Source organism: Callorhinchus milii, unplaced genomic scaffold, assembly GCF_018977255.1.
Source record: "Callorhinchus milii isolate IMCB2004 unplaced genomic scaffold, IMCB_Cmil_1.0 Scaffold1, whole genome shotgun sequence".
NCBI classification, from domain to species: domain Eukaryota; kingdom Metazoa; phylum Chordata; class Chondrichthyes; order Chimaeriformes; family Callorhinchidae; genus Callorhinchus; species Callorhinchus milii.
Window position 1 is genome coordinate 94,493,380 of NW_024704742.1, and position 247,500 is coordinate 94,740,879.

General features: G+C 40.9%; 4 protein-coding genes across 8 annotated transcripts; 3 read left to right on the forward strand and 1 right to left on the reverse strand.

Moving 5' to 3' along the window:
• The first annotated feature begins 18,753 nt into the window (after nucleotides 1–18,753).
• Nucleotides 18,754–28,581, forward strand: LOC103188180 (G-protein coupled receptor 54-like). The gene is made up of 5 exons (XM_007908065.2): nucleotides 18,754–18,856; nucleotides 20,294–20,418; nucleotides 21,953–22,088; nucleotides 25,739–25,977; nucleotides 28,184–28,581. Exons 1-5 carry the CDS (start codon nucleotides 18,769–18,771, stop codon nucleotides 28,532–28,534), a joined length of 939 nt encoding a protein of 312 aa, XP_007906256.2. The 5' UTR covers nucleotides 18,754–18,768; the 3' UTR covers nucleotides 28,535–28,581.
• Nucleotides 28,582–34,556: 5,975 nt separating this feature from the next.
• Nucleotides 34,557–63,875, forward strand: LOC103188179 (Golgi membrane protein 1). The gene is made up of 8 exons (XM_042333380.1): nucleotides 34,557–34,898; nucleotides 48,790–48,844; nucleotides 51,391–51,472; nucleotides 52,348–52,489; nucleotides 53,768–53,957; nucleotides 54,996–55,058; nucleotides 60,374–60,511; nucleotides 61,975–63,875. The coding sequence occupies exons 1-8, from the start codon at nucleotides 34,572–34,574 to the stop codon at nucleotides 62,043–62,045; spliced, it is 1,068 nt and encodes a 355-aa protein (XP_042189314.1). The 5' UTR covers nucleotides 34,557–34,571; the 3' UTR covers nucleotides 62,046–63,875.
• Nucleotides 63,876–67,028: 3,153 nt separating this feature from the next.
• naa35 (N-alpha-acetyltransferase 35, NatC auxiliary subunit) lies at nucleotides 67,029–99,693 on the reverse strand. Of its 2 annotated transcripts, none has more exons than XM_007908041.2 (23): nucleotides 99,609–99,693; nucleotides 94,598–94,728; nucleotides 93,407–93,440; nucleotides 92,802–92,916; nucleotides 91,026–91,100; nucleotides 90,425–90,592; nucleotides 88,751–88,817; nucleotides 87,300–87,343; nucleotides 86,834–86,884; nucleotides 84,172–84,255; nucleotides 82,569–82,683; nucleotides 81,882–82,060; nucleotides 80,723–80,782; nucleotides 79,681–79,787; nucleotides 78,238–78,304; nucleotides 77,623–77,721; nucleotides 76,582–76,760; nucleotides 73,156–73,292; nucleotides 72,642–72,709; nucleotides 70,950–71,090; nucleotides 69,680–69,802; nucleotides 67,955–68,035; nucleotides 67,029–67,356 (listed from the first exon to the last, which is right to left on the reverse strand). In XM_007908041.2, exons 2-23 carry the CDS (start codon nucleotides 94,719–94,721, stop codon nucleotides 67,297–67,299), a joined length of 2,178 nt encoding a protein of 725 aa, XP_007906232.1. In that variant the 5' UTR covers nucleotides 94,722–94,728; nucleotides 99,609–99,693; the 3' UTR covers nucleotides 67,029–67,296. The 2 variants fall into 2 exon arrangements, with proteins under 2 accessions (XP_007906232.1, XP_007906231.1); XM_007908040.2 differs by having other exon boundaries at nucleotides 90,398–90,592.
• Nucleotides 99,694–100,296: 603 nt separating this feature from the next.
• Nucleotides 100,297–230,767, forward strand: agtpbp1 (ATP/GTP binding carboxypeptidase 1). 4 transcript variants are annotated; one of them, XM_007908036.2, is made up of 27 exons: nucleotides 100,297–100,335; nucleotides 101,562–101,621; nucleotides 117,965–118,038; nucleotides 132,352–132,473; nucleotides 152,906–152,973; nucleotides 153,877–153,940; nucleotides 156,685–156,831; nucleotides 160,004–160,135; nucleotides 161,022–161,115; nucleotides 164,797–164,834; nucleotides 166,756–166,964; nucleotides 168,355–168,532; nucleotides 170,489–170,583; nucleotides 171,434–171,550; nucleotides 181,508–182,292; nucleotides 183,532–183,615; nucleotides 183,989–184,075; nucleotides 185,863–186,011; nucleotides 191,003–191,090; nucleotides 193,349–193,493; nucleotides 194,457–194,610; nucleotides 196,406–196,586; nucleotides 200,043–200,172; nucleotides 207,309–207,440; nucleotides 208,514–208,690; nucleotides 209,892–210,052; nucleotides 229,712–230,767. In XM_007908036.2, exons 3-27 carry the CDS (start codon nucleotides 118,007–118,009, stop codon nucleotides 229,905–229,907), a joined length of 3,765 nt encoding a protein of 1,254 aa, XP_007906227.1. In that variant the 5' UTR covers nucleotides 100,297–100,335; nucleotides 101,562–101,621; nucleotides 117,965–118,006; the 3' UTR covers nucleotides 229,908–230,767. The 4 variants fall into 4 exon arrangements, with proteins under 4 accessions (XP_007906227.1, XP_007906226.1, XP_042189329.1 ...); XM_007908035.2 differs by lacking the exons at nucleotides 100,297–100,335; nucleotides 101,562–101,621 and adding an exon at nucleotides 107,731–107,858; XM_042333395.1 differs by lacking the exons at nucleotides 100,297–100,335; nucleotides 101,562–101,621; nucleotides 229,712–230,767 and adding exons at nucleotides 107,731–107,858; nucleotides 215,524–216,796.
• Nucleotides 230,768–247,500: the final 16,733 nt, after the last annotated feature.

The window sequence follows — 247,500 nt, forward strand, 5'->3', positions numbered from 1 at the left end:
TCCTTGCCAGATTTCTCAATGGACTCAAAGTTCATTGCTAGAAGGTAAATTCTAATTTCTTCAGGTGTCCAATATTATCAGAGTTTAAAATAAACAACACTAAATACTAGTAAATTTACTAAAGGTATAGATTTTAACTGTTGGGGAGATCATACGCTACTTTAAAAGATAGCCAAGGAGAGTAGAGTTTAAAAGATAGCCAAGGAGAGTAGAGTTATTGCAAAAGGACTTTCTAACATGGGCTTTCAACAAAGTTCATTCAAAGTAAAATCAATGGCTAAATTAGGGTGGTCCAACAGGCTCGGGGGATGAGATCACTGGCTCACAAACACAGTCGCACTATGTTCCCAGAGCACAGGCTTAGTCTAATCCGATAGGAAAAACAGCGGCATGAGGTACAGGGTAGCAGCACAACCTGTCAATCACTTTCAAACATGAGAGAGAGATACAGAGACACACACAGACAGAGAGAGACCACACACACACAGATACAGAGAGCCACCCAAAAACAGATACCTCATTGTATTATTGTTTTAAAATTTGTATGAATTTTTACATTGCCTATTTAAAGTTTGCATTGTAACTAAAATATAGTGAAATTCTGTAATGCATTTACACAATTTAAATCATTGAATTTCTATATAATTCGTACGGGTTATGTTTCTCAAATGGAAACACAAAAATATTGCTGACGCGGCCGTGGACGTTTCTCAATCTGACAACCAAAAGTTTGGACCACCCTGGGCTAGCTTAACAGAAAGTATTTTCTTTACGTTAACTAACCATGTAGAGAAGTGAAGTGACAGGCAGAGACCATGGAAAATATGCATTTTGCTCACAAAATACAGTCAATTCACTTTACAATAAATTCTGTGAAGCGCTTTGAGACATCTCAATGATGTGATAAGGTGCTATATCAAATGCAAGGATTATTATTATAATAATATTATGATGCAAGGATTATTATTATAATAATATTATTATGATTATGATTATTATTATAATAATATTATAATAATAATATTATAATATATAATAATAATAATCCTTGCATTTGATATAGCGCTTTTAAATATGTAAAAAAAGAATCATTTTGTGTAAAAGATGTGAGACAATATTTGGAAAACAAGCATTTCTGAACTTTTTTTAAAAAACAAGCTCAGATTTCAGATGTTTCTCCATATTTATTTTCAGACAGTGAACAATTAAAATACTTCAAAGACATCAAAGACTTGCAGTGGAAGCTCTATAAAGGGATCTTTACCAAGAAAAAAATAGGTATGTTGCTGAAGGAAGAGCCTAAGTCTATACTGAAGCCCAGCAGGGTAGAGAACAAGCAACTGATAGAAACTTATATTCCTTTGATTTGTAAAGGAAATAAATACATTTCAGCTTGACCAGAAGTGTGCCCTCGCTCTGCTGTTGGTGGTGAAGACCTCTAGTAATGTTTTAATAAAAGTGATGAATAATGTGCTGCGCTTCTGAAGTTGTTATTCAAAATGAACGAGCATTTCACAGTTTGAGTTCAGAAAACAGTTCTAAACCTAGAACTGCTTTCTGAGGTACTTAATAAAAAGTTACCCAAATCCAGCTTGAAAGTTAGGGTGGTATTTAATAATTTGCTAAATTTTGGATACTCTAAAATACTACATAAACAAAGTAAATGTAGACCCAGTTGAAATTTCTCATTACTGTGTCAGAAGCCAGGTTGGCTCATTTGGTAACAACCTTGACTCTTGCTTCTGAGTCAAGGTTGTGGATTCAAGCCCCATATCAGGAGTTTGAGCTCACAGTTTAGGCTAACTCTCCAATAAATTACTGAGGGAGTTGTGCATTATTATATGTGCCCTTGAGACCTTGGCTTGTTCTGGTGGATGTTAAAGATCCCATTGCCAGTATTTAAAAAGAGAAGAGAGTTTCTCCTCGTGTCGTGGCCACCAATCCTCCAGCTATAATTAGTCAATCATTCCATGGCTATTTGTGGAACGTTTATGTAATCAAATTGGCTGCTGTTCGCCTACAAATACACAGCCACTATATCTTATCGTAAATTCTGTAAAGCACTTTGATAAGGCATTATATCAAATGCAGCTATTGTTGTTTGATTTGCTTTTGTTTGGATACAAAGTTTGAAAATAAATGTTTCATTTTGACTATTCTGCTCTCTGGTGACTGTTTACTGCATCTCGTTCAGGCACGGATGGGTGACAGCTGAGATGGGTGGGCAGGCGGGTGAGGATGTGCTTCTCCATCACGGACCGACTCTCTGGCCACCCTCTCACACCTCACCCATCCTAGCCTCAAATGCCAACTGCGAGGCGATGTTGGACTTCCTCGAATCCAAAGCATGGGAATTCACTCAGCTGCCACTGCAATTGCTACAACAACAACAACAAGATTCCATTTATAAAGCGCCTTTCATGTCAGGAGGACGTACCAAGGCGCTGCACAGTTGGGTCATGACCCGAGCAGGGGTGAAATGGTCAGGGTGAGGGGAGGGAAGGGAGGGAGCGAGGAGGAGGGAAATGGTCAGGGTGAGGGGAGGGAAGGGAGGGAGCGAGGAGGGAGGGAGCGAGGAGGGGGAAGAGAGTCGAGAGGGGAGCTGAAGGCTCGGTCAAAGAGAAACGTCTTGAGACCGGCCTTAAAGGAGGAAAGGGAGGAGGCGGCGAAGGCACTGGGGGATGGAGTTCCAGAGCCTGGGGGCTGAGAGGCTGAAGGCCCGACCACCGATGGTAGGGCGATTGGGGCGGGGGACGTGGAGCAGACCGGAGCCGGAGGAACGGAGGGTACGGGCAGGTAGGTAGGGGGATAGTAGGTTGGAGAGGTAGGAGGGAGCAAGGCCGTGAATGGCCTTGTAGGTGAGGATGATGATCTTGAAATCAATCCTCTGGGGGATGGAGAGCCAGTGGAGGCGAGCGAGGGTGGGAGTGATGTGGTCGCGAAGCCTGGTGCGGGACAGTACACGAGCTGCAGAGTTCTGAATGACCTGCAGCTTGTGGAGGGAGGTGGCGGGAAGGCCGGCGAGGAGAGAGTTCCCATAGTCCAGCCTTGAGGTGACAAAGGCTACCCCCTCCCCATCTCCTCCTTCCACCCCAGCCTCTACCAACCCCTCCCTCCACACCTTTGAAGCCGTCGCCCCTCCTCTCTCATCACCACCATAACCTGTATGAAACCCACCACCTGCTCCCTGGATCCTATCCCTCCTCCCTCCTTACCTCCCAGCCCCACCTCTTTGCCCCTCTACTCACTGACATTGTTAACCTCTCCTTGTCCTCTGATACTGTTCCCACCCCTTTAAAAACTTCTGTCATCATTCTTATCCCTAAAAAACCCTCCCTGGAACCTTCTCTATTCCCTAACTACCGCGCCATCTCCAACCTCCCCTTTCTCTCCAAGGTCCTGGAACGAGTTGTTGCTTCTCAGCTTCGCTCCTTTCTCTCCCGCTACTCCCTTCTCGAACCCCTCCAATCGGGTTTCTGTGCCGCCCACAGCACAGAAACCGCCCTGGTCAAAGTGACAAATGACATTCTGTCCATCTGCGACCAGGGCTCCCTCTGCCTCCTCGTCCTCCTTGACCTCTCTGCTGCTTTCGACACCGTCGACCACCCTATTCTCATCCACCGCCTCTCCTCTCACCTCAACCTCCATGGCGCTGTCCTTGATTGGTTCAGATCATACCTCTCACACCGCCTGCACTTCATTTCCTCAAATGGTTTCTCCTCTATCCCCCGAACCATCTCGCGCATCGTTCCTCAGGGCTCTGTCCTTGGTCCCCTTCACTTCAACATCTATATGCTCCCTCTTGGTGACATCATCCGCAGACATGGAGTCAATTTCCACATGTTTGCAGATGACACCCAACTCTACCTCTCTGCCTCCACCCTTGACTCCAGGATCACTGCTGTGCTGACAGAATGTCTGTCAGACATCAAGTCCTGGATGACAGCTAACTTTCTTGAGGCTTTCCTGATTGGTTCCCGTCAGCACCTCCTCACCTCAGGCACTGACAGTATCACTATCCATGGTTGCACACTCAACCTTGCTAAGCCAGTCCGGAACCTTGGGGTCTTGCTCGACCCTCAACTATCTTTTCTACCCCACATTCGCACCGTGACCCACTCTCCCTTCCCCCACCTCCGCAATGTCACCCGGCTCCGACACTGTCTCACACCTCAGGTTGCCGAAACCCTCATTACATCGCGGCTTGACTATGCAAACTCATTGTTTGTCGGCCTCCCCAACTCCTCCCTCCACAGGCTGCAGATCATTCAGAACTCTGCAGCCCGTGTCCTCTCCCGCACTGTGACCCTATCACCCCATCCTCGCCCAACTCCACTGGCTTCCCATCACACAGAGGATACAATTCAAGATACTAGTCCTCACCTTCAAAGCCCTCCATGGTCTTACTCCCCCCTACCTCTCCGACCTCCTACCATCCTGTTCGCTCCCTCCGCTCAGTGGGCTCTAGCCTGCTTCACATCCCCCGCCTTGCTCACCCCACTATCGGCAGGCGGGCCTTCCACCACTCTGCACCCAACCTCTGGAACTCCATTCCGCAATCCCTCCCTCCCTCGCCACCTTCAAGACCCACCTCAAGACTCTCCTCTTCAACCCTGCTTTCTCATCTCCCTCCTTCCACTCCCTGCCCTCTCCCCCTCCCGCAGCTGGGGTCCATAACTCTGTCTGTCCAGCGCCTTGGATCGTCCTCCCGACGTGAAAGGCGTTATACAAATATAATTTTATTGTTGTTGTTGCTGCTGAAACTTGTAGATAGGAAAGTGGGGAGACCAGGGAGCATGTGTTTGAGAAGTAAAGGCGGGAGGTGGGAAAGGCATGGATAAGGATTCCATCAGCATTCGGAGTGAGGTTGGGCCCGAGCAATGTACCGGAGTTGGAAGTTAGCAGTCCTGGTCGGACGAGATATGGTTTAGGAAGGACAGCTATGGATTGAACTGGACACCGAGGTTGTACATGGGTTCAGTGAGTTTGAGTTAGGCTGGGGAAGTTGAGGAGGTCGGGTCCTAAGGTGAGGAAATGTTGACGGAAGCCACGGTGGATGGCATCTGTCTTGTCCATAGTTAGCTGAAAGACGTTGGTGCTCATCGACCTTGATGTCTGACAAAGTCATTTATATAGAACCTTTCACATGAGTAGCGTCTTGGAGCGCAGTGTGATTTGCTGTCGAGTTGGTAAGAGAGGGAATGTGACNAAAAACGCAGTCAAATACTAAAGGTGTGATTTGAAAACAGACAGAGGAAGCAAGACTGAGGTTGATTCAGGTTGTTCCAAAGATTTGGAGAATCGTGGCTGAAAGCTGAGTTGATAAGCAGGCAGATAGCATACCAGGGAACCTGACATCAAGCCTAGAGGAAGAAAAATAGATTTGAGTGTTATTTGTATACATGTGGAAGATGACCCCATGTCTGTGGATGATGTCACCAAGAGGGAACATGTAGATATAGAAAAGGAGGAGTTGAGGATAGGTCCCTGAGGTGAGCTCAAGGTCACCATGGGAGGAGAGAGTGTTGGAGGAGATGAGTGGAGGCAGTGGATCAGGTAGGAATTGAATCAAGAGATTGCGGTTTGACAGAGGTGGATGGGGGAGGAGAGGCAATCGTGGAGGATGGAAGTGTCTACAAAGTCCAAATCAGCAGAGATGTTGAGGAGGACAAGGAGGCAGAGTAAGCCCTGGGCACAAGCTAGGGCCCTTCAGTTTTAAGAGGAGACATCTCAGAGAGGATCTTACACTGGTATATAACATTTTAAATGGAATTGAAAGAGTAAACCCAGACACTTCCAGATGCACTGACAGAGGAACAAGAAACGTAAGTTTAGAACTGCAAAGGGCAATTTCAGGACAGACACCAGGATGTTTGTCTGTACCCAGAGGGTAATTAATGACTGGTACAAGTTGGCAGAAAGGGCGGTTGAGGCCAGGACATGGCACTCATCTTGATGCTGTGAAGGCTAGACAGTAGGGTAGGTTTTCTGGAAGGATGAAGTTAAATTGACCCAAAGGCTTTCTTAATCCGAACCTCCCTTGTGATCTTGTAATGAAGAAGAGCTGAGTCAGGGGAGTGGGAGCTGAGATGAGTTGGGGGGAGTGGGAGCTGGAGTTGAGGGTCTATGTGAGTTGAATTGCAGACCAAGGGAAGAGGATGGAGATTGTCCTGAAGTCTCCTACATGTCTTCCCAGGCTTAGATGCTAAGATAGCCGTTACTGTACTTAAAATATTTTCAATACTGGTGTTTTCTCCCAGTAAAAGAGTAAGAAAATTCAAAAAAAAATGTCTGTGCTTATTATATATTTTCTTATTGCTAGGCAACAAGCCTGAGAACCTCTATAAGTTCAGGCAGGTGTTTTGACATGTTAACTTTTTTTTATCTGAACAATGCCATGAATGATAGTGGGGATTATGGTAATACAAATTTAGAACTGCCATGCAGCACAGAATCACTAACATCACATCATGTAACCTTGTCACTTAATTTAATATGCGCTTCCTTCAAAGGTTTTCAAGTACAATATATCATACTGTTCGCCTACAAAATACACAGTCACTGCACTTTACTATAAATCCTGTGAAACTTTGGGAGTGTGCTCCCGACTTGAAAGTTGGTATATCCAACGTGAGGATTAAATGCAAAGATTATTATGATTACAGTGATAGGGACTTGATGGTCAGGACTAGCAGCGTTACACTGGTGGCATTAGGCACAGGCAACCCATGCAAATGCACGGGACAGTGAAGGGGCCGCCCTGCCATCGTGAAAACCCATTCAAATTGTCTCCCTGCCAACATAACCTGCTGAGGGGTAGGGCAATCGGCATGATAGACATCTCGTCGTAGCGATCCACGGCCACGCCATGCCCACACCGATCGCCCTCCAGCCAATAGCCGTGCCACTGGGGCAGGATATCCGCCCAGTAAGTTTGGTTATCTGGTGACCCTGGCAACACTGGTAAGGGCCCTGAAATCGAGTTTTGCATGGGGCCCCCGCGTGGCAAATACAGTGCCTGGCTGGCACACCGCATCGCCTTCAGCAGACAGGGTGATTGAGGCCTGCGTTTGCAGGCGCTGAGATTGACCAACCGAGCTTGTAGCAGTTGTCGGCCAGGCTTCACAGGGACAGGGGCATTGCCCAGTCGCACAGGCGCAAGGAGATGTGCCGCAGTTTGGGGCAGCTGAGCGACAGGTCCACCAGGCTCTGCCAGGTCAGCTTCCTGCAGCCCATCATGTCAAACTTGGCCAACTGGTGGATCTGGCCAGTGATAGGCAGCAGCTCGATGTCCTTCAGCAGTTGTAGACAATCAGGCTTTGGAGCACAGTGTTGTCTATCAGCATGTTACAGGACGAGGCTCCGGGAATCTCCACACCAACCTGAAATCATTTAGAGAGAACACACGGTTACAAACACATCGTTTATTTATCTCTGGAGTTTCTATGTATAGGTGTGTCAGCCACAGTGGGATAGTTACCAATTATAAATTAATTCATTTATTTTAAGACTGCATTGAGAATTCGCCTAATTCTGTATCTTCTAAAATACTAAGAAAGTCTTGGCCAAGGTAGAATTGCTCTTCCAACCCTGAACATGAAAATAAATTTTAAAAAGATTGAAAAAGAGGGTAAATGTTATCTCTAGAGAAGAAGAAGAGGCTTGAAGAGAGAAGACATTTATCTGTATGAATATTTTGTTATTATTGTACAATTACCTTTGGGCAGTAGTGCCCAGGGGAAGAATATGTGTCTTTGTGATGCCTTTAATCTCACATTATCTTTAAAAATATAGAAAATTGTCTTCATTCAGTCTTGAAAAGAGACGTATCAGAGGGAACCTTATAAGAGTATAGAAGATTTTACATGGGATTGGGAAAGTAAACTCAAAACAATACTTGTGTTTGCACCAAGACAGCAGAACAAGAGAGTACAGATTTAGAGTTGCAAAGAACAATTTCAGGACATGCCATCTTGCATCTAATACTCTCTGGAATTAGATAAGCAGGATGCATCCCTCCAGGGAGAGAGTGTCCATGTATAGGTGGGATGCATGGAATTCTCAGTTTGGATTGGATTCTTAAATACAGTGATGGGTTTCTGCATGTGTCAGACCAAATTTTATACATATATATCGTCTTTATAGCAACTGTTTATTGCAGCTTGGTTAAAATGCATCTACTTAAAGTATGTGGTAACTCCAAGAAAAGATAACATAGATGCTGCAAATTTCTATGGAGCACAATAAAAACAAATTTAAAAAGAAAATATTTGATTATTTTCACCTTAGCAATATAACACATTTTGCAACAATGTTCTCAAGTCTAACACCATGGGTCAGAGGTGATAAGGCTGCTATCACTATCAGTATGCCTGCTTTGAAATGGCCTTAAACATTAACATATTTGGACTTTTAAACCTGTTCACAGTGGTCAATAGTTATACTGGAAACAATTTCCTACTAAGACCCACTCTTAAACTAGGAACAGCACTGAACTGAAAAGGCTGCTGAGAAGATGAGAAAAATATCAACAGCGATTGCCCTCATCCTACCACCACCAGAATCGATGACCTTTCTAAATCAAAGGGAAGTTTTATCAAAAGCATGAATGAAAAATGTTGCCTGATGTTATCTCTGGCCACTGGTTTCTGCCATGGGTAAACAGAATTATCTCAGCTAAAGGGGAAAAGGTCTTAAACGCAATGATTCTCAATGGAAACCAGAAGTATTAATCATACTAATCGAAGAGAACTCTGCTTCAACACAATTTACTTTCAGAATACAATCCCTTTAGCACGGTGTGTAGTGTATTTGAATTTCAGAAGGAGTAGCCACTCAGATTCCTAATGGAATCCCATTACAAATTGCCGTACGTTAAACCGCATTATCTTCAAAGTATCCCATGTGAAACCTGCCCTTTTATTACAGTGATTTAAGCTATTATTAGTATTGCTGCCTCAATACAAGATGCAGTTGTGTATCAAGCTGAGATTCATGATCCTCACATCATTCATTGATTCCCTCACAAAATAAAACATGTCAAAGAGATCAGGGTAGCTCTATCACGTGGTCTTAACTCTAATCCTAAGAGAAACTCAGTTCCGAGGATTGCATTGACACTAATTCAAAAAACCTTTATATGACTGCAAGCACAAGAACAATCTGAGTTGGAAAAGTAAGGCAATGTCTAATGTTTAAATAATAGGCCAACTATGCCCTATATGTAGATTATACCTTGAATATCTCACTGTAATTCAATTACTGTTATTCCTATTGATTTCCATTATGTCAGTATCAGAGGCTAATGCATATGCCCAATGTGGGAGCCAAATGATTTTCTCAAACTGGTCCAAATCTGACTGTTTCAATATTCTTCAGGTAATTATCAGTTGAGATTACTACAGGGGCATTTGTTTAATTATCTCTGTTTACTGAAACTTCTCTCTGAGATAATACTGTAGCTGTGCCGCTTTCAGGTGAGAGGATGAAATGAGACTCAACCTCCAGTCCATTTCACCTACAAAATACACAGTCAATGTCCTTTATAGATTCACCTTTGAAGCCCTTTGAGATATTTTTCCAACCTGAAAGGCACTATATCAAATCAACTTACTATTATTGTTAACTATGACCTGGTAACATCAAGCTATACTCTCATCTTCAAAATGCTCTGTAGTCAGATAAATTGTAGCTCTGTGGATGTGTGCTTAAATCCAACTAAAAGAATTGTACAAATTCTAATCTACTCCACAACAAATAGCAAAGATGAGTTACGTACTGGATGATACACATTACGGGTATTCAGCAGAAGAAAGAATCCTTATCCTTAATACTGATGTCTTAAAATTTAACATTGTGTGAAAATTTTTGAAAAATCTTAAATTCAGTCCATTTGGAAGGCGTTTTTTTTCTGCAATTCTTAAAAAAAAAATCCATTTTAGCTGTAACATTGCCTGACTCCGCCACTGACTCACCCCTCAGGCCATCGAAACCCACATACACGCATTCGTCACCTCAAGTCTCGACTACAGAAACTCTCTCCTTGTCGGCCTCCCCAACTCAAAATGCTCATCCTCACTTTCAAGGCCCTCTACGGCCTTGCCCCCTCCTACATCTCTGACCTTCTGATTCCCTATCAACCTGTCAACTCCCTCCATTCAGCAGACTCCAACCTGCTCCATGTCTCCCGCCCGACCTGTCCTACCATCAGCGTCCAGGCTTTCAGCCTCTCTACCCCAACCATTTGGAACTCCATCCCACAATCCCTTTGCCTTGCTTCCTCCCTTGCCTCCTTCAGGCATGACTCAAGACCCCCTTTTTGACCATGCCTTCAGCCACCCTCCAACCTTTCTGCCCTCCCTCATCCCACGCTCGGGTCCTGATCCATGACTGTATTTTTGTGGGCAAAACGCGGCAGCCAATTGCACACAGCAGTGTCCTACAAACAGTCATGGATTGAGTGACCAAATTATTATTATTTTTAAAAGAATTTTTTTGAAGGGCTTATTAACCCCGCAAAGCGAACCATCAATCGACCAACAACTGGATTCCTAGTTATTGCTAAGTTGATAGAGGAGTAAGGAAACTAGGCTAATATTTTGCCCTGCCCAAGAATCAAATCCTCTTGCTTGCGAGGTGATTGCCCTAACCAGTATGCTACAGGACTCCACAATATGTAGCAAAACACCATCACAGAATAAAAACACAAGAGTCAAGAACTGAGCGTTCCAAGGATAGAACTATCATGAATAATTCAGAAAGAGTTTAGTTCCCCGGAGTGCAGTGATTGATGCTCAAGTTGAACCTGTGAATCATTCTTTAAGATCTAAAGTATTTGATGTGCATGTGTGAAATGAAATGTTACAACACAGATTGGAGAATAATGTGACCCCCCCCTCCATATTAAATTGCAAAGAATAGAATATATTGAAAACCATTGAAATGCCATCATACATATCAAAAACACTATTAATCTAATAGATTTAATAGCTCATTATGAAGGAACTTGGTGTTGATTATTTTCTTATGTAGAACTTGATCTAGTAGTGTGCCATCCACCCACATGTTGCATGTTAGTATTCACAGCTATGAGATTTTTCTTGAGTACTTAACATTTTTCATTGGTAGGTGGTTTTGTTACGTAGGTGTAATTGCAGCACTTGAAGTAACTGTCATTTCCAGGCCTGTGTTTAAAATGTTTCAATGAAATATGGAATTGTGGAAACTTATAAGACATTAAATGGGATGGTAAAGTAGAATCATATTTTCAGATAGACCAAGGCAGATGGGAAGCAGGTGTAGGTTCAAGGCTGGGAAGGACAATTTGAGGACAGCTGCCAGGAAATATTTCTCTGCACAGAAGGGAATTAACAGCTGGAATGGACTACCAGCACAGATAGTAGAGGTTAGGACAATGAACTTTAACAGCTTCATGCTGCTAGTCAAGTCAAATGATGGGTGAGGAACCAAGTAGAGTATAAAATGCTCAAGCCCCACATCACGACATGAGCTCATAGTCTAAGCTGACACACCAGTGAAGTGCTAGGGAGCATTTCATTGTGGGAGGTGCTGTCCACACTCATAGGGGAACTTCTATTAAAGATCCTATGGAACTATTTCAGATGAAAAGTTGGTTTAATAAATAAAATAAATATCTCCTCATGTCCATGCCAATAATCCTCCAAATTCATTAAATGAGGCCGTTCATCTCATAGTTGTTTGTGGAATTTTGCTGTGTACAAACTGGCTGCCATGATTGCCCACTAAAAGTATCACTTAACTGTAATTACCTGCAAGTGCTTTCAGATGTTTCAACATGATATTGTGCGGTTTCAAATGTAAATTATCATTTATTTTTATCTTTGTGATCTCTAGTAACCTGAGCCCAGTGCTCCCAGGATTGGGAGAATTCCTCAGCCTCAGCTCATCCCCTGCACTGCAAAGATGGACGATCACTGCACCCCTTCAACTAGTGTGTGAAGCCATCACTCAGAGGCTGTATCATGGTCACCTCGTCTGTACAGATGCACTGTGCTGTCCTGTTCCTCAGCTGGTTGTCAAATGATGTGCAGAATACCTCTCTGTTCCAAACACTAATGAGCTGAATACAGTAATTGGTTTGGCATTTTGAAATCAATGCAGAAGTGACTGTCACCATTCATTCCACAGATTCATGAAGGTTAAACACAGATCGCTAAAATCCACGGTTGTTACAGAACTATGGCTGAATATAAAAAAAAATGATCAGCACACATTTCAAATCCTTACACTGGTTATATTAAAACTTAGAATAAGCAACTACAGAATACTGTAAACATCAGTGCCGTCTTTCAAAGTTGCAATCCCATTGCAGTATCAACCGGATCAGCAATGGTCTGTATATCTGCATTCTTACAGCTGTAAGAATAGTAGTATTTGATTGATGTGTTCATTAAAACACTTCATATGTTGAGCTAGTCCACCTGCTGCACTGCCAGAAACCTATTTCCTTACAAGGATCATAAAATGACTCTTGTCCCCACAAAAAGACGATGAGCTCTCAATCCACAGTTTTCTTGCTGATTGTTCTTTTAAATGCTCACTTCTATAATACCAAGAGTGGCAATTTCGGGTTTGCTGCCTTTGAGATTTTACAAAATTGTGTCTGATTGTGTATCCGCTTTGAATAAAGATGGACCCTTGTTACGTGTTCCATTCACACATCAGTTTTCTATCCCACCCAAGCTTATGTACAAAGTGCAACAGACATTACGTTCCTCGGGTTCAGACATTCTGACCTTTATGCTCCACTGATACCTTTGTTTTCCTGCTGCATTAAACAGAGAATAGTCGCTGCTGAAACATGAAAAAAGCCTGGCTCAGTTGGGAGAACTTTCTTATCTTTGAATCAGAAAGTTCTGGGTTTAATTCCCATACGAGGACTTGAAATTCATAGTCTATCCAGGCTGACACTCCGATACAGTGCTGGGAGTGCGCTGTATTTTAAATATCAACCATCCTCTTGGTTGAGTTCCTGTTGTCCTGGCCAACAATTTTCCCAGATTAAAAAAGGATTCCCATTGATTTATATTTAAGTTGTTTGGAAATTGGCTACCACTCCCACCTACAAACAAATACACAGTCATTGCACACTTCAGAAAAATGCTAATCACTTTTAGAAATTTGAACGTGCAAAGGTTATTATTGTCAGGCCAGATATAAACTGCATTCCTCACCTTGGAGACCTCTGCAAATTGCTGGCATCAAACCTAGTTCCCTTGTCAACTATAGACAGTCAAATTAGCAGTTCATATCTATTTTGCTTATAAGATAAATCAGACTCCATTAGTATCAAACTTGAAGATGGAGTTTTCAAGATGGAGCTGGAATGCACAAGAACAAAGAAAGTAATTATGCACAAATTAACACTGGGGCCAGAAATATCATTTTGAAACTGAGGGCCTCCTCAGACATAATCTCTCACCTTTCCCACATCGATGAGATTGAAAAAGTCATTTCAGTAGTTTCCACAAGGCAGGCAATTTAACTGATTCTGGATGGATCTTCAGCTCCTGTTGTGTGAGAGGTTACCTTTTGTCCAATATAGTCTTCTGGGGCAAGCTGTTCTTAAAGTGACAGAAAGCTACTTTTAAAACTGCTTCAATCCTGCTCCCCGGTAACCTCGTGAGTAAAGGCAACAACAACAACTTGCATTTATATAGCGCCATTCACGCGGGATAGTATCTCGGAGCACTTCACAGTGTTGCATTAAGCACAATCAAAAAGGAAGATCTTTAAGTGGGATTTCAAGGTGAGGAAGGAGGGGCAAGGCAGAGGGATTGAGGGAGAGAGTTCCAGAGTTTTGGGGCATAGTGGGTGAAGGCACGGCCACAGATGGTGGAACGGAGGGCATGAGGGACAAACAGGAGGCCAGAGCCAGCCGAGTGGAGGCAGCGGGTGGTGGAGTGCCAGGTAAGCAGTTCAGATAGGTAAGGAGGTGCAAGGGCATGAAGGGATTTGAAAATGAGTGAGAGGATCTTCAAGTTGATTCACTCGGTGATTGGGAGCCAGTGGAGCCTGGCAAGGACTGGTGTGATGGGGGTATGGAGGTTTGTGCGGGTGAGTATCCGTCCAGCGGAATTTTGGATTAATTGGATTTTGTGTATGGTGGAGCTGGGAAGACCAGTGAGGAGAGCATTGGAATAGTCCAGCTGGGAAGTGACGAAGACATGGACGAGGGTTTCAGCTGCATTGGTTGTGAGGTACAGACGGAGGCGGGCAATGTGGCGGAGGTGGAAAAGAGCGATCTTGGTCAGAGAATGGATGTGTGGTAGAACTGTGGTAGGCACTATGCAGCACTGAAACAAGCTGTCCAGAATTGCTTCCTCATTTCCTAACCATTCCAGCCTCAGATCCCCTTTCGAAGTTTGATACTAATGGGGTCTGATTTTTCTTATTCACGGAATGGATGGCAACACTAATTGGAGTCTATATGGTTTTTCTGGGAGCTGGCATTAGAGCAAACAATTTCCAGAGGCCTCCAAGGTGTGAAGACCAGTTACATACATGTGTGGTTTATGACCACGAGTGCAATGTATAAAATTTGGGCTGATTGTTATATACTGTATTTTTGTGGGATATTGCTGTGCGCAAACTGACTGCTGCAGTCGCCTATGGGTTACACAGTTACTACACATTATAGTAAATCCTTTGAAGCATTTTGAGACATTATCCCAACATGAAAGGGGCTATATCAAATGCAAGGATTATTATTTTATTCTAACTGTGGCCAACATATGTAAGTAAATTAGGCGACGGCTGAAATATCTTTTGATGGATGGTATACCTTAGCTCCTTACACCAGATCCAACAAAAAGGTTAGAACAATGCATATTATGGACAGTCCAGCCTAGCAGTACAATAATTGGATGTTAGCAACCACTGAATAATCCTTTTGTTAGATAGCATCTGAAAGGATTGAAGAGATTTAAAAGAGGTGCTTGTGTGATAGGTTTTCTTTGATACATTTTCATTTGTATCAGTGATATGGTTCTAAAGTCTTAATTGAATTAAGTTGATTTCTCTACAATTAGATATTGTATTGTGTGTAATAATAGTAATCCTTGTGTTTGATATAGATTACATCATTGAGACTTCTGTAAACGTTTCACAGAATATACTGTAAAGTGATATGGGCGAACGTAACAGCCAATTTGCACTCAGCAATGTCCACAAAAACAGTTGTGGAGTAATTGATGATTTTTTTTGTGGGGGGGTTGGGGGGGATTGTTCGCCAGGTGTATATATACATATAACAGAAATATGGGCTGAAACTTATGTGCTTGGAATAGCATTATTAGTAATAATTCTCACATTGACCAAATTTTCACATTGACCAAATTTTCACATTAACCAAATTTTCACACTGACCAACAGCAGTAAACAGTTATCACTAACTTCATGGGGAGATGTTCACATCAAGTCCAGTAATAACTGTTGACGACAATGATTGCATTTTTTGTCGTTACAATTCTCACAAGTGACAACATCACATTTTGTAATTTTGACAAATATTATTTCTTAACACTGGGACTCCTTGTTTTCAGTTTTTTATTATACAGTAATTTTTTTTCATTTTAATCTTTCTCTTTCTCTTTGACCGAGCCTTCAGCTCCCCTCTCGACTCTCTTCCCCCTCCTCGCTCCCTCCCTTCCCTCCCCTCACCCTGACCATTTCCCCCCTCCTCGCTCCCTCCCTTCCCTCCCCTCACCCTGACCATTTCCCCCCTGCTCGGGTCCTGACCCAACTGTGCAGCGCCTTGGGACGTCCTCCTGACGTGAAAGGCGCTTTATAAATGGAATCTTGTTGTTGTTGTTCAGTTCTGTTTATGTTACATACTTGTATGCAAAATACTGTGCTACTGAAAAGCTTTGACAAGACAGCAAATTATTCTAATTAGTGGTTATTATGACAAAATGAATGGTTAATATGAACCTTCTTCAAGATCTGACAGTTGTTTTATTTTGTTTGCTGGTGACCATGGAGATAAAAATTGATTAAAGCCGCTTGTTTCTCTTAGTGTGCAACTAATAATACAAAAGGGCAACTTCACAGTTTTTCCCTATTAATGATGGGTCAAAATATTCACCTTCACAGAACATGAACATGATTATTAAAAAATAATTTGAAACTCAATTGATGTGGTTTCTAAAGCTAATTTTCACATGTTTAAAGTAAATCTTCATTTTATTTTCTAACCAAGGAGTGAAAGAGATCTCTGCCCATATTTCTCTGTCCATTTTGTTTCTATGATTTGCCTTAATTTATTCAAAATAACTCATACATTCAGAAGTCTGACCATTGGAGCGAAACAAACATATTAGCTGATTCAAGTAAAATGGAGCATGAATTTCTTCATTCCAGATTGTTCAGGGAGCAAATTGCTGATGCAAGGTGTTAAGATGTCTCACCTGGAAGGAATAGGTTTCACACTCAAAATAGATTTACACTTTACCATATAAAATTGTTACAGAAAAGTACTGTCTTGTTTCACCAATGTGCATCAAATAAATCTCAGTGTTTCCCATGAATCACTAAACACCGAAGTTTCATGTTTTAGGATTGAGACTGAATGAAGATTGCAGTTTAACATATAAATTTTAGATTGTATTTGATCATCTTTAAACATAAGCTTGTACAATATCATATCCAGGCCACACTTGTAATATTGAATACCCCATTAATATCAAGAAAAGGTTTCAGAAGGATGTTACCATTGCATGAGGGGATAACAACAACAACAAAATTACATTTGTAAAGTGCCTTTCACGTCAGGATGACGTTCGAAGGTGCTGGAAAGCCGTAAAGTGTGACTTGAGAAGTTACAGAGTTTTTTTTCCCCTAAAGTTAAAGAGGTTAAGGGGTGACCTAACAAATCTTAAAAATTATGAAGTATTATAATAGGCTAAATAGAAAAAAGTTCTACTGGTCAGGAAATGAAGGGATCTATCTGAATGTCTCTTGGCAGGGATCTTGAGTTGATAGCATTGCCACATGATTAACAATCATTCATAACTACCACAGTCCCATTTAAACCCGAGTTGTAGTTTGAAATTCTATATTGCACAATACATTTAAGTGGAATTATTCTTACAATTGCAATGTTAATCACAATTTTACATGTCTTGTGATTTAGTATGCAGCAATTTCAATGGGATTCCTTAAGAAGTCAACTGAGTAGATCACCCCTCCAACATCCAGAAGTGTGTCATGCATGTCACCCTAACCTGCGGGAACAACTACCACCCAATGATGTTAGTTTCAGTGTGTCAGCATCATGGCAGTAACTCCTTGGTTTCAGGATTTGTTTGTTTAATTCTCACTGAGATTAATCCAAGTGCAACAGAACTCTGTGCATGTATCTTTACATAGTTCTGAAATGCAGAAAACTAACTTCCAGATTTATGCGTAATTTTACTGGTTATTTACTGGTTGCGGGAGACCAGTAAAAGGGTTTGCTTTCAGCCTGAAGACCCCAAAACATAAACTACGTAGATTGGAAGATTTGGACCTCAATCTGTCCACTCTCTCTCCTGTCAGTTGTTTTATTCATAGAGTTGGTAACAGCAGAACTATGTTGCGTTCAGACTTGAGCCACCTCTGTCGTGATTGCTGTATGAAGCATTCCTCCCACAGTGAAGACCCTTCTAATAATAATTCTTGCATTTGATATTGCACCTTATCATGTCTTGAGTCGTCTCAAGATACCTCTTGATTACTGGGGTCTGTAGAAAACCCAAGTTTCTGTCAACAGATACTTTCTGTGCATGAAACTCCGAACTTACATTTCGCCCACAAAATATAGTCAATTCACTTTACAATGTATTCTGTGAAGATCTTTGAGATGCCTCAACAATATTCTATATTTCAGCGCCTTGGGACGACCTCTCGACGTGAAAGGCTCAACACAAATGTAATTTTGTTGTACTTTGTTGTTGTTATATCAAATGCAAGGATTATTATTATATCCGCACCGGAGTGCACTCCGTGATAGGCTGCGGTCATGGCAAATGGTTTCTTTAGTTTAACTAATTTATTGGTTTTCATCGGAGGGAGAGAGCGAGAAAAAATCAAACCCGAATTTGAGAACAGAGAAGCACAGATCGGGTTTCTCAGAGATTAAAAATAGGTGATTTTCTTATAGACTCTGAACTTGCGGGTCTGTTCCTGAGAGTCTGAGAGCGAATCCCAGGAACAGACCCGCAAGTTCAGAGTCTATAAGAAAATAGACTGGGGGGGTGTGGGGGGGTGGGGGGGTGAGCGAGGTCTGGCTGTCAATCCATCAATCTCACTCTCCAAGTGGGGGAAAAAAAACTGCACCTCTCTCTGATGTCAGAGCAGAAAAACGAGAGCCATTTATTTGAAGGCGGTTTCGAGTGCAACACATTGAGAGAGAGAGAGAGAGAGAGGGAGAGAGCATCACCATCATCAGGTAGTGCTGCTGCTGCTCTCCCTGAGCACTGCCCACAACCGGGTCGATGTGCTGACCCTCTGCAAACCTCTGCTCCAGGATCCGAGAGGGAGAGGGAGGGGGGAGAGGGAGAGGGAGGGCTTGTCCTGGGCTGAGAGCACTCGGTGCTGGGAGCGGACTCCCCGGACCCGATGCTGGAGCTGCTGAACGGCTCTCGGGCCACTCGCTGCCCGGGGTCCGGGGGGTGCAATGGGACGCGGGGGGAGAGTCCGCCGCTGCTGGTGGACGCCTGGTTGGTCCCTCTCTTCTTCGCTCTCATCATGTTGGTGGGGCTGGTGGGCAACTCGCTGGTCATCTACGTGATCACCAAACACAGGCAGATGAGGACAGTCACTAACTTTTATATCGGTAAATAACCTCTTGCTGTATATATATTATTTTTTTTTGGGGGGTGGGGGGGTTTGGGGGGGGTGGGGAGGGAGGACATTCACTGTTTAAAGCACCACATCTTTTCTCGCCTTCAGGAACACTGGGCAAACTGTTGGAATTGCATTAACCCGATGTCAAGGTGGATGGTTGATGCAAACACCAATCCCCTGACAAAGATGAGCAAGAATAATAACAGCAGACCGTTCAGATAGCTTTATGGGATCAATCGTACCGCGTTGTCTTCATTTCCTCTATTTCGCCCACAAATATGCGGTCAATTCGCTTTGCAGTCTATTCTGTGAAGTGCTTTGAGATGTCGAGAAGACGTGAAAAGCGCTATATCAAATGCAAGGATTATTATTATATTATTATTATTTAGCTCTGAATATTTGAACTGCCTGTCTATCTTAGTCTGTCTGACTTGCTGATGTGGGTGTATTCCTCTTCTGGCGAGTCCAAAACACCCCAGTGTACCATGTCTTGGTGAATATTCTCATACAGCATTCTTGGTGTTGCCACATTAATGTTTTTCAGACCTCAACCTCTGGATAACCATTTAGTGACCATTTAAATGGTATCCGTTTGGGAAATTGACAAGCAAAAAATAATGTGTTACTTTGAATAATAATAATAATCCTTGCATTTGATATAGCGCTTTTCACGTCAGGAGGACGTCCCAAAGCGCTTCACAGAACACACTGTAAAGTGAATTGACCGTATATTTGTGGGCGAACGCGGCAGCCAATTGCGCACAGCAATGTCCCACAAACAGTCGTAGATTGAAAATGACCAATTTATTATTGTTTTTGGTTTTGGAGGGATTATTATTAGGCTCTGTGTGGAGTAAGGAAACTTGCCCAAGGTTTCGCCCTGACCTGCCTGGAATTGAACTCAGGTCCCTCGCTTGCAAAGCGAGTGCTCTAACCACTGAGCTACAGGACTCCATAGGTGCAGGTGGGAATGAAAAATAGATACCACCTCTTTCACACATAATGAACGCCTGGGGGTGAGGGGAGGGTAGTTGAGGAGGGTGAAGAGGGAGAAAGTGACCAAAAATATGGTCAAAAAGATATGTTTTGCGGCAATCTGTAAAGATGGGGAGGGAGGTGGCAAGATCAAGGGCCATGGATCAAGGACAAGTTTGCAGGGCTATGGGGAGAGAGCGGGGGAGTGGGATTGAATTGAATAGCTCTTTTAAAAGAGCCGACACAGACACAATGGGCCGAATGGCCTCCTTCTGTGCTGTATAATTGTATGATTCTATGATCAAGGATGTCCAGGATGGAGTTCCAGAGAGCAGAGAGCTTGATGGGGTGGATCGTGCAGGGGACATGAATCAGGAAGTATTAGTTGAGCAGGGACGCCCGATAACTTACTTATAAAGGTAACTCAAACTCCTTTCTTTTCCTTTTCCAGCCAATCTGGCCGCCACTGATATCATTTTCTTGGTTTGCTGTGTTCCTTTCACCGCCACTCTCTATCCCTTGCCCAGTTGGATCTTTGGCGACTTCATGTGCAAATTTGTTAACTATCTCCAGCAGGTCAGTGCCTGAGATTTGAATTATGTGGTGTTGTTGATATATACAGAATAAAAGTTGTGCACAAAATGTAAATTTCACTAATCCTGTTTGTTGATGAGAATGCAATGCAATGTTGAATATTACTGTTGTTTACTTTGGACTTGGTTGTTGGCAACAGACAAGAGAAATTCAAGCAGGTTTGTACAAAGTAAAGTTGAGGAAACTTAAAGTGAGAAACGAGTAGACACAACCAATTAATCCCTGAAGAACAGCTAGGAAACTGCAGTCTCTGGGTTGACCATTTCTGCATGTTTACACACTATGATGTTAACCTCCTCCCCCCTCCACACACACACATTGTGAATAATTGTAATATTAATCTTAAAATGATATTAAGCTCAAAATCATAAAAGAAGTGTGTAATAAGTCAAGTTAAAATAAGAATCAAACATTTAAAAGCTTTATTTGTACTGTGACACTTCATTCTTTTTTGTCTCCTTCACTCTCTTGTTTTTTTTCTAATTTAAATTCTTTTTTTTATTATTTTCTATCCATTCTACTTTTCTTTTAGCTCTTCTGACCTTTTGCTTTAATATTTCCACTTTAAACCCTTTCTTCTTTCAGTTCCCACTGGCTCATTTGAGAAGTGAGAGCAATTTATTTTAAATACCCAAAACAGTCCAACAAGCCACAGAAAGTAAAACAGCTTAAAGATTTCCAACTTCTGATTCAGATTTGAAAAGTTGTAGCAACAGAGGAAGGTAGTTGTCCAGCTATAAGCATCACACATATGATGGCTTTGGCATGCTATGGATTACATGATGAGAACAGTAATCTGCACATATCTGCAGTTGACTCGAATTATTGTGACTTCTCAGAGCTGTGATTGTAATGCAATCTTTAATAATTATATCATTGTATAGCTTATTTAAAAACAATTCTGTACAGGTATATTTTTTCTTGCAAAGCACAAGTTGTATTCTGGCATTTACAGCATATTCTAAAAATTCTGAAAATCCTTTTTTGTTTGTTTCACAGAAGTGTAGCAGGAAAAAGAAACAAAACTCCATGAAATTGCTACTTATCTGTTATGGTTTATTTTATTTAGCTTGTCCATTAATAGAAATGGATGTGTCAGAATGAATGTTGATTATATGTTTGCTGATTAAATATTTATTCTGTTATAAATTCCTTGGAAAGAGTAGTTTTATTGATCATAATTAATGAGGTTTTACAGACTCGATTTGCACTTATTTTATGTATCAGTCTATTTCCGCATTGTTTCTTTGCACTTTAGTGCTCAGCTTACTCAGTGACCGTGCACACACAGCTTGGCTAAATTCTTGTCCATCCAAATCTAAAGAAATACATCCAAAATAACCAAGTTTGAGTAATTTCATGTTTTCAATTTAGTACAGAGCCTCAAAGGGAAAAGGAATTGCTAAGATTCGAACACTTGATAGTTGGCCACAGAGGCTTTTGTATTGTGAAGTTGATTGTAAATCTTCAGATAAATTATTTTTTGGTCCTTTTTCTCATTTATTTTGTTTTGCAGGTTACTGTTCAGGCCACCTGCATCACTCTCACTGCCATGAGTGCTGATCGTTGCTATGCCACAGTGTACCCGTTGAAGTCACTCCGCCACCGTACTCCGAGGGTTGCTATGGCAGTCAGTGTAGGCATCTGGATAGGTAAAACTCTTTTTATTGTGGGCAGACTATATTTGTTTGTGACTCATGTTTCCCTATTCCTCTCACGCCTCCTTTCTTCCAACCAACTACAATCACACTTATATTGTCTCCCATGATTATCACATTATGCATGAAACCAATCAAACTTCATTTGTTTCTACTACATTTTCTTATCCGTTACATCTAAGAACATTAATTATGCTTAATAACTCACGTTTTTGTACCATGAGAACCTTTCACTTTTATTGAAAGGGCTGCTTTGGAATACTTTAATATCTTTTTGCACTGAAATGTACAAGAAAGAACTGAATTATGTAATTAGGTAGCAATTATGTACGCTTTGGTGAGTAATATGAAGGATGGGATTATTTGAGACTGAAAGCTGCTGAATTTTAATAAGTATTTAACTGCATCCTTTGCACTAATTAAATGATATGCATTTTGTAAGCCGGTCTAATACACTTTCACCCTAAAATAAAGTTTGGAATGCATTTTCTCCTGGCAACATGCATATGAAATAGTCAGTGAGGTACAGTACTAAAGGTACAGTAGTACAGGTAAAATCACTGTGTAGTTGAGTTGACTAAAAGCTTGGAAATTAAGACAAAGGTTGACATTCTGTATTAGGAATATTGGCTTCAAAGTTTACTATCAGTAATTTTACATTCTTATGCAATGCAGTCTATTTAATGAAAGGTGATTGGATTTATATTCAACAATTTATTGTTATCTCAGGAAACCACTGATCTTTATGAATTTATCAAGCATATTTAGTTGTCACTTCCTTATATATTGACTAGGCGATCATTTTGAAATGCCCTGACCTAATGGATTGGTTAGGAGAGGTGCAGGAAACAGCAGCACTCAGAAACCAAGCTCGGGGTTAGATCAGATTTCTCTTTGTAAGTGCACCAGTTTGGAAACTCGGACAAAATATAACTGCACACACCAGCAAACACATAAAATAACATCCATTGACAATGTACTGGAAAATCTGGGGCACCTGTATAATAGTTCTCTCTGTATTTATTTGGAAATTAACCTAAGTCATAGCTGTGTAAAAGTAATCTCTGTATTTAGAGGACATGAAAGTAATAATAATAATCCTTGCATTTGATATAGCGTTTTTCATGTCTTCTAGATGTTTCAAAGCGCTTCACAGAATATACTGTAAAGTGAATTGACTTTGGGGGCGAAACGCGGCAGCTAATTCTGCGCAGCAGGGTCCCACAAACAGTCGTGGATTGAGTGACCAAATTATTATTGTTCACTTTTGAGGGATTATTATCAGGTGTGGAATAAGGAAACTTGCCCAAGGTTTTGCACCCTGGCGAAAGTACATATTCTTATGTTCTTAACTCGGGATACAATATATAGTTTGGGACACAACATGTCATGAGGCTGCCAGAATGGTGGAAAGCGAACTGGATAGACCTTGATCTTCTTTTGCCTAGGAAATTCTTATGTTCTTACATATGAAGTAACACTGACTGACATAATATGCGCTGAATGTATACATGCACATGTAATGCAGTTTGATGCTGTGTAACTCAGTTCAATGTTATGTTGTTAGAAGATAGATGTAAAATGAGTTGTAAAATGCTAGGTAGTATTTAAAGTGGAGCTCAGTGGTTAGAGCACTTGCTTTGCAAGAGAGAGACCTGGATTCGATTCCCAGCAGGGTGAAACCTTGGGCAAGTTTCCTTACTCCACATGCCTGATAATAATCCCTCAAAAAAATTAGTCATTTCAATCCACAACTGTTTGTGAGACACTGTTGTGCGCAATTGGCTGCCACATTTTGACCACAAATATACAGTCAATTCACTTTACAGTCTATTCTGCGAAGCGCTTTGAGACATCTAGAAGACAGGAAAATCGCTATATCAAATGCAAGGATTATTATTGTAACTCACAAATAGACAGTATTGTTGAATATTATTCCACTATGAGCTAAATAAAATTCTATTGAAAAAACTGCAAAAAACTTCAACTACTGTTTTTGATCCATATAAATGACCAGAACTTGGGTGTAGGGAGTACAATTTCCAAATTTGCAGATGATACTAAGCTGGAAAAGTAGTAAACAGTGAGGAGGATAGTAGCAGACTGCAAATGGACATAGATAGACTGGTAAAATGGGCAGACACGTGGCAGGTGGCAGATGAAGTTTAATGTGGAGAAAGGCAAAGTGATGAGGAGAGACAGCATAAGCTAAATGGCAGAATCTTAAAGGGGGTGAAGGAACAGAGACACAGAGGGGTTCATATAAATAAATCTTTGAAGGTGGCAGGACAAGTAGATGAAACTATTAAAAAAGCATAAGGGATACTTGGCTTTATAAATAGGGTAATAGAATACAAAAGTCAGGAAGTTATGATGAACCTTTACAAAACATTGGTTCGGCCTCACCTAGAGTACTGTCTTCAGTTCTGGGCCACACTTTAGGAAGGATGTCAAGACATTGGAGAGGGTGCAAAGGAGATTTACCAGGATGGTACCAGGAATGAGGGACTTCATTTATCAGGAGAGGCTAGAGAAGCTAGGATTATTCTCCTTGGAGGAGAGAAGATTAAGAGGAGACTTAATCGACGTTTTCAAAATTATGAGGGGATTCGATACGGTGAATGAGGAGAAACTATTTCCACTGGCGGGTGGGTCGGTAACCCGAGGACACTGATTTAAAATAGTTGTTAAAAGAAACAGAGGGGAGGTGAGGAGAAATTTTTTCACACAATGAGTTGTTCGGATCTGGAATGCATTACCTGAAAGAGTGGTGGAAGCCGATTTGGTAACAACTTTTAAGAGAGAAGTAGATAATTATTTGGGGAGGACAAGCTTGCAGGACTATGGAGAGAGAGAGTAGGAGTGGGATTGATTTCATCTGTATAATATAATCATAGAATTATAAAGCACATAAGGAGGCCATTCGGGCCCATCGTGTCTGTGCTGATTCTTTGAAAAGAGCTATCCAAATCGATCCCACTCCCCCCGCGCTCTCCCCATATCCCTGCAAACGTGTTGAGGCGTTATATCAAATGCAAGGATTATTATTATTATAAACAGGAACAGGAGGACTGTTCCACCAGTTTATTAGATCTCAGCTGATCTTTTAAACCTAATGCCTCACTCTTTTGTCATACTCCATAAAGCCTCTTATAAGTATGTAATTTGTAGGTAATGGCCACTTTCATGCAATGTTTTAGTTTACAAGAACCAACAACAACAAAAATGTCTACTTGCAATATTCAAAGTCAGAATTATAATAGACATATGGTCCAGTAGAGTTCTTCTGATCTATACACTAGCTTGACTACACAGACTACACTGTGCTACAGTCAGCTGGCGCGGCCACCAGGTGTAACTGCAGTGAAAAACGCAAAACTGAAATACATTTTAGGTCATAACTCATGAACGATAGGAGATACCCGAAAGCAAATATGCCTATGTCACTCTCAGACTTGAGACATTTCTGATGAGGTATAAATCATGTCTCTATGTCAATCGGATATTGAGATCCTTTTTGACAGAAGACATTGTCATTTTATTAGTATAGATAGAAGATAGATGAATGCAATCATCAAAGTCTATGTAAATTACTTGTCCAGTCAAAATTCTTCTTGTTAAAGATTTATGCATTCATTTAACAGGTTCATTTGTCCTCTCCATTCCTGTTGTGATCTACCACACACTGGACACCGGATACTGGTATGGGCCACAGACCTACTGTATTGAATCATTTCCATCAATTCATGACCAACAGGCCTATATTCTCTACACATTTCTAGCTGTGTACCTGTTACCTCTCATCACAATCTGCATCTGCTATGCCTTCATGCTGAAAAGAATGAGCCGTCCAGTGGTGGAACCAGTGGACAATAACTACCAGGTGAGAAATATGTTTTCTTACCTCAAGACAGAATGTAGTATTATCCTGTGTGCTTATTCAGTATTAGTCTGGTCCTTGTTTTAATAAATTATTTACTCCAGCAAATAAATAAATTAGTTTTCCCCTTCAAATTCATGTTCTGCTGTTAATATTTTCCACCTCTGGTGTAGGGCACTATGTGGCTCCTTGCAGGGTACTATGAGGTTCCTGTTGCATGCATAATTATGTTGCTCATAAGGACTAATTCTTTTACCCAATAATCGGGGAGAAGTTTACACTATTTATATAGTTTTGAGAATCCAGAATTTAATAAATTAATCAATTCAGTCTTATCTTTGAAGTTGGTTTTCTCCTTATGAATAATAATACTAATCATCATTGTATTTGATACAGAGCTTTAAAGTATTGAGAACATCTCAAAGACCTTCACAAAATTTCTGTGAAGTATAGTGATTGTGTATTTGTAGATGAAAGCAACAGCCAATTTGCACAAGGCAGTGTCTCAAAAATAGCCATGATGTGAAGGACTAAAATGACCTGATTGTTGGCCAGAACACTGGGAGTTTCCACATATATACGGATGATACCCAACTCTATCTCTCTGCCTCTCTGACTCCAGGACGACCGCTGTCCTGACAGAATGTCTGTCAGAAATCAAGCTCTGGATGAGAGCTAACTTTCTTCAACAAGTCCAAGGCCCTCCTGATTGGCTCCCGTCAGAGCCTACATAACTGCGTCGCTGACAGCATCACCATCCATGGATGCACCCTCCACCTTACTAAGCCAGTCCAGAACATTGGCGTCTTGGTTTGAACCTCAACTATCCTTTCTATCCTTCCGTGCCATGACCCACTCTGCCTTCCCCCACCTCCACAACTTCGCCCGACTCCGCCACTGCTTCACCCCATAAGGCTGCCAAAACCCTCGTACACGCCTTCATTACATCAACGCTTGACTATGCAAACTCCTTGCTTGTCGGCCCCCCCAACTCCTCCCTCCACAGGCTGCAGATCATCCAGAACTCTGCAGCCATGACCTCTCCTGCACCAGGCTCCCTGACCATATCACCCCCATCCTCGCCTGACTCCACTGGCTTCCCATCACTCAGAGGATACAGTTCAAGATCTGGCCTTGATCCCCCTACTTCTGCAACATCCTAACCCCTACCACTCTCTCCGCTCAGCGGGCTCCAGCCTGCTTCACTTCCCCCACCTCGCCCACCCCACCATTGGCGGGAGGGCCTTCTCCCACTCTACCCCTACCCTCTATCACGCAGTCCCTTTGCCTCACCCCCTCCTTCAAGACCCATTTCAAGACCCTCCTCTTCAATCGTGCTTTTGATCACCCTGCTTCCCCCCAGCCCTCCACCCTCCCCAATCCCGAGTCCCAGCTCAGGTCCGAAACACTGACTATCCAGCACATGTAATTTTGTTGTTGTTGAGTTTAATTCCCTTCTCTTTTCAAATAATGCCACAATATCCCAAAATTCTGGATGCTGTAAAATATGGAAAATATACATAAATGGAGTAAATCTAGATCCAGGCGAAATTTCTCTCCTGCATTGACTAATAAGACACGGTTTCCACATCATTAGGACAAGTTCTCCTTATGGGAAATATAATTTAGCTTCCGTTTGAACAGCAATTCATAGATTGTCATAGATTGTACAGCATGAAAGCACTCTATTGGGCCCAACCAGTCGGTGCCCGTGTTTATTTTCCACATAAAGTTACCACCCATTCCTTAATCCCTCTCATAGCCTTCTATTCCCTCTCTCTTCTGTGTATATCTAGTTTCCTCTTAAATGTATCTGTACTATCTCCTTCAAACACTGCTTTGGGCAAGCGAGTTCCACATTCTCACTATCTTTTGGTGAAGAATTTATTCCTAATTTATGTTTTAGATCCTGTAGACACTATCTTATACTGTACTTGTGTCCCCTGATTACGACTTTCCAACAACTGTGAACAGCCTATTTATGACAACCTAATAATTCATATTGGTAATCCCAAAATCATAACTCTTGTGTATTAGAATAGGAAATTGTATCAGAACAAAATCACATTCAACACTTTATATAAGAGGTTTGCATATCCATAAAAGTTAATGTTAAGAGAGAAGTATTCATATGCGGGAGTAAAAAAGAAAATGTTTAAACACTTTATAGACCATCTTAATTTTTTTTTTACCTTTTTCTTAATCCCAGGTACAACTTTTGGCAGAGAGATCAGAGGCTGTCCGCTCTAAAGTTTCAAAGATGGTGGTTGTGATCGTCCTATTGTTTACAGTCTGTTGGGGTCCGATTCAGCTGTTCATCCTTTTTCAGGCATTTGACTCCAGCTTCAAGCGAAACTACAACACCTACAAGATCAAAATCTGGGCACATTGCATGTCTTATTCCAACTCCTCAATCAATCCTATTGTGTATGCCTTCATGGGGGCCAACTTCAGGAAATCTTTTAAAACTGTCTTTCCTTTCTTGTTCAAGAAGAGAGTCGGAAGCACTGGTGGGGCAGCTGTAAATACAGAGATGCATTTCTTGTCATCTGGGACGTAACCTTTACATGTGACTAGAAGCAAAAATGAACACATTGCATAGAGAGATTATGGGGATCAGTTGGCGCTTATTTCTAGATTTACTCTGTTTTTCTCAGCGCTTCAGAGCATTCAGACGTCTTAAATTTTGAAGTCAGATTTCTGTCATTTCTTTTAAAAACTGCAGAAAAGTAACTTCAAAGTCGAGACTAAATTCAACAACTTGCCAAATTTTGAACATGCTAAAAGTGCTACATCAATAGAGAAAATGTAGACCCAGGTGGAATTTCACCCCAGCTCCAATTATAGCATCCATCGTGCCTTTAATAGATTGAATTGTCCGCAATGGAAATGAAATCACACAGTTTTCTGATTTATTCCCACCTCCTTTGTTATAAATAATCGCAAATCTACCATCAGAATTAGTATTACACTCTCATAGATTGAGGATGTTAACTCTCACAAATGAGACAGATATAATAATTTGTGCGGGATTTGTATATTTTATCAGCATGCCTTTTTGGATAAAGGAACATTTAAGAGAGGTGTAAGGTACTGAATTTTTCCCCTCATTTTAAATGTTATAAGTGTATAATGACCAATTAATCCTTAGATTATCAGAAAGCCCCAGAAGACTGACAGTTTCTAAGATGATTGGCTTTAACTTCACACACTGATCCTGAATAAAATACTTCTAGCATTGGTTTCTTTCCATTACCCCTCATCACCCTGCTTTATATTGTAGAACTATTAGCCAGAGGTCGTCTGAGAACAAACGTGTTATGCAGTGCCTTCCTATATGACACAAGGTCCTAGTCTATAGGTGACACCATGTGTTTCATTCATGATGTCATTGCAAAACATATGTCCCCTTTAAATAGAAGGTTACCAAAGAGTCTTATTTTTCATAATTTCGTTAAGACTTATTAGACATTGTAATGGTATCACAACTTTTTAGTTACCCTGTAGTTCAGAGTAGCAAAGTTGTAAATTCAGTTGGCTGATCTCTAGAGGTTGCATTTGGAAATCATCAAAACCTATTCATTATCCCTGTTAATGCCCTGCAGTGAGAGAGGAGAAATAAATTTAATAAAAGTATTAAAGATACAGGACAATTTTAATGTTTCATGTAGGGTTAACGTCGAGGATCATAGGCTCCATCTGAGAGAAAAGGTCAGTTTTGAAGGCCGTGGTGTTGTTAACCTTTGAAATGTCGCAAGGATTATTGAAGTATTTGTGATTATAGGAAAGTTTGTTAAATATAAATGTTAATTTAGTTGGTTAAGTGTAAGTGATTAACATAAAACTTGGTTCAATATTTTTGCAAGGCACTTGAACAAAGCAGACTTTTTTTTCGAAAAAGGTCTTTTAATACATATTTTTGTGTGAACTTCATGTAATTTGAAAGCAGATTTGTTCTGTGGGAGTTATCTCCACTGGCAGATGGATTTGAGGCTGGCCAAAAAAAAAATTTTATGGCCCGGTTAGGCCAAATTCTACTTTAATCCTGGTGGGTCAATTCAGAGTTGCACTCTTTGGAAATTGCCAAAATGAAAATAGTAATATTACTGTTTTACACAGCATCTACTTTCAAGTTAGGGATGCTTCCTATTTGCCCACTGCCGCCAGTATAAATACAAAATAATACAGATATGTAACTCTAGAGGGCACTGCTTATTGGAAGAATAGTGCGTCTAATATTCTATTTGTATTTGAGTTCTTCGGTTCCCATGCTTAAGATTATGGCACCAGACTGCTTTTAAAACTTTAGACATACGACTGGGTCTACAAATGACATATTGCATGCTCCTTTTATGACCGATGTGCAATATAGACCCACGTGCCCTCAGGCTGCCGAAACCCTCATACGTGGAGTCCTGTAGCTCAGTGGTTAGAGCACTCGCTTTGCAAGTGAGAGACCTGAGTTCAATTCCAGGCAGAGGACGAAACCTTGGGCAAGTTTCCTTACCCCACACAGAGCCTAATAATAATCCCTCCAAAACCAAAAACAATAATAAATTGGTCATTTTCAATTCCACGACTGTTTGTAGGTCACTGCTGTGCGCAATTGGCTGCCGCGTTCGCCCACAAATATACAGTCAATTCACTTTACAGTATATTCTGTGAAGCGCTTTGGGACGTCCTCCCGACGTGAAAAGCGCTATATCAAATGCAAGGATTATTATTATACCTGCCTTCATTCCAACCATGGTTGACTACACCTACTCCCTGTTTGTTGGCCTTCCCAACTCTTCCCTCCACGAGCTGCAGGTCGTGTCCTCTCCCGCACCAGGCTCCATGACCCCATTACACCCTCCCTTGCCCGGCTCCACTGACTCCCCATTCCTCAGGATTGAGTTCAAAATTCTCATCCTCACCTTCAAGACCCTCCATGGCTTTGCCCCCTCCTACCTCTCCAACCTGCTAACCCCTTATCAAACTGTCCGCTCCCTCCACTCAGCAGGCTCTGGGCTGTTCCATGTCCCCTGCCCCACCATCGGTGATCAGACCTTTAGCCTCTGTGCCCCCACCCTATGGAACTCCATCCCACATTCCCTTCGCCTCGTTCCCTCCTTTACTTCCTTCAAGGCACACCTCAAGCCCCTCTTCGACCCTGCCAAAGGCCACCTTCTTATCCTCTCTGCCCTCCACCCTCCCTGATCCTAACCCCACCCCCCGCTTGGGTTCAGCGCCTTGGGACGTCCTCCCAACATGAAAGGCGCTTTACAAATGTAATTCTGTATTGTATTACATGACCTTTATGTGGAACTCTGGTCTATCTAAATGGTAGTGGTAATGGATTTCCGCATGGGCCAGACACTCAGCAGACAAAAAAAATTTTTTATAGCCTGGTTAGGTCATCTCTAAATTGGCGCAGAATTGGCAGTGATGCTGGTGACACCCAGAGGTTCAGTTATCTCGCTGTACATTGTATCTCTGCTAACAGACTACTGCATCAAAGATATTTTGTGTCTTTGTGGTTGCTTTTCTTTGTTAAGTGATGTGTGATATGTATTGCCACATGTTGTTGTACTTGTGCTTGGCAAATTATATGTAGGATAGTTCAGTCAGTCAGAGCAAAAGATTCTGGGTCAATTCACTCTTTGGAAATTGATAAAATAAAAAGCGAATGATTTGCAGTATTACAAACAGGATTCAAACCACTAATTTTGTGACTTCTGTTTACGAATATCTGAAAGCTTTCTAATTCACGATTCACAAAATTGGTCAATTACAGTATTTATAAATGCCCATGGACTACTTACGTGAACCTTACCAAATGGAGAAGAAAATTGTTTAGTTCATATTAATGATGGCGCTACTTGGCCCGCAAGGAGCAGAATAAACTCCTCCCTCAGAAGTTTTAGTCAATCAAAATAATTGTGAAGTTGTGAAAATCAGCAGGAATGGATCTGGAAATATCTGGAAATAATTAAACTGAACAGAAAATACCACTTTCATATAAAAAAGCAGCCGTTTAAAACATGTTGATATACATAAGATTTCCATTTAGTTTGCATTTTAGGCCTGCTTCTCTAAAAGCAATCAAGTTAAAGATTCCTCGAGAGATAAATCGTCCTCTTGTGAAGATGTGAATGTTAATGTGTTTTGATCAAGATATTAAAATGTGGCATAAATGAATACCTTACTGGGTAACCATTGAATATTTGAATATTTTTGTAAATCTGGAGTATTTGTTCTCTCTCTGTGTGAGGGTTTAGTTCTCTCTCTTTGTGTGAGGGTGTAGTTCTAAGTATGTGTGAGGATGTAGTTCTCAGTATGTGTGAGGGTGTAGTTCTCAGTATGTGTGAGGATGTAGTTCTCAGTATGTGTGAGGGTGTAGTTCTCAGTATGTGTGAGGGGGTAGTTCTGTCTCTCTCTCAGTGAAGGTGTAGTTCTCTCTCTTTGTGTGAGGGTGTAGCTCTCTGTATGTGTGAGGGGGTAGTTCTGTCTCTCTCTGTGAAGGTGTAGTTCTCTCTCTGTGTGAGGGTGTAGTTCTCTCTCTCTCTCAGTGAAGGTGTAGTTCTCTCTCTCTCTCAGTGAAGGTGTAGTCTCTCTCTCTCTGTGAGGGTGTAGTTCTCTCTCAGAGAAAGTGCAGTTCTCTCTGTGTGTGTGAGGGTGTAGTCTCTGTGTGTGTGTGTGTGTGTGAGGGTGTGTGTAGTCTCGCTCTCTGTGAGGGTGTAGTCGTGTGTGAGGGTGTGTGTAGTCTCTCTCTGTGTGTAGTCTCTCTCTCTCTGTGTAGTCTCTCTGTGTGTAGTCTCTCTCTCTGTGTGTAGTCTCTCTCTCTGTGTAGTCTCTCTCTCTGTGTGCAGCCTCTCTCTCTCTCTGTGTAGTCTCTCTCTCTGTGTGTAGTCTCTCTCTCTGTGTGTAGTCTCTCTCTCTGTGTAGTCTCTCTCTCTGTGTGCAGCCTCTCTCTCTGTGTAGTCTCTCTCTCTCTGTGTAGTCTCTCTCTGTGTAGTCTCTCTCTCTGTGTGCAGCCTCTCTCTCTGTGTAGTCTCTCTGTGTGTAGTCTCTCTCTGTGTGTAGTCTCTCTCTCTCTGTGTAGTCTCTCTGTGTGTGTAGTCTCTCTCTCTCTGTGTAGTCTCTCTGTGTGTAGTCTCTCTCTCTCTGTGTAGTCTCTCTCTCTGTGTAGTCTCTCTCTCTGTGTAGCCTCTCTCTCTGTGTAGTCTCTCTGTGTGTAGTCTCTCTCTGTGTAGTCTCTCTCTTCTCTCTCTCTCTCTCTCTCTGTAGTCTCTCTCTCTCTCTGTGTAGTCTCTCTCTGTGTGTAGTCTCTCTCTGTGTGTAGTCTCTCTCTGTGTAGTCTCTCTCTGTGTGTAGTCTCTCTCTCTGTGTAGTCTCTCTCTGTGTGTAGCCTCTCTCTGTGTGTAGTCTCTCTCTCTGTGTGTAGTCTTTCTCTCTCTCTGTGTAGTCTCTCTCTCTCTCTCTGTGTAGTCTCTCTCTGTGTGTAGTCTCTCTGTGTGTAGTCTCTCTCTCTCTCTCTCTCTCTGTGTAGTCTCTCTCTCTCTCTCTCTCTCTCTCTGTGTAGTCTCTCTCTGTGTGTAGTCTCTCTGTGTGTAGCCTCTCTCTCTCTCTGTGTGTAGTCTCTCTCTCTGTGTGTAGTCTCTCTCTCTCTCTGTGTAGTCTCTCTGTGTGTAGCCTCTCTCAGTGAGGGTGTAGTCTCTCTCTGTGTTGTCTCTCTGTGTGTAGTCTCTCTGTGTGTAGCCTCTCTCAGTGAGGGTGTAGTCTCTCTCTGTGTTGTCTCTCTGTGTGTAGTCTCTCTGTGTGTAGCCTCTCTCAGTGAGGGTGTAGTCTCTCTCTGTGTTGTTCTCTGTGTGTAGTCTCTCTGTGTGTAGCCTCTCTCAGTGAGGGTGTAGTCTCTCTCTGTGTTGTCTCTCTGTGTGTAGTCTCTCTGTGTGTAGCCTCTCTCAGTGAGGGTGTAGTCTCTCTCTGTGTTGTCTCTCTGTGTGTAGTCTCTCTGTGTGTAGCCTCTCTCAGTGAGGGTGTAGTCTCTCTCTGTGTTGTCTCTCTGTGTGTAGTCTCTCTGTGTGTAGCCTCTCTCAGTGAGGGTGTAGTCTCTCTGTGTTGTCTCTCTGTGTGTAGTCTCTCTCTCTGTGTGTAGCCTCTCTCAGTGAGGGTGTAGTCTCTCTCTGTGTTGTCTCTCTGTGTGTAGTCTCTCTCTGTGTGTAGTCTCTCTCAGTGAGGGTGTAGCCTCTCTCTGTGTAGCCTCTCTGTGTGTAGCCTCTCTCTCTGTGTGTAGTCTCTCTGTGTTGTCTCTCTGTGTGTAGTCTCTCTCTGTGTGTAGTCTCTCTCAGTGAGGGTGTAGCCTCTCTGTGTGTAGTCTCTCTCTGTGTGTAGCCTCTCTCTCTGTGTGTAGCCTCTCTCTCTGTGTTGTTCTCTGTGTGTAGTCTCTCTCTGTGTGTAGTCTCTCTCAGTGAGGGTGTAGCCTCTCTCTGTGTAGCCTCTCTGTGTGTAGCCTCTCTGTGTAGCCTCTCTCTGTGTGTAGTCTCTCTCAGTGAGGGTGTAGCCTCTCTCTGTGTAGCCTCTCTGTGTGTAGCCTCTCTCTCTGTGTTGCTCAGGTGATGGTGGGTTTGGGTGGGGGGCGGAGGGCCGCCCGCTCGGTGCCGGTGCTGCTGCTGTTGCTGGCGCTCGGGGCCTGTCTGGCCTTCCTGGGGCTCAGCTCCTGGGTGTGGAGGGCGCGGGGAGCCGAGCTGCAGCTGCGGCTGTCGGGGTTGGAGGCCAAGTCACGGAGGGCCGAGGTCGACAGGAGCGCGGCCGAGCTCCAGAGGCACCAACTCCAGGTCCACCTGCACACCCAGGCCGAGGAGCACCGCAAGGAGGTGGCCGAGCTGTCCGACCTCCACCACCAGCAGCGCCAGGCAGAGGCCGACATCTGCCGAGATGATAAGGTAACCGGGGGGGGGGACATGGGGGGGAGAGGGGGGAGACATGGGGGGGAGGGGGAGACATGTGGGGGGGGGAGACATGGGGGGGAGGGGGGAGACATGGGGGGGGAGGAGGGAGTGACATGGGGGGAGGAGGGGGAGGGGGGAGACATGGTGGGGGGGAGACAGGGGGTGGGGAGGGGTGACATGGTGGGGGGAGACGGGGTGGGGAGGGGTGACATGGTGGGGGGGAGACGGGGTGGGGAGGGGTGACATGGTGGGGGGGAGACGGGGTGGGGAGGGGTGACATGGTGGGGGGGAGACGGGGGTGGGGAGGGGTGACATGGTGGGGGGAGACAGGGGATGGGGAGGGGTGACATGGTGGGGGGGAGACGGGGTGGGGAGGGGTGACATGGTGGGGGAGACGGGGTGGGGAGGGGTGACATGGTGGGGGGGAGACGGGGTGGGGAGGGGTGACATGGTGGGGGGAGACGGGGGTGGGGAGGGGTGACATGGTGGGGGGGAGACGGGGTGGGGAGGGGTGACATGGTGGGTGTGTTTGCCTGTTGCACACATTCCTTCACATTATTATTATTGTACGGTTTCCTGGTTGTGTCTCAGGGCGGTGCTGCTGCCTCTGTTGCTTCACACCTGTTTGCTGTCTTGAGTCTTCACATAAGGAAACAAATAATGTTTAATATCAGGCTGTGTGTGTAGGGGGTGGGTGTATGGGTGGGGGTGTGTGTGGGGTGGGGGGGTAGGGGGGTGCGTGGGGTGGGTGTATGGGTGGGGGTGGGTGTAGGGGGGTGTGCGTGGGGTGGGTGTATGGGTGGGGGTGGGTGTAGGGGGGTGTGCGTGGGGTGGGTGTATGGGTGGGGGTGGGGGGGCTTATCGTTTGATTTTAGAGCCTGTCCTTGTGTGAGGCGTCCTACAGCTCAGTGGTTAGAGCACTCACTTTACAAGCGAGACACCTGGGTTCAATTCCAGGCAGAGGGCGAAACCTTGGGCAAGTTTCCTTACTCCACACACCTAATAATAATCCCTCCAAAACCAAAAACAATAATAAATTGGTCAATCCATGACTGTTTGTGGGACACTGCTGTGCGCAATTGGCTGCCGCGTTTGCACACAAATATACAGTCAATTCACTTTACGGTATATTCTGTGAAGCGCTTTTGGACGTCTAGAAGACGTGAAAAGCACTATATCAAATGCAAGGATTATTATTATATATTATTATTATAACTCTTCCTGATTTCTTTAACATTAGATTATTAACTTTTTAAAAAAAATTCTTTGAAGCACTGAGTTGTTGGGGACAAAGAGCTGAAGAAATACCAGAATACAGTTTTTTTTCTGCTGGATATGATTTATTTAGTTGTAAGGTATTGTGTGTTTAACTGCTCGATGCGACTTAATTTGTTGCATAGTATCTGTCGTGTGTTTGCAACGTTTATCATCACTGATCCATTTATTATCACATCGATTATAAAATCTTGCTTCTCCCCCTGCCTTCAAAAGCCTGTTTTAATTTTTTTTGCTTTGGCAGTTGTTTTAAATTAGTTAGATATTAGCTTGGCTTACTTTGAGGTGCCAAGATATACAACTTTATGACTCCCGAAGCACGAGTGTTACCTTCTGTATATATTTTCTCCTACCTCCTCTATGTTCTCTGTCATATTTTCGTGATGCATGTGAGAAAGGTGTTATAGAAGTTTAATTTATACATCGATTGCTGCTTGTTCCTGAAAATGATGTTCTCGCTTTACATTTGGAAATGTATATTTTTTAAAATAAACTGTTTGGGATGCCAATGCCTTATCTAGAGTTTCCGTAAAGTATAATGATTTTCTAGGTCCAAAGGTCCTGATTCTGGCTTTCAGTTCATGTTCTGGGCTGATGCTTCAGTGCAGCATTAGGAGAGCGCTGAATTATTGGAGATGTCGTCCTTAGGGTGAGACATCCTGTCTGCCTGAGCAGGTGGAACGTGAATGAACCTATAAGACTGTTTGATACTAACAGTCCGTCTGTCAATTGGTAATTCACATGGCTGCAAGGATTAGTAATAATAAAAAAAACTTTCCATTCATATAACACTTTATCACATTTTCGAGACATCTCAAAGGGCTTCACAGAATATATTCTAAAGTGAATTGACTGTATATTTTGTGGGCAAAATGCAGCAGCACACAGCAGTGTCCCACAAATAATCGTGGATTGAGTGACCATATTATTATTTTATTGAAGGGATTATTACCCCCAGAAAAGCAATCCACCAATTGACTAACAACCGGGTTCCTATTTACTGCCAGGTAAACAGGCGTGTGGAGTAAGGAAACTTGCCCAAAGTTTCACCCTGCTGAGAATCAAACCCACGTAGAAGACTGGAGAAATTGCAGAGTAGAGGAAATCAAGTTTTCCAAATTATTAATGGTTTGGATAGAGTGAATGAAGAGAAACTTTTTCTTTTATTGATGCTACTAACAAGTGGGTATAAATTGAGGATGATCGTCAGGGGAAAGAATAGGGAAAGTCGGGAGAACTTGTTTTAGGTGTCATCTTACCTTGGGTCAGAAGATTGTGGGTGCTTTACCAATATTATACACTATAATGTTATGATGCAGGACCGGAAAAACAATTGTGCTCTATCCAAGCTCTCCGAAGTTAAACAAAAACTCATACTTTGTTTTCTCTCATACTCAGTAATTCAATTCTTTACCAAATTGCTAACTAATTTGCTTTGACTTAATCTGCCTCCTCCATGGGTGGCCTGTCACATACTCTTCTCTCTGTGCAAGATTAAATCTGAACTGTGCTCACTTTTTTCTCATGACCTGGAATCTGTGTTTTACCACCATTTGTTGACCATGTGAAACATATCATTCGGGTTGAATTGATCCGTGCTCTTTAGGATTTTAAGTACTTAAATAAGATCTTCTTTTGGCTTCTCTTCTTCAGTGTGAATATTCTCAGCTTCTGTAGTCTTTCCTTGTAACTCTGCTGTGAACCTGCTGAATTAATGCAGATAATGCCATGCTATACTGTTGGCAAATGTGGAAGCCAATTTGTGCACAGCAGTGTGTGTCCCACAAACGTCCATGAAGTGAATGACCAATTTTATCTGGGGGATTGTTGGCCAAGACACTGGGAGGAAACTACTGTTTCTTTGACTAATGCCATGGGATCCTTAAAGTCCACCTGCTTAGGCAGTCTGGATCTTGGTTTAATGTCTTACCCGAAGGATGGCACCCGAAACAACACAGCATGTTTCCTGTACTCCATTGGAGTGTCAGCCTAGACTAAATCACTTCAATGTCTCAATGTGGGGCTTGAGCCCACAAAGTTCAGACTCAGGCAAGATTAGGACCAACTGAGTCATTCTGGCAGTAAGATGGGCAGTAAAATATTGAGTATTCTTCATAACTTACAATCTATGAATTCAATAGGCTGGGTGGCATACAGCACCTTGCACAATTACTATGTGGACTATAAAGACAGCCCTTAAGGATTTGCACTTAGAGCGCAGTGAAACCAACCACTAGCAGGGAAAATATATGGATCTCCTGGAAACGAGTAGTTTTTAAATAGCTGCCTATGTGGGTGAATTTATAATGTTATCTTTGACTATTACATACACCAGCTTTTCTTGTTAATAATATGGTTAATAATGAGTGATGGGACTTTCTAACTCCTTTCCCATATTTGAGGAATGTGGCTGCTGTAGTTTACCCCGGTAAAACTGTTGCATTGCTTTTGAGAGCATTGCCTGGCAAGCGTTCTCGCTGTTTGTCTTGCTAGGAAAATCCTACCTTTGAAGGCTTTGGCTTGCAGGGTAACAGGAACCGAGTGGGAAGAATCCTTATCCCAGTGACTGCCTCTAAGAGGATTGACTTGATTCCAATATTCTGTTACTAAGCACATTACCTCGTAGCTATCTTAGCTCAAAGGAGACCCTGCTTACCAACCCCACCCTAATGCTGAGAGACCTGTAGCTCTACTCTTCCAGCATTGGAACTATTGAAAGGCCCATGTATAGAACATAAAACTGTCCTTTGAAGAGTCGTCTCTTTTGAGACATCCTGTTTCCTTGTTTTGGGTGGAACCAGTGTGTTTATGTCATAATGAACATGGTTATGGACTTTAGCAGATTTAGTGGCTTTGCAACTGATTCAACAGTACCAATAGCAATTATCGCCTGCTGCCTCAATCTCACCTTTAATTGGGTCCAAAGTACACAATGGTGCAAATCAATAAAATCTAAATTTGTTTTAACCAAGAAATGTAGGTTTCATCCTAAATCCCTGCACTGCCCATCTAAAACATTGTATGAATCCTCCCTTTTGTCTTAAAAAAGTGTTTTCAGTACTATGTCATAGTCAGTTGCATTTCTACAGTCCTTCTTTCAGTCATGTTTGCCCCCATTGGAGTAAGTTGTGCATGTTTGCACAATGTGAATACAATGGTACAGTCTAGTCTAGTCGCCAAGACTTATTTGCCTGTGGATCGGCATCTTTTGTTTACAGACCAGAATTACTGCTTTGAAAAATTAGTAAATTATAGTTTACTAGGCAATCACCAATGAATGAGGTTGCTAAATCCTGGTATTTAATATCGTGGTCCGTAGATTGTTCAGCCATCTAGGCACAAGTAGATGTTACTGCCTGTGTCATTCGATGCTCACTTTGCAGAAACTCCAGCTGTGCAGTTAGAGTTTGCCTTTGCCTCCCTGCTTCAGGTTACAGATTAGTGAGTGATTATTTATGATGACCAGGTGTCTTGTCAGATTTCAAAAAGGAACACAATTATTCCCATAGTAAAATCATCACTCATCCTTATTTATATTTTCTGGTCCATCATTGTTTATTATTATTATGCTTATAAGGATTGACTTCATGTACTTTAAAATACACGATTCTTTGTACTTGGCTCCAAATAGCCTAGCAAACCAAAGCCCCAATAGGTAGGGTCGTTCTAGCTTGATAAGCAGCAGCATGCTTTCTAGTGCTCTGCAATGACAAACTGTTTAAAGTCTCTGCAATGTTTTTAGCTGCTTAAAATCAGGTAGTACCTACCCTCAGTGATTACAGTGGTGTCCCCACTTCTGATTCTTGCCAACTTGCACCTGCATTCTTTAGAATTAGGTAAGCACAGTGTATCCCTCTGGGGAAAGACTGCACACTTCATAATCGGACAGATGAAAGCATGCATAAGTGGAACTGATTTGGAGACTTTAAGCATAGTGATAGGTGCCCACCTGTGTCAGATAAGTCAGTTGATCAAAAAAATGCATGAATGTCGGAGTATGCCAAATAATTTTACTGTGCTCTATTGAACTATAGCAAAGAAATACAGTATGTTCCCTTTGCCCTGACTGAGATTACTAATGCAAGTGCTCAGTAAACATAGAAACCTTATTATTAAGCATAAACATTTTTTTCAGGACAGAAGCAGGCCATTATGTCTGTGTCAATGTTGCTTGCAATACCATGTGCACAGACATGTAACTTCTTAGCTTTGGACGTGTGGGAAGAAGGGAAATAATAACTCTGTTAAACATTACTTATTTTGATGCAAACATTTTAAAAGATTTGGAAAAACTTTAGCTATACCTTGGGAAGAATTAATTTTTTTCTTGGAAGATTTGATGCTCTAGGAGAGATTCTTTTACTTTGGATGTCTCTTCAGTTAAAAGCAAAGGTGCTTTTCTGTACACCCAGCTTCCCATTTTGTTAACATTTTCATTCAGAGATGCACAACTTGCCTTTGGCAACATCAACCACTAATGGGTTTTCAAATTATAGTTGTACATCACCAAAGGCGGAATTTTATGCTGCTGTTAGTTTGATTTGTGAAGCTTTAGTGAGAGAGCTTTAGTTTCTGTGTTATCTAATTTGTACTGAATAAAAGCAAATGCAATCGGCTCTATTTTACACAGAAGATGTCTGTGTACAACTTGTGATTTAGGCTGGAGTGCAGCCTGCTGGTATGAATGTAAGCTTTGGTAATGAATGTTGACAGACTGTTTGAGGATATTGCTGCCAAACATGATCCAGTCCTTGACTGCTTCATGCATACTTCCTTACAAGGGTCGATGGATAGTTAGTTATAAGGAGTAGAAACCTTGTCTGTCTTTGCTGATTCCCAGTTGGGAACACTGAAGCCTCACACTGAATTTGCTACTGCTTTGGTTGAGATATCTAACTTCAGCCCAGAAACTGGAAAACGTTTTGATATTGTGCAAAATGTGGATTTTATTAACTTTAAAAAGGTGGGGGGGAGGGTTCAGTGACCTCACTGGAATTCGAAACTAGGTCTTGTAGATTCAAGAATGAAAATGAAACAATTTCGAAGAATTTACATCAAAGAAGTGAAGTAGGAAGCAACAACAACAAATTACATTTATAGAGTCCCTTTCATGTTGGGAGGACGTCCCAAAACGCCGAATAGTCAGGTGTCGGGGTTCGAGCATGGGGAGGGGTGGTGGAGGAGTGAGGGAAGGCAGAGAGGTGGGAGGGCGACCAAAGGCACGATCGAAGAGAAGAGTCTTGAGACCGCCCTTGAAGGAGGTAAGGGAGGAAGCGAGGCGAAGGGACCGTGGGATGGAGTTCCAGAGTGTGGGGGCAGAGAGACTGAAAGCCCGGCCACTGATGGTAGGGCGGGTCGGGCGGGGGACATGGAGCAGACCGGAGCCCGCTGAACGGAGAGAGCGGGCAGGTTGGTAGGGAATCAGCAAGTCAAAGAGGTAGAAGGGTGCAAGGCCATGGATGGCCTTGAAAGTGAGGACGAGGATCTTGAACTTGATCCTCTGGGGGAAGGGAAGCCAATGGAGTCGGACGAGCAAAGATGGAAACTACAGAAAAATAATGACAGACATGCCTTGCATTTGATAAAGTACATTATACAGGCATCTCAAAGCCTTGCTCAAATTAGCTACTGTGATGTGACTAGCTGTAAGCGAATCTGGTGCCAGAAATTTTATCTGGAGAATTGTTGGACCAGACACCAGTGGAAACTCCTTTCTCACTACTGTTAGTCTGTTATAAGTGGAGTGTAATGGGAGAAGGTTCAGTGATTTTCAAAGAAGGCTCAGATTAGTGCAATGAAATTAAATGGTTGGTGCTCGATTGCAGAGAAGATACAGTGAGTGACATTCTGTTCGTGGCTAAGAGTTCAGAATAAAGCTGGCCAGTACCCAGCTGTAGAAAATGCCAATCCTTCAGTAATGGAGGAACACGCTCATTCACCTGATCTGAGTAAAAAGCTATGACTTTTGGTTCAGTAAGTATTTCATTACAGTACTGTAAATCATTTGAGAACTTTTTTTCCCAGTAGTTCTTGAGATGTTGCACAGGTCTGTAATTTTGTGGTATTTATCTACACTGAGTAGCAAATGAGAACATTGCCTCTCTGTTTTTTGGGAGCAAGTTACCTCTTGACCACAGAAATTGTGAGGCTAATGGAAGGAGAGTGAGAAGAAAGAACAGTAAGGATTTATAACAAGATTTAAAAAAAGAAAATGGATTTATAGATATGCTATGTGAGCAGTAATTTGGGGTGTAGCACTGAATAAGTGACTCATTCAATGTGAACTGAATTGTGAGAATATTCTGAAAGAGAATTACAATGTTCAGGGTGGCTATCTCCCCATCAGTGGGGATTCTGAGAATTCCTCTTAAAAGGAAAATTGATTCCTTATTGATGCATGCAGTTAGAGTTGGGTAGACAGTGGAGTTATTGTTGGGTACATCGGTGCCAAATTATCTCCATATTCCATATGTATTTGGGGGGGTGGTTGTGGATTGCTCACTTATAAGTTGAAACTGGATATTCTTGCAAATGGGGATTCCATCTAGTATTGAGTGTGTTTCAGGTTTAGATGCTGAAGATTGGCTTTGGCTGGTAACCTAAAGGGGTATGAAGGCTAAGCTAAGAGGCATAGCCTGGGAGGCAAACTCAAGGGCAAATCAGTTGAGAACAAATGGCCATCCTTAAAAACAAATATGCACTGTACACGGGACAAGGGCAAAATAAATTTAAAAAAAGCAAAATGGATCAATAGGAAAGATAAAAGGGTTGATTTATAAAGCTTGTAGGGGAAAGGAGAGGATGACCATTGGGCTGAATACAAGAATGTAGAAAAAGAGATTAGGGGAACTAAGAGAGAATGGGAAAGGGACATTGGAGCAAATGTAAGATATAACTTGCTTCCTGGAGGGTTTTTTTAAACCAGGGAGAACACTGCCAGCAAATATTGTTTAAGCTCCAGAACTTTAACGTAAGTGAAGTTGAGATTCTGGTTAGGCTCACAAGATTGAGGGAGGCAAGTAAACAAAGACAATTTGGGGGAGGCGTTGAGCCCACAACCTTCCGACCAAGAGGGGAGAGTGCTGTGAACTGAACCAGGCTGATACCTGCAGCGGACAGTTTGGTACCTGTATCATGGGATACTGGAATTCCAGCTCTAAAAATCTTTTGCTGAAATAACCTGTCACTATGCGTTTAAATTTAGAGTTTGTAACTTTGCTTCCTGAGAGACTTATAAAACCCAAACCAGTTTAACACTGTCCTGTGCAATTACAGGACACAGCATTTTATTTATATTAAAAGCTAGTGTTGGCTAGATGTATTCAATGTTTACAGTCCTGCCCAGTCATTGTAGCTTGGATTTCTCACTGCATGTTAATATTATTTTAGGACAATTTTGCCACATCAAGCACATTTGCACTAACTGTCTTGTATACCTACTTCAATGGGCAAGGTATTTTAAAGCAAATACAACGGGACGTAGCATGTATCAGAACCAAGAGTCTTACTTTTCTTCCCTTGTCCCACACTTCTTATAATGAGCAAATTATTTTGCACTTCTGGCCTGTGTGTTCATAAACTTCCGGTATAGTTGTACCTCACACATGAATTCAATCCGTTACATGCCTTGCTCCAGAAGACTCAACATGGGCTCAGTCCAAGTAAGCTAAGCACATGTGAAGAGTTCCACTAACCAGTGTGGGACACCATTTAATTTTTATTGTTATTAAAGAGCCGTAAGTGCCTGCTCCACATCCTCCGACCCACCCGCCCCACCATTGGCGGGAGAGCCTTCAGCCACTCTGCCCCCAACCTCTGGAATTCCATCCCCCAGTCACTCCGCCTCACCCCCTCCTTAGCCTCCTTCAAGTCCCGCCTCAAAACCCTCCTCTTCGAGCATCCCAGCTTTAGTTGTATTGAGACTGTAGAACAATATTACTTGGGTTTAGAGTTGTAAAGGGCAATCTCAGGACAGATTCCAGGAAGTTTTTCTTTATGCCGAGGGTAATCAACAACTGGAATAGGTAAAGGCCAGGAACACTGGCCTTCTTTTAGAAAGCAGTTTGATGCTGTGATGGGGGATGGTAGAGTGGGTGTTCTGGAGGGATGAAATCAGATGGGCTAAGGACTTTCTTCATTCAAATTGATTTTGTGTGGTGTTGTACGTTACCTTAAGTCGCGTTATTAATGGTGAGTTCGAATTTATGCCTATATAGGGAATACATTTGAACAAAAAACAAAGGGTAATTAGAATTTTTTTTACAAAAAAAAGGTGGTGTTTGAATCTTCCCTGAAATTCTGAATGCCTACATAGAAATTATTCAGGTATTTTCTAAGTCACGACTTACATTGCTTCTTCTAACTAAAACGTGTTAGCTTCGAACCTGGTGGCAGCTATTTAACATACTGGATCTTGTCTAAGGAGACAGCACTGTAACTCATGGGAAATTACCATAGATAGCTATGTTCTGTATGACGTATGCTTTACAAAGTGTTTTAATCGAAGAGGGAGATAACTAGCTTCACAGGAAACAAACCTATGCCCAAGGAAGAATCCGTTTTAAATCATGTTTAAGCTTGGAACAGTTTGCAAAACATTTTAGTGAGGTCAAAACTAAGGTAGGGCACTTAAAGTAATGCCAGATGGGTGGTACTTGGAGAAGTACTTGCATATACAGTGCTTCTAATGGGAAGGAACTTGAATCTGGTCTTAATGTGTTTGTGACAGAAGATGTACTTGGTGTTTTGGTTATGTTTTCAGTTGTACCAAATATTTATAAATATATATTTTTTAAAAATATATATTTGTGTCTTGTGCAATCATATTGCTAACTTCTTCTTGGTGTCTTTTTTAACTTCCTAAATCTTATAAAGGAGTTCCTCTTTCCCATACGTTAACCTGTGCTGATTGATGTATTTCTGGCACTTTCAGGTATCTGAATATTTAACTGAGTTTAGCTGCATTTGCCTGCATTTGGTTTCTTGTGCTGGATTTTGCTTCCAGTTGGGACCGAGCTAAATTAAATGCTGGTGGGTATAACTCACATAAGACATATCAGTGGGGTCCATAACATTTAATACGACTTGCGTGCAAAGTCCCAGTTGAAGGCAAACTTGTATAAATTATATAAACTCCAATGTAATCAATAATCTGCACTGTGTATGCGTAATTCAATGCAGCCGGTTAGTGCACCTGCCGTACTCTGTCATTGCAGCTGGTAAATTCAAATGTGGTGATGGATCAAGACTACATTTCCTCTGATTCAGTGCATCTTGACCCATTATCGCATGTGCACTTACTGACAAGCGTTGGAGTCGTATTAAATTATGGGAAATGAAGTTCTCCAGCGCATGAACTGACAGATCAAGACTGTTTCCCACAATTCAATTCAGCCGAGAATTGCGGGCGAAATGGAGGATAGATAGGGGAGCTAGTTACGAGTTAGGATATGATAGATTTCTTTGCGCTTAGTCATATTTAAGTGGTTTTGATAGGAAACTGAATGGGACTCAGGTGAATGTACCTGAGTATACGATTTATAAAGAAAGATTATGTAAGTTTTACTGTAGCAAATTAGCCAGCAGCTTACCAATCCTGCGATCAATGTTAGTTGCCATCGCGAAGGGTCTGTGGTGATTAGAATACTTTGGAATATACACCACAGAAAGAGGCCATTCGGCCCAACTGGTCTATGCCAGTGTTTATGCTCCACATGAGCCTCCTCCTGCCCTTCCTCAACTAAGCCTTCAAGCACAACCTTTTATTCCTTTCTCCCTCATGTAACTCTCTAGCTTTCCCTTAAATACATCTATACTATTTGCCTCAACAATTCCTTGTGATAGCACGTTCTACATTCTCACTGCTCTCTGTGTAAAGAAATTTCTTCTAACTTCCCGATGGAGTTAGACTCCCACATGGAGTCCTGTAGCTCAGTGGTTAGAGCACTCACCTTGCAAGCGAGACACCTGGGTTCAATTCCAGGCAGAGGGCGAAACCTTGGGCAAGTTTCCTTACTCCACACACCTAAAAATAATCCCTCCCAAAAACAATAATAAATTGGTCATTTTCAATCCACGACTGTTTGTGGGACATTGCTGTGCGCAATTGGCTGCCGTGTTTCGCCCACAAATATATGGTCAATTCACTTTACAATCTATTCTGTGAAGCGCTTTGAGATGTCGAGAAGACGTGAAAAGCTCTACATCAAATGCAAGGATTATTATTTATTATTATTCATTTGATATCTTTGTGACTATTTTATATTGATGACCCCTGGTTTTGGTCTCCCCCACAAGTGGAAACATCTTCCTTCTGTCTATCCTATCAAAACCTTTCATCATTTTAAAGACATCTATCAGGTCACTCCTTACTCTCTTTTCAAGAGAAAAGAATCCAAATATGTTTAGCCTTTCCTGATGGGTATAACCTCTCAGTTCTGGGATCATCTCTGTGTATCTCCTTTGCACCGTCTCCAGTGCCTCTACATCCCTTCTATAATGTGGGGACCAGAACTGCACACAGTATTCTAAGTGTGGTCTAACCAAAGTTTTATAGAGGTTTACCATAACTTCCTGCTTTTCATTTCTATCTTTCTAGAAATGAACCTCAAGGCCTGGTTTGCTTTTTTTACGGCCTTATTAACCTGCGTTGCTACTTTTAGTGAATTGTGTATGTGTACCCCTAGGTCCCTTTGCTCCTCTGCCCCATTTAGCTTTTTATTTTCTATGATGTATATGACTTCCTTAATAATAATAATAATAATAATAATAATCCTTGCATTTGATATAGCGCTTTTCACGTCGGGAGGACGTCCCAAAGCGCTTCACAGAATATACTGTAAAGTGAATTGACTGTATATTTGTGGGCGAACGCGGCAGCCAATTGCGCACAGCAATGTCCCACAAATAGTCGTAGATTGAAAATGACCAATTTATTATTGTTTTGGGTTTTTTTGGAGGGATTATTATTAGGCGTGTGGAGTAAGGAAACTTGCCCAAGGTTTCGCCCTGCCTGGAATTGAACTCAGGTCTCTCGCTTGCAAAGCGAGTGCTCTAACCACTGAGCTACAGGACTCCATTTCCTTATACCTTCTACCACAATGTACCACTTCACACTTTTCTACATTGAAATGCATTTCCATTTAAATGCCCATTCAGCAAGTTTATTAATGTCTCTAGCTTAATTTCTTGCAGTCCTCCTCTGTATTAACTACTCCCCCCAATTTCGTGTCGTCAGCAAATTTTGAAATTGTACTGCTGATTCCCGAATCCAAATCATTAATGTATATTGTGAACAACAGTGATCCCAATACCGATTCTTATGGAACACCACTACCCACCCCCTGCCAGTCTAAGTAGCTACCCTTTACCCCTACTCTCTGTTTCCTGTTTTGTAGCCAGCTTGCTATCCATTCTGCTATTTTTTCCCTGACTACATGCTCTGACCTTAGTCATTATCGAACGCCTTTTGGAAATCTAAATATATTACATCTACCGCATTACCGTTGTCTATTCTTTCTGTTACCCCTTCAAAGAATTCAGTGATGTTGGTTAAGCGTGATCTTCCTTTTTGAAATCCGTGCTGACTTCTTCATTATGTTTTCCGTTTCTAGATGTTTTTCTATTACCTTCTTCAGTAAGGATTCCATTATCTTTCCTACCACCGATGTTAAGCTGACAGGTCTATAGTTCCCTGGGCTTGTTCTATCTCCCTTTTTAAATATAGGTATAACATTAATTATCCTCCAGTCCTCTGGCACTACCCCATTTTCTAATGAGTTATTATATATGTGTAATAGTGCCTCTTCCCTCAATTCTTTTAATATACGTGGTTGCAATCCATCTGGAGTTTTATCCTCTCTGAGTTTCGTTAGTTTATCGATTATATCTCCCCCTTTGTATCTTAAATGTATTTATATTATTTTTGCTCTCTTTTACTGTCATGTCCACCTGATCCATCTCCCTGGTGAATACTGAGACAAAGTAATTATTAAATATTTCTGCCATTTCGCTGTCGCGGCCTGTGAGCTTATCTGGTCCATCCCTTAGTGGCCCTATTCCTCTTTTGATTTTTAAATTGATTACTTCATTTGTTTGGAATTGGTGACATCTCATGATGTGTGTGTGTAAATATTATATGGGTAAAGGATCTAATCTAAACTGCAGTGATTTCAAATGAGATTCCTTAATTATATAATCCAGATGTACCACATCCAGTTTGTGGGGTTACATTCTGATGGCGCTCAAGTCTGAGGGACTCTCCCTCAGATTCCTTAATAAAGAAATCCCACTGGTAATCACTGTGTTTTAGACTACTTTTAGGCTGTTTTTCGTATCTATTTTGTGTAGAGCATTAGTGAGATTGTGAAACACACTGCCAGAAGTGGTGGTTGAAGTAGGTAGAATAGATGTATTGAGAGGAAGTTAGATATACACATGGGAGTAAGAAGTGTGGGAGGGTGTACGAAGTGGGTCATGTGGAGTATAAGCACCAGCACAGACTGGATGGGCCGAATGGCTGTCTTCATGCGGTATAGTGTTAAGTAAATCTAAGCAAATATCAACTTGCATGTGAAAATGCTTCATTTTTGTTTTGGCTTTTTCTTTTCAGGAGGTTCTGAATAGGAATATTACCAGCAGCAGGCGGACTGTCGAAAAGCTGCAAGGTGAGGACAAAGTGAAATATTGCCAACGCTTGAAAACAAAAATCAAATTTGAAAATACTGGCAACAACAAATTACATTTGTATGGTGCCTTTCACATCAGGAGACATCCCAAGGGGTTGGAAAAAGGGAAGTGTTGTTTGAATCCCAAACAGCATGTGCTTTATGCATTTTCTGACTTTACTGCAAGGGGAAGCTCTTTCTGTGCAAATGGACTGACCTGAGATTACCAAGGAGGTATAGACATCCTCCAGGAGATAGGGGAGAGGAGAGGTAAGCAGAGTTTCTTTTGGCCTTGGCTGGATTTCTTTTGCAGTATGTGGCAATGGAATATCAGAATCGAGTCTGTGGAGGGCTGTGTAGTCTGGTTCCTGAGCCAAGGCCCTGCATCAAGTACTCAAAGGCACTGCTGATGACAGACCAACCAAACTCGCTCATTGCCAAGACTTGGAGGCCAGACTGAGGGCAGGGATTCTTCCCACTTAGCTTCTATTACCCCTGCAAGGCAAAACACTAGTTGAGGAGGGTGGTCCTAGCTCACAATAATGATAATACTAATCCTTGCATTTCATATAGCACCTTATCACATGTTGAGGTGTCTTAAATGGTTCACAGAATATATTATATTATAATATAAAAAATATGCACAAGCAGCAGGAAGCTTGTTAGACAGTGTACTCAATGGCAAGCTGTACTGTTTTAGTTGATCAAGTCCAGAAATGCCTTGGCCAACCCTCTGGGGTCCTTAAGCTTTGGCTCTTGCCATACTGTGCATAATATTTGGGTAAACCGTGTGCGAGAAAGGAGTGCACATTCCCTGTAAAATTTTTGCCTACGTCCAGATGTAGGGAACATTTCCAAATGTATGTGGAACACTCCCTGGGTTGGATACCAATAAGCATGGTGATGGGGTTTCCATGTGATTTAGACACCCTGCTGACCCAAAACAAAATGACCTATGGACAGAAGTCCAACAATGCGATTGGGGTTGCTCGGTGTGTGTAATTATTCACTTAAGCCTTAAACAAATAGTTGGAACATTATTTAGGATCTTTCCTGCTTAAATGTGACCAGCCTGTGTTTTATGTATACATTCTGCCAAAAAAATTACATAAATTCAATTTATTAAATTAGACTTAACCATTAAAATGGAACAGCATGACTGAAGGGCTAGTACTTGAACACTGAAAGCTCCTTTGTCCCTGATAATAACTTTAGTACGGTGCAGGAATTAAAATCAACTAAAATGTTTTTTATTACTTAATGGTTGGCATTCCCTCAATAAATTTCCAGTTAAATTAAAAATAAAATTATTGACTTATTTGGCCTCTAATCTATCGCTAAACATGCTGGGAATGATTGTTATTGCATTCCTATAAGCCAAGTGTCAAGTGGGGCCAGACGCTCTTTGATGCTCTTTTCCACTTGTCACAAATAGCTTGAATATTTGGTTACAGAGCAAAATATCGTCATTGTTTGTAGTTTTATTTGGCAAGTTGGAGACTTAAACGCATTTGAACACTAAAACCCTAAATATTCTCACAGACATAGCCATTGTCTTTTTTTAAAAAAAATAGGATTGTGCAGAATTTTAGAAAGTTCTTGAATTCATCCTTAATTTAATTAAATTTGGAGGCTGCTTTCTCATAGTTCTTAAAGAACATCAGTTGTCATTCTACCTGGCACTACAAGTACAGTAATAGTTGTTGGGCAGTGATTTAAATGTTGATATGGTAGCCTTGGGAACAGGTAGCAAGAATAGTTGGAAGGGTTTAACCCTACCCTAACATGACTATAATAGGACTTTTCGGAAATGCCTAAACCTGCCATTTTGTCTTGTGTTTGGATGTTAGATTATGGACTGACTGTTTATGGTCTGAGTTCTGGGTACAGCATTTGGAGGTGTTAGTACAGCATGTGCCTACTCCTTTGTTCACTGCCTCCACTCTGGCAACCCTGCCTTCTTAATATCCCCTATAAGCTCTGCCCCACCATCAGCAGGCAAGTTCTCAGTCACTTTGTCCCCGCTCTCTGAAATCCCTCTGCTTTGCCTCTCTCTCACTCCTTTCAGCCCTCAACCACAATCTATCTTTTTGACTACCTTTGGTCTACCTCCCTTCCAGATCAGATTCTCAATGGAACTTTGTAAAGTGCTTTTGAGACCTTCTCCAGTGTCTCCTATGCGTGAGGCTGTAGAATTGCAAATTGTTGTTGCTATAGTACTCGTTATTGGTTTAAAAGACAAGGGTTGCAATTATCAGAAATATGGCCTGTGCTCAGCTGGTGTCCTGGCCTTTGTATTAAAGGTTAATCTTTTTTCTTGTTGGAAAGGGAGAGAGAGAGAAAGAAATGGGATATGATCATCTTTTATTTAAAAATCTATGGCTACGCCACAGCCAGTGTTTAATCCAAACAAGCAGAGCAAGTTCAAAATTGCCTGCAAACTGTATTCTGTATAGGGAATTAATAGTAAATGGAAATGGGACCTTTTTTGGCTGTTTGTGATATTTTCTCTTTCTCTTTTCTACCCACCCCTATCCCCTCCTCAGATCAATTTCAGGCTTTGCAGAAGGAGTACAGCCAATTAGATCAGAAACTCCAGGAGCTGCAGAAGAAACTCACCTATGATGTGTAAGTCTGTGCACCCGTTGCGCTGCTGGTAAATCACCAAGTCCTTTCAGCCTATTTTACTATGATCCATATTTGTTTCTTCAGTCCAGTGACGTATCTCGTACCTTCTCTGGTATTTTAAGAGAAGCCTAAGATATTTTCTGGTTAAGAAGAGAATCTTAATCGTCCCTTAAGTTTCATTAAAAATGCTGCTGAAGGAGGGTATAGAGGCTTCTTTCAGAATCACTCACCTACCTATGTAATACTGAAACAAAGATGAAAAAGCTCTATCTTGTCAGAGATGGCCTAATTTTCCTCGATAATTCTCGTTGTATTGACTGTTTAAAATAATCTGCATAAAATATTACTAATGATATTGAGGTGCAGTTCATTTGAGTTTTGTGTTTGATGGTGTTATGGGCATGTTTGAAGTGCTCAATTGATTCTTGTATGTAATCTGTTGCATTGTTCTCTGTAAAGTTGCAGTTACTGGCTCTCAAAAATTCTTTCCCTTCTCTGCATTAAGAATTGGTAATTTTGTAAGAGCTGTGTGAGGTATATATTTGGTTTAGATATTTTTAAGTTTTGTCTCCTTCCAACTCACCACAGAAGTACTTGAATTCTACAGTTTGTTCTGGTGTTGACCACAGTAACTTGTATTTGTACAGTGGTTTTTACACAGAATAACAACTCAAAGCAATTTACAGAGATGTTACAGACCAACGTAAATGCCTCATGTTGCCCTTCCAAAGTCAAAGCTGGCAAATGGCACTGATTGGAATGTGTAGCTGTTCTGATGCAGATAACTGAACAAATTGCCAAAGTAATTCTCAGTAAAAACAAATTTGTGACCCACAGGTCTTGTTGATGTCTGTTGTTGATGTTTGTCTGTTTAGAACTCAGTGCAGTAATCAGATCCGTGATCAGAAGGAGCTGTATGAAGAGCAGATTAAGGAGTTGAATCAGAAGCTTGCTCAGACTGCAAAGATCCCGTCAGACAGCAAGTCACCTGAAGAAGCTGATCAGAACAAGATATCAGTAAGCACACCAGTCAGTTTTGCCCATCTTGAACTATCAAACACCTGAATTAGACACCGATTTATTGTGGGGTCTATGATTTTTTAAAATGGATGAAATTATGTGAAATAATCAGCCACTCTATGTTAAATTGATTTCCATTCAGCCTCCATTTCCTCTGTGTTGCTTGGCGCTGCAGTAAGTCCAGTTTCATCCTGTAAACCAATCTTGCTAAAGTTGTTCACACTGTTAAAGCGCTCTGGGATGCTACCTTGCGTGAGGGGCCCTATATAAATGCAACTTGTTGATTTTGTTGTTTTATTATATTTATTAAAAAAAGGCTGCAATGATATTTGTGTGTTGTGGAGGGGTTGGGCGGGGAGAGAGAATTCTGTATGGAGGGAGAGAGGTTTAATAGAATTATACAGCACAGAAGGAGGCCATTCAGCCCATCGTGTCTACGCTAGCTGTTTGAAAAGAGCTATCCAATTTCAATCCCACTCCGCCGCGCTCTCCCCATAGCCTGCAAACTTGTCCTCCCCAAATAATTATCAACTTCTCTCTTAAAAGTTATCGAGTCGACTTCCACCACCCTTTCAGGTAATGCATTCCAAATCCGAACTCGCTATGTGAAAAAAATTCTCCTCACCCCCCCTCTGTTTCTTTTAACAACTATTTTAAATCAACAAATCCACCAGCCAGTGGAAATAGTTTCTCCTTGTTCACTCTATCGAATCCCTTCATAATTTTGAAAATTTCTATTAACCTTCTCTGCTCCAAGGAGAATAATCCTAGCTTCTCTAGCCTCTCCTGATAACTGAAGTCCCTCATTCCTGGTACCATCCTGGTAAATCTCCTTTGCACCCTCTCCAATGCCTTGACATCCTTCCTAAATTGTGGTGCCCAATAGTGAAAGTGTATGACAAATATTCTGGGTCATTACCTTTGGGTTCTGAGTGTAACCAGCAGTATTTTCCCCCAGGAATGATTTAATGATGAAGTCCATGATAAATGAGGTTTGGGTTGACTGTAGAGGAGCTGGTTTGATGGTTGGAATGGACTTTGTTTCACACTTTTGTCTGCCTGGAAGTAAGTTGACAGAACAAATTGATTGAAGGCACGAATTAGAGAAACTGGTAGAAATTGACTGAAAGGAAGATATTTTTGAGTTGCTTTTAAAGGTTTTCCCCCAATATTGCTGCAGCACAAATATTGTAAAACAAAGATAGTCAAAAATGAAATGTGTATAACATTTTGAAAACCATAACTGGGTGATTGATGGTTGTGTAACTCTAATAGATGACCCCCAATGAGCAGACGGAACAAAAAACAACAGAAAAGCTAAAGGAAACCGTAAAGCCATCATTAAAGTCTCAAGAACAAACCAAGGAACAAGCAAACCCAGGAGAAGTTCAAAATAAAAATGAATTGGAAGGGAAGACCAAATCTGCAAAAGAAGTTGAAACTAATCAGATCATGGAAGACACGGGTAAGAATTCTAGAATAAGAAATGATGAACTCCATGACCTCCTGACAGTATTGAGGCTTAAATGGACTCACTGCCCATTGTAGTGCTAGGCCACACAGGTCCCAGTGATAGGTGATGATGAGGGACAATAGAAAATTGGGGAAATATTTGGTCAAAATTGCGGGGGGAAATGACAAACTTTTGTGGAAAATTGTGGGTTGTTGATTGGTGCTGTTGAGAGGTACATTTTACTGTCAACCTACATGTTTTCACTTTATTGATAAAGACTAAACATGAAGAAATAACACAGTAGATTGTTGCAAAAAATAAATATTAATGCTTTCTTTAACAAAAACTGGGTGCCTACTCTGGGGGTGGGGGGGGAGGGGTGAGAAATGGTCCATTTCCACCCCACACTACATTTGAAGGTCAGTTTCCTGACTGTGGGGCTCCAGGAGGTCACCACTTCCTGCCTCTCAGGGCCTGTCACCCCCCCACACACACACACGCACATAAATACTCACAGACAGAGAGAGGCACACGCGCACTCTTGCGGACAGAGAGAGGCGCTCTCGCGGACAGAGAGAGAGAGAGGCGCGCGCTCGCGGACAGAGAGAGAGAGACACGCGCGCTCTCGCGGACAGAGAGAGGCACACGCGCGCTCTCGCGAACAGAGAGAGGCACACGTGCACTCAGACACACTTTTCCACTGGCCCAGTTGATGACTCACATGCGGAACAGCAGTTAAGACAACATTTGCCAATGCTCTGACTGCTATCAATGGACCTCTGTGAAAGGGGAGGAATTTGGACATTGGGTGAGAATAAGATCTGCTTCTCCCTGCCATCCATCCTCCCCATGATTGCACTTCCCTCCTTCTGGAGTACAGGACAGTAGATACTTACTCTGCCTGTATGTAGTACGTACTTCAGTAGACGGTGAAAGGAGTCGAATGCCTTCAGAAGAGAAGCAAATTGGCAGAACATAAACCACCCAACAGTGTTTGTACAAAATAGGCTTGAAATGTGGTTAAATAACCGCAAACTAATTGTTTTGCAGGTGTCCTTGAAGATGCAAATGCAACTAGGGATGACTATGACGAAAAGTCCAGGAGAACTGCAGGTAACAGTATTTGAAGGTTGGATGTGTGTGTAAAAAAAATTACAGTGGAAGTGTCTAATGCCAGTTAACCTCGGAAAGGGGAAGGTTAGCTGTTATGGGAGATGGGAACTGTTCTTTATGGTCTGAAGTGGACCATAAGACTATAAGAAGCTCCACTTCAGACAATAAGAACAGCTCCCATCTCCCATAACAGCTTACCTTCCCCTCCCCCCTCCTCTGTGACAATCAGCACATCATCCTGGGTCCAGGTCACACCTTTTCTCTCTTTGGTCTGCCTCTGTTGCCCTCCTTTGATTTCCATCATTAACACCTCTTTAACACATGTTAAAGTCTGTCCTCCACCCCATTTTCTCCTTTGACTTTCTTGCCCTGCCTCCCCCCTCTCTGTTAGTCCTTAAAACCTCTCCCTCACAGTTCATGGACCTGAAACGTTGACTCACTTTCCTTTCTGCATAGATGCTGCCTGACCTGCTGAGTGTTACCAGCAACTTATGGTATAGTTATGTTTTGTTTGCTTGAGGACACCACCTTTTTTTTGTGTAGCGACATACATCTTTGGGTTAAATGAGTCCGCTTACGCTTGTACTGTTTTAGAAAAGTCAAACTTCAATGCAAATCCAAACCTGTGGAACGATGCTTTAAACTAAAGTGTATAAAATGATGTATATGAGCAGGAGCTAAAGTGTTTGCTCTACAGTATAGTCACGTAGGAACAGGAGAGCATTCAAATCCTTCTAGAATGTTCCACCATTCTATAAGATCAGGTCTGGACACAAATTTGCAGTGGCAAATGGGCTTCACTCAGAGGCCCCACTGTTGTGGCTTTCTGTGTGTGAGTGCATCTGTGTGTTTGTGTGTCTGTTCCTTTTCCTGTGTTTGTGGATGTGCCTGTGTGTGTGTGTCTCTGTTTCTGAGTGTGTGTGTATGTGTCTCTTGAGTGTGTGTGTGTCTCTCTCTCTGTGTGCGTGTGTGTCTCCTCTCTGGCTGTGTGTCTCTCTCTCTCTCTGGGTCTGTGTACCATGCTGAACCCTGAAAGCTCCTGTAACCTCACAAACCCCTCCCAAAAAAAGGTTACCCAGTTCATGTTAAAGAAGTAATTAATATATTTTTTGCAACAGACTAATGTATGTTATTTCCTCATGTTTAGTTTTTATTAATGAAGTGAAAAAATGTAGGTTGGCAGTAAAATAGACCTCAATAGCACCAAACGACTCTGCAATTTTCTACAAAATGTACCGTAAATTTCCCCCGCAAAATCTCACTGCAATTTTTGGGCAAATATTTCCAGACTTTTCTATTGTCCCAACTCATGACACGGAATCATCTGATCCCATTCAAGTGAGTGGTGTCTAAAGTGCAAAGGACTTTAATTTTATTCTGCTCAAGATTCTAAATGCCTGAACATCTCTTGTGGTTTATGCCATTAGCTCTTGTTAACCACATTTATAGCTTTTGTAGATCAGGTTTTATTGGGTGTTTATTCCAGGAAAACTGATTTCCTCAATATCTTAAATATAAATTTCAAGTTTATCCATGAACATTCTTGGGCAATGACAAATGTCTCCTCGCCCCTGCCAGATATGTGTGCATTTTGGTTTGTGCTTGTGGGAACCTGCCCAAAATATTAAACCACATATAAGATTGTTGAGAACTGTCCTGCTGGCTCACTGGGCCTGATCTTCTTTAGAACCCTGATATTGTGATGGGGCTTTATTTTTATGCTGCTTAAAAGTTCAATCAACGTACAGTTTTTGTAGCATTTACAAAAGACAAATCCGATCGTCAGTGGGTGCAGTGTCACTACTGCTGTAGAGGGAATTCAACTGAGAATGGGGACTGACTCACATTGTTAGAGCAAACTCAATGGAGCTTCACTCTTCCAGTATTAAGGATATTTTTGAAGTCATGTATTTTTCAGCACACGAATGAGTGCTGGGTTTTGTAGTTAATGTGCAGTTTTTCACCTCTTGGAGCTGTGCCTGTAACCAGTTTAATGCATAAAGGTGTACTTGACCTTAAGGATTCTAAATAAAATGAAGCTGAGCAGTCTTCGCATAGTTTTTGAATTGTTCACTACAAAAATGAATACAGGCCAGTAATGCAGAACTGCCTACAGTTTGGTATAAATTGGTAGTATTCACATTCTAGGGAGTGTTAATGTGATGCATCTGTTTGGGGTGGGATGTTCTTCTGTAAATTATGTTAAGGCGCATTGTCAAGTAGAGAGATCTTTACTCCATGTGCTTCCGTACTTTGTACCTGACCTAGGAGTGTTTGCCCACTCCCACGTCGGTGTCTTACAGTGGATGCCAAAATATAAATGTTTTATTCCTTCACTCTCAGGACTTGGAAGTAAGTTGCCTACCCTTTAAATGGAATGCCTGAACAAACCACTGTTTTTAGTGAACAACTCAAACTGTTTTTACTAAAATAGTGCCAGGAGTTGATTATAGCAGGAAGTGAGTGCGGAATATCTAATTTTATTTCTTCGCTTCACTGTATTTTTTCAATGTTCTCCACCTTCTTCCTTTACCGTTTGAATTCAGCTTACTTAGCAGAGCTGTGTTCATTGTTACTCCACTGCTGCATGAGTCCCTTTGCCTCGCTTCCTCCCTTGCCTCCTACAAGGCTTGTCTCAAGACCCTCCTTTTCGACTGCGCCTTTGGTCACCCTCCTACCCTAACCTCCCTGCCCCCCACCCCTCCTGATCCCAACCACTAACTAGGTTGTGTCCTAATCCCTGACTGTCCAGCTTCTTGGGTCGTGCTCCCGAAGTGAAAGGTGCTATACAAATGGAATTTGTTGTTGTTTATGGTGAGTTCCCTTCCTCTGAGAGCATTCACCTCACTGGGCACAGATTGCAAGTGAGTGGATGTAATGGTGAGTGAACTAAGATTTAAATGTGGGCCAGCTTCAGATTGCAATAGTAATATTCTCACTCCAGTGAAATGAATTGCTGAGGTGCACAGTATCTCTTTCCTCCTGAATTGGTTGAAGTGAGCCTGATTGTTCTGCAAAATGAGAAATATGAGGGTAGGCTTTAGGTTAAAGGTCAGCTAACATGCTTGCTTCCACAGAAACTTACTCAGATCCAGACTGTAGTTCAGTGAATGTCCTATGGTGTAAAGAGATTTAAATGATTTAAATAACTTCACTGGCTCGCTTAGTATTAAAAAAATGCACACGAGCTCATTGAACCAAAGCTGTCAGGAGAAACGTTAAAAATAGATTTATGCTCTTTATGTTTAATTTACCTCAACTATTTACATATCTGTGATCCAAATTCTTTAAAAAAAAAGACATTTTGGTTTATGTAACAATTTGTGTGTTAATTTAATCTCGCCAGATATGGAAGATCTCACGAACAGATTGATGAATAACTCAGAAAATGGCAAAACTGTGAATCGCAGAGATACAGATGAGGGCAAGCGTGGTTTACTTGACATGGAAAAGTCCATTGTTGAGCCAAGTTATAAAAAGTTGAGTCTAGGAGGAGGTGTGTCTGGTATACAGTTGAGTGAAATATTGTAAAATGGACTTAGGGTGAGGATCAAGAGAATGTAGCGTTGGAGAATGGAGCACGTAAAAATAAGTCAGTAATCCTGTATAGGAAGTGCTTTGGTAACTTGGTAGATAGCTTCATTCTTAGACAGAACATGGCAACTCGGGCTCCAGGTCAGTTGCGTGAAGCACTTTGAGACGTTTTTGAATTGCAACCAGTGGGTGAAAGAATTACAATACAGTATGCATTTATAGAGTTCTTTTCACATTGGGAGGATGTCTCAAAGTGGTTGTTACATGCTGTTCAGATCAGAAAAATATTCAGTGAATGTTCTTTGGTGTATAATTCTAGCCTCATCCAATATTATAATTGGGGTTCCTAGTATTCATTTTGTTTTAATTTATTAAAAACACAAGTCAGCCTGGCTCAGTTGGTAACACTTTGGCCTCTGAGTAAGAAAAAGGGTTGTGGGTTCAAGTCGCACACCGTGGATTGTGAAATCGTAGTCTAAGCCAGTGGTGGCCAACCTCTTTGATTAGCCAACAATTCAGTGTTTCTAGATTAACATTTCTTGATTTATGGCAGAAGTCTATGCTATCTTATTTCTATGATTATTTTGTTGGCCAACCAAAAAGGTTGCATGCTGGAGGAGCTACTTTTTCGGATGACCCATTAAACCAAGGTCCTGTCTGCTTGTTCAGGTGGATGTTAAAGATCCCATAGTACCATTTGAAAAATTAAGAGAGTTTCTCCTGGTGTCCTGGTCTACAATTCCCCAGATAAAATTGGTCATTCACTTTGTGACTGTTTGTGGGACATAGGTGTGTGCAAATTAGCTGCCACATTAACATACAAAATACACAGATTGACTCATTACAGTATATTTTGTGAAGCACTTTTAGACATCCTCCCAAAAATTAAAACTAAAATGCTACATAAATAAAGTAAATCTAGCCCCAGTGGAATTTCTCTCCACTTGTACCTTAATACAACTGGTTGAGCTTGATCTACTTAAATGAAATTTTCAATATTGAAGGCTTTTATATCCTGCAGACCTGGGATATAACTTGTGCACAATATAAAGGATTATGTTGTAAACAACCCCGTGTTATGCAGAAGCGTGTTGTAGTGGTATGTTCACTGTACAAAGATATAGTCCTCAGTTCTTCCACATATTATTTTAACCTATTCTAAATTGATCAACACAGCTCCACAAAAGCACACCATTCTGAATTGTACCTTATTAATTGCTCTGGCTCCTATTTTAGTGTCAGCCCGCACTCTTGGGAGATTTTATATTGTAATTGTCTCCTCCTCCCATCTGCTTGTATAGATATATTTAAAATAGCAAAGAAGCTGACATACAATACAGAAGTGTGGTAGAGTGGGTTGTTAATCTGTTAGTTACACTGTACAAATAGGGGCATGATCTTGTACAAGCACCAGAGCCAATTCCAACAAATTGCAAGGCTGAAATTAATGTCTTGAGAAATTTCTTCTACATTCATGTGTTTGTAGATTTACTGAACTGTTTTCTTCAGGGACTGAAACACCAGAAATAATTGCCTCTTATCTTATAGAATATTATAGTATGAAAATAGGCCATCAGGTGTGCACTACTGTATTTATTTTTCCCTGTGAGCCACCAATCCCAATTTTCCTCTCCTCCACACTCCATAATAGCCTTTAATCTTTTTCATGTTTACCTGATTCTTATTTAAAGTAATTTGTTGGACTTTGTTGCAATAAAGTTGTAGCTGGAATGTGTCTTTAAATGGTTGCTTAAAGTGTCCCACTTCCTTGAAACCCGCAGATAACGCAAACCAAGATCGTGATGAGGGGTTTGTAGATCCTTTGAAGTCGGAAGAAGCTGAAGATTATGATGGAGATGAAGGAAATGTTGCAGAGTTTGAGGCTGACAAAGAAGCGGAACTTGCTGGAGACACACAAGGTATCAATGTAGTGCATTGATTTTTTAAAAAAAAGTTAACAAATGTGTTAATTATTTCTCATTCTTTCACCTTCCGCAACAACTACTTGCATTGTGCCCTCAACACAGCAAAGCTTCTCAGAGCTCTAAGATCTGAGTGCACAGTCACAGAATTGACTTAAAACAGTTGTGCGATTGGAATTAGGAATTTCTCAGGTTGGAAGAAGGCTTTGGTTGGCAACCCCAGGGGTCTGCTTCAGGCTCTTTGTTATTTTTAATACATTTATACAAGCATGTGGGAGGAGGAGAGGAAAATCTCCCAAGTGAGAGGGCCGATGCCAAAATAGGAGCCAGAGCAATTAATAAGGTAAAATTCAATCCGATTCAGAATGCTGTGCTTTTGTGTAGCTGTGTTGATGGATTTAGAAGTGGTTTATAACATGAATAGGTTAAAATAATATGTGCAAGAACTAGGGACTCTTATGTTAATAGAATGTACTACAGTGTACTGATAATGAGGGAGAGATCCAGTAGTCATCTCTTTGGAGTTTCTACCTTTCAGCCTTGCTGCCCTGCTCTCTGGAACTCCATCCCAGAGAGCCTCCATCTTTTCCTTCCCTCCCCTCCCTAAGATTTGTCTATACGATCCACTTTGAGTCACCATCTCATCCTTTTCCTCCCCCACCCACCCCGCACCCAGGCTCCTGGTCAGCTGTGGTGAAGTACCTTTAGTTATTCTAACATGAAAGGTGCTGTGTAAGTGTAAATTGTTGTCTGCAGCTCGTGTACTGTCCCGCACCAGGCTTCGGGACCACATCACTCCCACCCTCGCTCGCCTCCACTGGCTCCCCATCCCCCAGAGGATTGATTTCAAGATCCTCATCCTCACCTACAAGGCCATTCACGGCCTTGCTCCCTCCTACCTCTCCAACCTACTATCCCCCTACCTACCTGCCCGTACCCTCCGTTCCTCCGGCTCCGGTCTGCTCCACGTCCCCCGCCCCAACCGCCCTACCATCGGTGGTCGGGCCTTCAGCCTCTCAGCCCCCAGGCTCTGGAACTCCATCCCCCAGTGCCTTCGCCGCCTCCTCCCTTTCCTCCTTTAAGGCCGGTCTCAAAACCTTTCTCTTTGACCGTGCCTTCAGCTCCCCTCTCGACTCTCTTCCCCCTCCTTGCTCCCTCCCTTCCCTCCCCTCACCCTGACCATTTCCCCCCTCCTCGCTCCCTCCCTTCCCTCCCTCACCCTGACCATTTCCCCCCTCCTCGCTCCCTCCCTTCCCTCCCCTCACCCTGACCATTTCCCCCCTGCTCGGGTCATGACCCAACTGTCCAGCGCCTTGGGACGTCCTCCTGACGTGAAAGGCGCTTTATAAATGGAATCTTGTTGTTGTTGTTGTTGTTGTCGCTAAGTGAAACGTAAACTGGAATTAATTTTTTGACATGCTGCTGACAAGAACCCTGCATTTATTTTAAACTTCCAACAGGCCAGGGGATCAAAGATCTGAAGAAAATTGAACAAGATAAAAATGACCAAAAGCTTAAACAGATACTATGAAGAAAACACACCTTTGATATCCTTTTTACCCCGGTTTAACGCAACATTGGCTGATGTTACAATTTTATACGCTTTAATGAAGTAATAGTGTTGCCCACAAAGGGTCATGACTTTGGGAAAAACTAGAGCTTGTGATAATCACGAGTGAGCTTCCGGTGACTAGGGTTCACGTACTGTAAGTGAAGGGGATTGGAGATTATCCAGCTGGTTGAAAATCTATGTTTGTTTGAAACTCTGATTGAGGTAACAAAGCCTGTATTAAGCATTCGCTTGGGATCAGTCTAAATTATGTGATTTAGATAATAGGCTGAGTGTGTTTCGGTTTATGGCCTAAATTCTGTTGCCATGGCGGGTTTGAATGGTGATCATAACCATCTTTAACATGTCTCCTTAATCCGGGCGCATGTTTGCTTCATACGTGTTAGTGTCATTTTTACAGGTGACGGGTGTTAAATGTAGAATTATTTGTTTTGTCTCTACAAATATTACAGAGAATTGTCTTTTTTCAGATGTTGCGTGCTGTACTTGTTTGAAAAGGTTGTTCAGCACTGAATGGGTTACTAAAGTGGCCAGGTATCACATGAAGATTTTACACGCGTGTAAAGCGGAAAGGCTGCCTGCAGAAATGCAGTGTGCCTTGTAGTGTTTGTTTAAATGGTTTTCCTATGATAGCAAATTTATTGGTGGAATTGTATTTGGAAGTTATGGAAAAAGTCATTAACTTACCAAATATGTTCAGTATGAGAATTGCTTATCACCTGCATTTTAAGTGTGTGGCGGAGGGGAGGAAAGAAAATACATTTTTAAAAAGATTTTAGGCTAAAACTGTTGACCATGCAACAAGAGTTGGAAAGGATATTCTGGTAATCTTGCCTTTGTAAACTACAGTACATTTTGGAATGACAAATGCATTTTTCTGTGAATCCGAGAAATCATAATGTAATTCAACTCTGACCCCCAAAATTTACGCAGGTGGTCTTATTTTCATGCATGCTAAACCTGGGCAGGAGGAGAAATTATAAAACGTTTTTCCTGCATCCTTCTCAAGATCTATGAGCACAGATGTAATAGTTTTAAAAGCAAGCAGATTTGATGTTTCTAGTATGTACAATTTTCAAAAATTCTTACAGCTTTAGCCTGGTAGTTTTTAATGTCCTGATTTTTACATTTTTGGCCACTTTTATTTTTTTCATTCCTTCCTCCCATTACATTTTCTACATCTGAAAAACGTGTGTACTTTTGTCGTAATTTACAGCTGGTGCCTTTGAAGGGGAAAATAAGTTGTGCAATTGATTTAGCTTCATAAATTTATAGAAATGTTTAAGGTGACATTATCAACAATGATGTCCTCCCTGTTGAGCCAATGAATGTGAAGTTACTGCTGTGCTAATGGAAGCTCTTCATTGATCTGGACCTAGGTGGTTGGTATATGTAGCTTTCAAGATTTGGGTGGGCTTGGGACTTTCCATTAGCTATTTGAATTGTTTTCATTTCAGTCGAGAGAGGTGAAATTCATGATCCCCGAGTTGAGCTGGAATTTACAACGCTCAATTCTCCATTACGAGTCACAAAGGAATGGTTTTGTTAGGTTACCTTCAAATGCCCCATGGAATTTATCAAATATGAGCAAACCAGTAGTCAAGATTGTCATTCAAGTTAAAATCTCTGGTTGGCTGACCAATACTTTACGTATCTGGATGTAAAAGTGTTAATGTTTTATTTTAAGTGGTAACTTATTATTGGAATGCAAAATATATGAATTTCCAAATTTGTTCCAAGTACTTGAAATCGTTTTCTCAATTTACTTAATAAAAAAAACTCTTAAGCAAACATTTGTGTCCTTGTTTATGAAATTTCATTCCACTTCAAGATATTTAAAATGTTTTATTATATAAAATCAACGTCTCACAGTTGAATTGAAATCGATTAGATTGATAATTCTGCAATTATCAATTTTCATTTTGTTCACATACAAAGTAGTGTCAATCTGGCTCATTCAGTGGCATTGTCATCATTGGGTCAGAAGGTTGTCGGTTCAAGCCCCAATTTAGGATTAGGTGATCTTAGTCTATAGACAAACATTCTGCTTCAGTATTTGTGGAAAGCTGCATTGCCAGATCGTCCCTTTTTCTATTGAAATGTTAAATTAAGGTCCTCTCTATATCAGTTGGATGTCAAAGATCTCATAATACTACTCGGAAAGAGAAGTAAGTGACCCAGTATCTTGGTCATTCAACTTGTTAGGAATACTTTGCTAAGTGTAAATGGCTGCTGCATTACAACACATTGTATTTATATAGCTTCTTTCACATTGGAAGGACGTCGCAAAGCCCTGAACAGTAAAGGGTTTGCACCCGAGCTGGGGGTTAGAATCAAAAGGGGTGGAGGACAAGCCCTTTATGCTTAGTCTCTACAGTTGATTGTAATTTCCGTTAAGTTAAAAGTTTAACTTTCAAAACTCTGGTTTCATTAATTGTACTCCACATTGGGTAAAATGTGTATGTAGAGAAACCTTCAGTATTTCAGCTCTTCCCCCATTAACTGACCACATGGTGTGCTATTTTGTGCATTGATTCGGGACAGGAAACTGTGTATTTGAATTTGTGTGAAAAGAGTATTCTGCAATACAAAGCAACATGATCAATCCTTACTTAAACTTTGGGCTTTATTAATTGTGGGTGATTATCTGAGGACTTGCACTTGTTTGAGAACATGTCATGGACAATCCAATACCCCATTAACAGAGCCCTTCAGATTTAGTGATGTGTCAGGTTCATTTACTAACAACAGTTTCTGAGCTTACATTTTAAAGACTAATATTAAAAAACTTATAGGGAATGAAGACTTCTCAACTGCTGCCACCCACTGTTAGCATTGAGTACAGGACAGCTGACATTAAAAACTCTTCTATTCCAGAGAAATGTCCTCTACACCAATGTGACTTTCTATTTCCCTACAGACCAAATCAATATGTTTTGATTTATATTATTTTTTCTCTGGTATGTTTGGATCAGATCTTGTTAATACATGAGCCCTTTTTGAAAGCAGGGTGAACAATATGAAATCAGGATTAACTTATTTCGATAAAACTGTGAGGGCTAACTGGGAGATATTACTGAGTTTGCCAAAGTGTGAGGGAATTAAGTTAATAGTTGACATTTGAGATTGCTGAAGTATCTGTTGTTAATGATCATCTCAACTGAGATTTCACCCCTGTCTGGTTTGGTAACTCTTTCAAGGCACTGTTAAGCTTTATTTACTTTTTTTCACAAATATAATATTCTATGATTATAAAATTAAACTATGAAATTGAATGGATTATTGGTTCCTACAATTACATAATTAAGGATACATTGAAAACCATATGGTTTGTACATATCCCAAATTAGACTCCAATAACGCATAGCAATTGAAATTTTTTTTTCAAATAATTTAGCTTTACATGGAAACAGTCAGCAAATCTCTCACATTAAAAGTTGACTGCACAATGTCTAGTCAAATAGTGCTTACACCTTTGCTGTAACAGCTATGGGAATAGGATATTTAGGGTTATCAGCCCACACTGATTCAATGTATAGCAGATGCTCAACTTTTAGTTTGACTGAAGCATAAGTAATAATAATCCCTGCATTTGATTATAGTGCCATATCATGTCTTTGAGACGTCTCAAAGCACTTCACAAAATATACTGTATAGTGACTATATTTTGTGGTTGAAATGCGGCAGCCAGTTGCGCACAGCGGTGTCCCACAAACAGTTGTGGATTGAGTGAGCAATTTATTATTGTTTTGAAGGAATTATTACCTTTGCCCAATGTTTTGCCCTGCCAAGAATCAAACCCAGGTCTCTCGCTTGCGAGGGGAGTGCTCCAACCACTGAGCTACAGGACTTTCCATGTAAATGATGCTGTATGAACATTGTAAAATGTCACATAAATAGAAGATGCTGTTTGAACTAACCACTGATTACATAAATCTCAAATGATTATTTTCTGGTGTTCCTGTTTTTAGACTGTTGCAGTGCCATTCAGCCCAGACAATCTTTGCCAGCGTTTATTCTCCACATGAGCCTTAACCCTTTCTATTCTCTATTCCTGCATATGCATTAAGTTTCTTCTTAAATATGGCTGATACTTTCTGCCTCAGCTTCTAGCTCAGTTCCACTTTCTTGCCACAAAGAGGTTCATCCCAACCTCCTATCGGCCTTATTTTAGACTTGACAGCAAGTGCAAATGGCATATTAATGTCCTTTTTATCAAATCCTTTCAGTTTCAAACACCTCTTTCAAGTGCCATCTCCAGAGAGAAACTTAACCTATCAAACTTTCCTGACAGCTCTACTCACTTACCCCTGGTAACTGCAAAGTAAATCTACACTACACACTTTCCACTACTACAATATCCTTCCTGTAGTACGGTGACCTGAACTACACAGGATTGCAAATGTGGTTGAACAAAGGTTTTATATAAATTTTACTTCCCTACTTTTGTACTCTCACAAGTTTTTGTAGCTGATGTATAATCTCAGTTGTAGATGCATTATGTGAATCCACATTTCCTACAGACACTTCTGGATAATAATAATAATAATAATCCTTGCATTTGATATAGCGCTTTTCATGTCAGGAGGACGTCCCAAAGCGCTTCACAGAACACACTGTAAAGTGAATTGACTGTATATTTGTGGGCGAACGCGGCAGCCAATTGCGCACAGCAATGTCCCACAAACAGTCGTAGATTGAAAATGACCAATTTATTATTGTTTTGTTTTTTTTGGAGGGATTATTATTAGGCGTGTGGAGTAAGGAAACTTGCCCAAGGTTTCGCCCTGCCTGGAATTGAACTCAGGTCTCTCACTTGCAAAGCGAGTGCTCTAACCACTGAGCTACGATGGAGATATTTGCATTTTTGTTCATACTTGATCTGGTGTTTTGGTAGTATGCTCTTGTTTATATGCAAGCACAACATTCATATGAAGCCAGAAATGTTTTATAAGATTTATTTCTTCTGGGAGGGGGGGCAGGGCAATGGTGAATGAATTTCATGTTCTTCACTGTGTTGAACGACTGCTGAGAATGGAAGGTTCCAGCCTCTGCTCCAGTATGAATTCCAAACATTTTAGTAAAAGGTCACACTGTTAACACTGCACAACAGCACATACAAGGCAATGCTGCTTATGTGCCTCAGTCATCTTCTACTTCTCCGGAGTGAAACATTTCAAGTCCTCAATTTCAACTGTTCTCTTCATTTGAGTCAGACTAACTTCACGATTGGAAAATATTTGTGAACAGAAAAATCAAATTCTGGAGGAACCTTAAAAAAAGCAAAATAAATATATAATACTTAAACAGTGATACATAACTAACTAGTGTGATTTCAAACAGTGCAGAATTCCATACTGCCTTGCTAAATGAAGATGAGATACATTTGTGTTCAGCCTAGATTTTATGCATTTCTCTTTCTATGGAGATATTCATAAATAACAAAACAAATACAGAATACTCATTCTGCCTGGAGTTTGAACATTTAATTGGGAACAGAACAATCTTTTAAAAGATCCTGTCCTGAGAAGAAAGGCAAGTTGTTTTCCTGATTTTGATTGATTATTTCCAGTTCTAGTCAAAATCAGCTAATACAGCAGAAACTAGAAATATAACCTGGGATTTTCGGCAACAACAATGCTATTTGAAAGGGTGACCCGAGAGGATAATTCTCATTTACAATTAGGATTCAAAAAAGTGCTGCCTTCTGTATTTGATCATCATGCAAGAGTATTTGAATTAGAAACAGTGACAGCAGGATGAGGGGAAAACAGGGATAGTGACAAAGCAATGATTGTTGCCATATACATTAATAGTTCCTAATATACTCATGAACAAAATAGAACCATCAGGATCATTTCAGTACTTACCTTAGATTCTTTCTTGTGGCCTCCTGCAAGCAACTTCATTACCACAATATTAGGTTTTGCAACTTTCAGAATTCGATTTACCTGAAAAAACAAAGTGCACCCTCAAAACAATGTTTTAAAAACCTATAAAATGAATCAAGGATGAACACACTCCAATATAAAAAGATTTCATGCCAAGATTAGGAGGAAACATCTTGTATTCAAGCCATGACCCGCTCTGCCTTCCCTCACCTCCGTAACATCACCTGACTCCGCCATTACCTCAGGCCGCTGAAACTCTTGTTCATGCCTTCATCACCTCCAGGCTCGACTAAGCAAATGTCTGCTTGTCGGCCTTCCCAACTCCTCCCTCCACAGGGCTGTAGATAATCCAGAACTCTGCAGCCCGTGTCCTCTCCCGCACCAAACTCGTGATCCCATCTCCCCCATTCTCGCCCGACTCCACTGGCTCCCTATCCTTCAGAGGATTCAGTTCAAGATTCTGGTCCTCACCTACAAAGCCCTCAATGGTCTCGCCCCACCCTATCTCTGTGACCTCCTAACCCCCTACCAACCCGCACGCTCCCTCTGCTCAGCCGGCTCTGGCCTGCTCCACGTCCCGCTCCCCGCCTGCCCCACCATTGGCGGGAGAACCTTCAGCCACTCTGACCCCAACCTCTGGAACTCCATCCCCCAATCGATCCGCCTTGCTCCCTCCTTCAAGTCCTGCCTCAAAACCCTCCTCTTCGACCATGCCATTAATCACCCCCCTTTCCCTCCCCTCCCTTCTCCCCCCAACTCCAACTCGGGTCTGTCCAGCGCCTTGGGACGTCATCCCGACGTGAAAGGCGCTATAAAAATGTAATCTTGTTGTTGTACTGAATACCTCGCTGGATCTTTGTTTTGTCAGATGGGTATCTAACATGGAAACCCATCACCATAATTAAAAATAACCAAACCGCGTTCTATATAGGCATGCAACCTACACATGGACATTTCCTTCTGTCTGGAATGGAGTGTGTACTCTCTCCCCAGAGAGATGTACCCTTTTTATCTAATTCTGGTGAGAACTAATTAATTCCCTGCACATTCTGGTGAAAAACCTGTAGGTTTATCTAGGTGTTTGGATTGTGATAAATTTCCCAATGCTTGTTCAACCCTAGTGGAACACCCTACTCATTAAGGCTTTCGTTTGCAAGGTTAATAAGGGAATGGGATGAATCTCCGCCCCACTGACCAGTCTGTGGCCTCTTCCTTTCCCAAAAAGCCAGGCTATCCAGTCTGTTAACAATGTCTTGAAGTATTACAGACATAACTGGCTCAGGAACTGGATTACGTAACTCCACCACAGAAGGTTCACTTGATTCCTTCTATTACCAAGCACATTACTTTGAAGCTAACTCAGCTCTAAGAAGACCTTTGGAGCTTACCCCTTTCCAACTTCACCTCTCCCCCCTCAAGTTTACTTCAATAGTCACTAGCTGCAGGACCTTAATGAACTCTATTCAGATAAATGAGGAAGAATTATTAGTATAAAAGTTATGTTAAGTGGAAAAGGATGTGTTATTCAAAAAGGACATGTTTTTAGTTCATAATGTGTATTTATCCACCCTGAGATGCTATCCTGTGTGGAGGGCGCTATATAAGTGTAAGTTGTTGTACTTATATGTGACGTGCACACCTTAGTATAGAAGTTCAAGAAAACCTTTTGACCTGAAAGACTATCTATAATAAAGTGCACAGTACCTCATTATCTGGATTAGGGATGTTTTCCAGTATTAACTTAGCTTGCTGGAAGTTCTTACTGGCAGCCATGTAAAGGTCTGGAGACTGAGGAGGGGGAGTGTACTTGTTGAGGTCTGACATTTCCTATTTGAAGATAAAATTTAAAGAGTTCCTTTAAATCAACAAGACACACACACATACATACATACATACATAAAGCCTTTGCCCTCTAGTCAGCTCTTAATTTGTAAGCTGGTTCTGAAGCAGGATATTTCAAACCTCAGAACTGAGTTGTTTCCATGATTTCTATTTCTTGACTTGGTAATTCATATAATGGGTATATTGTTCTTCAGTACAATTACTGCTAAAAATAAAACATGCAATAAAGTCTATATTTCATGGTGGTAACACTATCTTCAATTAAACTAAATTTTTGTATAGGGGGTTGATCTAAACACAATCTACCTCCATCTGTCCTTGCCACGGCATCTGAAAAAAATGGATGATTTGCCTCATGTATCATGAAAACAACAGAAACTGCATGATAAAACCGGTAGCTGCATGAAAATTCAACACCAGTATCAAAACAGAACAGATTGATTTGTCCATTAAATATTCTATCAGACATACAATATTGTGTAAAATTTAAATATGCTATTTGTTCTAATGGCAATACTGTTAGAATGTCTGGTGAAATAAACTATTTGCTTATAAACAAAATTAATTCCCTGCACATTCTGGTGAGAAACCTGTAGGTTTAACTAGGTGCTTGGACTGTGTTTATTAATTTATATGGTTATAATTGTTGTTGAAAGTGTAAATAATCTCCCAGGGAAATAAAAGACAAATAATGGAGTTCTTGGTTAGGACTTGCCAAGACAATTGTATGTACATTTCCAGGCACAATAATAAATATATGGATTTGACATGCTACATTTGTGTCGGTATATTTGATATTTGCGTCGCATAACCTTCATATGACAATTTTTTTTCTTCACAAGAATAATTAGGATGAACAATAGAGTTGATCTGGTGGCACGTGCCCACAAGGTGATCTCACTGGGAGAGAAGCCTATGCATCGCTGTCTAGGAATTATGAGTGGCACAGGAGAGCGAAACAATAACTTTCAAAATGGGATATAAAAAAAAGCAGTTTCGATCAGTTGCTCCGATGCAGATTAAAAATATATTCTCCTCATCAAATGGAGATTCCCATTTCCGAGTACTCTGCTGCAATAGGTAAGTCACTGTGTATTGTATTATAAAGATCTCTGTTTTGTTTGCCGCTCACCTTGAACTGCACATAGTGCACTGGTGGTGGAGTCAGAACACTGTTGAATGGAGCAAACCTATGCTCATATCGAACCTGCTCACTGTCCAGTTCAAATTTTGGCTTTCTTACTTTTCCATCCATATCGAAGGCAATCATAGTCTGTACCAAGCATTAGAACGGAAAAAAAACCATTTAATTACACTAATTTCTAATTAATTGCAGCTACACAGGAAATAATCTTACAATTATACGTAAAAGAATATACAGTTTTAATTCTATACTTTTGTTGTAAAGGGAATGCAATAAACCTGTAAATTCTTTATGTGTAAATTTTCTATTGTGTAAATAAAAAGCCTCTGATAGACCTGATTCTCGACGACAACACTGTATTTGTTTAATCTACGACATAATTACTATCTGGGACAGACTGTGTGGGGATGCAGAGCCACCAGCTGTTTGCAACATCCAATAACTATCTCATGTGGATGTCCTTGTCTCTCTCATGTGCCCACTTCATTCCAGACACAGGGACATTTCACATGTAGGTGGCGTACAAATGTGGAACTCTATCTGGTTTGGATACTCTTAAACATGGTGATGTGCGTCTGCCAGACATGTGTCAAACACCTGGCTGGACAGAACAAAGGTTATGGTCAGGCAAGCACTCAACCATTCTCCGGGGGAGGGGAAATGAGAGGTTGGGAGGAAGCCGAGGGACCTGCGAAGGACAAAACAAAGAGAAATATGCATCATATTTGGAGAGATAATGTATGTTGAGGACAAATGACAAACCATTGTACCCATTTTTAAAATCTTGAATAAACTCCAGGGTATAAATAATGGTGCCCCTACCTCTGGAGTAGAGTAAGCAATAAGAGAGGAAGCTTCGACTCTTCAATTTTCTGGGAAGAAAGACCCCGGTAACACCATTACTTTTGCCAATGTGCAGTTTAACATGTTGACTACTGTCTTGTGCACTTTCTTAAGAGCAGTGTTGGGTCAAAGTCTCGAGGAAGTTTCAAGCCTGCTCCAACTTGTGTATTTTAGGGAGACTTAGTAATGGTAGGGAAGAAAATAATTTTCCCCATTCTGCTGTGGGGGAGGGGAACAGAAAGAAACATTTTCCCTCTTCCTGGCTGCAAAATTCTGACTCGCTTTTCCTCTCTAGATCCATTGCATTGAATAACTTTAACCTGCCTCCGTGGTCTCACACAGAAAGAGAAGTTGCTCTTTGTTAGTTTGTTATAACAATCCTTGCATTTGATAAAGCACAAATAATGTTGAAATGTCTCAAAGCAATTCACAGGGGATGGTTAACAATCTTAGTGACTTTGTAGTCTTTTTTTGTATTTGTAGTCAAATGCACCAGTCAATTTGCACAAAGGAATGTACCACAAACAACCATGAATGAACGACCAATTTACCTAAGAGTTGGCCTGGACATCTGGAGAAAGTTCCTTCTCTTTTGGAATATTGTCATAGATCTTTAATGTCCACCTGAACAGGCAGATGAGATCTCAGTTTAATTCCAATGGAGCATTCCACGAGAACTATACTAAGCCCAGTCCAGGCTACTGAACATAGGTTCATTAACACAATTTGACAAGCTGAACGGAGGCTGTGGTGTCTCTGAACTAGGGGAAGTGTCGAAGAAGAATTAGGGAGGAACGATGTCTGGGTGGTCTCTGTTGCTGCTCAGTGAATCCTCACCTTATACATTCCAGCACACATATTCTGGTAAGCCTGACTCATGGTGGTTTCTTTGTTCAGAGGCCGAACTGCATTTGAGAGAAAAAACATTTTTCAAGTGATAAAATTAATTCCATGTTGCAACATCAAAAACAACTGAAACCAGATTCATACGATTCGATGTCAGTAATAAAGTTGAATAAAATTTGAATTTGTTTGAATGAAGTCTTTCCAATGAGATGAATGTCTATTTATTCCACCAGTCGCAAAGATTCAATGTAAAATGAGTTTGGCCTATGTTCAAAAAGTTGTATCCAGCCCATAGATACCAATTGCTGTGATAGCAGAAGGATGGAACAACATCTCCACTCATGTGATACAAATAGAAATAGATTTTCTTCAACACAGCAACCCAACACTGCAGAGGATTTGATTGCCAAATGGAGGATGTTTGCAATAAAAATCTGTTGAGCGCATTCTTAAAAGGCCAGATTCAATAATGTAAACTAAGTTTGTGCAGGCAGCAAGTCCCTACCTTTCTTCTTCTTCTTGGTCTTTTTACTGCTGCGCCCTTTCTGTTGTTCCTCCACGATCCGCTCTTCTGCCATCTGAGAAGTGTCAGCACGGTTCAACGTAGACATCAGCCAAGCATACAGGAACTCTGACAGGTACCTGTAATCCAGTGCACACCACAAATTGTGAGCCCATGTAATATAAAGCACAAGGACCCACTGAACAGTATGGCAGCACCTATGGATGCACAATAGGAAATTTGCACACAGGATTATCAAGATTATCCACTGAATATGTATCAGTATGATTTTTAAAAAATAAAGATTTAAACCAAAGCAGTTTTAATTTTTAAACTCATTTTGTACCTTTTGGGTTTGGAAAATAAAATAAATTCTGGATTGCCCCTTTGAGATGATACAATACAACTTTACAAGACATGCAAGTATGCTGGAATGACTAGACTTAAAATTATTATGATTCCAGATTCAAATTTCATTGCTTTTGCGACAGAAGGGTCATAAAACACTCATAAAACGTGGACATTTCACCAAAATAAAGAGAGCCAAACCGATTAATTTACACATAACAAAGAACAAACAAAATGTAAATTGTGTTGTGTATTGCACATGCATAAGGTTTTACTGAAGAACAATTTATAAACGTTTTAAATATATGACATCTTATTGTTCAAAGTGAATAACAATTTGTTTGACATCAAACAAAAGTCATAGGTAAATGATCCAATTAATCACCAAAATCCTGGACTAAAACAATTCTAAATCTCTCAAAGGCAGCCCCTCCATCCAAGGAAACTAAAAATCAAGTCACCAGACAAAATCTTGCAATGCTGCCTGCGGTTATATTTAAAAATAACCATTATTTTCCCTTTACATGCTATTTTCTACCTCCTCGCCTTCATATGTAATCTTCATATCTCTTAGCCTCTGGAACTTCCTCCCTCTTCCACAAGAATTATCTGGACGAAGAAGGCTCTTTGACCCATCCGATCTCACCGACTCTACCGTCTGATCATCATTACATCCAGCTATTCAAATGAACCATTTTGTCTCGTCCTCTCTGTCTTTACCTCGCTGAACGCGCCTATGATCAGTTCCCCCCGCCTTGCTCAGTGTCCAACACCATAGCTGTGAAGTGCTACAAGCTGTTACCCTACATTAAGGACTCTATAAATGCAAGTTGTTGTGCGCAAGTAAGATTCTTCAATAGGATGCATATGCCACCTCACTGAGCTAGTCCAGAACCTTTGTGTCTTGTTTGACCTCAACTGTCCTTTCTATCCCACATCCATGCCATGACTCGCTCTGCCTTCCCCCACCTCCGCAACATCGCCCGGCTCCACCACTCCACACGCCTAATAATAATCGCTCCAAAACAAAAAAAATTGGTCATTTTCAATCCACGACTGTTTGTGGGACACTGCTGTGCGCAATTGGCTGCCGTGTTTCCTCCACAAATATACGGTCAATTCACTTTACAGCATATTCTGTGAAGTGCTTTGAGACATCTAGAAGACGTGAAAAGCACTATATCAAATTCAAGGATTATTATTATTACTACCTCAACCCTCAGGCTGCCAAAACCCACATTCACATGTTATTACATGCTTGACTACACCAACTCCCTGCTTATTGGCCTTCCCAACTCTTCCCTTCACAAGCTACAGATCACCCAGAACTCTGATGCTCATGTTCTCTCCTGCATCAGGCTGTGACCCCATCACCACCTTCACCCGGCTCCAATGGCTCCCCATTCCCCAGAGTTCAAAATCCTCGTCCTCCCCTTCAAAGCCCTCCACAGCCTTGCTCCTTCCTACCTCTGTGATCTGCTGACATCATATTAACCTGTCTGCCTCCTCTGCTCAGCAGGCTCCGGCCTGCCCCACTTCCCCCTCCTGGCCCAACATCGGCGGTTGGGCCTTCAGCCTTACTGGCCCCACCCTTTGGAACTCCATCCCACATTCCCTTCGCCTCATTCCCTCCCTTGCCTCCTTCAAGGCACATCTCAAGACCCTACTCTTCGACTGTGCTTTTGGCCACCCTCCTACTCCTACCAACCCTGCCCTTCACCCTCCCTGATCCCAACGCCACTGCTCAGGACCAAATCCCAGAATGTACAGCGCTGTGGGACGTCCTCCCAACGCGAAAGGCGCTATACAAATGTAATTTTCTGTTGCATTGTAAAATTCTGTTTTGTGGGCACGTTCTACTGTAAGACATGGCCGTTAGAGGGCACTCTTTACCACATGTCAGCTGACGACTGGCCATTGCACAGCAAAATCTCTTAATAGATATTAAGAACAGATTTTAAGGGATTTTAAAACTTTCCAGCATTTATAATAAAGTAAGAATGACAAGGCTCTTACCAGTTACAGGAGATGGATCAAAAACAAATGAATCTATAAATTTTAGCATGCAAATAACTTAGTAAAAATGAAAATAAGTGGGTAATTGAAAAGTACTGTCTAGTACAGAACTAAAAAAAGGCAAGCACATTCTTGTTTGTGGATACAAGTGACTTTAACTAATGATCAGATTATATAATGTATTCTAAACAAAGAAAACCAGTGGTGTCTTTGCATCCCCTCATTTCAAGCTTTAACCAAACTTAAAACAAGGCAAATTTCCACATGTATGCGGATGACATCCAACTCTACCTCTCTGCTTCCACCCTGAACTCCAGGACTACTGGCGTCCTGACCGACTGTCTGTCCGACATCAAGTCCGAGGGCCAACTTTCTCTAATTCAACGCCAGTAAGACCGAGGTCCTCCTGATTGCCTCGCGCTAGCGCCTCCGCACTTCAAGCGCTGGCAGCATCAACCTCACTCAGCCAGTCAGGAACCTGGGTATCTGTTTGACCCTGAACTGTCCTTTCTCCCACGCATCCGCTCCATGACCGGCACTGCCTACCACCACCTTCGCAATATTGCCAGACTCTTGCTTCCTTCAAGGCCGGTCTCAAGACCTTTCTCTTCGACCGTGCCTTTTGTCTCCCTCCCACCTCTCTGCCTTCCCTCACCACTACACCACCCCTCCCCCATGCTCGGGCCCCAACACCTGACTGTTCAGCGCTTTGGGACATCTTCCCGACGTGAAAGACGCTCTATAAATGTAATTTTGTTGTATTTATTTCTCACTTTCTGTGATCACAAATCTTAATTTGGCCATATTTCACCACAATGTTTAAAACAAGACATGTATTGAATGGGTTTCATTCAAAATTTATGGTTTGCAAGCATTGTCTGGAATCAATATACCTCAGCAGAAGAATCAGACCAAACTTGTGACAGTCCAGTATTTAAGTTATATACTTATGTGAAACCTGCTGACGCAAAACGCCTCAAGAAGTACGCTGATTAAATAGTGTAGGTTTTACTTTATACATATTATTTACGTTGGATACAGAAATCAGCATCTACATGTTCTCACCAGTAGACGTAGTAGTACTCATGCATGCTGTACAGTTCCAATTCAAAGCCGCTCAATAGGTACTGAACCATGATCCGAAGGTTATGATAGAGAATCCAAGTGCCTAAGCAGGCTAGATGTTGTCTCTGTGGCTCCTGCTTCAATAGCATGCTATGGAGTGCTGCATCCACCTTCTCAGCCTGTAAGCAGGAGATCACAGCCATAACACAGTGCTTCCGCTCACAATCTATTCTCTATTACACATTGTATGCTATGTAGCTCCACACTATTGGGCAAGAAGATTAAAACTTTTATTTAAATTTCTAGCAGCTCTCTTCCAAAGGAAATAAAATTGTAATCATCAAAATTTTGTAATACATTCTGTGGTTGTCTGAAACAGCCATGACATCAGTTTCTCTCGTTCTCTCCAGTCATCTTCTCCTTCATCGGGTTTGAGGAGGAACTGTCAGAATGATAGGGTTCCGAGATTGCCATCTCTTGACTTCAATAACTGAGGGTGAATTTGCGATGTTGCTATGTGCTAATTAACACAATTTTAAGACCTTGATATTTAACATTTTTGGGGATCAGTGTCTAATACATGTGGAAACCCATCACCGTACTTATGAGTTTCCAAACCAAACTGTAAGTTTGATATATGTATCCCACTTACACACGGACATTTCCCTTTGTCTGGAATGGAACACTCTCTCTTTCTTACGGGATTACGGAGTATTACTTGCATGTTGGCAAGAACCAAGGTTTGAAGACCCTAGAGTGTGTATTGGGATACCAGTGGAGTTTAACCAGCTAAAACTGCAGAGAGCAGTCTGCATAGACAGCAGTCTAGCAAGCTTCCTGCTGATTGCCTAGCTATGACCATCCTTCCTGTTAGATGGTTATCTTACACAGTTAACAGGAGTAGAGTGGGAAGAATCCCTGCTCCAAGTGCTTAGATTAACATTGAAATATCTTTATGCTTTGAGATGTCCCCCAAAGTAAAAGGTGCTAAATCAAATCCAAGAGTTATTATTTATTCCTATTATATGTCAGGGAAGATACCTCATCCTGTAAAGTGGCAAACTCCTCCAGAATGTGGCCCAGTTTATCTCTCTGCCGAGCCCTGTTGTGTCCATGGATCTGTATCAAGCTGCCAAATGGCTGTAAAAATAAACCAGCATTGAATTAAAAAGTTTTAAATCTGACACCAAAACATTCACCACAGCTCCATCTCGGGGTTTTTATAGCGTGGTAAAACAGCACCCTTCACAGGTTACATATATATATATATTATATATATTAATGATGTGTTTGGAGTTTCTGTCATTCAGAATTCTGTAAGAGCTGGATAGGGAATATCAGTCTAATATAATCTATGTCTCGGCTCATGTCTGAAAATAGGAAGGATGCCATCTTTATCAATAAATTGTAGACTATAAAACAAGTCAGTCAGCATTATGACCTCCAGCATTATGATCTTATTGCATTTGCCATCTATTGTGGAGAGCACAAACTGGTTTATTTTACCTACTATCCCTCAATATAATACTACACGTACACTAAAAGATAGAAAGATGCATTAAAAGATAGAACAATAGCATACAACACACAGAAGATTCAATGAATATTTAAATGAATGACTAAGTGCAATGCAGTGAATCATATTAAGTTACTTACCCGTACGCAATGAGTAACAAATGAGTCAATGTAATCCTTAGCCTGGTGATTATTATAAAGGCAGCATCTGGAAATTACAAGAATAATTTGTTTCCGTCCAATAATTTCTGAATATATACAAGCTTTTACAACCAGTTTATCATGTGCAAAAAATGATTGTACTTTGTAATGCTGGCCGACCTTAAAATGAACTTCCCAGCAACAAGTTAACACACTTGTTGATCTGCATTTTGATTCAAACAGTAACAAGGTGATCACCAAGACCGAGGCCCTCCTGATTGGCTCGCGCCAGCGCCTCCGCAACTTGGGCGCTGGCAGCATCAGCCTCCACGGCTGCACACTCAACCTCACAAAACCAGTCAGGAACCTGGGTGCCTTGTTTGAACCTGAACTGTCCTTTCTCCCCCACATCCACACCATGACCAGCACTGCCTACCACCATTTCCGCAACATTGCCAGACTCTGCCAATGCCTCACCCCTCAGGCTGCCGAAACCCTCACCCACGCATTCATCACATCAAGGCTCGACTACGGGAACTCCCTCCTCATCGGCCTTCCCAACTCTTCCTCTTCATTCAACCCTCTGCAGCTCGTGTACTCTCGCACACCATGTTCCGTGACCCCCGTCACTCTTAACCTCACCCGACTCCACTGGCTCCCCATCCCCCAGATGATTGAATTCAAGATCCTCGTCCTCACTTTCAAGGCCATCCATGGCCTTGTCCCCTCCTACCTTTCTGACCTGCTGACTCCCTACCAACCTGCCCGCTCCCTCCGTTCAGCGGACTCCGGTCTGCTCCATGTCTCCCCCCCAACCCACCCTACCATCGGTGGCCGGGCTTTCAGCCTCTCTGCCCCCACACTCCGGTACTCCAACCCCCAGTTCCTTTGCCTCACTTCCTCTCTTGCCTCCTTCAAGGCTGGTCTCACGACCCCTTCTTTTCCATCGTGCCTTCGGTCGCCCTCCCACCTCTCTGCCTTCCCTCACCTCTACACCATCCCTCCCCCATGCTCGGGTCCCGACCCGACTATGCAGTGCTTTGGGATGTCCTCCGGACGTGAAAGACGCTATACAAATGTAATTTTGTTGTTGGCAGCTTTGAGAATTCTGAACAAGATTTTGTTTGTTATTGTTGATCCTCATGCTGGATGTTTATTGATATATTCGTAATTCATTTGTAAATTCTGCAGGGAATTTTTTATACAATGTTTTATTTACTCTGAATTATTTGAGAAATCCTGGAACACACCCCCTCAATCCCTCCGCATTGCTCCCTCCTTCCTCACCTTCAGGTCTCGCCTGAAGACCTTGCTCTTCGACCATGCCTACGGTCACCTCCCTACTCCCCCCGGCTTGGCGTTGCATCCGCCACTGTCAAGCGCTCTGGGACACTCAACTGCATGAGGGGAGCTATATAAATGCAAGTTGTTGTTGTTACTCACTTTGATGAAAGCACTGGAGGACTGACAAAGTATCTCAGTGCATCTTTTATCATGTCCTGCATTAGGTGTGTACCAAATACCTTCTTGTTGTCTACCAAGAAAGTTGCCTATAAAAAGAAAAGCTGTTAGAAATCAGTTTCAGTATGCTGCTCAGTTAATGTTTTTTTTAAAAGCACAAAATGACAAGGCTAAATTGTTTGTCACTCAAGACTGCCTCCACAAGCTGCAGATCATCCAGAACTCTGCAGCTCGTGTCGTATCCCACACTAGTCTACGGGACCCTATCAACCCCACGCTTGTCTAGCTCCACTGGCTCTCCATCCTCCAGAGGATAGAGTTGAAAATCCTTGTCCTCGCCTTCAAAGTCCTCCACGGCCTTGCTCCTTCCTACATCTGTGACCTGCTAACGCCATATCAACCTGTCCGATCCCTCTGCTCGGCATGCTCCAGCCTGCTCCACATTCTCCGCCCCGGCCCGCCCCACCATCGGTGGTCAGGCCTTTAGCCTCTCTGCCCCACCCTTTGGAACTTCATCCCACAGTCCCTTCGCCTTGCTCCTTCCCTTGCCTATTTCAAGGCACTCCTCAAGACCCTCCTCTTCGACTGCGCTTTCGGCCACCCTCCTACACCTTCACCCCCTATCCTCCTCATCCCAACACCCTGCTCGGGTCCAAATCCCTGAATGTCCATGTCTTTGGATGTCCTCTCGACATGAAAGGCATTATACAAACCTAATTTGTTTTTGCTATACGTTTGTCTGAAAGCTTTTGAAACATCAATTCCAAGTATTGCATTTTGTTCAGCTTAATTGAAAAGAATTTTTCCATTTACAGATTTTAAAATATGGCTATTGTATTCAATACAGTACCCTTGTTATATACACCATCTCATATTATTCCCAACAACCTCTGCTATATGTAATTTCACCGCTGATAGAACAGTTATTTAGTATAAACCAATATTGCCAGATAAACTGCTTTCTCAATGCCAAAGCCACGCAAGCATGAATTGAATAATGCCTTGGATTTACAACCCTACGTACCTGTAACAGAGATCTAGAGAGTACACAAGGTGACTGTTCACTAAATTCACAGAAAAAGTCCTGCAATAATAAAAAACAAAATTAGAAAATCTTATTAGAAAAATAGAAGTATATTATGATGTACATTGAGGTAACAGAGCTTGAAATATCCTGAAGTTGCTGCTTGAAAAATTTCACACATAAGTCAAAATTCCCTATATTGATTACCTTTCAATCATAAGCCATACATTTCCATGGTTCAGGAGAGAACCATAGATACTCATGGCTACACAGATGACCATTTATCTATCATGTCTGGCCCAGCAAAGATGCCTTTATCTTCCGGGGCATTTGAGGATACATTTTCTTTACTTTTTCTCAAAAGGTAGAATACAATGTTTAAAAGGACCATTTTATTCTCCAGAGAATGGATGCAGACATGAAGGTACACTGAACACGAGCGGTTTGGTGGTTGCTTCTTCTTTTTTACAAAAGGCTAAGTGTTCTGATTCTCAAACCGAGGCCTCATGACTAACTTTTAGCCTCAGCTGATTTTCAGTTGATGGCTGAATCGCTAGGTGGCTGAGACCACATTAGCCAGCTGCGGAAACACAGATAGAGGAATAGAGAAATTTGTGGCTTGTGATTTCTGACTGAGAAAAACGATGGTGATTGTGAGTAAATGGCATCAGCCAGGCTCAGTGGCAGCATTCTCGCCTGGAGTCAGAAGGTTGAGCTTTTAAGCCCCACGTCCAGACGAGGTTACATAGTCTAAGCTGACACTCCAATGTGGTGCTAGGGTGTTGAATTACTGGAAGTGCCGTCCTTCGGATGAGACATTAAACCAAGGTCCCGTCTACTTGTGCAGGTGAGTTAAAGATCCAATGGCACTATTTGAAAAGAGAAGGGAGTTTCTCCTATGTCCTGATCCACATTCCCAAAATAAAACTGGCCATTCACTTCATGGCTGTTTGTGGGACCTTGTTGTGCACAAATTGGCATTTGCCCACAGATAGTTACTCCACTTCAAAGTAAATCCTATGAAGTGCTTTGGGATGTACTCCCAACGTGAAATGCGCTATATCAAATGCAAAGATGATTATTATTATTATTATTATTATTAAGTAGGCTGGATTACAAAACAACCAAAAATTATATATAAAAGTAATCCTAAACTTACCAAAATACTGTGCAAATTTGTCAAGTTGACAATCTCACAAACCATTTTTATTCGCTCTATAAGTTTAGCAAAATAGTTGACCATATCTTCTCGTTTTATAATTTTTGCATAACGGGGAAATGTTGGAGGTAGCAATCGCTGATTGACAAGAGGCTCAAATCCCATCATTATCGGATGATCTATCAAATGCAAAATACAAATGTAAATTACTTTTCTGCATTGAAGCTGCAAGAGGAGTTGTGCATTAGTTTGATGATCTGCACCATCCACATTCAGTGGGTATCCCTCACTGGGCATTATTATTCTAAAATGCATTAAAATACAACTGTAGAATAGATTTTAAATGTTAAGCGACTTTGTAAAACTACACATATTGGCTATTAAGTCATTGAATTGGAAAAAATAAATCTTTGAGTGTAGATAACAAACCAAGCAGTTGGCTTTAAGTTCTTATAGCTCTGCATCAAATTATTTTGTCAGATGTCACTAAAAGCAAACTAGCACTATATTGTTCAACAATTTTTCATTTATCTGAAGAGGATATCTTTTTCAAATCAATCTGATAAAAGGCAGTGTCATATTCGTTCCATTAAGGATAATAATTACTTATACTGGTGCTTAAATATGTGACTTCCCTAGGAATTAGTAATAGGGCAGCAAATGTGAAATATCTTTAGTGTTTTATACCTCCTTTTGTAGTATCATTTTGAGCCTGGATACCATGATGGGTAGAGTTTTGTAAAGCAGGCAGGAGATCTGCAGCTTGAGTCATCAACTTCTGAGCTTCACTTACTGCACTGGTCTGCACAAATACAATGAGGAATAAAATTAGTTTTTTCAGCATGTTGAAATGCATATCCATTTTTGTCCTATCATCTTATAACTTTGTTAAAATCGTTCTCTTTCTTTTGCTAATACTTCCCCTACACTGCAAATTATCAACGGCTGAAAATATAAACACATCCATCTCTCTGATTGTCGCCTTTACTTGACAGGGATGGCGCTAGATAGGTTCAGATGAAGAACCTCCTTTGACCTGCTGATCTTATGCTGACCAGATATCCTGGCCCCCATCACAATGGGGAACCCTCATGACTGTGATTCCCTACAACTGCAGGAATCTCTTGAATTTACTGTTTGTGGAATCAAGACACTGCCACCCACACCCATTCTTTCCAGCCTTGTCACATTTACCACAATGTATTCTGTCAGTTCTGAAACACTGATTGCACTTTAATTTCACTGGAGTTAATAACAATTTGAAACAGATGGCAGAATAAATTGGCAATTTTGTGTAATGTAAAATGTGGAGTCCTGTAGCTCAGTGGTTAGAGCACTCGCTTTGCAAGTGAGAGACCTGAGTTCAATTCCAGGCAGAGGGCGAAACCTTGGGCAAGTTTCCTTACTCCACACGCCTAATAATAATCCCTCCAAAACTAAAAACAATAATTAAATTGGTCATTTTCAATCTACGACTGTTTGTGGGACATTGCTGTGCGCAATTGGCTGCCGCGTTCGCCCACAAATATACAGTCAATTCACTTTACAGTGTGTTCTGTGAAGCGCTTTGGGACGTCCTCCCGACGTGAAAAGCGCTATATCAAATGCAAGGATTATTATTATTATTATTAATGTAATATACCTGAAAATGTAGAACTGAAGCTTCAAATTTTATTTTATTTAGATATTTTCTTTACACTCTCTGAAGAGGGGCACTGAGTTTAGTTTTACGTATACAAACTATACTTGGTTTCAAATGAAGGTCAATGAACAAAAACTAGATAGTTTATTTCTAAACTCAAAACTCATTGTTGTGTTATCCCACATCACAGCCATAGTGAGAGCTATTGCTGGGCTGCTATGATGCAAACGAGTGCGAATTTAATGGTGGAAGCTTTAGCGCAGACTGCCCTCGCATCCTTTTGGCTGCATTTAATGTAGAAATTAGCACTGTCAACTGCAAAGCTTATGCAAGTAAAACCAAAGAAGCTTGCTGAACCTGAGACCCAATTTACTCCAAATAGGCCACCAAACTAAAAAACTATTCTTGTGTCACAGGAAGGTCCTATACATAAAATGAATTGTGATGGTTTCAGATCTTTCCTTTTCCCCATTGAGAGCTGGTCTCCCTGTAGGCCATACAGTCACACGTTACAGTATTTTCTATGAAGCACTTTTAGACATGCTCCCGATGTGAAAGGCACTATATCAAATGCAAGGATTATTATTATGTAGTCAACTTACAGTGAGTTGCTTATATTCAAGAACTTCCAGAAATTAAATACTTCACCTCTTTCTTTGTGAAAGCAATCAGGGCAGTCAGGAGTAAACGAGTAAACTTTATTCTGCTGAAAACTGCTGTACATTGTTGATGCTGAAACATTAAAATAAGACAGCAATGTATGTTAGACTTTCAAGTACAAGCACACTATCATTCAATAAATGGATTGACTAAAGTAGAAATAGAAATCACACGCTAAAGTTATCTTGGAGGCTTCTCTTTTCCACCACAAACCGTCTCCTCCATCCACCTTGCCACGCCTCACCCATCCTCTCCTCAAACTCCAACTGTGAGGAGATGCTGGATTTCCTCGAAACCAAAATCGAGGGGATACGTTCAGCCACCTCTGCCCCATCCACAGCCACCCCCACATCACCTCTCCCTCATGACCCACCCCCCACCCATCCCCCCCTATACTCCTTCGACCCTGTCTCTCCCTTCTCCCTCTCCGCGATTGTTCGCAAACTCAAACCCACCACCTGCTCCCTCGATCCCATCCCCACCTCTCTTCTCATCTCCCAGCGCCACCTTCTGGCCCCTCTCCTGTCCAACGTCATCAACCTCTCCTTGTCAACCGGTTCAATTCCAACACCCCTGAAAACAGCCGTCATCATCCCCATCCTGAAAAAACCTTCCTACTCTCCAGCTACCGCCCCATCACCTGGAACGAGTCGTCGCTTCCCAGCTCTGCTCCTTTCACTCTCGCCATTCCCTCTTTGAACCTCACCAATCCGTCTTCCGCGCTGACCACAGCACGGAAACAGCGCTGGTTAAAGTCACTAATGACATTCTGAACATCTGTGATCAGGGCTCCCTCTGCCTCCACCCTCAACTCCAGGACCACTGCTGTCCTGACGGACTGCCTGTCGGACATCAAGTCCTGGATGAGGCTAAACTTCCTCCAGTTGAATTTGAACAAGACTGAGGCCCTCCTGATTGGCTCACACCAGCGCCTCAGCACCTCAGGCTCTGGCAGCATCAGCCTCCATGGTTGCACACTTCAGCTCACCAAACCAGTCAGGAACCCAGGTGTCTTGTTCGACCCTCAACTGTCTTTTCTTCCCCACATCCAAGCCATGACCCACTCTGCCTTCCCTCACCTCCATAACATCGCCCAACTCTGCCACTACCTCACTCCTCAGGGCGCTGAAACTCTTGTTCATGCCTTCATCACCTCCAGGCTCGACTATGCAAACGCCCTGCTTGTCAGCCTTCCCAACTCCTCCCTCCACAGGGCTGCAGATAATCCAGAACTCTGCAGCCCATGTCCTCTCCCACACCAAACTCTGTGACCCCATCTCCCCCATTCTCACCCGACTCCATTGGCTCCATATCCTTCAGAGGATCCAGTTAAAAATCCTGGTCCTCACCTACAAAGCCTTCCATGGCCTCGCCCCACCCTATCTCTGTGACCTCCTAACCCCCTACCAACCTGCCTGCTCCCTCCGCTCAGCCAGCTCCGGCCTGCTTCATGTCCCCCGACCCACCCACCCCACCATTGGCAGGAGAGCCTTCAGCCACTCTGACCCCAACCTCTGGAACTCCATCCCCCAGTCACTCCGCCTCGCCCCCTCCTTAGCCTCCTTCAAGTCCCACCTCAAGACCCTCCTCTTCGACCATGCCATTGGTCACCCCCCTTCCCCTCCCCTCCCTTCTCTCGCCTGACCCCAGCTCGGGTCTGAAATGCTGTACACTGTCCAGCGCCTTGGGACGTCCTCCCGATGTGAAAGGCTCTATAGAAATGTAATCTTGTTGTTGTTAAGTTTACTAAACAGCCGAGAATCATCTGCAGATTTTCTTAGTTTAATTCCTCCTTGACCAAAACAAAGTTTAACCAAATTATATTCTGACAATATTTCTTAGCATGATTTAAGCAAATACTACATTCTTCAGCAAAATTAATAAGTAATCCTCAAAAAAGTTATACCATGAGATTTCTGTAAAGCTTGGGTTCATCTTAGGTCAGATTTTGCAACTGCTACCACAGTGGTGTAGTTTCAATTTGGAACAATTAACCTGGCTCAGGTGTTTCTCGATCTGATTCTGGATGCAAATGAAAACCCGAATGGACGGAAGAGGAAATTTGTTATTATAATGAAGAGAAGATATCTCCTTCCGGCTAATGGCTCATGTTTTAAAAAAACGTGTACAATGAGGGAGTAACTTGATATGATTTTTTCCAGTTTATTTTTACATCAGTTTTCTTTAAAGAAACACAAAATAAATCACTGTAAATGAATATAATTCTAGTGAACAGGAAATTACACAACAAGCACAATGCTTGAATGGCTTCCCTCTGTGCAATAAACATTCTGGATTCTAATACTGGCATTTCTCACAAAACNTTTTTTTTTCTTTTTCTTTTACTAGGGTGTGTAATCTCTTGTGAAGATGCATAGCTACTTATTTTCCCCACTAATTTATCTTTCCATTTTTCTTGGACCTCATAAATCCAGTAGCTCACTTAACCTACTGCTAAAAACATTAGTCAAGATACATGAGAGAATGAATTAGTCAAGACACCCCAATGACATTTATTTTGTCCTGAAGTGAATAACATCTGCTTGTCACCTCCCTTCACAGGCCGCCCCACAAAAATCCCAATTAGAATACTCCAGAGTTAGAAACTAAAACTGTAGGAAATAAATGACAAGGTTAGTTTTGTTCTTACTTCAAGTTCAACCTCTGGGTTGCGCTCTTCCCCTTGTCGACTCCTAGTGCTCTGTAAAAGCAGAAACATCATTTTGAAACATGCAAAACTGGAAAATACGAGAATAAAATTTAAGAATCAGAGCCCGGAAGATTATTTTGGTCTTTGTTATAAGATCAATTAAGATGAGGCCAGAAGTTAAGAAAATTCTTGATTCACTTTTGAAGTAGTTTCTAACTACGAAAAATTAATTAAGACCTTGAGGAATTTCAGGCAGTTAAAATGTTAACTGCCTGAAATGTTGTTCTAAACCCTTCTAACATCATGAGGTAAAAACAAACTATTTAAATCCCATTCTGTACTCTTCTGTGCGTTTTAAGCGTTCTGAGACGCTACCCTGCATGGAGGGCACTATATAAGTGCAAGTTGTTGTTGTTAATGTTGATTTAAAATGGTGATTTCTTAACTATTTATATTAACACAGTACCTTTACTCTTCTTTGAAGATCATCTTCTACATCTTTTAACATACCTGGAAATAAAGAAAATTAAATGGCAGTTTAAATGCCCAAATATAAAATCCCCTAATTACATGTAATGGACTCTCCAATGGTCATGAGGATTGGTAAGTAAACAAATTTGGTGTTTCTGGGCCGCTAGCCCACACGTTGAAAAAAATTATAACTTTATCAGTGAAATTTCATCCTCCATATGATCACTGTCTGCGCTGATAAACTAAGGCAACATTAGCCTACGTGTTCTCAGTTTAGTGAAGAGAAACGTCAGCCAGGATTCCTGCATTGGATGTTATTCAGTGAGCCCTCCAGGAAAGTGCATTGTTGAGAACCACACTGAGCTCAGCTGTGTTGCCTCTACAATTGAGTAGCCTTCAACACACACAAAGTACGTAAGTGAAGTATCGGAGTTTTTTAACCCAAACAGGCCCTCAGTTTAACATCTCATCTGAAGGATGTTATCTACATCAATATGGTGTAGATGCATTGGAGTGTCAGCCTGGACTGTGAGCTCAAAGTTCTGACATGGAGCTTGAACCCACAAATAAGCTAATATGAGTGACATCTTCTTGGCAATAAAAGAAAGATTTTCACATAATATGTGAAAAGTTTTTATTTTAGTATTGGATTTTAATCAAAAAAATGTACTATTTACAGAGGTGAAGCATTAACTGAAGCTTTAATTGTAACTTGTTATAATAGGATAAATCTAGATATAGGATCTTGAATCTGATCATTCATCTACATCAAACTGTCGTCACTTCCCGCCTTGATTTTTTCAATGCACTCGTCTGTAACCCCCAGCTCCACCATTCAAAGTCCAACTGATTTAGGACTTGCTGCCTGTATCCTTGCCCATATCAAACTCGCAACCTTATCACCCCAGTCTTTGCAAAGCTCCATTGGTTCCCTGTCGCAGAACGGATTGATTTCAAGATCCTCTCACTCATCTAACAATCACTTCATGCCCTAGCACCTCCCATTCCTCTACCCTCCCTCTTCACTTGGCCGGCTCTGGCCTTCTGTGAGTCCCCTACCCCGCCACTCCACCATTGGCAGTTGTGCCTTCAGTCAGTGCCCTGAACCTACGGAACTCCCTGCTTCAATCCCTCTGCCTTGCCCTCTCTTTCCCCATCTTTGAATGGCATCTGAAAACTTTTCTCTTAGACTGTGTCTATGGTCACCTCCTCTTTCTCCCAGGCTTGGTGTCAAACTCCACCATTGCTCAGTGCTCGAAACACTTACCCTGTGTGAAGGGCGCTATATAAACGCAAGTTGCTTTTGCAAACTTCCTCAAAGTTTGACACAATTGCTATTAGTTGAATAGTTCCTCAACTGAATATGCACAGAATTTTTGGAGAACAAGTAAACTAGATTGTACCTACAACTTCAAAACTATGGCAAATATGGAAAGTAGCAGTTACCTGTAACTCTCAAATCTGTGACATTATTGGCCATTTTGAAACCGTAAGTCATTGACTGGAAATCCTCCTGAAAATAAAAATGAGATAACACACCTACAAATGATGGTTCAGAATTCCAGCATTCTATGAAATACATGTTTTCCCTCCCCATTAAACATCTTGAAACCACTATGTTAATCTCCTTTGCTTTTCAATTTCAAGCACCAGTGAACTTTTTGTTTTGCACTTACAATACAAAATCCCATTCAATCATTGCATTGGGGAGCATGTCGCTTCCCTCAGGGGGTTAGGACATTCCTCTACTGGTTAACTTCAGTTCTAAGCAGCAGATGTGCTGATTATCGCAGAATAAGACACAGTGAAAATTCAACACCAGCTGGCTGGTGAATATCTTTTCAGCTAATAATGCCCATCAATGGTTTACTAATGATGCTTGTGGGGTAGAGTTCTACGAGATATACTATAATAATAATAATAATCCTTGCATTTGATATAGCGCTTTTCACGTCGGGAGGACGTCCCAAAGCGCTTCACAGAACACACTGTAAAGTGAATTGACTGTATATTTGTGGGCGAACGCGGCAGCCAATTGCGCACAGCAATGTCCCACAAACAGTCGTAGATTGAAAATGACCAATTTATTATTGTTTTTGTTTTGGAGGGATTATTATTAGGCTCTGTGTGGAGTAAGGAAACTTGCCCAAGGTTTCGCCCTCTGCCTGGAATTGAACTCAGGTCTCTCACTTGCAAAGCGAATGCTCTAACCGCTGAGCTACAGGATATACTACACAGTTTTTCACACTCTATGCCACTTTCGACTAAATTTACATTAAAGCTAAATAAATGTAACAATCGCATCACATCAGAAGTATAAGAACACATCTCAGAGACCTGGTCTATCCTTCACCACTTGGAATTCCTTGGGATGCAAAAAAATCTGAGACCATCCCTTTTCCTTTCCCAGAATGGAATCATGTTTTCGCTTTACAAGAAACGTGTAGGATGGTGAGCTATCATCGCCTGCGGTTTCATGGGTACCAGATAGTTGAAGCGGCAATGGACCCATCCAAAGAAAAATGTGTGTGGTGTGCAGCCTAACTATTACTCTGGCTGGAGGCTATGAGGGCCAGCTAAGGCTTTTCAGCCCTGAATAGAGACATCTCAAAGAGGATCTTATAAAGATGTAGAAGACGCTAAACGAAATAAAAACAAAACAAAAGCAGAGCAACACTTTGATTTGTTAATGCAGAACGAGGGGTCACATGGACATAGGTTTCGGGTTGTGAAAGAGCAATTTTAGGACAGACACCAAGAAGCATCTCTTTACATGTAGAGTTATTAAATGAGTGATTACATGTAGGGTTATTAAATGAGTGATTTAGACCAGGACACCAAACTCCCTTGATATAGCAAAAGGAAAAATGTAGAGTCAGTATTCTGGAAGGATGTGGTCAAATGAGATGAACGGCCTTCTTCATCCATACCTTTCTTGTGATCTTTTGCATGGTTACAACGTTTAATTCACATTGAGACTTAATATAATTTTAAAAATCATCTCACTCTTTGAATTGAAGCAAAGATCTATGAACTAGTCGAAAGTCTGTTTCCTTCATTTTGCTCAAAAACTCATGCATCAAAAGAACCTACCCTTGACATCTCTGCTCCTGCACGTACCTCTTCAAACACAGCTGCTTTATTCACTTTTTCTCTGGCAATATCACATATCTTTAGGATGCCCAGAGCAAAGGCTTTCATAGCAGGATCCTCAATCAAGTCGGGATTATGGACATAAAGACACGTGAAGACAGTCTGGGCCAGAGAATGACCTTCCAGCCACGTTATCTGTGAAATGAAAAGAAACCATGAGGTTACCCCGGTACACACAAGTTTATGCGTTAAGTATTTTTGTTGGTCGACAAAGAAATGAAGGCAATGTACATCAAATGGCATTTTAAACATCTAAGTGTATGAATTATTACTTTCTTTCAATGTAATTAAACAGTTATCAACAATAAACATTTGAGAATGCTAATTATCAGTCACAGCATGATCTTGAAAAGACAAAATTATACACAAGACTGTAAAAGGACCATTGCCCTTTCCTGAATCAGTCGATTTAAAAAAAAGGAACCATTTATTTTCAAAACAATGAAACTGAGAACAATTTTGTAGGATACAGTTCAGAGCACAGCAGCTTTTGTGAGCTAACAACAAAAGTTACTATATTATGGATGAGAAATTAAACAGAGTATTATCTTGTTCTAAGTATCCTTACCAAACAACAGAAGCAGGTGTCCATTATCCCTATCAGCTCTGGCAATGTAAGGCCCTTGATTTTAATTGTTTCATCCTTCAGTAAAATACAAAAAGTCATAACATAAGAAATCATCTACTTAAAAGAATGTTTGTTGAATTGCAAATATCTCTAAATTTAGCTCATTACAAATACATACTTAGTTTTTTTAGTTTCATATCAATTCAGTTTCTGAGCTCAAATATTTCTAAACAGTTATAATAAATCATATTATAATCATAAATCATCCAGAACAGACTGTTCTGATTATTCAAAGTTATAAGAACATTGCTGTGAAGTTTGTTATTAACCATTTAGAATTTATCAAATGTGTTGGAAAAGTGAAAAACTTGGCACTGTAAAAAAGGGATAGGAATCAACTTCAACTTTGACATAAAAGTACGACAAGTTACAAACACTGGACATAAAGAACGAAAATGATTTTAAGCAATACCAATGCAAATGTTTAAATATGTTCTTCCTGCTGCTCCAAACAGTATAAAATTAATTTCCCTTCACCTTACTTAGCTTTACATAAAGTAAATGGAGCAATTTGTTTTTAATACATTTCCAATGCATCAGACATTTTATGGTATACACCTCCTTGTTTATTTTCTACCCTATCCTGGTCTCTCTACGCTATGGGCTCCACCTCGAACATTCTGAACCTAGTATAATATTACAAGTTTGAATGAAAGCAGAGTAGAAAAATCTTTCCTTCACATTTTCCTCCATGTGGACAAGCACTGAGCCCCTGCAAGGGATGAACAGCAATTCACTGATATGGGAAAATGCAGCTACAACCCACGTGCCACCTACACCAAGTGGACTATTCCTGGAATCTGCTATCTTGTCTTAAAACTGGTTCAGTGTTCAAATTTCTATTAATTACCATAATTGCCATTAGGCATTTATATGCGCTGGGTTTGGTTTCAGTTCATTGCCTGATTTTCTGCGTGAAATGATGCCTTAAATTCCTGTGCGCAAGTTGTCTTGCTATTTAGAACAAAAAAAAGTATCAAGGATGGACACACATGGATTTTATGTGTGTTGCAAAACACAAGAATAATGTGAGTCTTTAATGCAATGGCAACATTGTGAAAATAATGAGCATTGGACTGGTATGCAGAACAAATTGGAATGTATAACACAATAATCCATTTTTATCCTTAGTTGGCCACAACTGTTCATGGTATTAATGTTCATGGTATTCTACATCTTTGAAAGTGGGAGGAATTTTTTTTAATAAAGAACAATTTGAACTTGTATAACATATTTCATGTGGAATAAAAACAGTGGCCAGTTCACTCATGTTGATGAAAATATTTTCTCAACAAAAAATATTATTCATGCAAATCAATTTCTAGTTTTCAGATAGTTGGCTTACAAATGATTTTTCTTCTCATTTTGTCTCAAACCATTTAATAATTTCCAAACAGGTTCCCCTGCTTATAGGTACGGTGCAACTTGTCACCACACTTTCTCTTGGGGAAGAGGAGTGGGATGTGAAGAAAGGAGGGGTGGGGAAAGCATAGAAAGAGGCACCCAACTTCTGGTTAGTAATTCCCATTAGCAGAGCAGTCAAATCTTATTGGAAACTATAGGTAAGAAACTGCATCATAAAATCAAGTAGTTATCTTAAGAGAAAGAGAGAATATAATGCAACATGCCTTTTGTTCACTGAAGTCACAATAACACTATTACCACTTGGTTAGGATGGATTTAATGATAGACAATTCTAGAATAAAAGTGACATACCTTGACTGCCTGCTCAAAGTTCAGCACCTTCCGGTTAACCTGGTTTCCAATCATTCCTGCATCCATCTTTGGGTCCATCATCTCAATTGCAGACATTGCTTCAAACAAGCCAAAGCTAAGGTGAAACATTTCAAACATATTCTCAATTATCATTCTGTAATAATGTCGAAAACTGACACTGCAATGCTTCAATACAAATTTGTCATATATTTTACATACAATGGAACAAATCTATCATAACTCCCTCTGTATGAACATTAAAAATCCTTTTAAGGATTTTCAATATAATGGCAATTAATTTCATTAACTTATAGTCGTAACTGATTTTAAGGTGTCAAGGGGGACAGTTGTCCGTTAATGTCTCATTTATGTTACTGGAACTACAGTATTTCTTATTACTTCCAACAGGAGAGTGATTCAGAGTTGTAACAAGATTTAGATTTGCTGCCTCAAGCACACTTGTAATGCTCATATTCTGTGTAATCTTTTTAAGTTTGAAAGTTCAATTAACAGCAGTTTCAGTATAAATCAGGTTTATATTGCAGCTAATGCATCAGTTATAATGTTGAAACCATTAACCATGATAAATATATAGTAACACTTACAGTTTGTCATGAAGAAGCTCTCCCAGTTTAAGATCTGAAAATAAACAAATTTGGAGAAATTAGATGGAAGTTTTTGCAAAGTATTTCAAGATCGACATAATACAATTTGCACTGAAATATGAATGAAATGCCACTCTCACCAATGTTACTTTCCCATGATAGGTATTTGACCTCTGACTAGTAGCTACCCATGGTGGCGTAATCGTTGAAAAATCAATGTGGAAGAAAGATTATAGCCATAAAGCTTTACAAATGTAATTTTGGATTGTATTTTCCTGCCTTTCTATGATGATGTGGTTGTTCAAAAATACTAACCATCAAGCGCCCTCCCTTATTTTACAATTCAGTGAGGGTTATTGCAATATAATTCAGATTGATGCATTGCACATTTAATTACCACTGAAATGAATCAACACCAAGTTTCAACAGATTTTAATGTTCTGCTCGTAAATCACCTCAATGTTGTGATTCTGTTTGCCTATGTCACTAATCTTTCTACTTATCACATCAGGAATCCCAAACTATCATGATCAGACCTTTCCTAACAGATTTTTTTAAAAAAACAAAGTAAGTTTTGCATTTAATCTGCTTTTCTTAATATTGAAATGGTTTGGGTACACAGATACAAAAAACAACGTACTTACTACTTGCCCTTGTATGAAAGAAACAGAAAGTAAACAAATGGGATTGATGTTGGGGTTCTCCATTATAACACAACAGTGAAAGCTTTTGCAACAGGTGCGATCTGAGAAACAGTGTGATAACACTTTCACTAAGGCCATTTTCAACCATTGTCATCAGGTGTGACATTCCTGCTGTAACTTTCCTCTATTTGTGAAAGAAACAATAGTGAGGGAAAAAAATATGAAGTACTTAAAAAGTAACAAATTCTGAGGTAAAATGGCCTCCTGACAACGAGTAAGGGAGCTAATTATAAAAGAATTATATGATTCAGTATTAAGTTTGAAAAATGTATTTATGGAAATGATAACTATTTGAACAGTTTCACTGCATGGCTGTATTTTTCACACCCTTGTCCTTTGGACATGGCATTAAATCGTTTGTGCAAAATGAGATGCCAAATTATTTCTTTAATTTCACATTACGCCCGATACATACAGTGGGCTTTTCCTATTGTAACATATTCATGTATTATTTAAACAATCAGTTTAGGATGTGAACAAATACTACCTTTGCAACAATCTTTGAATTCCTGGGTGATGTCCACCCAGATCACATTGTTCTTTTCCATCTTTTCTGAGATGCCAAGCCCCCAGCCAACATCGTCCTCATCCACAGATGCTTTCGTCACCATGGTAACTCTGAAAACCAAATTGTACAATTATAAACAATTCCACATCCTCTTCCCATTTCCATTTTAGAACAGAACTCAACTATTGGAGCGGCCTGTTTATCTGTTTATCTGAACCCCCTGTGTGAATTCCTTGTAACCCTGATAAACAAAAAAGCCATCAAACAAAAAGCTAATGGTGTCTATATTGTTGGAATTTATTATTCGTCTGTGATCACTATGTACCTACCCTCATAAATATCAAGGAGCGTTAAACAACAAAGGCATGCAAAGGACTGGACAGACGAGTGGGTTCAGCCCTCAATAACGCTACCCTGTGTGAAGGACAAATGTAAATGTTTTTGTTGTTAATTGTATCTCTGAGGGTATGAACTACCAACAAACAAACTGCTCCTAATTTGGTAATCTTACACAGAGGACAAAATAATAGCTAATGTAGAAAGTGAATGGACAGAAAAATACAGGACATGATAAAAACACAGCAGTCCATTGGCCAGTACCAAAGTTTAAATCAGAAAGCAGGGATGATGTGTGCCTAATTTAACATGTATATGCAGCTCATGCTCATTGATCTCGGAAGGCTAATGTGATTTCCAATACAACAGAACAGTTGATGGGACAATCTACTCATTCCTGAAACTAAGCGCTCTGAGATGCCATCCGTCGTGGAGGGCACAATATAAATCCAAGTTGTTGTTCAGTTGTTGTTGAAATGTAAAGACTATATGACTATGTTTTAGTCTTATTCTTTAAATTTGAAAAGTTGGACTCTGCACCAACTGGAGTTATAATGACATTTGGTGTTAGGTGGTCCTCGCAATTGTTCTGCACCAATGCTAAAAGTTCAGTATAACTGGGGCAAAGTAAAGAAGACAAATTGTGGAAAATCCATCTATTCACTTTCCATCAGGAAAGAAAATGGAGAATTCATTCAAGTTTTGGAATTATAGGAATAAACAACAACAACAACAAGATTGCATTTATAGAGCGCCTTTCACGTCGGGAGGACGTCCCAAGGCGCTGTACAGTTGGGTCAGGACCCGAGCAAGGGGGAAATTGGTGAGGGAAGGGAGGGAGCGAGGAGGGGGTAGAGAGTCGAGAGGGGAGCTGAAGGCACGGTCAAAGAGAAAGGTCTTGAGACCGGCTTTGAAGGAGGAAAGGGAGGAAGCGGCGAAGGCACTGGGGGATGGAGTTCCAGAGCCTCGGGGCTGAGAGGCTGAAGGCCCGGCCACCGATGGTAGTGCGGTTGGGGCGGGGGATGTGGAGCAGACCGGAGCCAGAGGAACGGAGGGTACGGGCAGGTAGGTAGGAGGATAGTAGGTCAGAGAGGTAGGAGGGAGCAAGGCCGTGAATGGCCTTGTAGGTGAAGATGAGGATTTTGAATTCGATCCTCTGGGGGATGGGGAGCCAGTGGAGGCGAGCGAGGGTGGGAGTGATGTGGTCCCGAAGCCTGGTGCGGGACAGTACACGAGCTGCAGAGTTCTGAATGACCTGCAGCTTGTGGAGGGAGGTGGCGGGAAGGCCGGCGAGGAGAGAGTTCCCATAGTCCAGCCTTGAGGTGATAAAGGCGTGGACCAGGTTTCAGCAGCGTGAGGGGTGAGGTAGTGCCGTAGTCTGGCGATGTTCCGGAGGTGATGGAAGGCGGTGCCAGTTGTGGTGCGGATATGAGGGAGAAACGACAGCTCAGGGTCGAACAAAACGCCGAGGTTCCTGACTGGCTTTGAGAGGTGGAGAGTGCAGCCTTGGATGCTGATGGTGTCAGCGCCTGAGGTGCGGAGGCGCTGACGTGAGCCAATCAGGAGGGCCTCAGTTTTGCGCACGTTGAGCTGAAGAAAGTTGTCTCTCGTCCAGGACTCGATGTCGGACAGGCAGGCTGTCAGGACATCGGTGGTCGTGGAGTTGAGGGTAGAGGAGGAAAGGTAGAGTTGGGTGTCATCCGCATACATGTGGAAGTTAACCCCATGTCTGCGGATGATGTCACCAAGGGGGAGCATATAGAGGGTGAAGAGGAGGGGACCGAGGACAGAGCCCTGAGGGACACCGCACGAGACAGTATGTTTGTTATAAACAAAGTATAAACTATAATAGTGTTAATTTTAACCTGGAAAGTAGGACAACAGGAAGCAGTTTTTAAAATTCCTGGATAAGGAATTCAGGAAATATTTCTTGCTTAGGGTTTCAACATTTAAAAATAATATGGCACTTCTTGCAGTTAGTTGCAGGTACATCTTTCAGAAATGATCTATGAAACAAACTCTCATCTACTTTGGTTAGCCTGGTCAACAATTCCTCATACAAAATTGATCATTCATGTCACAGCTGTTTTATGGAACATTGCTATATATAAACAGGTTGCCATATTTTGCAGTACATACACATTTTGCAGTAAATCCTGTGAAGCACTTTGAAACATTTTGATGACTTGATAATATGTCATATCATTATTATATTCTTTGAAAAATGAACTTGAGACCTATAATGCAGGAGTACAGAAAGTTATAAGATGACAGTATAGCAATGTTTGATCAGAGATTCAGTAACCAGAGAACAATGAATTGGGGTAATTTGCAACAACAATTTATAGTAAGCAATACAATTGACGTGCAAACTAACATGTTTGGGAAGGGAACAGAGACAGGGTAATTAAGGATGCACACATCAAGGAGTGCAATATTCTGAACTCTACACTAGCAGGATCTGGTCAAGGCAAAGGGAAGGCAAGCTATTAAAAACCTGAGCAAGTTGGGGCTATTGCAAAGTCAGATGACGATGAACCAGGTTTGAGGCTAAGCATCCGAGAGATGAAGCCAGATCAGTGAGTCACATCGCTTTTTAAGGGATCACAAATACACAAAAACAATTCTAAATATTTTTTTGTTGCTGGTTGGGAAGTAATCATTCATAGTTAAAAGGTTCCTCTGAACTGGTGCAATGTTGGGCAAGTCTGGTGTTGGACTTCAGATCCTGATATCCTTGGGGCCTGGAGGGAGCATCATGCTGAGTTGGTGTCTGACCCGACAGGCCATAGTAGAGATTCAGCATTATGAAAGTTGGAAAAATTAACAGAGGGTTTTGATTAGATACAAGGGTTTAAAGAACTATCTGCTGGGAGGAACTGGATTCTTCATTACTTTAATAATAATAATCCTTGAATTTGATATAGCGCTTTTCACGTCGGGAGGACGTCCCAAAGCACTTCACAGAATACACTGTAAAGTGAATTCACTGTACATTTGTGGGCGAACGCGGCAGCCAATTGCGCACAGCAATGTCCCACAAACAGTCGTAGATTGAAAATGACCAATTTATTATTGGTTTTTTTTTTGGAGGGATTATTATTAGGTGTGTGGAATAAGGAAACTTGCCCAAGGTTTCGCCCTGCCTGGAATTGAACTCAGGTCTCTCACTTGCAAAGCGAGTGCTCTAACCACTGAGCTACAGGACTCCACGTGTTGCCTCCATGTTGCCTTGCTAATGTATGAATACTGAATTCTTAAAAGGAGAGATCTTAGAAACAATGCCAGAAACCACCAATTCATCCTTCTGCCCACTTCAGGGTCAAGGAACAAGCTACAAATTGGATTTGCGGAAAAAAGTGAAAACATTGCTAGGAAAAAAGCCTTCAGCCTATTAGTAAGTAACCTGGTGGTGGAGTTAGCTTCATGCCCGGCATTTCACTTTCCCCGCATGAGGGTCTGGAATAAGTCATTGAAAATAGTAAGCATAAGCTTGGAGTCTCCCAGTGCACGAAGGACAGCGGTAAGGGCATGCGGCAGGAGAAAGAGTGAACAAGCAAAGAAATTGATCAAATTCCAATGGAGGAAAATCCATGCAAATGCGCCGACAGTAGCAAAAATGACAATCAAGTAGAGGAAGAGGGCATCAGAATAGATTTTATTTTTCCTCAATAAGGCATAATTGTCCAGGTAAATTGTTCAGTTCTAGAGCTCGATAGTGTGTGTGTTTCTTCGCTCTCCCTAACGATTAATAATAAAATAAGGAAAATCAGTTATTGGGCAGATAAGAAACAGTATCTAACAAATCTTGGAGCAAGTGGCACATAACTCCAGTAAAAGTGGTAACAAAGAAGGTTTGTATAAGTCACAATAAGCCACAAGACAAACACACAAACACAACAGAATAACATCCCACAGGATAAATTCATTCACTAGTTATGTCAGAGCAAGACATTGAACACGTGGGGCATGTTTCATCAAGTACTCCTACACCGGTTACAGTTCCACTCCTCCCAAAGTTAAAAAAAAGACCGATTTCACCTGCCAAGTCACACTTAAAGCGCGTGTCTGCAACAAACAAACAATAACAACAATTTACATTTGCATAGTGCCTTTCAAGCCGCGAGGACATCCCAAGGTGCTGGACAGTCCCTGCACTTATTTGATGTCGCACCTTTTCACACCAGGAAGAAATCACAACAAGAATTTGCATATATATATATATATACACACACATACATTTTTAGGGCAGGGGACATGGCGCAGACCAGTGCCTCAAAGCGCTTCACAAGACTTTGACTGTAATTAATGTTCAAAAAACACGAGTTTAATAAAATGAATCCGGGGGGGAGGAGGGGGGGGGGGGGGGAGTTTTTTTCCGGGGGGGGAATTCTGTCCATTTGCTTGCCCTAATGCAAAGTTGATGAAAGACTGGGTTCACGTTAAATAATAAAACGAGAGAGAAAGAGAAGTCAAAGGCACAATCTGACCCGGGGCTCGGACTCGGGGCCCCGCGGCGGCGGCGGCGGCTCTGAGGGGGGACACAGAGACACACACCGAGCGCGGCCACTGACAGACAGACAGACAGCTGAACCCCCGCAGCTCTGACGGGTCCAGCGAGAGGCGGCCTCGGTGAGGAGCCGCTGCCATTTACCTCAGAGTCGAACCGCTTCCACTCCCGTCACCGAGTGCCCCGGTTGGCGGCCATGTTGCTGTCAGTCACGCCCCGCCCCCCCGCCGCCGCGTGGCACGCTGGGAATTATAGTCCTCCAGGGCCGCTCGCGCCGCCGCCGCCGCCGGAAGTTCGCCGCTGTTGCTGTGCGAGAGGGAGGCGCCTGGCAACGCCCCTCCCCCCCCCCTCCCCTCCTCCTCCTGGAGGAGACAACTGGGAGGCAGCACTGCCCCACAGGACGTTCGTTCATTCGTTCATCTCATGTAATGATAATAATAATAATAATAATAATAATGATGATCATAATCCTTGCATTTGACACAGCGCCTTATCACAATCCTCGAGACGTCCCAAAGCGCTTTGGCCCTGACGTGTGGTGACGGTGCGCCTGCGTTTTGTAGGCCGACGAGGCGGACGGTTTGCGCGCAGCAAACGTCCCGCAAGCAGCCGTGGGATGAATTCCCATGCAATGCAATCAGGAATCTTCCAGTTATCATTTCTGCTTTCTGACCCCCGTGTTACTGAAAATGTAGAGCAATTTGAGCGACTAGTTTTGAGTTTTTTTTTAAAAAACACATTGCAAGTAGGACCGTTTGTTTTTGTGACTTAACCGAAATATAAAGAACTGTACCGCAGGTGGTGATTTTTCTTCTACTTGCTGACCTAGGAAAAAAGATGTAGAGTATCTACTGTGGCAACAGCGCAGAAGGTTAGTATTAAGAGAAAGTGGGAGAGTTGATCTATCCCTCTGGTTGTTACGCTACCATAATGGAAATTAGATTATAGAAAATGTGAGGTGCAACACTGGTTAAGGAAAGTTTGCGCAGAAATCAGATATGGACACGTAAACTCTTTCGGTATAGGTTTCTTCAGTTTTGAAATAGAATATCTTAACAATTTCCCCAAATTCTGCATAATCTTAACTTTAGATTAAGTTAGACAAAATTGCCTTCCACACCAAGACTTAAGAACTCAAGGTATCCTCCCAACCTCCTCTTGGTTTTAATTTATCAAAGAGTGGCATTATTTATGAATCTTTTCTTTTATTGCATATTGCCATTTGACCCAATTTTCGAACTCTTCCGCAAATATATATTTTAAAAAAAGTTAACATTCTTGTCTAGTATGGACTCAGAATGAAAGTTTTTCTTCTAATTGGACTGCCAAGCTTAAATCTAAACAATTGACAATTTTGAAGTTGAAAATGATGATCCCGGAGGTAACGTGATTAAAGGAGAGGCAAATGGAACTTTGCGCCTGTGAACTTTCAGTATTGGGCACAATATCATGAGGGAAGTGTGTAAGGAACTGAGCATTTATATCCACTTCCTGAGCCTGGCTGAGTTGGCAGCACTGACTTTCTGAGTTAGAGGGTTTTATTTTTGAAACATCAAGACTTTGAAATACCTCTGACACTCCAATTGTCAGATGTATTGTCCTTTGTTTGAGATGTTAAACTAAGGTCCAGTTTGCACGTTCAGGTAGACATTAAGGATCCCATGGCAATATTCAGAATTGGCCATTCACGGCCAAATGGTTGTTCATGGGTCATCACTGTGCACAAATTTGCTGCTGCATTTGCCTGCAAAATATGCAGTAGGTCCTGTGAAATGTTTTGAATTGTGCTCCCAATGTGAAAGATGCTATCTTAAATTTAGGGATTATTAATATAATACTGTAATTCTTATGTATAATAATATATATTTGATATAGCACCTTATTACATTGAAAACATCTCAAAGTAACTACTGTTAGGCAGCCAATTTGGTGGGAGATTTGGTCTCAACTACCACCAAAAAGGTGCATGGTGCATGTACACAGAAAAGTGAAAAGGGAGGAAATGGAAGATATTTCTGTATAAAGACCAGATATCTCTATATAACGTGTTAAATACCAATTTCTAGTAAAGTCGCTAACTTATTTTTTAAAATACAGATTTGAAGCTTGTGCAAAGTTATGATCTTCCACCATTGGAAAAACCTGGATTCTACGAAGGTAAAAATAACTCTTTAACACTCTGTCTTTAACTGTATGTCTTAAATGCATAAATATTATTTATGAGTCCAGGTAGCCAATTCATTGCATGAATAATTTGGGGAAGTACATCTTTTTGAGTTATTGTAGTTTAAACGGCAAAGTATATGCTTTTATTAATCATCTTTTTTAATTTGTCCTATAAGAATAAGCTCTGCATTTGATATAGTGCTTTTTTCATGGTGTCAAAACATCTCAAATGCTTCATAGGATTTACATTAAAGTGTAGTGACGGTGTATTTTAGGTAAATGTGTGTACATCAGCCAGAGAGTGAATAACCAATTTTTTATCTAGGGCATTGTTGTCCACGACACTGGGAGAAACTCCCTTCTCTTTTTGAATAGTGCTTTAACGTCCACTTGCACAGATACACGGGACCTTAGTTTAATGTCTTATCCGAAGGATGGTACTTCCAACAATGAAATGCACCCCTAGATAATGCTGAACAATATTAAACCACCTCCAACAAATACTGCTCCCCCAGCATTTCGTTGGTGTATCAGTGAAGACTGTGAGCTCAAAGTCCTGATGTGGGGTTTGTGGCCTCAGTTTGTAGCATTCTTGCCTCGGAGTCAGGAGGTTGTGGGTTCAAGCCCCACGTTGGGACTTGGAATGCGTTTTGTCTATGCTGACACTCCATTGCGGTCCTCAGTGTGTGTTGCATTGATGGAGGTGCTGTCCTTCGGAGGCAATGTTAAATTGAGATTCTGATGATAAATCTGCTGGTTTAAGTAAAACTACAATCTTTGTAGTAACTTTGAAGATTTAACATGAAAAGATCCCATTGCACTATTCAAAAAGAGAAGGAAGTTGTTCCTGGTGTCCTGGCCAACAATTGCCCAAATAGAATTGGTCATTCACTTCATGGCCATTTGTGGGGTATTATTGTATTCAACTTGGCTTCCAGGTTTACCCACAAAACACATAGTCACTTCACTTTGCAGTATATATTATCTAAGTGCTTTGGGACATCCTAATGATCTGAAAGGCACTAAATCACATGCAAGGATTATATTATTTTGAACTCACAACTTTCCGAGACTGGAATGCCAGCTGCAGAGTTGTGGAGAGATCCCTTTAAAGATAATGACAATTAATGTACAACCAATAGGAGGGATTCAGGAAGTATAAAAGTACACTGGGACAGGGTCAGTGGGGTATGGTCCTTGTAGGTTTGAAGTGTGTTGGGTTGAGACACATAAGTATTTGGAGTATTTCTTATGACAAGAATCAGGCTGACACCTGAAAGCATTCTCTGAAAATAACCTGTGTTACAAAGGAAGAATTGCAGTCTTTTGGTTTTTCTAAGAATATAAAATAAAATTGTCACTATCTGGAATTTAGCAATATGAACACATTGGCTGAGATTTTGTGGCTGATAGCTGAAATACATTTTAAAAAGGATATATTTTATTGTAATTAAAATAAAACATAGATTTTTTTTGTTTGGGTGAACTGTATTTAAAACCATTTTACCAGGTTTCTAAACAGATGTACATGGTGATGATTACATAACCTATCATGTTTGTGCTAAGTACTTTAGAAATTAATTTAAAAATAGGTCTATAAACTGCATGACAATAGTCTACAGGAAGTATTGCATCTGTTACAATAGAAATATTGTAAAAATAGAGCCGGTTTAACATGAAAAAGGGTTCAAAAGAGCATGTAAACAAAAGTATCCAGTCTATTTTACCAGGCTAAAATGTTCCTGTTTATTGTTTAATGCATTCTTGTTAGCAATTTGAATTTGCTTCTAGTTCTGTTCACAGCTCAGATTTGCAGAGATAGCTTTTTGTGTTTTGTTCAATATGAATATATTGGCTGAGATTTTGCAGCTGGCAGCTGAGATATTAAATGACCAATGTACTGTACGTGCTGACTTTCAATTAACAACAGACCTTCTCAGAAGATTGATATCAGTTTACACTCGCCTTATCCCAATTTTGTGCATCAGAGGCTCAAATAAAACAATCAGTGAATTGATTGTTTTGCTGTGTGTTAGAATTGCGGTTTCAAAAGATTGTTTTGTGCATTTGTATCTCATCAGCAGTCAGTGCCGATTTGCTCCACAAACAACCCGAAGCCAGGTATTGAACAGAATATTTGTTTACATGCAAATTTTCTTTGATCTCTGTCACCCTGTCCAGTGTTTGCATCAGCAAATGACCTTAAACATGCAGTCTTATTCAGAACATTTTTGGGGAGAAAATAAACACTAACAATTTAAAGAAGTTTATATACTTGCTTTCAATGTGATTATTCTACTAAACATGACATTCATGTCATGTTCGACCTGTTGTAATTACAAAACACCATATGCTACATATGTGGCTATGTTGGGCGCCTATAAACTTTCTAGCTTGAGTTTTAAGGGTCGGGGTGGGGGAGGCGGGAGGGCAGGGTGGGAAGCAGGGAGATCGAAAGCTTGGTCGAAGAGGAGGGTCTTGAGGTGGGTCTTGAAGGTGGCGAGGGAGGGGGTGAGACGGAGGGACTGTGGAATGGAGATCCAAAGGGTGGGTGCGGAGTGGTGGAAGGCCCTTTAGCCGATATCGGGCGAGCAAGGTGGGAGATGTGAAGCAGACCAGAGCCTGCTGAGCGGAGGGAGCAAACAGGATGATAGGGGGTTAGGAGGTCGGAAAGGTAGAGGGGAGCAAGACCATAGATGACTTTGACGGTGAGGACCAGGATCTTGAACTTTATCCTCTGTGTGATGGGATAAAAGGTTAATTGACTTATTACAAGCTCTCTGCACAACTGTAGCACTGCAGTGTTCCTAATTTGATATTCCAGACCACTTGTCCCATTATCCTATTTGATTGTTTTTCAGCATCCGCAAAGTAGCTTTTAATCACTGCTGCATTTGGTCGGCAAAGTTACTTTGGAGGTCTTTCCCCTTTCACTACCCGCGCCGGCCGCTTGCCTCCATTTTCATATCCAAAGTGCACTACATTATCTCAAACTTTGTTAAGTTGAATCTGGTCTGCCTTATATCTGCCCAATTATTTATCTATGACCATTACAATTTTCGATTGATACTGTACCTCTGAGCTTTGTATCATTAGCAATTCTGTTTATACTCCCCATTCTCACGTAGCTGTGCCCTCAACTCCTTGATAAATAATATACCACCTTATTACATTGTCAAGATTTCTTGAAGTGCTTCAAAGGATTTTACTGTGAAGTGTAGTAACTGTATTTGTAGGTGAATGAGGCAGCCAATTTGCACATAGAAATGTCTCAATAACAGACATGAAGCAAATAACCATTTTTTTCTAGAGGATTGTTGATCAGGACATCAGGAGAAACTACCTTCTTTTTTTGAGTAGTGCCATGGAATATTTAATGTCCACCTGAACTGGCAGGTGGAACCTCGAATTAATGTCTCACTGAGGTCAGCACCTTCGACAACACAGGACTGCACTGAAGTGTCAGCCTAGACTGTGAGTTCCAAGTCCTTGATCTTCCAACTGCTGAAGAACATGACTATCACACCATAAAAATTCAGCATAAAACTGCTAGATTTTCCAGCAGGAGAAAAAATATTTTGCAGTATATTGCTTATTTCAAGTTACAATTCTAGCAATATATTTTAAGTAATGCATTTCCTGTTGCTTATTCAGGTGACGATTATAACTTGGAGGAAGAGCAGTCTAATTAGGTTAGTCATTGACATGTATTACTGTTAAGAGCAACATAGATTGTTCATACCTATTCAGGTATTAAGGTCTGTTGATTTTTAAGTGTAGGCTATCATCACATAGGCTTTTAATTCAAAATGAATGATTCTCATTCCAGATGAATGAATGCGATGCCTGTAGTTGATAGTTACAAGTAACTCATACAATGCCTTTGTGGTTGTCACCCAGAGATAAATTGCAGCATTACATCGTCAGCACATTGAACCTACCAATTTCAGTCGTGAACTAACATTGATTGGCCAAAAAATATTGTTCGGGTAATTGGCCCCAAAAAACTTTAATAAGTGTTCATTATTCAAAGTTAATGAAACTGCAGCCAATGGAAAGTAATAACAACAACAACTTGCACGTATATACCACCCTTCATGTGAGGATAACTTCTCAAGAGTGCTTAACATAGGTGGAGCCTGATGCCGAGCCGGGGGGAGGTAACTAGGTTGAAAAGGCAGGTCTCCATGTGTGATCTAAAGACGTAAGGAGGCAAAGTGGAGGGATTAAGGGAGAGAGTTCTACAGTTTTGCCGTGTAGTGGCTGAAAGTGCAGCCGTCGATGGAGGAGCAGAGGGGACGAGGGACATGCAGAAGGCTGGAGCCAAGCAAAGGCGGTGGGTAGTGAGTGGGGAGTAAGCCGGTTAGAGAAGCAGGGAGGTGTCAGGGTGTGAAATTGTAACCTAGTGTGAGGATCTTGAATTTGGCGAGTCTGGCAAGGACTCGGTGATGGGGATGTCGAAGTTTTTAATTAGTTGGATTTTGTGGATAGTGGAGCAGGCGAGGAGTGCTTTAGAATAATCAAGGCAGGAGGTGATGAAAACATGCCTATTAAAACATGTCTTTTAAAAAAGGACTGTATGGACACTAGGCCAATATTGCCGCTCTTTCAGCTACTACACGATAGAACTTTGGAACTCTCTCCCTTAATCCCTCCGCTTTGCCTCCTCCTTCCCTGTCTTTAGATCACACATAAAGACCTGCCTCTTCAACCTAGTTACCTCCCCCGGCTTGGCATCAGGCTCCACCTGTCATAGAGCCTTGAGCTACATGTGGCTCTCAGTATGGCTCACAGCTTCAGCAGAAAGCATGTGGTTCAGATAATTCCTGCTGATAATTTACATACAGAGATGTGTGCATGGCTATTTAAATGTGAAATTTCTCTAGTCAAGCTTTTCGAAAATTCTATTGAATTAGTCATCTAAAATTATAATTGTCTATAACTGTCCGCTCTACTGACTCCTCCTTGTCCCTCAAATCCTCCGCTCCACCATCGGCGTCCTGAAGCTATGGAACTCCCTCCCTCAATCCCTTCGTCTTTTCAGGTTGCGCCTGAAGACCTTTGACTTTGCCTATGGTCACCTTCCCCCTCCCTCTAGCTTGGCATCGGGCTCCACCAAGTGCTCCGGGACACCGCCCGGCTTGGAGGGTGCTATATAAGTGTAGTTGTTGTTTCATTTTTCGACTTGTGTGGCTCAATACAAATCTGAGCTTGAAAGCTCCGCGCTCGGCAATCGATAAAACAGCTTCTTGTCAATATTGGAGAAACATTGTCATTTACTTTTAAATACCTATATGGATCCATTTAATTATATGGAGCAACATTTAGTTGTAATTGGAACGAAGATATGTGTGTGTGGGTATAGGATGTGTGTGTGGAGTGAGGCAGGGTTGCCAGAAATTAAAATAGGTTTGTAGCCCAAAGTCAACTGAACCCAAGTAGCCCAACATTATGAGTTTCCTACTGTAGTATGCGTTAACAGAGTGGCCAATCTAGGTCAGTGCTTTTGAAACTGAGTTTTTTTAAAAAAAGTCTTCATATTGGGAGAGGGGGGAGAGGGGGTGGGTGCGGAGAGGGGGGAAACACATTTTGCGGGTTTAAATTCTTTTAAAAATCAGACATTTGTTCAAAAACAGAAACAAAGAGAGCTGGGAAAACTCGGGACAGGTCAGGCAGAGCCAGAGGCAAGGAAGGAGGAGGCCAGAGCCGCTTCTGAGTAAGGGTCGTGGACCCGAAACGTTGACTCGCTTCCCTTTGGCCATAGCTGCTGCCTGACCTGCTGAGTGTTCCCAACCACTTCTGGTTTTGTTTTCAGATTTCCAGCATCTGCAGTATTTTGTGTTTTGCAGACATCTGCTCAGAGCCTGGTTTTTTTTTCAGATGAAAAGCAACCACGAAAATAACATACCCAATTGGCAACGTTGCAGAGAGGAAGGGGGAGGGGGGAGGGGGAGGAGAGAAAGCCCCTGTGAAAAATAGTGAATGCAATGAAATGAGGTGGGGTCCAGGATCAGCTGGGAGAGGAGATGGGGGGGGAGGGAGGGAGGGACAGACTTGCTGACGCTGTGCGGGGTGACGCTCACCCCATTAGGATGTGTGGACAGGGAGGGAGGGAGAGCTGAGCTGTTGTGTTGCTGAGCTGCTGCTGCTTTCTGTCGCATTGATACAGTCACATCGTCTCCAGTCACTCGCAGGCGACAGGCGAGTGGCAACGCTGTACTGCACACGGTAAGGATTGGTCTCAGCGACCTCCCCCACTCCCCCACTCCCCTCCTTTGCTGCCTCCAGTATAAGTCTCTATTTTATTTATATATATATATATATATATATATAAGTGCTGTGTACCTTTCGCTCGTTGTAAAGCTCAGACCTGCAAATGTCAGGACGTGGATCTATCTATGTGTATATATATATATACTCACACACACACACAAGGTTCTGTAAAATGTATTTCTGTGGGTAATCAAACTGAGGGTCAGTGTGTGGTCACTGAGGGACAGGGCCTCCCTGTGTGTGTGTGTGTGTGTATAAAGCAGCTGACCGCTTGCTGTGGCTCTCGGGCTGTACACGGCTCTCTCTCTCTCTCTCTCTGTGTCTGTAGCACCGGTTTGTTTGCGACAGTTGGAAGGAATAGATTTAAACAACCGAAAGGAAATTGACATAGCAGAGCCTCTGGCGGTGTTCAGGGGTTCGCTTCCACCCAGCGGATCTGGAGCAAACTATTGATTTTGGTGCAGCTCTTTTGCAGTGCAGCAAGAACGGGTATTTTTTTTCCTTAAACCAATAGTTATTTGCAAGCGGTACAAGTGTGGATTAAAATAAGACGCTTCCCTTCAGGTCATTGAGTGGCATTGCACTCGGTTGACCGACTGTATTTCTCGCAATCCTTTTCTGCAGAACGGGTTTCCTGTAATGATGTGACTCGTTAGTTTTAACAGGTTATGATGACCTCTGCAGTCTGCCTTTTGGCAGAAAGCTATAAATCAAAGTGTAATGTGTTTGGTAGCAGCTGCCACTGAAATGTATAGAAGAAGATGCAGAATTCCTGTATTAATCAGACATTTGTATGATGGAGGGGCATATCGAGAATTTGTCTGTAGTGTCTTGAAGGCAATGTTCTAAGTACAGTCAAACCTGTTGAACCAACTACCTCGTATCAAAATCCATCCTTCCAACAGCCCCAACAATTTTTTCTATAATAAACCATCTATTCGGCAACCACCTGTAACACAACTAGTGGCCACTTTTTTTTTAAAAAAGCCCTGTCAGTATACTGATGTCCTTTTCAATGGGCATTAAATACATTAAATAATAATAATCATTGTATTTGATATAGCGCCTTATGTCATTGAGATGCCTCGAAGCACTTCACAGAATATATTGTGAAGTGGATTGACTGTCCAATTCAAGTGTAGCTACTAGTAATGCCCAATTTCCATCGGCCCGCGTGTAGATTCCCCGCTAGACTTTAGTGTATTTACAAATGCAGCTGAGCAGTCCACAGCAACATGGCATTTTTCAGGTCTGGTCAACAACCCAATGAACTTAGAGGCCACCTTTACGTCAAGGCCACTTTGGTCCAACTACCTGAATGGTTGCTGAAAATGTGTTTGACTATATAACACTGAAAGTAAATAAGTGTAACCAGTATAATTGGCATTTTTTTCCAAATGGGTTTCAGTCAATATTTTATATAATTTGTGTTTTTGAAAGTGTATGGAACGTTTGTAATGAGGTTCTAATATTTTGACTGTAAATGTTCTTGTTTGACCATTAATGATGCCAGAAAAACTATTGTTTTATACATTACTGTTTTATACAGTGCCTTTCACAATTAAAAAATATGCACAATATGATGTCACGGCTGGAGCTAACATTTGAGAAAATATTGTATCTCCATTTGCAAGACTTGCTTTGCTGGTTTGGCATAAGACCGGATTTAAATCTGTAATATGCTGGTCTGTGTAGCCTAGTTTTTCTCCATCTTTATCCACGGGGAGCTCTAATAGTCTTTCTCAAAAAATAATGCTTAACTAATGGGGGAAGTAGGAGAAACTTAGAGGAGACCATAGGCATGGGTAAAAGGGAGATGATAATTCTGGCATTTCACATGCAGTCTGTAATGTTGAAATGTTTCAAAACACTTTAGTGAAGTGCAGTGACTGCATATTCGTAGGTGTACACACCAGGCAATTTTAACACTGATGTGAATTGAATGACCATGCTGATGTGAAGGAGAGGGGATTGGGATGGATGGAGGTTGTTGTTGCAGATTAGTTGGACCAAATGGCCTGTTTTGGTGCTGCACAGTCTGTGATTTTATGTAATTCTAACTTGTTCTAAACTTAGATATGTTAGAGGGAGTCAATATAACTTGCATTCAACATTTTTAGTTGCAGAATCCCATTTAAAATAATTGTTTTAGAATCCACTAACAAGCGCTTTCAGTTTGGGGTGGGGGTAACTTTGACTCCTCAATAGTAATGTTTGTGTCTGTGGTAACTAACTTGGGAAGTGAAACAGCTGGCCTAGTGGTGGTAATATTATGAAACCACATACACAAGTCCAGATAGAATTGGCTATCCATGCTTCATAGCTATATAGCTGTACCTAGGTGAAAGGGATAGTTAAGAAGTGTCCTCTAATTCATACACAACTTTAAGAGCTTGGATTAATTTAGTGGACGGTATTTTAAATTCTTCAAAACTAAAGTCTGATTTTTAACATGAATTTTAATCCTTGTGATTTTGGTTCCATTAGCATTGTTGCCCTTTGTTGAGATTTGGTTTTCTGTGCACCAGTAGCTCTGCAGCACCTCAACCAAAATGCTCATTCTTCATAAACGAGTGTTCACGAGTGTTGGAATGTGGGTTGTAACCTTTAAGTCAGCCCTATTCTCACTTAATTCCTCGCAGATGTGCACTTTCTAACGGAGGTCACTGGCTTGTAATCAGAAGTGGGAAACTAGGTTAATTTTTCTTTCTCCCTTCCCACTCTTTGATTCAACTCCCAGAGAATTCCTGCCCCCTGCTAGAGGCATCTAACTCATCATAGGCCAAAGTTTGAATTTGCAGCTTTCTGCTCTGTGTGGCTTATTGTGCACTGGGTAGTGTTTGTATTCAACGGGGAGTTTGAATTTTTTTATTTTGTTGCATTGCGGTTTTGATATCTTTAGAGAAAAACCCATGCTATCACACGTTTTGAGATGGCCCTTGTTGCTATGCAATGTGGGCGACCATTGTGGTGTGTAATTTGGCTGCTGTTTTCGGATCATGAATAAAAAAGATTAGCAGAGGGGAAAAGGTGCCATTGAGTTAAAACTGGGCTGGACACATAGTACTAAAATACAACTTTACTGTACCTTTCTCTGCTACAGACTTTTGCTGAGGTATAGTTCCACATGTACCCGCAGCTCTCTAATTCCTCTGTCCATTCTTTATGTGGGATGGTATTGTTTAATCGCAACAGTTTGAACACATCAGTATAGTTGCTTGCTGGTTGTTCAGTTTCAATTGAGGCATTCAGTTTTAGGAGACACTCCGCTTGTATTGGAAATATTTAACCATAAAATTTGATTCACCTCCTTCCCCTAAGTCTGTTATATAGGAATTTTCAGGGTAAATATGTTTGTTCGTTTATTTAAAAATGGCATAAAGTTTCAAGACAAAATTATATTAAATTAAAAAAATTAAAGATTAACTTCATGAATTACTGATATTATTTGCCTACCTGCATTAAAGCACTTAGTCAGATCCACCTTGGTTTGACTAACTAAATATAAGGACCACTGTGTGCTCGTTTTCAAATATTTTTAAAGTTCAGCAATTTTTTTTAGTGTACCTTAACTGGATACACAAAGATGGGTACAACAAAAACTAATGGGATAGATTATAATAATAATCCTTGTGGACTGATACAACAACAATAAAATTACATTTGTACAGTGCCTTTCATATCGGGAGGACATCCCAAGGCGCTGGATAATCACCTGAGCTGGGGTTCGGAAGCGGGGAGGGTGGAAGGCAAGGGGGAGGGAGGGTGGCTGAAGGCATGGTCGAAGAGGGGGATCTTGAGATGGGTCTTGAGGGGGGTGAGGCAGTGGAGGGCTTTGAAGGTGAGGACCAGATGTTGAACTGTATCCTCTGTGTGATGGGAAGCCAGTGGAGTCGGGCGAGGATGGGGTGATAGGGTCACGGAGCCTGGTGCGGGAGAGGACATGCTCTGCACAATCCTGGATGATCTGCAGCCTATGGAGGGAGGAGTTGGGGAGGCCGACGAGCAGTGAGTTTGCATAATCAAGCCTGGATGTTATGAATGCATGTATGAGGGTTTCGGCGGCCTGCGGTGTGAGATGGTGGAGCCTAGCGATATTGCAGAGGTGGGGAAAGGCAGAGTGGGTCATGGCACAGATGTGGGATAGAAAGGATAGTTGAGGGTCAAACAAGGTTCTGGACTGGCTTAGTAAGGTGGAGGGTGCAACCACGGATGGTGATGCTGTCAGCGCCTGAGGTGTGGAGACGTTGATAGGACCCAATCAGGAGAGCCTCAGTCTTGTTGATGTTCAACTGAAGGAAGTTAGCTCTCATTCAAAACTTGATGTTTGACAGACATTCTGTCAGGACAGCAGTGGTGCTGGAGTCCAGGGTGGGGCAGAAAGGTAGAGTTGGCTGTCATCTGCATATGTGTGGAAGTTGACCCCATTTCTGCGGATGATGCTACCAAGAGGGAGCATATAGATATTGAAGAGGAGGGGACCAAGGAAAGAGCCCTAAGAACACCGCACAAGATGCTGTGGGGCTAGAGGAGAAACTGTACTGTTTGTGGAGATGAAGTGGAGCTGGTATGAGAGGTACAATCTGAACCATTCAAGGAAAGAACCATGAAGGTTGAGGTGAGAGGAGAAGCGGTGTATGAGGATAGAGTGGTCAATGGTATTGAAGGCAGCAGAGAGGTCAAGGAGGACGAGGAGGCAGAGGGAGCCCTGGTCGCAGATGGACAGAATGTCGTTTGTCACTTTGACCAAAGCTGTTTCTGTGCTGTGGGCGGCACGAAAACCCGATTGGAGGGGTTTGTGAAGAGAGTGGCGGCAGAGGAAGGAGTGAAGCTGCAAAGCAACGACTCGTTCCAGGACCTTGGAATGGAAAGGTAGATTGGAGATGGGGCAGTAGTTTTAGAGCAGGGATGGATTCAGGGAGGATAGGAGTAATGATAACATTGAAACATCTCAAAACACTTTACAGGGAATCGTGAACATTTCTAACGTAGAAAGGAGAGTGCTCATGGTGGAGCGGGCAGCTTGTTGCCCAAGAAGTCAGCCAGTCACCGTCAGAATCAGTCAGATGACTGGAAGCAGGAGAGATGGGCATTTATTTTGCTGACCAGTTATAAGACTTAAAACACCATATTAAAATTGGGTTGGACTGTAGAAGTGTATATTAAGGTTGTTTTCCTAGCTCTGAATCTGTTCAGATCAAAGTTTGATTTTCCTTTACGCGCATGTGTAAGAGCTCTGATTCGATAGGGAAGTCTGCAAGCCACAGTGAGCAGGCGTAGTAATGTTCTGCACTTGCGCAGATGTCTCGATGTTGTATAAGTATCACAGTGGCATAAAGACGTTTGTAAATCTGTGAAAGGCCTTTAGTTGTTATTGGGGTCTATGTTACAAAAATAATGGTCACAGAATTGCATGCAGAAGAAAAGCCAGGAGTGAATTTGTCTAATTTTTAGGTACACCTTCTGGTGCAGTGAAGATCTCTAATGTTTTGTTGGCGATTTGCACGTGGCTAAATGTCTTAATGTCAAGGCAGAACATCATTTACCATGGGAGGAGGGTGTCTAGAAACAAATTAAAATCAACATCTCTGAAATACCAGTGATCTTTGGATCTAGAATATGCAAAACAATGAATTATGAAATGCATCAAGTTTGTTTTAAAGGCAACAAACTTTAAAAGACCAAATAAAGGTTTGTAATCATTCTATTAACCACAAGAAGTTTCAACCAACTAGTTGACAGAGTAGACGCACAATTAGTAAGCAAACCATAGCTTTCAGAATTTCTGTTGTACAAAGAAAATTGATGGGTAATAGCGTGGCCTGCTCAAATCAAGTGGCTTTCTGCAAATAGACAAAAGAAGCGCTGGTAAGTTTTGAGACACTTATCCTGCTAGGACCACCTTGCCATGTCTTCCAAATCTTTGATGTATTCATGATTGATAGACTGCCTAAACCAAAGCCACGTTCCAGTTTTTTAAAAAAAAGACATACCTGGATCAACTTCATCACATTTCAACCATTCTTACTAAACTCTCCGCAGGAACTCCTGGTGAGCATTGCTTACTTCCTTGTGTACCCTATTGAATAACACTGTTGATGCTAGAAATTTCATGGAGCTCAACTGTTTAGATTGGTACAGCAATTATACAATGTAACTCACAAACTCGTTGGCAATGAAAGATTCTCTTCAGATGAAGAGTGGATGAATAATTCACTGGCTTTCTTTTGGTAATAAGAGCACGTGATTGACAATAGCACTCTGCGAGTCTCATGTTGCGATCGATCATAAAACAGTCTTGCTTATTTATAACCAGGCACTTTCATCTCAATATTAATGACTTCTGAAAATATGCAGCAGATTTAAAATCATGATTCCAATAAGATAGCTTTTCACTTTCTTATATTTTTATATAGAATTATTGATCCAAGCAAAACACTGTATGCCTGTAATCTGTTTCAAACTTAAATGTTCCCCTCAATTTCCAATGCTCAGTACACTATAAAGTGATTGTAAGATTGATATTAACATACACTCGTAAAGTGATTGCAAGATTGTTATTTACATACACTAGTAAAGTGATTGTAAGATTGTGTGTCAATCGTGCTGTGGTACTGGTTCTGTGCCTTGGGACATCCTCCTGACGTGAAAGGTGTTATACAAATGTAATTGTTTATGGTAGTTCGCTTGGGAATTATTATTGGGTTTTATTTCACTGCTGCTGCAAAGGAATAGCTCAATAGTGTGCTATGGTCAAGTAATGCACACTATTTGTACATTGTTTATTAAGAACGTCAGGATTTTTCACACTGACTGAGAATTAGTGTTTTCTGTACAATATTTTGTTTATGCAAATAAAATCATTCAGCCTAGTTATTCCAAGGCCTTCATTGTTATTGCAGTTGATTTCTGATACTGTACACTGATCAAAGAGGCACTGCAGAAGTCTCGTCAAGTAGTTATGTTTGACTTCTTTCTAAAGAATCTTATCCATGTAGGATTTCAGTGCCATGATCACACCCAAAAAGAATACAGATAATCAGAAAAATGTGATGTGGTGTGAATACTTTCTTAACACTGAGTTAAAACTAGTCAACATATTCCTTCTATGTCCTAATTGTCTGCTGGAAAATTATGTGTTTAGACATATTTGAAAAATGGTAGCTAAAGGCTATATTTGCGAAGGAAAGATGAATAATAGAAACGGGAACATAAAACGTGGTGGGATTTCACTGTCCAGGCAACTGGACAATATTTGCTTTTCAAGTACCTATCTAATTCCCTTTTGAAAGTTGTTATTGAATCGGTTTCCATCGCCCTTTCAGGCAATGCATTCCAGACTGTAACAACTCTCCGTGTATATATAAAAAGAATTCCTATCCCCCCTCTTGTTCTTTTGCCAATTATCTTAAATCTGTGTGCCTACCCACCTGCCAGTGGAAACAGTTTCTCCCTATCTACTCTTATCAAAGCCCCATATAATTTTGAACACCTTTATTAGATCTCCCCTTAACCTTCTCTTCTCAAAGGAGAATTATCCCAACTTCTCTAGTCTTGCCACATAACTAAAGTCCCTCATCCCTGGTACTATTCTGGTAAATCTCTTTTGCACCCTCTCCAAGGCCTTGATATCCTTCCTAAGGTGTGGTGCCCAGAATTGAACACAATATTCCAGCTGAGGCCTAACCAATGACTTCTAAAGGTTTAGCAGAACTTTGTTGCTTTTGTACTCTAAGCCTCTTTTTCTAAAGCCAAGGATCACATATGCTTTTTTAACAGCTCTATTGAGCTGTCCTGCCACCTTCAAAGACCTGTGTATGTGAACCTCCAGGTCTCTGCTCCTGAATCCCCATTAAAACTGTACCATTTATTGTATATTACCTCTCCTCATTCTTTCTCCCAAAATGCATCACCTCACCCTTCTCTGCATTAAACTTCATCTGCCATGTGTCTGCTCATTTCACCAGTCTGTCTATGTCCTCCTGCAGTCTGCTACCCTCCTCCCTACTGTGTACCACATTCTCAAGTTTTGTGTCATTTACCAGCTTTAAAATGTTGCTCATTATACCCTAGTCCAAGTCATTCACACACATAAAAAAGTGCAATGGACCTTATACCGACCCCTGGGAGATACCACTGTATATTTTCCTCCAGTCTGAAAAAACAACCATTCACCACTACCCCCTGTTTTCTGTCTCCCAGCCAATTTTGTATCCATGCTGCCACTCTCCCTTTTATCCCATGGGCTTCAATTTTGCTGAGCATAATTCTGAGCATAAATTGGGTAGTACTAATATGTCATTGAGGTGCTTGTGTAACATAGAACAAACTTGTTTGTAAGTAAAACACCTTGTACTTGCCTCACTTGGCTAAGTACCTCATAAGTTGAACAATGACTCCTTGCTCAAGAGGCATTGGACTTTCCCAATTTAGATTAACGCTCCAGGTGCATTGTGAAAAGTGCAGGATTGTAAGCACTTTTGTAGGAGCATTTTCCTGACTGTTCACACAACACTTTCACATGATCAATTTTTAAAAAAAATCTATTTTTGAAAACTGCAAAGAGGAATCACATTGACTGATTGCAAGTCCTGTTACAATCACCTGAGTGGGAAAAAGTGAAGCACTGTGAATGTATTACAGGGTGTGTACAGCGGTCTGCTCGCAAAAGTCTTTGTGTGAGTACAAATTCTAAATTCAAAAGAGCTACGGTATAATCGGCCCTTTTCTATCATGAGAAATTTAAGAGATGGTCAGTGGGCTGCCTGAGTTCTTTTTAAGCTTTGAAGATTAAAAGGTCAACTAGGCACCAGTTGTAGATGTGAACTTTTGGAAAACTTGTCAAATTGGTGCATTAGGACATAACAGAGAAGCATTGGTTCATGCCGCTTGCAATTTCTGGGTGAAGTAAATGTGAAGTTTATTTTCAAGTTACCCAACTCACATTAATTTTTAACCTATATTATACTCTTGAGTTGAATACAGATTTGTTTCTGGAATGAAGATGCATGATAACATGGAAATGTGCAGGACTAGAAAGCCCTTTACAATCTATTAACTGACCTTTAATTTGGAAAATATGAAACAGTGCTATGTTTCTTGCACCCTTTAACTTTTTTTTCCCAAATCAGTATCCCATCTCCTGGACCAATCACAATGAATACTGGGACAGACATAATAATAATAATAATAATCCTTGCATTTGGTATAGCGCCTTATCACTTCTTTGAGAAGTCTCAAAGTACTTCACAATGTACTGTAAAGTGAATTGACTGTATATTTTGTGGGCGAAATGCGGCAGCTAATTGCGCACTTTAGTGTCCCACAAACCGTCATGGATTGAGTGATCAATTTTTTTTAGGGAATTATTACCCTCGGAAAAGTGATCCGCTAATCGACTGACGACTGGGTTCCCACTTACTGCTAGGTAACTGTGAGTGTGGAGTAAAGAAACTTGTCCAAAGTTTCATCCTGCTGTAAATCGAACCCAGGTCTCTCATTTGCGTGGCGAGTGCTCTAACCACTGAGGCACAGGACATACTAAATAGTATGAATATTATTCCACTCAGTTACGGTTTCCAGTGCTGTGTAACTTAGATTGAGTTGCATTATAATATTATTACACAAATTCTTCATGCCCTTTTTATCTATTAGGATCCATCAGAAGTGGTTCAGAGAGTAGCCTGAGACAACTTATGCTTGGATTCCGCCCTGCTTACATTGTGGGCTGAATTAAAGCATTGGTGGTAACATCAAACTTACTGCACAATGTTTCTGAACTTGTGTCTTCAGTTTCTTTTCGTGGACCTATCCTGATCTGTTGGGCAAGTCCATAAAGCCTACCTATAGTAAAACAGTATTGCTGGCCTATAGGGATGAGCTAACTAAAAAATATAGTGCCCAGCAAACCTGGAGCCAGCGTGATGCTTTACTTAGCAGTCTGAGTTGAACTAATGCTCTCAAAGTTCTCGGATCTAACCTGGCTGTTTGCAATGTTGCATTAAACTGTTTAATTTTTAAATTTGCTTTTTTTCAATTTAAAAAAAATGTTTCTATTTCAGATTTTTTTGAGATGGCAAAGTGACTGAGAGATTCTATCCAAGATGAACAAGGTCAAAATGACCACAGACAAAGGGTGAGTAGATGAAAGACTAACAGAACTAGTGGTTTTAATGAAGTGAAAAAAAAGTTTGGTTTCTGCAGTTCCTTTTCTGCACAAAAGGTCACTCCACTTTTACTGTAAAGTGCTGTGTGCTTTTTGATGGATAAGGCTGCATTTAAAAAAAATCTGATATTACTTGTATTATATTACCATTGGCAGACTGGCTTTCAGTGTATCTGCCTCCACCACCTGGAACTCCATCCCTTTGTTTCCCTCCTTCCCTTCCCCTGCCTCTTCCAAGGTCCATCTCGTGACCTTGCTCTTTGACTGTGCTTTTGGCAATCTTTCTCTTGCCTCCCACCTCTTTGGTGCCCATTCCCAGCTCGGTTAAGAACTGTCCAGCACCTTGGGACATCCTCCCGACTTGAAACACACTTCTAGCAGGTGTGTATTTAAAAACTACACTGAATGCTCTTGTCAATGAAATCCATTTGTTAACTCTCGGAACCATTACAGAATTACCATGAAAGTGAAAAGTTCACTTGTATGAAATAATATAGTGTGAGTGATGGTGGGAGAGGATCGACATTTAGGCTAATGAGTGATGTTGAAATGGACTCATGGACTTGACTGCCACACCCCCCTCCCCTCTGCAGTGTAACAGAAATAATGGTGAAAACTGGAGGTTTAAGAAATATAAAATTAGTGTTTATTTAAAGAGAAAATGGGAAGATTGAGGAGGGGTTTGGGGATTTTTTTCTAGTTTGAGGTGCTTCGTATTGAATAAACTGTTTTACTGTATTGATTTCTTTGAAATGAACAAGCTTTGCTTTTGTCGTTAATTGTGGATGTGTTAAGTGTTTTTGTACGTTAGTAAATGTCAAATCTAAACACTATTAGGCAAGAACTTTGAGGATGGATTCATGCCCAAAGCAGTATAAATCCGGCACAAGCATCCTCATGTAGAGCAGCTAAATTGCATTCCTATTTAAATTCTCTGCTCCAGTTAAGACTTTAACTGGGCAGTTTTCACAGTATGAATCACGGGTAACTTTCATAGTATTTTTCCATATTAATACTGCTCAGTAGCTTTGACTCACACAACATGTATCTACGTCTTCAAGTTTCATTTGTTAGACATTGAGGCTGAAGAATCATTGTCAGTGCTTTGGTTGCTGTGGACCTGACTAACTTCACCCCCACTTAACCCTTTCCATTTCTGTGACCGGTGGATCGGGAGACCTTAAATAGTGTTGAACAGCTTCAAGGAGATGTTCGTGGGTAAGGCACCCATAGCTGGACAAGTGCCATCAAATGTATTGATAGTTCTGCTGCTACCTTTAAACTTCATACTGGATGGCTGGGCTATGACCTTTAACAAGAATTTAAATGGGATTGAAAAAGTAAACCAAGGGCAATATTTTTAGATGCACTGAGACAGTAGAAAGAGTGGACAGCAATAACTGGCATTTGTATAGCGTTCTTCACGTAGGATAACATCTCTGCTTCACAGAGAATGCTTTTGACTTTAAGCAAGGGAGGAGGGGCAGATGACAGTATGGTGGAAGTGGTAGGTTTTTAGGCCAAATGTAAAGACAAATAGAGTGGGGTTGAGATGAAGAGGTACAGGGAAAATGCAGTTTATGGTCGCAAAGGGCAATTACAGGACAAACCAGGAAGCTAACCCAGAAGCTAATTAACCATTGGAACAGTTTACTGGGAAGGGTAGTTGAAGCTGGACTCGTTTTAACTCCCATTTTATAGTTCAAGAAGAATTCCAGGCTAATTAACAAGGCTTGACCTTTAATTTCCAGTGAATATTGGTATGACCTTGATCTTCAGTGAACAAGTGCTCAAACCACATTGATTCATTTGATGTAGGATTTGATTCAGCCTAGATTATCACACCATATCTTATTAACCACAAAAACAGCAAGATTGTATTTGTATAGCACCTTTCATGTCAGGAGGACGTCCTAAGGCACTGGACAGTATACAGCATATCAGGCCCGATCTGGGGTCAGGGAGGGAGAAGGGAAGGGAGGTGAAGGGGGTGACTGATGGCATGGTTGAAGAGGCAGGACTCAAAGGAGGCTAAGAAGGGGGCGAGGCGGAATGATTGTTAAATACCAACCTTGCATTCAGTAGTGAGAAAATGGAAAATTCTTAGCACAAATGTATTATAAATTCATTTTAAATTCTAAAATGAAAATGTCAGTAATCTTTGAAGGTGTATAGAATTATTTTTTTTCTGACATACATTTCTAGAATGCACGTGCAAAATTAGATTGCCTCATGCTCCTATATATTTTATAGTTCAAGAAGAAATCCAAGCTATTGCACAAATGCACAAATCAACTTGTTAAATGTGGACTGCTTTGGATCTGCAACAATGATCTTCTGACTCAGAGGCAGGAGTTCTACCAACTGAGCCAAACTGATGCACAATTTTGTTAATCGGAATTTGAATGGATTTTTAAAAAAATAACAGTTCTAGCACACCATCAACTGTTTGAACATAACGTATTCAAAAACAATATTTATTTGAAAAGAAAATTAATTTCAAAAGCTAAACAATTAAATCCGATTTTTGCCTTCCCTTCGCTTCCCCATCATTCCAGAAATTAGAACAAAGAGGAGTAATGTGCAAATTGTTCTTTGACCAGTTTTGACTAGTATCAAATAAGTTTGAATTTACCTGATCTGTGTTGTATATATGTAGATATAGAACACAGGGCAGGAGGACAGTTGATAGTGTGCCGAAACTGTTTAGTTTTAACAAAATTGTGTGTCATTTTGGCTCAGTTGGTAGCAGTCTTGCCTATGAGTCAGAAGGTTGTGCGTTCAAGCTCCACATTGGAGCATTAAACTCAAGTCTCATCAGACACTCCAGTGCAGTGCTTGGGGAGTGCTGCAATGTTAGAGGTGCTGTCTTTCTGATGAGATGTTAAACCAAGGCCCCATCTCTCTGTTCAGGTGGATGTTCGCGATCCCATGGAACTATTTGAAAAGAGAGTTTCTTTAGTATCCTGGCCAACAGTCCCCAAAATAAAGTTGGTCATTCACACCATGGCTGTTTGTAGGACATTATTCTGCACAACTTGGCTGTTGTGTTCCCCCACAAAATATAGTCACTACACTTTACCGTATATCTGTAAAGAGCCTCCTGACATGAAATTAATGTAAGGATTTTTAACACTGCTGTAAATTCATAATTTTCATTTTACTCTTAATGTTACTATTGCTTTAATGGATTTCCAGCAGTCATTAACTTTGCTGTAAATCTTTTGAGTTTCCAGGTTGTGACACCCATTTGGAGTCCTGTAGCTCAGTGGTTAGAGCACTCGCCTCGCAAGCGAGAGACTTGGGTTTTATTCCTAGGTAGCAGTAAGTGGAACCTATTATTAGTCGATTGGCAGATTTCAAAGTCTATTTGGTTTATCTTTGAATGTCTACCTTTAGAGAACTTTTTAAATTATTTTAGTTGGGAATACTGTATGATTTTTAAAAAATTATACTTAAAATGAGACTTTAAGAAAAGAAATTCTAGCAAACCTAGTTTAGAATTGCAGGCCTTAGTGATATTTAAATTATTACCAGGTCTGAGGTGGATGGACCAGCTTTTAATAGTACAGTAAACCTCACTTAAGTTGTATCAGTTGGGATCATACATGTAATATGACTTGTACAAATTATGAGTTATGTGAAACTTGCTTAAGTCGTATCATATATGACTTATGTAAAGTTATGTATAAGTCTGAGTTATTACTAATAGAAGCCTCGATGTCTGACAGGCAATTAGTCAGAACAGCAGGAGTCAAGGATAGAGAGCGAGTGCCATCCGTGTACATGTGGAAGTGACCCCAATGCCCGTGGGTGATATCACCGTGTGAGTATGTGGTTGGTGAAGAGGAGATGCTCAAAGACAGAACCCTGAGGAACACCGCATATGTTCCATCATCTCCTGCTCTTCCCATTTTCCTGCTGAAAGTCCATTTTAAAACAAAGCTACTGGCTTGTAAGTCTTCATTTTAAATCTAAAATGGGATGTATTATTTGGTGGTCACACTTTTCTAACCATAAACCAGGGTCATTTATGAAACCACTTCCACTCAGTCCTGCCCGTAATGTAGTGTCTTGTCAGTAGCACATAATACGTTTCTCCCATGCATTTGAAAACCTTTGGTTAAGCCCAGATGATGGACTTGCATCCCATCTATTGTATTTTAGTAGCACCTAATGAAACATGATCTCCAATATTAATATAGAAGTCGCTAGGAACACACAGCAGGTCAGGTAGCATCCATGGAGAAAGGAAAATTAGTTAACGTTTCAGGTCTATGACCTTTCGTCAAAATGGTAACTCGTTTTCCTTTCTCCATGGATGTTACCTGACCTGCTGCGTGTTCCTAGTGACTTCTATGTTTGTACCAGATTTCCATCATTTGCATTACTTTGCCTTTTGTTTTCTCCAATATCAATGTTACCCCTGACTTGTGAGACTACTTTAGTAATTGAAGTGTTTTTCAAAAACCTGGTAAGTAGGGAAAAACTTTTATAATCTTGCAACTGAGAAGCAATTATACTGTTGTATGTCTAAGTGCTTCAGTTCTTTTTATATAAAGTGCAGTGACTGCATTTGGAGGTGAGTGTAGTAGCTAATTTGTGCATAGCCATGTCCTTCAGACATTAATTAATTCCATTCTTTTTTAACTGGTGGCTTGTTGGGCAGCACACCAGAAGAAACTCCATTTTGTCATATAGTGTCATGAATTCTTTAATGTCCACCTGAACAGGCAGATGGAACCACAGTTTAAGGTCTCATCCAAAGGATGGCACCGCTGACAGTGCAATGCTCCTCTCAACTGTTGGAGTTCAAAGTTGCAATGTGGGGCTTGAACCCACAACTTCTATAATAACTTCTATAATAACAATAATTCCCGACATGAAAGGTGCTATACAAATGTAATTTTGTTGTTGTTGTTCTAACTCCAAGGCAAAAGTCCTACCAATTGACCCAGCTTGACACCTGATGCCACATAATCCTACATGAAAGAAGCTACATAGGTGCAAGTTATTGAAAGAGCCTTGGCTATGTGAATAATAATGATTGTTGCATTTGATATAGCGCCTTATCACGTCATTGAGATGTCTCAAAGCCTTTCACAGAATATACTTTACTGATTTGACTGCATATTTTGTGGGCAAAACACGGCAACTAATTGCGCACAGAAGTGTCCCACAAACAGTTGTGGATGTGTGACCAAAATATTATTTATTTTTGTGGGGGAGGGATTATTATCCCTGGAAAAGCGACCCGCTGATCAACTAACAAATGGGTTTCTACTTACTGCTAGGTAAGTATTAATAGATGTGTGGAGTAAATGAACTATTGTGTAGCAACTGGACTGAGATCAAGAGTATTTTTTTGCAGTTGTAAGGAATGACATTTGATAAAGGTGTCCTAGTTAAGAAATGCACATTGGCCAGAGAGCAAGAGGAGGATCCCTGCTTGATATTCCCATTCCTCTCTTAGCTTTGGGATGCTGAGGACAGCTGTAGAATTCTGACTGCCATGCTCGCTGAGAAAGTAAGAAAGGCCCCGCTGGGGTGAAAGGTTGTTTTCAGACCAGCTTAACGAAGCATGCAGGTCTTCAGTATTGCAAAGGAGACTTGTCATTGTAGACATATCCTCAACTCTTATCAGTTGGGTGTTCCTGATTGGGGTTGTAGTATGGTAAACAAATACCAGAGTAATAACAATTGAATCTGGGAGCTTTCAGTCTGTGTAGTTCGATTTCATGGACATTGTGGGGTCGCAAACTGAGCCACCTGGGAACCTGAGCTACAGATCATTACACAGCAGTAATAATAGTCTGAGCGAAATCTAACTCGTACAAATGCTTCATGACCTCTAGTGTTACACAAGTTATTATGGTCAATGCATTATTCTCTTTGTAGTGCAAAAATAATGGATCACTTTCCTGTCTGCTTTTGTATCCAAACACTATTGTGCTATAAATGTACACATGATAAACTGTATCCCATTTAGAATGTAATTTCCAATTTTGTGTAGTTGATTTCCAATTGAATTAAATATCTCCCACATAACATGGGGTGGAGGGGAGAGAGATATTTCGCCTGGGTTTAGATTTACTCTTATTTATTTAGCATTTTAGAGCATCCAGAATTTGGTCAATTCTTAAATGTATCCTTCATTTTTAAGCCACTTTTTTCTCTACTGTACTCTACTGTACTACTCTACTCTACTGTAAGTTCTGATAAGATCTTCAGAAAACTATCTTGAATATTGAGACTAAATTCAACAATTTGCCAAGTTCTGGACATTTTAAAATGCTGCAAACATAAAATAAATCCAAGTGGAATTTCTTTCTAGTAGTTTTCTGCTGATTTTAATATTGCAGCTATAAATGCTTTTTGAGGGCTGTCAAACTATTTCAAGTTGTTGAAATAAGCAAAATGAACAAAAAAGTTTTTTTATGACACGTAATCCTATACATAAACCTATACTTATACTGTATTTAACTTAAACAAGTTTTAACAAATACATTGACAGTTTTGTGTTCCGGGGCTGCTCTGTCACACTGTGAAAGCGCAGTGTGTGTTGGTTTAGATCCTCCTGGCCTTGGCAACCCCTAGTGGCCCTGGAGGGGTCATAGTCACCCTGCATATAAAGTCACTGAGATCTTTTCCGTTGGAGTGATGATGTATCAGGAGTTTACTATAGTTCCAGGATATTTTTAACATTTACCTGAACAGGGACCTTGATTTAGGATCTCATCAGAAGACATTGCAGTTCTGCTCTAGTCCCCAGAGCTGCTTCATTGCCCGGGATACTCACCCGCACAAAACTGTATCCCCATCACACCAGTCTTTGTCAGGCTCCACTGGTTCCCAATCACCAAACGGATCGATTTCAAGATCCTCTCACTTGTTTTCAAATCCTTTCATTCCCTCGCACTTCTCTACCTATCTGACCTGTTTACCCCCCACCTGTTTGTCCCTCTTATCCTCCGTTACACCATTAGCGGCCGTGCCTTCAGCCACTATGCCCCGAAATTCTGGAACTTTCTCAATCTCTCTGCCTTTCCCCCTTCCTCCCCACCTTCAAATCCCGCCTAAAGACTTTCCTTTTTGATCGTGTTTACAGTCACCTCTTCCTCCCTCTCCCCCTAGCTCGGGGTCAAACTCCAACACTATGAAGCGCTGCGGGATGCTACCCCTCGTGAAGGGTGCTATATAAATGCAAGTTGTTGTACTGCAGTTCAGTATCAGCCTAGATTGACTTGACTGTAGATTTCAAAACTGGCCATCTTCAAAACTGTGTCTGTTTTTATATTAAAAAAAGGGCAGAATTATTAAAGAGGTAGAATCCTCAAAGATTTTAACAACGTACAAAAAAAATCAATTGGTACCATATGCATTTTGCACTATAAACTTGAATGGAATTTGAGATAAACATTTGGCAGCTTGTAACAGTGCATCAACAACCTGCAGCTGCAGTAAAATGAGCAGACTGCAGTGCCCTCTGGTGTCATGAATGTCAGTGCCAAGGTAAGTACGTACATACAATAACAGCAGCCGCAGCAGCAACTTGGATTTATATAGCACCCAGCACGCCGGATGGCGTCTCAGAGCGCTTTACTTCTGTCGTGTTGATGTGAAATGGTTTGTTTGAACAATTCTGATTTGTGAACTATAATCTGTCCTTCCCTAGATCAACAAATTGGGCCTTTTTTATTATTGAACAAAAAAAGTCTTCCATTTTCTGGAAACACTGGTTGTTTGCTACAGAATATTGAACAACTAAAACTAGATACACTAGTCATGTAGAATTCCAAGGAAAAAATCCTTTAGATAATTTGATTTGAGCCTCTCAGCTTGAATACTCAGTCGGTAGCGCTCGCCTCCGAGTCAGAAGGTTGTTGGTTCAAGTTCAACCCCATGCTTTGAACTCACAGTCCAGGATGACACTCTGTGCAGTGCTGCTTGCACTGTATCGTCATCAATGCCGTCTTTCAGATGAGACGTTTTTTCAAAAAAAAACTAAGATGGGCGTTATAGATGGCAAAAGAAGGGAGTTAATATTGGTGTCCTGGATTTCTACCCTTCCCTAGAATAGAAGTATGTGTCAGCCTGGCTTAGTGGCAGCACTCTCGCCTCTTGAGTCACAAGCTTGTGGGTTCAAGCCCCACGTTGGAATACATAGTGTAAGTTGACACTCCAATGCCGTGCTGAGGGGGTGCTGTGTTGTTGGCGCTGCTGCCCTTCGGATAAAATATTAAATCTAGGTTCCGTCTGCCTGTTTGGATGAATGTTAACGATCCCATAGTACAATTCAAAAAGAGAAGGGAGTTTCTTCCAGGTCCTGGCCAACAATACCCCACATAAAATTCAACATTTTAGCCAAACTGAGAGCGAGTTTCATTGCCGAGAGACTATTTAATAATATAAAATAATAATAATTTGGTTACTTCGATCCACGACTGCTTGTGGGACACTGCTGAATGCAATCGACCGCTGGGCTCTGACCACAAAATATGCAGTCAATCCACTTTACAGTATGATTTGAAGCTCTTTGAGATGTCTCTACAACATAAGGTACTACATTAAATGCAAGTATTATTATCATTATAATTTTAAATCTGACCTTGATTCACTAGCCAGTAGAAATTCTATTTTTCCATTTATCCTGTCGTAATTTCAAACCCTTGTTTAACCCCTCTTAACCTGTGTTTGAATTAATACAGCCAGGGTTCTCCTGGTGGCCTGGCCAACAATCCTCCAAATTAATTGTACTGGGTAGAATCTTCTCCCTTTCAAGCAAGATATTCCTTCAATGTATATGTTGAGGTGGGGGTGGGGTGGAGAAATATGTGCTGTGTGTGAGAGAGAGTGTATGTATACGTACTATGGATATGTATAAAGGTTCTTGAAGCAAAATATTTTATTTGGTTAAGGCAGAATGCCAAAGAACATCCATACTAGACCATAGAGCAAACTGAGACCTGCAGTTGATTTATATGGGCCTTTCAGTGAGCAGTTCTTGTTTTACTGCAGATTGGCTTTCTTCCTGGTTCTGAATACCAATCGATCCTGGAGCTCAAGGACAATTTAAAATTTGAGGACTGCCATGTGCAACAAGGTCTGGAATGTCCCACTTGGAAACTAAAAAATAATAATAATCTTTGATTTTGATATAGTGCCTTTTGCATCAGGCGGGTGACTCTAAAATGCTTCACAGCACCTACTACAGTCACTGACATTTTGTAGCCAAACGCAGCAGTCAATTTGTGGACACAATGTCATACAAAATATAGTACATTTGTGCCTTTGTCCTTCCATTTGCCTCTAAGCTTTCTCAATTAGTTGCTTCATCTATTCTCCTGTGCAGCTTTTGCCTGCCTCACTGATTAGTTGCTTGTCTGCACTGATGGAATATTTGATTTTTCTCTCTGTTGCTTACATTTATAGGAACATAGGATTAGAAGGAGGCCATTCAGCCCTTCAGGTCTGTTCCGCCATTTAATTAGATTATGGCTGATCTGTACCTCAACTAATCTTTTAAATTCCAATTTCCCGCTTTCTGCCCATATTCTTTAATACCCTGATCTACCAAAAATCTATCCACCTCACTCTTGAAGGTGTGGATGGATCCAGCATCCACAGCCTTTTTGGGGAGAGAATTCCAGATTTCTACCACCCTTTGAGTGAAAAAATGCTTCCTAATTTCACTCTTAAACGGCCTGGTTCTAATTTTAAGACTATTCCCACTTGTATTGGATTCCCCCACCAGAGGAAATAGCTTCTCTGTATCTACCCTATCAAATCCCTTTATCATCTTAAACACCTCAATCAAATCACCCCTCAACCTTCTAAACCCAATGGTTTACGCAGCCTTTCCTCATAACGTAACCCTTTAAGGCTGGTAACATTCTGGTGAAGCTACACTGCAACCCCTCCAGAGCCAATATATCTTTCCTGAGGTGTGGTGCCCCAAACTGAACGGACTACTCCAGATGGGGTCTGACTAACGCTCTATACAGCTGAAGCATCATTTCTTCCCCTTTGTATTCCTGGTCCCTTGAGATAAAGACCAACATTCCATTCACCTTTTTGATTACTTTTTCCACCTGAAAACTAGTTTTTACAACAACAAGATTCCATTTATAGAGTCCCTTTCACGTCAGGAGGATGTTCCAAAGCGCTGGACAGTTGGGTCAGGACCCGAGCAGGGGGGAAATGGTCAGGGTGAGGGGAGGGAAGGGAGGGAGCAAGGAGGGGGGAGAGAGTCGAGAAGGGAGCTGAAGGCACGGTCAAAGAGAAAGGTCTTGAGACCGGCCTTGAAGGAGGAAAGGGAGGAGGCGCGAAGGCACTGGGGGATGGAATTCCAGAGCCTCGGGGCTGAGAGGCTGAAGGTCCGGCCACCGATGGTAGGGCGGTTGGGGCGGGCGATGTGGAGCAGACCGGAGCCAGAGGTAGGGGGATAGTAGGTCGGAGAGGTAGGAGGGAGCGAGGCTGTGAATGGCTTTGTGGGCGAGGATGAGGATCTTGAATTCGATCCTCTGGGGGATGGGAAGCCAGTGGAGGCGAGCGAGGGTGGGAGTGATGTGGTCGCGAAGCTTGATGCGGGACAGTACACGAGCTGCAGAGTTCTGAATGACCTAAACTTACGACCTAAACCACTCAAGGACAGGGCCTTGAAGGTTGAGGTGGGAGGACAAGCGGTGGAGGAGGATAGCATGGTCGACCGTATCGAATGCTGCCGATAGGTCGAGGAGGCAGAGGGAGCCCTGGTCTCAGATGGTCAAGATGTCATTGGTGACCTTGACCAGGGCGGTTTTTGTGCTATGGGCAGCACGGAAACCCAACTGAAGGGATTCGAATAATGAATGGGTGGAGAGGAAAGAGCGCAGCTGGGAGGCGATAACTCTTTCAAGGTCCTTGGACAGGAAGGGGAGTTTGGAGATGGGCCGGTAGCTTGATAGCTGCGACGCATCAAGGGAGGGTTTTTTCAAAGTGGGAGTGATGATGGCAGTTTTTAGTGGAATGGGAACAGAGCCAGAGGAGAGGGACAGGTTGATGATTTCTGTGATATGTGAGGCAAGGAGGTGGAGCTGAGAGATGAGGAGTGGGGATGGGGTCAAGGGAGCAGGTGGTGGGTTTCAGGGACAGGATGAGTTTGGTGACAGAGGGTGGGGAAACGGGTATGAAGGTGTGCAGGGGAGGATGGGTAGGAGTCGAAGTGTGGGAGGGAGGGGGTGGGGGGTTGGGTGGAAGTTGGAGGGGGAGTGACCGCGGAGCTGATTCCCTTGATTTTGGATTCAAGGAAATCCAGCATCTCCTCGCAGTGAAAGTTGGAGGAGATGACCTGCGCGGGGTGGCGGGGGGACGGAGGAGTCGGGATGTGGTAGAAAACAGAAGCCTGGGATTGTTATTCGCCTCCAGGATTATCCTGGAGTAGAAGGACGACTTGGCCGAGGCTAGAGTGGAGCGGTAGATTTTGAGGAGGTCCAGCCAGATTTGTCGGTGGACCATTAGGCCAGATTTTAGGCAGGTGCGTTCAGCGGCCCGCACCTGGCTCTTCAGTGAGCGGAGGTGGGTGGTGAACCAGGGGGAGGAGCGAGAGTAGGAGACAGTATGGGATGTGATGGGGGCAAGTGTGTCGAATGTGGAGGAGAGGGTGTTGTGGAGGAGGGTGAGAGGAGAAGAGGGGTCAGTGAGGGTTGAAGGCCAGAGGGAGAGGAGTTCAGAGGACTCCAAGGCAGCGGTTAGGGATTGTGGGGGTAACTTCTTCCAGGGGCGGTAGAAGATGGTGGTGGGTCTGGTGGAGGTGGGGAGGGGGTTGGAGGTGGTGAAAGAGATGAAGTGGTGATCGGAGACGGCTTTGTCGGTAATGGTGACATCCGAGACACTGAGGCCCCGGGTGATCACCAAATCGAGTGGGTGGCCGTGACTGAGTGGCGGTGTTGATGTGGAGGGAGAGGTTGAGCGAGGAGAACAGGGAAGAGAAGTTCGAGGAGATGGAGCAGGAGGGGGTGAAGTGCAGGTTGAAGTCGCCCAGGATGATGAGGCGATCAGAGCAGAGGCAGAGAGATGTAAGTAGTGTAGAAATATCGGAGATGAAGGTGGGAGAGGTTTTAGGGGGCCGGTAGAGGAGGAGGATTTTGAGTGAGAGGAAGGAGGGGTGGGAGAGGGTGAGGTGCTCGAAAGAGGGGAAAGAGCCAGAGGAGTAGGGGGATAGGGCAAGTGGTGTCCTTGAGATAAGGGCTACACCACCGCCACGGCGGTTGGGGCGAGGGATGTGGTGGGAGGTGTAGCCGGGTGGTGTGGCCTCCGTGAGGGGGAAGGTGTCGCCTGGGGTGAGCCAGGTTTCTGTTAAGGCCATGATATCAACGCTCTCATCAAGGATGAGATCGTTGATGACCAACCAGGGCCTTGTTACAGAGGGAGCGGACGTTTTGTAGTCCGATGTGGAGGGAGCGTGTGGGGAGGGAGGGGGGTCCAGGGTGTGAGGCAGGGTTGGGGGGGATGGGGATGAGGGAGGAGAGGTTGACTCCCCGGGTCTGTGTCTGGGGTGGCTGGCGAGTGTGGTGGGGAATGGGGCAGTCGGTGTGGCTGCTGCTGGACAGCCAACGCCGAGTGCCACGGTGAGCCCGGCGGAGGATTCCCAGGCTGGAGCAGAGGGAGGTTGTGGGAGGGTCAAATGGGGATAGAAGGCGAGAGGGACGGAGAGAGAGGAGGACAGAGCAGGAGAGATGCAGAAGGGGGAGGGTTTGGGGGGAGAGAGGAGGAGGGAGGGGGTGAGGGGGCTCGGGTCAGAGCGGCAGCCATAGTGCGCATGCGGGGACCGGGAGCGAGCGGTCAGGTGGATGGCATTAGCCCATAGGCTGGGGCTGGGGCAGCCAACCCAACAGGACCATGGTGGGCCCTGATGCGAGCCCCGGGGGGCGCAGAGGTTTGTGTGTTTTTTTTTGTTGCGCGCGCGCACACTCCTGAAACTAAACTATGACGTCAGCGGTTCCCCCGCTGCGCCCCCACACCGCCCCCTTCCCCCCCTAGCTGAACTCCCTGCCGCCTCGTGCTTTATTACCTGAGAAGGTAGGCCCAGGCTCCTCCCCGCGCTGTCCTGCCGCCGCTCCCCGTTTTAGTGATTTGTGGATATGGACACCCAAATCCCTTTGCTCCTCCACAGTTCTTAATTTCTCCCCATTAAGAAAATATTCTGCTTTATCTTTTTTCGGTCCTTCGTGGATGACCTCATACTTTCTTACATTGAACTCCATCTGCCACAGCTTTGTCCACTCACTTATAAGACCCTTTGTAACTTCCTACTCCCATCTATAGTTTTAATGGGTTGGAGAAACAGACACGAAAGTATTCTGCTTCTAATTTGTGATGTGTTGGATGTATAATCCGTCTTTCACCAATAGATTTTTCCTCCTCGGGCGGGCGGCGGGCTCCTCGGGCGGGTGGGCTCCTCGGGCGGGTGGGCGGGCTCCTCGGGCTCCTCAGGCGGGCGGGCGGGCTCCTCGGGCTCCTCGGGCGGGTGGGCTCCTCGGGCGGGTGGGCGGGCTCCTCGGGCTCCTCAGGCGGGCGGGCTCCTCGGGCGGGCGGGCGGGCTCCTCGGGCGGGCGGGCGGGCTCCTCGGGCGGGCTCCTCGGGTGGGCTCCTCGGGCTCCTCAGGCGGGCGGGCGGGCTCCTCGGGCTCCTCGGGCGGGCGGGCGGGCTCCTCGGGCGGGCGGGCTCCTCGGGTGGGCTCCTCGGGCGGGCGGGCCTTGCTCTGTTGACCTGTCACTCACTCCGTCGACCTCTCGCTGTAACTGAACATCAGTTGAAGCTGCTTTGTGATGCAGTGATCACATTGTGATGTCACACCGGTGGAAATCGAGCTTTATTCTCCCGGTATTTTCTTTCATCCCAAAGATGGGAGTTGGAACATCCAAATCGAGTTGCGTGCTACGCATCCTTTTTAAAAAGCCATCGACCTCTGTATAACACTGTCGATAGGGCAGCAGAACTGCTACGGATGGAGGGCTACAGCGTGGGAAACACTGAGATGTACGGTAAACCTCAGACATAGGCATGTTTGTTTTTAAAATTTAGTGACGGTGTTGAACAGAAGGGGTTCATGCTTCAGAGATTGTTGACGCTTAGTGTTGTATGTGAATTCTGTTGCTGAACGCTGGTACTGATAGCTACCAGTAACCATATCTAAAGGCAGCAGCTGAATATTACTGTTGTCAAATATGATTATTCATACATCAGTTATGATATTCATGTATCTGTGTTTTCCATTGAGCATTTGTTTTGTGTTGTTTTCAGAAACTCTCGGATCTTTGGTCTGCTATCCCAGCTGGAGAAGACAAACTCTGATTCGGCATTGCTAGATGTCGATAATGCCCGTCATATTACCTCCAAGATTCTTCATTTGGCTCAGACTCAAGGTAATACAGTTACAGAATGTTGCTTCTCTTTTTCTCTTAATTTTGTGTTCAAAGGTTAGAGGAACAATAGAAAAGGAAGAGGCCATTCTGACATTTTATAAATCCGCGGAATTCTTTATCTTTCTAATCATGTTTTCCCTTTTCTCTCTGTCCCTTAATACCCTTGCTTCCCTGATATTTATCCCCTTAACTCCCTCAGTTGATGCTGCATCTATGGACTATAAGGGGGCCGGTGCATTCTTCTGACACTTTTCTGAACAAATATTTTCCGGATTTACTTTTAACCCTTTTAACTCTTACTACAATTATAATCCCCTTTTCTGGTCTCCTCTACAAGAGGGAAAGGTTGTTGCCTCTCTACTTTTGTTTATTTTCTTTTAATCCAACATCCTCAGCTCACAAGAGCTTCAGATAAAGAAGACTCTTCATCTCATTTGATATAATTCTTCCAGAATACCCACCTTAACTTCTCATGGCAGCATCAAACTGTTTCTTAAATTAGTCTAGTGAATGTTATTTGTAACCCATTCCAGGTTTTTTTTGGTCAGCTGGGTGTCTGATACATGCGGAAACCTATCACCATGCTTAAGTATCCAAACCAAATTGAGAATTCCATGCGTCCCACCCACACATGGAAATTCCAGAGGTAGATTGTTGGAATGCAATGCACAGTCTCTCCATAGAGGGATGCATCCTGCTTACCTAATTCCAGAGTGTACGTTAGGGTCTAACCAGCTAAAACAGCATAACTTTGCTGTTGATATTGCTGCCTAGAGAGCTTTCCTGCAGCTTGTCCAGCTTGGACCACCCAATCTATTAAGGTTTTGGCTTGCAGGGCTAACAGGTGAGTAGGATGATTCCCTGCCCTGAGTGACAGGGCTGCCCTTTAAGTCCTGCCAGGCTGGCTGTGCAGTCATCAGCAGTGCCCTAGACCTGTGGACCTACCTGGACTACCGAGACCGCCACAGAGGACTGGCTCGATTTCAACATTCCGTTGCCAAGCATGTCTCCTGAGGCAGTTCAGCTCCAAGATGACCCCACTTACCTTCCCACCCCTGCTCCCAGGAGGATTAAAAACCTCATAGCTTGCCATTGATATCACTGTCTGGCAAGCTTTGCCAAACAACATTCCAGTTGTTAATTACATTTTGTATAAAGACATGCTTCCTGGTGTTTGTTTCCAAATTGACCTTCACAGCCCTTTCGCATTGCTGCCTAGGCAAGTGAATGTATCCCAAATTTTGTGGCCTTTCTCAACATAGGTCCATTCCAGGTATCATCCTATTGAATTGCTACTGGACTTAATTCATAACTGGTATATCTTTTCTAAAAACTGAACATTGTGTTCCAGATAAACTCTGGATAACTGCAGTTTTCGATATCAATTTCTTTATCTCTAGTGACAAATTCTGGCATTCCTTTAGCCTTTTTGATCAATTTGGGCAACAGTGAAATAGCTTTTAATGCTGTGAGTTTAGTCTTGTTGGGGAAAGGTATGTTATTTTATACTGTGCTATGTTGAATTTCATACGCCGCTGGGTAACTGTCTGTCCTCTTGCAATTTTGCGCTCCATTCATAAGAGCTTGCTTATAATCCAGTTCAAATTTCTCCTGCTTCTAGTCCACTACAAATGTGGATATATTCGCCTCTGTTATACGTAGAATTGAAAACTGCCTCAGCACTGATTTTTGGGGATACCATTTGTTCCTATTCTCAATCAGAGAATATTTATCCTGTTTGTCTCCTACAACAACTTGCATTTATATAGCGCCCTTCACAATTCTGATAATTTCACAATTATGTAAAATTTTGAAAGGATAGATAATAAGAGATTATTCCTTGCACAAGGTAAGTTGGCCTGAAGGGACATAGGATGGAGGTTTTCCACTGGAAGAGTTGAGAGGGAGAAGTAAGAGCCTTATCACTGAAGAGTTATTAGAACATGGAATGTGGCTGTTGAATATGAAACCATAACAATATGAAAAAGCGAATTAGACAAACATTTGAATATAAATAACCTTTGCTTTTAAAATAGCTCCGTTCACCACAGGATGATGCCTCAAAATGCTTTGTAGGATTTATTGTCAAATGTTGTGACTGTGTTTTGTAAGTCAACATGACAGTCTATTTGCACACAGCACTGGTTCACAAACGACCAAGAAATAAATGTCCAGTTTTATCTGGAGGATTGTTGGTCAGGACATGGAGAGAAACTCCCATTTTTTTCTCAAATAATCCCAGGAAATCTTTAACGTCCACCTGAGCAGGTAGATAGGACTTCAGTTTACCACCTCATGCGAATGATGGCAATTCCAATAATGCAGCTCACCTTAGCACTATATTTGAGTGTCAGCCTAGATTATCAGAGGGGGAAAATATAAAATGGTGCACGATAGAACAAAATAGAGTGAACGTTTGCTCCAGTGGATGAGAAAGCACCAGCTTCGGCTTAATCAGTCAGATGGTGGAGTCCTGTAGCTCAGTGGTTAGAGCACTTGCTTTGCAAGCGAGAGACCTGAGTTCAATTCCAGGCAGCGCGAAACCTTGGGCAAGTTTCCTTACTCCACACAGAGCCTAATAATAATCCCTCCAAAACCCAAAACAATAATAAATTGGTCATTTTCAATCTACGACTGTTTGTGGGACATTGCTGTGCGCAATTGGCTGCCGCGTTGGCCCACAAATATACAGTCAATTCACTTTACAGTGTGTTCTGTGAAGCGCTTTGGGACGTCCTCCCGATGTGAAAAGCGCTATATCAAATGCAAGGATTATTATTATTATTATAGCCTCTTTCTGTGATTCAGTGAAGTACAATAAAATCGTTGAGCAGCTTCTGTTTACAATTAGGCTGCTATGTATGTGTTAAGACATTTTTAGAAAGCCAAAGGTTAATGGAAATTCCAGAAATGTTTTTTTTTCCCCACAAACAAACTTCATGTATATCAGTTCTCAGCTCATTGAACACTCACTGTATTAGTTTAACTGCAAAGGATGAATGTTTTTTTTAGTGTTTAAAATCAATAGAGCAAAAAGAGCTGACTGCTGACAATGAATCACCTCTCTGTGCAGGTTACTTCTGTGTATTATGGCAAGAATGTAATGGAACAATTTTATATTGAGATGTATCTGTGAAACTCGATCACTTGATAGGTATTTCAAGTGGATCTTATTTTACTCCTCTGCTTAATTTGATACTGGAAACTTTTGACCTATCAAATAACCCCTTAATCTCATATCCTTGCTATATTCTTGGCTAGACCAGTGTGTTCTTTTTTCCTGGCCAGTGCCTTCAACTTTTTCACCTTTTTTTTTCAATTCATTAACTGGAAAGAATCTTTCACAGATTCAATTACAGCACTTGCTGGTTGATAGCCTTTTTAATTTACTATTTATCTGTCCACTTTTCTCTCTTTCCCTCCCTCCTCCAAAGACATGATACTCTGCTTTCACTACATTCCCTTCTAATGGTAAGGTTCTACTGATATAGGTGTGTTTTTCTTCCCATCCCCTCCTTGGCTCCCACCCCTCCCGAATTAAACCCCAGCTCGGATGCAAACCCTCGACTGTCCAGTTCCTTGGGATGTTCTCCTGAAGTTAAAGGTGCTAAACAAAAATGCAATTTGTTATTGTGGTTTTGTTGTCCCTCCAATATGTGACCTATGAAACTTAAGAATGAGGCTGCTGGAGACATCACAGGCAGGTGGATGGCATATTGCTTCTATTGTTGCAAATGTACGGTAGTAGGTGCTGGGAATAAAATATCAAATCAGATAGATCATGAAAGTTTCATTAAAAGAATGTCCACAGGAAATTGATGTGGGCGTACCAGCTGTCGAGAGGTAGAATGAATAATATTGCTAACAATTGTCATGTGTGTTTATAGAAATCCAAAGTATAATACATTTCTTATTTCTTTGTGGAATCCTGTAGCTCAGTGGTTAGAGCACTTTCCTCGCAAACGAGAGATCTGAGTTTGATTCCTGGCAGGTCAAAACCTTGGGCAAATTTCCTTAATCCACACGCCTGATAAAAATCCCTCAAGAAGAGAAACAATAATAAATTGATCGCTTCAATCCACGACTGTTTGTGGGACACTACTGTGCGCAATTGGCTGCAGCATTTCGCCTACAAATATACAGTCAATTCACTTTACAGTATATTCTGTGAAGCGCTTCTTGAGACGCCTAGAAGACGTGAAAAGCACTATATCAAATGCAAGGCTTATTATTAATAAATTTTATTGTAACATCTTTTCATGTTAATGTCTCAAAAAGTGTTTTACCGGAATTTATTATAAAATGTAGTGATCGTATATGTAGGCGAACCCAAGCAGCCAATTTGCACATGTCCCACAAACAGCCATGGTGTGCGCAATCATATTTTATCTAGGGGATTGTTGTCCAGGACATGAAATGTCAGGAACTCCCTTCACTTTTCATATAGTACTATGGGATCTTCAAGATTCACCTAAACAACCAGGCAGGACTTTGGTTCAGCATCTCCTCTGAATTACAGCGCCTCTGATCACAGCTCTCCTTTGGGATTCCATTGGAGTTTCAGCTTAGAAGTCTAGATGTGGAACTTAATTCCACAACAACAACTTGCATTTATATAGCGTCCCTCATGAAGGATAGCATCCCAGAGAGCTTGACTGTGGCAGAGCACGACTCCGAGCTGGGGGCAGGGAAGGTGACCGTAAGCATGGTTGAATAAGATGGTCTTCAGGCGTGACCTGAAAATGAGATAGGAAGGAGCAAGGAGAAGGGATAGACGAAGAGTGTTCCAGAGTTTCGGGGCGTAGTGGCTGAAAGTGCGGCGACCAATGGTGGAATAGAGGGCACGGGGGACATGCAGAAGCCTGTAGCCAGTCGAGCGGAGGCAGTGGGTTGGGGCTAAACAGGTTGGAGAGATAGGGAAGTGCTAGGGCATAAAGGGATTTGAAAATGAGTGTGAAGATCTTAAAATCGACCCGTTTAGTGATGGGGAACCAGTGGAGTTTGGCTAGAACTGCTTCGATGGGGGTATGGAGTTTCTATGGGTGAGTATGTGGGCGGCGGAGTTTTGGATCAATTGGTTCCTATGTATGGTGGAGCTGGTGAGACCGGCAAAGAGGGCATTTGAGAAGTCCAGTGGGGAGGTGACGAATGCATGGACGAGGGTCTGGGTCTGGGGTAAGGTATGGTCAGAGGCGGGCAACATGGCGGAGGTGGAGGAAGGCACTCCTGGTCAGGGACTGGATGTGGGGAAGGAAGGACAGCTGTGGGTTGAACCTGACACCCAGGTTGCACACTGGTTTGGTAAGTCTGAGGGATAGGCTGGGGAGGTTGAAACAGTCAGAGCCGCAGGATAGAAGATGTTGACAGGAGGCAATGTGTATGGCCTGTCAACATCGAGTTGTAGGAAGTTTTCGCTCGTCCAGGCCCTGATAACAAGCGGAGAGAATATCGGCGGACCTGGAGTTACAGCTGGAGGAGTTGATTTGTGTGTCATCTGCATACATGTGGAAGTTTACCCCATGTCTGCCAAGAGGAAACATATAGGTGAGGAAGAGGATGGGGCTAAGGATGGAGCCCGGGGATAGCTCACGAGCGAGAGCGGGAGGAGAAACCATTTGAGGAGAAGGCGGTTTGTTAGGTAGGATTCGAACCAGGATAGTGCGGTCCCACTGAGATGGATGAGGGAGAAGAGGTGGTGGATGAGGATGGCGTGGTTGACTCCAGGAGGACGAGGAGATGGAGGGAGCCCTGGTCACAGAGAGAGAGAGAATGTCGTTTGTCAACTTGACAAGCTTTGGGCAGGGCGGAAACCAGACTGGAGGGATCGAGGAGGGAGTGGAGGGAGAGATGAAAGCAAAGCTGGTTAGCGACCACCTGGTCCAGAGCTTTGGCAACGAAGGGCAGGTTGTAAATAGTATGGTAAACTTGTGAGGTTGGAGGGTGAAGGGTGGGTTTTGAGGAGGGGAATGATGTCAGCGGTTTTACAGCCTTCTGACTAGGACGGGACAGTGTTACCTACTTGTCGAAAGTAGTACTGGCTCTGAAGGAATCTGTGTGAGACCACAATTGAATTGTTGCATGCCATTCTGATTCTTGTACTTCTTAAAGTAGACCATTGAAAAGGATTTAATAAAAAAAAGCAGAATCTTCAATCAATGAGCATTGGACTGAAATTAATCATAGAATTTTATTGTACCTGTGCCAGCAAGATAGCTGAATCTGTTTTAATAAAAAACAAGTTGGGGTGGGGGAAATTTTTGGAAATATAGGTAGATGATGCATTTTGTTTTAAATCATTAGCTTGGATAGCACAGTTCATAAGATGTGTTGAAAATAGGAGAGGAGATGATAAATGGATAGAACTTGAAAATATAGTGCAATGTATCAAGTACAAACAGTTTGCCATTTGCTCTGTCATTGACCTGACTCAATGTAAGAGATTTATTGTCCTGGGGGAGCATTCCGGAAATTTTCTTCCTGACCCTTAGGTGTGAAGAGTGGAGTGATCCATTTTTTCTCCTTTATTGTTCCTTCCTGCTCAGCTGATTTCCATATATAACATTTCTATTACTCCTCCAGTACAAGTACCATTGTGTTCTGTAGAATCTTTGGTGTGTTGAAGAGGTGCTTTATTATTCATTTAGAACAGAAGCAATGATGAAATTAATTACCTGTTGCCACTTTTCTCTCTAGACAGGCTAAGCACTCTGTTCTTCTTTACAAGTTATGCAGTTGTTTTTTAAAAATGCATCACTCCTAAAGATTCCTGTAACTGATAGTCAGAAATGAAAGTCACATATGTGATTTCAAGGAACTGCGCGTGCATACATTTATGGAGTCCTGTAGCGTAGTGGTTAGAGAACTCGCCTCACAAGTGAGAGGACCTGGATTCGATTCCCGCAGGGCGAAACGTCAGACAAGTTTCCTTACTCCACGTGTCTCTGTTTAACTAGCAGTAAGTAGGAACCTGATTGACAGATTGCTTTTCCAGGGGTAATAATTCTTCAAAGTAAAGTTTTAAAATAATTTGGTCACTCAATTCATGACTGTTTGTGGGACACTGCTGTGCGCAATTGGCTGCCACATTTCGGCCACAAAATATACAGTCAATTCACTTTACAATATATTCTGTGAAGCACTTTGAGACATCTCAAAGACCTGATAACAACAACAAAATTACATTTGTATAGCCGAGCTGAGGGTGGGAGTGGGGGAAGGTGGGGGGGAAGCAGGGAGGCTCTTGAGGTGGGTCTTGAAGGTGGCGAGGGAGGGGTGAGATGGAGAGACTGCGGGATGGAGTTTCAGAGGGTGGCTGCAGTGTAGCGGATGGCCCACCTGCTGCTAGTGGGGCGATCAAGGGAGGGGACGTGAAGCAGACCAGAGCCCGCTGAGTGAACAGGGAGGTAGTGGGTTAGGAGGTCAGAGAGTTAGTGGGGGACAAGACAGTGGAGGGCTTTGAAGGTGAGGACCAGGATCTTGAACTGTTTTCTCTGTGTGATGGGAAGCCAGTGGAGTTGGGCGAGGATGGGGTGATAGGGTCACGGAGTCTGGTGCGGGAGAGGACATGCGCTGCACAATTCTGGATGATCTGCAGCCTATGGAGGGAGGAGTTGGGGAGGGCGACAAGCAGTGAGTTTGCATAGTTGATCTTCAAAGTAATGAAGGCGTGTATAAGAGTTTCGGTGGCCTGTGATGTGAGACACTGTCGGAGCTGGACGATGTTGCAGACATGGAGGAAGGCAGAGCAGGTCATGGTGGAGATGTCAGATAGAAAGGATAATTGAGGGTCAAACAAGACCCCAAGGTTCCGGACTGACTTAGTAAGATGGAGTGTGCAACCATGGATGGTGATGCTGTGAGCGCCTGAGGTGTGGAGGCGCTGACAGGAGCCAATCAGGAGAGCCTTGGTCTTGTTGACATTCAACTGAAGAAAGTTAGCTCTCATCCAGGACTTGGATGTCTGACAGACATTCTATCAGGACATCAGTGGTCCTGGAGTCAAGGATGGAGGCAGAGAGGTAGAGTTGGGTGTCATCCGCATTGACCCCATGTCTGTGGATGATGTCACCAAGAGGGAGCATATAGATGTTGAAGAGAAGGGGACCAAGGACAGAGCCCTGAGGAACGCCGCACAAGACGGTCCAGGGGATAGAAGAGGAAGCCATTTGAGGAGATGAAGTGCAGGAAGTGTGAGAGGTATGATCTGAACCAATCAAGGACAGCGCTGTTGAGGTGAGAGGAGAGGCATTGGATGAGGATAGAGTGGTCAATGGTGTCGAAATCAGCAGAGAGGGCAAGGAGGATGAGGAGGCAGAGGGAGCCCTGGTCGCAGATGGACAGAATGTCATTTGTCACTTTGACCAGGGCTGTTTCTGTGCTGTGAGTGGCACAGAAACCCGATTGGAGGTGGGAGAGAAAGGGGCGAAGCTGAGACGCAACAACTTGTTCCAGGACCTTGGAGAAGAAGGGAAGGTTGGAGGTGGGGCGGTAGTTAGGGAGTAGAGGAGGGTCCAGGGAGAGTTTTTTAAGGATAGGAGTAATGACAGTATTTTTTAAAGGGGTGGGAACAGTACCAGAAGTCAGGGAGAGGTTAGTGAGTAGAGGGGCAAGGAGGTGGAACTGGGAAGTAAGGAGGGGAGTAGGGATAGGGTCAAGGGAGCAGGTGGTTGTGGATTTCATACGAGTGTTGGTGGTGATGAAAGAGGAGGAGGAGAAGGGTTCAAAGGTGTGAAGGGAGGGGTGGGATGGGAAGAGGTGATGGAGAGGGGGTAACAGTGGCAGAGGCAACTGAGGGGATTCCCTCGACTTTGGATCCGAGGAAGTCCAGCATCACCTTGCAGTTGGCATTTGAGATGAGGATGGGTGAGGCATGAGAGGGTGGGCAGAGGAGTCGGTTCATGATGGAGAAGAGGAGCCTGGGGTTGTCCTTAGCCTCTAAGATTGTCTTGGAGTGGAACAATGATTTAGCGGAGGCGAGGGCGGAATGGTAGGATTTGACATGGTCCAGCCAAATCTGCCGGTGGACATTTAGGTTTGATTTAAGCCAGGTGTGCTCAGCGGAACGCGCTTGGGCTTTAAGGGAGCGGAGGTAGCTGGTGTACCAAGGTGATTTGGTGAGTAGGAGACAGTTCGGAAGAGAGAGGAGCGAGGGAATCAAGAGTGGAGGAGAGGGAGCTGTGGAGAAGGGTGACCGAGGAGGATAGGTCATTGTGGGAGGTCGCCCAGAGGAGAAGGAGTTCAGGTGACTCTAAGGCAGCCGAGAGAGTGGGGGGGGGAGATTTTTTTCCAGGGGCGTATGAGATGGAGGTGGGTTGGGTGGTGGTGGGGAGAGGGATTGAGGAGTTGATCACCAGGTTGATAAGGTGCTTTACTAAATGCAAGGATTATTATTACTATTATTTGGATATTGATACTGTGGAATCTGGCAGTGTAAAGAGAGTAGATTCTACAATTCAGACAGTGACAAAATTGTAGTTACAGGTACTTCCTGTCAAAGTGGCTCTCCAATGTAAGACTGTATTAAAGTCCTGTATTAAAGAAGACAGACAAAACTGTAGTATAATGACTAGTTTATTGGAAATGTGAGTTCACAGTATTGGCTGTGGGTCTCGGACTTATGTTGGCCATATCAGAGTAAATACAGCTCTGGTCTGACATTGATGCTGAAGTTTACTCTACATGTCTCCATGTGACATAGTTAAGGCAGTAATTTAAAATTGGAAATTCAACTATGCTGATATGTAGCAGAGTCTAAAGACGACAGCAGTTGTAAGTTATTATTTATTTGAGCATATATTCTTGAATTAACCTTATTTGTGTAAATGTGATGCATATTTAAAAAAAAATTACTTTTCAGAAGTCTATTCAATCTATTCATTTTACCTACAGCTACAGACAGACTAATATTCTTCCCTCAACCAAACAAGATTAAATTGTCATTCATCTCATTGTGGTTTATATGACTGTTGATGGTGATTGGCTGCCTAAATACGTATGATTGCTTTACTTCAAAGTAACTTTTGTGATGTGCTTTGAAATATTTTGATGTGATAAAGCATTATATTAAATGTCAGTACAAGAATCTCTCACCCCCCCTCCCTGCCCCCACCCACCCCATGTAGTGCTTCATTAATAATGGTGATTGGATGCACACTAACCAAAAGTGCACAGGACAGTACCTCCATCAAAGCATTGCACTGGAGGGTCAGCCTAGACCGAGTGCAAGGTCCTGATGTGGAGCTTGAACCCAAAACATTCTGACTTGGAAGCCAATTTGCACACAGCAATGTCCCATAGACAGCCATGACGCGAATGACCAATGGCCAGCTTCCTGCACAAAAATATGGTTTGATGGTTGTCAGAACGCTGTTGATGTCACTTCTTGTGCACTGAACATTACGTGTAGGAAGTGCCTCTGATATCGCTTTGCGAAGGAAGTATGCAGAGCTTCTTGCACATCAATGTCAGTGAGACTTGATGATGCCGGAGTTGGTCATTATTGTTAGATTTAACCCAGACATCTGTGCTGTCATGAGTTTGTCCTTTATCATCCAGTTACCGTTGTGGTGAAGGTGTGCAACCCTTTTTCCTCAATGTCGGGGCAAATTGCTTGCATTCCTGTAGTTGGGCAAACTTTACTGTCACCTGCTTTATGGGAACTGGCCAGATGTCTTTCCGTGAAGCTGTTAGTTAATAAAGTATTCTATGCAGCAATGGAGAGGAAGGGGAGAGAGAAGAGAGAATACTTTTTTTTACATCGTTTATCTTATGTTAAATGTTATGCTATTATCTTATGTTATTATTTTAGTTCTTAAAAGAACTAAAGGGGAGCAACTGTGGTGTACCCTGCTGAAGGAACTAGGAAGTACACAATAAAAAGCTGGAAAGAAACTATTATTGCCAGCTTTTAATAGCAACCCATTCTAATGGAAGGTGATTCTTAACACTATCATATGGATCTCCTAAAACGTTCTGTAGGCTTGAAAACCTATAATAAATTGGCATTTGTTTCTTTTTGCTATTAATATTTTTTTACATTACAAGAGTAGGGCTTCCTCATCTTTTGAACTCCAGATACACTTTTGCCTCTCTCCAGTACGCCTTCACTACTCTGACAGTGTGTATTCCAGTCCTGACACTGGACTCCTATCTCTGTGGGTTGTCTGTGGTATGTTCAGTTCTACTTAGCTACTTGGGCACCAGGATAGCTTTATTGCTGTAATATTACTCCTAACTAATACTCCTAACCAACAGCTAAAAAGACTAAGCACAACAGTTACCCCCTGCTGCTCTTTAAAATGTATCTGCGCTGCTACCAGTATTTTACATATTTTAGTTCCTGTACATAATATGGAATCCTGTTGCATACATTAGAGGATTGAGGATTTTTTTTAAAAAAACTTATCTTGGGGTATGAAGCTGGTTGGGCCACCATTTGTAACCCATTCCAGGTTGTTCTGCAGGCCTTTTGGCAATGGTGCTTTCCATGATGCTGTTGGATAGGGAGCTGCAGGATTTTGACCTAGTGATGAAGGAATAGAGTTATGTGTCCACATCAGACTGAGGAGTGATTTGGAAGGGAACTTGGAGATTGTCCTATGATACCGCTGTTCTTGTTATGTGCCAAGTTAGAAATAGGTTCAGTTGATAGCACTCTTGTCTCTGAGTTGGAACGGTGTCAGTTCAACCCTGGGACTTTGAATGCATAGCTTAGGCTGATACTCCAATGCAGTGCAGGGTGTGCTCTGTGTTGTTGGAGGTGCCATGATTTGAATGAGCTGTTAAAATTCTGGTTACCTTCTTAAAGATTTTATTACTATAAGGTATTATTCGCAAGAGAAGAGAATTTTTCCTGATGTCCTGACCAACAATCCTGCAAATAAAATTGGTTGTTTACTTCATGGCTTTTTGTGGGATATTGTTGTGTGCTAATTTGCTGCTGTGTTCACCTGCAAAATACAGTCTTGTGAAGTGCTTTGAGATGGTATCCCATTGTGAAAGGTGTTGTAACCCTAATCCTAAAGGAGTATAAATACACTGGAACTTGCCTGGATAGTGGGTACCCATTACATGACAGTGTTTCAGTATTTCACTGATTTTAGAATTTGTAACAAGTGTGAAGGTTCCCATCGCAGTCTCTGAATCTCAAGATTTTTTTTGTAAAGGTGACACGTTTTAGGAAATTGCAATTATAAGACCTGTATATTTTAGTGTCTTTGCAACGTGAAAATATTTTAAACTGCACTCATATGCAGTCAGATTAATCTAAAAGCTAGTTACAAAATGTTTGAAGCCATGTGTATAAACGTTTCCAAACTGTTTACAAATCTGCAGGAGATTCGTAATGAAATAAGTGGTTTGTACTCTAATGGATTTGTGGTACCATATGAAATAGGATTTCCAGAGTGATTGTTGAAATTAGATGAATTTGTAATACCACGAGATTAAGAGGTGAGTTTTTTTTCCATTCAGAAGGCATACTTTTACAGTTGGTTCCTATCTTTTGAGTCCATAACCACAGCTCTGATGTAAAGTAATGAGAATCTCTGAAACTAAATCAATAATAACGCTTGCATTTGATAGTTCCGTATTGACTCAAAACATGCAAAGCATTTCAGAGTTTTTTTTGTGAAGCGACTGTATATTTGTAGACAAGTGCAGCAGTAAATTTGCACACAATATTCCACAAATCATCCTTGAAGTGAATAACCAATTATTTATTTAAAAGATTGTTGCCAGGACACCAGGAGAAACTCCTTTTTCTTTTTGAATAATGCAATGGGATCTTTAACCTCTACCTGGTTGTGGAGTCCTGTAGCTCAGTGGTTAGAGCACTCGCTTTGCAAGCGAGAGACCTGAGTTCAATTCCAGGCAGCGCGAAACCTTGGGCAAGTTTCCTTACTCCACACGCCTAATAATAATCCCTCCAAAACCAATAATAAATTGGTCATTTTCAATCTACAACTGTTTGTGGGACATTGCTGTGTGCAATTGGCTGCCGCGTTCGCCCACAAATATACAGTCAATTCACTTTACAGTGTGTTCTGTGAAGTGCTTTGGAACGTCCTCCCGACGTGAAAAGCGCTATATCAAATGCAAGGATTATTATTACTTAAACAGTTTAATGTCTCATCTGAAGGATGCGTCAAATGCATGATTGACATACCAAACTGAGAGCTGCTCATTGCTATGCCAGATATCATATGTGTGAGCTATAGAAGGCATCAGAGAAGCCACTGCATTCTTTTTTAAGTTTACTTAGCACTTTGGCTCACAACACTATCAAATTTCAGTTTCGTTCACGATTATGTTTGATGATGAGTTTAGTTCACCAACTTAGGTTTGGTGGGGGGAAAAAAAGGCTCTACCATTCTCTCCCCAATGCCTACTGTGCTATTGACGTCACATGTTGACAACTTATAAAAGGTAATGGTGAAGTTCGCAGCTCACAAAGTTCCTGCTGCTGTGCATCTGTTAACTTAAGCTGATACTATCCAGTAAACATGGACTACTCTTACAACAGAAAATACAGTACTGGTTCCGGATATCTTACCAATGACTACACTTCACTGAATCGTAAGCTCTAAGTTATATTGGGATAGTGCAGTGCATGTATTTGAAATAAGATAAAGCATGTTTTGGAAAGTAGAATAAAGTGGTTAGGAATGTTTTTGAAATTCCCAATGCTTGTTTGAAGCTCATGGAATAAAATTACTTTTAAATCTGGTACAGAAAATACAACAGTGAATGGTTAGTTAGTTATGTTAATATCTTTGTCGATACTGCACTTAAAACCTCAAACCTATGAAGCATTTAATTGTGGTTTAAACTGGTTATCCTTTGTACAATATTGATTCATACTGTATAAAATGCATGGAAAATAGACTGAGCAATATTACCTTGTGCTTTAAAAGGAAAAGCTGCTTGCCTCAGAGAAAGTTTTCTCCTTTTATTAATCAGCTTGAGTTGCTTTTCCCCATGTTCATTGTCTCATAGCTACTGGTTATTCTTTAGTTGTGTTTGACACAGCTGCATTTGTTGGTTGCATTTGTGTTTCTCTATTTGGAATTTGTGCCTGCATCGTCTAATGATTGGATTTCAAGTATTGCAATGCGTGCTCAAAACAAAACTCCCTGTAGTGTATCTGCACTTGAAGTTATTCAAGTTTATCCACAAATGAAATTGCAACATCAACAAATTACATTTGCATAGCACCTTTCACATCAGGAGGACGTCCCTTTATTTTGCACTCCATTTCCCTAATTTTCCATCCAGATTTGGCCATCCAGATAATCACTCACTCTATGACTTTGTGGGACATTGCTGTGCGCACAGTGGTTGCTGCATTTTTGCCCACAAAATACAGTTAATCCACTTTACAGTATCTCCTGTGACGTGCTTTGAGACAGGTCAATGGTCTGATAAAGCGCTTTTTCAAATGCAAGGGATATTTTTATTGTGGATTGATTTGAAAAATCTGCAGCACTAAGAATTGACCTTGGCTCTCCTGCAGGTATTCTGTTACAGGGAGGGTGCCCAGAAATTACAGTTCTTTGCAAATAATTAGAGGCCGTGTGTTGCTTGAAGAACTTTAATCCTACAGAAAAAGCAGCTGCTTAAAGTTGTGGAATGATTGCTTATTTTCTATTGTAATTTTGTACAGGGACTCTCACAAATGGAAACAATTTTCACAAAAAATAGTCTCGATAACACTAGAATGTTCTAGTTCGTCAAACTACGAAACCCCACCTGGGCTGCAGCAGCACAATTAAGTGAACATTGAAAATCATGTGCAGGAGAAAGGACCGTCTTGAATAAATAGAGTTCTTCGTGCGTTTGGGGAGAGGGGCATCATTGTCCTGCAAAATCCTATGCTGCTGGCGTTTGAAACTGTTAGCTTTCCCATGCAGTGGTTAGATTTTTTTTTCCTCTTCATTGTTCTTTATGCTTTCTCTCATGGGAGTAGTCCCTTATACTGGTGTTCGGTTACTTGACTATTGACACAGTTTCAGCATCAAGTCCAACTAGCCATTTTTACCGGTATAAACCAGAGTGAACCTCTTTGTATGTTTATTTTTAACAGGGCTTTGATCTATGATTTTTAATTTTTTAAAGAAATACACAGTTTGAAAGATTTTTAAGGTACTGAGCTGGTTTTGCTGGTTGAGTGTAAATGCAGCAAAAGCTTGATGCACTTAAGGCGTTACCTTAAGGCATTGAGACGTCAGGCTATTTAAAAAAAAACAAATGTACAGTTGCTTCAGTTCCCCATCTGAGGAGGTAAATGAAGCAATCCCTTTGCCATACTTTGTTTTGAACCTGTATTATCATTGCCACATTAGCAGATGACTTGGTGGTTGGAAGCATGGGGCACACAATATGGTACATCAGTGGCAAATCCAAGGGTTAAAGTAATTTGTGGCACAGACGCTGGGGTTGTGTTGGTCCTTGAGCTGATGCAGTTACTATAATTCAGATGGCCCACATATAGCCTCCTCATGCAGAATTGTTTATTTGAATTGTGGGTAGAAGAATGCTTTTGAAGACAACTGGACTCCAGCCATTATAGAGATCCCTATCTGTATAATCATCTGGCATTAACATTGTGGCTTGGCAATATTAACTTCTGATAAAAGTTCCAGTCGTGTTAAGTCCTTTTACAAACCCTGCAGCAGGCTTCACATGTCAAGTCACGCAGCAGGGCAAGGCAGTGGACAAGCATCATGAGAACCTGTCAGGGGAATGATCATTATATCCACATCTGCTGCACTGCAGATGTTAATTCACAGTAACTTTGATTTGTGGATGTAGGCAGCAAGTGTTCCACGAGCAGAAGGTAATGACTGTTTTAATCTGCTTCTGTTATAATACTGCATTACCTTAAGGAACATCTGCTTTCTGTTGTGCAGTGTCAAATAAGATTCTATTTTGTAATTTTATTTAAGACGTTAGGCTATTTTAAGTACCACCTGGATATTGCCACAATTTTGCGTTGTTCACTGGAATGTTGTATCTATTTTAAGTCCGAGGAGGATTAACATGGTGAAATGTTGTACATGCTATGCTGTTTGAGATTAGTGCAACAGCTGAAAGGTGTCAAAGAAATAGGAATTTAAATGACAGGACAGATCAAAGGAAAAACGTGGTTTTGCCATCGCTACAGCTCTAATATATTGGTATGGAATTTGATCTTATTCTTTTAGGTCTTGTACTCCCTTGTTTTTCAAGTGACCCGGAAGCTAGGAAGATTTAGAAATAACTGCACATCTTTTAATTCTGGTAATTTTTAACTCTGTGGAATTCCAGAGCGACTTAATGCTTAATATAATTCAATGAGTGCATGGTACTTACATTTACAGATATACCAAGCTAGGGGGGAAACTGGAATCCGAGATGCAGCCAGGTAATTGCAAAGAGAACTTGACAGGATATCAAACTGGGTTGATCATTGAAGATCAATACAGATAAATGCAAGTTACCTTCTCCAAGCTGCTTTGTAAATGACTCCAGTGTTCTCAACTCAAATCACTTTCCCGGTAGAAGGTTCTAACCATTGATTTCCCTCTATACAAGTTCAAGCTATAAAGTTGCATCGAAAATACTGCATGCAGTTCTGTTTGCTGCAACATAACTGTTGCTCTAAAGGCAACACAGAGGAGAGCAACGGGGATGAGCCTAGGTGTTAAGAGGAATGAGCTAGCCTAGGCTTTGAGCAATGATTAGACAAGCTAGGGCTCTTCAGTCTTGAAAGGAGATCTTAGAAGTTATGTAACATTTTAAGTGGATTGAGAAATTAAACCCAGAACAAATGCAATGAGATGGTAGAAAAAAAGTTGCATTTTCAGAACATATTACCAGGAAGTAATTTATTTTTGGACTATCGTCTGTAAAAGTTTTCCAGGAAGGGTGGTGTTGAGCTCAGTACACTGGACTGATTTAAACAATAGCTTGACGCTGTGTTGGAAAGATGGGGTACGGTGGGTATTCTGAAAACATGAGATCAAATGGGTTGAACTTGAGCAAAACGTCCTGCTATCCTAAAATTGCTCTCCACAATTCTCAACTCATTGCGCTCTTGTTCTATTACCTACCTCAGAGTGTATGAAAACAATGTTTAGTCTTTACATTCTCTCAATTAGCACATTGTATATTTTATAAGGTTCCTTCAGAAGAGTTCTTGATTCCAGTCATTCCTCAAAGTTCATCCCTCTAACGCTGGGGGAATCAGACTAGTTTTACATTGCCAAACCAGCCCTCTTGTGTCATGGCAACCGGACTATAAACAGTTCTCCTGGTCCGGCCTGACCAGTGTCCTGTAAGCTCATACTTTGAATATGGGATCCGGCGCAGCTGTTCTTTTCAAATTGGCTTTGCAGTGTCCAGAAAGATTTTTAAAAAAAGACAATATAGTTTTGAACACGTAGTCATCTAAGCAGCTCCACCTGGTGGTCAGAATTGGATACCACACTAATAAGATTGAATGTAATTGATACAATGTCATATTGTGATCACAAATGGATACCACAGTATCGTGAAGTAAATTAGAACGGTTCAGACCAGCAAACAAATATAGTGTGTCCTATACATCTAACAGCCTTAGATGCTTCTGAAATGTCAGCAGAATACTGGTTCAGATGGAGATAAAACAACAACAATTTGCATTTATATAGAGCCCTTCACACAGGGTAGTGCTCCGGATCTCACGGCACAATTCGAAAAGAAGGGAATTTCTCCCTTGTGACCTGGGCAACATTTCTCCAAATTAAAATTGGTTATTAATTTCATGGCTGTTTGTAAGATATTGTTATGCCCAAATTGGCTGCCACATTTGCCGAGAAAATACAGTCACTACGCTTTGAGATGTCCTCCAGATGTGAAAGATGCTACATTAAATGCAATTTTTATAGATTCTGTAGATTCTCTGAAAATGAAAACTAGCAACAAGAATTTGTGTAGGCTCAACATATTAGACCTAAATATCACTTTAGATTTAACTGTTTTTGCCCGAAACAAACTTTAACTTTCAAGTAATTCCTCTTGTGTCATGCCAACAAATTCTGCATTTGGAAGAAACATCTGTTTCTCAATGGTGGGTACATTAAAAACTGCCATCATCACGCCCACCCTGAAAAAACCCTCCCTTGATGCGTCGCAGCTATCAAGCTACCGGCCCATCTCCAACCTCCCCTTTCTCTCCAAGGTCTTGGAAAGAGTTGTCGCCTCCCAACTGCGCTCTTTCCTCTCCACCCATTCTCTTTTTGAACCCCTTCAGTCAGGTTTCCGTGCTGCTCATAGCACAGAAACTGCCCTGGTCAAGGTCACCAATGATATCCTGACTATCTGTGACCAGGGCTCCCTCTGTCTCCTCGTCCTCCTCGACCTATCGGCAGCATTCGATACGGTCGACCACGCTATCCTACTCCACCGCTTGTCCTCCCACCTCAACCTTCAAGGCACTGTCCTTGAATGGTTTAGCTCTTACCTTTCCCACCGTCTTCACTTCGTCTCAACGAATGGCTTCTCCTCCACCCCCCGTACTGTCTCATGTGGTGTCCCTCAGGGCTCTGTCCTCGGTCCCCTCCTCTTCAACAACAACAACAACAAGATTCCATTTATAGAGCGCCTTTCACGTCAGGAGGACGTCCAGCGCTGCACAGTTGGTCATGACCGAGCAGGGAAATGGTCAGGGGGAGGAAGGGAGGGAGCGAGGGGGGGAAATGGTCAGGGTGAGGGAGGGAGGAGGGAGGGGGGGAATGGTCAGGGGAGGGGAGGGAAGGGAGGGAGAGAGGAGGAGGAAGAGAGTCTTCACCCTCTATATGCTCCCCCTCGGTGACATCATCCGCAAACATGGGGTTAACTTCCACATGTATGCGGATGACACCCAACTCTACCTTTCCTCCTCTACTCTCAACTCCACGACCACCGATGTCCTGACAGCTGCCTGTCCGACATCGAGTCCTGGACGAGAGACAACTTTCTTCAGCTCAACGTGCGAAAAACCGAGGCCCTCCTGATTGGCTCACGTCAGCGCCTCCGCACCTCAGGCGCTGACACCATCAGCATCCAAGGCTGCACTCTCCACCTCTCAAAGCCAGTCAGGAACCTCGGCGTTTTGTTCGACCCTGAGCTGTCCTTTCTCCCTCACATCCGCACCACAACTGGCACCGCCTTCCATCACCTCCGGAATATCGCCAGATTACGGCACTACCTCACCCCTCACGCTGCTGAAACCCTGGTTCACGCCTTTGTCACCTCAAGGCTGGACTATGGGAACTCTCTCCTCGCCGGCCTTCCCGCCACCTCCCTCCACAAGCTGCAGGTCATTCAGAACTCTGCAGCTCGTGTACTGTCCCGCACCAGGACCACATCACTCCCACCCTCGCTCGCCTCCACTGGCTCCCCATCCCCCAGAGGATTGATTTCAAGATCCTCATCCTCACCTACAAGGCCATTCACGGCCTTGCTCCCTCCTACCTCTCCAACCTACTATCCCCCTACCTACCTGCCCGTACCCTCCGTTCCTCTGGCTCCGGTCTGCTCCACGTCCCCCGCCCCAACCGCCCTACTATCGGTGGTCGGGCCTTCAGCCTCTCAGCCCCCAGGCTCTGGAACTCCATCCCCCAGTGCCTTCGCCGCCTCCTCCCTTTCCTCCTTCAAGGCCGGTCTCAAAACCTTTCTCTTTGACCGTGCCTTCAGCTTCCCTCTCGACTCTCTACCCCCTCCTCGCTCCCTCCCTTCCCTCCCCTCACCCTGACCATTTCCCCCCTCCTCTCTCCCTCCCTTCCCTCCCCTCACCCTGACCATTTCCCCCCTGCTCGGGTCATGACCCAACTGTGCAGCGCCTTGGGACGTCCTCCTGACGTGAAAGGCGCTCTATAAATGGAATCTTGTTGTTGTTGTTGTTGTACTCGTATTCATTAGACATAAATAAAATATCTTATCAACTAAGGCTGGTCCCATGGCTGCATTTTTTTTCTATATCCATCCTCTTTTAATCCTAGAAATTTGAGTTGCTCAGGTAATATCTGAGTAGCTCAATTGATTCAGTACCAGATATGGGACCTAGAGGGTCTAGGTTTGCATTCTCTTAAGGTTGATACAACCTTTTTTTTGATTTAAGTGATTAGGTTCACAAGTGATTCTTATAATTGTTTTGATCAGAAGCATTTCATGTCAGAATTTTTAGTTCTCATTTTGTTAGGCATGAACATGCAAGAAGATATCATCAGGCCAATGTCACTAGGAATACAACAACAACTTGCATTTATATTCACCTTTCACACGGGATAGTTTCCCGGAAAGTCTGATCCAGTAATCTGGCTTGATTAATTTGGCTCAGCGTTAATTTTTATTGCTGAACCTAATTGTCTTGCTGTATGTGCATAGTTTCATATTTTATCTTGATTGTAACTATTGAATTCTTGAATTCATAGAAAGAACGAAGAAAGATATCACCGCCAAAGGTTCAACAGGAATGGAAGTAATTCTCTCAACACTTGAGGTAAAAGTTTATTTTCATCCTCAAACCATCATGGTGTTGTACTCACGGGGTAGTTTTGAATTGTAACCTTGCCTTGGCATAACTCATGTTGTGCCCCAAGTGCAGAAGTAATGTAGCCTCAAAGTAACACCAAAAAGAGTGTGGAGAATGAGACTGCTCCTTTCATTGAGTATCTTTTTGAATATAGTCAATGTACGGTACTAAAAATTTTTTTTGTTGTGCTGTAAAATCTTTCTGTTTCATTTGGGCTTGGAACCCGTTGTCACGCATCCAAACTACTGCTTTAAGGAAAATGAAGAGTAGCTCAGATAAAAGTTTGAAAATAATTTTACAAAGTTTGCTACAAAACAAAAGGAACATACTCATAATTGTAATAACGAACTCCCAGATCTATCTTGCATTGTCATGACTCTGCCTCTGGACAAAGTGGTTGCTCATGTGGAAAAATTTACAAACATCTTTGATTTTTCTGTTGATTTGTTTGCAATGGCCTTAATGCCTGAAATATATACTTTGGTTTCTGAACACTTTGATTTTAATGATCAGAGAGGAAATGGGGCAAGCCGGAACAAGTACGAGTGGGATTTGTACAATTGTACACGATCAGCCTGATTTTTAAATGGTCTTAAGATTTAACTAATTGAACAAAAGGCCACTAGGTGGTGATCTGTTCTCTTATCTGTATTGAGATTCTCTGAAAGTTGAACTATAGGCAAGGCATTTTATTTCTTTAAAGTACCATTATTGCTTCTCTGAGGGTAATATTGAAATAAAACCAAGCTGTGTGTTGACCATAATGAATGCATAGCCCCGTTTAGGATTTTTCAGTAATTGATTTAATAAAGACTAAAGTCCTTCACGCAAACTTTGGCTAGAGAAGGAACATTTGTTTTCTTCTTTCAGAATACCCGGGACCTTCAGACCACACTGAATATCCTCAGCATTCTAGCTGAACTGGTCTCTGTGGGTGAGTTTGTTTGCAAATTTATTTTTGTATTTTTTTAAAATATTTTGTTCTGGTCTTGCTTTTTAAAAAAAGAAAAACTATGGTCACTCAATCCATGACTGTTTGTGGGACACCACTGTGCGCAATTGACTGCTATATTTCACCCTCAGATTTTGAAATACACAGTCAATTCACTCTACAGTATATTCTGTGAAGTGTTTTGAGACGTCTCAACGTGATAAGGCTATATCAAATGCAAGGATTGTTATATGTTATGGGGTTTGTTTTGTTTAATAGTAAAACTTCCAGAAGTTGTTCACCAATTTTAAAACACTGTAGATATTGAATCAGGAAAAAGAAACCAAACAAATTGTAGTAATGGCAATTTGTTGCAGAGACCAGGCTGCAAATGGTTCTTGTGTACAGGATTTGGGGAACTTGGAATGATTTTCAATCCATAACACTGGTGTATTAAGTAAATCTTTTATTTTCAGCTCCCAATACTCCAATACTCACAACCATAAACTCACACTAGTTGTTCTCCCAGAATCCCCTCTTTTACTTTCTGGTCTCTTTTTTGGTCAGCTGGGTGTCTGACACATGCGGAAACCGATCGCCGTGCCAAGCTGGTGTCCAAACCAAGCTGGGATTTCCATACATCTCACCTACACATGGAAATCCCAGAGATAGATTGTTGGAATGCATTGCGCACTCTCTCCCTGGAGAGACGCATCCTGATTATCTAATTCTGGAAAGTATTAGGCGCAGGTTGGCAAGTGCCAAGGCTTCGGGACCCCAGGGTGTGTGTTGGGGTATTGCTGGAGACCAACCAGCAAAAACCACATAGCTTGTCATTACTATTGCCATCTAACAAACTTTCCTGCTGCTTGTCCTGCTAGGACCACCCTACCTGGCAGGGCTTTGGCTTGCAGGGTTAACAGGAGCTGAGTGGGATGACTCCTTGCCCCCAGGGACTGGTTTGCCCTTCCAGGTTCTGTCAATGAGCCAGGCTGGCTGTGCTGTCGTCAGCAGTGCCCTGGAATACTGCAGACCCGCCTGGCTAAGGAACCAGACTACTGAGTTCTGGTCTTGTTTCATTGGTTCCCAGTTAATTGTCTATGTATTCACAAAATATAGTCACTCCACTTTACAGTATATTCTGTGAAGCACTTTGAGATGTCGCAATGAATGGTAAGGCGCAATATCAAATGCAAGAACTATTATTATTACTCTTAAAGTGTTATCCAACAGATCCCATCAAAGTGAGATATGAAGAATGTATATTAACAAACCGATCATTGATGCTTCTTATTTGGCAAAGAATGAGAGAGCTTGATTTGTTGTAGCTTTTGGCAGCAAAAGCTGAGTGTTTATGTTAGAATAAATTGAGCAATCTAGGGAATATATCACATTCAAATGTATAGCAAATATTTCACATTTTGAAGCGACTTCTTGGGTATGATTTTCATCATTGTACTAAGCGCAATGATTTTGATATGCTCTAGTTATTTCAGTTTTCTGAAAACTGCTAAGTCTGACTTAGCAGGGAATAGAATCTCTCAACCTCGGTGGTTGGCACTTACAAAAGGATAATTTGTTGAACAGTCACGTAGGATTCAGGAAGTGACAGGCTATGCTTAGCCAATATGCTGGTAATTTTCAAAAACTGACTAAAGTAAAGACTTGGAATAGGGGAAAGAATGGGCAGGAGAGGGGCAAGAGACATGATTAACCTAAAATGGAAACGCTTCATATGGGTAGATTACAAACGGCTACCTCGGGTTTTGGGCTCGATCTAGCTATTTTTAATATGTTATTTACTTGGTCAAGAGGTGCAAAAAGAGTCTCCAAGTTTGCAGATGATCTGAAAATAGGAGACAATACAATTAATGAAGAAGAATACAACCAGATGCAGAAAGATTTTGATCTGGGCAATTAGGTCAGTAGCTTGCAAATGTAGTTCAATGTAGATAAATAATGTATATGGGAACAAGGAACCGAAATAATTGAAGGAAATTGTACAGAGTGTGCCTGCTTATCAGGAAAATCACCATTTCTCAACATCATTTTAAGAAGTAATCCTTCAGGTATTTCTTTTTCACAATATGTGCTGCATCACATTTATTGACCCCTATCCACTCACTCTGCTGATAATCGCTCTGTTTCCAGCAGGTTTCCTCAGTTAGCCGCACGTACAAATTTGGAATTTCTCCCCCAATGTTGATTCCCCAAATCATTAGTATAGATGGAAATCATTAAAGGTTCCAGCACAGATGCCAAGAAGCATTAATTTCACCCCTATTATCTTTCAAACGTCTGTACCCATGCCACCAATTGACCTTTAACATGTGCCTCAATTTTCTCAATGAGTTTATCTGGCATCTTTTTAATATATCTTGTAAAAATCCACATATTTATTCCATTTAGCTACACACTCAGATTTCCGCAAGAAATTCAAATAAATGAGTCAAACCTGACCATTATAAAAGGCAAAATCTTTACAAATCCTTGTTCACAAATTCCATCTATCGTTTGGTCCAGACATTTGCCCAAAATGGAGGTAAGGCTAATTAAACTAAATCAAAATTTCTGTCCATCCACTATCTCCTCACTGACCTGTCGTTATTGTGGGAATTGCTATCTGGGCTTAGTGTTTGTTCTACTTTGTTCTTTCTATTAATGTTTTTATTACTTGTACCTGAAACATTAACATATTGTATATCTTTAGCGTATTTTATTTAATTGAAATGTGTTTTTCATTTCAGGAGGAGGCCGCAGAATTGGTGTGTTGGTTTCCAAAGGAGGGAGTCAGGTTCTGCTTCAGTTGCTATTTAGTGCCAGCAAAGATTCTCCGACAAATGAAGAGCTTATGGTGCAACTTCATTCTTTACTCGCAAAGATTGGACCGAAAGGTGTAAAGTTATTTTATTAATTAAATCTGAAGATGTATCAGTGACTGAAAAATGTCTATTAATGACATCAACTATTTCTCTACTTTTATTTGCAAGTGTTTCTGCTTGCTGCATTAAGTTCATCCTCACCTTTGCTTTTCACATAGCCTACATAGCATAAGCAGAGGTCAGGAATTTTATATCCGGGAGAATTAGCACCTTTGACTTTCTGTTGGGTAGTAAAAAGAAACTGGACACATCAGAGGATATAAAGAACTAATCATTGTGTGAGAGAGTATGTACGACAGGCAGTTTTGACAGGTTACTTCCTGTGTGTAGTCTCGTGCTGAGTTAATTTTGCAGTTGGGAAAGTAATGTTAATGTTGTAGAAAAGGAAACTAAAAACAAATACTTACCGGCTAGAGAAACTGGCAAAGGATTATTTCTTGGTATGTTTTCTGCTTTAAAAGTGCATGAATTATCCTCTTAAATCAAAATAATTGCTTACCAATAATCAGCAATGCTGCTTCCGTCCTACTGCCTTCTTGATTAACATCTCCTTTGATGAATAGAAATAATTAATTTTCATTTGGTAGCTTTCCTTGTATTTTCTAAGCACGAGACAAATAACATGATATAGTTATGATCCAGAAGGGGAAATATTGAAATGCAAACATGAACAAGTGATTGTACCATTTCCGCTTCGCATAGCATAAATATGAAGTTGATTCTACGGTTATGGTTGGCAATGTAAATCTGGCTTTCATTCCATGCAAAGGACCATGATTTCCTACTAATTTCATTGTTACTGGGGAAGGCGTCCCATCTATTTCACGGACAATTGAGGTTCCACTGTAATTAATGCAAATTATCAAAATTGAGTGTGTTTTTGAGCTTGTGTGCTTCGCATTGTTGTAAAATATTGCATTTGTCACATTGAAATAAGGAATCTATTTGGATGCATTATACTTTCTCGTTCTGGAAGAAGCTATATGTTTTCAAATGAGGATTTTTTAACTTTAAAAATATAATCAAATGTGGAGGAATGTGCACAGAACACGTAGCAACAGGCGCAGAACAACAGGTAAACTGGGCGTCCAATTAGCACTAGGCAGAGGACTAAGCATCAATGTGTAATCTCATGCACACATTAAAGCGTTACCAATTTGGGCCAGTTACTTTATACTTTATACAGAGAGTGGTGAATATGCAGAATAGACAACCAAGAGAGGTGATTGCACGAGAAAGTTAAAGAAGAAATGGGGAAGCTAATTACTTGATTTAGGTGCATGAGACACAGTAGTGCATGTTTTTTGTATTACTTGCTTGACATTCAACCCTCACCTGTGGATTTCACTAAGCTGCCCGCTGTATACTCTTGCACAGGTGATGCAGTTAAAGCAGTGTAGTAAATGCTGGTTTTGTGATGAAGCAAATAAACCCCTGTCATGTTCTGACACTTTCAAACATCACCTGCAGTCTGACTCACCAATTGGCTCAACACATTAAAAGAAGCTTCTGACAATCATTTCCCAGACCCTTTCCTTGCTCTGTCTATCCTCCACATCTGTTCTCCAGTTTGCTGTAACTTTGCTCCATTTTCTGATTTTTAGTATTATTGCATCTGCCAGACTCTGTGGAACTCCACTTAAATCAATTGGGCTTCTGATGGCTTCACTTATGTATCACAAGCCCCTGAAAGAAAAGTATCATAAAGCTTTGTGAATGCTGCATCACCTCACGTCCACACAATTGAGTCTTCTCAGAACAACCAATAAAATGACATGTAATCAAAATTCAAAGTGTACCTTAAAGCATGTAATTAACTCTGATGTATCGATAGATTTGTTTGCGTTAAGCACTTTAATGCAGCCTTTATTTCACTCTGTGGCTGACCGGTTTAACTTTATTGCTCATGAGATAATAATAATAATCCTTGCATTTGATATAGCGCCTTATCTTCTAGACGTCTCCAAGTGCTTCACAGAATATACTGTAAAGTGAATTGACTGTATACTGTGTGGGCGAAACGTGGCAGCCAATTGTGCACAGCAGTGTCCCACAAACAGTCGTGGATTGAAGTGACCAATTTTATTGGGTTTTTTTCTTGAGGGATATTAGTGGGTCAAATACACGTGGTGTAAAAGAAAATCTCTTTATGTACAGCAGATGGAGCTTACACACAAAAAGTCATTGAGTTGCAGACTTGTTGCCTATTCTATCAGATTCTTAGGAAATTGTGAGCACAGTGTGTTCCTAACAAGTCTTGTCAATTGTGTAAAAGCTACTTCCAAACTATGAAAGTACCAACAATCTATATATTTTTCAGTTCTCGTAAGATCTGTGGCATAGCTTAATATTTAGTGTTATGTCAGTGATGGAAAATTGAACATTGATTTGTAGTTTGGGGTCATGTTAACTTAGCAATGCTTAGTTATTTACAGCATCTTTACAGATTACGTGAACAGACAACATTTTAGCCTGAAAATCAATATGTTAAACCACAGGAATGCAAATGCCAACTCTTTCAGGATTAAAGGAGATTAACAAATGGTCTATCATAATTCAATTGCAATAACTCACTGTAAATGAATGATTTGTCATAATTCAATGGTACAAATTTTCATTGCTAGATGAAAATCGCACATTAAAATGTGTGGCTTTGTGCATAAATTGTGGTGTCTAAAACACAGGGAAGTGTTTTGTTTTATTTGGGGCAGCAGTTTCAATGACTAGGTGTTGATATTTTATTTAGAACAAATATGTAATATACTTTTCGTTCAAACCAAATTATAGTCTCTTCAGACTTGCCATTGTATGGAAATCTTGACAGCAGCAATGTAAAAGTAAGCTATCCAATTATTTGTAAAACTTACTACACCTTCTAGTAGGATTCACCTTTCCATATGGGTGAGAATGCACCATTTAGTCTTTACCTTAAGAGGGCACCACCAATAAGTCAACTCTGATAACAATACCCTTGAATTTATAAAAGTCTTAATTTTGGAAAAAAATCTTACATTTATATTCACAAAATATATTTTGTGTGTGAATGTATATTAGTTACAGATTAATAAAATGTAAATTACAAGACGTCATCATTTTAAAGAAGTAAAGAATTTGTTGCAAGGAACGAATTTTGGGGGAAAAAAATGACCATATCTGTAGTATATTAACATCTTTTTGTTAACAGATAAAAAGTTTGGAGTCAAAGCCAGGATTAATGGAGCCTTAAGCATAACTCTAGGTTTGGTGAAGCAGAATTTACAGAACCTGAAGCTGATTCTTCCTTGTCTGCAGGTCCTACGAGCATATTCTAGTAATTGTAAGTGTTGAACATAAAAAGTGCCATCAGTGATTGTATCTTAACTAGAAGACACTGTCATTTTGCCTGACTCAGTGGTGCTCACATATAGGAATTATTTATGGCTGTCCATAGTGGTTTAGATTGTACCAAGAAATTAACATCTTGGGTAACTTAGATGGTGGAATATCGGACTTGGGACCAGAGGGTTTTGGGTCCTAATCCCAGTCGGCCCACTCTGCCCCTTTACAGGTTGCTAAAATTAATACTCTGTTTAAAAAAAAAAAAATTTTCCTTGAGAATGGGGTGGAAGGTAAAGTATGTTTCCTCAGGTTTAAATGCTTGCAGGATGGTTGATGATGAACTGTACAGTTTGCTTGAGTTTGTGAAGCCTTGTAAGAAGTTTCACGTTTGTACGAGTCAGAATTTGATAACCTAATTATTTTCATGTACAACTAGAGTGGACCACAGTAGCCTAGTTAAAGCAATCAATAATGAAACTGTAATTACATAAATTCATAAATGTCGATGTACATTGAGTATTTTATTTTTGTATTACTGTTCTCAAACTTTCATTCACTTTTTGTTGTATTTTTGTTCAGTGACTGAAAGCTGAACCACAGTTTTCTGAACCATTAACTTTGTATTGTTTAAAATACACTGCAACCCAGGCCATATATCTATCTGAATAATATTCTACTTGATGGAAACATAATGAGAAAATCTTGTATCTATAGCTTTTTAAAACCATTCTTTTGGTTTAAATTGTCACAGATATAACGAATGCAATATATATTAAGTTACAGTATTTAGATTTGAATTTGAAAATAATGTACGTGTATACTGGACAATAATAAATGCTCATGCGACGGACGCTGTGTAATTTGTAACTACTAATTTTTTTCAGCTGTTAATGCAGTGTCCTTGGGTAAAAATGGTGTCGTGGAGCTTATGTTTAAGATTATTGCTCCTTTTAGCAAGAAGAACACTGGTCTTACAAAGTAAGTAATATTTCAATACATGTATGTGAAGTAACTCAATGATTTTTAAAAAAATAATTTTCACAAGTTAATTGGGAATTGTTTGATCTTTAAAATGGATTTTGAAAATTGTTTAATTATTAAAACTCCCTCCAAGTATGGTAAAAGCAAATACAGTCATGCAGTTATCATGATGAATATATGGATAGATATTTGTTAGGTCAGGGTATTAAGGGATATGGGACAAGGCTGGATAATTGGACTTGAATTACAGATCAGCCAGGATCTGATAGAGATACTCCACACGCCTAATAATAATCCCTCCAAAAAAACAAAAACAATAATTAAATTGGTCATTTTCAATCTACGACTGTTTGTGGGACATTGCTGTGCGCAATTGGCTGCCGCGTTCGCCCACAAATATACAGTCAATTCACTTTACAGTGTGTTCTGTGAAGCGCTTTGGGACGTCCTCCTGACGTGAAAAGCGCTATATCAAATGCAAGGATTATTATTATTATTATTATTATTAATGGTGGAACAGGCTCGAGGGCTGAATGACCAACTCCTGTTTCTACGTTTCTAATAAAACAAAGAATGACTAACATAACCCGAAGTTTAAAAGGTTAATAATTTAATAACTTACCATACATATACTTGCTTTCCCTTACAGGTGCCAGTTGTAATTCTGTAATAGGGCAGGTGTTTATTTTCTATTTCAGCGGTTGAGATTTGGTTTGTGGATCCACATCATATAACCCATGGGTTGACCTGTGGCTTTGCAAATATAATCATGGATTCTTGTCAAACCACCACAGCATAGGAAGGGGCTGGCTTAAAAAAGATGAGCAGTTTTCAGCTTTCAGAACTTGGAAATTTAAATAAAAATAATATAAATTACAACAACATACATTTATATAGCACCGTTCACATTAGTAGGGTCTTGGAATATTTACTTGAATGTAATTAGATGTAATGAAATCTAATGTAATCAGATGTAATTAAATCTATTGGGTTTTGCTCAATGTCTGGTGGTGATCTATTATAGCTGTACCATTTATTGGCATATATCTGGTTAGCTTTGTGAGTGGTAGAGACACCAGTGATACAAATATGGGGTAAAACATTTTAATGGGGTTACATATGCCATTTGCACTACACATGAGTTTATTTATTGAATCAATGTTATTAATTGCTTTGAGGTTATTTTGAAGGCAAGGGTATGAATATGGGAGGCATAGATTGCAACTAAGTCTTCCAAGTCTGACTTGAATGTCTGGAAAGGCGAAAGAAATAGTTTTTCTGCTTTGGGTGTACAAATATTGGAAAGTCATTGAAACCTGATGCCTATTTTTATAATCCTTAATATCTTAAATATTATATTCAAATTGCTACTTTTGCTGAGTGCTGAGACTCTCCCTGTCTTTTGGTTATTTTTAAAACTATATATTGAGTTGTTGCAGTTCTGTTGACCAGCTGAGCACCCTGATCGTCCTGCTCACGTGACTCTTTCCATTCATTGATGAGACTGCCCCAGTTCATTTAAGTTACTTGGGAATTTATTTTTTTCACAAATTGTATACACAGAAGAGTAGTGGCTCCAGCTTTCAATAGGGAAAAGCTTACAACAATTCCTGTCTAATATTGCAAGCCTTTATAGGCTGGGCTCCAAATTCCTCTGTGGTGGCCAATACAAACAGAGTAAAACAGAAATTATGTAGTGTACAGGAATCCCAACTCTTTTTGAGGCAAGCCTCTATGGCAGGCTTTGTTTGTGTGTGTGTGTCTCTCTCTCTTTCTCTCTATAACATTCTTTCTCTTGACTCTATGGTTCGTTTGACTTCTTGTGACTAACCCCACACTATTGTTTATAATATAATAATATATACAATATATAATAATATAAAAATCTCAACACTTACTTTTTCACTGGGGTGGGGGGATTCACTGCAATAGTTAATAGAAACATAGTGAGGGAAGCTTAGCCTTTCTAGCATTCAATGTTGGGTTGTCACTGCAGCAGAATAATGACTCAATACAGCTCAACCAAACTGGCAAAGTTGTGTTGCTAAACTGCAACCAGACTGAAAGGCTGAATAAACATAAAATGAGGGTTTGCAGAGAACACGACCGGCTTCAGCCCAAACCATTATGTTAAAATTTGGGTGGTTAAAATATGGTGGGGGGGGGGGGAAGGATGTCATTCCAAAGAATTTGTTAATAACCACAATTCATTTCTGAATTACACTTGTTGACAGTGTGATAATGGGTAAGCATTCATAGTTGGTGATATTTAGCACATCACTTGTGACATTTTTCACCCCTCTACCTTAAACTAGAAATGAAAAGTCATGGCAGAAATGTCTTCTTGTCAATGTTCTTGATCCATAATTGGTTGGAGCATAGCTGAATTATAGTAATGTGTCTTGATTACATTCTCTGCCTGAAGTAGAAATATGTTTAATGTACAACACAGGGTCTGTCAGGGTCTTGTATTTCAGAAAGTGTAACTATTAATGTAGGGAATTGATGATTCATGGATTTACCAAACCTCTTGAGTTATAACTTGTTAACATCTGTTCCTCTTTATCCTCTTCAGAAAGACGAGTGATTACTGTATATTCAAATGAAATGTCCTCAACTCTAGTTTGAAAATCAGATTTATGATATCCATTAACTAAAATAGATTACTGGATAAAATTGTTGCAGAGTACCACTGAATCTCCTTTTCAAAGTTAAAAAGAATTTGCAATGGCCACTGTACTTTTAAATTGTTATTTAATGAACTAAGTGGCATCTAGGATGACATTGCAAAGCACTAATTCTTTTAACTTCTTTCCAATTTTAATGCTGCAAATTAGAATGATAGTTCACAAGGCGTTTTAAGTGTGTGTCTTGAGAGTTAATGCAGTGAAATCTTCCTAATGATGGTATCTTTCAGTCCATTTCCAGTACTTTAACGGGAATCAGCCTCAAAATGCCTTTCTCCATATTTCTCACAAATGGAACTCTTGCACTGAGTTTGTGAATCCAGGTCAATGTATACAAGGAACAGAAGGGACCCCACAATAGATACAGTACTTTTCTATGTGATCCAGCAATACAATATTTATAAAAGAATTTTTAAATTTGATATAGCACCTTTCTTATCAGGAAGATGGCTTAAAAGTGCTTCATAGGATTACAAAGAAAAGTTTAGTGAATATAATTTATAAGCGTATGTGACAGCAGATTTAGACACGCCAATATCCCACAAATGGCCACAACGTGAAAGAACAATTTCACTTCTGGGATTATTAACCAGGACACCTGGAGAAACTCCCTTTTCTTTTCAAATAGCTCTGTGGGATCTTTGTCGTCTACCTGAACAGGCAGACAGTTTTAACTTCTCATCTAAAGAAGTAACACTATAAAATGTTACTTTTGTAAACAGTACTCTTTTGTAAACATTCAATAGTTGTGTAGTGCAATAAATATTAGATATAAATAGACTTAATGAACTTTTACCAAAATTATGAAGATTTAAGTTTAAAACTAAACCATACTTTTCATAATCTGGTTTTATATTGAAGAAATCTTTTTTGTTTTCTGTTTTGATTTTGTCAGTCTTGGAGGAGAGTATTGTATTTATTCCTGTCACCATTTGTAGAATTTATTGTATTTATGTTATGGTTGCATCCTATGGAATGTGTTGTTTTACAGGGTCTCTTTAGACACATTGGCGGCATTGCTGAAGTCGAGTAAGTGCTTTATCTGGTTATATACAGTATATAAGTTAACTATTAAAGATGGGCATCATTTTTCACAATTCTTCTTGTTAACTTCCTCCCTCCACTCTTGAAGACATTGCCTCTTGCTGGTGTATATTTTCATAGACACCTCTTTAGAGTAATCAGTGTTTGTGTGTGTGTTGTGAGAACCCAACAGTGTTGTCATTGTTATTCATTAACCTGTGGGGAGCAATAAAGCCTAGCCCGATCCTTGTACTGATAGCATTCACACACATGCATTTGTTGACTTGAATCACTGTTCAGCTAGCAGGAGCTCTGATTATTTTCCTTTCCATAGTCCAATATTACTGAGTTCCATTTCTATCGGGACACTTTTTTTAAAACAGTGTATTGTAGAAGAAACTGCTGCTTTCCATTTCATTTCAGTTGCTTTTTGGACCATTTAAGTTGGTGAAATTTACTTTACCTTTGGTTGTGAAAGAGTAACCGTGAAGCCTAACTTTTTCAGTCTCCTCTTGTTTAGTTTTATATGTATAAATAGCCCAGATTGATGCATCCCGCTGGGTAAATTTGAAAAAGGGTTCTCAGTGTTCAGCAGACTGTTCTCAGTGAGTGCAAATGGTAATATGAAAGTAGAAATTACACATTCAGCAGGTCAGGCAGCATCTATGGAGAAAGGAAAGTGAGTCAACGTTTCGGGTCCAAGACCTTTTGTCAGAGCTGGGGCATGTTGGGAGGGAGAGGCTTTTAAGGGTTAACAAAGCGTGGGGATGCAGGGCAAGGAAAACAAAGGGGAAAATGGGGTAGAGGACAGGAGATGATGGGTTAAAGAGGTGTTAATAATGCAAAACAGTGTGGGGGATTGCAACAAAACAGGCAGACCAGAGAGAGAAAAGGTGTGTCTGGGACCCAGATGGTAATGGTCACCAAAGAAGGGGAGGGTGAAGTTGAGCTGTTATGGTCTGTAATTGTTGAAATCAATATTGAGGCCAGAGGGCAGATAAATGAGGTGCTATTCCTTGAGCTTGCGCTGTGGCTCATTGGAACAGCGTAGGAGACAGTGGATGGAGAGGTCAGTGTGTGAGTGGGAGGGAGAGTTGAAGTGGCAAGAAGCTGGAAGCTCAGGGTTGTGTTTGTGGACAGAACGGAGGTGTTCGGCAAATTGGTCACCCAATTTACGTTTTGTCTCCCCAATGTAGAGGAGACCACATCGTGAGCAGCAAATGCAGTAAACTACATTGGTGGTATTACACGTAAATTGCTGACTCACTTGAAATTTGTGTTTGGGGCCCTGGACAGTGGAATGGGAGGAAGTGAAAAGGCAGGTATTGCATTTCCTGCGCTGGCATGGGAAGGTGCCAGGGAGAGGAGAGCAATTGTTGGTGGTGAAGGAGGAATGAACCAAGCAGTCACAGAGGGAACGGTCCCTTCGGAATGGTGGGAGGGGAGGGAAAGATATGCTTAGTGGTTGGATCACGCTGGAGGTGCTGGAAATGGCAGAGAGTTATTTGTTGGATGTTGTGTCTGGTGGGGTAGGAGGTGAGGACTAAGGGTATAGAGAGCAGGGGGTAGAGAGTCGAGAGGGGAGCTGAAGGCACGGTCAAAGAGAAAGGTCTTGAGACCAGCCTTGAAGGAGGAAAGGGAGGAGGCAAGGCGAAGGCACTGGGGGATAGAGTTCCAGAGCCAGTCGTCAATATATCTGAGGAACAGGTCAGGGAATGGACCTGAGTAAGATGACTGAGGCCCCTTTAAGATGATTGTTTTTACATCAATCCTCCATCCCGCTTGTCACTGCAAGAAATCTTTGCAAACAAGGAAATGTGCGAGTTACATGAGATGCTTTATACAGAAGTGATTGCATAGTGCGATTAATAAATAACATATGTTTATTTCTATTTAGAAATGTTTTAAAATTTTTATTTCATAATAGACACCAATGCAAGACGGGCAGTGGAAAGAGGATACCTTCCGCTTCTTCTCACGATTTATCTTGATTGGCACCGGCACGACACTAGGCACAGACACATGTTGATTCGTAAGGGAGTTTTAACCTGCATCAAAAATATCACCAATATCAAGCTTGGCAGAAAAGCTTTTATTGATGCTGATGGGATGAAGGTCTTGTATAATACTTCTCAAGTACGTGTCTGCATTTCTATTGAAATAGTGTGCAATTATGTTGACATAATAACCTGTGTTGAAAGCTGGACATGATACCCATTAAGATTTGACTTTGAATATGAGCATTTGTCTTCATTTAAAATGAATATAGATGGCTATTTGGAAGCTATTAAAGTCACGTGTGCCGGCTTTTGTAACCACCGACTGCTAAGTGATAAAATCGACGTAATCTTTGCTTATGTTTCTGACAAAAAGGTTTTGATATGGTGATAATAAACCAAAGAAACAATATGTTATTGGAGCAATGCTTGTTAAAAGAACAAATACCAAGACAATGCTAAAACAGATGATAATTTGGTACTACTGTAGATGCTGCAAAGAAAAACTTTTGGGTCAAGGATAATTTTATTGAGGAAATATCTGGCAAATTGTTGGTGTCTGTTGCCAGGATTGGATTCAGAGGATTAGAAACAAACTACAGGTGTACTAGGTGTAGGGGAAGGCATAGTAAGTAATATGAGCAGCAGATTGCAAGTAGCTCTAGTTGGGGCTTGTATTTGAAGCTGATGCTAACTATCAAAGCTGGTCTATGAATAATAGCCTTTTAGGTGATTTACCAGAGAGCAATCGGTGGCTATTGGAACTGTTAGTAAAAGAAAAGCTAAATCAGGTGCCTTCAGGTGATATAAAATTATCCTTGCATTTGATATAGTACCTTATGTTATCAAAATGTCTAAATGTTTCTAGGGCTTTACTGAAAAATTTGATAATTGTATTGATAGGCAAACTTGAAGGCAGCCAATTAGTTTTCCACTAAACGCCAATGCTCATGTTGCAGCATTGTTCCCCAAATTCTGCTACTGCTTTAGTACACCAACAAATGAGCAATTCTTGATTTGTGAGTCTAGACAATAAGTCTCAGTCTATTCAACCATGGTGGGTGTGACGGGTGGAGAGCAAACGGCATGGCTGTCGAGGGCTGTCCTTGTCCTGATTCATTGTCATATATATTCTTTCATTTTGGGCTATTAGATACTAATCAGAAAACTAATACCCGAGCAAGCTTAGTTTCTAGGCTTAGTTTCTGGAGAAACTAGGCTATTCAGGATAGACTAGGGATCCAATTTCTATGTTATACTGTACATTGACTGAGAGTGTCCGTTTGTCTGATTTACTCATCAGTTTAGACATTTTTGGGGCACTTAACTAGTGTTGGAACATTCATGCCAAACTATTGTATTTAGATGTATATATCCTGTGTGTGTATATGAGCGATGTATACAGAAACACGCAGCATGCAAATGCATATATATTTTTTAAAAAGTTTCAAAACAATAATACAATAAGTTACTAATGCAACTGTGAAGTATTTCTTCCTTCTATTTAATTGTTCTGTTTTATTTTAAAGGAATGCCTTTCAGTGAGAACACTGGATCCTCTGGTCAATATATCCAGCCTAATAATGAGAAAATGCTTCCCTAAAAACCGTCTTCCAATTCCAACCATTAAAAGCGTCTACCAATTCCAGTTAAAAGTGATACCAGCAAGTGGTCCTGTAGCACAGCTTTATAGCTTACCTCCTGATGGTAGGTATTTGAATGTGCAAACCATACCATTAAATAAGTGCACATGAGGAAACCAAAGTGAGTGTGTTACATTGGGGACCGGTTACAGTTGCAAAAATAAGAGAAGGAAAGGTGCAAAAGCTGCCTGCTTTCCCCGAATTCTCTGAACTCAGCACAAATAGTTCATTCATTGATGCCTTTTCACCTAAAGAAACAAGATTAGCTTTTTGTTTAATTCCACAGAAAAGTAGTTATCAATGCAATTGGGTTAGTTTGTCCTGAGAATTGCACTAATTTTGCTAATGGGTTCTCCCGACACGCACCATCACCCGTGGTGTTTCTCAGGGCTCTGTCCTTGGACCTCTCTTTTTATTTACATGCTTCCCCTCAATGATGTCATCTGCAGACACAGGGTTAACTTCGAATGGCACCCAACTCTATCCCTCTGCCTGTATCTTTAATTCCAGGACCATTGCTGTTCTGACTGATTGCCTGTCAGACGTTAACCACTGGATGACAGCTAGCTTTTTCCAGTCGAATGTTGACAAGATGGAGGATCTCCTGCTTGGCTCCCATTAGTGCTTCCTCACCTTTGGCAGTAACAGCATTATCCTACGTGGTTGAACCCTCATAGAGCCAGTGTGGAACTTCAGTGTCATATTCAACTCTCAGCTGTCGTTTAAACCTCACAATTGTGCCTTGACCCATTCAGCTTTCTGCCATCTCTGCAATATTGACCCTCTCCATTACAACCTCTCCCACCGAGACCCTTATCCATGCTTTAATCACATCCAGGTTTGATTTCGCCAATTCTCTGCTCACTGGACATTCTAGCTCTTAACCTCTGGAAACCATCTGGAACTCTGGAGCTTGTGTTCTGTCCCGCACTGGGCTCTGCAATAGCCCTCATCCTTGCCCAGTTCCACCAGCTCCCCATCCCCCAGAGGATTGAGTTCAAGATTCTTGTCTTCACTTTTAAATTGCACCATAGTTTTGCTTCACCCTACCTCTGACCTTCTAAAACACTATCAACCTGCCCACTCCCTGCGCTCGATAGGCGCTGGCTTGCTTCACACCGTACCCTGCTCATCCCACCATCGGTGGTCGGGTCTTCAGCCTCTCTGACCCCACTCTGCCTCACCCGTTCCCTCACTTTCTTCAAGGTCCGTCTCAAGACCTTCCTCTTTGATTATGCCATCGGTCATCTTCCCACTCCCACCCCCACTAGCCCACTCCCACCCCTCCTGAATCCAATCCCCAGCTTGAGTGTAAACCCTCAACTGCGCAGGTGGAGGAAGGGGATGGTCAAGGGCCAGTTGAAAACTTAAAGTAATGCTACGAGTCAAACAAATCACCAAGGTTGTGGCCTAGCTCTGAGAGTTGGAGCCAGCAGCTGAGAAAGAGGTGAGGAGACACTGGTGGGTGGGAACTGAGCAATATTTAGCAAAGGAGTACAAACTGAATGAATTTGTTCAGCAATTTGTTACAGCTGTAATGGAGGGTTAGAGATAGAGAAAGGCAGGGGGAGAGGAATATATATATTTAAAAAGAATCCCGGCACATGAATGGTACCTTACATATGTTTTAAACTTCTATGCTGCCATTAGCAGGTGTGCAGAAAGTTAGGGTACAAGTAGGGATATTAATTATGCTACGCTTAATATTTCAACAGAAATCATATTAACTTGTTAACTAAATGAGTCAAACATTTGTTTTACAAAGCCATAGGGCTCAATGATCTCAAGTTATGTGAATTGGAAGCTCAATTCCAGAATTTAATTCAATCTTGATTTGGAAGCTTAGCTTGTTTTACAATCTGCGGGGAGGCTGGCTAAATGCAGTGATGCTGTGATAGAGACCTAGATACAGGTATCCGTTTGTCTCTCACCAAATCATGTTTGAATGGCCTTCTGTACTGTAAGGTTCTATGATTACTGGTTGATTACTTCACGTTAAAATGGTCTTTCCTTGTTTTAGTGGATGACGTTGTAGATGAAAGTGATGACAATGATGACATTGAGACTGAAATAGACAATGAAAATGAAGATGAAGATAAAGATGAAAACCTGAAGGTGGTGATATTAGACACCATTTATTTGCAAGTTACACAATGTTCAAAAGCGCAATATTCCTAAATCAGGAGGCTTGAAAGAGAAAGAAGGAGGCTAATCAGCCTATCATGCTGGCTCTCTATTTAGCTATGCATTTAGTCCCATTCTCTTGCCCTTCCTTTCTCCCTTTCAGATCTTTAATTACTTTTAAAAGTTAATATGGATTCTGCCTTGAGCGCCATTCTAGTTAGGGACATATAATGTTCCAACAGGTCTCTGGGGAAAAACAATTCTCCAAATCTCTTCCTTTGTTCTTTTGGTAATTGCCTTAATTCTGTGCTCACTGACTCACTGACTGTGTCACTGACTCACTGACCAATGGAAAATAATGTTCATGTTTGTTACCAAAATGCTTCGTAATTTTAAAAACCTCTCAGGTCTCCTTCCTACTCTCTGTTATTTAAGGATTATTGGTAACGATTGTTGAGAGATTCTTTTCAACTTCTGAATAATTGTAGTGTCCAAACCTGGCCAGAAAGTTCTCAACAGCACTATCCTGTGTTCCCACTTTAGCAAGTATCATTTTCAAGAGCCGAAAACAACTTTTCCAAGCTTATTGAGAGGCTGGATATTGGCCTATGTTATAACTGTGAATAGGCCTTGAGAGTTATGTTATCCTTTAGAGGCCATTTTCTGTCCTTGCAAACAACAGTAGAAGCCTTAACAAAATCTCAGTCACAATTGTTTCATTCTTTGGCTGTCAAAGAAAATGAATAACATCTTAGAAGCAAATATGGGAGAAATGGAGTTAGGTATGAAATATGTTAACTTAATTGTCTAATATAATAAAGAGCACTCTATTTCCTTCCAGAATGATGATATTGAAACCGATATTAACAAGTTAAAGCCGGTGCAAGACTTGAGGCGTCCAGTAGAAGAATTGGAAGAATATGTACGTTTTTTCCCAGAGCTCACTGAAGACTTTCAGGTAAAAAACAATGTTTCTGGTGTTTACACTTCTTTTGGGATCCATCCAGACGCTGGTCAATAAAACTAGTATATTTTCTCTTAAGTATCATGACATTAGCAAAAAGCCATCAGGGCAAATAGAGCTTTAACCAATTTAATACTGAAAATAGTTTGCAATTTAAACTTCTCACTCCAGATGTAAAAATATGCTGTACAAATCTTTTATGTACTTGTAATTCATATCGTTTTCTGCTATACATTAGATTAAAGGCATCAAATGAGCAGAATGAAAGAGTACGGCATCAAATTGTCTCTCCTCCTGCACCACCTCCATTGTTCTGTCCATTCCTGGTTTCAGTCTTACCTGTCTCAGTGACTTCATTTTGTCTCTTCCAACGGCTTCTCCTCCAGCTCCTGCACAGTCACATAAGGTTTTTCTCTGCAGTGAGATATTGAATCCACCCATCTTCAATGAATTCTGTAGTATTGTGTTTTTTTAATTAATAATTTATGGCATAAACATTTATGTTCTAATAATTTATAGTATAGAAAACAAATTGCAAATCACAAATGCAAATAGTGGGAGGTGCTTTGTCTACGCTTTTGATCACAGTTCAAGTTGATCGTGACAGTTCAGATTGTATGTGACTAGTTCAAGGTTGCTGTATTTTGTGCTATTGATTGATTGGTTTCAGTATTTTTTTTGTTGCCTGCTTTTCTCCTTCTACCCCCCTCATGCCAAAATGTAACTTTCCTCCTGGGAGGGGAAGAATTAAGGTAAGCAGGGTGTCCTTGGAGCTGAGCTTGGGTCCAAGGCAACATGCTTGGCAGTGGAATGTTATAATCCTGTCAAGCCTCTCTGGTGGTTTTGGTAATTCGATTCCTAAGCCAGGCAGGTTTGCAGTTCTTCAGGGCACTGCTAATAACAGATACGTTAGACTGGCTCATTGGCAAAACTTGGAGGAGCAGACCAGTCTGGGAATTGATATTCTTTGCTCTTGGCTTCTTTTAAACCTGCAAGTGAAAAGGGTTACCGACCACTGGCAAGTGGGTTGGTAACCCGAGGACACTGGTTTAAAATAGTTGTTAAAAGAAATAGGGGAGGTGAGGAGAAATCTTTTCACACAGTGAGTTGTTTGGATCTGGAATGCATTGCCTGAAAGGGTGGTAGAAGCCAATTCGATAACAACTTTTAAGAGAGAAGTAGATAATTATTTGGAAGGACAAGTTTGCAGGGCTATGGGGAGAGAGCGGGGGAGTAAGATTGAATTGGATAGCTCTTTTCAAAGAGTTGGCACAGACACGATCGGCTGAATGGCCTCCTCTTGTGCTGTATAATTCTATGATTCTATGAAGTCAAAGCCCTAATGGGCTTTGCTGTTGCCAACCTGTGCCTAATACTCTCTGGAATAAGGTAAACGGGACGTAGCCCTCCAGTTCCAATTTAATTCCAGGGATAGAGAAATTTCCATGTGTAGGTGTCATATAAATGGATTTGGATTTTCTTGTGGATACTTTTAAGGATGTGATAGGTTTCCGCATGTGGAGTCCTGTAGTGTAGTGGTTAGAGCATTCGACTCGCAAGCGATAGGACCTGGGTTTGATTCCTGGGCGGGCCAAAACTTTGGATAAGTTTCCTTACTCCACACGCCTCTGTTCGCTTAGCAGTAAGTATAAACCTGGTTGTCAGTCGATTGGTAGATCGCTTTTCCGGGGGTAATAATCTCTTCAAAAAATGAAGAAATAAATAATCTGGTTACGCAATCCACGACTGTTGGTGGGACACTGCTTTGCACAATTGGCTGCCGCATTTCACCCACAAACCATGCAGTCAATTCACTCTACCGTATATTCTGTGAAGCGCTTTGAGACATCTCGAAGACGTGATAAAGTGCTATACCAAATGCAAGGATTATTATTATTATTTTATTATGTGTCACTTGACACCTAGCTGACCAAAAATAAATCCACCTGGCACGACATTAATGGTGAAACAGTCTATTAAAGAATAAATACAATGTTAAGAGCATAGAACAGCAACGTTAACTACCCAACCGTTCTATTGTAAAATAAATCTGATTTTTTTTTCCTTTGAAGTATGCAGTTTCAATGCTTTTTTGTTTGGCCCACTTAATTAGTGAGAGTGAAATAAGAGTGGCAGTATAATAGCAATTAAAGTCCTTTATGAGATAGTATTCTCAGTTTGAAACCTCTTCAGTGCAACTGGATCCCTGCCTCAAACTGCATTTAGCCACTCTACTTGGTTTCCTTTGCCTCATATTCTGCTTAAAACCTTTTTCATTTAATTATTACAAAGGTAACTCTTGGCAGTGTAGACCAAAGTAGATTTTGATTATTCAAAGAAGGTTCGGAATAAGTTGCTGCATATCATACCATTCGTTGATTAAAAAAACTTGGATTGTTCTGCTTACTTTATCAGTTTATTCTATTTGGCAATGTTTTGCATTGTTATTGAAGTTGACAGGTTGAAAAATACAAATGCTCAGTAATTGTACTACACATGCAGAGTAAGGTTCCTCGCTGGCTGTCAGTGGGCTTGCAAACTGACGCAATGATTGAATAACTGTGCTGCAGGTCACTTGAGTGACATCTACAGGGCATGTTTCCATAGGTTGGTAAATCTGTGCATCTCACCAGACAAGAGCATTTTATTAGCTCGCATACGTGTGCATATTCTATATGTAAAAGATATTTTGACAGCAGCGGCTGTTTTGGGAAAGTATTTCATTCTCACTGATTAAAATTGGTCAAACAAACGGTCATTTAAACTTATAAATCAGTTTCTTGTTTTTTACTGTTTAATTGCAGTGATTTGTACAATTACATTTCTTTTTGGCTTTATCATTGACTTTCTGAGCTGTGTTATTACAGCGGGTGTTTATGAAAATGTTTATGAAATAGTATAAGTGTGCTCAGAGCCCATATATGTTGGGACTCCACTGAGTTGCTGTAGATGTATATTTTATATATGTACATATAGAATTATACAGCACAGAAAGAGGCCATTCGGCCCGTCTTGTCTGTGCCGGCTTTTTGAAAAGAGCTATCGAAATCAGTCCCACTCCCCATTCTCTTCCCATAGCCTTGCAAACTTGTCCTTCCCAAATAATTATCTAATTCATAATTATATAATTAACTAATAATTATATATTCATACCTATAATTTCAGTGAATTCCTGATTGCAATTGTCCTGAGAGACAGAGACCAGATGGTTTCCAAACTTATTGTAAACCTGAAAGTAAAGTCAGAATCTGGTCATGGAGTGGTATAGGGAGTAGGTTAACCGCCCACTCCCTTGCCCAGGAGTGCTATGCCTTGTTGTGAGGGAAGTCCAAAGAGTCAACACAGAAGAAAATACCAAGTATGTTACCTAAAATATTATGTTTTGTGATTTCGTTCATAAGAACATAAGAAATGCTTAACGAAAAATAGACTAAGCTCCATCTAGTTTGCCTTCCACCTTCCTGGCGGTCGCATGCACGTATGTCCCGATGCCTATGTACTGTATCCCATAATGTTATTTCCTAAAAGAAAACTATCTTATCTGTGTTTGAAGGAATCAACACTTCCTGCTTCAATAATAATAATAATAATCCTAGCATTTGATATAGCACTTTTCACGTCGGGAGGACGTCCCAAAGCGCTTCACAGAACACACTGTAAAGTGAATTGACTGTATATTTGTGGGCGAATGCGGCAGCCAATTGCGCACAGCAATGTCCCACAAACAGTCGTAGATTGAAAATGACCAATTTAATTATTGTTTTTTTTTTGGAGGGATTATTATTAGGCATGTGGAGTAAGGAAACCGTCTCCCTAGGGAGCCTGTTCCACGGGTTCACTATTTGTATTCAGAGCATGAATGATTTTTAATCTACTGATGGTTAATAGGATTGATTGGGCTATGCATATCATATTAAATAATGAACAGCATAACATTATTAGTATAATAATAATTACGATGATTGTTGCATTTGACATAGCACTTCATCCCATCACCAGAATTACTTTACAGTAAATTATGTGAAGTGTATTGTCAGGCGAAAGTGACAGGCAATTTGCACATAGCAATGGCCCACAAACAGAAATGAAGTGGATGACCAATTTAATCTGAGAATTTGTTGGCCAGGACACTGGGTGAAATAGTTGTCACAAGATCTTTAACGATCACCAAAACAGTCAGATGAGGCCTCGGTTTAATGTCTCATCTGAAGGATAACATTTCCAACAATGCAATACCCCCCCAACACTGCGTTGGAGTCTGAGTCTAGACTATGAGCTCAAAAGTTACAACATGAGATGTGGGGCTTGAACCCACAAGCCTGATACAGATAACAGTGCTACCAATTGAGCCAGGCTGATACCTTACAATGCAGTGATGGAGGCTGAGAGCTTGAACAGTATGTTGCTTTTCAGATTTATAATAATAATAATCTTTGCACACTGGCTGTACTGTCAGCATTCAGCTGTTGCGACCTTTAAGTTTAGGTTTGCAGTTTACAACTTACACTGGCATTCGTACAGCTGGAGTCATGATGATGATGATGATGATGGTAATAATAATCCTTGCATTTGATATAGCACCTTATCATGTCTTCGAGATGTCTCTAAGTGCTTCACAGAATACACTTGGAGATCAGCAGCGCATTTAATAAAACTCTCTCTATACTCCACAGTGAATAGTACTTAAGTCCACATTTGTCTTGTACCATCATATCTTGTTTTTATTAAAAGTTAGAGCTGATTTTCCATCTTTAATGTTGTATTCTGGTCTTTTTTTTAACTTCTGTTTAAATTCACTTAAATTCGTTAAACTGCTGCTTCTCAAATACTAATGTGGGATTCTCATTTTCAAAGTTTGCTAAAAATACTTCACTACAGGCCCTTGCTTAGAATCTTCAGCAAGCATTTAAAGTCTGGTTTCTACGTGCTATGAGGACCTGCTTGCTTTGTGCTAATATTTGACGTCTGTCAAAGGAGAAGAATGCATCCTGCATCCTGAAAATGCACATGCTTTTTCCTGTTGTAGCTGAATCATTCTCAGTTTGGAAAGATAAGTAGTTGCTCTACTTGTGTGCCAGTGCAGATGTTGATAGGAAGAAGGAAATGGCTACTCTCCTACAGGAAAAGAAGTTAGCGTGCATCCAGAATAAAGGTCAGGAGGTAAGAGGTCAGTGCAGAACCGTTTAAAGGTGGAGTGGCAGATTTGGTAAAATAACGAAAAACTTTAAACAACCATGAGCCCAGAGATAATTTGGAAATTATTGTTAGTTTTGCACTTTGAAATGTAATATCACTCTTGTTTGGCTATGACCATTCAATAAGCATAATCTATCAACGTGCTGCTTAACACACAATTTTCAACACAATAAATCATTATTAAAGGGTGTTCTACATGTTATATAGCAGGTCAGAATATTCATTTTGCATTTTCAACGCCATAAGTGGCCAGATATATTTTCATTTTTATAATTGGTAGAATGTTGCACATTTTAGCACAGCTCAAAGAATTTGTACCTTGGTTTTATACTTTGCCAATCTGTAGTGTTAGTCAAATTAATGCAATGGGTAAACTTTTGGCAGCACAGGTTCACACTCTCTCTTTCCATCTTGTTAGTGTGATCACCACCTGACTGCTTCTCCCCCATAGAAACGGGAGTAGGCTATTCAGCCTCTCGAGCCTGTTCCGCCATTTTATAAGATCAAGGCTGCTCCGTACCTCAAGTCCAGTTACCCGCCCTTGCCCCATATCCCTTATAATACCCTGACCTAACAAATGCCTATCTAAATAGATGCCACTTATAGCATTGAAAGTGGCAAAATGCATAATACCTGCTCTATAACATGTACAACACTCTTTAATAATGATTTATTGTGTTAAAAATTTTGTGTTAAACAGGTAGTGCTTATTGACTGAACCTTTCCTGTTTGCCCAATTATTTCCCAAACATCTGTTCTCCATTGATTCACTTTACACATGTATTTTGTCAGCTCTCATCTTGAAAGATGCAGTGCTTGAAATAATTTAAATGAAAATGGAGACGTCTTCTGAGGCCTTGTGTAGTGGGTCATGGCACATGCAGATCAGAGTTAGCTGATCTCAGCTGTGATACAACAACAACAAAATTACATTTGTATAGCACCTTTCACTTCGGGAGGACGTCCCAAGGCGCTGGACAGTCAGTGTTTCGGACCCGAGTTGGTCATCGGGATTGGGGAGGGTGGAGGGCAGGGGGGGAAGGAGGGTGATCGAAGGCATGGTCGAAGAAGAGTCTTGAGATGGGTCTTAAAGGAGGCAAGGGAGGGGCCGAGGCAGAGGGTCTGCGAGATGGAGTTCCAGTGGGTGGGGGCAGAGTGGATGAAGGCTCGCCCGTCAATAGTGGGGCGGATGAAGCGGGAGACATGAAGCAGGCCGGAGCCCACTGAGTGGAGGGAGAGGGCAGGTTTGTAGGGGGTTAGGAGGTCGCAAAGGTAGGGTGGAGCAAGGCAATGTAGGGCTTTGAGATGAGGACCAGGATCTTGAACTGTATCATCTGTGTGATGGGAAGCCAGTGGAGTCAGGTAAGGATGGGGGTGATAGGGTCACAGAGCCTGGTGCGGGAGAGGACACAGGCTAAAGAGATCTGGACGATCTGCAGGCTATAGAGGGAGTCTTTGGGGAGGCTGACAAGCAGGGAGTTTGCATAGTCGAGACTGGATGTTATGAATGCGTGTATGAGGGTTTTGGCAGTCTGCGGTGAGACAGTGACGGAGCCGAGTGATGTTGCGGAGGTGGGGGAAGTCAGAGCGGGTCATGACACAGATGTGGGGTAGAAAGGATAGTTAGGGTCAAACAAGATGCCAAGGTTTTGGACTGGCTTAGCAAGGTGGAGTGTGTATCCTTGAATGGTGATGCTGTCAGTGCCTGAAGTGTGGAGGCACTGACGGGAGCCAATCAGGAGAGCCTCGGTCTTGTTGACTTTCAACTGAAGAAAGTTAGCTCTCATCCAGGACTTGATGTCTGACAGTCATTCTGTCAGCACAGCAGTGGTTCTGGAGTCAGAGTTGGAGGCAGTGTTGGGTGTCATCTGCATATATGTGGAAGTTGCCCCAGCCTCGGGTGATGTCACCAAGAGGGAGCATATAGATATTGAGCTGTTTCTGTGCTGTGGGCGGCACGGAAACCCGATTGGAGGGGTTTGTGAAGGGTGTGGTGGGAGAGGAAGGAGTGAAGCTGGGAAGCAACGACTCGTTACAGGACCTTGGAAAGGAAAGGGAGGCTGGAGATGGGGCGGTAGTTTGAGAGCAGGGTGTACAATTGGCCTTAGCTTTCTCCTTGTTGAAAGGCATCAATCAGCCTGGGTTTAAATCGACGTTCTCTGCTGAAAGGTGGGAGTGCGTGTGGGAGTCCAGTGAGAAGCCTGCAGTTGAGTAGTCTGGCGTTGCTCACTATCCAGGCATGAATACAAATGGCTCATTGGATGAGATTCATGTGGTCAAATGGAATTGTATTTTAGCAGCAGAAAACGAGAGTCATGTTCCTTCAGGAAGAGGAAGGGAGAGAACATATGGCAGAATAAGAGTCACAGTGAAAATCTTGATTCTCCTATTTTGGACGTAACCTGGCATTTCAAACTCTTTGCATCATATAACTAATTGCTCTTTTACATTGTACACTGTCTTTCATTAGATGACATCCGTACAGAGCACTATGTGTTGACAGTACCATTGTCAAACCTTAGGGCCATTCTCCGTTCATTCATCTTTGTTCACCAAATAGAAACATTGGTGATTGATAGAAAGGAAAACTTCCTGTGTTGGTGGTCAGGGGTATGATTTTATTTTACAGTGCAAGTGATGTGGTACTTGTGATAGCTGATACTGCTGAAAAGTCACTGATTGGAAGAAGTAGAGGGGACACCATATATCTCTTTTGTTAAACTGACTTGTTGTTTGATCCAAGTCTATGCTCCCAGCCCAGTTTCTAGATCCTTGTTTGTTTAATATATTGTGCTTAACTTTTTTTATTATCATTGTGGATTGGAGAGTTGTAATTTTCAGGCCTATCCTATTTGTTTGAAATTCTATTTGTTTGAATTTCATTCTCTCTCGTGTCCAATCTTTTTTTGAGATGCATCTCAGGTATAATTGGTTCAGTAAAATAATAGACCTCATTAAGCCTGTTTTGTAGTGAGTTCAGGATAGGTTGATTTTTTAAAAAGAAGTATTGTTGTTAATTACAATGGAGTTTTTACAATTCTCGCACATTACAAATTATAGCTTAAGACACTTTATTCTCTCAAGAAAGCTTATCAACGATTCAATCTGCAGGTGTCATTGCCCCATCAAGGGAAACTGTTGCTACTGCACAGACTTTTTTTTGGCACACGCGGAAACCCAGCACCATTCTTAAAAGTATCCAAACCAAACTGAGAATCCATGCATCCCAAATGCACATGGAAATTACAGAGAGAGATTGTTGGAATGGAATGCACACTCAGAGTTTAATTTCAGACCCTTGTCAGCAGAGGGCCATGTGCTCGATGTCCATATTCTTTGCCCTTATGCTGAATTTAACCCCTGATTAAACTTGGCAGAATGAAGTTAAGAGATTGTTTGGCAAAGGAGAGTCACATTATGACTGTATATGCCGTATGATAATAGAGCCCCATTTTAACTTGGCAGTTGGGGGTTCATAAAATCCCATCCTGCGCTAAAACCGGGCATGAATATCAGACATCGAATCTTTAACTGTACATCTGCGCAAAAAGAGGTCTGGCTTCATCAGCAGCTCACAGGAAGTGCTCTCAGTGGCAACCTGCTGACACAGAAATCGTCCATTGTGTAGTCAATGGGAAGCCAAAATAGCCAACATGTGGAGCATCTGGTTGGCGTTCTATGTGCCAATCAACGTTTTGAAGAGTTATTGGAGTCAGGCGGGTGGATTTATTTGCTAAGTATATTGTCAGTGTGTTCATTCCAATCGTGGTATAAGTGAACCAGGGTGATAGTGAGCTTGTTATAACAGGGTTCCGTTGTACTTCTTGGGAAAGATTTGAAAGCTCCTCAAAATCCCTTTACATTTAGGTTGAGCCTGACTTATTTATACCAATTGCTTACTATGATGTATCTTAATTTTTAAAAAAAAGCAAATAGGTAGTTAATCATTCATTAGGATTGAAAGATTGCTTGAGCAGGAAAACTGCACTATAAAAGGCACCAACGCCAGGAAAAGTGTCTGGGTCTCCTTAGGGACTCCATTTACTTGGCACTGAATGTAGAGAATTCTGCTTCATGACAATCTTGTGTTGGAGCCGGGTATTTAATTCCAGTCTGAGAGCTTCAAACCCATCATGTTGCTCTGAAATGCATTATTTTATGGAGAAATGCGGCTTTCCACAAGTGCTTATTTTCATGATTGCTCTGTACTTTGTGTTTTGAAGTGGTAATAACTTTAGATGTTTAACAGAAATTCTGCCTTTTGAAGGATCTCTGGGTAGGAGGAAGGGTTAGTAATCAGTGCCAGAAAATCAGGTGGGATGGAGACTTTGCATCTCTTGGGATGCAAGAAAAGTGTTTAAGAACTGATCTCTTGTTGCGCAGAGGTGGAATAGAAGTTTTTGTGCCTCGTGTCAGAGAGCTTCTGAGAGGTATTGAGTTGTTTTATGGTAAAGGTGTACTCTACTGTTTTAAGGGAATTTCTTTTGAGGGGGGAGTAGCAGGTCTAGGGTGAATGTAAGAGATGAATATTGTCTACGTTTGCACAATGACCTTTGGGGGTAATGATTGTTTATGCTGATTCCCATAAGAGATAAAATGGGTCCGTAATGTCCATGAAAGGGCAGACTTGACATGGCCTGTGAAAGTAGAAGGCATTTTGTCCTTTTCAAGTTCCAAGCCGTTATCTTCTTGTGCAAGGACCTCTTTATAATTCAATAACTTTTTTGTTTTTATTTCCCATTTTACTTGTTGTAGCCTTATGATCTTCCTGAAAAGATGAGCCCGAACGTTTCAGGAACTGACGTGAAGCTGACCGGGCCTATTGTCGTACCTACGGCAGGAGAGGAACTGTCTGCAGATAGTGTGATGAGAGCTCCTGCTGAAGATAAGGACAGGCTGGCTGGACAGCTGTTTGTATCCAATGCTTGCCAAGCACCTGTGCAGGGCAATGAATTGGAAACACCTATAAACCAGCAAAGCAAAGAGAGTATCAATGCTGCTAACTTGCACTGCTCTAAGCAAAATGGAGATACATTGACATCTTCACAATACCAGGACAATGAGATCACAAAAAAATTGAACAGTATGTCCTTGCACTATAATAGTGCATTTGGAAATGCAAAGTATTATAACAATGGTTGTGTGAGTGCAAAGGAGAGTAAACCCAGCTTTTTGACATTGGGGCAAGCCTGCAGCCAAACGTGTCAGCACCTTTCAGGTTGTGGAAAGTCTTTATTCACCTCCTCGTTTGGTGACCCGCAATCTTGGCGGCAGGTTGGTACCCAGCTGGGCCAGTTGTGTTGCACTGGCATAGACACTGAGGATGAGTCCTCTTCAAATTCTTCGGGGGAACATGGATATTTAGAGGTCACAGACTCGGGGAACTTGCAACCACTGAATGATCCTGATCTTTACATTGAAATTGTTAAAAAGACTAAATCTGTTCCTGAATACACTGACGTGGCGTATCCCGATTATTTTGGCCATGTTCCACCACCATTCAAGGAGCCTCTCATAGAAAGACCTTATGGTGTACAAAGGTGAGCATTGCATTAAGCTGGTGATGTGATATTTACTGTTCTTCTTTGCTGTCAGAGTTGGCATCCATAACAATAATCCTTGCATTTGACATAGCGCCTTATCAAGTCATTGAGATTTCTCAAAGCGCTTCACAGTATATACTGTGTATTTTGTGGGTGAGATGCGGCAGGAAGTTGCGCACAGCAATGTCCAAAAATAGCCATGGAGTGAATGAACAATTTTTTTTTATTTATGGGGATTGTTGGCCAGATTACTGGGAGAAACTACCTTCACTTTTTGAGCCAGTTGTTTGTAGCAAGCCTGTCTCAAGTGTATTTCAGTATTGAAATATAAGTACACAATATATTGCAATTGAACTGAATAGTTTTGATTGAACCACCTTCAAAGATTCAACAAGTCCATTTATGGGACATTGTTACAGTTAGAAACCCATTTCTTCTTGTATGAAGGAACAAAAACTTTTGTTGAATTTTTGAATTTCATTCAAGCTACAATCCCCCCCACACTATTTTTCAGACTTTATTTCAATAAGTACATTAATACATAAAATACAAATAAATGTCTCTGCAAGGTTGTTGTCAATCATTAACTAAGTGAAGGACTTGAGCATGGATGTTGATTTCAGTGGAGATGGTCAGAATTTGCAATGAATCTTTTCGTACCCTGTCACTGGTTCCTTTCAGTACAGCATTTTAATGTGAGCAACATTCTTAGTTAAACCTGAAGAAAATATTCACTTAACAATTAAGTATTTGTTAAAAATTTAAATCCATCCATTCGTTCTGTGAATTTGTTCATGGAAGATAAGGTAATATTTGATGGATTCCTTCCTTAGAACTACCTATTAATAATACTTGTATTTGATTTAGTGGCTTATCGTGTTGTTGAGACGTCTCAAAGCCTTCATAGAATATATTGTAAAGTGAATTGACTGTATATTTTCTGGTGAAATGCGGCAGCCAATTGCACACAGCAGTGTCTCACAAATAGTCGTGGATTGAGTGATCACTTTTTTTTATAACTACATTTTATTTTGAATTCTACTTTGTCCTGTTCTGTTACAAGTCCCGCCTGAAAACCTTCCTGATTCTCCCCCCACACTTCCCCCTCCGGTTCGGAGTCAGGCTCCGCCACTGTTAAGCGCTCTGAGATGCTACCTTGCGTGGAGGGCGCTATATAAGTGCAAGTTGTTGTTAATTATCGGTAAGAACTGAATAAATAAATGTTCTCTGCTACAGGACCAAAATATTTCAAGATATCGAGAGACTGATTCATGCAAATGATGTCATAGATAAGATTGTATATGATCTTGATTTAATAAGGTGAGTTTAATGCCAGCCTCCTACTTGTTCCTTGCACACTCTGCTCCACCATTGGAGGTCGCGCTTTAGTCATTTCGCCCTGCAACTGTGGAACACTCCCTCTCAATCCCTCCCCCTTGCCCATTCTCTCCCCTTTTTCAAGTCCTGCTAGAAAACCTTCCTTTTCGGTCCTGCTTATGGTCACCCCCCTCAGTGTCAGGCTCTACCACTGCTAAGTGCTCTGAGATGCGTAACTTGTATGGAGGGCGCTATATAAGTGCATGTTGTTTAATAAAATCTGGCTCATCGTTGCTGATTTTTCCACTTCAAAAGTTAAAGTTTATCTCTGATGTTGAAATTATATACTTGATGTCTTCCCCCCTCTCTCACTCAGCTATCCGTTAACTGAAGATGGAGACACTCTGAGGTTCAATTCACGATTTGAATCTGGAAATCTACGAAAAGCAATTCAAATCCGAAAGTAAGTTTGAAGAGTTTCTTTTTTAAACAAACAAATGATTTTTTATAAGCAGAATAAGATTAAACTGTTTAATGTGCTGCAACAATTGCTGTGCCCTCTACTTCAAACAAATCAACTGCACAGAAATGCGCAGATGGTCATCTCATATATGCCATCAAGGCTAGTACTCATCAGCCTATTGTTCTTGAATGGGGTTGGAAGGGCTCTTTCTGAACAGTGTTTCTTTCAACCCTTCTCAACATGAAATCTTTCTTTCAACCCTTCTCAGCATGCACCCTATACAATAACAACAACTTGGATTTATATAGTGCCCTCCACACCTGACGACATCTCAGAGCACTTCACAGTAACGTATCCTGGGGCTGAGCCAGGGGGAGAGGGAGGAAGGTGACCAAAAGTGCGGTCGAAAAGAAAGGTCTTCAGCAGGGACCTGAAAATAGGAAGAGAGGGGGCGATTCAAAGGGTGTGAGGAAGGGAGTTCCAGAGCCTCGGGACATAGTGCCTGAAGGCACGGCCGCCGAGGGTGGAGTGGAAGACTCGGGGGACAAGGAGGAGGCCAGACCCGGAGGAACGAAGGCAATGGGTACTGTTTTGGGGAGAGAGGAGGTCAGAGAGGTAGGGGGGTGCAGAGGAGTGGAGGGATTTGAAGACAAGGGTGAGGATCTTGAAGTCAATCCTCTCTGGGATAGGGAGCCAGTGCAGTCTGGCAAGGACTGGAGTAATCGGGGAGCGGAGTTTGGTGCGGGTGAGAATGCGGGCGGCAGAGTTTTGAATAATCTGGATTTTATGGATGGCAGTGGATGGGAGGCCGGGAGGAGGACGTTAGAATAGTCCAGCCGAGAGGTGACAAAGGCATGGAACAGGGTTTTAGTGGCTTTCGGAGAGAGGTATTGGCGGAGACAGGTGATGCGTCGGAGGTGGAAGAAAGCAATACTGGTGAGGGATACTGATACTGCATACTGCTAATATGTGCAACTTTGAAATGTTAAAGTGGCATTTGGAACTTGAATTCCACCCATTCGAAGGCTGCTGCTCAAATCTTACAGATGTAGGTCCATCCAACACTTTCACAATAGGCCAACAGTGATAGCAAAATTTCTGAACTGTGCTACAATTGTCTCAATGCAAACCTTTTCCTGAGATGAACTTACCTCTGTAAATTGGTTACAGGCTCCTGCAGATTTGGTCTGGTAGCTGTGCAATCTTTCTTTGCACACTCACATGCAAATGTTCTCCAATTTTCATTTATTTTCACAATTTATTTGATCAATACCACATTATTGAACTGAGGTTGGGTAAGTCACCTGCTCCCAAACATCTGTAATGAGCCAACCACCAAAAACTCTTAGTGTTTCGCAACCTCTTTTCTTCAAACTCTCGTCGAGACAGCAACTTGTATGGAGAATCATACGTATTGCCCCACGCAAAGGTCAAAAAACAATGGATCACAACAGGATTCAATAAATAGCGATTCATTTGTAAATAGAGAATTCTACTGATAACTGTCAGTATGCTGTTGTAAGAGGAATGGTGTAACAGTTGGGTTACCAAAAGGATCACCTAGTAGGGCTTTTGAGTCACTAATGTGAAATTGTGTTGAAAACCATTGCTTTTCCCACCCTGATGTTTCATCCATGTTATTGTTGTTTTTGATTGTCTGAAGACTATTGGATCACATAATGGTTTAAATTCTAGGCCTTAATTATTTATATGTTGCGAGGATGCTTTTGTTTTTCGACCCTAGGACCTCATTGTTTTTATTGCCTTTTGCCTCTTGTGTATGGTAGGTTTGAGTATGACCTCATCCTCAACTCTGACATCAACAGTAACCACCATCATCAGTGGTTTTACTTTGAAGTGAGTGGAATGCGAAGTGGTACTCCTTACCGATTCAACATCATCAACTGTGAGAAGTCCAACAGTCAATTTAACTATGGTAACATATTTTGTGTGTTTTGACTGCCCACCTTGTTTACTTGTTATCTCCAGTTGTCAAGTAGAAATGCATTAGAAATAGCACGCGCTCTCCTCGTTCCTGCTGCTTCTGCAGTCGGAGCCTGCATGGATATGGATGGCAAATAATGAGCAAATTGTCCCACTCTCCTCGTTGAAGAAATTCAACCTGAGGTTAGATTATCAACTTTTTTCCCGGAATCAGTGCATGCAAATTTTGGACAATTCAGTCTGAATTTTTCAGCTTGTTTTCTACAGAAAACCAGCTTGATAAGTGAGAGTAGGTTCCAAATTTGTCTGAAATTTGAAAGCTTGAAATGCTAAGGAAAAAAAAGTTTTGATTGCCTGCCTTGCCCTACCCTGCACTTTGTATTGATGGGCAGTAAAGCCTGAGTCTTATCAATCATTGCCTCCATGCAACTGTTATTTTTAGAAATGGTGGCAGTGAAAGTGAAGACAGTGGCAGCCCTACCACCAACAGGACTAGTAGGACCAACAACACCTCTGTACCAAGATTCAGTAATTTTATTTGCACCTACCAGTGATGGGGGGAAAAAAGTAAGGAGGGAAGCAAGAGGGCTTTGGCTACTGAGGCCACCTGGTTATTTCTCACATTCCCTGACTCAGATTCCACATCATCAATACATATATCACTGTTAAGTCATTTGTGAGCATGTCTTGACATGTGGAAACCCATCACCATGCTTAAGAGTATCCAAACCAAGCTGAGATTTCCATGCATCCCACCTACACATGGAAATCCCAGAGATAGATTGTTGGAATGGAATGTGCACTCTCTCCCTGGAGGGATGTATCCTGCTTACTTAATTCCAGAAAGAATCAGGTGCAGGTTGGTAAGAGTCAAGGCTTGGGGACCCCAGAGTGTGCATTGAGGTACTGCTGGAGACCAACCAACTAAAACAGCAAAGCTTACCATTGATATGTCTGGCAAGCCTCCTCGCTGCTTGTCTATCAAGGACCACCATACCCGTTAGTGCTTTGGCTTGCAGGGTTAACAGTGGGATAATTCTCTGCCTCCAGTGACTGGTCTGCCCTTCCAAGTCCTGCTGTTCAGCCAGGCTGGCTGTGCTGTGGGCTTCTGTTTGTCACTTTAAGCATAAATCAACAATGTGAAATGCCAATCTTTTTTGGTATTTTTGTTAGGGTATCAGGCACCAGACATGACCTCAGATGCCATTTTTCCACCATTGACACCAGCAAAGGTGAATGTGCAGCCAAATGGATAAATAAATTTAAAAAATAAAAATGGAGCTAGGCAAACCTGGAAGTTGTCGTTTATAAGCATTAGGATAATAATTTTAGGGATGTGTAAGGGTGTTCAATAGTAGGTAGATTTGTGTTTGCTCCTTTAGGCACCCAGTTCACCAATTTGGCTGAGAAGTAATTAGTGCGTAATAATGTTTTGTTGAAATTCAGTGGAGGTGAACAAAATGATGAATTGCATGAGAAAGTGAAATTGAACTGCATGATGTGATGAGTATTTTTGTTCCCTAGAGTAGACTGAATTACAGGTTGTTCCTTTCTTGTAAATGAGCTACAATCTGATGTATTGTCTAACACTGTTGGTTGTGGGGGTGGGTTGTGGGGGGGGGCGGAGGAATACTGTTTCTTGTTTGGTTGATTTAAGGTATTTATCTCATCAGTGATACTGTCAATCATTCAACTAATGTTTTGGGTAAAGCATTTAATAAGTCAATAATGCTGTATCAGTAGGATGACTGGGCAGTGAGTCATTTTCAAATATCATAGCGTTTATGTAAAGGGAATTCCCGCAGGCTTCAAGACAAACGTTTTTACATCTATTGATGATGCATCTCTGCATGTGTGGAACACCAAGTGCTGTGGAGTATGCAGCCTCAAGGTGCTACATGAGTCTAAATGTTAACAAGCATAGAAGAGTGTGTGCGGTCTTGTAATGTGTGGGCATTTTTCTGATCCCAGATAGTATTGTGGGAGGCGGACAGAGTAGTACACTGAAACTCAAGCAAGGTAATTTAGTGCAGCTAAAAACAGCACTGGTAGCACTTGCATTAATATAGTGCTCTTCACCCGGTCAGTTCTAATGACCAGCAAGTTGGAATCTGCATTATATACGCAGGGTTATTGGAATTTTTTTTGATTTTCATTGGCTGCTGATTATTATTTTTCACTTTTTATAAGTTTTTTTTCAATGAATTTTCATACTTGGTGGGTAAAAAACAGGCAAATCAACAATCATAATATTCAGTCAAACACCTGGGGCTCTTCTGCTGCCTCAGTAAAAGTGAGCGTTTTAAACTCCCATTGTGAATCATTCAAACTACAACAACATTTGTATAGTGCCTTTCATGTCAGGAGGACGACCGATCTGGTGGTTGGGATCAGGATGAGTGGAGGGCGGGGGGGGGGGGGGGGGGTAGGATAGTGACCGAACACACGGTCGAAGAGCAGGGGTCTTGAGACGGGTTTTGAAGGAAGCAAGGAAGGTGGTGAGGCGGAGGGACTGTGGATGGAGTTCCAGAGGGTGGGGGCAGAGAGGCTGAAGGCCCACCTGCCAATGGTGGGGCGGGCAAGGCGGGGGACATGAAGCAACCTGGAGCCCGCTGAGCGGAAGGAGCGGACAGGTTGGTAGAGGGTCAGGAGTTCACAGAAGTATGGAGGAGCGAAGCAGTGGAGGACTTTGAAGGTGAGGACTAGGATCTTGAACTGTATCTCTGAGTGATGGGGGAGTTTAGGCTCTTTCTCCCTCGTGTCCAAAAGCCCTGACTGTCCAACGCCTTGGGACATCTTTCTGACATGAAGGGGGCTATAGAAGTGTAATTTGTTGTTGTTGTTGCACAACTGTGACCCAACTAACTTTGTAAAGCTCCAAAACGTGTTAATTCATTTTTTTTGCGTAATTCTCCGTCTTCTGGTATTGCTAAAGAAATCTATTTTTCTTGATAAAAAGTTACTTGTGTCAGACTGTAGAATATTTCAGAAAAACAACTAATATCAATGTTTGCTGATTTTTTTTCCAAATCCAGAGAAGCCTAAACATATCCAGGGAAGATTTTAAATGTACTGTGTAAAGCCGTGTCTGTGTCTCAAAGCAATAAACCAGTCACGTTACTTGATGACTAGGTAGCAGAATTCTAAACACTTATAGCTGTTAGGTCTAAATCAAATTATAGCAGAGACTAAATTCGGTATTGTTTTATAAATAAAAACTCTTTGTTTTGAATGCTTTTATAAGAAGCAAAAAGGTCTGTCATTATTACTAATTATTTTTGAATTTTATATCAAGAGTGCATTTTTTAATTAATAGCAAAAGATGAGAAATTTATCTTTCAAGAATTGTATTCCATCAAGAAGACCTATTTTTGACAAGTTAAGCTATCCACCATGTGTTTTCTTATGATGGGTGGGCAGGCACCTCAGCTTGCCTGTACATCCCATTACAGGGTTGGAATGTAAAATACTGCACTCATGACGTCTACACACAGCAGACAAACTGTCCAGCCAAGATATAGTCACAATAGTTGATTTAGAAGAAACTCTGCATGAGGCAATATTGCTTGAGAAGTTGTTGGCTTCACGTTTGAGTGAAATTTATTTTACAACTCATAGCACCTACTCACTTTCCATGACTTGAAACAGCTTTTTTTAAAATCTATTTTACTGTTGTAGTATGTTGTAGGTAATAAGCAGACAATCCATTTGGGTGTCAGTCTGGCTCAGCTGTGTCAGAAAGGTTGTGGGTTTGATCTCCACATCAAGACCTTCTGTTTATAGTCTAGGTGACACTCCATTGCAGTGCATTGCTTCAGGTAGGATAAGATGTTAAGTTGAGGTCCCATCTGCCTGTTCATTATTCAAAAAGAGAAGGTAGTTTCTGACCAGTGTCCTGACCAACAATTTTCCAGATAAAATTGACTTCTTAGATGTTTGTGAGACAAATCGGTTGCTTTGTTCACCCACAAATACAGTCAAGTCATTACACTTTACAGAACCTTTGAGATGCTTTGAGATATTCTCGACACGATAACATGACTTAATAATGTCCTATACCAAATGTAAGGATTATTATTATAATTACACTGATGAACAAATATATAAATCTTTCTATTTCTAATTAGTGTTTATGCATGTTGGCTATTTTGGAACAAAACAACAAATTATTTAAAAAATTGCTGTTACGAATTCACTTTAAGACTTGTTTGTATTTGTTTTACAATAAACGTAGAATCAACTAGGACATTGGGAGAAACTTTCTTTTTGAAATATGCCATGGGATCTTTAAAATCCACCTGAACAGGCAGACAGCACCTCGGTTTAACGTCTCATCCAAAGCATGGCACCTTCAAAAATCCATTTGAGTGTCATCTTAGACTATATGAGACCCAAGTCATGACATGGGGCTTGAACCCAGAATCTCTGACTAAGAGGCAAGAGTGCTACCAAATCAGCCAGGTTGTCGCTTTTTATTGTTGCTCTCACATCACAAGCCATGTCTAAATATAACTAGCAATGTAATTAAATTTATATTTGATATAGGAATAATTTGATATAGTGCCTTATCATGTCTTCGAAACGTCTCAAAGTGCTTCACACAATATACTGAATTGACTTGACTGTATATTTTCGTGAATTGAATTGACTGCATATTTTGTTGGCGAAATTCAGCAGCCAATTGCACACAGCAGTGTCCCACAAACAACTGTGGATTGAATATCGAATTTATTTTATTTTTTTCATTTTTCACTTTTTTTTAAGTACTTCTCACATCAGGATGATGTCTCAAAGTGCTTCACAGGATTTTCTGTAAAGTATGGTGCCTGTATTTTGTAGACAAACGTGGTAGAGAAACTAGAGATTAAACCTCATAGCTATAAAGTCTTGGTAATTTGCTGGCACTGAAACTTGCCCGTTATGTTTGGTATTTTACTCAACTGGATTCTAGTGTTGTTAGTAATTATTATTTTTGTTTTAAAGGTATGCATCCATTAATGTACTCTGTTCAGGCAGCCTTGAATGGCAGCCCACAGTGGATTCGCACAGGAACAGATATCTGTTACTACAAGTAAGTATGTGTACTTCGGGTGACCAAAGGCACGGTCGAAGAGGAGGGTTTTGAAGGAGGCAAGGGAGGGTGCAAGGGGAAGGGTCTGTGAAATGGAGTTCCCCCCTTGCCATTTCAAATTAATTGGCAACTCATTGTAGCATATTGCTTTTGCAAATTAACAACCATATGGTCTTACATAACATTCACTTCATTTCTGTTTAATCTCTGTAATGTGCTTTCAGACTTACCGAAAAGCACTGTATAATTGTAAGATATTATTGAACGGCACAAGAGGTGAGAGGACTGAGCCATTTCAGCGGTGTGTGGAATGGTACTTTTCTTTGTGATCCTTCCTGGATTATTTTATACTTTTTATAATTATATAAATAGTTCTGTAAATCTGAGACTGCTGTCTCTCCAACGAAGAATTATGTTCAACACTGACTTTAAGATGGATGTCAGGGATAGATTTCATACAAAGGCTACTTTATGTCTCCGAATTATCAAATCTTTTGCTCCTTGTTCTGACCATAACTGTATGAAGACTCAGATCGTGGAGTTCAGAGCACTGTACTCTCTTGACTTTCATTTCTGAATTTCTCCAAGCACCCGAACCAATTATCTAAATAAATTATCATTCACCTGTTTTTGGGACCTTTTCACAAAATAACTGCTATTTACATGGATTTTTTTTAGAAAAATTGTACTTTGTGGTCTGTTGCAACCCAATTCTAAGAAACGAGGAAACTATTTAATGTACACAATGCCAAAGGAAATCTTGGACTAAACTTGTAACAGTTGGGGAGCTTGAATGAGTTTCACAGTTGGAGAGTAATGAACAATAGTGTTATAGAATGCACGTAAAGAGCGATGGGTAGATAGAAGAATATTGGATGAAGATAATATACCAATAGGAAAACAATTATATGGTGATTTTTGTTGTTAATTTCACAAATGTAAATATAACTGGAGCAATTAAAGGTAGGCTGTGAAAATTCAGATTAAATTCCTTGCGCAAACTGGACTCGGAAGCTGTAATGCACAAGACTTTGAAATTGAAGCTATTGTTACTTAACACTAGGGGGCAAATTGTGATATTGTAAATTATTAAAATAGGTATTGCATGTTGTGAACAATAATTTGTTACCAAAGCTTAAACATAAAAATGTAGAATATTGATTTAAAATACAGGGCTCATCTCTATAAATCACCTTTAGACTTTTTAAAAAAATAAATTGTATTGTGGGAAAAGTGCCTTTTGATATTTGATGAACAGCAGCTATACAGGGAACGGGGGGAAGTTAAAAGCTAGTTAATTTATTGAGATATTTCTGCACGTGGTATTGATTCACCTCAAAGCTCCAAGCCTAGGGAAAGCGGCTGCAGGGAGGGAGAAAAAGCTCTGGCCTACACTGGTCTGGTGTTGACCACTATGGAGGCAGATGCATTTCTGTGGACAGCAGGACAGTGATGATGTTCTCACACATTCCATGCTGAGCTGTGCAGCTCACCAAGAAACTTGCAGGAAGTTTCTGGTACCTGCTATCTACATAGTGAGGGCCCACTTGATCACAGCCTTCGAGAAAACCAATCTTAACATTTTCCGTATGTTTGTCCTAAAATTATCCATCACATATCTGAACTTTAAAAGTACTATGCAAATACGTATTATTATTATTATTGTTTTGAATCTTAGCCTTTATTCTACTGCCTTGGCATGTCAAACTATCATTCTGAGGTTACTTTGTTTATCTCCTTTGAGATGAGGGCTCTTTAGTCTTTTTTGTCTCTCTTCAAGCAAAGCCACTATTCAGGTTAAAATGAAGCATGTAGACGTTCCTAAACGTAAAAGGTTTTCTGCATCCCTAAGGTGAGATCCAGGACTAAGCTTTTGGTGATTTGTGGTTAAAAATAATCTCCAAATTTAGCTGGCGATTAAGTGTATTTAGCAACTAGCTGTGGAAAAACATTGATGTGAAATATATTGCATATAAATTATTAAGCAGTTCATGGCATTATCTCACATGTGTGGCATTAAATAATGCGAGTTGTTTTTGTCTGAAATGTAACCATGTACAGATCTGATTTAGTCCAAACAGCATTTGGAATACTGCTCTACTAGGAATTAAGTATTGTCTTCCTTTTGGTGGCCTGGTTAATCGGGGAAAAAATCCCCTTCTATGCACATCTCAAATTGCGCGAGTGAAGTGCTCACCCCAAGTTTGGTACTGTGAATTGTGGGTGAATTCTAACAAAATTTTACTTTTCTTCCATAGGAATCATTTTTCTAGAAGTTCAATGGCAGCTGGGGGTCAGAAAGGGAAGTCTTATTACACTCTGACATATACAGTGAATTTTTCTCACAAGGATGATGTGTGTTATTTTGCTTACCACTACCCATATACCTACTCTACCTTACAGGTAATGTGTGTACAATGTGGTTTAAATCTAATTTACCTTTCAATCATTAATCAGAAGTAGAACAATGGGCAAAATAATCACATCCTTCAGAATGCGGTTACCTGTTTTATACACCATTAGTGTTTTCCCAAATTAAAACTTTAAACCTCTCCATCATGCTGGAATTTCAAGCCTGCATGTACAGAAATGCAAAACCAATTTGGCGGGAGAGGGAAAAATGTTTTCTATTCAAACTATCCACTTGGCGAAAAGGAAAATATGGTTATAAAATGGAACTGTGTTGTTTGCACTCTCGGATAATTAATGTTCTCTGCTGACTGGTCTGGAGCCTTTGGACTGTTGCCCTTGCACGTCCTCAAAGTTGATTTCCTACACCCTCTTGGAATGTGTAGTATCTTTGGATTTCTTCTCTTTCATTGATCTCTCCTTGGATCCAGCAGATTCTGTGGGGATTCTTGATTGTCCTGAGGCCTGTAGCCAATTCCCATCTCTCAATAGCTCTCTTTCTAATTCAAGTTGTGTGTTTGTATTGCTTGTTTTTTAGTATATTGATGACTCTCGTACTGTTTCACTATGTAATTAATACCTCTTAGCTACTGACAGTATAGGATTCTAGTTTCTGAGCCTCTCTCCCCAAATTTGGTCAGTGTTTTTGATATTTGTATATTGATTTGGAAAATGATTTTTTTTAAAAAAAGCTATCTCTAATGAGAGATTCCCCAGTTTTACTGATATCTGGCCACACCCAACAACAGGGACTTCTTTGTGCCAGAGAACGTGTTTGAATGACGGTGCTGTCATTACATACCTGGATAAGCACAGTCTCTAATAAAGGTGGAAAATGCAGAGTAAAAACTTATTGTAAAGAGATTATTCTAGGTTTCTTACACTATAGGTCATCATTCCTGAGTTTCCCCACACCGTAATGACAAAATATTTAAACATTTGTTTTTGTTTACACAGATGCACATTCAAAAGCTGCAAGCGTTACATGATCCTCAGCAGATCTATTTACAAGAAGATTCACTGTGTGAAACGTTAGGAGGTAATCCTTGCCCAGTACTGACCATCACTTCCATGCCAGAGTCTAAGCACTGGGAACACATTTGTCAGTTCAGTGAGTAATCAAGATGTTTTATTCATTATAATTGTAAATGTATTTTGGACATAACCCATCATATAATTGTATTATTTAATTCTGTAATCGAGCAATACATAGGTGGGTTTGTGCACTGATTAAGACCTTGTATATGTTGGCTGCTTATAGAAACCTGAAACATTCTCAGATTATTTTCAAACCATGCCGAGTTGAGAATTCTGAATGTAAACAGTTTCAAAAGTTTTCAATTTGATCCCTTGTTTAGATTTCCACCCTCTATTTTTCTTCCTTGCCCCTTTGCCCAGTCAGAGGATGATTTGTTGTTCTTAATCTGTGTCTGTCCGTCCAGTAGTAGAAGTGCAACCTGTGTTTGCCTCCCCTCAGGGCCTAGAAATACTGTGGAACTCGCTCTGTCACAGTGTACAGGTTCTGTACTACGAGGATATACGTCCCTCTCACCACCCCACCCACCCGATTTCCTATCCTCTCTCTTCAACCCCCTCCCCCACAGCAGTGGGTGAATCGTTCAGTCATTGTGTCCCCTCTCTCTGGAACTCCAATCCTCTAATGCCTCCACTTCATCTCTATCTCTACATCTTTAAAACCCTGCCTTAAGACCCATCTTATTATTATTATTATCTCTTTGACCTCTCTATAAATTACTCAGCATAGAATATTGTTAGGGTAGGCAGGTTTCAAAAATTATTTATGCAAAAGAAACCCTCATTTCTGGATCTTTTGCAGAAGTAACCTGCAGATTTGTATTTTTTTTCTAGCAACAAATAGATACGTTGAGAAAAATGAAAAGTGATTTGTGTTTGCTCAAGTGGTATTTGAATTGCTTTGTTTTTTTGCGTGGGGGATGGGGGGGCTAAAAGTTTGGAAAAATATACTAATTAGGATTATTATGCGAGTTTTGCAAATGTATGTGTAATAGACTCCATGTGTAAATGTGTGCACTGAGGAAATTAAAGATGCCCTTGAATAATCAACAAAAAGGATTTATGAATTATTGTAATAACTAATGCTTTTCATTGATTATTTACATAGTTGAGAGGACCTGCAATTTTCTTTGTACAGTTGCACATGATTTACTTATGATGTTTGATGCACATGCATTTACACGTTAGACATCATTTTGCTGTTTAAGATGAGCCAGGAGAACAATTTTGATAGGTCTATTAGCAATTTTAGGGAAAAATGTTCCTTATAATGAAGCTGCTCCTGAAATTAGATAATTACATAGGAATGCATAGAATCACAGACCATCTGACATTTTAGACGTAACAAATTTAGAAAATAAGTTAAATAACTTAGGTACTCCATCTCGTAAACCTTTCTGTTTGCTTTTATCCTATTTATGCTTTAATAATTTAATTATGCCCACAAAGCATGCAGTCAATTCACTTTACAGTGTCGCTTTGAGACATCTCGAAGATGTGATAAGGCGCTATATCAAATGCAAGGATTATTATTATTTAATGCTCTAATATGAAATTAAACCTCAAAAAATCTGCCTTAATACCTTTAAGAAAAACAGCTCATTTATGAATAAACTGATATTGTACAATAATAATCCTTGTATTTACCATGTAAAAGATTGCATTTTAGAAATGCAAGAAATGTTTAAATTGTGTTGTAAGGGCAGAAACTTCTAATAACTTTGATATGTCCTCCTGTCGTGAAGGATACTATATCAAATGTAATGATTATTATTAATTAGAATTTAGTGCATTTCTCTGTAAATCACAGTGAAAGAATGCAGGTATGTGTACTCAAGTACTTAATTCCTTTTTAAAACAATCTTCTGCAGGAAACCGGCCTTACATTTTCCTTTCGTCTCGTGTGCACCCTGGAGAGAGCAACTCCAGTTGGGTGATGAAGGGCACCCTAGAGTTTTTAATGAGCAACAGCTTGGCAGCTCAAAGCTTACGGGACTCTTACATTTTCAAAATTATCCCCATGCTAAACCCAGATGGTGTTATTAATGGAAGGTGAGTCTCTTTATACCACATTATGTTACTTTGCAATAGTTTTATAAATACAAAAGTTTTACAAGGTATAATAGAACTCTGTTATAAAGCGTATTGTTATAATAAGGGTTTTCTTATAGCTTAATTGGGATTTGGGCTCCAACCTTTATTTTACCAAAATTCCAAAATACACATGCTAGCTCCATCATATTGGAAGCCAAAATGGTCAACTTCCGGGTGTGGAGTCCTATAGCGTATTGGTTAGAGTACTAACACGCGAGAGGACCTCGGTTCGATTCCAGTGTGGGGTGAAACCTTAGGCAACCTTCCTTACTCCTCTGTTAACTAGCAGTAACTAGGAACCTGGTTGTTAGTCAATTGGCGGATTGCTTTCTGGGGGTAATAATCCGTTCTCTCCCCCCCCCCCCCCCAAAACAAATACATAAATAATAATAAATTGGTCACTCAATACAAGACTGTTTGTGGGACACTACTGTGCACAATCGGCTGCCAAGTTTCGCCCACAAAAGTATACAGTCAATTCACTTTACAGAATATTCTGTTGAGACGTCTCAACAATGTGATAAGGCACTATATCAGATGCAAGGGTTATTATTTGGTCATTTTGCTTTCATACCATCCTCTTATCATAGTTCAATGTATATGTGTCTCCATGTATCTACCACATTGGGTTTGACTGCTAAAAATGGGAGATTATTTACTACTTCAAGATTTAAACCTAAAATCTAACCAATGAATAAATCAAATGAAATCAACCATTTCATAATGATATTTTGCAGCTAATACGTAGTTGGAGTAGCAGCAGATTAAATAACTTAGTCACACTTTGAGTGTTTCAATTATACAGTTCAATAACACAATACTTTCAGCAGACCACTTTTTCCTGAGCCCTTTTCCCCCGTCTACAAATACACTTACATTTGCAACTCACACAAGTAAATTTTAAGATCTTGATAAAAGCCCTGGCACTAGAGATTTTTCAAATGGAAGTTTGTGCTGTCACTGAACTTGGCTCTCATTTGATATACCTACCATTCTTTATAGTGCTATCACTGATTGGATTACAAAAGATTGTTTGATTTTTAGATTGCCAGATGTCTGCATTGAAAGATCAAAGAATCTCTTGGGATTCGACCAGTTGAAGCGAAATATTCAGATCATGATATTAAACAGTCTTTCACAATGCAATCTGGTATTTGTGATGTTAACAATGATAGTGTGTTTAAATTGCAGTTCTTTATTAAGGCAGGGTAGTAGTATTTCTTAATCCACTTATACTATAGAGTTGCTATTTTTAATGTAATCTTTGTATTGAATGAGCACCATCTTTACAGACCAGTATATTGACTTTTAAGGGACCCAATTCAAAGTTTAAAAAGAAAGCAGTGGCAGTCCACTTGGAATAAATCAGTCTCGAGGTTTTGGCTTCACACCATTTACAGCATAACAGCAGCACTGTAAAGCAAACTTTATGAACCTTTTACAAAAATCCTAATCCTACAAAAATTTATAGTTATAATAACTTAACCTCCACCCCAGACATGGAACTATGTTATTTTTAGGTAGGGTACCCAAATCCACGCATAATATTGTTGCTTTACGTTTAATGTTGATAAGGAAATGAATCTCACCAGCTCATCAGTGACATTAGAATATTAACTGGACTTCGAGTGCCTGGGCTTTGCATAAAAGTTGCCTCCAGAAATTAAGATGTCTAACCAGCAGCGTAACTCTAGCTCATGTTGCTCTATTACCAACGCTTGGTTGATATGAAATCTGTAGTTCAATTGAGCAATCTGATGATTCGTTTCTTTAAACTAGCAAATTTCAATGTGTAAATTTAGCTTTCAGGATCATATTTGTCTCCTTGTTAACTGAGACTGCCTATTGCATAGTTAAACTGCCACATATTTTGATCACTCTTGCCTAGAATCCTTGAGAAACCACTGGTTTGGGGTTTTCTGAAGAAGTCCATTTTAAAGATAAAGAAATGCTGTGTACTTGTATAATAAACTTCACAATTTTCATTAAATCTAAATAATTTAATTTGTTTTTAAAAAGGTAAAGTAAAAAGGTAGTTTTTTTGACAACATATCACAATGTATTTTAAATGTATTTTCTAAATAGTTTACCTTTTTGTGATTTATAATAAGTTTCTGTGAGTGAAGATATAATATGTGAAATCGTACCAATGCATATCCTGGAATGCAAAGGCCCTCGACTAAAAGTGAAGTCAAATAAGTTATTCTAACTCCTGAAGAAATATCATTGGCAAGCCCATTTTTAGAATATTATGCGTGGATTTGGGTACTCTATCTAAAGATAACATAATTCCATGTCTGGGGTGGAGGTTAAGTTATTATAACTATAAATTCAAGAAATTGAGCTAGGTTTCATGAGCAGAAGAAGATTAATAGGATCATGATTGAAATGAAACTTTGACAGTACTTTCATAATTAGAAAAAACGACTGAAAACAGGTGGCCATAGACAAGATTGTTAGGATTTACTTTCTTTGGAAAGAACAATGGAAACGATTCTGATTAAAAACATGTAATGTTAGTGCTGCACCTTCTTTAAAAAATAGTGTATGGATGAAAATCTGGTTATGAATATGATAGTTTTCTGGTACAAGTATTCAACACAAAATATGTGGGACACTTATGCGTAAATTGGCTGCCACCTTTGCCTACAGTTGCACAATCAATACACTTTACAAAAATCTGTTTGAAGTTCTTTGAAGATATTTTGACTTTATAAGGCACTGTATCAAATGTATTATTGTATTAATTTTATTATAAAAGAAATAATTAATACACGGACTGTGGAGGATGTTATACACCTTGTGTAAACCATCTAAATGCGGGCTTATTATATATTATGTGTAAACTGTGTGTAAACAAATGTGCACAGAGGGAATTAGCCAACGGAAAAGTTATAAAATAATAAACTACCAATCCAATTCATTGGTGTTTCCAGAAGTGTACCTTTAATTTTCTTTGGACACGTTTTTGTACATGATGGTTACCTCCTCCCTGCCTCTGGCTGTGCCACTTTTAAGCCCTCCAAGACGAGGGCCATATATAAATGCAAGATGTTATGATTTACACGTAGCACATAATATATTGAGTTGTTCGGATCTGGAATGCATTGCCTGAAAGGGTGGTGGAAGACGATTCAATAACAACTTTTAAGAGAGAAGTAGATAATTATTTGGAGGGGACAAGTTTGCAGGACTATGGGGAGAGAGTGGGGGAGAGGGATTGATTTGGATAGCTCTTTTCAAAGAGCAGGCACAATGGGCCGAATGGCCTCCTTCTGTGCTCTATGATTCTATGAACTGCATTTACATGTGGTTTGCACATTGTAATTAATAGAACATAGTTCATAGAATGCAATGCAATAGAATGCAATGGGCTTCAATTTCTTATTCTGTGTTTTGTTTTCTGTTCTGAAGTCATCGCTGTTCTTTAAGTGGAGAGGATCTGAACCGGCAATGGCTAAACCCTAATCCGGAAATTCACCCAACAATTTATCATACCAAGGGGCTCCTGCAGTACTTGGCCAGCATACATCGTACTCCTCTGGTAAGAGTGAAGAAAAAAGCAACCTTGTGTCTTAACTACAATTTGGAATAATCCTATTTTAATGCTATTATAAATGTTCGAGACTGCACATTTGCTTTACAACTTTCCACAGCTTCTGTTGACCAAAGTGAAAAGGGGACTATATCAATCACAACAACATTTGTATAACAACAAGATTCAACAACAACAAGATTCCATTTATTGAGCGCCTTTCACGTCGGGAGGACGTCCCAAGGCGCTGTACAGTTGGGTCAGGACCCGAGCATTGGGGGGGAAATGGTAAGGGTGAGGGGAGGGAAGGGAGGGGGCGAGGAGGGGGTAGAGAGTCGAGAGGAGAGCTGAAGGCACGGTCAAAGAGAAAGGTCTTGAGACCGGTCTTGAAGGAGGAAAGGGAGGAAGCAAAGCGTAGGCACTGGGGGATGGAGTTCCAGAGCCTAGGGGCTGAGAGGCTGAAGGCCCGGCCACCGATGGTAGGGCGGTTGGGGCGGGGGATGTGGAGCAGACCGGAGCCAGAGGAACGGAGGGTACGGGCAGGTAGGTAGGGGAATAGTAGGTCAGAGAGGTAGGAGGGAGCAAGGCCGTGAATGACCTTGTAGGTGAGGATGAGGATCTTGAATTCCATCCTCTGGGGGATGGGGAGCCAGTGGAGGCGAGCGAGGGTGGGAGTGATGTGGTCCTGGTGCTGGACAGTACACGAGCTGCAGAGTTCTGAATGACCTGCAGCTTGTGGAGGGAGGTGCCGGGAAGGCCGGCGAGGAGAGAGTTCCCATAGTCCAGTCTTGAGGTGATAAAGGCGTGGACCAGAGTTTCAGCAGCGTGAGGTAGTGCCGTAGTCTGGCGATGTTTTGGAGTAACACAAAAAGTAGGGAAAATAAACTTCTCAAAAATATAACTGATTAGAAATGAAGTGGAAGTTGTATAGGTAAAGTGGCAGCTCATCTGCTCCAGGAGTGTCCTATGAACAAAAATGATGAGAGCAGCTAATTCATGTTAATTGGAGGTAAATTTGAATTAGAAGGATTATACAAGACATGATAGCTGGAAGACGACTACCAGTTTTATCTGGTAAAATAAATACTGTATTAGCATTTTGTTTAGACATGATAGCTATTGTCTGTTTTACTACAGCAATCTTTTTAAGCGCAGCTAAATAAGACGATCACTGGCATATGTTGTATAAAATGCTCATTTAATTTTGATTGTCTTAAAATTCAGGCATCATTGGTTTGTGAATAGTACCTCTCAGTATATTATTATAGAATGCACATCAAGGTAACCCTAAAATGCATGGTTAATTTGTCAATAATCTTGCATTGGTAATGTCACAACTTTGTCCATCAGAGATTGCCTTCAATGTCAGCTAAAACTATTCCATCAAAATAAAGCATTCTACAATGAAACGGTTCAATACATCATTCAAAATATTGTACTATATAAATTCTTTTCATAAAGTTAGTGGAAAGGAAGAATTACATGATGTTGTCTGACCTGTCTCGATGAAATTATTTTCTTGTAATTGCTTCTTCCCACTTGTTATTGAAGCACTAAAGGATTTCAACAACCATATAAAGGGCTTACCATGACAAAATAATTCAAAGAATGTTATCAATTAGCGAATACTCCATAGGTTTTGTGCATTTCTTGCTATTCTGTTTAGTAATCAACAGTACAAAATTGCAGGAAGTTGTTTGTCCAGATGTTTTGGGAGAAACAAGCTCAGTAGACCCTCATATAATAATTATCCTTGCATTTGATATAGCACCTTATCACATCATCAATATGTTTTAAAGTGCTGCAGAGGTTTTTACTTTAAGTGTAATGACTATGTATTTTGTAGGCGAACACCGCAATCGATCTGTGCACAGCAATGTCCCATATATATCATACATATATATATATCATATACTAAATGTGGAGTACACTTTCAGCTTCCAGCACAGACTCGCTGGCTTCCTGAGATAATGTGCAGGAAGGAAGGTTCTCCTGACATCTGGCGGTGCCTTAGCAACCGCTCGAAACACTCGAGAGTTTAATGATGTCAGTGGGGATCTGCTACCCAGAAGTGCTGAGGTACTTTATAATGTGATCTGTTATAATGGAGGTTGGAATTTATGGACCTAAATCACCGGGTTATAACGTGAGCCAATTACATTAAATATGATAATGAGACGGCATATTTATTTTAATCCACAGTATTTTGGCTTGTATTTTACTGCTTTTTGCTTCTGGCCTAATTCTCTTTCCTCCTTTACACATTTACATGTAAATAAGTAGATGATTTCAAAGTCATCATTGTATCATAAGAAAGATTATGTTAACAAAGTCTAAAATATAGAGAATTAGAGATGATGATGATGTAGTGTTTTGTTAAAAAAAAGCCTGAAAATCCAGTGATTATTGTAGATTACAAACTTGGGAGAAACGATGCTCGTGACTGTCAGGGGCAGGAAGAGACCATCGGTCTATTTGATCCCAAAGACAACTTCCCACAAGACCCGGCTATCTCATCTGATTACCCAAAGTCCCTTTAATTTTCAGGAACTTGTCTGGCCGCATTCTGAAACTATTAATGGGAATGCTCACTTTCTATCAGTACTTTTCTGTTAAGTATAGCTAACGTAAGTGGGATATTGGAGGTACTGTGACATTTGGAGCTTTATGCCTAATAATAATAATAATAATCCTTGCATTTGATATAGCGCTAATCACGTCGTTGAGACTCCTATGCAGCAAGTGCTGCATAGAATATATTGTAAAGTGATGTGACTGTCCTATGTTTGTTTGGAGTGGAGTTGTACCAGTTTATAATGTGGGACTGTTCATATGCCTTGCTCGCCCCACTATCGGCGGGCAGGCCTTCTGCCACTCTGCACTCATCCTCTGGAACTCCATCCTGCAGTCCCTCCGTCTTGCCTCTTTCCTCGCCACCTTCAAGACCTACTTCAAGACTCTCCTCTTCGACCGAGCTTTCGATCTCCCTGCTTGCCCCCCCCCCCCCCCGCCCTCCCCCACCGAGACCTTCAGCTCGGGTCCATAACTCTGTCTGTCCAGGGCCTTGGATGTACTCCCGACATGAAAGGCGCTATACAAATGTAATTTGGTTGTTGTTGTTCATTTCCAAATCAAAAGCCTATCTGCCCTTATAATAGATAGAAATACAGACTTTTATTTTCTACCCTGCTCATTTATATATTTATCTCAGTGTATTTAACTGTCCTGTCCTGCACCTACTAAATTTCGCTCACAAAATATAGTCAATTTACCTTACAATATATTCTGTGAAGCGCTTTGAGATGTCTCGAAGATGTAATAAGGCGCTATATCAAATGCAAGGATTATTATTAAAGTGTAGTCAGTGCACTTTATGGTAAATCATATGAGGCTCTTTAAGACTTCCTCTTGACATAAAAGGTGCTACAGTATATCAAATGCAAGGATTATTTTTAATAACAATATTTGTGCTGCTGGACTTTTTGTCAGCATTCCAGTAAAATGTAAATACATCTTCCCACTATCTTATCCAGCTAGGACTGTTGTTCCCTTTAGGCTTTGGCTTTTAGAGTTAACAGGAGCCAAGTGGGAAGAATCCAGAAAGAGGAGGGAAAGACGGTTGGCAGGAGAGGGGATACATGTTGGATGGATGTGTTTATTCTCCGAGACATCTCCAACTAATTACTTTTTTGTTTCATCTTCTTTCGCTGAGTGTTTTAAAACTCGGTGTCCCCATTAAATGCACTCGTCCTCTTGTGAAATGTTCAAATTGAACTAAACCATTTATAATTTAAACCCCCCAAAATAAGTACTTAAGCCTGAAGTTGTTTACAAAGTGCTGATGAGTAAGTTTGTTTTAAATAAATGATCAGTAGAGATTCAGCTAATGGTGGGGGAATGCATTTAGTATTCTTAATCTGTGGTTTGAGTAAGATAAAGGGTCCCATTTTATCCACAGCAGCTCTTTAATGTAACCGTAATATACCATGACCACTGAATATACAATCTTTAAAGGCACACTTGTGAATCGAGAATCCATGCAGAATACTTGATATACTATATAACACTATTCAAAAAGAGAGGGAAATTTCTCTCAGTGCCCTAACCAACATTCCCCCATATAATATTAGTCACTCACTTCATGCGAGACATTGCTATGCACAAATTAACTGCTGTGTTTGCCCACAAAATACACAGTCACTGCCCTTTACAGTATATCCTTTGAGACATCAAAGCGCTTTGAGACATCATCCAGACGCGAAAACCACTTGCGTTATGCAAAGATTCTTATTAACAACAACAAAATTACATTTATATAGTGCCTTTCATGTTGGGAGGAATTATTAAATTCCAACATGAGAAAAAAAATGTATGCTAAATGCCAAAAATAACATTATTGAAAGGACACCCATTTTACCACACTTTCTTTCTCCAATAATACTATATCAAATCCAGATTTCAACACTTGAGGGACGATTAGTTCACCTTTTTTGATTTTTTTTTGATCAAAAACACAGTAATTTGTTCATCCATGGTTTTTTCCTACAATTTACTCAGTTGTACTTCAAACCTTGCCACTCATTTTCTCAGCAGTCCCTCATCTCCGCAATATCGCCCAGCTCCACCACTATCTCTCCTCAGACCGTATCAAGCTCATCACCTTTAGGCTCAGCTGCTCTAATGCCCTGCTTGCTGGTCTTCCAGCTTCCCCCCCCACCCCCGCCACACACACAACCTGCAGACCATCCAGAACTTTGCAGCCCATATCCTCTGCACCAGACCAGCACCCGTATCTTGGTTTGGCTCCACTGGTTCCTTATCTCTCAATCCCTCACCAGATTGAATTGATAGTTCTCATCCACACTTTCAAATGCCTCCTTGGGCCCACCCCGTCTGACCTCTGTGACCCGGCTGCCGTGACCAGTCAGGAAACTTTGGCCTTCATATACCCTATCCTTCCACAGTGAAAGGTACTATATAAATCTAAACTGTTGTTGTTTACCATCTGAATTAAACCCCTAGCTGTAAGTGAGAGATATTGTGCTTTGACAGTCTGTCCTGCTAAATATTACAGGCCAATTAATTGCTGTTTAATATATGAATTAACTGCTGCAGTGTTACTTACAGCAGACTTTGTGTTTCACATATTAAACCATGGAAAATAAATCTGACTTGCAAGTTGACCTTCGTTTAACCCAATGCTTTGAGCAGCTGTTTGACTCCAGTTAATGTTTTAGTATTTGCTCAAGTCACCCCGCTTCCCCTTCCTCCCCTCAGTCCTACAGATCACTATTTCATCTCCCTTAATTCCTCCATTCCCCCTCCCTGCCATCCATCTCACATGCATTTCCTATTGTGCCTGGAGAAAAATCCCCCTCCGTGCCTTCTCCTGCCCTGGAGGCATCTAAACTCCTTCCCCTCTGGCCCTCCTCCTGCAATGATGTACCCTCCTCGGTCACCCTTCTAAATAACTTCCTCATGGACATCCTCGATACCCTTGCCCCATTATCTCCCGCACCACCTCCTACTCGCACAAGTCACCCTGGTACATCAGCCACCTCCACTCCTTCAAATCTCAGGTGTGCTACGCCAAAGCACCTGGCGCAAATCCAGATTGGCAGTTCAACATCAGATCCTGCAGGACTGCACCAGGATCTACCGCTCTGCCATCGCTTCAGCTAAGTCATCCTTTTATTCCAAAATCATCTTGGAAACAAAAGACAACTCCAGACTCTTCTTTCTACTGTTAACCAAATCCTCCATCCACCCTCCCATGCCTCTGCCATCTCCTCCAACACCAAATACGAGGAGATGATGGATTTCCTTGAGCCCAAAGTTGAGGGGATTGGCTCTGCTTCCTCTAACCCCTCTACCACCACCCCATCCACACCCCTCGCTCCCTCATCCCTCCCTCCACACTTTTGACCCTGTCCCGCCCTCTTTGCTCACTTCCTTTCACAAGGGTGAAATCTTGGGCAAGTTTCCTTACTCCACACGCCTAATAATAATCCCTCCAAAAACAAAACAGTAATAAATTGGTCATTTTCAATCCACGACTGTTTGTGGGACACTGCTGTGCGCAATTGACTGCCGCGTTTCGCCCACAAATATGCGGTCAATTCACTTTACAATCTATTTTGTGAAGCGCTTTGAGACGTCGAGAAGACGTGAAAAGCGCTATATCAAATGCAAGGATTATTATTATTACTTACTGTCACCAACCCACTCACATCCTGAGAAGTTGGAATGTCAAAACCATTGGCTTCTTCTTGGTGGTAATGCTCCGATAGGTTTGTGGAACATAGTTCAATAAATCATACATACAGACAGAGATTGTAATGGTAGGCTATGTCACAGAATTGTTGCTTCTGCTTTCTGTGTATCAGTAAAGAAAATGATCAATATTTGTTTTCATAATTTCAATGTGGGATTAAACATTTGGCCTCTCCCTCCGTCAGTGTGCTCTGGTCTGCTACATGTCTCCCGCCCTACCATCGGTGGAGTCCTGTAGCTCAGTGGTCAGAACACTCGCTTTGCAAGTGAGAGACCTGAGTTCAATTCCAGTCAGGGCGAAACCTTGGGCAAGTTTCCTTACTCCACACGCCTAATGATAATCCCTCCAAAATCAAAAACAATAATAAATTGGTCATTTTCAATCTACGAATGTTTGTGGGACATTGCTGTGCGCAATTGGCTGCCGCGTTCGCCACAGTCAATTCACTTTACAGTGTGTTCTGTGAAGCGCTTTGGGACGTCCTCCCGACATGAAAAGCGCTATATCAAATGCAAGGATTATTATTATTATTATTGTTGGCCGGGCGTTCAGCCTCTCTGCCCCCACACTCTGGAACTGCATTCCACGGTCCCTTCGCCTCACTTCCTCCCTTGCCTCCTTCAAGACCCTTCTCTTCGATCGTACCTTTGGTAGCCCTCCCACCTCTCTGCCTTCCCTCACTCCTCCGCCACCCCTCCCCCGTGCTCGGGGCCCCGACACCTGACTGTTCAGCGCTTTAGGGTGTCCTCCCGACATGAAAGGCACTCTATAAATGTAATTTTGTTGTTGTTGTGGCTCTTAGGGATGATCCATACAGGAGCTACTCGAGAGTTTTTTTTCATGCCTTTTTCACTCCACCGTTGTATTGCAGGTATTTTGTGATTATCATGGTCACTCACGCAAGAAAAACGTCTTCATGTATGGCTGCAGCATTAAGGAGACGGTGTGGCAGACTGACGTTAGTGCCTCCTCATGTGACCTTCAGGAAGATCTCGGCTACAGAGTGAGTATGCACTCAACACTCAATCATCCATTGAAAGCAGGTCACTTCTGAGTTTACAGTTGTGAACAACTGTATCTATTGACAATCAGACAATAGTTTTAGTAAAATCTAATGCTCTATTTACAACAATACCTGAATTAACCTTTTTTGAATTGTCTTCAAGTTGACCAGACCCACCCACCATAAGAGATTGTCTTAAATTCTGGATAATTTGGAGCAAACGGCAATCTGGATAATACTTCATTGCTTCACGTAAAGGCAGCATACAAGAATGACTAGTAGTCACTGCGATATTCTCTAGGACATTGAAGTAAAAATGTTTGTTCAAAATAAAATGCCTTGGCTGAACCATGTGTAATATTAGTGACTTTTGAATAAAGAGGTTTTAGCTGATAAACTATTTTCTGAAAGTTAATTGGAACAGGAACAATTAGACTGGAAAAGCTTCTTCATAAAATGAAAGTGAGCAAGTAGGACTAGACTAGTCTGCCTTAAGAGAAAGGTGATGTACTGCTCCTGAAGTTTGCAATTATCTTGATTAGTGCAGTCGGAGGTCAAAACTTGAAACTTAAAGGTGTGTGGGGATCATGTTCATAGGCAATATGGAAACATTCAGTCAAAAGGTAACACAATCTGCCCTTTACATCGCCAATGCAGAGCAGACTCCACTGTGAGTGCATGAGTTTGGAAGAGGTATATGGGAATTATTACAAGTCGAGTAATGTGGGAAGTAGCAGAAGTATAGATGCATGTGGAGGAGAAAATCCCTGGGGAAGAACAGTGGTGATGGAGAGTGAAAGGTTTTGTGAAGGATCAGGAAAGCTGATTGGGTTGGGGATAATTGATCATTTGCTGGGATCATATTGTAGGTGGCAGAAATGGCAGAAGACAACCTAGCAAATAGGTTGCAGGTGAGGAGAAATAGGTAACTGGTATTATTTCTTTTGGGGGAAGGGGGAAAAATGATAGAAGCTTCAATTTTTCTTTTGGGGGAATAAAGAGAAATAATGCCATATAGAAAATTTATATTATATAATTAAATTTCATATTTTGTTTGCTTTTAATGTTTCTAGACCCTACCAAAGATACTGAACCAAATTGCACCAGCGTTCTGCATGAGCAGCTGCAGTTTTGTGGTAGAGAAATCCAAGGAGTCCACAGCGAGGGTTGTAGTGTGGCGTGAGGTTGGTGTAGCTCGAAGTTACACCATGGAAAGTACCTATTGTGGCTGCGATCAGGGGAAATACAAGGTAAAGGGGGTGAAATAGCTCACATGTATTTTCTGATACTGTAAGCCTATTCTCAGGACTACCAATCGAAGTTGAGATTTTTGCTGATGTGTTATGATCATGAATCTGTAATCTGATACCTGAAGCATGCAGATCACTAGTACTTCAAAGGTACTGTTAATGGCAGATAAGCCAATATGGCTTAATAGCAGGACTAGGAGGAGCAGATCTTTGAGAGTTGGGCTTTTTCCCACTTAGCTCCTATTAACCCTGCAAACCAAAGCAGAGATAAGCTTGCTCATGTTCGCAACTGTAATCTACATAGTTTTAGCTGGTTAAACTCCAGTATTACCTCCAGTGCACAATATAAGGTCCTCAAGACTTATCTCTTGCTAACCTGGACCTTAGTTGGGATTCAGTAAGCAGAGTGTGTCCCTCTGGGTAAGAGAGGGAGGGACTCCATAACAGAATGGGCACTCCATAACATATTAGTGCTCTGCTGTACAAATAAGCTGAAGCACCCGGAACTTGCTTCCCTGGAGGAGGTAGAAGTGAGAGCTGAGAAATCAAGAGAACACACTGGAACATTACAGTAGAATAATTAAATTAGTATTTCAAAACGGCAAAGAATAAAGCAGTAATACAATTCGAGTCACATCAGGTGAAAAAAAGAACATGTTTGGACTGGGAAGAGAGTTTTGTGTGTGAAAGGTCAACTTTCAGGTGAAGAGGATATTATGATTACGTACTCTGGATACAAAGATTGCTCCTCGTTCATTAATTTAAGTAGGAAGTAATTCACCGAAAGCTGTTTTCTGCATTAACATGTTGAGGATTGAAGGACCATTTTTCTGCTTAATAAGTTAAAATTTTACCTCTCTCTCGTTCTCCATCCTTCTCTTGTTCCCTCATTTATATGCTTATTTGAAGAATATTGTGCACTTAAATATTATCTCATATAAAATAGTACTTTTACAATATTGGGCAATTAACAATGTTTACACCCAGTATTCTTTGTTATAAACCTCAGTGCGTATTCAGTGTTTGGAGCTTTCAGTCACAGTGTACAAATATCTTTGTGAAACTGGTTAACAATATAGAACAACAGCAAACTGTTCAGGATTCAAGAAAAATGATCAGCCTAATACTAATGGCATCAATAAAACAACATCTTATAAAATACGAAGTTTTGTAGTTCAATACCACATATTCTGTTCCAAAGGGTAATCAGATAGGAACAAGAGAACTGGAAGAGATGGGAGCTAAGTTCTGCATTGGCCTTCTACGTCTCAAGAGGTTGACATCGCCTGTGGAATATAGACTGCCTCGCAGCTTCCTGGATGTGGAAAGGGATTTGATTGAAAACAGATGCAGTGTCACCAGGTAGGGCCTCACCTAATGCAGCTGATTGAGTACACTGAACCAAATGAAAAATTAATTCAAGTTGCCTTTGTTGGGCAAAGAATTTTTCAGAACCCAAAGGCCGAATGCTTTTAATAAATTCCCGGAATTGTCTTCGTAGCTATAGAGTTGAGAATATAATGGATGGGAGGATTTGAGACTGAATTGTTTCTCTTTGACCCTTCCACTCTGTCTCCTACCCCCCCACCCTCATTCCCCATCTGTTGCACATTTGTAGTTTTTAAACTACAAATGGATTTTAAAAAAAATGCAGACAGTTGAACTGATTTACTAAATAATTATATATACAAAGTCATTTATCTAATCTTTGTATTGAAATCATAAGTTTTAAATCAAATCTTTTGGTAATAAACTACTTCCCCAGGCAACTTGCGCAGTGTTGGACATTTCACAGCTGCAGAGCTCTTTTTTTCTGTCAGCAAACTTCAAAAGGGGCTTATGAGATTTTTTTTTACTCTCCCCTTATTGAAATCAGTGTGGATCTAATACACAAGTGTTCTCAGAGAAAATTTAAGAGAAAATTGAAACATGTGCCATAGTTTCAAGTGTGTCACCAGAGGTATTCATTCATATACATCGAATTTACATACATATACTGTACAATGCGGAAACAGGCCATCTGGCCCAACTAGTCCATGTGGATGTTTATACTCCACATAAGCCTCCATCCTCTCCTAATCCCACTCTCCTAAATCAGTCTATTCCCTTGTGTTATTTTTTAAAATCAATTTTTTTTATTAACCTTTTACACTTTTGCCCAGTGATGAGGGGGAAACAGTACTAAGATCATGTCCTAACATTGTTCATCAATCATTCACCTGTGCCACGACAAATTTTTGGTCAGTCAGGTGTCTGACACATGCAGAAACCCAGCACCATTCTTAAGAATATCCAAACCAGACAGAGTTCCACATTTGTATGCCACCCCCACATGGAAATGTTCCCTGTGTCTGGAATGGAATGTGTGCTGTCTACCTGGAGGTATGCACTCTGCCTACCTAATTCCAGAGAGTATTAGGTGTAGCTTGGCAAGAGCTACACCTAATACTCCCAGAATGTGCGTTGGAGTACTGCTGGATTTTAATCAACTAAAACCACATAGCAAATACAACGAATAGCTTTGAAATCCTTCATCATTGACAATTTCCATGGAAGATAAACTTCCTACCTTTCAAAGCGATGACTATACCAAAAATTGTGATGGAGTTGATATATTTCTATGTGTGCTTGTGCTTTGCCAACACAAATTAATGTTGCCCTTGTACTGCATTTTGTGAATTAATGCCTTTTAAAATTGTTCTTACATTTCTTGTACAGAGTGGAAGCTTTGATTTAATCAGTAGAGATGACTTCCATTTTGTACCGGTGAACAGATGTTAGGTAAAGCTTAGGAGTCCTGTAGCTCAGTGGTTAGAGCACTCGCTTTGCAAGTGAGAGACCTGAGTTCATTTCCAGGCAGAGGGCGAAACCTTGGGCAAGTTTCCTTACTCCACACGCCTAATAATAATCCCTCCAAAAAAAAAAAACAATAATTAAATTGGTCATTTTCAATCTACGACTGTTTGTGGGACATTGCTGTGCGCAATTGGCTGCCGCGTTCGCCCACAAATATACAGTCAATTCACTTTACAGTGTGTTCTGTGAAGCGCTTTGGGACGTCCTCCCGACGTGAAAAGCGCTATATCAAATGCAAGGATTATTATTATTATTATTATTATTAAATAGACAAAGGCTTTCTAGTTATGAAGGCAAAGGGAGTGTCTTGGACAGCCATCTTGTTGCAGATAACATAATTTTGCGAATTTCATCAAGTTATAGTATATATATATATATCTATACACATCTAAACCAAAATTAAATACCTATCAGCTGCAAACAAAATTAGTTGAGGTAGAAGGACTTTTTTTTTGTTTCTGTGTTCATGTTGTACTTTCTTTTTTTATGTTCATTATTTAATTTTTTTTACCGTTACAAATTAGGTTGGTGCTAAGCAGGGTTTTTTTTGTGTGTTTAGAAGTCTTTTGAACTTAATTACATCTTGAATTGGTCTGCCTCATAACAATTCTACTTATTGCACTCGGCATCTTAAACATACTGAACCATTCTGAACAAAATGCAACGCAGCCTCATTTACAATGCAATGTTTGGGATCCATAAAATTCAACTCTTATTATAGTGAGGCTCAGTAGCAGGTTATACCGAGCGTGAAGTAAAGAGTGATGCACGAGGAGTGCGCTGGACGGTTCCTGAGCTGAAAGAAAAAATGGCCAACTTCCAGATCAGTGGGTCACCACAACATCACTTCCTGTTGTGTGCACTTGCCCTGGTGACCTGAAAGTTGACCTTTTTAGTGCGGGAAGCTAAAATGGTCGCTTTCTGGTTCATAGTTTGCCCCCGATGTCACTTCCTGCTTTGTTAATGTGCAAATGATGGAGATCTTTCCGAATGAACTGGAAGTCTGTCATTTTAGTGAAAAAAGCTGTGCTCCTTATGGAAAATAAGCAGGCCCACAGGGTGCATATGGAATGAAAGGAGTGAACTGTGCAATTGCATTATAAATGAATTTGTGCAATAGTGAAGCAAATTACAGCTTCACTGTATCACTGCTCCCAACTCTTGAATCCACTGCTGGAGCTGATGAATGGTTACAGAGAAAAATTACTGGAATATTTATATTTTCAAATGGATAAAAAAAGTGTTTTACAATAAGTAATGGCAAGCAAAGTGACTATTTGTATTGGCAAAATGGCAGCCGTTTTGCGCACTGCAAGGTTTCAAAAGGGAGGCACAAGGTGAATGACCAATTTCATCTGGAGGTATATTCTCTTGTGAATCGTGTAATGGGATTTTTAACATTTACCCAAGTTCAGACAGTAATCCTGTTTAACATTGCAACGCTACACTTCCACAATGTAGTGCTCCACTAGCATTGCACTGGAGTGTCACCCAACAGGAGCTTTGAATCCTCAACTTGATTAAGAGACAAGATTAACACCAATTGACGCCTTTATGGACTTCAGAGAATGAAGCATCAACTCTTCGCTTTTGGTCTCTTCCTGTCCTTTCAGGAGCCTTCTCTTGCCAAAGCTTCTCTGAGCTAACTCATCTTTCCACCAATCTTCAGTTTTGATGCTTCAGTTGCCAGCTCTCTTATATAAAGGAGCTTGTCCCATCCAACACTAGTTATATTAGTTTGGCAGGAAGTTAACTACATTTTGTTCTAACATAAGATCTGCCCCTCCAGACCATATTTTATGCTGTTACATCTGTTGGATCAGTTGTTTAAATCCGAGTGGGAGCATAGTGCACATTAGGTGTAAGGTGACAGCTTACTAAGGATCAATTGGATCATGATGAAGTTTGCAGCAATGGCACAGTGGAGCGAAAAACTTGGCTGAATTTTGACTCGCAGTATTACTTCATTGTCCACACACCTCGTTGTTCATGTTTATTTATGCTTTCGGGTATTTCAAATAAAATTGGTACAATTTCGGCACTTATAGAATGGTGATCATAAGAGAGCGATGAATCAAGAAGGACCTTTAAGCCCATTTGGTCTCATCCTTCCAGAAAACTCATGCTACTATCTTCCCATTACACCATCAAGTTATTTCATAAATAGGTCAGATGTCCTGGGTGAAACCACGCACCCAGGACATCTGACCCATGCTAACCCTTTCCAGTTGTTAATCATCTGTGCATTGGGCTTAGGATTCCATATAGAATCTTTTTTCTCTTTTCTGCCAGGCTGTTCAGTTGAGATGTCCTCATAGAGAAGAAGGGGCAGTAGGTTGGTGAGGTACTTAAGTAAGTAGGAACCCAGTTGTTAGTCAATTGGCGGATTGCTTTTCCAGGAATAATATTCCCTCCAAAAAATAATAATAATTTGGTCACTCAATCCATGACTGTTTGTGGGACACTGCTGTGCACAATTGGCTGCCAAGTTTTGCCCACTAAATATACAGTCAATTTACTTTACAGTATATTCTGTGAAGCACTTTGAAACGTCTCCAAGACGTGATAAGGCGCTCTATCAAATGCAAGGATTATTATTATTACTTTCACGTTCTGTATTTTTGCACTTCTCTTGAGTGGTTGTCTAAGCCACCTACCTATCTGTGGCTATCACTTTTGGGGGTGGGCAAGTGATATTGTTTTTCTAAGCCACAGATAGGTGAGTAAAATAACTCTAAAAGATGGGGAGAGAGGAAACAAAATTAAGGTTCATGAATATGAAAATGTGGGCAAATTATACACTATGGTTACTAAACATTGTAAATTTCACACGTTGTAACCTATATTCATTGGCATAGTTGTAATACTCTGGAAGAAAATAATGACATAAGATGGATTTGTTGACAGGTCTCCAAAGCTCTGAAGATGAATTGCAATGGGTGGGTGTTGGGGAGAGGTCGCCAACGTTGCCCTCTGGTTATCATACTCAAATCATAAAGAAGCACTGTAAAATGGTTCTGTAAGAATTGGAATCAGCTGTGATTCTAATGTTTCTGAATCCGATGGTTATTGTTCTACATAAATCTTAAATAACTATCAGGTACAATTAGAATTTAAAATGTATTCATAACTCTTCAAGTTTGCTTGTGTAGATAGGGTGAAAGCTTTCAAATCATTCTTGGATCTGATAAGTAGGCTGTGGTGTGATTAATTGAAATAAAAAATGGACCTGATGGATTTTAATTAACAAATTTGCAACGAAGCATTAACCAGTTTAAGGCAGTCACAGATTGCATAGCATGTCAGTGATTGATCTGCCGATCTCACAGAATCCCAAATGTGTTTCACTGAGCAAATCAGTCCATTTGATTTTTGCAATCCTTTTGAGCCCTTTAGAGACAAACTCGTTAACTCTTGTGTACTAATTTGTTTCCTAATTTTGCTTTTCAGACCTATGTTTGACACTGAATAAAGTGCTCATTGATTGTTTTAATATCACTATTTGTCATAAAATTGTCTCCTATTTGTCATGAAAATAGCTTGAAGATGGAAGGCATCACAAGAGTTTGTTTCTCATGCACATTTAATAAGTTTTGTGCTATTTTGATGTTTCATAAGATCATGAAAGATTCAGGAAAGAAGGCCTTTCAGCCCATTTAATATCATCCTTTCGAAATACCAACCTTTTCATCATCTCATTGCATCATCAAGCTGTTTGTTAAATGCATTGTCCACTGTCCTCTGTCCTGACTTCACTCCCTAGTTATCCATTTCAGCTGTTGAATTCCTGCTTTCATGATACCTGATTACATCTCTAGCTGTGTGGCAGAGAGAGAGTGCAATATGTAGAGTTTTGCTCTCGATACTCTGTGTAGATTCTTTGGATTGGTATCAAGTCGTGCGGTTCAGCTCAGCCGCTCTTGTGTTCTTTACATATCTGTGGAAGTATGGTTTAAATATTATTAATTCTCCACTAGATCACAAGAAGTTCGGATGAAGAAGGCCCTTTGGACTATTTAATATCATCCGTCAAGAATATCAACCCAACCATTTTCCCATTACAGCATGAAGCTGCTTTTTAAATGAGTCCAGTGTGTTGGCCTCACTCAACTATAACCCACTCCAGCTGGTGACATTCTCTCACTAAAGAAATACCTCCTCGTGTTTGACCTATCATTATTCCTCACCACTCTGAATCTGTGCCCTCTTGTTCTGCTGTCTCAACATATATGAAAGTATTGTTCTGGGTTTACTTTATCTTATATAGTTCTCAGATCTCCACTGAGATGTCCCATCAAGGGTGAAGACTCATAGTTTATCTCGTTATTCCTAACAGATCATCCTTCAAACGATGGTTACCAATTTTGCTGTTCTCATCTGCATTGCCTCTTGGTCCTGGGCAGCCCCCTTAAGTCACAGTAACAAGTTCTGTAGGAGCAGCTTGACCTACGCATGTATAGCTTGAATTTAGATGCTGAACTCAACTAATATTGTCATTTGGGTTATTATCATGTTCACTTTGCTTCCTGCTGCTTCACACCATTTAGACATTGTGATTGCCCAGTCAATGGCTTGGTTACTTACTTTCAGTTTTCTTGATAAACTCTATGCCATGCGTGGAGTGTGTGTGCCTCATATTTATATGCCCTATAAATACAGAACCTTGCATTGTCTATATTGAACTTGATGTGCCTGTGATCATTTCAGTTATATTACATCTATTTAATGTGTAATTTGATGTGTATAACTAGTTGATCTAGTGTGTTACTACCAAGAGTTACGTGATTATTAAAGCAAATTGGCTATTTCCGACCATGACTATTTCCTAATTTGGCAGTATATTTTTGATGGATTTGCTAAAATTGTTTTGTTATAGTGTAGTTTGTAGGACTCGGATACAATTATATATTTTTTTGGCTGGTGCTTTAGCTAAATAAATGCTTTCGACATGTTTACTTTGTCGGATGTCAGTAGCCAGCACTTTCTGGGAAAAATCCCATTCTGTGAAGTTCTACAAAATAAGAGTGCATGTTCATGTTTTTAAACTTGCAGCTGAATTGTGTCCTTCTGATCGACTTTCCACACAAAAAGAAACTGTTTAAGGATGCATTTTGCTGCTATTGAAAAACCCGTAACTAGAAATGGACAGTTATTTGAACATTACATTTGACCTACTGTAAAAGTTCAAAACAGTGAGATTTTTATGTTTGTTCATGTGTACTTGTAATGTAATTATAATACTGTGATCCATGGAAAATGCTTTAATTATAATTGAAATTGTAATTGAAATTGTAATCCATTACAATTAAATAATTGAAATTATTTAATTGTAATTGAAAATGCTTTAATTAATCTATAGAAAAAATTGTTTCGTGCATTCATATCAAGTCAAAAAAGTCTTTTTTTATTGTCAATTTTACTCCCAACCCTTATTGAAGGTCATTGCTGAGAGTATGGCAAATGTGGCTTGACAGTGAGTATTGGCAGGCATTTACACTTGAAGGACATCACTTCCTCAGACCAGTTCTGTCCTCACCTTATGTGCACCTGTATTAAGGGTAACATTCAGGAGCAGGAAACACAAATGATTTTCCCCAAGGGTGAAGAGGCCTGTGTTGCAGCCTTATTGCTGTTTTGGCAGATTAGCTAATTAGCACAGACCAGGGTTTAAAACCTGGATCAAATCATATCTACACCATGTAACAAAGCAGTTTTGGTAAAGCAAAACTCTCAACAACCTCATCTGCTTTGCTTTTGTGTCCTTCATTAGGTGGTGGATCTATCCACTGAGTCTTTAAGAGAGCTTGAAAGAAGTGCTGTAACTTTTCAGCTGTGGAATGTATGGGACAACTGGTTCAATGCGGATGTTGTCCTTTCGTGGAAACCAATCAGACTTTGCATGATATAATCAAAATCATACAAAATGCCTCGCTACGTGAAAGGCGCTGTACAAATGTAATTTTGTATTGTATTTTAAGGATGGAAGTGGAGTTAGATCTTTTTGATTTCTTTTTAGGATCAACCACCATCAGTAGTTGATCTGACATTTTGAATGACTTGAGTAGAAAGTGTTACAGAAGACACAGCTAACCACTGAATTCAGTTATATTCTAAAAATGTTTCACTTTGTAGGTCTTATGATTTCTTCCAATCTGTGTCTCTGGAGTTCAGCAAGAGTTTTAATTGATCCTCAATTAAAATGAGTAAGGATTGACACTGATATCGCACCAAGGGGCTTTCAGCAGCTCGATTGTGCAGAAGTGGTCAAACACCGCTCAGCCAGGCTGATAAAGTGATCATTTGCGATGCAGATATTTGAAAACTGTTAACAATATAATCAATATATATTGAGCTTGGCAGAGTGCTTCATCACCCTAACTGGTAACCAAAGATCTTATTTAGACAAATGTCAATCAGTGCTTTGGTATTGAAGTATTGACTGGTGGAAGTAGTGTGGAGGGCATTTGCGTGATGGCCTAAAACATTCTGGGTGGATCTTTACTTATTCTTGCATGTTGCATGTTACAAAAAAATGTTTTGATAGATTTAGTGCTGCGTGCTTGTATTCTGAGAGGATGGTTCAGTAACTAGTCATGTATTGATCAGGGTTTTGTGACCGGTTTTGTATGCAATGTTGCTATTTCACACAGAATCAAACTACTAATCATTGGACTTAATCATAGTCAGCCTTTATTGCTGTTGTATTATTGAACAAAGTGAAGTAACACTAATAAAAGTCAAAAGATGTTTACTATAAAAATTAGTTTTTAGTGGCATGTATATATTTTACACACCTGCACGTACATCTTACATGTATAGTATAAGCATTGCTCAGTGAATATTGGCTCTAAGTTTAAAAAATAATTTGGCAATTCAATGTACACAAAACAGCTATTATTGTAATTTCATCTGGATTCAGATTGCTGTATATATTTTGTATTATTATGCAACTTTTGTTCACAGCTCTATATTGCTTTTTGGTTTCAGAATTAAAAACTGAAATTGAGTAATGTTAATGCCAGCTTTATGTATGCAAGCAATCGATGGATGCCATGCAATTTATTAACTTAAAACAATGTTCACTGTAGTGTGTCTGCTTCACCACTTGAGGGTGCAAAATGATTTCCATAACATAAAGAACAATCTCTTAGCATGAAGGGATCCAATAGACCACTTTCTAACTCGCTGTCAGTTTTGCTTTTCTCTGTTAATGCTTGATTGTAAAATAAATAGTCTTAAGAAATCTCAAAGCCTCCTCTTTGCTTATTTTAACCACCAAGGTTTGAGAGAGTAATATGATCTAGATTTGGAATGTTGTTTGCAGTTTTGGGTATCAGAAGGGGGTTTAGACAAGAGAACTCTGATTTGCTTCTGGGACTGAGAGAGCGAAGTTGGCAGAAAACAGTCGCAGAGCTGATTTCATTAGAAAAAAGGTGATTGAAGATAGATGTGATCGGGGTCTTTAAAATGCAGAAAGGCAAAGATGAGGAAAATGTAATCAGGCTCATCCATGAGAACCAACCAAAAGATATAGGTTTACAATTAAAATGAGACTGGAGATGAGAAAATTCCACATCCCCCCGACTCTAATGGATATTTCCCAAGAAAAGCAGTTGATCAGTTAACTCCTTCATAAACAGCTCAATAAGTATCAATATCATACTGTAGTATACAGGCATAGGTGCAGCCTGAAATGGTCAAATATATAGGAAAACAGTAACAGGAGGAGGCCATAGGGCCCATTGGGCATGTTCCACATTTTATTAGAAACTGGGAGGTCTTTTAATCCCAAATCAAGAGACACAATTATCTCTGTTCTTTGGAGACTGGGGGGGGGGGGGGGGGGGGCGGGGGAAGGATAAGGAAGAGGGATGGAGGTCATGTATGTGTAGCATCAACTCATTTAAATATACAATAACCTTAACCCTACACTAGGGTTACAATATTTTTTAAATCAACCATTTAAAAATACACAGTCAATCCACTTTACAATATATTCTGTGAAGCGTTTTGAGATGTCTTAACAATGGGATATGGCGCTATATCAAATGCAAGGATTATTATTATTCCTTAAGTAAGGTAACTGTCCTGGTGTCAGTAGCCTGTCAATCAGGGCTACAGTATTCCATCACAGACGCTGACTGTAGAAAGACTGCAGATGCTAACGCTGGTAATTCAAACTGAGTTGTGCTCAAGGATTTCACTCTATTACCAGTTTTCCAGCCTGATTTGTCATTTGTGATAGACCACACACGATTGTCAAGCCAAGGAGCTGAATGTTTGTAACTAAAGGAAGTTTGCAAAGCTTTTCATACAAAAATGTAGGTGTAATTTCGCAGCCTCGGCAGTGATCGTCTTTTTCACAATCTGGTAGTTCTGATCATTATACGTTTGGGAGCAGAGGTATAGATTAAATGTAAAAATGTTGATATTGAGTCATATTCTTTAGATGCACCCTTAGTCATGCATGATTTTTCATATATTCTGTATAATAATCTAATGCTTTGCAGTCTACAGTTCTGCCTGCTTAAACAGTGCACAGCCTTGGCAGCAATAAATCCACATGATTAAGTATTTTCTTGGCAGCTTTGTGTCCTGTAATTGTCAGACTCTGAAACAAGCTTGTCTCGTTGTTTGTACAGCTGATAATTTTAATAGACGCCATGATAGATCCTTTTGATCTTTCTTCAATTTCTTGTTACATGACAAGATTCAATGTCCTGGATCCCATAAAAATGAACTACTCGAGGGCTGGGTTCACAGAACATCAGAACTGCATAATCCACCCTGCTATTGCCACAGGATGGAAGTTTGGCAAATCATGTGTACTCTTGACTTTGTTCTCACAATACATCACTAAAAAATATAGAATTAAAAAAAGTAATTTAAACTATTTTTCTTGCCTTTAAGTAATTTCATTGCAAGATCACTCCTAATATCACTCTCCTAATATAAACAGTAATAATCCCTCCAAAAAGCAAAGCTATAATAAATTGGTCATTTTCAATCCATGACCGTTTGTGGGACACTGCTGTGCACAATTGGCTGCCGCGTTTTGCCCACAAATATACGGTCAATTCAATTTAAAGCATATTCTGTAAAGCGCTTTGAGACATCTAGAAGACGTGAAAAGCGCTATATCAAATGCAAGGATTGTTACATTATTATAGTAGTTTTAACACTGATCTTCTCAAGCAGTTTGTTGGATAGTAAAAGTATCTTGAAAGAGGGCAGGTGAGAACAAGTACCCCCATTGATTTCTCTAGTTTTACTTTCTGTAGTTAACAGCTCTATTACTGAGAAAGCTCATAGTTGTCAGCTGGTTGTACTCTGTGAACCTGATATACAGCGGTCTTGTTGAATCCTTTAAGCTGTGAGAACAGTCAAGCCCACAACATGATGAGCTAAGGAGAGCGGAGACAAGAGTCAATATTATAAACTAGTAATAATAGGCAGTAATAACTATCTGAACTGTATCAGACAATGGAGTACAGCTTCAATAATAATAATAATAATAATCCTTGCATTTGATATAGCGCTTTTCACGTCGGAAGGACGTCCCAAAGCACTTCACAGAACACACTGTAAAGTGAATTGACTGTATATTTGTGGGCGAACGCGGCAGCCAATTGCGCACAGCAATGTCCCACAAACAGTCGTAGATTGAAAATGACCAATTTAATTATTGTTTTTTGGAGGGATTATTATTAGGCTCTGTGTGGAGTAAGGAAACTTGCCCAAGGTTTCGCCCTCTGCCTGGAATTGAACTCAGGTCTCTCACTTGCAAAGCGAGTGCTCTAACCACTGAGCTACAGGACTCCTAAGCTTTGCCTAACATCTGTTCACCGGTACAAAATGGAAGTCATCTCTACTGATTAAATCAAAGCTTCCACTCTGTACAAGAAATGTAAGAACAATTTTAAACATCAAATATCTGAACTGAATTATTTAAATATTTTCAATAATAACAATACTCACTTGGTATGTTGGATCTCAGCATATCGTTTAAGAACTTAAATCCATTCTGGGGTAATCTGGATTAGAAAAATCCAAACAGTGTCATGTGACATAGTGTACATAGTGTAGAAATAATCTCTGATCAATTGTTTGCCCACAAAATACAAATTACAGTATATTCTGGTAAGTGTTTTAAGATGTCCTCCCAATGTACAAGGTGCATCAAATGTAAGGATTTTTTTTGTGGCAAAGGAATGAGGGAAACAGAACATCTGTGGACACAGAATACTCAGAACTTCATGATGCAAAAAATGTCTCTCAGAAAAGCTTTGTGACATTAATGTGCATATAGGTGGTATTTATAGGGAGTGTCAGTGGGCAGTGGTGAGGGTACAGCTTTTAAAGTATGAATGGATATTTTCAACCAATTATGCTTAGTATTTTGGTCCAAAGTCACAATAATAAGTTTAGTGAAAGAAATATTCCACTCACTTGCAATGGTTGTGTACCTTCTGTTTTGTTTTTCCGTTAGATGTTTACTAACAAGTTTCTATAAATGGAATCTTGTTGTTGTTGTTGTTTTGGTCCCTACTCCATTCGCATTGTTGCAAATGTTTAATGTTCATTTATTAGCCAGTGTCAAACAAGAAACAATTTCAACAATTTTGGCAAGTCTCATTGTTATTTATTAAAACGTCAAGTATTTAAAGGCATTATTGACTCAGCATTTTTATCTAAATTTCACCTAGATTTCATTAAGGCAGAGTAAAGTATGAAACAACAAAAACCTATTGACATCAAATTTCTGAGCTGTATTAATTCTCATGGTCTTTGCCTTAAGACCATTGCGTAGAATTTATACATTATTGGAAAATTCTTGAATTTATTGTTAATTTGGAAGCTATGCTCCTCAGTTCTTAAAGAAAGCTTGCATTTATATAGCACCCTTCAGGCGGGATAATGTCTTGTTTGCACTTGTGATTGCTTGTGAGATGAATGATCAGTTAATCTGGGGTTGTTGGTCGTACTTTAAAAATAAATGGTGCACATCAGGAGTGAGATCACGGAAATAATGCACTTCTGAACACAAAATATTATTTTTCTAATTGCTGCAGTTAGTGGTGTTGGCTAGAAAAACTGCGGCCTTTCAGCGGATCTTAGAAGAGATTGAGGAAGTAATATTGAGCAATATTTTGAGAAATTTCAGGACAGGAAGAAAGAATTCAGATTCAAGGAAGACAGGGCACAGGTTCAAGGTCACAAAGGGGAATTTTAGGACAGTCACCAGTATTTCTTTACACAGAGCACAATAACAGCTCGAGGGAGTTAGCAACAAGCGTGAGAGAGGCCAGGTTGCAGAATTCGTACAAAACAAATGACTTGATACAGTGATGGCAAGATGATAATCTTGGTATTTTGGGAAGGCTAAGATCAAATGGGCCTAAGGGCCTTCTCTGTCCAGACTTCTGGTGATTTACTAGCGCTATGTAAATGCTCTTGTGAGAACTAGTTGTACAATTAGCTAGTTATACTATATTCACTTGATTTTGAGTTTGGATTTCATTGCCACTGAGCAGAAACAGCCAAGTCAATTCAAGCAAGTCCCATTAAATTGTTTATTGACATGAAGATACTATTCTGACTTAGAATGATTGAATGCTGGGTGTGATATTGTTTTGGGAAAAATGGGTGGGTGGGTGGGAGGTAGCTGATGATAGTGATCGAAGTTTCCTGCTGTTAAGAGAGTTCCACGAGTCCCTGGACAGGTTGAAATTGGATCACAGAAATGTGTGACAGATGGAGTGCTATGCCAGTCTGAAAGATTGAAGAATTTACTCTGCAATGTTTGACCCTTTGTAAAAAAATTAAGATTTGATTCCCACTCTGCATGCACAACAGCTGTAAAACTATCTGTAGCATAACCTGATTCTTGATATGAACAAATCTTTAAAAAAATAGTTAATGCTCAATGCCAATTTCTAAAAAAAATTAAACTTATGTTCTCTCAGATGAGCAGCTAACATACCTGCTGTTAAAAACCCAAATCTAGGGTCTTGTAAGCAATATTTGTTTTCTCCCCTCTGAATGATTTCTGAATAAAATCTTAGAAAACAGAAATAGAAAACAGATATTCTGTGAAGAATTCAGTTTTTGGGAATAAATGTGAATTAAAATTCCATTGAAAATCAGAAGAGCGTAACGGGTACATCTGTTGTAAATGCTGTACATAGATTTCCCCCGTGTGCAATAAGACAAATACTTAAATTCCATAGTCCGAGCTGAAAGAGTTCTTGGTGACTTCTCTGAAATGCAATAAGCAGTGAAGTGACCCGAAGAGCGCAAATTTAATTTCATTATATAGCACCAAGCACTGCTGTAAGAGGGCCCAGCTCCATAGGGAAATACTGTCCCCAGACCTAATGGTCTTTAATTGTTGCTTCGCTCTGCCATAGATACCACTTGAAATGCCTCGTGACATCATTCCACCTTAAGAATGTATGCAATTAGATCTCTGAGCCCGTACTTACTTACAAGTTTTAACTGGCTCGATAATTTACCTACTGTTCGAGAAACTTTCCTTTTTGCTGAAATTATAGTGGATAACCAGCCATGGTATAATGCCAATTATAATTGTGTCCAATGAACACATTTGCAGATTTACAAAGACTGTGTCCTATAACCCACTAAATTAGCTTTTTTGCTCCTCTTAGGTTCCGCGTTTCATATGAGACGTTTATAATAATTAACCCTTTAATTGATCTAGCAACTTTCATGTCAGGTGGCAGTCTCAAAGCACTTGGCAGGATTTGCTGTAACATGTAGTGACTCTGTATTTTATAAGTGTAACATTAAAGAATTGAGTTTGATTGTCTTTACCGTAATGTTCTGGAAGGTCATTTCCTTTTTCAGCATGGTTAGAAGTTGAAGGTCGGATAGATTGATTTGGACTGAAATGTGTCTCGTAAATTGTATGAGGTTAGCTCTTTATTGCACTATTTTTATATCCTATCTACCTTGGTGTGTTTTGCATTGAGGAAGATGAGCAGTGTGCAGTGTCTTGGTTTGTCTTCTATTTGTGCATTGCTGGTGCTGACAAACTACACAAAATTCACATAATTATTATCTACAAATGCCTTATTCGTAACCCAGGAAGAAAACCTTTCTCACCATGTCCGGAATGTTTTTGAGCAAATTGAACTTCCAGGGCATAAGAATTTGCCAGCAATCATTTTATTTTCCCTGTTTTTGTGTTTTTTTTTCTTTCCTTGTGCCATTTAGCATTCCCTGGTTTTGGAGCAGCGGTGGATAAGTGACCTGCACCATCTCAGTGTAAATGCCAATCCTGATCTGTGCCAGCAAGTCAGAGAGAGTAGCCGGGGTGACTCGGGTTATTTTCTGCCCTCCCCCTTGCATCCATGGCTCAGTTTGTTTCAAGTCTTTTTTTTGACATTGGCAAGTTTTTTTTAATGTACCACAGAATATTAATATAAATATAGTATGTAGTTTTGATGTAAAGTGGTTCAATAGATTCTATCAAAGAATATAAGATTAAAGCTAATAACTAGTGATGGGCTGAATGGCTGTCTGTGCTGTAAACTTTATATGATGCTTTATCCGGTGCAATTATTTGAGAGGAGCAAATACCAGGAAATATTTCATTACCCAGAGGGTAATTAAGGACTAGAACAGGTCACCGGGAAGATAATTTAGGTCCAGATGCTGAACTCGCTTAAGAAACTGCTTGATGCTGTGAATGGGAGGACAGCAGGGTGGATATTCTGGGAGGATGAGATCAAATAGGCCAAATTGTCTTATTCATCTGAACCTCTCTTGTGGTCTTGTGATTAAAGGTGTGTGTTCTTGTGCTGGTCTGTCTCTGTGATTTGCAAGGCTAATGATTATGTAAATTTTGGATTAGTCATCGGTTACACAGCAGTAAAACTTTTAAATACTGTCTTCTAGGAAGAAGAAAAACTGCATTAAAGGGCATTATTTTTCAGTTTTGTTGCTTTACTGAAAGGTTAGCCAGCTACATTCGATTGGTCTATTTGAAGCACATTTGTGGAAAAAAAAACGAGCATTGAAGCAGTATATCCAAAAATCTTTGATTTTTTAATTGATCACTAGAGACCAAAAGTACCCCGAAAACATGGTTTGCACATTTTCAAATTGTTGTCTCAGTACTGCTGTCATCGAAGAGCAAATATTAAGTCAGTGCGCAAAACTGAGCAAACTAATGAATGGGGAGGGATTGCGGACAGTACTGGAAGCTGTTTGTGGTTGAACGACTCACACCTCCTCAGTTTCATCTTGAACTTCTTTGATGCTTTTTTTATCCATCTTAGGCCTCCGTTCGATAGGACTGAAACTCGACTCCCACTTTACACATGCACACCAGTCAGACTTGCACCTGTGCCCGGGTTAGTAAAAGGTCAAAGTTCAGAATGTCAGAATAGCCAACGATTACATTTGTAGTCCACGGAGCTGACCTGAAATCCTCCTTTTACTCATTTTGAGCAGTTTCAGCAGATCTGTAGAGAGCTGTGTCTCAGGGCTCTGGCTTTCTCTTGCTAGGCCAGCGTTCTGGGACTTTTGCAAATAAAAAAAACTGTACTCTCGTATTTCAGGGCTTGAAATCCAACAAATTAATGGGAATCTGTTTTTATTTGATTACGGTGAAAAACTGAGAAGTTGTAGACCTTAATGGGGGACCCACACTGGATTTTGAACTACTGTACTTACCTAATGAAATATTGAGAAGCACTTAGCGCTGCCAAACAAAATCTTTAGCTGCCCTCCAGGGAAAGTAGGGGTCGGATGGTTGCTTGTTTTTCTTTGCCTTTGTCCCAACGAGCGTTCGGTGACTTGACGGGAGTCTTGTTTTTCAAACCTCTACACTTGCATTAATGGCAGCTAATCGCTTTACCTTGAAGAAGTGTTTTAGCACATTACTGGAGGAAACAATTAGAGTGTCTGCAAGTTATAACATGCTCCTGAATTACCTGGTGCCTTGGAGATGCATGAGAAGAAAATTGAGTTTGGTCGGTTCAAGTGTGTGGAAGCTTCAGTTCAAAGCTGCAGCAGACTTTGCTACGAATATTCCTTGAAATCTCTGGCTAAATGGTATTGAGAGATTTCTACTTGTGATAGAGCATTACCCGGTTTAACAATAGGTCATTGAGTAAATCGTGTGTAATTTAAACATAATTAAATTTAAAACCAGCAAACGTAACAACCTGAATGGAATAATGAGGATGTCCATCTTGGCCCTACATTTTTCGAATAAAATTAATCTCTAAACATTTTCTAACTGCTGTTTTTTATAAAAAAGAACGATTTTTGTGGTGTAATAGAAGATAAAGGATATTTAGATATTCAGGTGCATTCTGAACGCTTAACACTTAGAATACTGTCTGGTTTGGAGAAACTCAACGGCAATAACATGCATTCATATAGCACCCTTCAGGCCAGGTAGCGTTTCGGAGTACTTAACAGTGACTCCTGTTTCTTTTCAGGTTGTACGGTACTACAGAGTTGATTTATTTTACTGTAATATTCCTGTAATAACAAATTAAATTAAAACCCCAATCTTAAATGCTTTACCTAACCTTGCCTTGTCAAACCTTTATTCTTTCTACTCTCTTTTTCCTAACCCTTTCTCTGCCCTATTTTGAATAATAATAATAAAAATCCTTGCATTTGATATAACGGCTTATCACGGTGTTGAGACGTCTCAAAGCATCTCACAGGATAAACCGTAAAGTGGATTGTATCCACATTGGACTATATCCACAGTTGCGCACAGTAATGTCCCACAAAGAACCATGGAGTGAGTGACCAATTTTATTTGGGGGCCAGGACATTTGGGAAAAGCTCCCTTCTCTTTTTGAATAGTGCCATGGGATCTTTAACATCCACCTGAACAGACAGATGGGACCTTGGTTTAACGTCTCTTCCGAAGGATGGCATCTCTGACAATGCATCCCTAGCACTGCATTGGAGTGTCAGCTTAGACTGTGATTCCAAGTCCCAACTTGAACCCACAACCTTCTGACTCAGTCGAGAGTCCTACCAACTGAGTCAGACTGACCCACTGAAACTTTTTTTTTCTCTTCTACCTACCATAAACCTTTTTTTTTAAAAAAAAGCTTTTATTGCGGTTTTAAACCTTTCTTTTTCCCCCAACGGACCTCCTCTTCCACCTGAGGGTGGCAGCAACACTTTTTCCTCAAAAGTTTTTCATTCACTTTACTTCAGCTTGGGAGACTGCCTCAAATTGGGATGACATATTTCCTCCTTTAACAAAGGGATTTCCACGAGAAGAAAATACACGTTAGATGTAGCAGATCTGTCACACTTTTAGCTTAATGCAGATGCAATAACTATGAAACACAATTTAAATCTTTGTTGCATTAGCTTCTCACTACTTCTTTAGAGGTACAATCTTAAGGATCATCCACCTCATTCACATCAGTCAGAGTTGCCCCACTTAGTCACTATAGATTACAATGGGTGTTCCAGACATAGTTTCCTGCCACTCAACTGCAGATTGTTTCTGGATTTACAAAGAATGTACAGCATGCAAACAGGACTCAGCCCAAACAATCCATGTTTATACTCCACGTGAGTCTCCACCCATTCCTTTACTCCTTCCCATACTCTTTTATTCCCCTCTCTCTTATGTGAAGGGCTAACTTCCTCTTGGACGCATCTACACTATCTGATTCAACCACCACTTCAGTCCCACAATCTCACTACCTTATGCATACCCTCGTTCTAAATTCTCTTTTAGATCCCCTAGACTCCCCAACCAGTGGAAACAGCTTGTTTATGTTAACCTTATCAAACCCTTTTATAATTTTGAACACTTCTATTAGGTCCCCTCTTAAACATCTCTGGAGAGAAAAAGGCCCAATCTATCCATTCTATCCTGATAGCAGTAACGTACCAGCCTTGGTATCATCCTCATCAAGTTGCCATCCTTGCTTTAAAGCATGGTGATGTATTTCTCTGTGTGTCAAACACCCGGCTGACAAAAAAAATGGATATGGACATGCACACCAATTTTTCAGGGATGTGATTTAATCATGCCATTCGGCTGACAGTTATAAACTGCTCGAGTTTTGCTGTCATGGTTTATGACATCATTTGAACTCTTTGTTGCATTTACTAATGAATATTTGATTTGATGGAATAATTGTCTCTGCAAAATATTATTTGTAGGTTCAGTCATGTACTTCGTCATGTTGCATTCAAATATTTTATTTAAATAATGGTTGAATCTGAAATTTATGCCTTATTTAGTGGACGTACACACTTTATAGTATTTGGAGAAAAATTGGTGGATTGAATTATGTATTAGCCATACCATTTCCCGATGCACTTGACGATTCATCCTATTGCGTGTTGTGTTTTCTCTGGAGAGCAACCGGGGGATTGTATTCCAGCTCCAGCAGAGATCTGCTCTGACAAAGCCTCAGATTTCAGCTTTAAAAAAAACACAATGAAGGTCACTAAAGTCTTTCCATTTTGGATCATTGTAAAATGCACCGTTTTCTGCAGGGCAACCCCTCTCCTGATCAATTTGGGGTATTATATTATCAGAACCATTGGTTTCAATTTTCTATTGATCAGTATCCCTCAGTATTACAAAGGGGTCTTTTACTGATATAAAAACAATATCGCCAGTATGGACTAGGTTGCTTGTTTCAGTGTATTCTTGTAAAAGCCAAGTTATTGTTGCTGCTACTTTGTACTTTAGGATCTAAAGTGCAAATTAGAATTAGACTTTAAAACATCTGCTATTATACAAAGAATCCATAGGAAATAAGGCTCGTGTGCAATGATTGTGTTTAACAATGTGCAAAGCCTGGCTGGATTCAGATCATTCCTATATTGCGGACAAGTGTATGGGAGTTTAAAGGTACAGCATACCAGCATTGTGCTGTAGTATTACATTTTACTAACTGCAGCACATGCACTCGAGTTCTTTAATCTGTGTTTGTGGTTGGCCAAGCAGTCTTAGGTCATCAATTTAGTGGAGCCTTACATTGTGTGTTAAAAGCATCTTTAAAAATATTTTCATTTCTGTACCATAAGATAAATTAATTCCTGCAGTTGTTTGGTTTTTAAAGGTTGCAGGATTTCCACTGAAATCTTACGGAACTGTTGGTTTTCAACGTTGTGTGTGTTTTTCTGTGTCCACAGTCCCACCACCCAGGTCCTTGAAGATGATGAACCACGCTGCCTTGAGGAGATCGATTACAGTGCTGAGAGCAGCGATGAGCAGGACATCGACCTAAATGAAACCACAGGAGACTTTGACGCGCAATACTTTGACCCAAGCGCACAGGAGGAGCAGCTCTCTGACTCTGAAGTCCCTAAGAGAGACATCTTTCTTTAAGTTTTAAGTCGCCAAAGAGACTGAAGAAACAAGTGATTAATTCCTACAGCCAATAGAGGAAACCAAATTAGGATTCACATATTCTGCTCTGAGCAAGAACTAGCTCACTCAGGCTTATTGGCTAAATTGATAAGAAATATGGTTGGTAACTTCGGAAAAAAAATGGATTGGGATTTATTTAATGTTGACTTTAAGTGCATTCGTACTAGACAGACACACTGCTGTTTTTGTTTCCCTGGAAGCAACTGCATGGCTAAAGATTGTTTCCCTGGTTTTGTATGTGATTTTATTTTTCTTCTTCCTGTGCTCCCCTTCCTTACCCTCATTCCCCCCTCTCCCACTGCCCACCGGACTATGTTCGCCTGCCATACACGCAAGATGATTTGAAAGTATGTCCAGTGGTATTTTGAGTGCTCTTAATATATTGTGGAAAAATCTTGGTATTACTTTGTACAACAGTCAGCTGTTGAGACTTCAAATGATGTATGTATTTATTTCTCTACTTTTTTTTAAGATGTGTCAGATATGATTCCAGGTTTGCTTGACAGGAAATTATAGACTGCTTGAACTACTACATTCAAATATTGAGAATAGTAATTGTGACTTATTGAATTGATCTCTTCCAAACTGTGTCCATCCTCCTGCTGGAAGTCTACAAGTATGAAAGTTAGCACCTTGCTGTGGATTCTACAAGAGACGAAAGTTAGCTTTTATTCACTGTATTTAAAAAGTCAACATTACCATACTGCGTTGACGTTTGGCCTCTTATATGTACAGTGAACTGTTGTTGGCTTCTGATCAATGGTGAAATTATGTGATTTTGATTTTCAGACTATGAATTAAAAGATTTGTATCGTGAAGATTGTCCGTTGCATTTCTACCTCATTTGGAATGCTCCATGTATTTGCGAGTATTGCCAAGTGATGCTCATTTACATTGTTATGGGGGAAGGGGAAAGAAGACAAGGGGCATAACAGATCAGCATGTATTTTAGTTTTTTTTACTTGTTTGCACAGGCAGGTATGTTGGAGGAATATTACTTCTGAAGCTATTTCCCTTCTCCCATAAATACACGTGGGACTGACAAGACAGTCATTACATTATCATTCCTAAAGTACACGGCCTTGTGTGCAATTAGCCTCTTTACAATTAGTCTTCTCTTTATCTCTGGTTTTGTGTGCTGCACAAAGACAATACTGCCATCATAAAAAGGCTTAACCACCCAAGTTACATCAGGTTATTTATTGGGTAATGAAGCAGTAACACGTCTAGAGTCAGCGCATGGTAGGTGGGATCTACTGCTCCAGCCGTGAATCTTAGCTCATGTCAACAGTCCCTTGTTGTTATTCCAGCGCTGGTTACATAAGTCACAGTGATACAGCACAGAAATGGGACATTTGGCTCAACCAGTCTGCGTCAGACATGAGCCCCCACTTCCCTATTCTCCGCTCTTCCTCTCTTCCCTTCTCCCTCATGTATGCATTTAAGCTTTCTCTTAAATATAAAGATGCTACTCATCCAAATTGTTTTCCCTTCTTAGTAATATTGACTGTGCTTGGTACTCCCCTGCCCCACAATGCAATAGAAATTGACATTTATACACTACCTGTCACGTCAAGACATCTCAAAGCACTGGGGGGACGGCCAAAACATAGTCAAAGAGGAAGGTTTTGAGACAAACCTTGAAGGAGGGCAAGGGAAGGGACTCTGGGATGGAGTTCTGGAGAGTTGGGGGAGATCCGCTGAAAGCCAGACTACCGAGGGTGGGGTGGGTGGGGCAGGGGGGTTATGAAGCAGGCTGGACGCAGGAAGCAGCCTGGTGGATGAGGTTTGAAGAGGTCACAGAACTAGGGTGAGGCAAGACCACAGGGATTTAAAGGTTAGGAAGAAGATCTCAAACTCGATCCCCTGGGGAGCCAGTGGACCCGGGCTAGGATGACGATGATAGGCATGCAGAGCTTGTGTATGCTTTGTCTGCGGCCATTCGTAATGTACAAGGTGTTGTCCGGTTACTGTATTTGAGTGCAGAGACCATTACTCTCCCGCCTAATCCTATCCTCATTCAATGCCCAAACATGCTCACTTTCCAGCTGGAGCCACTGTACAGTGATCAGGAGAAACCTGTCTGTTTTTACCCTTTCCCAGCCCACAGATGGTGAGGTCAATCGTATCGCTACCCCATTTGAGGTCAGCTAACCTAGCACAGACTGGAATTTGAATGTGGGATCTTCTAATTGTGTCTGACGCAGGGTCATGCTAAGAATTTTTGCTTTTAAAAAGTATTCCAAGAATATGTACAAAGTTAAGATTGATTTAGGTGAAACCTGTATTACATAGGGGTGTCGCAGTAAGACCTACAATAAAACCCCATGGTTAAAACAATACTTAGAAAGAAATCTCCCAGTGGTTTCCAGACAATACTTATGTTGGAATCAGGAAATACTCCTGGTAAAGTTAAATGTTGCATTGCTTTACGAGGTTTATAAAAATTCATTTTGCTTTACACTATGTAGTAGAAAAGTGTTCTGTTTGATATGAAGACAGTCCTTAAGATGACTGGTCCAGTTTTGATCCCTGGTGTTTGCCTGTTCTCAGTAGCACTGGCCCGAGGAGGGAACAAAATCAATGAGGTATCTTGTTCTTAATTTCTATTATTGACCCCAGCTAGAAAATCTGCAGGTGGCTCTCATCGGCTTACAGGTCAGGTCAGCTGTGACTCGCAGCTTTCCACCAGTTCTCTCTAGTTTTCCCTACAAAATACACAGTCACTACTGTACTATAAATCCTTTGAAGCACTTTGCATGTACTCCTTACATGAAAAGGGCTTTATCAAATGCAAGGATTATTATTTAGGATCCTGCAGGAAGAACACCTCTTTGTTGACCAAAAGATTGACAGCTGCAACCTGTTTTTACTATCGCCACCCTCAGACAAGGATTCATAAGGGCCAACAAGTACAGGGAGGAAGTGCTGCAACACTCACACCTTCATACAAATTGTGATCTAGTAGATTTATGGCATTTGGATAAAAACTGGTCAGACAGTGTGACAAACACTGAGTTTCGTGCTGTTTTTGGGGTGCAAAATGGATACCAAACTGCAGAAGAAAAACAAAATGATCAGAAACCTTTATGAGCCTTTTAATAAAAACATTTGCCTGTTTTATAAATGTGATTTTGCAAAAGCCCTTGAAAGTAATTTTGTTCATTTTAGAGTAACTGTAGCATGTACATACTGCAGAGATGGTCAACAAGAGCACCCAATGACAAGCATTAATTTGATTCCCAGATGAAGGTATTTGCGAAGAATAATTCAGGATTAGCTGTGTGGAATTAAACAATAATAATTATTGCATTTAATATAGAACCTTTTCAAGTCATTGGGAGGGCTCAAAGAGCTTCACACCATATACTGCAAAGTGTAGTGACTGTGTGTTTTGTAGGTGAAGATGGCAATCAATTTGTGCCCCAAAAATTTCCCCAAAACAGCCATTGAAGTGAATGATCAGTTTTATCTGTGAGAAACTCCCTTCTCTTTTAGGGTAATGCCACAAGACCATTAATGCATCCGCCTGAACAAGTGGATGGAAACTTAATACCTCCTCCAAACAACAGTACCTCAGACAATGCAGCGCTCCCCCAGCGATGCATTGGAGCATCGGACAAGGCTATGGGCTCAATGTCCCACAGTGGGGTTAAGTCCTGATATGGGATAAAGAAGGAAAAGTAGGACCAGATCAAGAGGTGCAGGATGAAGTTAAAGTATGAAACCGAAAACTACACGCAAATGACTTGTAACATATTGTAAGATAATGGACAGGGTTATTCATGATACAAACATAAGACGTCTAGAAGACGTGAAAAGCGCTATACCAAATGCAAGGATTATTATAATCTATGTTCCTAGGTAATCTCAGATGGGAGTAAGATATGTTTTATGTATTGAAGACATAAGGCACTATATCAAATGCAAGAATTATATATGCACAATATTTTAAAGGCAAAAACAACTGACTCTGCAGTAATATGGTTTTAATTGGGCTTTAAAGTTGGATTCATGATTTGGGGTTTTCCTTGAGGGTCATTTCCTGAACTGTTGTGGATTAGAAGCACTCAGAGGTATTGGGTATTCCCCAGCTCCTACCCGTGATGCAGAAGGTCCTGTGCATGTGTGTCAGCCGGGCTCAGTTGGTAGCACACTACCCTCTGAATGAGTAGGTTCAAACCCCACGTCGGGACTTGGAACACATATAATCTAAGCCGACACTCCAATGCATTCAAATGACATGTTAAACCGAGGACCCACTTGCCTGTTCCGGTGAACGTTAAACAACCCGTCTCTCTATTCGAAATGCGTTTCTCCCTTTCTCCTGGACAACAATCCCCCAAAATAAAATTGTTCATTCACTTCATAGCTCTTTGTGGAACATTGATGTGGGGCTGCCACATTTGGCTCACAAAACACACAGTCACTACACTTTACTGTATATTTTGTGAAGAATTTGAGATGTCTTCTTGATGTGAAAGGTGCTATACCAAACGTTTGCTTATTAATATAAGCAAACAACAACCACTCATTATGCATAAAATGTAAATTTGTCAAACTAAGATTAGATGGAAATGACCAAATACTTCATTGAATGTGATGGATCCAGTATTACTAAGACCAAGTAATGGTTAACTTGAAAAACAAGGTAACTGTGGTGTAATGTGAAGGGTAAATATACATAGATATTATAGAGTTTTTACTGTCCTTTGGGATCAAGAAGAAATCTTGAATAACTTTTCCTCAGGAGAGTAAATTAATTGGTCCATAAATTCCATGGTAGGGTGGATTGTACCCAGTCTTTGGGAGGTGGAAGCTTGATGTCGTATTTCATAATGGAATTCCTTAATTAGGAAAATGGCTTTCTTTCCATCACATTCACTCCATGAAAACTCCAATCCGATCCAAACTACTTCTGGAGTGGATTTTTAACAGGTCAATGGTAATTCCAACAGGAATCCTTTAGTAAGCAATCTAGTTAAAAATTAGACCTCAATAACAACTTTCATTGATATGCACCTTTCACATGGGATTGCATCTTGGAATGCTTAATCAGGTAAAAAAAAGGTTTTTAAACGTCACAGTGAGCAAACAGTAAATTGGTTGGGCAAGCTGCCTGTCTGTGTTCAGTAATATAAATGGCAACAGTGAATGCCTCAAGTAGGTGGACACTAAGATACTCAGATGTTTGCTTCTAATACCCTAGAGTTGAGTAATCCAAGTGTGGTTTGATTAATGACTCTTGAATAAACTGCATGATAAAATATATTGCCCAAAACTGCAGCCAAGAAGGTTTGTGACAGTATAAATGTCTGGATGACTATGTTAGTCAGTTATATATACACATGTTGCACATTTCTTTCATTGAAAGATGAGGGAACATTAACTGCAACTTCAGTAACACAAGTGGAGAGTATTTTATTCATGTAAAATCTCAAAAATCCATATTGAAAATAATTAAGTCAAGTAACATGATTGAAAATACATAATGTCAAAAATGCGGTAGTCTTATCAAAATCGGTCGTTTTCGAAATAAGAATCAAGTTTCATCATAATGAAATTTAAAGTTAAGAATAATGACAGCAATATTCTTAGGTTTGGTTTGTAAATTGTACTTTCTGAACAATCACTGACTTATGATGAAATCAGTTTTCTCTGAAATTTATTTAATAAAATAAATGTCATTTAAAAAAAAATTGGATAAATACTTCAGGAAAAGTAATACTAAAGGCTACAAAGAAAGAGCAGTATTACAGCAATTACAAATAGCTCCAATGGGGGAGCTAGTACCAGCACAATCACAACGGGCTGAACATCTTCCTTCTGTGCGTGCTGTAAATTCTAGGAAAAATACTCAATTTAAAGATACAGCTCTGCTTATCAAAAATACCTCAAACACGGGAATAAATCCCTTGGGGTAAAATTTTCAGCAGTTTTATTAGCCAAATCCTTTGTTTATTTGCAATACAAGGAATGTGGTCACCTACAAAATGCACAGCCACTACACTTCATAGTAAATCCATTGAAGTGCATCCCAATGTGAAAGGTGCTATATCAAATGCAAGGATTATTTTATTATTATTCACGAAACTACTGAAAATTGGACCGTGTAGGATTTATTCCATGGTGTTCATGGTATTTTTGATAAGTGGAATTGTATCTTAAAAATTCACAGCTCACACAAAATTGTGTTCACCTCTTTAATATGAGTGAAGAAAGACACTCAAGCTGAGTGCTTTACACTTGAGGTCAAAGTAAACAAACCTGATGATTGGTTATGTGTTCCAGGTATTGATTTAGTGCGCTCTAACATTACACAGAAACATAGCTGGCCATATAATTGCTATTTATCCATATAGTATTGTGTATTCCACATTAATACTGTACTGTCCCCCATCTTCAATTCATAAAACTAAAACCACCTAATGTCCAGTCAGCTCCATTACCTTTATTCAGCGCAAACATGTAGGGACAGAGGAACTGCTGGTCGAGAAAAGACCAAGGTCCATCTAATTCGCCTTCTATCATCCTGATAGTCGCATGTTACAGTAATGGAGATGTTGATAGCAATTAATTCTGTATGGATTAGTCTACAACAGAGTGGAAAACTTTGGGAACCTTACATCCAGAGTTACGTGGTTCTTCCAAGCCATGCTACACTTAATATATGTCATATCTCAATTTACTCATATACTGTATACCAAATCTATCTAGTAAATGTAAGTTGTTATCTAATTTGCATTTGAATGAATCGAATACAATATGCATCCTGCTTATGTCTTTTAATGTCCCAGACATTAATCTAGCTAATATCCCTCCCTCATCTAATTCACTCTGAAAGAAGAAACCCAACAGATAAATGGCAAATCAACTCATTGTTTGTGAGACATTGCTGGTGAAAATTAGTTGTCATATTTGCTTGCATAATAACCTTCATTTATAATCATTCTCATTTTGTGAAATGCTTTGAGACATTCATCTGAAATATTAGATGCTCCACAAGTGGAATCTGTCGCTGTTGACTTCTCTAACGGACCTGTTTTTACACAGTGCAATTTATCAAACAAGCAAGTGGAGCCTGTAACATCTACACAGTGAAAAATCTACACAGGACTACTCATAACTAGAAAAGACTAAATACTTGACAGAGTGAATTGAATTATCAGTGATAATTTTTTTTACAGTTAAAATATGAAGTGGCACTTTTGGGGATATTTTAATTTCATTGTATACTTATTCTTATGTTAGTAAGTAGTCCAGCTCAGTGCAGCTTCTTAGAAGCTCATGTTATTCACTCCGAATAATTTCTATGGAAACTAGTTAAATGTAAAATGACCATAATTTTTGTTTAACTGTACAGTTTTACAGTCTATATTCACAATGTTAATTTATGGAGCAGATTAATGATCCACATTCTCACCTTTGTAAAGTCTAATCTGTTAAACTTGACCCATTATAATGAGCAATTACTAGCTCATTATTTAGCAACCACCAGAGTTTAGCCACAGTAAATGTCGTGCTCTTACATTATTTTTGGACTGTCCTGTTATTGTAAATATTAAATATTAGTAATAATCCTTACATTTAATATAGCACCTTTCATGTCAGGAGAACACCTCAAAGTGCTTCACAGGATTTACTATAAAGTGGGGTGACTGTGTATTTTTGTGGGTGACAGAGCATACTTCATTGTGTTTTATGCACTCCTTTTAAAACAATAAAAGTGTAAAAAAAAGTGATAAATTCAGCAATACAGTTGCAGTGCAATCTGAATATATTGTAAAGTGGATTGACTGTATGTTTAGGGCAGAATGTGGCAGTCAATTGTGCACAGTAGTGTCCTACAACAGCCGTGAGTAATCAAGGGATTATTACCCCCGGAAAACGATGCGGCAATCAACTAACAACCGGGTTCCTACTTAATGTTGGATAAACAGAGGCGTGGAAGGGCAGCTGAATCATTGGGACAGGGTCTCTTCCCAATCAGCTCCTGTTAACCCTGCAATCCTAAACCCTAACGGGTAGGTTGGACCTAGCTGGACAAGCAGCGGGAAAGCTTGTTGGACATTCTGGCACTTGCCAACCTGCAGCTAATACTTTCCAGATTAGGAAAGCAGGATGTGTCCTTTCAGAGAGAATGTGCATTTCCTTCCAATAAATATCTCTGTAATTTCCTGTAAAGGTGGGATACTCAGTTTGGTTTGAATACTCTTAAGCATGGTGATGGGTTTCTGTACGTCAGACCAAAAGAAATGTGCTGCAGCTGATTCTAACGGCCTTATCCTGACATATTTTCTATAAGCCTCAGAGACCAAACAGCCCATATGGCATGTGGCTAAGATATGCATTGCCTGGCTGTGGTTTCTAATCAATGCTGTCTGCTTCATGAGAGCTGCTGTACAGTGTACAATTGAAAGGAGGGAAAGAGAGGGTGTGAACAACACTTAAATAGAATCGCACCTGAAACAGGTGAGAGGAAACCTTGACGCAAAATAATTTGAATAATCACTGCACGAAATTAAAACATATTTTATAATACAGTACAAATTTACATTTATATAGAGCTTTTCACATTGCGAGGACATCATAAGGCATTGAGTGGGCCAGGGCTTGCACCTGAGCTGAGAGTGAGGGCAGGGGGGAGAGGAGGGAAAGATGGCTGAAAGAGAATTAAAGAGAAAGATCGATAGACCTTGAAGGTGGCGAGAAAAGGGAGGGGTGGGTCTAAGGCACCCCTTTGTACATTCAACTTGGCAGTTACGATTGGATAGAATAATTTTAATGTGTTCTTAAAAAGACTGGCTTCCAAATGAAAACTCAGTTTAAGAATTCTTAACATAAGTCTCCGCAGTGTTATATTTTAAGCAAAATCTCAGACAGCCTGAAATCTCTCAGCCAGTCTAATGCTGGCTGAGTTTTCAGGCTTCACTCTCAATCATGTGTCCCATTTATCCTAAATAGCTCAGGTTGTCCAGTGTCTCGGGACACTCAGGCCACTGTAGCTGGAGTGACTGTTTCATCCAGGATCTTAGAATGATAATAAATCTTTCCTCGTCTCAGATGTCTAAAGACTTATGTCCCTTTCAAACGAATTTCAAGTGTACCAAGGAATACTTTTAATGCATTTACCTGAAAGTTGATCTGGTTGAGCTATAATCAGCTTCATGTCATGTCAGTATTCCAGTAATGCAAACATTGATTTCAGTTTTTAAAACATACGTCAAAATCCCTAAACCTCCCTCCCAAAAATAAACATTCCTGGGAGTTTCCTTTTCTTCTTTTGTTCTCAATTTCTCAGATTCTACAGCTTGTGGTGTGATTTCATGGTGTTTCGAAATTTAGTCTTTGTACTGTCCATGCAATGGCTGCAAATTCATCCATTTGATTGTCTTTGAAAGATCTCTGCAGTGTTTCATACTTAAAATTCTAATTGAAAGGTGTAGTGTGCTGGCCAATAATCCTCCAGGTATCGGTTATTCATTTCATGGCTGTTTTATGGGACATTGCTGTGTGCAAATTGGCTGCCGCATATTGCCTTCGAATATACCTTCACTACATTTGACAGCAATTCTCTGTGATGCGCTTTGAGGCATTTTCAATCATAGGCGCTATATCAAATGCAAGGATTTTATTACTATGTGACTGTTCAACTCCTTGTGATGTACTATGGTTTGATGATGAACCTCAAAATAGCGACACTCACCAAGTAAAATGAATTCCTAGGAACTAGGAAATCCAACAATATTCAGATTCAGACATTTGCCCACCTCCCTCATAGTCCCTCAACCTTAAAATATTCCTCATCACAGCTCTGCCTTAAAACATAAGAGGAAATCTATACACTAAGTGCTTCAGAGAAGAAGGCTGAGCCGTTTCAGATAGCGTTCAATTTCAGAAAGATTAGGTACATCTTTTATCTGTGGAGGGCAAACTTGTCCAAGAACTGCAAAGCTCCCCCAGGACAACATATCGGTAGGGGGTGAGGGGGAAGGGCTGATATCAGGTACATCTGGAACTGAAGGAAGAGGAGGAAAAAATCTGGTGATAGGAAACAACCACAACTTGCATGTATACAGCACCCCTCACGCAGGATAGCATCCCGGAGCACTTTAGTCTAGAAACAAACTATATCTAGAGTTCACACTGGTAGGAATTGTTTGGAATTGAGCGCAGTTTGATTCCGATCTGCATTTGGCTAAAATAGAATCAGGTTTGTCTGAGAATATGCTTTGTAAACAATTTAGAAATATTCTGCAGTTAAGAAAATACAGTCCCAGAACATGCAGGGATTCTTCTCACTCATCTCCTGATAAACCTGCAAGCCAAAGCCCTGATGCGTGGGGTGGTTCTAGCTGGAGAAGCAATGGGAAGCTTGCCAGGCAATGCTTGCAATGGCAAACAATGTGGTTTTAGCTGGTTAGGCTCCAGCAGTACCCTAACTGGCCGTGGCTCTTGCTAACCTGCATCTAATACTCTCTGGAACTAGGTAAACAGGATGTGTCCCTTCAGTAAAAGAAAGTGAACATTCTATTCCAGACACAGTGAAATTTCCATGTGTGGGCGGCAAGCATATGTGGAACTACGTTCACCACCCACACATGGCAGTCTGGTTTAAATACTCTTACACTTTGTGTTGTCTCGAGGACGTGATAAAGCTCTATATTAAATGCAAGGATTATTATTATTATTAAAACACATTGAGCAAAACTCTGGTTAAAAATGTATGTAAAAAGGCTCAGCAGACTCTGCCTGCATATCCCTCAGCCCACCATCATCATAGAGCCTTTAGCCATCTCTGCTTCCCATCTTCTGGAACTCCCTCCCTCAGCCCCTGATTCTCACTACTTCTCTTCAAAAACCACCAAAAACCCAATTTATTTGACAGTTCCTACTGTCACCTCCCTTCTTCTGCCTCTACCTGCCCCACTCATGAACCAGCATTGTCCCTTTGAAACCCTCTCTGAGATGGTTTTCTAGGTGAAAGGCACTGTAAAAGCATAATGCTGTAAAATTAAACTGGATAACTGAGTAGCAGAGTGCTTGTCTAGCTCAGGGACCACCTTACCATTAGGCATTTGACTTGCAGCAGTGAGTGTATCAAATTCCACACATACATATAAGATGTGAATTACTGTGGACTTGCCTGCCTTTGCCAAGGAAATGCTCCACTCAGCCAATTCAGCAAGATCATTCATCTTACCACTCCCTAAAAAGCATAGTTTTAGAACATACAGTATGTAACTCATTGTAGCAACCATGACGGTGTGAAAGGCTGAGTAGTAACACCAATATTATTCCATTCCAGATTATTCTGCTCCTAAATCAAGTGTTCAAAATAACTGCCCTAGCCAAGATGTGTTTGAAATAACCCAAGATCACAATATTTGGGAGATGGAATGGGCTCCTGCTACGGCGTTGTAATTTCTGTGACTCTGAAACATCTCTAGAGACTTCCACAGTTACATCTCCAAATGAAAGCCATATAGTAATTCCTCCTTTTAAAATTCCACAGTCCATTCTATCTTTGATGCCAGGCTAATTAAAATCTGTGACTCTACTTGTAACTATAAAATAATATTTACGGCATAGTTTTAGAAGTATGAATATATTGTGTTACAATGGGGTTCACATAGTGGTACATTTGATATTTATCATATCGTATATATCTGTATGTGGCAGAGGAAGCCCCCTTTCCCAATACAGTTCTCAATGTGAAATTTGTGAATTCAAGTGCCCAGCGTTAGACTTCCAGCTCACAGCATTTAAATACCAGTTACTAGGCTACCAGCTGCTTTACAGGATAAAGCTAAGCAGCAATGAAAAACCCACAAGCTGCAAGTCAGACATCCAGTGCCACATTTCTGACATCATGGACACTGCTATTGAGGACACCATCCGGTAGTCACTTGTGGCATGTCCACATCCAATTAATAATTGAATTTAACTCTAAACTGATCCCAAAATCCACCTTGTGTGTATTAATGAAATGTGTCTTTATGCCTCTGTGGCTATATATCTATTGCCGTGTGTATTTAACTGTAATATAACTGTAACTATTGGGGAAGAATTATGGTGAGCATGATGCCCATCGCTTCTGCCGATTACAATATGATTATAATCTCTTTCATGGCTGGCCACATAACACTAAATGTAATTTTTATCCACATATAGGTACATATAATAGCTGTGTGGTGTGTGTCATGCTAACATTACACACATGGCAGGAAGTTTTACAATGGATGTTGCATTATCACAGGATCAAAGGAAAGGTTTGGATGAAGAAGGTCCTTTGGCCTATCTGATCTCATTCCTCCAGGTTGCTCACCTTATTGTCTTCCCATCACAGTATCAAGCCATTTGTTAAATGAGTCCAGTATCATGGAATCATCCATCCTTCCTGGTAACCCGTTTCAATCACTAATTGCCCTTTGGGTAACATAATACTTCTTGGTGTCTGACTTGAAACTGCCCGTTGCAACTCTAAACTAATGTCATTTTATTCTACTGTTTCATTGCATCTGAAAGTAAACATACCAAAGACAAAATATTAGAAAATAGCTTTATCTTCTACTTTTCAGGGACAAGATTGTACCTTTCAGAGGTGATCATCTGCTCATTGGAAAATACACTGTACCTGGCAAGCGAGCAACACCGATTACTGACCTGTCTGTCCAGAGCCTTGGGACGTCTTCCTGACATGAAAGGCCCTATACAGATGTAATTTGTGGTTGACCTTGAGTTATGAATTTCTGTGCTGTACACTTCTATGGTTCTATGGGATACTGACTGAGCTGAGAAGAATGAGCACAATTAAAAAGATAGCTTGCGAATCTTTAAGCCCAATTATTGTGCCCAAGTCTATAACAGTGCTGTGAAAAGTCACCTTTCTCAACCCATTTATATTTGTTTACACAAGTCCTAATAATAATATCTAATTGTTTTTAAACTATTGACTAGAGGGAATAAGCACAGATTAGGGTGTGTAAATCTGCCGCTCCCTGCTGAGTCTAATAGGAACTATAATTTTGAATTCAGAAGATGGAATTTGACAAATGGAAACAAAATGTCCAGTGAATCTCATACACGACTCTCTCTCACTGTGGTACAGGTCAAATTAACAAGTGCAAACCTGTTTCTAAATCTAATATTCAGATTTGAGTTCTTCACTATGTTCTACCAAGACAACTTCAAGCTTCAAAGCTGCTCCCATTGTGTTAAAAGCCCTTGAAGTACCATAGCAACAGTAGTCATGACTTATGGTGTCTGTGGTCTTGTACATGAGGGATTCTGCCAGGATTTCACTGTGAAAATAAGATTCGGTGAAATGCTAGCACATGAGCACTACAAATACTACAATGCCTTTTGTACTCTCAGACCTGTCATCGGTTTCTTTCTAGATCCGAATTAATCAACTCAACTTATATGTACATAGTACCTCTGTTTGTGTGAAAATGGGTGTTTATGCAGTGTGTGTGCAGTATGTGTATGTATGTGTGTGTGTGTGTGTGAGAGTGAGTCTGAATGTCATGTATGCATTATGAGAATATGTGTATATGTTTTAAGCCAAAAACATGCCTATGTGCCCAAAACTCTCTCTTCATTTCCTATGGAAAAGTTTTTTCCTGCTGATAATGCTTGGTTATGTCTAACTACACAGTGTTTCCTTCTCCACCCCTTGTTCTCACTGTTGCAAATGCTAATCTTTTAATTATTAATCTCTCTGTTCAAGCCTCCAGCTACTTCTCTCTTTTTCAAACATCTCAAAGTTGTTCTGCTACTGAAAATAGCATGTTTCCACATAGCTTGTCTTTCTACTGTATCACACTTTGTAGGGGCGAGACTCTCTCTTTATAGATATACTAGGACGAGGAATGTCCTATCAAGCAGTGGTTGAGACAGAATCCATATTAGTTTTTAGGGGGGAATTTTAATAATAATAATAATCCTTGCATTTCATATATCCCCTTATCATATCAAAATGGCTCAAAGTGCTTCATAGTAGTTATTGTTAAGTGTAGTAACTGTATTTGTAGGTAGCCAAAGCTCAACCTCAATAATACAAAAATGGGTGCATCAAAGGCATCACTCTGCGCACTGCACGACACTTCAGATGGAGATTCATTAAGTGGATTTAAGTGGAATTGTTAAGAGAAAAACAGTTTTCTGCTGAGTTGTGGTGATGGTGGGTGGGGGTGGGGGCGGTAAAGAGACTGCATATTGTGACTGTCGTTGTCAACATCGGAACTCAGAAATGCTCATCCTCCAATTCTTCAAAGTACAGAACTCTAAACTTCAAAATAGCAGACTTGAGTCCATTGGAGTTACCAGAACTTAATAGATCTGTCCACGGTTTCATTGTGTTAGCTCTAATACAGAAATAATAATCACTCTTGATGTCAGCCTGGATTTTTTCATTCTTATAGGAATGCTCTCCTGAGTTCTCTCTCTAAATCTCTCCACCTCACACCGTCCTCTCTGCTTTCAAAACCCTTCTAATTCTGAATCTCCTTGATAAAAACCTAGGCCACCTCCGTCCTACAACTTTCCTCTGCCCTGACACTATCTCCTACGCGGCTCAGTCTCTCGTTCCATTTCTATGATGTGGTCTGCTCCACATCCCCCGCCCCAACCACCCTACCATCAGTGGCCGGGCCTTCAGCCTCTCAGGCCCTCGGCTCTGGAACTCTATCCCCCAGTGCCTTCGCCGCCTCCTCCCTTTCCTCCTTCAAGGCCGGTCTCAAGAACTTTCTCTTTGACCTTCAGCTCTCCTCTCGACTCTCTACCCCCTCCTCGCTCCCTCCCTTCCCTCCCCTCACCATTTCCCCCTGCTCGGGTCCTGACCCAACTGTACAGCGCCTTGGGACGTCCTCCCGACGTGAAAGGCGCTCAATAAATGGAATCTTGTTGTTGTTGTTGTATGAAGTAGTTGGGCCACTTTATAAATGAAAATTGTTGTTATAATCAAATTACATCTGGAAACTAGGAGAAGTGAAGAATGACATCATCTCATACAATCAGCATGGAAATGGCTGTTGAAATTCTCCTTAACCAATAGTTTCTAAATACCATTGGTTAAATAAATTGGAGACTTAACCTGTACAGACCAAAGGTTAAAGATGGCACTCAGCATGTCAATGAATCATTGCAATCATTAGCCTTGAATACCAATCGCGTCAGTAAATTAACGTACCTTTGAACAAATAATGCAGATGGATTACTATGCTAATTGTTTAAATTTATTGCAGAGATCTTCATGGATATGGAATAAATTTGGGTTTAGTGTGTTACCATGACCTTGACTTATTGTCAGTGTTGGATAATAATATTGATGCTGATTTGATCTGATCTCACGTGTAACCCAGCACAGCATTCCTCCTTATAACCTGGGCCAATAGAACAGTTTGGCTGCACTTCTCCCACGGAATCCGCTACAAAAAACACCCTCCTCTGCTACACATGCAGCTTCCGGCCCGCGGGCCTCCCGGCTGTTTAACTGACATCACTGTGGGAGGGGCGCCACCGGACACACATGCGCAGTGCGGCGCAAGCGGCAAATGGGCTTCACTCGGAGGCCCCACTGTGAGGATTGTGTGTGTCTCTGTGTGAGTGTGAGTGTCTGTGTGTGTGTCTGTGTGAGTGTGAGTGTCTGTGTGAGTGTGTGTGTGAGTGTGTGTCTCTGTGTGTGAGTGTCTGTGTGAGTGTCTGTGAGTGTGTGTGTGTGAGTGTGTGTGTGAGTGTGAGTGTGTGAGTGTGTGTGTCTGTGTGTGAGTGTCTGTGTGTGTGAGTGTCTGTGTGTGTGTGTCTGTGTGTGTGTGTCTCTGTGTGTGTGTGTGTGTGTGTGTGAGTGTGTGTGTGTGTGTGAGTGTCTCTGTGTGTGTGTGTGTGAGTGTCTGTGTGTGAGTGTGTGTGTGTGAGTGTCTGTGTGTGTGAGTGTCTGTGTGTGTGTGTGTGTGTGTGTGTGTGAGTGTCTGTGTGTGTGTGTGTGAGTGTCTGTGTGTGTGTGAGTGTCTGTGTGTGTGTGTGTGTGTGTGAGTGTCTGTGTGTGTGTGTGTGTGTGTGTGTGTGTCTCTGTGTGTGTGTGAGTGTGTGTGTGTGTGTGTGTGTGTGTGAGTGTCTGTGTGTGTGTGTGTGAGTGTCTGTGTGAGTGTCTGTGAGTGTGTGTGTGAGTGTGTGTGTGAGTGTGAGTGTGTGAGTGTGTGTCTCTGTGTGTGAGTGTCTGTGTGTGTGTGTCTGTGTGTGTGTGTCTCTGTGTGTGTGTGAGTGTGTGTGTGAGTGTGTGTGTGTGTGTGAGTGTCTCTGTGTGTGTGTGTGTGAGTGTCTGTGTGTGAGTGTATGTGTGTGAGTGTCTGTGTGTGTGAGTGTCTGTGTGTGTGTGTGTGTGTGTGTGTGTGAGTGTCTGTGTGTGTGTGTGTGAGTGTCTGTGTGTGTGTGAGTGTCTGTGTGTGTGTGTGTGTGTGTGAGTGTCTGTGTGTGTGTGTGTGTGTGTGTGTGTGTGTCTCTGTGTGTGTGTGAGTGTGTGTGTGTGTGTGTGTGAGTGTCTCTGTGTGTGTGTGTGTGAGTGTCTCTGTGTGTGTGTGTGAGTGTCTGTGTGTGTCTCTGTGTGTGTGTGAGTGTCTGTGTGAGTGTCTGTGTGTGTGTGAGTGTCTCTGTGTGTGTGTCTGTGAGTGTGTGTGTGAGTGTCTGTGTGTGTGTGTGTGTGTGTGTGTGTGAGTGTCTGTGTGAGTGTCTGTGTGTGTGTGAGTGTCTCTGTGTGTGTGTGTGTGTGAGTGTCTGTGTGAGTGTCTGTGTGAGTGTCTGTGTGTGTGTGTGTGAGTGTGTGTGTGAGTGTCTGTGTGTGTGTGTGAGTGTGTGTGTGTGTCTCTGTGTGTGTCTGTGTGTGTGTGTGTGTGTGTGTGAGTGTCTGTGTGTGTGAGTGTGTGTGTGTGAGTGTGTGAGTGTGTGTGTGTGTGTGAGTGTGTGTGTGTGTCTCTGTGTATCTCTGTGTGTGTGTGTGTGTGTGTGTGAGTGTGTGTGAGTGTGTGTGTGTGTGTGAGTGTGTGTGTGTGAGTGTGTGTGTGTGAGTGTGTGTGTGTGAGTGTCTGTGTGTGAGTGTCTGTGTGTGAGTGTCAGTGTGTGTGAGTGTCTGTGTGTGAGTGTCTGTGTGTGTGTGTGAGTGTCTCTGTGTGTGTGTGTCTCTGTGTGTCTGTGTGTGTGTGAGTGTTTGTGTGTGTGTGTGAGTGTTTGTGTGTGTGTATGAGTGTCTGTGTGTGTGTGAGTATCTGTGTGTGTGTGTGTGAGTGTCTGTGTGTGTATGAGTGTCTGTGTGTGTGTGGGTGGGTGTCTGTGTGTGTCTGTCTGTGGGTGGGTGTCTGTGTGTGTCTGTCTGTGTGTGAGTGTGTGTGTCTGTCTGTGTGTGTCTGTGTGTGAGTGTGTCTGTGTGTGTGTGAGTGTGTCTGTGTGTGTGAGTGTGTGTGTGTCTCTGTGTGTGTGTGAGTGTGTGTGTGTGTGAGTGTGTGTCTCTGTGTGTGAGTGTCTGTGTGAGTGTCTGTGAGTGTGTGTGTGAGTGTGT

What these genes read in the sequence shown, in the direction of transcription:
- LOC103188180 (XM_007908065.2), top strand. Translation starts at nt 18,769, where the DNA reads ATGTTGGTGGGGCTGGTGGGCAACTCGCTGGTCATCTACGTGATCACC. An exon ending in CAGTGTAGGCATCTGGATAG is followed by an intron (nt 22,089 to 25,738) that starts GTAAAACTCTTT and finishes TTCATTTAACAG; the next exon opens with GTTCATTTGTCCTCTCCATT. An exon ending in CAGTGGACAATAACTACCAG is followed by an intron (nt 25,978 to 28,183) that starts GTGAGAAATATG and finishes TCTTAATCCCAG; the next exon opens with GTACAACTTTTGGCAGAGAG.
- LOC103188179 (XM_042333380.1), top strand. Translation starts at nt 34,572, where the DNA reads ATGGTGGGTTTGGGTGGGGGGCGGAGGGCCGCCCGCTCGGTGCCGGTG. An exon ending in GACTGTCGAAAAGCTGCAAG is followed by an intron (nt 48,845 to 51,390) that starts GTGAGGACAAAG and finishes TCCCCTCCTCAG; the next exon opens with ATCAATTTCAGGCTTTGCAG. An exon ending in AAAGTCCAGGAGAACTGCAG is followed by an intron (nt 55,059 to 60,373) that starts GTAACAGTATTT and finishes TGAAACCCGCAG; the next exon opens with ATAACGCAAACCAAGATCGT.
- naa35 (XM_007908040.2), bottom strand. Translation starts at nt 94,721, where the DNA reads ATGGTGACGAAAGCATCTGTGGATGAGGACGATGTTGGCTGGGGGCTT. An exon ending in ATTCAAAGATTGTTGCAAAG is followed by an intron (nt 93,441 to 94,597) that starts GTAGTATTTGTT and finishes GTTTATTTTCAG; the next exon opens with ATCTTAAACTGGGAGAGCTT. An exon ending in AAATGATACTACAAAAGGAG is followed by an intron (nt 82,061 to 82,568) that starts GTATAAAACACT and finishes TGCATTTGATAG; the next exon opens with ATCATCCGATAATGATGGGA.
- agtpbp1 (XM_007908036.2), top strand. Translation starts at nt 118,007, where the DNA reads ATGAACAAGGTCAAAATGACCACAGACAAAGG. An exon ending in AGCTCACTGAAGACTTTCAG is followed by an intron (nt 171,551 to 181,507) that starts GTAAAAAACAAT and finishes TACTTGTTGTAG; the next exon opens with CCTTATGATCTTCCTGAAAA. An exon ending in AGACCTTATGGTGTACAAAG is followed by an intron (nt 182,293 to 183,531) that starts GTGAGCATTGCA and finishes TCTCTGCTACAG; the next exon opens with GACCAAAATATTTCAAGATA.